Below are 239,550 nucleotides of genomic sequence, written 5' to 3' on the forward strand. Positions count from 1 at the left end.
CTGCTGGAGGTAATGAAATATGGAGGAGGAAGAGAAAGGGAAGGTTGACTTGCAATTTTACTATCTAAGAGGATAAAATTTTCCCTCCTCCAAATCAGACACCTGTGGCCAGATGTGCCAGATCTGATGCTGGTGAGATGGGACTGTTCTCTCATGGAGGTGGAAGTAAATGAGTACATGCACAGCAGTTTGTCAAGCTAACCGTTCATAGCACACCCAATTCCTAATGCACATAAACCAGAGCTCAGAAAGACATTCACATATAACCCAGATGCTCTTCTTTTTACAGATTTGCCAGCAGTGGCAGAGACAAGGAAGGCTGGACCAGCCAGATGTCACTTCCACAAGGCGAGGGTCTTGACTGTTCTGCAGCAGCTGGTAGTGACTCCCCTGATTGCCATCCATAGCTATTCAGTGTGTCCAATAACCTTGCTCACCTCAGTGGGACAGGAAGAGCAGTCCATGAGCACAACAACTGTTTGTAGTGCAACATTAATTGTACAGACGGGTGGAGCAATGCCGGTTGGGGTATGTAATGTGAGCGCCCTGTACAGAAACCAAATGCTGGATGCAACGAATGGAACTGCAGTGGGACCCTTGCAGGAGTAATGCACACATTGGGCGCATCCTGCTGTGCAGGGCAAAGGGTGTTGCTGCATACAGTAGAAGTGTTCCCTGGAGGTAGAGTGGGTGGTGTGGGCATTGCTCATGGTTACGCTGGTGACACCTGGCTGGAAGACACTGATGAGACCTGGGTGGCTTGGGAGGAACCCGAAACATCCTCCTCCTCACCAAAGGGGCTTTTGCCACAGAAGACAAGCTTCAGCATGCAGGAACGAAACTGAAATGGAGAGAGGGTTAATTAGCAGGGATGTCACAGCCCTAGGGAAGAAGGACACAACAGTTTTCTGAGCCCTAGTCCATACAAGAGAGGTACAGTGCTGAATGCCAGGGTTCCAGCTCTGATTTTCAAACTTAAGGGAAGCCTGTTCACATCTGTTCATCCGCCAAGGAACCCCTGCACATTGCAGAAGATTGTGACACATTTGCCGACCTGTTCCATCACAACAGTGCCTCTCTCAGAGCGCAACCCTGAACCATGCCTAACATTATTCTGTGGCTACATATTGCAGGCGAAGACAGACAGTGGTGCAGAAGCTGTCTTTCCGAGAAACTTCTCAACAATTACTGACCTTCTCATTGTCCACTGTTACTGACACTTTAGGGACAACCTAGCAGGGAACCAAAGGGTGCTCCCCAAGTTCAGTGTGAAAATCACAAAGCTCTCTTCAAAACGGAAATGTCTCCAATTACATGTACTGCTATGCATACTCTGTAGGGCAGGTAATTTGACAGAGGGGCACTGAGTGCATATCCTGAGATGATACCAGAGTCCTTGATAAGCTCAGGGAGAAATGTTGACATGTAAGCCAAGTGAGGGATTTTATATTCTTTGCGTGAAGTTCTGGTCATAGGGGGCACAAGTGAACATTTAGGGCAGTGAGGAGAGATTGCCAGAGCCCTAAATGATGCCAGGGAAATCCAACAGAGCATACAAGAGGTATGGGATAATAATAATAATAATAATAATAATAATAATAATAATAATAATAATAATAATAATAATAATAATATACCCTGCCCATCTGGCTAGGTTTCCCCAGCCACTCTGGGTGGCTCCCAACAGAATATTAAAAAAACGCTAAAATATCAAACATTAAAAGACTTCCCTTCAGATGTCTTCTAACATTCAGATAGTTGTTTGTTTCCTTGACATCTGATGGGAGGGCGTTCCACTGGGCGGGCGCTATTGCTGAGAAGGCCCTCTGCCTGGTTCCCTGTAAGCTAACTTCTCTCAGGGGGGGAACCGCCAGAAGGCCCTTGGAGGTGGACCTCAGTGTCCGGGCTGAACGATGGGGGTAGAGACGCTCCTTCAGGTATACTGGGCCAAGACCCTTTATGGTTTTAAATGTCAGCACCAACACTTTGAATTGTGCCCGGAAATGTACTGGGAGCCAATGTAGGTCTCTCAGGACCGGTGTTATGTGGTCTTGGCCACTCCCAGTCCCCAGCCTAGCTGCTGCATTCTGGATTAGTTGCAGTTTCTGGGTCACCTTCAAAGGTAGCCCCACGTAGAGCACATTGCAGTAGTCCAAGCGGGAGACAACCAGAGCTTGCACCACTCTGGCAAGACAGTCTGTGGGCAGGTAGGGTCTCATCCTGCGTATCAGATGGAGCTGGTAGACAGCTGCCCTGGACACAGAATTGACCTGTGCCTCCATGGACAGTTGTGAGTCCAAAATGACTCCCAGGCTGCGCACCTGGTTCTTCAGGGGCACAGTTACCCCATTCAGGACCAGGGATAAATGTGCCACTCTCTCTTTCTACCCAGACCAGCTTGGTTATAGATGTTTCCCGTGCTAACCTGCTTGTTCATGAAGACGTAGATGACAGGGTTATAAACAGAGGAGGCCTTGGAGAAGACAGAGGGGATGGAGGCCAGACGAACGTCAAAAGGTTCTCCACGGTGGGTCACTACCCACAATGCAAAGGAAGCGTATGGCAGCCAGCACACCAGGAAGCCCATCACCATCACCACTACCATCTTGGTCACCTCTCTCTCAGCCTTCTGTGTGGTGGCTGACTGTTCCTGCTGCTTGGCAACCTGATGAGGTGGGGAGATGATTAACCATGAGTGAGAATAACTGAAGCCCAGGCGGCAGAGTGCACACAGTACAGGGTTGCCATATTGATGGAGAAAGAAAATGGAAAACTGCAGCACTGGTGTATTGATTAGGTCTACAGTGAGCAAAGGCACTACCTGAGTGGGTGAAGGGGGTTCAATCTGCCGTAATAAAACACTGGCTATGCTTATCACCACAACCTCTGTCTCTCATGGTGGAGCCTAGTACCCATGGAATAGATTTCTGAATGCAAGGTCCTAGCTAAGAATCACTACATTGGGAGGGACCTTGTGGTTTATCTGATTGAAACCTGGTTTTTCCTCCATAGAGCATTGCCAAGTGACGTCATTCTACCTTTTATTTAAACCTTCCATGATCAGAGGTTCCACAACTATCACTGCTTGTGCTCTTACGAGTTCGCTAACATTCGGCCTAAAAATCTTCCCTTCAGTGCAAGTCCATTATTTTCTTACCCTACCTCCTAGTTGATATGGAACATAATCCACTGAGCAGCTTTCCTCTACAAACCCCACTGAAATGAATGGGACTCCTCCCATATTTTTATTCCCAAAACAAATATTAATTCCTCTTCCTACTCCTTCCAGTTCCTTCATATTTTCTTCATTGCACTTTCTGCATTAGCTGATACAGGGGGAAGCAATTCCTTAAAGCAGTGTTTCCCAAAACACGATACATGTACCCCTAGAAGTACGCAAACAGAAATTTTAATGTTACTTTAACATTGATTTTTTAGCTGCAGCAGACAATTCAAAGATAAAATAGTATTATTAAAACTAACCCCAAATTATCTTCACCCGAAAGGGGGCTGCTGGTAAGTCTAAGCTCTCATAAGGGGTATGCGATCATTGTAAGTTTGGGAAGTGCTGGTTTAGAAGATTGATGGCAGGAACTGTGCATCTGTACACAGATTTGTACACACTGGTGTGCCTTCATACGTGTGCAGTGCACGAAAGTATGCAGATGTAACTCAACACACATGTACAGCTGCCATTGCAGCTGAATCTGTTGATGCCTTGCTTGAAAAGTATTGATCAGGGTCCTCAGTGTGCACAGCGCTTGGCGCAAGAGTTGGCAGGAGCCGGGGCCTCTTCCCCTGGTAACCACAAGAAGGGGAGGAGAAGCTGACCTTCGGGACGCTCGGTGCACACCACCTCAAACACTTGACAAGCGCAGGCATGTGACATCACACACGCAATCTGTGTGCGTGACACCAGTCCCCTCAATCGGCTTTGTAAGTTGGTGTGTATGAGCAGAAGTAGTTGCACCACCCTCAGAAGTTCAGGGCATTCACTGTGGTGGCCCCTAAGGGATAGGATTTCCAGCCCACAAAGGGGCATCCGGCACTTTCCTCGTGTAGGTTCTGCTGCATGCTGAAGATGCATATGACTGTGGCCTTTGACACTGGGGATATATATATTTTTAGGCCCCATACCCTTCTTGTGACTGTATTTTGTTTAAAACTACTGTTAATAATACATATTTAAATTGCTGAGACCTGCCCTGGGATATGTTTTTAATTCTGTATATCTAAATTGCTGTAGCCCATTCTGGTGAAGCATGGGTAACAAATCCAAACCATCCATCCATCCATCCATCCATCCATCCATCAATCAATCCATCAATCAATCAATCAATAAAAACAGAGTTTGCATATAACCACCCCAATATACCAGTAATCATGTGTGCTATGCATCATGAATGCACAATGAAAAGAATGTCTCCCCCCACAACAGTCCCAATGACTTCTTTTCTCCACCCGAGGGGGAGTATCAGCTAGGGACATTTTAATTAGGATTGCAGAAGCAGGGTAGATAGTTTACGTTGCCTATTTGTATGAAGTAGTACCAATCCTTATTTGGCTCCCTGGTGACAGTTATTTAGCGATATTCAGTTGTATCCAACATAGCACAAAGTAATTGTCCTGCCAGTTCAAGTATATGTGTTTGTGCAACGGAGTTTTCTCCCCCTCCCCTCCTCTCATGTGCATCTTAAATCTGTTCTAGGGGTTCCCCCAATCCCCCAAGGAGAGGGGGAGAAAGTTCCACTGTGCAAGCACAAACCCTTCCACTGATGGGATGTAATTATTATTATTATTATTATTATTATTATTATTATTATTATTATTATTATTATTATTTGGATACTGCCCATTAACTAGACACCTTACATGCATTCACACATTTAATATCACATCTCATTTGGCCCTTAGGCATGTGGCACCTACAGAATTTTACATTAACCTGTGTCTGTGTAGCATGGAGTCAAGAGCACGTCACTTCAGGAAACAACAGACATGAGTTCAAATCCCCGTCCAGGCAGGGGTTGTAGTCCACCAGAGCCTCCCGGTGGGGAAGCAGGCCAAAGAGGGGCCACACTTGCTTTTAATATACAACAGGGGTCAGCAAACTTTTTCAGCAGGGGGCCGGTCCATTGTCCCTCAGACCTTGTGGGGGGCCGGACTATATTTTGAAGAAGGGGGGGGGAGAACGAATTCCTATGCCCCACAAATAACCCAGAGATGCATTTTAAATAAAAGAAGACATTCTACTCATGTAAAAACACACTGCTATAATATTTGTTTGTTTGTTTGTTTGTTTGTTTGTTTGTTTGTTTGTTTGTTTGTTTGTTTGTTTATACCCCACCCATCTGGCCACGCTGATTCCTGGACCATCCGCGGGCCGGATTTAGAAGGCAGTTGGGCCAGATCCCGTCCCCGGCTCTTAGTTTGCCTACCCCATGTTGGATCTTTAGCTTCTCCCACAAAAAGGATACTTGGCAACAAGACTGGAAAGAGCTAATGCTGGTTGGTGGACTGAGGCATTCCACAGCCGCTTCACCTGTTCTTACCCATCCTTTTCTAGACACTCCTCTTCAGTTTGGACAGTTACACACCTGAGCAGATTTTCACCCTGGTGGTGGTGCTGTCTGCTACCTTTCCTTACTGCTGTGTCTCATCAGAGGGGAGCAGAAGGGAGGAAAGAGGTAGTACTCACTGCCCGCAGGGTTAGAAGAAGACGACCGTAAGAAAAGACGATAACAGACAGGGGCACTCCAAAGCAGAAGGAGAAGAGGAATAGGACATAAGATTCATTGTTCCACTTGTTGTTCGTTGTATACCAATCAGGACCACACGAGCACTGCAGCCCCTCAGGAATATACCTAAGGAAGTTAAACACTTTTCAGCAATAGGTTTCCACTAATAGCAGAGGGTGGCGTTAATTTTACCCTAAATACATTAGGCATGGCAAAGAACTGGTGAGGTACCTCAGGCAGAAGTGGGGGGAAGTGTACACAACTCAATTCCATGTAAGGTATAAATTTCCGTCTTAGTGCCTTAACCCAGACTGCCTCTAGTCCCATAATCTCAGCTCAGCCTTCCCCTCCCTGACATAACCTTATTCTCCAGCACATACCTGCTCCAGCCAAACAGGGGTGGTACTGAAGCCACCAAGCCAAAGACCCATGTTATCATGCAACCAACGATGGCATGGGTGCCTCTGAAGGTGAAGTTTCCCAGAGGCTTGCAAATGACCAAGTATCGTTCGAAGGCCACAACTGCCAGGGACCATAGGCTCACCATGCCTGGTTGGGAGTAAAAAACAGAGGACAGGGTTGTCTAGTCAGCCCCCTATGCATATGGAAATGCAGATGCAGAAAACAGCCACATACCAATTCCTTGCTTTCCCCAAACCTCAGTCTCTGCTGTCTTATTCACAATGTGCAATTTCCCTTGCCCAAGCTGTCTCTGGCTTGCTAACTGACAATGTCACTTCACAGTACCCTGAAATCCTCAGATAGCCCCACATACTCATCAGCTTCCCCAGTCTTGTGTCTTCTTGCTCTCTCATCCCCCCACTCATCCTCCTCATTCTTGCCAATGCTACTAAGTTTCAAAGATTTTACTTACCCCCCAATGTGGCAGCAAAGCCCTCTATCTTGCAAGCCAGAGGGCCCATGATGAAGTACATGTGGGAGAAGCTGTAGAAGGCAGTGGTAGATCCAATGCAGACCACCACCAGGTTTGACACAGCAAGGTTGACCAAGATGTAGTTGAGGTGGGAGCGGAGCTTCTTGTACTTGAAAGTGCAGAAGATGGTGAGGATGTTGATGGGTACCCCAAGTACAACCAGTAGGAACATGAAGGCAGCCATACTCATAAAGAGGCCTGGACTACCAAGGTGAGTCTGAGGTACCAGAAAAGGACTTAGAGTTGTGATGTTGGCAACATCCAAGGGCACTGGGATGAAGAAATTTTCCGGGAGGTCATCCTGGGAGTCAGAGCGGGCTTTGTGCATGGTGGGGATTGCAGTGGGGACAATGAGATGGAAATGATGGGGCTGGGAAGTTGAGAGGGTAGTGGAGTGTGTGCAAAGCAAGATGGATTGAGCAGAGAAAACTGAAAGAGAGGGCCTGCTTGGGAATGGGTGGGAAAGGCAGGTTGAGAGGCAGCTATTTGAGACGGGGCAGAAAGAGAAAGAGAATCCGGCTTCAGTTCACATCCCTTTGCGAGGACGGAGTCACAAGCAGCCGGACGGCCCGGGGTACCATGGCGAGCGGGTAATGAGTCACTGTGTGGCTGTACAGGTTGCCTTTATACCTGAGGGGTCCCGAGGTCTCTTCTTCTATGGCTACAAATTATCTGTGCCCCCCCCCGGCATTCCTGTCTTCCTTAATCGTCCTTAAGGCTGGAAAGCCTCTGCTAAGCCAAGCTTATCCTCAAGGACGGCAGAGCAGTTGTAGCCAAAGGGGCAAGGAAAGACAGGTTTAGCTGCCTGACAAGCCGCTTTGAAGGTACTTAATCGGACAGTGGAGCCCGATTAAGGACTCAAAGGGGGAGGAGGGCAGGTCAGATAACAAGACCAGCTAAGAAGCTGAGATGCAGAGTTTGAGGAGAAAATGTGCTCATTTCCTCACTGGGCACCTCCAGCAGAGGCTCTGCTGGCCCTTCCCAAGCCCAGGCTGCAGTCCCTTGCCATCCTAGATCCAAACTTCCTTCCGTTTGAACTGAGGCACTTCAATGAGGCCAAACCTCCCCTTTGCTACCCCAGCCTGACACTTGGAATGTGTGATCCATTTTTAACTCCCCTTGTGAGCTTTCCCCAGAACTGAGACTAGCACTCCATCTGCTCTCAACAGCCCTGCTAAAGTCACACCTATGTTTCTAATTTCTGAAATGCAATGTGAATGACTTCTCCGTTGACACCACTATTTACCTTTGTGCTACTACTTACCAGCCCTGATTCAGCAGAAGGGGAAAACTGAATTAATTCCTATCCTAATTCCATTCATCTGGTCCTATACAAATCAATGGAGTGGTGAAAGTATCTGATTTTGGCAATTTAATGAACCTATCCCTAGCACATGTACCTCCAATTTGGAACTTCTTCCACTGGCCATTCTTCTCCTGGTCATTGTTTGCCACAATCCTACCTTGAGAGCCACAGCAAAATGTACATACATTTATTGCAGCAGTGCTAATTGTGCTTCGGGGAGATAGCTTGTTTTCACCAAGTATTGCTTGAAATACTACATATATGTATAAAACCAATAAGCCGCTCTACCAGGTGGACAGTCTACAGTATATACGACAGGTGTGTGTTTTTAAATAAAAATGTTCAGTATAAACCAATGGCCTCTAGTCTTTCAGTTTTTATATAAATGTCAATCTGTCTTATTCCTTGCTATTTGTTGCTTTCTTTTCCCACCTGCTTGTTTTCCCTCAAGCCTAATAAAAATGTAATAAATGTAATAAGTAAATAAAATGTAATAAATCAATTAATGGTGGTTATTGATACAACACTCATTAGGTCAGTTGAAAATCATCAGCAATTATTTCCATATTGGTCCCACTTTTATTAAAAAGAGGTACAAAAGAGGTGATCTTCTGGAGCCTTCCTTCCTAGCGCAAATAAGAAGGGGAGCATCTTTGTCAGAATCAGGGGGTGGGGGTTAGAATCCATGTGCTCTTTTCCCTTTTATACCATCCATGTTAATTACATTCATACAAGCTTGGCCCTTAGTATGCTTATATATCCACCCCCAGAACTTGTTCCAGTGACATTGTTGTCCTTTAGTCATTTAGTCGTGTCCAACTCTTTGTGACCCCCTGGACCAGAGCACGCCAGGCACTCCTGTCTTCCACTGCCTCCCACAGTTTGGTCAAACTCATGTTGGTAGCTTTGAGTACACTGTCCAACCATCTCGTCCTCTGTCATCCCCTTCTCCTTGTGCCTTCCATCTTTCCCAACATCAGGGTCTTTTCCAGGGAGTCTTCTCTTCTCATGAGGTGGCCAAAGTATTGGAGCCTCAGCTTCACGATCTGTCCTTAGTCACCACTAAATTATAATCAAAAGTAAGTCAGACCATGTACCTATTTGCTTACGTAAAACAGCAGTTGGTTAAAAACAAAAACAAAACCATCCACCACTCCCGCCAGCTTTGCATTGTTATTGATCTGATTGGGTCTCTCCCCACCCCCACCCCCCGGATATTGGAAACTTGCAAAATATCTCTAAATAAAGGAATGGTTAGGAAAAGTTGAGTATGTGTTAATTATGACAAAATGAACTACACACAGGCCTGGTTTGCAGATCACAAACAGTAGACAAAATAAACTATAGTTTAATTTGAATGAGCAGTGTGTTGGTGCAGGCTGCAGCCAATAACATATTATGCCAGTTCTGATGGAACCACCCTAGCTGCTGGTTTGCTGTTTGTTCTGACATACAAAGCTGTAACACAGCTTAGGATTTAGATACCTGATGGGTTGCTGGTCCCTATATACACCTCCCTGTTGGTTACAGAATCATAGAGCTGTAGAGTTGGACGGGACCCTGAGGGTCATATGGTCCAACGCCCTGCAATGCAGGAATCTCAGCTAAAGCATCCATAACAGATGGCCACCCAGCTTCAAAACCTCCAATGATATGTCTGGAAACACCCTCTTATCTATGCCATGTTTACCAAGTATTTGCTGTGGGGCATGAGAGAGCCTTCTCAGTAGTGGGTCCCCAGTGATGGAGTACCCTGGCATGTCAGGTTTGACTGGCACCAGTTAAAAGCAAATTTATTTGTCCTGGCTTCTGTTGATGTGGTTAATTTGTTTATGGTGGGTATGGGCATGCTTGCCCTGCTGGATCAGTATGACTTGGGTTGAAGGTTCGATGTTTTATTTGATTATATACTTTTGATTTTTCATATTGCACCAAGTTCTGGGATTATTTTAATGATGAGCAGGCTATAAATTTTTGATAGTAATTATTATACACATATCCTGCCATTCTCTAAAATGCTCAAAATGGATGGTACCCTCAATATTGTGCCTCAATATTGTGCATGTTAGTTTTTTATTTGAAAAATTTACAGCTGTTTCAGACTGAAGTCACTGAAAGGGTGTACTACTACAAAGTCAAATTTCAGGTTTTCAAGATGAGCGTTGTTTTCTCATTTCAACCTGTAGGAGCCAGTTGGAGCCAGGTATTTAAAAAGTACTCAGTGGAGAGGAAATTTAGGAAAAGAGTGCCTCTGATTGCTTGCGGCTCAGGAATTTATTTTCCGTACCAGAACTGAGCTCATATTCCTTTCACACAAAAGTCTGCTCTTCTTTTCTCCCTAAAGCTTTCTTAATTTTAGTGGCCTAATTTGGCAGGGTGGGGTGGCTGTCATTGGAAACCCATGCTGATTAATTGTAAATCACCCAGAGACAACAATCTTCCTTTGCTGCACCCCCTGGATTAGAGCCCAGCCTTGGTTTGTTCTATTTAGAAAAGCTGCTTTGGGATTGCACGTATGTGTGTGTGTGTGTGTTGAAAAGGAGGGGGAGGCCATTTGTAGTGCAGAAACTGAAAGGCAAAGGAAGTGTTAAGCTACTCCGCTACTACTTGGCTCTAAATTCCTCACTCCAAAACTGTAATTAATTTTAAAAGAAAATTAAAATACTTGATTTGCATGTTACATGTAGCTACCCCCTTCAAATTCTCTATTATTATTTCAATTAATTAGTTATTTGACACTTTTTAAAAAACTTCATAGTGCGTGACATAAGAGTATTGCAGTACAATAAAAACCATACAATCACCCATAAAACAAACCAAGTAAAACAGCAGCAAAAAACATTACAATCAATATTAAAATAATCCTAATCTGTCAAGCACATGGGATAAATTTTTACCTGGCACTCAGAGGATGTTAATGTTGGCACCAGGCAGACCTCACTGGGAAGAGAATTCTACAAGTAGGGGGCCACAATGGAAAAGGGCCTCTTCCTTCCTGTAACCATAGAATCATAGAATCATAGAGTTGGAAGAGACCACAAGGGCCATCGAGTCCAACCCCCTGCTAAGCAGGAAACACCATCAGAGCACTCCTGACATATGGTTGTCAAGCCTCTGCTTAAAGACCTCCAAAGTAGGAGACTCCACCACACTCCTTGGCAGCAAATTCCACTGTCAAACAGCTCTTACTGTCAGGAAGTTCTTCCTAATGTTTAGGTGGAATCTTCTTTCTTGTAGTTTGGATCCATTGCTCCGTGTCCGCTTCTCTGGAGCAGCAGAAAACAACCTTTCTCCCTCCTCTATGTGACATCCTTTTATATATTTGAACATGGCTATCATATCACCCCTTAACCTCCTCTTCTCCAGGCTAAACATGCCCAGCTCCCTTAGCCGTTCCTCATAAGGCATCGTTTCCAGTTTGTCAGTGTCCTTCTTGAATTGTGGTGCCCAGAACTCCAGGTGAGGTCTGACCAGAGCAGAATACAGTGGCACTATTACTTCCCTTGATCTAGATGCTATACTCCTATTGATGCAGCCCAGAATTGCATTGGCTTTTTTAGCTGCCGCGTCACACTGTTGGCTCATGTCAAGTTTGTGGTCAACCAAGACTCCTAGATCCTTTTCACATGTACTGCTCTCAAGCCAGGTGTCCCCCATCTTGTATTTGTGCCTCTCATTTTTTTTGCCCAAGTGCAATACTTTACATTTCTCCCTGTTAAAGTTCATCTTGTTTGTTTTGGCCCAGTTCTCTAATCTGTCAAGGTCGTTTTGAAGTGTGATCCTGTCCTCTGGGGTGTTAGCCACCCCTCCCAGTTTGGTATCATCTGCAAATTTGATCAGGATGCCCTTGAGTCCATCATCCAAGTCGTTGATAAAGATGTTGACTAAGACCGGGCCCAAGACAGAACCCTGTGGCACCCCACTAGTCACTCTTCTCCAGGATGAAGAGGAACCATTGATGAGCACCCTTTGGGTTTGGTCAGTCAGCCAGTTACAAATCCACTGAGTGGTAGCATAGTCAAGACCGCATTTTACCAGCTTCTTTACAAGAATATCATGGGGCACCTTGTCAAATGCCTTGCTGAAATCAAGGTAGGCTACATCCACTGCGTTCCCTTCATCTACCAGGCTTGTAATTCTGTCAAAAAACGAGATCAGGTTAGTCTGACATGACTTATTTTTCAGAAATCCATGCTGACTATTGGTGATCACAGCATTCCTTTCTAGGTGCTCACAGACTGTTTGCTTAATGATCTGCTCCAGAATCTTCCCTGGTATTGATGTCAGACTGACTGGGCGATAATTATTTGGGTCCTCTCTTTTCCCCTTTTCAAAAATAGGGACAACATTTGCCCTCCTCCAGTCTGCCAGGACTTCGCCTGTTCTCCAGGAATTCTCAAAGATGATTGCCAGTGGTTCTGAGATCACATCTGCCAGTTCTTTTAATACTCTTGGATGCAGTTCGTCTGGCCCTGGAGACTTGAATACATCTAAACTAGCCAAGTATTCTTGTACTATCTCCTTAGTTATTCTGGGCTGTGTTTCCTCTGCTAAATCATTTGCTCCAAATTCTTCAGGTCGGGCATTGTTTTCTTTATTGGAGAAGACTGAGGCAAAGAAGGCATTGAGGAGTTCAGCCCTTTCTGTGTCCCCTGTTTGCATTTCGCCATCTTCTCCTCTGAGTGACCCCACTGTTTCTTTGTTCTTCCTTTTGCTACGAACATACCCATAAAAGCCTTTTTTGTTGTTTTTAACCTCTCTAGCAAGCCTGAGTTCATTTTGTGCTTTAGCTTTTCTGACTTTGTGTCTACATGTGCTGGCTATTTGTTTGAATTCCTCTTTGGTGGTTTCCCCCCTTTTCCATTTTTTGTACACATCCTTTTTTAATCTTAACTCAGTTAAAAGTTCTTTAGATAGCCACCCTGGCTTCTTTAGGCACCTTCCATGTTTCCGTCTCATTGGTATTGCCTGAAGTTGTGCTTTTACTATCTCCCTCTTAACAAACTCCCAGCCATCATGAACTCCCTTTCCTTTTAGTATTACTGTCCATGGGATCTCACCCAGCACTTCTCTAAGTTTTATGAAGTCGGCTTTCTTAAAGTCAAGAAATTGAGTCTTAGTATGCTTGGCTGCTCCTTTCCGCTGTATAGTAAACTTCAGAAGAGCATGATTACTCGCGCCTAATGATCCTTCAACTTCTACCCCACTAACTAGGTCATCAACATTGGTTAGGACCAGATCTAAAATGGCTGTTCCTCTTGCTGCTTCTCCCACTTTCTGGACAATGAAGTTGTCTGCAAGGCCAGTGAGGAATCTGTTTGACCTTATGCTCTTGGCTGAGTTTGACATCCAACAAATATCCAGGTAATTGAAGTCCCCCATTACTACTATCTCCCTTCCTTTTGCATGCTTGGCCATCTGTTCCAGGAAGGCATCATCTATGTCCTCCGTTTGGCTTGGGGATCTATAGTAAACTCCCACAATGAGGTCTCTGTTATTCTTCTCTCCCTTAATTTTGACCCAAATGCTCTCACTTTGGTTTTGAGGTTCTAAATCTTGGATCTCTTCACAGGTATACACATCCCTGACATATAACGCCACTCCTCCTCCTTTCTTGTCTGGTCTGTTTCTCTGAAATAGATTGTATCCCTCCATTATTACATTCCAATCGTGGGACTTATCCCACCAGGTTTCAGTGATGCCTATTATGTCATATTTAGTTTGCTGTACCAAGAGCTCAAGCTCATCTTGTTTATTTCCCATGCTTTGCGCATTAGTGTACAGATATTGAAGTCCATTAATCATTCCCCCGTGTCACTTATTTAAGGATTTTTTCCTCCCACCACTAGGTCTGCGTGCTGTTTGCTCCATTTGGTCTATGACATTTGGATGATCATCTTCATCAATTGATAGACTCCTACCTTCAGGAGCACTGTCTCCCTCCCCCACATTAGTCAGTTTAAAGCCCTCCTGATGAGGTTTCTGAGATTTTTGGCAAAAACATTCCTCCCAACCATTGTGAGGTGCAGCCCATCGCTTGCCAGAAGTCCATCTTCAAGAAACTGCAGTCCATGATCTAATAATCCAAACCGTTCCTGTTTACACCATTTGCGAAGCCAGCTGTTCACTTCCACTATTTTTCCCTCTCTCCCTGGGCCACGTTGTTCAACTGGGAGGACAGATGAGATGACAATTTGTGCATTTAATTGCTTCAATTTCCTGCCCAGAGCCTCGTAGTCTCTTTTGATCTTCTGGAGGCTATTGCTTGCAGTGTCATTGGTTCCCACATGAACCAAGAGGAAGGGGTATTTGTCAGTGGGTTTTATGATTCCTTGCAGTCGTTCAGTTACATCTTGGATCTTAGCCCCGGGGAGACAGCACACCTCCCAAGACATCTTGTCAGGCCCACAGATCACTGCTTCTGTTCCCCTCAGTAGGGAATCCCCTATCACCACTACACGCCTCCCCTTAGGTTTGGTCGGGGTTCTTCCGTGAGCTGTCCGTTCCAAGGTCGCCTGCACATTCCATGAGGACTGACTTTGCTGCTCGTCTGAACCAACTGCCCTCTGAACCAACCTTGGAGGAAGTACCCAGAGGAGGCCTCAGATAATTGAAGGAACCAGGTTGGTTCCAGCTGTTGGGACCTGCTCTGTATCCCTTGTGTTTATTAAGTAAGGTCTCTGAGGCACAGTAGAATGGAGACTTTTCAGTGGTGGTGCCTACACTGTTATTTGTTTATTTAACATAATTAACATAATTTGTATACTGCTTAATTCTTAATTAAACATCTTAAGTGGTTACAGAACGACCTCCATGGGGAAGCCCACTAATCTACTTCATTATCTGCCTCCACTCCCCAGATTTAAATTGCCATTTTACTTATTTTAGGTAAGTTACATGTTTTTATTTATTTGTTCATTTATTCTACACTGTTTAATTGTATCTGCTCTTTTCCCCCCATCATACTTTGAGAAATTTCTCACTGGAACAGAATTTCATAAATGCTGCAAATAAATAAGTCTAAGCAGTGATCCAGGGACAATGTGCAAGGTTAAACTTAAAATTAAGAATAAACTTTAAATAGAGTGTAGAATAGGATAGGGAACTTTGGTAGAATGGCATTGGCTGGTGCAGAGATGCTCTTGGCAGGTCTAATAACTGGTTTTCTCCCATTTTCTTTCTACTGTACTAGGATAGCATAGTGCTTAGGCTATAATTAGACCTGGTTTTGTTGTTAGTGTAAGAGTTATGTTAAGGTACACTGACAGGATGTGTGCGCATTTTTAGTCAGAGACTGATAAAACATCTCCCCTTGTGTCAGGTGTTTCATTAGCTACAGACTATATACTCTGTACTCGAGAACTTATCTCATGTTCAATGTTTTTTCTGGAATGTCCAATGTTTGTTTCCATGCTCCCCCTTACAACACTGCTTGCTTTGTGAAATATTAATCAATCTTTTAAAATGTAAGTTGCTAAAATGAGACCCTATCCAGTTCCAGTAAAATATATCCCCAATTTGGGGGTGGTTTTTGCAATTGTTTTTGTGGGTGCCTCCAAACACAAAACAGTTAGATAAAACGGATCAATTGCTTCATTTATTTAAAACTAATGCTGCAAGCACGAGAACACCAGATTCAGTTTACCAAGTATGCCATTGTACAGATCATCTTATCTACTTGCAAGAAATAATTTTATGATATTCCTCAATAAAATGCCTCTCATTAGTATGAGTAGTCTGCATGTATGCTGGAGAGCTTATATATTTCAAGGATTGTGTGCTATACCAAGGTGTTTGCACACAGAAATACACTGTAATCTTTCCTATGACTTGGAGTGGGAGGCTTAACCTGCCCTTTCTATTGAGAATCAAACCTGCTTGTATTTGTATCTTCACAGCTCCCTCACTTCATCTGGATACTGCTGGCCATTTCTTCATTTAGTTAAAAGGGTATTGGAACTTGGGAAAGTAGCATAAAGGCATTTCATCACAGGAGGGGCAGCAAAGTTCTATCTTCCTGCATTTCTGACAGGACTGTTTATACTACCTTTGCCATCCCAGAGACGACATGAGCTCATAAGCCCCAAAATATAAGACATTAGCTGCTATATTGGAATATTTCCAGCCTTGGATTATAGAGGTCAAAGTTTGTGGCTAGAAGCAGTGGCAGCAGGATGCAGGATTTCTCTTGCCGCAGAAAAGGGGAAACAACCATCAAATCCACACCACACACTTCATTACAAAAGAGGCTCCGCACTCAACCTCTTTCCATAGGGTGTATAGTACAAGCTTGCTGTACATAGTGCAAACATATTCCTTTTTTAAAAATAATTTTATTGTTCATTTAACATAGTTGTTACAAAACATAAGCAAAATATTACATACATATATATTTCTAATAATAATAATAATAATAAATAAGCACATATATATGAAAAAAGGAACAAAGGGGAAAAAAGGAAAAAAGAAAAAATAAAGAGGAAAAAAAGAAGAAGAAAAGTTGGAAGAATTTTTCAAATTTATTCTACAAATATCTCAATATGAAAATAATAATAAAATTTCATTGATTGACTTCCATCGCTTACACTGCACTTCCTATATACATTTTAAGCAAGATTGTATTTGTTATTCCGTATTTTTTCCATACAATCTCACACAAATATTCTAATCAATAAGTTTTCTAAATCTCTCATAAATCTATTCTAAACATAACCAATACCTTACATTTAATCCTTGTCTACATAGATAATCATTTAAGCATTTCCATTGTTTCTGGATTATATTTTTTGGCTTTTGTCTTATCAAATCAGCTAATTCCAAGTATTCACATAATTTATTCAACCATTCTTCTTTGGTTGGAATATAATTTCACAGTACTGACAGGCCGGTGGTTGAGTACAACAGTGAAGACAGTGTAGTTCCATGCTGGAACTGAAGCCAGACCACTGCAGTGGAGGAAGACACTTCTATCCTTCTTTATCAATACCAATTTATGTGAGCATCTCTCATCTCAACCTACCCTTCTCTACTACCCTTCCTGTACCCACCCTCCATTATTCCATGGCCTACTTGACTGTCCCATTGGCTCGGAGCCAGAGGGATCAGGTATTAGGCTTAGCATCTTTCCTGAGACCCACAGCATGATCCAGTCCGCCCCACCCTTTCCACACTAGGTGAGGAACAGGAAGGGCGCCAACCACAAAATGTAGAACAAGAGGATCTCAGGATTGAGGTCATGGAATTGCCCCCTCTCACTCATGCACACACCCCAAGAAAGAAAAGGATGTAGGGATTTAAAATGTGCAAGGGATAGAGAGGCATTATAGAAAAAGCTATAATAAGAGAGATCTGGTCCGGGGCTGTGTGGCAGGTTGGTAGACTAGGGCTGGAAACACTGATCATGAGGTAAATGGCAGCGCACTGCAAGCCAAAAAATGATGTTAAAATTTAGGCCTCAAAAATTGTTTTAACTCAGGCAGAACACAGACAACAATTGTCCTGCAGCGCATTGACATCCTTTGTTTGCCCACTTTTTGTGGGGAATGCACAAGATGCCATTGTCAAATCATTGCGTTCCAGCCTTTAATGTTTTCCCTGACTTGATTTGTGTATATTTTTTGTTGTTACTAAAAGTGCAATTTCCTTCAAATTTAAATTTTCTGTTTACAGTTTCTCTCTGTTTTTATTTCTTTCTTGTTCACTGCGCCTGGGAAATCAGTTATTATTTCCTCCTTAGTTTGCTTTTGCTCTCCAGAAGGATGCATGCATTAAATCACTGGGTTATGTCATTATAGAAAAGTTGTGCTATTTTGCTATAATGGGGAAAAGTGAAGGGGGGGGTAGGAGGAAAGAGACCAGCATTTTAACTAAGACACACCCCTGAGTTCAATAAACAAAAACTAAACAAGGGGTAATTAAGGGATAATGTTCAAGTTGCACTGTACTGTACACTAAAGTAATAAAATGAGCTGCTCCTGCAGTGAGGAAGCTTTAAATTAACATTAAGAAGGGCCATTGTTAAAATGAAACTTATTTGTGAATAGATATTATAGAAGGATATCGACTAGGGGAAAGCTATTGCTGTATAATATGCTATATTTAAAATGCTTGTGTAGAATCTTAATTCTTTTTCCAGCTGATTGTGGTAAGGCAGTCCCTCACCATCACTAAATGTCTCTTATATGGACCTAGACAGCCTGGATTTCGTTGGTTCTGTATACCTATCTAGTAACAAATCTGCAAGAGCTAAAAAGTTTGCACAGCTTGTAAACAATTAGCCACCTAAAAGGCACTTCAACTATTTCCAAAGGTAGGTGCATGTCCTATACTGGAAGTTTTCCTTGAACCAGTGCTTCCCCACCCTGGATGCTCAAGTGGGAGCAGGAGCCAATACTGTTTGGACAACTCTATCTGGTAAGCCAGCTGTGCCCTTACTGGTCTAGGGCTGCCATATATCTGGATGTTCCTGGACATTACAAGGGATTTCAATGGTGGAACTGACGTCCAGGGCGGGGGAGGATTTATGAAAGGCAGCACTTTGTCCTGGATCTTAGACAAGTCAATTGAAAAATCAAGTTTTTTGACATTATTGTAAAAAAAACAAAAAAGAAAACAAAATAAAAAAGCTCAAGAACTTTCATGATGTCCTGGTTTTTACTTTTTGAAATGGTAGCCCTACCTAGTCACCTCCAGGTTGGACAACTTTATTGCAAACTATATTAAGCTACCCATGAAGATAATTCATACATTTCAGTTGGATCAGAATGTGCCCTCCCCTAAATTCTGGCAGGAACCAGGATGTCAGATAACATTACTGTTATCCTTTAACAACTTCACTAGTTACCAGCCTGTTTCTTTGTCAATTTACAGTGCTGTTATTGTCTCTAAGTAGCCTGAGGCCACGTTCTGACATATGAACTTGTTCATTAACTCCATTTCTCTACAGAGACCCTAATCTTTGTTTTCCTGCCACCAGAGGTGTGACAAGTGGACAGGGGGAGGGAGGTGTTATAGCACCTGGACAGTGAAACAGCTTACCTGGCTCCTTCACTTCCTGCATTAAAGCAGGCAACATAGACTGATTTATTCCAGGGTGCTTTTTATAAATTCTGACCCATCCTTCAAAATGGTTTTAATTACTTTTTTTTAGTATTTTATTGGTTGTGTGTGATTGTGTGTTTTTATTGCCTTTACTATGTTGAGAGCTGCCTTCAGTTTACTTCTTGTAAAATTGCAGAGTATTATTATTCACAACAGAAAAATACAGAATGAGAATTCTTTTTTTTTTTTGAAACAAATCAATATTAGTCTCATGTCTTGTGAACTGCCCTGTGATCTTCAGATGAAGGATGGTATACATATCCTCCTCCTCATCATCATCTATACATCTTAGGAGTGATGGACAGTAGAAATTTAGAGGGTGGGGTGCAAAGTCCACAGAGTAATGGCTGTTCTTGAAGGAGCAGGTTGGAATTAAAAGCAAGGCGACCAGATTTTCTTCCTAGGAGTGATGCTGCACTTTTAACAAATGAACAATAGACAGATATTCAACAGTTGGAAAAAATTAACATCAGTGTATCTCCATGGTAGGAACAATTTCAGCTGTTGGATTCCTTTCTGTTGCGCAACTATTCAAAGCACTAGAACTCTGTTAGGAAGTCAAGGGTCTTTATGAACAGGTTTGGACTCCAACAAAGCCCTGCAATAGCTAATAGACTCTAACCTTATTGACTCTGAGGAGAGTGTAGAAGAGGTTGTGGCCAAAGGAGGAGTGGATTATCCTTTTGAATCCTCAGAGAGTGGCAGAGAACATGGGAAGAAATTAAACTTGGGGGATTAGCACACAACAGCTGTCCCGGTCCAATTAAAGCCTAGCTCATCCCTGCTTCACACTTCCAGGAAGGGCAAGGAGGAAACTTAACACAACACAGAACAGGGCCATTTGCAAAATATAAAGGGCATTCCGTTGCCAAAGGTATTCTGCCAACATTATTGCTGGAAGACAAACATTATCAGGATACATAGAAATAAAATCCAGTTTTTGCAATTTAAATAAAACACTTTTCAATATACTTGCTTAATTTGCATTGTCTTGTTTGCAATAATAACGTTTATAAAATAAAGTTTACTCTCCTAACTGGAGGGAGGAAAAAACTCTGGTAGATGAACTATCTTTGGGTGCCAGAGGATTATGGCTGATTATGGACTTTTAAATGTGTTGGTAGGATGGGAGTTATTGATTTGTCTTTGTTTGTGTTCTCAGTTTGTATTTTTGTGTTGTGAATGACACTGTGATCTTTGAATGAAGGGTGGTATAAAAGTTTAATTAATTAATTATGTAGCTACTGGGACCAGACAAGAGAGGCCCAATCACCTGCTGCTTACTAGAAGGTCTACTTTGTCTTTGCCTGATATGTACTCTTGGGATTTTACTTTTAATTATATATGTGTGTGTATTAAATTTACATTCATCCCACTTCCTGAATTTGTAAAATCTTCAAACTGATTGTTGACATTTATTTTCACTGGGTACACATTTTAAAGCAAAGCCATAAGACCTATAAACTTGCTTGAGTGTTGAAAGAGGAATGTAAGAATTTGTACAGTGAGTTAATTGTCCAGGGAAGTTCACAACCAGGGCAAGATCCACATAATACACATTCTGTGCTGCTGGTCTGAAATAATCAGAGATAATTTTTAAAACTGGCTTCATTTTTAGCCATCATGGCTCACAATCACGGATAGATCTTAACCCCCCTGACAGCACAATTCTATACAACTCTAATCAAAAGTAAACCCCATTGAGTTCAGTGATGTTTATTCTCAGGCAACTGTGTACAGAATTGCACTGTAAATGAATCTAATTCTTTCCTAACCCTTCTGTGGTACTGGACACAGGAAATCTTGTGGCAATTAATTGCTTTGGTCAACTCACCTTCTATTAATTGTCTTAATGGTGTTTAAAATGTGTTTTTAAGCAGCAATCCTGTAAAACTCCTGTGTGCAACACCATCTGAGTGCACAGGTTTTAATGTTTTAACGGTATGAATCTTTTTCTAAATAGAACAGTTGGAGTTTCCAATGTATATTAGTAGGGCTCATGGTGTGTTTACTATTGTTTAGTTGCTTTGGAATTTTTATATAGTTATGTGAGAATGATTAATTAACTTTTAGAATTAATGCATTTTGTACTTCCTATTACCAGTCAATTTCAACTGCAGTGCAAAATTGCTTTTTCTATTGTCACATCCCACTGCTCTGATAATTTATTTTTACCTGTTCTTGAATATGTACAAGCTTATTCTCCCTCTACCCAACAGACAAAACCAAGTTGGACCCCATTTCCACAAGTACAGACCTGTAACTTTAAAAAAACCAACTGCTTCTGCATTTTACTCCTACTTTTTGAAGAGTTAATTTATCATCCTTTTAAACTTCCTTCACCATGCAACCCACATTTCCTCACTTGCTCTAAGCAATGAGATCTGTGCACATAAGCATCCATTGAAATGCATAATCAGGAATTATTATCAGAATCTAAATGTACATTGAAGTCACATACAGTTTACCCACACTTTTGTTTGATATGAAATATGCATCCAATTTATCCTGTGATAATCCAGTTTATTCTGTGATATCCAATTTATCTTTGAAACTGTGAGGAAACACCCCTTGCTCCAAATGTAAACTACAATGGTACCTCGGGTTACAGACGCTTCAGGTTACAAACGCTTCCGGTTACAGACTCCGCTAACCCAGAAATAGTACTTCAGGTTAAGAAGTTTGCTTCAGGATCAGAACAGAAATTGGGCTCCGGCGGTGCAGCGGCAGTGGGAGGCCCCATTAGCTAAAGTGGCGCTTCAGGTTAAGAACAGTTTCAGGTTAAGAATGGACCTCCGGAATGAATTAAGTACGTAACCAGAGGTACCACTGTATCTGATATGGATTTTAAGAAAGTGAACCTTTCCTAATTTTATCTCTTGGAGGAGCAAGCTAACTCCTTTATGACTTTGCTTAAAATGTGAATTATATAGTCACCCACTTTATTTTATTTATTTATTTTTCCAGAATATGATATAGTTCTAATTGCAATTTGAATATTCAGAGTGGATACTCAGTTCTATTTGCACAGCTGAATTTCTCTAAGGCATCTCTGTATAGCTCTATCAAAGTCAGCAGCTATAATGGAATAACAGTGCCCTCTGCTGCAGTGTTAGCTTTTCAGAAGGCAAACTATACATTTGCACATAAAGAACTTGTAATGAAGCAGTGATGATGGTGATGGTGTTCACAAATTAAAATCTGCCTTGGGAGGCTAGAGCTTTGAATAGGGAAGGAAAATGGTAGAAAGCAGGGCCTGCTTAATTCTTTCTCTACTGGCTGTTTTTCCTTCTCAGTATCTGTTTCCAGTTATATGATAACCCTAAGTATGCATTAGGACAGTGTTTCCCAACCTTTTTTGGGCAAAGGCACACTTGTTTCATGAAAAAAATCTCGAGGCACACCACCATGCCAGATGGGGAAAGGTCACTTTTTACTTATGTAAAAAAAAATAAAAAAATAGTAACAGCATAGAAGGTAATGGTTAGGCTAGCATCCCTCTTCCAAATATGCTAGGTTTTTATTTGCAGGGACTGTTCTACATGGGAAAGCATTCAGCACTGTCATTCTCCCATCTGCCATCTGAATTGGTACTATTCTGGGTCAACTTACTCTGCTGCATGTGTAGATGAAAATGGCACCAAGTGTGGGGGAGGGGGCAGAACAGGTTTCAGATACAGGATATTAAGCATACACGTACTTCAGATTGAACTGGTTGCTTGCTTTGCAAGTTTTTATTTCCCAAATGACTGCCTTGGCAAGCGCAATACCTACCAGGCTCAACGCCGGTCTCGCGCTGCCGCTTCCCGCGCTCTCAAGGACCCGGGAGGAGGAAGGCGTGAAGGGAATCCCGAAGGCGCGAAAACCTCACGCATGCGCAGGCCTTCCGCCTGCGACAGCCCAGTAGGCCGGCCGAAGCGAGCGGCGATGGGATGTGGGAGGGAGCTCGCTCGCCGCCCCGCGTGTGCCTATGTGGGGCACGTTACAGCCCCGTGACGTCAGCGCCACGCAGGCAGCCAGGCAGGCAGACGGCGAGAGCCCCGCGCTGGGCGGCCTCTCCTCGCCGCCGCCGCCCCGCCTCTCGCCGCCCGCCTCGCCCGCCTCCCTCCCACGGCACACCAGGCAATGTCTCGCGGCACACTAGTGTGCCACGGAACACCGGTTGGGAAACACTGCATTAGGACTCCTGTAAGGGGAAACAGAGTGTGGTGTGGGTTAATTTTGAATGGAAAGAGAGTTGGCAGGGAATGGGTTAAGCACCTTCTTCCTCTAATCGCTCTAAAGCCTCCCAAGTTTCATTAAAAACCAACGTGGTACACTTAATGTGACCCTTAACAATGCAGTTGACCTGGGCTCAGATTTGTGCCCTTATGATAGACAACAGAGAAAACGGGGGAGAGGAGCCACTGCTAGAGAGAGCCCTGGAAATACTGGCCTTGCTGGAGACTCCTGCAGGAGGAGTATCCCCTTGAGCCAGCACCTGCTTCTCTCAATATAGCCCTGCCATCGTTTTCTCCTTCTCCTCAGAACTATGCACAGTGCAGGAGGGTATCTTGCCACCACTATTCCACACAAGGAATGGAGGAGAAATTCAATTCAGTCCACATTTAAATGCAAACTTGCCTAATTTGCACATTCTGGCACAATATTTGTGTATTAGGCAAAATTGCATTAAAATGTGTATATTAGGATAAATTCACCTTAAAATGTGGATTAATTTTTATGAGGATTAAAGAAATAATAAAGTATGCAAAGTGATGTGTAAAGGTGAACCAAAATTGAGAAAAATGAGAAAGTGAAACCAAAATTGACATATACCCATTCACAGCTGGGAACAGCAGGAGACTCCCAAACCCTACAGCAGTGAATGTTTAAGAAATAGGATGTGGTCTCTTTAAGTTACAACTGTTTCCCTGTAGAATGGAAAGCTGGAGACAACCCTTTGTCTTCAAACCTAAACAGCTGGGAGGGAAACCTTCCTAGCTTGATTCCCTGAGTGTCCCTCCAGCATTCAGTCCCTTATTTTTATTTATATTATTTAATAAAATCTATATCTGCGGGTATAGGGTGGTATATTATTATTATTATTATTATTATTATTATTATTATTATTATTATTATTATTATTATTATTATTTTGTTTAAAAACCTCAAAGTGGTTTACAAAAGATAAACCAGCAAAATCAAGAAAAACTTACTTATTCTCGGAGCTGGGCCATTTTGCAACCTGAGGCAAAACTCCCAGTGCCTCTGCACTCTGCCCTGCCATCATCTCCTGCTACTTGTCTGCTGGGCACTCATGGCTCACCTCAGCCAGGTGCCCAGCACCTGCAACTGCCAGGTACTCAAGCCTCCTCTTACTCCTCTGCTCTATGGTCACCCCACCCCCTGTCCACCATGGCCCTAGAATATGTTCTATGCTATGACTATTTCAGAGTTGTGGGTGGAGTTGTTGTTTAATTGTATTTTTATTTGCTATAACCCACCCTGGAAACTTCTGGTGAAGGCTAGGTAAAATACATAATAAAAACAAGCTTGAATCTGTGTAAAGAAACCAAATAATGTGACTCTCTCTCCAAATTCATCTTTTCTCTTCTTCCTGAATTACTGTATTCAAATAGTCTAAACTGATGAGTTCAGTGCTTTCAAGAAAATTTAGTGGCCACAGCTTTAAAATCTGCCACTATAAATTGGTGATTGAATACTGTTGTATAACCTCCTAATTTTTTATTTACTACAGTCAAGTTTATTGTTGTTACTATTTATAAAAATATATATGTACACTGTCAGCATCCTTTATTTCCTGTTGTAAAATATTTTTAGGTTGAGATGTACTGCTTGGTTGTGTTTCTTTCCACTATAGACTGGTACATACAAACCGATTCAAAACATAACAGAACGTAACCCCCGCGTAAGTGGGGGGGGGCACCTTATAAGAAGCTGCTGCAGGAGCAACATCATGGGAGGGGGAATTCTAGGACTAAGGTATAACTGTGAAGCTCCTTTGTTATTTTTGCTATTAAATGCCACATGTTGTTTAAGTGATGCTGTTATATTTATAGTATTGAAATGTGCATGTTTGTATGTTATTATATATTTATTTTGCTAAGTAATTATGAAATTGTTGTGTTATTGTTTTGCTATGTTATGCTATTGTTACTATGTTATTGCTTTGCTATGCTATTATGAAACTGTTTTGTAGTGTTTGTTTGAAATGTATTCCTGTTTCTTTGTTGTAAGCCGCTTTGAGCATTTTTGGTGTGGAAAAGTGGCATACAAATAAAATGAATGAATGGATGGTTTCTCTGATCCCCCCCCACGCTGCCCCAATGTGAGTTCATTTTTTCACATTTCCACATCAGTTTGCATTTTAAAAAAAATGTTCTCCTGAAAATTCATCAGCACTGTGATTGCAAATTTCCATGCAATTTTGCCTAACATACAAATGTTTGCTTAGCAATTTCCTTCAGAATGTTATGTTATTTTAAGCAATATATGCACTTTTACAGACATTTTACATCAGTGTATGCATTTTTGTAAACCCTCCTTGGCTGAATAACTGCACTGCCAAATTTGAAGAAATCTGAATTTTGAGAGATAGCTGGAGTTCGGTTTTCATATTGTTTCAGAGTTTGTGGATTAGATAAGTTTGCTTTTAAATGTTAATTGAATCAAATTTCATCCCTATATAATTTAGAATGGGGGTGTCAGAGAGAACCAAACATATACAATACAAGTTAAGATAGATAGATGGTTTTGCTTATTTTTAAACTCAAAATATATCAAAATTGTAGGAAGTCCCATGTATCTGTAGACAAAAATGATATTTGAAACAAATAAATGGAAAATAAAGAAAAACTTTTTTAAAAGTAATTTTAATACGTCACAACAAAAATAAAATATAATATGGAAAGTTTTGTGTGTGGCGATAGTTATTATTCTCTCTGCTGCTGGAGTGGTGACTACTAGAACAATCCTAACCGTATCTGCTTCTATTAAGTAGGATTAGGACTGTAGCCTAAATAACTCAAGAAAGTGGATAAGATTATATCTTATAATAAGATTTTAGGCTGCAATTAAAAAAAAATTGCCCAAATGTAAAATGCCAATGTATTTAAGACATGTTACTGATCAGGAAAATTAATACTTACGGTGATCACATAGATAGTTAAATGAATGAATGAATGAATGCAAACCTATGATCAAATAAATTTATCTCAGACACAATATCCAGTGTAGGGTAAGAAAATGCTTTTAAAATAAATAAATAAAGTTTTATTAATTTCCATTATGCAGTATAACAGTAGTTATAAAAAAGAAAAAGAAAATCCCAATTTACCCCCTTCCTCACTCTAGGACAGATCAGGCTATTTCTGTCCAGTCTGTGATTTCAGTGGTTGCCATCCTTCAGGGTTATCAATAAAGTATTTTATAATAGGATGTCATATTTCAACAAAATTGTCTTCAACATTTGTGTTTTTCAATGCACAAAATTTCTTTGTTATTTTTTCTGATATAGCAATTGACCATACATTCTGTGTATAGTGAGAAAATACTGAAACCATAATTATGATATTAACATGATTGAAAACCAACCTTTGAGATTTGTTTAACTTTCTATGATTAAAATGGTATGCCTATGTTGAATGGGGCCTGTTTATTAAAAATAATCCTATTGATTTTAATAGAATTAACAATATGCTCTCAAATTTTTTCCCTTAACAAGAAAAATATCACACACATAACAGCACTATCCCCCCCCCCCCCCGAAAGCTTGTGCCCAAATTCCCTAGCTGCTTTTTGAATTGTGGGAGTTAAAGAACAATGTTGGGCTTCTATTTGTGCATCTTCCGAGAAAAGAAACTAAAAAAAATGAGTGTGTACAGTTACTATTTTTTTTTTTTAATAGGGACAATCAGTGGTACTGTATCAAATGACTGTATTCTTTTAATGCTGGGAAAGCAAAGGCTACTGTATCAATTTGCCAGTTATATTACAGTGGCTGTTAAATTCCTTTACACAGAAGTTTGTTTGTTTCTTCTTTTATTTTTTTAAACATATTTTAATATTTCACACACACACACACACACACACACATTGAATATGCAAAAAGGGGGGGGGACCACATACGTACATTAAAAAAGAAAAAGAAAGACAAGTACCTCCAAAACAAACATTTTCAATTACACTTCTATGTAATTGAATTACAAGCTGTCTCTTTATGCAGAAGTTTGGAAGACATCAGCTATACTAAGAAGAACACAATTATTACAAAATTGTGAGATTATGCCATAATGGATAAATTGTCTGATTATAAGAATACAAGAAAAAACTCCAAAACCAAAACATTATGCTGGTCAATATTGGTTTACTCTAATCAGACTGTGGAAACCTATGCATGTCTACTCTGAAGCAAGACCCACTGAGTTTAATGAGACGTACTCCCAGGTGAGTATAGGATTGCTGCCTAATACTGTAAAACCCAATCTACATTTTCCCTTTGAAATGTTGTCAGCTCCTTTTTCCTAATCTTCCGTGTATAAATCTTGTGATTATGTCTGAATATTGTTTACATAGGTTTTATAGGCTGCTCACTTCTTACCTGTAATTAGTACTGGAGTTTAGTATTTTACTGAGTTGATTTTTAAAATAATAGTATTATGTCTTCTTCTGCTAGTGCTTATTTTAGTGTAATACTTTTTTGTTCTGAGGTTTTTGTTAAATATGTTAAGTATATTTTTTCAAAGGTGTCTACAGTGGGTTTCAGCCATTAAAGGCACCCCATAAATACTTAAAAGATATTATCATTGGAAATTTTAATATTTACTATTTTATTTTTATGGAATAAACATAAAATTATAGCTCTTTATGGTTTGTTCACCCCCCTCTCTCACACATTCAATATACGGAACACAAAAATGTTAATAGTTAATCTTAAGGATAACATACATTATTATTTTATTTCTACATAATAAAATTTTATATTCCTCATAGATGCAGTTTTGTTCGCATAGGAAGTTGCCTTACACAGTCTCAGATTATTGTTCCATTTAACTCGGCATTGTTTATCCTGGCTGGCAGTGGCAGTCCTGTGTTTTGGAAACATCAGTTTAACTTCCTAGTTGACCCTTCATTTATGTGGTCCTCACTGCTGATAACAATTTAACCTCTTTATAGATATATTGCTTACTTTTTTTTAGTATTTTACTAAAGGTTTTAAACAGCAAGAGTCAAAAGGTTGTTGCAATAATACTTTTAGGGGAGAAATAATTTATAACAGCTTTACTAGTTAACTATCAGAGCAATTAGGATGAGAAAATAACAAAAGCATATTCTAAACCTTATCTAGATTGTAGTATTTCAGATCATTCTAATCTGTTGATAGTGTAGCTCAACTTCTTGTGGGCTCAGTAACTTTATAACACTCTCCATCTTGACTTGTCCAGATTCCAGCCTATTGATGTTTCCTATTTGCCAGTCTCACTTATATTCCAGCTACTACACCCAACTTCTTAGCTGATCAAAAGAGCATTAGAACTTGGCTTAGTTTCTGGTTCCCCTCTGTTAAGTTTCAGTCTCCTTCAGAGCAGATTCGGATCTTTGAACCGCCTAGCAGGAGTAGCTTTTAACTGGAAGGCAATCAGTTTATAAATAAAACCAAACACAGAATAAGTGAAAAGTTTCATTCATTTTTTTACCCAGCTACTGTTGATTGTAATTAGCTTATTATTTTAAATACCTGTTTTAACTGTTTTGAATAGATATTTTTAATGTTTTATTTTACATTTTTGTAAATGATTTAGAGGTTTTCTTACAGTCAAGTGGTATATATATATATATTTGTTAAATAAATAAAGTAAAAATGCATCTCACCCGTGAGCTGGCATTCTGTGGCCACTAAGCATGCTCAGTCTTACTGAATTCTTTAGGCTTCTCCACAAACTTGCCCCCCCTAATTTTTTGTTTGCACTTTTGCAAACTTTGATGTTCTCTCAAGCCTGCTGATACCTCACTCTTGTGTGTGCATGATGCTATTTTTATTACCTAAGGATCAACGATTTGAGAATTGAGTTTCCCATTTGTATATAGGATATGATCACCAAAGAGTACATGCATGTATGGAGCCACTAGACTGAAGTGACTGCACTGTACAAATACATTATTTCTTTTATACACAATCTATGTTATGAAAGACTATAGATTGGAAGACATTTGATAGGAAATTATTTTTCTTTTAAAATTTCTATGTATGAGAAGGATGAGTTTTAGAAAAATAAGAGAACATTTAAATGTTGTAAGTTGGGCCTAGTCTATGAAATAGGGTATTATATAAATTAAAATAAAATTTAAAATATGAAAGGCAATTCCTTTGATTTGTGTAGAGACAAGGCAGCACTGCTGCACTTGTGCATGCTCATATTACAGACAACCATTGTGTGATCAAGTTGACATATTGTGTCCACTGACTGACCCAGGAGCAAAAGTGGATGAGAGAATGTGGCTCCAATCTTAGTGAGGTCATGCTGAGAAAAACAGAGGCACTGGCATGTTTGTGGTCACACATGACTCTGCAGTAAACTTTTTGAGAATTGGTCAACTTTGGTATCGTAATGAAAATGGGTTGTAACTGCTTTTCTGGAAAGCTTGTTGTATGTTTTAATCACTGCATGAGAGTCTAGAATTCAACAGGGGAGGCTTTTTCTGGAATGTATGTACATAGAGGGGAGAAACTCACCTGCTGGATTTTTGTTTTGTCTCTTGTTTTGTTAAGGGTTCAAAAGCCTCGTAAAAAAGAAATGTTGGTAACACTAAGTTGCAAGGCCATTAGGTAAGGAGTGGGCAGGCTTGGTGGCAAACTGTTGAAGTACTGAGTTGAAAACACTAGGAACAGAAGTAACAAATCTGGTGCTTGTTATTCATCTGTTTAAAAAATAATAATATACACCCCTCTGATAACTAGAAGTGGCAACCCTACTATGGTGAACCACTATGTGACTTTAAGTGGCTGCTACAACTAGATTCTGAAATCTTACTGCGGAACATGTAAAAAGCTTTACCCTTTAGTCTCACTGAAGGGGACAGAAAAGAGACCGAGTGTGTAGAATTGCTTTTATATATAGACTTAAAGGTCAGCACAGTCTTGATTCACCTGGGACATTCCCATTTTTTTGTGTGAATCCCTGGCAAATTGTCTCATGAAAGTACTGGGATTTATGGCTGTATAGAAGCTGGTGCCACATTCTAACTACTTGGCAGAAGCTGCAAAGGGAGCAATTAAAACTTATTTTATTGTTTTTATTCCACTTCTGCCTGAAAGGCACTAGGGGCAGATGCAACTATAGTTAATACACATGGCAAGTCACGGGGATGGGAGCTTACTCTTGTTTTCCATACTCCCCCCCCCCCTTCAAGTCCTGGTCATGACTGCATGCTTCGCTGAAGTGAGGCTCAGGCAAGGAGCTGTCCACCATGGGACGCTACTATCAACCTGGCCAGATTGCCTACTGCTGGCAGCATTATGCAAGCCCTTCACCATCCCTGCCACTGAGTGTTCTTTCCCCTCCTTTTCCTGCAAAAGGAACAAAAAATTTGTGGCATATAAAATACTGTAATATCAAATGTATTATGGCATAAGGATAAATGCATTTCTTGCTTGTTTGTGCTGACTAACCCTTTGTAAGATAGCGAATACATTTTTGGATCAAACAACAATATGTATAAGGTTTTGATTTTGAAGGATTCCTTCCTTCACACATTCTCACTTTTGCATGCACATTCTTCCTTTACCCTTCTTCCTGTGTGGGATGAACTTATGTGGGGATGTTTTGATATTTCTACTTTGTTTTGGATCATAGAATTATAGTTAGAAGGTTGTCAATTAAAATTAAGTAGATAAGGTTTGTGTCACATGACATTCTTGGAAAACCCATGTGGCTTCTTGTAAACAATCCTCATAGAGCAATTGCTTAATAATCTGTTGTATAATTTTGGTTGGTGTCAACATCTGGCTGACTGTTGTGTATTTTCCTGGATCTGCCTTTCCCTCATTTTTTAAGATAGCCCTACAACTTAGTTCAGTGTAAATTGTGTTGTTGATCTCAAAATACTTGGTTGAAGTTTAGCTATAGCAGTTATGTATGAAGTCTAAGTTACACTGCTACCGCAACTCTGCCAATAATTCAAAGAGCTTGAAGCTGCAACCCTATACATGTCTATTGAAAAGTGAGTCTGATTGGGTTCAATGAGAATTACGGTACTTCCAATTATGTGAGTTTAGGATTGCAGTCTAAATTAAACTTTACAAGTGCATTTCATTGTAATGATTGCAATACTTTTAATGTATGTCCTGTAACTACTAATTCACCACGGCAGTCAGAAGTTTGATGCCACATAATAAACAGATCAATTTTTTAAGACAAATACATTTATATCAAACCATAATTTTATAAATATATTTGTTCATCACTACAAAGGATTAAATAAGTAAATTTTACTGTATGAGTAGTTTCAATACTTTTACCAGTGAATATATACTAGTATATAAGGAAGCAACAAGCACAGCCTCTGAATCTTGATGCAAAAATAAGGGTTTTATAAATACAGATGCACCCCTATTTTCATCTTTGGCAACAGCTTCCAGAGGGATACCTGTATTTCATCTGTTTACCAAAGGAAAACTTAAGCTATCAGTTTTCAACTTTGAAATGTTAGAGGGTATGCATAGATTTTCTCTGCATTCTCCATCTATAATTGTAACATGGTTATTTCCCCCTTGAGATCTGTGAGCAAAGTCATGCTACATCTGCAGCACAGCACAGAGCAAGGTCCATTTACTTATCTGTGTTGAACCTGTTCCTGGCAATCATGATATTGCAGATGCTGTGCTCAAGGTACTTGGGCCTGAGCGGCTGTTTTGACTGTTTTGGTTGTTAACAAAAATTGCTTACATGATATAATAATTTTCTTTCAGATGCTTGGAACATATCAGGCATGGCAGTTGGCTTGCATTCATGTTGTAAGGAGTAGAAAATACATTGAGACTGTGTTGCTATTTTACTAGAAGACAAGAGTGCAATATTATGAGGGGAGATTTAATGTGTTGGTGCTGTGCTGAGGTTTAAACATGATAGCTGGGCACTTATCTTTGACTATCTGTACATTTCAGGAACCATAGAAAGGCTTTAAATGAGTGACCAAATTAGTGGGGAGGGATGGAGGAAGGTGGCCTTAGCGTGGCAATAGAGTAACTGAGGTGGAGCATCAGTACAACCGTGCCAGAAGACCTTGGTGTTCTAGGCTGCACACATGGCCAGATTGATACATTATTGCACCTGAGGTGAACCACAAAGCTCTCCTTCGGGATCCGCTGCTCCTGTGGATTCTGCTGTCCGAGGCAACTGCCTCACCTGGCCTCATGGGTGGGCCAGCCTGGCTGCACCCACATTCCAGCGGGCATGGTGGTCCTCATGGGGCGAGTAATGGCTGCAGAAACATGACCTTGGTATAACTCGATGGGCACATTCAAGACCAAGTAACAGGCATGGCCTTGGCATCGATTATCAGTGTTTGGAAGGTGCTTTGCCCTGAGAAGGCCAGTATCCTCCGTACCCACCGCTGAGGCACTTCGAGAAAAGGGAAAGGAAAAAAACCGTTAGATCCGTTACATTTCAAAAAGCCTTTTACCCGCAACTCTGCACCGCCCTCTTCGTCAGTGAATGATGAACCAACGGGCCTATCATTAGGCAGACAACATTCACGAACCAATCAGAGGCAGCGCGGGCACCTGTCCCCCACCCACTTTTTATCGTTGTTACTGACAGCACTTCCCGCCAATTCTAACGGCCGCCGGGAACAGGGCAGCCTCGCCCGTGTAGAAGAGCACCGGCCAATAGCTCCGTGAAGGTACCCTGAGTGATGGGAATCGGCATCCAATTGCAGCGAAGAGGGCGGGGTCTGGCTCTCCGGGTTTCCTCTCCGGCTCGGTTTCCCCCCTCCCCCCCCGCGGGTTTTTCGCTGCGAAGAAAATGGCGGCGGCGCCGAGCGGAGATGAGGAGAGGCTGTGAGTGACCCGGGGAGAGGGGGTGGGGAAGAGCTGGGCTGGACCATCGCGCCACTTGCGCAGGGGGCTCGGGCGGGACCATGGCCAGCGCCGGGGAGGGTGGCGGGGCGGCGGGGCTGCGGCCGCTGGCTTCTCTCCGCTGGCAGTCGCTCCTCCTCCCCTTTCCCTCTGCGCGCCCAGGGCCTCGAGTGCGTCACAGCGATCCCCTCTGCCCAGTAATGGGAGGGGCGAGGAGGAGGGCGCGGGGCGCGCCCCCGGAGGGGGGCAGGGGAGGGGAGGGGCTGGCGTGGGGCGCGCGCTTGAGGTCAGAGGTGACCTGTGCCCGCTCCCTGGTGGCATCTGCCAGCCGTGGCCCCTCATCCTGCATCCCGGCCGTGGCCCTCTTGCTTTGGCAGGTGCCTTGCCCGCCCCAGCCCCTCTGTGGAGCGCCTCATGCCAAGTTGCCCAGCCCGCCCTGGGACTTCAGGTGATGGGGACACCTGGCAGCCTGCTTCTGAGGCCCACTTTATCTCCATCTCTCACTCCGCTTGCTTCTACCCCATCGTTGCCGACAGAGAGTGGGCAGCGCAGTGGGCAGAGTGCGCGTGTCCCTGTAGGCTGTGTGTGGTATGGTGGTTTGGGCCTCCTTTAGCGTAAGCTGGTGCCTCTGCCCATTTTCTTCACTTTCTTTTTCTGGGTTGTACAGCAAGGACTATTGGGCTCCATCCCAAGTGCCATGGTGCCCAGTGTGTGTGTGTGTGTGTGTGCGCGCGCTGCTTGACTCACCTGTGCATTTCCATTGGGCAAAGCGGTGGTGAGGATTGGGGTTAACAAGTTCAAACCTCCTTACTGCATCACGCCGAAAGTGAGGCAGGGCAAGGAAACAACAGGGTTGGTGGCTGATGGCTTGCTATGGGTTGGGGGTTGGCTCTACTGGGCCCTGTCTTTTGTGCCACACCACTCAAAGAGACAGAGTAAGCACCTTGGTAGGGCCTTCTAGATGGCTGACAACTAACTGGAAGCAGACATGAACTTTGCTTACAGCCATGACTTGCCCAATCTCCCTGGTCTCCTTTCCCAGAGCTGGTGGATGAGTAAGGGCAGTGGCTGCTCCCCTACACCCTTACTCAGGGTGGTACAGAAGTAGCTGCTGTCTGTCTTCACTGCCCTCAGAGAGAGAATATGCAAGCAAGAGTAGGTGGTAGCTTCTTGCAAGAGTAGTGATTGCCTTCAGACTATCACCATCATTGCTTTTGCTCTGGGAGGCTCAACCTCAGGGTAAGAACCTTTTTTGGTCCATTAGTGTTATTGTATTTGGCATGACATAGTCAGTATGGCCAGTGATCAGGGACGGTAGGAATTGTAGTCCAGCAACATGGGGAACAGGTTCCCGATCCCTGATCCACCTACTTATTTCCTCTCTCTTTAGGGTAGGTGTGGAGAATTGGGCCCAATGCATCTTCCCAGAATGAATGAGCAACCAGAAACGATTGTGTTTTTTACAAGCACAACTGCCAACTCTGCTTACTTGCTTGCTCTCCCTCTTTTTTGGGTTGCACAGTTGGGCTACCTGGGCTGATTTCTTGCAGCTACACCACCAGTAGAAAGATAACTGATGCAGAACTTGCCCTATCTATGATGTCCTTTTGAGTCCTGGATCCAGTACCACTGACAGCGTGAGCATGTTCATGTTTGGTCAGTGGCAGCAGCTCACACTGCCTGACTTGGCAGTATCCAGCCTTCCCACCATACTGCTTAAACAGAGAGTGTGAGCAAGCAGAATGATTGGGAGGTGGTTGCTTCTGCCTTCTGTGGTTGTGCACACACTTTTGGCAGCCCTGTTGGCTCCAGTTCTCCCTGCTGTGTAGTCCAGAAAGAAAGGGCAAGTGGACATCATCTTGTTCACATAAACTTTTTCGTTGGGCTGCCCAGCAGACTTGGCCCTTACTGTTGCACCTTCCAGAGTGAGAGAGGAGGAAGTAATTAGAGGCAGAGGCAGTGGTTCATTGGTTGAGGGTCGAACCAACTGTGCATGTGCTTATTAAACACAAACTTTCCAGTCCGTTTTGAAAATTGGGTGAGGGAGTTAACTTTTAATACTAAAAGCATTTGGGTGATGAGAATTAACTCTCTTCCCCTGTTTTACCTCTCCTTGCCACTTATCTTAAAGATTTTTTCTTTCCTAGCCCATTCCCAATATAGCAAGTTTGCTGATTGGGAGAAAAAGTCAAAACAATGAAGCCCAGCGAGGTAGGGACAGCGCGTGGTTTGAATTTTGTTCCCATTCCACTTGCACACTTTTTGGTATTAAAAATAAATTCCTCCACGCTTGCTTTATAGCCAGACTGGCAAACACGTATTTCAAAAACACATGGGCATCTGTTTTGGCCCTTGTTAGCTCATGTTTGTGGCCTGGCCTGTGCCACTTGTCCTCTGCCTCTGAGCGGGAAGGGGAAAGTAGGTGTCACTCTATTTATGGTAACTGTCATTTTCTTTGTACTTTGATGTTGTCAATCCTCAGATGTCACGATTACCAATTCTTTATCAACTATTTGATGTCCTCTCATGTTAGCTGTCTTGTGTGATCACAACATTTCAGTCACAAAATAACTATACGCAGTCTGTAGGTATATGGAGAGGGATAAAAACGGATCTTCATCCTTTTTCCTTTTTTTTTTTACCTTCACCACTTGTGCTTTGGGAGTAGGGGGAAAATATCACTAATGAATTTATCCTGAATAACTTTTGAAATGAATTGTGTTGTTCACATAAGTTATTTAACACTTATTATCTGCTTCTGTTATGTATTGGCTTTGCAGGTATTATCCTATCCTTGCTTAAATTGGCCACAATTTTTTTTTAAATCCTAGTTGTCAAACTATTTATTTGCAACTTTTCCAGCCCAGTCCATAATATCACTGCTTGCTCTTTGTAAACCAGGTTCCCAGTGCTATTGCAGTTTTGGTTAATAGTTGCTTCTCCAATTAAATCCTCTCCTAGCTCAAGACAACTGAGTGCGCTTATGTCAGACATTGGAGTGGTACAATCATGTTTGTCACCTTCACCCTTATGGATTAGGTGGCATTTCCATCCTTCTACTCATAAAACCTTATAAGCACTGCAGTGCATCTGCTTCATGTTGTGCATATATTCCAAACATAAGTTGGCTATGAATGTTTGCTGCTTCCTTGTGTTAAAAGATCTGCCCCACCTTATCTCGCATAAATCTCTGTACAGTGCTACAAATGTATGTCCTGGAGCCTTTGTTTACTGCATGGTGAAGATTTGGGTGTGAAACAAAAGGTGTGGCTTCTAGTAGGGTGTTCATATAATTCATTTGATATATCAGGAGTTTTGTATTTCTAGCCAAGTTTTGCAGAGAGAAACTTGAAAAGGTAAAAACTTCAGGCACTTTTCACAAGTGAGGCAGAGGTCATAAGTTTGGGGGAGGTATTTTGAGAGTAGGCTTTTTGTGAAATGTTAATTTAAATTTTGTGTGAGACCTTGTCTATCCAGGTATTGAATCTTAACACCATGTTTCACATCTAACTTGTCTAAAGAACTCAGTTTTACACAGGTATGTTAGTGTTGATGTGGGAAAATCTCTGCTCTCCCATAGGGTTGTAGCTGCTCCCAAAGTAAAATACCAGTGCCCTGGGGGACATGATAGATTAAGATCATGAAATTGCTGTGTTGTGAACACTAATAATATGCACGCTTGCAGTGTCATAGGAAGGTGCATAAAATACAAAATATTTGTGACTCATTTTCTGCTGATCATGCCTCTGGTAGAAATTAGAGGTGGGTGGGGCACTGGGGGTACTCTTCTTCCTCCCCCCCCCCAAGAATTTCAGTTTCAGTTCTTCTACCTTTAACAGCTGCTTAGCAGGTCCCTTGTTTCTTTTTCTATTTGTTTGCAATTATGTTATTGTGCCACCCATTCTCAATTAAGTGATGTCTCAAACTGTTGCTTCTTTGGTTCATGTTTGTATTTGTTTATTAAAAAGCACTTATAATATTGGTGCTCTTTATCTGGTTGGAAATTTATTGTTTATTTGAGGATTTCTAGCCTACTCTTCATTAGAATAATTCTAGAGTAGTAGTAGAATATAAAATATAATTACATGATAAAACCAAATTTGCATAAAAACAATATAACCTTAAAACAACAGCAACAAACAGATTCTGCAAGGGCAAGTGTATGCATCTCCACCAAAGACTTGAGCAAATAAATGTGTTTTAACTGGTGCTGCAAATGCATCAGGATCAACACCAGTTAAACTGGAGAGAGTTTTCTATAATTGGGATGTTATTATTGAAAACATTATCTGACATGTTGCTGTGAAACAAATGTTTGGCCTATGTGGCACCTTTGGATTTTTTTGGGGGGGAACACCCTTTGGCTCTGTTTGGTGATACTCTGCTTCCTAGTGAACATTGTACTGGCAAATTGTTGAAGCGGGTGCTCCTTCACTTGCATCTGATTTGTCAGTGCTAGCAGAATTTGATGGATGAATTTCTCTGCCTGTAAACTCTCCACAGAAATTGCCTGTACTACATACCGTATTTTTCGTCCTATAGGGCGCACCGGCCCATAGGACGCACCTCTTTTCTTTTGGGGGGGAATGAATTAAAAAAAAAATATCCCCCCCCAGCCGCGGCTGCCGCCCCAAGCCTTGCGCACACCCGCCCGAAGCACGGGGCGCCCTCCGGAGGGCTCCTCGTGCTTCGGGCTGCAGGCTGCCGCCCCAAGCCTTGCACACACCTGCCCGAAGCATGGGGCGCCCTCTGGAGGACTCCCCGTGCTTCGGGCGGCAGGTTGCCGCCCCAAGCCTCGCGTGCCCGGCGGGACCTCCCGCCAGGCGCGCGACGCTTGCGCACACCCGCCCGAAGCACGGGGCGCCCTCTGGAGGGCTCCCCGTGCTTCGGGCTGCAGGCTGCTGCCCGCAAGCCTTGTGAGCCTGCGGGAACTCCCGCCGGGCTCGCAAGGCTTGTGGATAGCTTCCTGAAGCCTGGAGAGCGAGAGGGGTTGGTGCAAACCGATGCCTCTCGCTCTCCAGGCTTCAGCGAAAGCCTGCATTCGCCCCATAGGACGCACACACATTTCCCTTCATTTTTGGAGGGGGGAAAGTGCGTCCTATGGGGCGAAAAATACGGTACCCATCATCTATAGGAATAGCTCCTTGCAGGACCCTCCTGGTGATCCCAGGGTGTCTGTTCGTAGAGGCAGTGTGTTTCCCCCATCCCTAAATACGCTGAATCTACTCAGAGGTCATATGTACACAAAAGGTGTAAGGAGAAGGATGAAGGATGATCTTCAACCATTTTGCCCCTTTACTTGAAGTAGGGAAAAATAGCAAGAGGATTGTTTAATTAATTAATTAATTACATTTTTACACCACCCTACATCTGAGGATCATAGGGCAGAATATAAAAATACAAAATACATAACAAAGTAATAAACAAAAACAATATCCCCTGCACACATATAGGATTAGTCCTAAGTGATGTCCTGTTGTCATCCTGTCATCTTGGGTGTCTTATACCAGTCTTTTATTTTTGAGGTTGAGCTTTCCAGACCCTACATACGCTGTCATGTGTGTGCTCCCTGGGTTGACTGATAGCCTGCTGTAGATTGAGGAGACTTCTAGAGCAGAGAACTTTCAAATACTACTCTTTAATTCCATAGTATCAAATCTGGGATTGGAAAAATCCTGATTGCCCAGAGGCCTAAGTAATCTGACGATAAGTTACAGTTCTGTTCAGATTCTTGGAATGAATGTTATGAATATGTCAAATTTATGTCAGTTCCTTTTGTCTCAGCCCTACGACATGGAAATATGACTAGTATATCTATCTATCTTTATCTTAAATATTGTGTCATGAGATAAATTAGCAAAGAATCAATTTTTGTGGAAAACTGGGCTATTGGTTTAATCATGGAGTTTGTGTAATGATTTGTGTAAAATTTAGTTGTGTTGTCATAATGATGGCAGTATATGGCTTCAGTCATGGACCCACAATTACAATTCCTCAGTCACATCCACAAATGCCTCATACAGTGGTGCCTCGCAAGACGAAAAGAATCCGTTCTGTGATTCTCTTCGTCTAGCGGTTTTTTCGTCTTGCGAAGCAAGCCCATTGACGGATTAGCGGATTAGCGCTATTAGCGGCTTTTAGCGGCTTATCTGCTGATCGGATCAGCTGATTAGCGGCTTAGAAAAAGAGGGGGGAAAGGAAAAAAACAGCAGGAACTCGCAAGACATTGTCGTCTTGCGAAGCAAGCCCATAGGAAATTCGTTTTGCGAAGCACCTCCAAAACGGAAAACTCTTTCGTCTAGCGAGTTTTCCGTCTTGTGAGGCATTCGTCTTGCGGGGCACCACTGTACTTGGTATGATCCAGATATCAAAGTAGAGCTGGCTGTGATTTCAGATGACCAACAATCTTACGTTGCTCATTTAGAAGCTGCAGTTGTGGGAAACTGTATATGTGCCTTTTACACGAAGAGCTGCTTATATAATTTACAACAACAGTGTATCTGTAATTGTGTCTTCCTATATCTAAGTGTGAATTAGGTGACCAGTTTATTTTTCTCATCCCACTTCCTTATGACTCGCCCCATCCCCACCCTTTGTTTCTAAGTCAAATATATTGGTCCAGTCTCTTGTAGCTAATATAGCCATTTCTCTTATTGTAGTATGAAGGGTTGTACCTTTCCACTGGAGCATCATTTAAGACGCAAAGTAATTTTTCAGTTGCTGGGCTAAAATATGTGACAAAGACAAGTACAGACAAGTGGATTTAAAACATATTGAGCACTGTTTTCACATGTGTATTAAATTGGTGTCTGTGTAGAAATATGTTGAGTAACACAGAAGGTAACACAGCAATGTTAAATATTTGAAGGAGAATATAAACTATTTCAGCAAATAAAGGGTATAATGTTAGGTACTTGGTCTTACAATAAAACCAGTTGTCATATACTATTGCATGTAATGCTAAACCATGGTCAAGCACAAATCGCAGTGAGACCCTACTGTTGTTGTCCTCTGGCATAGCTATGAGGGGATTTTGGAAGCTTCCATTTCTCTTTTAGATTAAGCCCAGTTCAGCATTATGCCTGAACCTTAAATTGTTATTAATCTTAACTATAAGTGAAAGCAAGCCAGCTTTGTAAACAATGGTTTGAGGTTAACTTATTTCTTCTAACCCAGGGTGGTCCAACTTTTGATACCAAGTGGACCGCAAGAGTACTTTGACACGCACACTGCCTTGTCATGTGAGGGGGAGCGGGGCCAAAAATTGACACCCACACACCCAGTCCATGCACTGCCCTCCCAAAGCTGTCTAAGCGAGGAAGCCGGCTTTGGGAAGGAGTAGTGAGGCACTGGCAGCATCCTAGAGCCCTCCCAACTCCTTCCCAAAGCTGGCAAAGTGCTAATTAGGCTTTGGGAAGGAGGTTGAAGGGCCCTAGGACCTTGCCAGAGCCCTCAAACCTCTTTCCCCAACCCCAGCACCTTGCTTAATGGCTTTGGGAAGACAGCACAAGGGCTGGGGGGGGGGACATATGTTGCTGAGGGCCACACATTGAGTGCCACATGTTAGACCACCCTGCTCTAATCACAGTTAAAACTTCATTTTTCTTGGAATTGATGTCATAGCAAGCTGCGGGTAATCTAAAACAGAAGCTAAAGCTTCTTCAGTCTTCATGGTTGTACGTGAGGATGGGGTGGAATATGCACAAGCCTGAGATTCACTGTGACCTGCTCTTATAACACTAAACTTTGGCGACTGAGGCTAAATTCCATTGCACAGTTCCCTCGCACAATTGGATGTACCGAGACTATAATCTATCTGCCATAGCATATATGGTAGCACTTAAGAAATCAAACCAAATTACAGTTTAAAATGCAGCCTCATTTTAATAATATCCCATAGATCAAAACCATAAGGGGAAGGAAACATAAGGGTCAGACTGAGTCCAAACCAAAGGCCAGGCAGAACAGCTCTGTCTTGCAGGCCCTGTGGAAAGATGTCAAGTCCCGCAGGGCCCTAGTCTCTTGTAACAGAGCGTTCCACCAAGTCGGGGCCAGTACTGAAAAGGCCCTGGCCCTAGTTGAGACCAATCTAACCACCTTGCGACTTGGGACCTCCAAAATGTTGTTATTTGTGGACCTTAAGGTCCTCCCCGGGGCATACCAGGAGAGGTGGTCCCATAGGTACGTGGGTCCTAGGCTGCAATGGGCTTTAAAGGTCAAAACCAGCACCTTAAACTCACAATTAACTATTGTGAGGCATGATGTTCTTCTCTGTAAACACACACACACCCCTTTAATTGTTTCCTGTACACATCACTAGGTGAATAGAGCCTGAAATACAAAATATGCAAGCAGAATGTTTCTTCTAGGCTAGCAGTTTGCCTTTTTACTAGATGACTACCAATTACTGACCAGCATGAATTTTTTTTTTTTTTAGTTGCTAATGTTAGTGTTGTCAAAAACACCTCTGGCACCTGAGTCAGCATTTCAGCATGACCTACTGACAATTCTTGTTTCTGGAAAGTGTATAAGCACCCAACATTGCTTTGTGAGCCTTAGGCATGAACTTGCTAGGTAGCCTTAAGCAAACCACTATACTCTCCATCCCAGCTCCATGTTGGAATAATACCAGCCTACCATATAGGGACGCGGGTGGCGCTCTGGGTTAAATCACAGAGCCTAGGACTTGCCGATCAGAAGGTTGGCGGTTCGAATCCCTGCGATGGGGTGAGCTTCCGTTGCTCGGTCCCTGCTCCTGCCAACCTAGCAGTTCAAAAGCACCTCATAGTGCAAGTAGATAAATAGGTACCACTCCGGTGGGAAGGTAAACGGCGTTTCCATGCGCTGCTCTGGTTCGCCAGAAGCGGCTTAGTCATGCTGGCCACATGACCCAGAAGCTGTGCACTGGCTCCCTCGGCCAATAAAGCAAGATGAGCGCCGCAACCCCAGAGTTGGCCACTACTGGACCTAATGGTCAGCGGTCTCTTTACCTTTACCATATAGGATTGTTGAATGTGTTACTAAGGTAATGGGTATGAAAAGCTTTGAACACTCAAAAAGGAGCACTACATCAACGCTTATTGGCAAGTTATGATGAGAGAATACCGGGCATCTTTTTGCATTGTGTCTTTCAAAAGACACACTTTTGTAGATCTATAAAAATGTTGGCTCAAGGCAGACATGCTTCATTATTGTTAGAATTAACCACAGTTGGCTACCTTAAAAGTAGGATCAACATGGCTATCTTGCAGAGAGTGGAAACTCGGGAATTTCTTTTGAATTCTTTGCCAATATGAATCTCTCACAGTTCTGCAGAAATGAGTAGCCTTTAATTGATCACGCCTCCCAAAAGCACCACTTTTTTGCTAACAGCCCTGCGATGATAATAATGGGTGAACTGTATCCCCTGCCCTTTTATCTTGTAGAGTTAAATGTGTGTTTGGATACATTTGTCTTTCACAGGTAGTTCAAGAAACTTAGTTTGCAAACAGTGCAGTATTAACTGCCTCTGTTCATCTGAAGGGTTACTCCTCCCTGAGTTAAAACAATAATAAATATCTACAAGTAAGCACAATTGTGTTATCAGTGACCGAGAAAAACGTTGTATCTGCTGACAAAAATGCAGCTGATAAGAAATCTGGTTGATCTCTCTTGAGCAGGGAGTTCCAAAGAGCACAACGGAAGTTACCAAACTCCATGCTCCTGGTATTGTATTTTGGTGAAAGCAGGGCCTACCCACTTACTTGAGAGACTGGGGAAAATATACAAGCAAAGGTATTCCCTAAGGTACACAGAGCCTAGGCCACCTACGACTTTAAAGATAATAACTGGCTTTCAGAAGCAGGGGCGGAGGAAGGGAGTGCAGTGGGGGCACGCTGCCCCAGATGTCACCAATGAGGGGGGTGACAAAATGCCGGGTGGCACTCACCGCGGGGCCTGCAGCCCACCTGAGCCATGCGTCTCTCCTGGGAGTGATGTAGTGGCTTGGGCGCCCGCAGGCTCCGCGCTGCCCTAAACGGTCCGCCCACCGCCTCCCGCAGAGCGTTCTGCCCTGGCTCGCGCTGCCCCGCTGGCAGCTCGCCCCACCCCTGGGCTGCCCCAGCTTGCTCCGCTGCTGTTCAGAAGCTTAAAAAAAAAAGCTGCAAATGAGCATAAAGAGATGCAATTGTGTTTTCCTCAATAAAGATGAGAGGGGAAACAAATATTTTTTTTAAGCAAGACTGACTATGAGTGAAGGGACCATGTAGCAAGACAAAAAATACAAGACAAGCAGTGTGGAAAGGTGGGACATCACCAGCTACCCCACAGAACTTGCCTCCTAGCAGGTACAGCAATACTTCCAATCTACACAGGAGCTGCAGTTCCAGTCAAAGACAAAAAAAATTGCCACAAAGCGGGTTTAGGTTTTTTTTAAAAAAAAGGAAAGGAAGGGAGAGAGAGAGGGCAATGTAGAAAACACAGTAATGCAATGGTTTGGAAGCAATGCCACCTTATTATATATCAATTAGTCATCAAATACAAAAATGCCTCTAGGCAACTTACATACACAATTTAAAATTATTATATTTAATCATAGTAAAGTCTTATCATACGGTAACTTACCTAAGAACTGCAATGATTCAATTTCCTTTATTGATTATGATGGTGAAACTTTTATTTATTGTTGTTAACATTTCTTTTCTGAATATAATAAAAGTAGTTGTTATTATTTATTATTATTATTATTACTACTATTACCATGATGTTCTGTGATGACCTAATGAATTAATGGCATCAATTTCAGAGTAAAATAGTTGCATGGAAGCAAACTATTGTGTCAAAAAGAAAGAAAAACAGAAAACAACAACAAAAAATGGTGAAATCACACTGACTAAAAAAAAAGGAAATGTGTAATTAAAGGGCATTAAATGACAGACAACAGCAAAAGACTAACTGACCAAAGGACATATTTCAAACAGGTCGCGTTTACTGATTTAGAAATTTATGGAGCTTAATTATGAGTAAAAACGCTTATGATTTTAAACAAATGAGCAAGCATTGAAGTATTTCAATGGTACTGCATGAACATTGCCTCAGTGGTGTTAAGGGGACCTAGTGTGAAAGGGACCATGCTGTCTATGGCTTGCTTTCATTAAAAGATGGGGTACAAAATTCCATACAAGCTGAAGTCTTTGAACTGCCTTAAAGGGTAGGCCCATGTAGAGTGTGTTGTCATAGTCCATTGGGAGGCTAATAATGCATGTAATGACAGACACTGACTAAAAGCATGGGAATAACTAGGGGCTGGATGTCGCTGGCGTTCTGCCCAAGGCACAGGCATGCCTTGTTCTGCCGGGATTCTACGTTATTGTGTTTTCAGGGATCTGTTCTAAACATGCTCATTATGTTTGTTTGCCTACTGCTTCATCTGCTTGTTTAGGCTACTATGTTCTTAATGCCTTCTGGAGAAGGAAAAGCTCCAAAGCTTAGCAGCATCAATAAAAAATTCCCAGTAGAGGGGATGGCAAGGTATGTGTTTTCTTTGGGCAACAAGGTGGCATTTTGTTGTTGCAACTTGGAGTGTCTCTGAGTCCAATAATTTGTTAACAGCATAACTTGTGGTAAGGGTGGCTTGATTGGCGTACAAGTTCTGTGGTTGTTTTTAATGGCAGCTTCAGCTGCAAAGCACCTGCCCTTTCCTTTTTATCTTCCTTTTCCTCCTCATGCCACACAATTTCCTGTTGCTTTTAGAGTTAGATTACTATTGCATGCTACCCCAATCTCCAAGTGGTATGAGATTCCAGGGGTTCCAGGCACTTAGCTAAGGTCTGTGCTTCCTTTTTAAAATGAGGCACAGTGGACTGTGGTGTCTTTATAATAGTTGGTTTATTTATACATATATACAACTTAGCCATCTGTCATGGATAGTTTAGTTGATATTTCTTAGGGACGCGGGTGGCGCTGTGGTCTAAACTACTGAGCCTCTTGGGTTTGCTGATTGGAAGGTCAGCGGTTCAAATCCACAGAACGGTGGTGAACTCCCATTACTCTGTCCCAGCTTCTGCCAACCTAGCAGTTCGAAAACACATCAGTGCAAGTAGATAAATAGGTACCGCTGTGGTGGGAAGGTAAGCAGTGTTTCCGTGCGCTCTGGTACTTGTCGCGGTGTCCTGCTGCACCAGAAGTGGTTTAGTTATGCTGGCCACATGACACAGAAAGCTGTCTGTGGACAAATACCTGCTCCCTCCTTCTTTAAAACCTGGACTTGAATAGGTTGCAGCTTAGAGGCTGGCTCCGACTTTAGACTCTTGTTAGCATCCGTCTGTTTCAAGAGAAAATGGAGTGCACCTTCACAGGGGAAGTCAAACCATTGTGTTAGCAACACTGAAGTGACATCCATCCCTGGGGCACAAGCCTGGACTATAGACTAGTGATGGGAAAATCCCCATGTCCCTAAAATACCCATTGAGTCAATCACCCATCTCCTACTACCCTTCTGAGAAAAAACCCATCCCACCCTCCCACTATATATAAGGGTCTGGTGACTTCTGTTTCAGTGTATCTGAAGAAGTATGTATGCACACGAAAGCTTATACCCAGAACAGACTTACCGTAGTTGGTCTCTAAGGTGCTACTTTTTTATTTATTTCGACTGCATCAGACCAACACGGCTACCTACCTGAATGTCCCTAAAATGTTAATGTTAGTCAGGTCGGAGCGAAACAATATAAATTGAAAGCTTTTGCAGATGATTTGGTTTTAACATTACAGGAGCCAGAATCTAGCACAAAAAGAGTTTTAGAACTGATTCATGAGTTTGGTCGGGTGGCGGGATTCAAGTTGAATAAGCAAAAAACCAAGGTTCTGGGTAAAAACTTGACACTTTTAGAAACAGATGAGTTTCAGAGGGAAACAGAATTAACTGTGGTTAAAAAAGTGAAATACCTGGGGGTCAATTTGTCTGCCAAAAATTTGAATTTATTCAAGGACAACTATGAAAAATGTTGGTTAGAAGTTAAAAAGGATTTAGAAACTTGGTCAAGACTGAAACTTTCCTTGTTGGGTAGAATTGCAGCGGTAAAAATGAATGTATTGCCAAAGATGTTGTTTTTGTTTCAAACCCTACAGATTGTGGACAGAGTGGAATGTTTTGGCAAATGGCAGAAGGATATCTCGAAGTTTGTTTGGCAGGGCAAAAAGCCCCGAATAAAATTTAAAATACTAACTGATGCAAAAGAAAGAGGGGGGTTTGCCCTGCCAGACTTAAGGTTATATTACGAAGCTGCAGCCTTCTGCTGGATGAAAGATTGGTTACTTTTAGAGAACACTGATGTCCTGGATCTGGAAGGGTTTAATAACTCTTTAGGATGGCATGCATATTTGTGGTACGACAAGGTAAAGACTCATAAAATGTTCAAAAACCATATTGTCAGAAAAGCAATATTTATGGTCTGGACAAAATACAAAGACTTACTAGAAGGTAAGACCCCGAGGTGGTTATCACCAGTGGAGGCCAAGGCTCGAAAAAAACCCAATATGGAGGCCGGCTGGCTGAAATATGGGGAAATAATAGAAAAAGTTGGTGATAATTGGAGGTTACAGAGCTATGAAAAATTAAAGCATAAGGTGCAAGACTGGTTTCATTATGCTCAAATTCAAGAGGTTTTTAAGTTGGATAAAAAAACAGGATTCCAGGTGGAAAAATCGAAACTAGAGACAGAACTGTTAGAACCAAAGACTAAGGTTCTTTCGAGAATGTATAACTTGCTGCTTAAATGGAACACTCAGGATGAGACAGTCAAATCAGCCATGATAAAATGGGCTCAAGACATTGGGTACAACATTATGTTTGAAGACTGGGAAAGGTTATGGACCACTGGTATGAAATTCACGGCATGTAGTGCCTTGAAAGAAAATATTATGAAAATGATATACAGGTGGTACATGACCCCAGTCAAGCTTGCTAAAATATACCATTTGTCTGATAATAAATGTTGGAAATGTAAGGAGGCTGAAGGGACATTCTTTCACCTCTGGTGGACCTGTCCAAAAGTGAAGGCCTTCTGGGAAATGATTTATAATGAATTAAAAAAGGTATTTAAGTATACCTTTCCCAAGAAACCAGAGGCCTTCCTTCTGGGCATTGTCGGCCAGAAAGTGTTAAAGAAGGATAGAACATTTTTTATGTACGCAACAACAGCAGCAAGAATACTTATCGCAAAGCACTGGAAGACACAAGAATTGCCCACACTGGAAGAATGGCATACGCAACTGATGGACTATATGGAACTGGCCGAAATGACTGGCAGAATCCGAGATTTGGGAGAAGAGACGATGGAGGAGGACTGGAAAAAGTTTAAGGACTACTTACAAAAACATTATAAGTTATATGAATGTTAAGAAATTGCATGATTTAGAAAATACAGCTCCAGCAACAAGATTTGGTATATTGGAAATTAAGATATAACTATGAAAGGATTAAAGTTTAAAATAACATTGTATTTATCTCAGGGTAAAAGTAAATGGATAATAAGTATTTTGAAACCAAAAGAGATTTATCTGAAAACACAAATAACACATGAAACAAGGTATTAATTTGCTGACATTTTTATTGTAAAGAAAGCAGGGTGAGGAAGACGTGGGGAAGTCCAACTGGTTGTGAAAAGATGTACTGGAAAGTTGGATTTCTTTTATTCTTATTTTCTTCTTTCTTCTTTCGCTATCTTGTCGTATATCTGACTTTATATTTGTATTTGGAAAAAAGCAATAAAAATATTAAAAAAACAAAACAAAAGCTGTTCATTAAAAACCAAATTGATTTTAAAAAAATGAATCCTATTGATAATCCTAAAATTAAAACTATATTTGTGGTGCCTCGAAAAAAAAAAATTAAATGTCAATGTTAGAAACTAAAATACTGATTCAAGTGCCTGTTGAGAGTGTGCTCGCTATGGCAGCACATATACTAAAATTGTAACGATACAGAGAAGATGAGCATGGTCCCTGTGCAAGTGCCTGGTGAGAGCTAGTGTGGTAAGGCATGTACAGTGGTACCTCGGGTTAAGAACTTAATTCGTTCTGGAGGTCCGTTCTTAACCTGAAACTGTTCTTAACCTGAAGCACCACTTTAGCTAATGGGGCCTGCTGCCGCGCTGCTGGAGCACGATTTCTGTTCTCATCCTGAAGCAAGGTTCTTAACCCGAGGTACTATTTCTGGGTTAGCGGAGTCTGTAACCTGAAGCGTCTGTAACCCGAGGTACCACTGTAATAGGAAAACTCTATGTGATGTTGCAGATCCTACAGATCCCCACAGAATTTCCCCAATCAAGTAGCAAAAGATGGATCTAAAGAACATACAGGAGGCTACAAGGTTCAGGAAGAAAAGACAAATATGTAAGTCTTCACACGCAGAAATGGTTTATGTGTATGGTAGAGATATGACTGTGAACAGTGTTAAGGTTTTAGGGAAAGAAAGGGGGGTGTCCAAGGGCAAGTGAGGCAGAGTAAAGCGAACAGGAAAGGGAGCTATGTGTCATCTTTAAGGCCATATTTCCAATTTAGCAAATTTTACTAGTTTGAAACATTTGTTCAGCTCTTTTAAACTTTCCTGTGCTAGATAAAGGCAGTTTCCCAAGGCCTAGTAAGAGCTTGGATCCAAAGGCTGCATTAACCCAGAGGTTATTTTTTAAAACACAGTGGTCCTGGCCTACTGAGCCCCCTATACAGTGGTACCTTGGGTTACATACACTTCAGGTTACATATGCTTCAGGTTAAGAACGGACCTCCGGAATGAATTACCGTAAGTACTTAACCCGAGGTACCACTGTACATTGTAGCTTAAAGATGCCTATTTTTCTGCATATATAGACATTGGCATTTGTTACTGGCAAAAAAGATGTTTGATAGTTTCCTAGATACCCTAGTGTGGGTGGGGGGAAGTATATGTAACTGGGCCTAAATTGCAGTTCATTTTTAAAGGGCATCATTTCTCAGAAGTGGGTGATGCCATAGGCTTCCAGTGTCGTTTTTCACGTTTATAGGTGAAAACCCTTTAGTGCCACTCTTTGGGCATTATTGGTCAGGTCAGAAGCTTGTTAATGCTATAAACTATTCGTTTATAGTTTTGGAAAAGTATGCTTTGGGCCACTAGAATTGGAAGTGATGTTCTGGTCACAACTGTCTTCTCTTGTTGATGAGGAAGAAGACGGTACTGTGAGGCCTGGGAAGCAGGCGAAGAGCTGCTTAAAAGCAAGTTGTAAAGCTGGCTGTGCAAGGGTGCTTGATAAACCAGGCTTTCTGTTGGCTTTGGCAACATGTGTGTGGATTGTATTTTTGCAAGCTGACTAGATCCTTAACAATTTCTCCTCTGTACTATGTACCAAGCTTCCAGCTTTGGTGTCTGTTTATTTGAAAAGATCATACTGTGCTGTAGTGCAGTTTGCAGCTTCTATTGCTGTGCCATCTGTATCATTCTGGTTCTCTGCCTCTCTCCCTGCACAACTGCATCACAAAACACAGTGTAACCATTTATTAAGAACTTAGAAAAAAACACATTTGAGGATTAGTTTAAATGTTTTGTTCGTGGACTGATGGGAGACTAACAGAATCAATATTCAAGAGAAACTAAGGGGTGCCGCAATATCTCTGTTTGCTGTGGAACTGAGGGCCACACACAACATGATGGAGTTAGCCATGTTTATTCATCCATCGGTTGGCATCAAAACAGGCATGGCGGGAGATGAACTCTTATCCTGCTCAAACTCTTGTCATTTCAAGTCGTTTGTCTCCTCAGCTATTCAGTGTGATGTGGTAAGGTTTGCAAAAGTTGCTTTCTCCTGTCCCTGCACCTTTCTTGATGTTGAAAGCAGTCAGCCCCCCCCCCCGCCCCCAACAGTGGATGCTCCTGTTGTGCTTGGTTAGATGGGTCTCCTTGACAAACAGTTTGGGAGCTAATAGTATAATGTCTTCAGGGCTGCTTTTCATGCTAGTTCTAAAATACATGGTGGTGCCCTCAAGTGTTCCCTATCCGTTGTTGAGAAAAGGTATGAATATTCCAAAGAGAGGAAATTAAAGCTGATGAACCACTTGAGTGGCTTGTCCGACAACTGTCCATCTTCTAAAACAGATTTATATTACCATTTGAGCTTTACAGGTACAGGTGTGCCTATATGGAAATAATGTATCAATTGGTCCTATGTGGTAGTTAGTTATGGTTGAAGCTGTCCTGCAAGTGATTAAATGCTTTAATCTTCTTTCTGTGAGGATGTGAATTGGCATTTTGTAATTGCAACAAGCTGTGTCATGGGTTAAAACTGAAATCAAAGAAGTGAAAATTCAGAGCAATCTTCTTCTTCAAGCCTCATTTTTTAAAAATCTGGTGCTGTATAATCTGGTGCGCCTTCCCTGGCATAAAAAGTGTTTTGGTTTTTAAAATACGTCTTAGTCAAACAATATATTTATATCTATATATCTATATCTATATCTATATAAATCTACCTATATATGTGGGAGGGGAAGAAAATGATATGATGCAAACATATGTTTTAAATGTTTCTTCTTACAATTGAACCTGCCACAAAAAAATCATGATGTTACCAATACTGGCCCGTGGCCCAACAGCCCTGATGCTGAGGCTTTTATGGAGGTAGATGCAGATCAAAAGGGGCTTGCCAACAGAAGGTGAACACTGAAAATCTTGAAAAGAAGTGGTTTGCAAAAAGGGAATGAGCTGGTGTTGTGCAGACGCAGAAGAAATTGGAAATGAAACTCTGCAAGCTTATATATATGCACACACTTCCTGGCCCTTCTACAGCTGAAGCACTGTGTGCATTACTGAAAGGATGTTCAAACACCCACAACCAAAATATGAAAAGTAGCTGTTGTGGGTTCCAGGATGCTGTGTCAGAACTTGCAGCCTAAGGTTGTGTCCATACTCCTGTTTACTGTGTACTCAGTTCTTTTCCAGTCCTTGGTTTTAAATGCATAAGTATCCTGTACTTTTTAATAAAATACTACTGTTTGATGCATTATTTCTCAAAGCAGCTTCACATGATGGGAGTCCTGAAGCCATTCACACTTTGGCTAGAGACAAATTAGGATCACCTTTGCCTGGAACATTCTCCCCCCTTGACATGTACAAAGGAATGAAGCTGTGTTGATGTGAACATCTGGGGGGAAGTGCTGTGAAAGGCCTGGGGGCAGGCACAACTTACTGTCTCTAAGGCAGAAATGTGAACACATCCTCAGTTCCAGCTTTTGTGAAAACTGTTGATTGATCTCTAGCTTCAGTTAACAAGTTGCTGTTGAACCCCTTTTTATGTCAGCGAAAGTATCGTATTTTGAGTTTAGTCAATTAAATAGTGTTGTGCTGACCTGTGGTTCCTGTCATAAATCGGCCTTTTTCATGAGTAGCCACGTTATAGTTTGAATTATGGAAGTGATTTGCAGAAAGACTCCCACACCTTCTGTAGAACCAAATAGGATATAAAAAAGGCTTCCCTCAGTGGGGGACCACATCACACTAAACTCATATTGACACTAGAAACAGAATTTGTAAAGCACTTTCATCTCCCATTATAAGTGTCTGGGGGTTTAATAATATAGATTTTTGTGGGGGTGGGGTAAGGGCAGGGTTTTTATATTCAGCTTCTGCAGATGTAGTTATGAAGATGTTTGTTGGGGCTTTGCAACTTTTGACTGGAAGTTGCTTTTTTTAAAAAAAAGTAGTTTAGGCTACTTTTAAAAAGTAGTAGTAATGCAGGACACAATCCTACACTCAAGTTTTGCTGGCTTAGCAACTACAGTGGTACCTCTGGTTGCGCACGGGATCCATTCCGGAGCTCCGGTTGGATCCTGAGGTGTGCGTATCCGGAGGTGCCGCTTCTGCACATGCGCGCGGCACGGTTTAGTGCTTCTGTGCATGCACACGTGGCAAACCCCAGAAAAATACTTCTGGGTTTGCTGCGCACGTATCCCGAAGGATACGTAACTGGAGGTGAACGTACAAGTAGAGGTACCACTGTATGGGATTTGTCAGAAACTCTGCTGTGAAATGCAGAGATTGCCATCCTAAAAGGAATGGATGGGATGTAGGCATCACAGAGGAAAGGCATACTCACAGCTGCTTATTGACTTCAGTTGATGTGCAGGGGGTGGGGAAATTACACCCCCTATTTGCTAACTCAGCACTGGATATGGCATGGGTAGGCAAACTAAGACCCGGGGGCCGGATCTGGCCCAATCACCTTCTAAATCTGGCCTTCAGATGGTCAGGGAATCAGCGTGTTTTTACATGAGTAGAATGTATCCCTTTATTTAAAATGTATCTCTGGGCTGGGTTATTTGTGGGGCCTGCCTCGTATTTTTACATGAGTAGAATGTGTGCTTTTATTTAAAATGCATCTCTGGGTTATTCGTGGGACATAGGAATTGGTTCACCCCCCCAAAAAAAAAAATATAGCCTGCCCCCCCCCAAGGTCTGAGGGACAGTGGACCGGCCCCCTGCTGGAAAAGATTGCTGACTCCTGGGATATGGTGTAACCCAACACTTTGTCGCGGTGCACCACCACCAGTACACAAACCCACATGCAGTTATATATGACCCCATGTCATGCACTCTTAGAGCTCGCAAGAGGGAACTTTGGTGACTGGAAACAGAGAGTGAAAGGGCACTTCTTACATAAAGAACTTCTGTGAGGCCTGGCAATGAGCCGTGCTGGGATCCTACATGGCAGAGCTGGCCTATCAATCTGTGTAGCTCTTCCCCTGACTGGCTCAGTTTCCAAGTGTGGGGTCGTGCCTTTTCTTTGAACCTGGGGATCCCTGCCCAGGCAGGGCTCCTACAGGCTCTGGACTCCTGTTACCTATGACTGGGTCTTGTGACTGGGCACTGACAGTTCCCTATGATATGTGTACAGTGGTGCCCCGCAAGACGAATGCCTTGCAAGACGAAAAGCTCGCTAGACGAAAGGGTTTTGCGGTTTTTGAGCTGCTTCGCAAGACGAATTTCCCTATGGGCTTGCTTCGCAAGACAAAAATGTCTTGCGTTTTTTGCAAGTTTGTTTCCTTTTTCTTAACACTGTTAATACAATTGCGACTTGACTTCGAGGAGCAACTCATAGAACGCGGTGTGGTAGACTTTTTTGAGGTTTTTGGTGATTTTTGAAGCTTTTCCAAAACTTTTCCGACACCGTGCTTCGCAAGACGAAAAATTCGCTAGACGAAAAAACTCGCGGAACGAATTAATTTCGTCTTGCGATGCACCACTGTATTTCCTGTCTGCTGTTGTGGCTGAGTGATTAGGGAGCTGTTCAGTGTGGGTTTGAGTGCATGCTCTTTTTCCCCCTCAACATTTTTTTAACCAGTCACGTAAAAGGTGAGTAGGGACATTTGTTCCCTTCCCCCTGGTGGGCCTTGCAATACCATTTCCTACTTCCCACAGCAGGAGGGCTATGTGGGCTCTTTGAACTGTGGTGGGAGCTGTGTTGCATGGGCTGTCCTTTCCTTTGGTGTCTTGTGCTCCAAATGGTGGTTGTAAGCAGCATAAGAGAATGTAACCACATAGTGGTTCCTGGCTGAGCTCCTAAAACTGTTGGAGTGAGGGTGCGGTACTGTTGTTTTGTGGAGCTTTGCAAATGAGCCCAGACAAGTTGCAAGCCTCAGTATGGGAAAAATATAAAGATCTATTACAGGGGTCGGTAACCTAAGGCCCAGGGGCCACAAGTGGCCCACGGGGGTCGTTTAACCAGCCCATGAGCCGCCCCCCAACTGAGCCGCCTGCAGTTTGTGCTTCCACATTGGCAGTGTAGAATGAACTTACTTGTTCCTTCTTTGCTACTAGCCTACCCATTTCTTCACTTACATGCAATTCTTTTTTCTTTTTTCTTTTTATTAGTTTTCTTACTTGATGAACAAACACAGACAATAAAATAAACCAAAATAGTAAAATGACAACATCAAACAAAAAAGAAAAAAAATTACAAAAAGCATACATACAACCATAAATAGATATGTTATTACATACGGACTTACCGTATTTTTCGCCCCATAAGACGCACTTTTTCCCCTCCAAAAATGAAGGGAAAATCTGGGTGCGTCTTATGGGGCGAATGCAGGCTTTCGCTGAAGCTTGAAGAGCGAGAGGGGTCGGTGCGCACCGACCCCTCTCGCTCTCCAGGCTTCAGGAAGATATCCGCCGCCCAGGCAGCCCTGTGGGAGGTCCCACAGGGTTGCCTAGGCTGCGGATAGCAGCCTGCTTCTCGGAGCGTCGGGCGCCCTGAAGGCAGAGCGCCCGACGCTTCGGGAACAATTCCGCCGCCCAGGCAGCCCTGTGGGAGGTCCCGCAGGGTTGCCTAGGCTGCGGATAGCAGCCTGCTTCTCGCAGCGTCGAGCGCCCTGAAGGCAGAGCGCCCGACGCTTCGGGAACCATTCCGCCGCCCAGGCAGCCCTGTGGGAGGTCCCACAGGGCTGCCTAGGCTGCGGATAGCAGCCTGCTTCTCGCAGCGTCGAGCGCCCTGAAGGCAGAGCGCCCGACGCTTCGGGAACCATTCCGCAGCCCAGGCAGCCCTGTGGGAGGTCCCACAGGGCTGCCTAGGCTGCGGATAGCAGCCTGCTTCTCGCAGCGTCGAGCGCCCTGAAGGCAGAGCGCCCGACGCTTCGGGAACCATTCCGCCGCCCAGGCAGCCCTGTGGGAGGTCCCACAGGGCTGCCTAGGCTGCGGATAGCAGCCTGCTTCTCGCAGCGTCGAGCGCCCTGAAGGCAGAGCGCCCGACGCTTCGGGAACCATTCCGCAGCCCAGGCAGCCCTGTAGGAGGTCCCACAGGGCTGCCTAGGCTGCGGATAGCAGCCTGCTTCTCGCAGCGTCGAGCGCCCTGAAGGCAGAGCGCCCGACGCTTTGGGAACCATTCCGCAGCCCAGGCAGCCCTGTGGGAGGTCCCGCAGGGTTGCCTAGGCTGCGGATAGCAGCCTGCTTCTCGGAGCGTCGGGCGCCCTGAAGGCAGAGTGCCCGACGCTTCGGGAACAATTCCGCCGCCCAGGCAGCCCTGTGGGAGGACCCGCAGGGATGTCTAGGCTGCGGATAGCAGCCTGCTTCTCGGAGCGTCGGGCGCCCTGAAGGCAGGGTGCGCAAGGCTTGGGGCGGCAGCGGACTGCTTGCGCGCACCTAGAAGCTTGGGGCGTGCTGAGGTCAGCGCGCCCCAAGCTTCTGCATGCCGGCAAGCAGTCCGCTGCCGCCCCAAGCCTCCCGCACCCGGCAGGAGGTCCCGCCGGGTGCGCAAGGCTTGGGGCGGCAGCGGACTGCTTGCGCGCACCTAGAAGCTTGGGGCGTGCTGAGGTCAGCGCGCCCCAAGCTTCTGCATGCCGGCAAGCAGTCCGCTGCCGCCCCAAGCCTCCCGCACCCGGCAGGAGGTCCCGCCGGGTGCGCAAGGCTTGGGGCGGCAGCGGACTGCTTGCCGGCATGCAGAAGCTTGGGGCGCGCTGACCTCAGCACGCCCCAAGCTTCTGGATTAGCGCAGGGGTCCGCTAGCCCTGGGAGAGGCGCCGGCTCTCCCACGCTAGCGGAGACCTTGCCGGCACGCAGAAGCTTGGGGCGCGCTGAGCTCCGCACGCCCCAAGCTCCTGGTGTAGCGCAGCGCACCTGGGGGGGAAATAAAAATTTTTTCCTTCATTTCCCCCCCTAAAATCTAGGTGCGTCTTATGGGCCGGTGCGTCTTATGGGGCGAAAAATACGGTATGTCACCCTATTCTTTAATCTCAATTCCTTTTCTTCTCTAATAGGCTTCCGTCCTCAATGTGGGTTTATTTTGTATATTTTTTAAATTGATCCTTTTATCCTTTCTTCATTTCTGCTGTTTTCAGCATACAATACTTGTAATCCATGTTGTGTTTTGCGAAAATTAATCAAAGCAAATCCAGGTTTTGACTTGGGGACACAGTTTTTTAAATAATCTCTGTAAATTTCCCATTCCTTTTGGAATTTTTGGTTAGACTATCTCCTAATCGCATCTGTCATTTTTGCCAATTCCAGATATTCAAATAATTTATCCTGCCATTCCCTTTTTGTTGGTACTATTTCACTTTTCCAATTTCTAGCTATTAATATTCTTGCTGCCATTGTAGCATATAAGAATATTCTCTTTTTTTCATTTGGGATATCCGAATCTAAGATGCCCAAAAGGAAAGCTTCTGGTTTCTTTATAAAGGTTTGCTTAAACATTTTTTTTCAATTCCTCATATATAATATCCCAGAAGTTCTTAATTTTTTTGCAACCCCACCACATGTGAAACAGTGTCCCTTCTGCCTGTTTACACCTCCAGCAAGTGTTAGAGCTTGTTTTATACATTTTAGATAGTTTTCTGGGAGTTATATACCACCTGTAGAACATCTTCAACAGATTTTCCTTTAGTGTATAACAGGCCGTACATTTCCATTCTCTATTCCAGAATCTTTCCCATGCCAATAGTTGGATATTTTTGCCAAAATCTTTTGCCTACTTAATCATTACATCTTTCACCTCTTCATCTTTCATCCCCCATTCTAAGCCTATACATTCTAGAAATTATTCTTTTCTTATTTTGTATTTGTTCTTTATCTATTTTTGATTCTTCCATTGGAAAACCTTTTTTATCGTCTTTCTTGAATATCTCTATTGATACAAAATTAAAAAATTCCTTCCAGTAGCACCTTAGAGACCAACTAAGTTTGTTATTGGTACAGTGGTACCTCAGGTTAAGTACTTAATTCGTTCCAGAGATCTGCACATAACCTGAAACTGTTCTTAACCTGAAGCACCACTTTAGCTAATGGGGCCTCCTGCTGCTGCCGCGCCGCCGGAGCATGATTTCTGTTCTCATCCTGAAGCAAAGTTCTTAACCTGAAGCGCTATTTCTGGGTTAGCGGAGTCTGTAACCTGAAGCGTATGTAACCCGAGGTACATAATAAAGATTCATAATAAAGTTATAATAAAGATTCATAATAAAGTTTCAGGTCTGGCAGTGCAAGTCCTCCTCTGTTTTTGCCGTCTATTAATAATTTATGTTTAATTCTAGGTTTTTTGTATTGACAAAGAAACTTTGAAAGGTCTTCCTGCCATGACTTGAAACATCCTGAACCCCCAGTCACTGGGATCATCTGAAACAAAAACATCATCTTAGGGAGCACATTCATTATTACTGTGGATACTCTTCCCCAGAGCGATAGGTTCAGCCTATTCCATATTTCTAAGTCCTTTTTGATTTCTTTCCATATCTTTAAATAATTATCTTTAAATAGGTTACTGTTTTTATTTTTTAACCAAATTCCTAAATATTTAGCCTTGTTAATCCCGAATTTATTTGCAGTTGTTTTTTCTCTTATGCAGACATATTTTTTGCTAGCATTTTGTTTTTGTTTATTTTAAATCCCGCCACCTTTCCAAATTTAGAAATTATATCTAATATTTTTAATATGCTTTCTGCCGGAATTTTGGTAAATATTACCAAATCATCTGCAAAGGCCTTTATTTTATATGATTTACTTCCTACTACTATTCCTTTTATTTCTGGGTCTTTCCTTATTGCAATCGCTAATGATTCTGATACCATAATAAACGATAGAGGTGACAAAGGGCAGCCTTGCCTAGTCCCTTTCTTTATGTTGAAATCTTTCATTATTTCTAATCAGCTTTGCTCTCAGATTTTGATATAATACCTCAAGGCCTCTGCTGAAAGTTTCCCCAAAGCCTGTAGTTTCTATAGTTTTTTCCTATAACTCCAAGATATATGCAATTCTTGGTCACCTCTGGCTAGCAAGTCAGTTATTAAATACAGTGTGGGTTTTGTAGGTCTTGTGTGTGTTGATGCTGAAGCCCAGGATAGGAGTCTTGTTAGAATAAATTATAAACTCAAATAAAAAAGCAGCCAGTGCTTGGCAGGGCCTCCTGGCCAGCTTTGCCTTCAGAGGCCCAGTGCAGGTGTACTCGGCTGCCCCCCCCCCCGATGAGCCTTCATTGGCTCCCATCAGGCATGGGTGGTATGTGGGCATTGTTGCTGGCACAGTCCCTGACTGGTGGACATTGGCTGTGTTTTCAGGGATGCTTAGACCATGGCTACCCATTTTGTACAGTATTGTCTGGTGGAGTGTTTCCCCCCACAAAAAATCCTCAGGTAACCCTGTACAGTGGTACCTCGGGTGACAAACGCTTCAGGTTACAGACTCCGCTAACCCAGAAATAGTACCTTGGGTTAAGAACTTTGCTTCAGGATGAGAACAGAAATCGCGTGGCAGTGGCACGGCAGCAGCGGGAGGCCCCATAAGCTAAAGTGGTGCTTCAGTTTCAGGTTAAGAACAGACCTCCGGAACGAATTAAGTACATAACCAGAGGTACTACTGTATAGTTGTTCCAGTTCTGCTGATATTGTGGTTGTGTTACCCCCCCCCCCCAAAAAAACCCCCCAGTGCTTCACATAATTGGTGTATAGAATTGTTTTGTCAGACTTCCACGTCCTGTAGATTTTTAAAGTTGTTTTAAAAAAAAAAAAATTCCTTAATGTCTAACTTTGGGTGGTACTGAACCCGAGGTACCACTGTAGAATGAAAGTTGTTGGAAAAACACATATTTGAGATGTGCGTCTAATCTTGCCTGCCTCTTCACTACTTAAAAACCCATTTTGACTGACATAGAAGGAAGCATTGAACAACGTTGCACTTTTTCCTATAAGACAATCTTTTTGAAGAATGTGTAAGGAATATAGGCTTCACAGTGGCTGTAGGGTAAAAAAAAAAAGGTAAAACGATGTGGTTCTAGGAGATTTTCCCTCTACAGCGGTGGTGGAGGGGCCCTCTAGTTATAAAGCAATTTTTATTTCCTGTTTCACCTCCATCAGTAGCAGAGATCTGCTAGTCACTGAAGTTTGCTTTGCAGCACTATTGATATGATGACACAGCTTCTAAATCTGGGCTGTACTCTTGATGGGCGGAAACATTTGTCCAGGCTGCATTGTTTTTACGTGCAGCAGTTTTACAGCATGTTTCTGTGGCTGGATAAAGAAATGAGTTGCTGTGGTGCCTTAGAGGCTAACATGTCCATTGTATGAGAGGCTTCTGTAGGCATATTAAAGAGGCGTATGTATTTGGTTTTAGTGTATTCTGAGTGGATAAATGGACAACACCTGAACTATCAGGAAAAATGTATCAATTAGCTTATCAGCACTGTGTATGTGTTATTTTTAAAAGTGAGCTGAAACATGCAAGTAAAGAATGTCTGTACAGTGGTACCTCTGGATACGAAGGGGATCCGTTCTGGTGCCCCATTTGCATCCTGAAGTAAACATAATATGTGACTGTGCATCTGCACATGCACGGGTCACGTCTCACCGCTTCCGCGTATGTGTGTGACGTCATTTTGAGCGTCTGCGCATGCACGAGCGGTGAAACCTGGAAGTAATGCGCTCCATTACTTCCAGGTCGCCGCGGAGCGCTACCCAAAAATACTTAACTTGAAGCTACTTTAACCCGAGGTATGACTGTATACATTTGCTTCATTCACCTAATTATGCTTTTGTCAGCTAAACAGAGCACTGAAGCTTTTCCTCCTGACCACTAGACCACTCCTGACTTATTCAGCACCTTCTGGCTTTGGAGATTTCAGTAGACATTGTGCAGTTTTCAAGCAAATCTTCACAGGTATATGCAGTGGCGTAGCGTGGGTTGTCAGCACCCGGGGCAAGGCAAGTAATTTGTGCCCCCTAGAGTGAGTGAGCCAGGTAGGGGCAGAGAGCTGCGAGTGCGAGCGCCCCCCCCCCAGATGTTGCGCCTGGTGCGGCCGGCCCCCCCTGCACCCCCCACACTACGCCACTGGGTATATGTTTAAGAACTTAGTTTTTAAAACAAGACTGCAGCAAAAAGTTGAGCTTCTCAGAATGTTGGATTCTGCAGGCAATATTGAAATCTGTAGCTTTAGTTATACCTGCATAAAATATACACAAACCCTGTTCATTGCATTATACCTGTCCTTTTTCCAAGTTGTCCCCTGGAGCAACCTTCATACTCAGGTTTCCTGTGAACAATCATTGGTCTGGTTTGCATTCTTTTTTGCACCAGCGTGGAAGAGCTATTACTAAATATACACATCATTTTTTATTTTTTATGTGAAGCATGGCAGTATGGGTTTTGTTAAAAGTAGTACTTTTGTGTCGAGAAGAAAGCAAAACTCATCAGACAGCACCAAGTTGTAGCAATATTAGGAGTGTGAGGCTGTTAATAAGGTATGTAGCCTCAAAGGCTACCCTAAAGTCAGCTAATTTCCATGTCACTTCATCTTCTCTGATCTTCTGCACTTGAGCTACTTGTAGAACTGCTTACCATGATCTGAATTTAATAATAAAAAATGATGAAGGCTTTCTGTATGTGCCTCTTCATGGCAGACGTGGTAATGCTGAGCTGTTAACATTTGCATTGGTATCTAAAGGAGAGGAATTAATCTTTCCCCATTATGGTTTTGGTTATGATAAGGATTTGCAGGAGTTCGCCTTCTGCTTAAAACTGTAATTTGGAAAAGTGGCCCCACTTCCAGCCCTCCTCTGTCTGAGAGAAGAAGCTAGCTTTAATGGACATTCACAGATGGAGCTCCCCAACAAGTGACATTGTGCTCTGTTGTCTGTATACTTAAAGCCCCCCCCCCCCGTTTATGCCTTACAAGGATAGAACAGCCTTCTCCAGCCTGGAACCCCTCCAGTTGCAGTTGGACTCCTACTCCCATCTGCCCCAGCCTACGTGGCCAATGATCAGGAATGGTGGAAGCTGAAGTCCAAAAAATCTGAGGGTACCAGGTTTGGAATGGCTGATATAGAATGTATCTACAGTGGACGCTCGGGTTGCGAACGTGATCCGTGTGGGTTGCGATTCAGTGCTTCTGCGCATGCACAAAGCACAATTTAGCGGTTCTGCGCATGCGCGAGCACCGAAACCCGGAAGTAACCCATTCTGGTACTTCCATGTTTCAGCGTGTCCGTAACCCAAAAATGCGCAACCTGAAGCATTTGTAACCCAAGGTATGACTGTATTGGTGTTACACAGCTGTACCTTAAGAGCCAGCAGCTATTTTTTAAAAACGAGTCATGTTTTTGAACTGCTCAGAGTGCTAGCAGCATTGATTCTGCATAATGATTATCCTATGACCCCAAAGCAAAGGGCTCTCAAAACCATGTGTTGGCAAACTAAGGCCCAGGGGCTGGATCTGGCCCAATCGCCTTCTAAATCCGGCCTGCGGACAGTCCGGGAATCAGTGTGTTTTTACATGAGTAGAATGTGTGCTTTTATTTAAAATGCATCTCTGGGTTATTTCTGGGGCATAGGAATTCGTTTTCCAAAATATAGTCTAGCCCCCCCCCCCCAGGTCTGACAGACAGTGGACCAGCCCCCTGCTGAAAAAGTTTGCTGGCCCCTTCTCTAAACTCTTTCTTCTTCACACAGACAATAGCAGAGGCTTTGGAAGATCCCTCTTCACTAGCTCTGGGTGCAGGCAAACACTTCCAAAGTCATCATTTCCTCACCCCCACTCCATTCCTCCTCCTCGTTATATTTGTCAGACTTCTTTCTTTATGTGCCTTGTCAACAAATGTCACCCCTTATACACCCAAATGTTCTGCTGGAGAGGGCTACCAGCAGGATGCCATCTCAGTAGAAGCTATGTTCTGTACAATGTAGGAAACAGACCTTTAATGTGGCACCACCTCCCCTTTGGAACTTACACACACACACACACACACACACACACACACACACACACACCTGACAGGCATTGTCCTCATTATCTTTTCAGTGCCTGTTGGAGATGTTCATCTTCCAACAAGCCTTTTAAATAGAGTTTATGCCAGTCTTTATCTATATTGGACTAGAAACTGAATTTACATTTTTTTTTCTTGTTAATTGCTTTGGGGTGTTTCATGGGATGCAATTCATAAATAAAGTGAAAGAAATATAATTATTGTGACTTGCTTTGACAGCAGAAGAAAGCTTTATGCATGAACTGAGTGGAATGTTGGAGACATCATCTAGTCAGTATTAATGGTGAAGTATGTCTTAAAGGTAAAGGGACCCCTGACCATTAGGTCCAGACGTGGCCAACTCTGGGGTTGCGACGCTCATCTCGCTTTATTGGCCGAGGGAGCCGGCGTACAGTTTCCGGGTCATGTGGCCAGCATGACTAAGCCGCTTCTGGCAAACCAGAGCAGCGCACGGAAATGCCATTTACCTTCCCACCAGAGCGGTACCTATTTATCTACTTGCACTTTGACGTGCTTTCGAACTGCTAGGTTGGCAGGAGCAGGGACCAAGCAACGGGAGCTCACCCGTTGGCAGGAGCAGGGACTGAGCAACGGGAGTCCTAGGCTCTGTGGTTTAACCCACAGTGCCACCCGCGTCCCTTGAAGTATGTCTTAGATATGTTATAAAATCTTCTCTTTCTTTGCCTTGTGTACCTCAGTTGTTTACTCCTCCACTTAAGCCAGGGCACAAGCAAACGGGAATGGGAAGCTGAGGTGCATGAGGGAAAGAATTCTGACGCTGTGCACACAAGTCCCAGCTTCCTGCACATTTGAAGGCAGCATTTCAGAGCTGTTACTGCCTATGATGTGCACATTCCCTTTTGGTGCCTTGCCATGGTCTCTGACCAAACCAGCTTTGAGTTTTCATAGTGTTCAGATTTGTACTCTGAAAAATCCAAAGCCAGCCCCTGAAAGCAAAAGTGTATTGTAGCAACATAGCTCCGTATGTTTGGGTCTGATTGTCATGAGCTCCTTTATAAATGCACATGTTGATGTTGGTGCTGTAGGTTTCGTTGTTTATAAGTGTTGGCATATTGCAGACATACATGGTCAAGGGACTTTTAAAAAAGAAGAAAAATTCAATACCACCTGTTTTCCAGGAATACCATCATTCAAAAACATTTTTAAAAGGTTTTTTTTAAAAATAAAATTGAGTATAAAAGAGACTGCTTGCAATCATGTCTAATCAGTATTGTCACTCCAATGAGTTGGCTATAGTTGGAAATTGAGGTGGGGAACTCATCTTCCCCCCCCTAAAAAAAATGCAGGCTTTCCTTGCCAACACTGTTTTGTACTGTTATCAAACTAAACAATTCTGAGAGGTTTTTTCTGGTTTTTGTTTTTGAGTTTTGTAAACTTCAGTCAGTGAATAGATTAAAATAAATGCTTACGGTGAAAATTGAAAAGATGCTGGAGAGCTTTGATTGGATCGCTTGTCTCTTTTAATATTATTTATTAAACAACCAAATGAGGGATCTGATTGGAGCAAGGGAGGGATTTTAATGCTTTCTACACAGTTTTACTAGTTAAATATTTTATTTTATTTTATTGTTTATCAAAAGATCCCAGGACGGTTTACAACATTAATATCACACTTTACAGAACACAATAATAAAAACATAATAATAAAATAATCATAACAGTGTCTCCCCCCCCCCCCCCATTTAACAGACCATAGATTATTGAATGGCCAAAGGCATGGGTAAAGAGGAATGTTTTTGCCTAGCACCTAAGACATACAATGATGGTGCTAGGCAAGTCTTTTTGGGAAGAGCATTCCACAGAAGGGGAGCCACCACAGAAAAGACCTGTTCTTGTGTTGCCACCCTCCAAACCTCCCGGGGACATAGAAAAGTGCCTCAGATGACAAGAACAGAGTCTGGGTCAGTTTGTATGGGGGGAGAGATAGTCCTTAAGGTATTGAGGTCCTGAGCTGTGTAAGGCTTTATAGGTCAACACTAGCACTTTGCATTGGGCCCAGAGACTTACGGCAGCCAGTGCAACTGGGCCAGGAAATAGCAAACCCCCTGTTTTCAGGGGGAGGGGTATTTAGATTTGTTAAATGACACATGGAAGGAGGATCAAGCCCTGCTATTCCAATTCAACTTGCCTCTCACCCCAATGATTTTGTTTTTTAAAAAGGAGATCAAATCATGGATCTTCAATTTCTTTTGCCTTAAACAAAGTAGCTAATTGGTGGGACTGAAAATTAAGGGTGTATTTGTTTTGATTTGTTCGTTTTAGTTCTGTAGGTTTCCTCCAAATAACGGAATGAGAAAATAATATTGTTTGAACTTTTCTTGTCTCAATAGTGTTTCTTTCTAGTAATACCTTCAGTATCTTAGAAGAGGCACGGCACTGAGGTTATGGTAATATGCAAATTATTTTCCTTGTTTTGGTTATAATTATATGTTTGCAGATTTTTAGAGTGTAATCTACTTTGAGCTTCCCATCTGGATGCAGAGCGCAAACAGGATAAACAATGTACATCTCAGTGTAATGAATTGATCTGTGAAAGGGCAATACAGTAAACTTAAACACTTAAACTGCTTGACAGCCCTAATTATTATTTCTGTTTATTTATTTATCTATTGCTATTGGTGTATTTGGCGCTTTACATATGATCTCTTGTTTGAGGTGAGTGCAAGGACACGTGCCGTGATACCATGGGAGTCATCTTGCAGAAATAACTGTAATCTGTTTGACAGACCCTCAGTTGCTATTTGTAATATGGAATCAGAATTACACAGCCCTTTGCTTGTGCTGTGGAGCCAGTAGGTGAGGTTCATGATACATGAAAGGTTATGTCAAATCTTCTGAAGAGAAGGAGGGTGCTATAGACAGTTGTGTGCTTCTGACTCAGATGCTTTCTCTCTAGCATGAGCCAAGATGTATGCAAAGTGAAAAGAAGAGGTACCTTTGGGTGTGTGGGTGTGCTAGTGGCCAGATTAGAATATTTGAGGGGGGGGGTTGAACCTTGAACTCAAGTTGCCTATCCATTCTCCATTGTAACTGCGCTCCACCCCAGACAACTAGATTCTCTCCCCCTGTTGTGAAGCCACCACTTTTCTCCTGTTTCTGTGACTTAAGAAATCAGGTAACCCAAACTACATGTACATTTGATAAGGAGTTTTGAACTGTTCTGACACGTGTCTCTGTATAATATACCTATTTGTTAATTTGCTGGAGACTTTTGTCTAACAAATGAACTAACAAATGAAATTAATAATAAAAAAATGATGATGATGTTGATGATGATTTATTGAGTGCATGTATTACACATTCTTGTGTAATTTGTATATTTTATGATCAAGTGAAGTAGCCCCTATGTGCACATACATGGAATAGATACAAGTGATGCTATTAGCTGTCTACACAGTTGAATTTACTTACCTAGGTGACAAGCATTCCCAAAGCGGGTACATAGGTAAGCTTAATAAAATAAAATAAATTGAGGCATATTCTAACTTATTTTGAATGGGTCTACTCTTCACTATTGATACTTGTTGTCCAATCCAGCTAGGTGGATGAGTGGGCTCACTCTCTTTGCTTAATAAGGAATCATAGAATCATAGAGATGGAAGAGACCACAAGGGCCATCGAGTCCAACCCCCTGCCAAGCAGGAAACACCATCAGAGCACTCCTGACATATGGTTGTCAAGCCTCTGCTTAAAGACCTCCAAAGTAGGAGACTCCACCACACTCCTTGGCAGCAAATCCCACTGTCGAACAGCTCTTACTGTCAGGAAGTTCTTCCTAATGTTTAGGTGGAATCTTCTTTCTTGTAGTTTGGATCCATTGCTCCGTGTCCGCTTCTCTGGAGCAGCAGAAAACAACCTTTCTCCCTCCTCTATGTGACATCCTTTTATATATTTGAACATGGCTATCATATCACCCCTTAACCTCCTCTTCTCCAGGCTAAACATGCCCAGCTCCCTTAGCCGTTCCTCATAAGGCATCGTTTCCAGGCCTTTGACCATTTTGGTTGCCCTCCTCTGGACACGTTCCAAGGAGAAAAATAATAATTAAAAAATTGGATTTCATATATCTATCTATATCTATCTATATCTATATCTATATCTATATCTATATCTATATCTATATCTATATCTATGGTCGGTCATTTTCTCTTAGCCTAACCTAGTAACCTAGTAACCTTAGCCTAGTCACTGACGGGCTGCCCTTCTCCCTCCTTGGGGGAAAAGCCCCCAAGAGCCGCACACCCCCCCCATGCGGCTCGTGAAAGGGAGCGTGGCTCTTGGGGGCTTTACCGGGAGGTGGGGAAGGGACTGAGGGGCTGCCCTCTTTCCCTTCCCCCACCTCCCACAAAAGCCAGCAAGAGCCGTGCGCTCTTTAAAGGGAGCGTGGCTCTTGCGGGCTTTTCTACGAGGTGGGAGAAGGCTCCCACCTCGTAGAAAAGCCCGCAAGAGCCGCGCGGAGCCTGTGTGTGGCTCTTGGGGGCTTTTCCCGCCTGCCTCCCGCCTGCATTCACGCCATAAGACGCACACACATTTCCCCCTACTTTTTAGGAGGGAAAAAGTGTGTCTTATGGAGCAAAAAATATGGTACTCTATCCTGAGTTCCTTGACAGAGAAGTGGAATATAAATGTAATAAAATAAAATAGAAATACATAGAAAGTGAAATTTCTTCAAAGCTTGTCTTAGATGGAAATTGAATTGATTATAAAAATGTTAAATTTGATGCCTTTCAATATTCATGACCCTCTATCAAATGTACCTGAATTAAAGCCTATTTTTCTACATGGAAAAATATTTTATTTCTGAGGTAAAAACTAAGTACAGTGGTACCTCGGGTTACATATGCTTCAGGTTATATACGCTTCAGGTTACAGACTCCGCTAACACAGAAATAGTGCTTCAGGTTAAGAACTTTGCTTCAGGATGAGAACAGAAATCATGCCCTGGCGGCGTGGGGGCAGCAGAAGGCCCCATTAACTAAAGTGGTGCTTCAGGTTAAGAACAGTTTTAGGTTAAGTACAGACCTCCGGAACGAATTAAGTGCTTAACCTGAGGTACCACTGTATAGGGCTTTAAAGGTTAAAACCAGCACCTTGAACCCGATCCTGTACTCCACCGGGAGCCAGTGCAGCTGGTATAGCACCGGGTGAATGTGATCTCGCAGCGAAGACCCCGTAAGGAGTCTCGCCGCGGCATTCTGCACCCACTGGAGTTTCTGGGTCAGTCTCAAGGGCAGCCCCACATAGAGCGAGTTACAATAATCCATTCTGGAGGTGACCATCGCGTGGATCACAGTGGCTAGGTCAGGGCGAGAGAGGTAAGGAGCCAACTGCTTAGCTTGGCGGAGATGGAAAAATGCTGCCTTTGTTATAGCTGCAATCTGCGCCTCCATGGAAAGGGAGGTGTCGAAGATTACACCCAAACTCTTAACGGACGGTGCTGGCACTAATTGCACCCCCGCAAGAGATGGGAGTTCCCCCCCCCAATCCCATATCGTCCCAACCCCGCCAAAGGACCTCTGTCTTCAAAGGATTTAACTTTAACAGGCTCCCACGTAACCATCCAGCCACAGCTTCCAAACATCTGATCAGTGTGTCTGGGGCCGAGTCAGGATGGCCATCCATCAACAGATGGAGTTGGGTGTCATCAGCATTCTGATGGCAGCCCAACCCAAAACTCCGGACAAGCTGGGCGAGGGGGTGCATAAAGATGTTGAAAAGCATCATAGCCAAACACTGGAGAGTCCTGGTACCAAATGGGAAATAGCCTTATGAGAAAAGCTAACCCAACAGACTGAAACTGACACGAGGACAAATAGAAGAGGACTCTCTCACCCCAGTATGGCTTCCCTTTATCTCATACACAGCCCAAAAAGACCACAACAAGAATCCACTGAAAACATACAAATCAATTTGGCCAATTTGACCCAACAAGCCCCCCCCCCCCCGCACACTTCACAAATGCAAACAAACCTCACTGCAGACAACCACAGACAACCATCCACACCCTGGGCTCCCCCAATCCCTCTCACTACCAAGGAAATGTAATAAGCAAATAGAAAGAGAACCTACCCAGTTGATGCTGACACAAAACCCCACATGTACACTGTAAAAAAATAAAAATTTCACTGCCACCCCTCCTCCCCCCCCATCTTCTTCCTGGCCTTATACCAGGGGACAGCAAACGTTTTCAGCAGGGGGCCGGTCCACTGTCCCTCAGACCTTGTGGGGGGCCGGACTATATTTTTTTGGGGGGGAATATTGAACGTATTCCTATACCCCACAAATAACCCAGAGATGCATTTTAAATAAAAGCAGACATTCTACTCATGTAAAAACACGCTGATTCCCGGACCGTCCGCAGGCTGGATTTAGAAGGCAATGGTGCCGGATGCAGCCCCTGGGCCTTAGTTTGCCTACCCATGCCTTATACTATATTCAACACTAATGTCTCACAACAAATGTAACTGATCTGTAGAAAAGACTGTAGAGGCTGAAAAAAAGAGAAAAGGCGTGTACTTTTGTAAACCAAGAAAATTGTTAATAAAAATTATTTAGTGGTCTATATGACCAGAGGTTTTGGATTAATCTCCTAGGTAGTATAATGTTTTACTTTGTCACAAACAAGGTACAGTGGTGCCCCGCAAGACGAATGCCTCGCAAGACGGAAAACTCGCTAGACGAAAGAGTTTTCCGTTTTGGAGGTGCTTCGCAAAACGAATTTCCTATAGGCTTGCTTCGCAAGATGACAATGCCTTGCGAGTTCCTGCTGGTTTCCCCCCCCCTTTCTAAGCTGCTAAGCCGCTTATCAGCTGATCCGATCAGCAGATAAGCCGCTAAAAGCCGCTAATAGCGCTAATAGCGATAATCCGCTAATCCATCAATGGGCTTGCTTCGCAAGACGAAAAAACCGCTAGACGAAAAGAATCATAGAACGGATTCTTTTCGTCTTGCGAGGCACCACTGTATATGTTAATTGTATTTTGATAGAAACCAGTTAATACACACTCTTATTTAAGAAATGCATCAATTACAAAATTTAACTCCCATTTTAAAATCAGCCATTTGCCACGATGGTTTAAACTAAACCACTTTGTACTTTATTTTTTAGAAATTTTCTAAAATCTTCCCAGCTGTGATCCTGCTGTGCATAGATTCTTCTTCCATGTTGCCTATGTGAGTGCATTCAGGGTTTGGAGTAGATGGAAAGACAGGGAAATGATGAACAATGTTGAAAGCAGAAAAGATGGGAGTGGAGTTAAGGGTTTTTAAGGCAGTTATCTTAAATTGTACCTGAAATCCGTCCATTATGATTCGACTGATTTTTATGAAGGGAGAGTCAAGGCTTGCAAATAGAAGTGTTTTGAAAAGTGATTGTGTGTTTGAGACAAACATATTTGGGTGGTTTTGAACCCCAACACAAACGTCTGCTAATCTCTGAAGTGTGGAGGCAGGGTTGTCCACAGACATCTGTGTTGCAGTGATGAGTAGTGGTGTATAGGTGCATAGATGTAAAAAAAAATTGGGGTGTGTGTGTTTTGTTTGTTCTGTTTTAGACTGGGTATGTTGAAGGGCCAATACAGGTGGTGGGTTCCTCTGTGCACTTAAAAACAACAACAGAATCCCTTCCCATTTCCTCTTTACCCATATTGACTAACTAGGTTACACATGGTGCTTATGGTTGTACTGTAATTAGTTGCTGTGGTGCAAACAGTATTAATGGCTTTGTGTTCTGCTTTTGACTTACCACTATGGGAAACCAGAATATTGTACTAGATCAGGGGTCAGCAACCCGCAGCTCCGGAGCCGCATGTGGCTCTTTTACACCTTTGCCGCGGCTCCGGGGCTGATACTAGCGAGGGGAGGAGGCGCATTGTGCGCCCCAACACTCCCCACTGTTTTAAATGTCGCAATGGTTTTGCGGCTCCCAGTTTTTTTTCCCTTCGGTCCAAGTGGCTCTTTTTGTCTGAAAGGTTGCAGACCCCTGGACTAGATGGACCATGGGTAGGTGAGCAATCTGGCCCAATCACCTTCTAAATCCAGCCTGCGGACAGTCCAGGAATCAGTGTGTTTTTACATGAGTAGAATGTGTGTTTTTATTTAAAATGCATCTCTGGATTATATTGTGAGGCATAGGAATTTGTTCATTCCCCCCCACAATATAGTCTGCCCCCCCCCAAAGTCTGGGGGACATTGGACCGGCCTCCTGCTGAAAAGGTTTGCTGACCCCTGAGATGGACCCTTGATCTGGCATTCATATGTTTATGTATTGTGTTTATACGCTTGGCAAAAATGTGTCTCTCCTTCGCTGTTCTTCACTCAGGCATGTGGAATACGCAAATAGCAGTCAACCAGTTCCTTAACTGGTGTAGGTTGGCTTAGTTGTACAGACTGAAAAATGTCTGTCATACCAGCTGGAGTTCAGCTAAGGATATTCAGTCAGCTCTGTGTTTTACATCTTTGTTTTGTTAAAATAAATGTGATTTCACGCAGGCCATAACTTAGGTTGGAGATCTCCTAATTACCAAAGTATGTGCACTGCTCAGCAGTGAAATGTAACTTGTGCTTTCTTTGCTTCCGCAGTCTCGAATTTTGAAAGAAAGGACACAGAAAGCACAGGGTGTTTTTCCCTTTTTGTTTTGTTTTTGTTTTTTCTGTGTGAGGGGAATTGAATAGGCTCCCCCCAAAAGTGTGTGTGCATTACACTTCAGCTGAGTGGCTAACTGGGTAGAAGAATATGTGGGCTCCCACTCTCTCTGTGCCCAAATTGTTATCAAAGCTTTCACCACTTCGAAAAAACTGGCAGGGCTTGTTCATCAAAAGGCCTCTGTTGCATTGATCACCCCAGGCATTCAGCAGCAATGAATTAAGCTATATAAAGCATGAGTTAAACAGTACATTCTGTAATCTTGTTGGGTTTCTGAGTTTTGATCATGCAGTTTCCATGCATCTGTTTTATTCCTGCAACCATGAGAACTAGAAACTTTTTTTTTAAAAAAGTAAATCATTTTTCAATTTTATAACAAGAATACAAATTTTTTAAAAATCAAACATACTCTTTATATTTGTTTATTTTTCTTTTAAGATCTCCCTTTCACATATATCTTGACTGCTCATTTTATGTTAACCCTGCTAACGTTTTAAGTTGTTTGCAATAATTTTTCAAATAATCCACAATTTTTTTTCCATTCTTTATTCAAGGTTTTTTCTTCCTGGTTCTTCATTCTTCCCGTAAGTTTAGCCATTTCTGCATACTCCATCTTCTGCCAGTCCTCCTTAGTTGGAACTGTTTCTTCTTTCCATTTCTGCACATAAATCATCTGGGCAGTCGCTGCATACATAAATGTTTTTTCTGATATTTGGGTTCCTCTGAGCCTATTATCTCTAGAAGAAAAGCTTCTGGTTTTTTTAAAAATAAAATAAAATATATCTTCAACATTTTGTTCAGTTCATTATAAATCATTTCCCAGAAAGCTTTCACTACCTTACATGACCACCATGTATGGTAAAAGGTACTCTCCTTTTCTTTACATTTCCAGCATGTATCTGGTAAAATGCGGTCTTGACTATGCTACCACTCAGTGGATTTGTAACTGGCTGACTGACCGAACCCAAAGGGTGCTCATCAATGGTTCCTCTTCATCCTGGAGAAGAGTGCCTAGTGGGGTGCCACAGGGTTCTGTCTTGGGCCCGGTCTTATTCAACATCTTTATCAACGACTTGGATGATGGACTCAAGGGCATCCTGATCAAATTTTGCAGATGACACCAAACTGGGAGGGGTGGCTAACACCCCAGAGGATGTCACATAGAGGAGGGAGAAAGGTTGTTTTCTGCTGCTCCAGAGAAGCGGACACGGAGCAATGGATCCAAACTATAAGAAAGAAGATTCCACCTAAACATTAGGAAGAACTTCCTGACAGTAAGAGCTGTTCGACAGTGGAATTTGCTGCCAAGGAGTGTGGTGGAGTCTCCTACTTTGGAGGTCTTTAAGCAGAGGCTTGACAACCATATGTCAGGAGTGCTCTGATGGTGTTTCCTGCTTAGCAGGGGGTTGGACTCGATGGCCCTTGTGGTCTCTTCCAACTCTATGATTCTATGATTCTATGATTCCGATTTATACATCTTAGCCAATTTACTAGGAGTCAGATACCATCTATACATCATTTTCATATAGTTGTCGTTTAGTGTATAACACACCGTAAATTTCAAATCTGTATTCCATAATTTTTCTCATGCTGCTATTTCAAAGTTATGACCTATACTCCTTGCCCAGTGTATCATTGCTGATTTTACAAGTTTGTCTTTTGTTTCCCATTCCAATAACAACTTGTACACTCTCTATAAGTTCTCTTTCAAATCGTGAGGTTTGATTCATAAATCCATTCATTTTATCTAATTCAAATAGCTCATTAAGTTGATAATATTGTAACATATTCAAACCTTTCTCATTTTACTTCTCAGTCTACATCCATTAACAAATCTGTATATGTTGCCCATTCATTTTTCATTTTTTCAAAGATATAGCTTCAATAAGAGAGAGCCACAAAGGTTTCTTTCTTTCCAACTGGTTTTTATATTTATTCCATACTGTATATATTTTTTTCTGATTGCATGATGCATAAAACCTTTATGCATTTTAATTTTACCATACCATAAATATTACCAAACTTATTGTCATGTCCTTCCAAGTCTAACACCTGGTTAATCACTCCTTTAACCAGCAAAGAAATGATGCCTCATAATCTGGTCGTAAATCAGGTAAGGAGAATCCACCTCTTCGTTTCCAATCTATCAGAATTTTATATTTAATTCTTGGTTTCTTCCCTTGCCAGACAAATCTAGAAATATATTTCTGCCATGCTTTGAAGCATCTTCCATTGCTGATTACTGGAGCTGTTTGAAATAAGAGAAGCATCATCGGTAACACATTCATCTTTATGACTGACATCCTTCCCATCAATGAAAGCTTCATTCTGACCCCATACTTCAAGACTTTTCCTGATTTCTCTTCATGTCTGAATATAATTTTCTTGGAATATGTTAGGGTTTCTTGATGTTAACCAAATTCCCAAATACTTAACCTTTTTATCCTATTATTAATCCCGTATTTGTCTGTTCATCGTTCTTTACCTGTTTGTCTATATTTTTCACTGAAATTTTAGTTTTACTTTTGTTTATTTTAAACCCTGCAACTTCCCCAAATTTTCTTATCTCTAATAGTGGGAACTAGCAACTTTTCTCTTTAGATGAAAACTGAAATACAAAAGATATAACTTCTGCAATTTTGAGTGTTAGAATGCAAAACACCAGAGCGCATTAAAATATATTTAGCTTCCTTTTACAGCACTGAAAAACTTGGTGGCAAAATAGAAAATCTGGGCTGAACTGTTTTTAGAACTAATACTGGATCGATGTATTGTCATTTTCATAAAAGAGACTTGCTATTTTAGAAGCTAGCTGTCTTCTGGCTGGAGGAGAGTTAACATTGATTTGAATTGTATACTGCCCTTCTAGTACATTTATTTCAGTCCTGTTTACAAGCTGCAATGATTCCTAAAAAGAGGCTATCAAGATAATCCATGGTGTATGTTGTGTAACAAAAATATAGACTTGGCATCTTGTGTTAGTGTCATGTCGTTCTGTTTTCCAAACAGCAGGAGTCAGTGCTATACAAAGGACTCATTTCTTACAGTGTTTTCAGCTGATTTTTGTTTAGTGGACTTGAGTCCACTATGAGTTTCTATCTTATAACAAGGAAGGATGGGGTGGGTTGGTTGGTTGGTTGGAATCATCTTTGTCAGAAACAGTGTTAGAAACAGAGATATGAAAGCTAGGAACTAAATGGCACCTTAAACCTAGGTTATGGGCGTAACAGCAGGATGTCTAGGCGCACTTATTTTATAACAAGAATTCAAAGCTGAAAATGAATGAACTGCAGCTAACATATTGTGTTCATGTTTTACATTGTCTAGTCCTTCCCCTGCGCACCCCCCCCCCCTGATATTCTTAAGAGGGTCTCTTCTCCAGTCTTCAGAGAGTATCTGGAAGTGGAGAGGCAGAAAAAGGTCTTCCTTTCCTTCCGCTCTGCAGTTTTAATCTGAAATTTTAAGCCAGGGGTCAGCAAACTTACCGCACCTCGGGCCGGTGTCTCCAGCACCAATCATGCAGCGGGCCGGAGGGCAGAGGAGTGCGTGCCCATACGCATGCACACACACTATTTCCGGCATACTTCCGGGTCAGAGGAGCACCGGAAATAGCTTGTGTGCATGTGCACAGGCCTCCTCCGACCTGGATGTGCACTGGAAATAACACTTGTGCATGCGCAACTGACCCGGAAGTGGGCTGCTGTGCAGTGCAGCGCCGGTAAGTACGGGCAGCAGCGGGCGGCGGGGGTCGCTGTGGGCCGGATAAACAAGTCCCTCGGGCCTTATCTGGCCTGTGGGCCTTAGTTTGGGGATCCCTGTCTTAGGCTCATGTTCTGGCTCACGCTAATGAAATTCCCTGTCACAAAATGCACCTAGAACAATGGGAGTTTCGAACACTGGGCAGAAATCACCCTTGATAGTGGATAGCTTAAAGCTAACCTTAATGTTAATGCTCCTGTAAGCTGGGCTGCTGTGTTGCCTGTATTGGTATTCCTTGGGGTGACATCTGCAGCATCTAGACCTTGAACCACACAGGCAGCAGTTATGCTACTGTGCAGACCTTGGATGCATAACGGCCAGCCTATAAAGCATTACTGCAGCTCCATGGATTCAATTTATTGTTGGCATCTGTGTGGGGGCTATAATGTTTCAATTCAATGTTTTAGATGTAACCCCACTACAAAAGCTACCAACATTTTTTTTCTGAGCCAGATATATAATTTGTACTAGAACCAGCACCTGATTTTGCCTGGCCTCATGTATATTGCTCTCAGTTCTTAGGGAATGAATAAAACTGTAACCGGCTGTGAAATGTTTGATGGATTGGACCACATGCAAGTTGCATTCTGTCCACAGTTGCCACCCCCACCGTGTATTGCTTTGATTTTAAAGTCCAGCATTAGATGCAGAGTTGCTAGTTGGGGGTGGAACTTGGCACCTTACAGGCTCCCCTACCACCAGTTTCCTATAAATCGTTTTCCCAAGCCTGTACACTGTAGAATGTGTGGAGTGCAGAAGACTGTTTTGGGATACAGTAGTTATGTTAATGCTGTTGTTTGTACTTCACTTGTATTCAGTCCCCAAACAGGCACAGCCTAGTTCAGTGGGTGCAAACCTATGGCATGCGTGCCAGAGGGGGCACTCAGAGCCCTCTCTGTGGGCACGCACGCCGTTGCCCCAGCACAGAGCTGGCAGAAGGCAAGGGCAGTGCGTTGAGTCCTCAGCTCAACTTGTGTCTCAGTAGAAGCACCTCGGGTGGAGGAGACTGGCTGTTCTGGAAGACAACCCCTGGATTTAAAGCTGTGAAGGATTGGGTGACTGTGCTGCTCTGTGGCAATGCGGCTGTACACTTGATCAAACCAGGTATACTGTAAAGGTCTGAAAACCCCTGTGCCCTCAAAGGCATAAACAATCACCTGCTGCCTGTCTTCTGGCAGTCCAACAAGAGAGCCTGTCTGACTGCTGCAAGCTCTCTGGACTGGTTCCACAAGTGCTTCATTCTGGAAGTGAGGATTCAGGGTGGATTTGATTTAAATCACAATTTAAATCACTAGTCAATAAGACTTGATTTAAAACATTTTTTTTACAGAAGGACTCATTCTTGCTGGTATAATCTTAATATTTACAACGTGAAGGTTTCATTTTTTGAATAATAAATTTTCAGAGTAGTTTTTACAGTTAAATCACAAATTACTGATTATACCATTAGAAATACATAGACAGATAATTATGAAATTATTGTGAGGTTTAATAAGTTAACTGTTTATATTTGGACAACTTTTCTGCTGCACTTTATTTGAAGGAGAAACATAATCATTTCCTTAATAACAATTTAAACAATTTATTTAACTAAAACAATTACATTATAGCATATGTATCCATGTTTGTTAACTGATGTGGTTAAACTTTTTAAAAAAAACTTAGACTGAGTTTTAGCACACATGAAAAAACTTAAAACAAATCCTTATTTCCTGATGAGTAGCCTTTGGCCTATAATGTAACTTAAATAGAAAACTATCTTTAGAAAGATTTTTCCTCCAGAAGCATTTTATTTAATTTAAATAAATAAAAAATCCAATTTAAATATTTAAAATCTGATTTTTTAAAAAAAATAATTGATTTTTATTCACCCTGGAGGCGTTACTTGCTGGAGAATGGGCTGGAATTCAAAGTGCTACTGCTGGTGGACAGTGTTCCTGGTCACCTGCAGGGACTGCAATTTGTGCACGATGATGTCACAGTTGCCTCCCCCCCAATACAACCTCACTCATCCAGCCTTTGAATCAAGGGGTGATTCGCTGCTTCAAGGCTCATGATGCCAGGCTCACCTTTGTCTTGCTGATCAATGCAGTGGATGCTGATCTGGATCTCGACCTCACGTCATTCTGGAAGACCTTCAACATTGCCAACTGCAATCAAACCTATATCAAAGCAGGCAGTGGATGCAATCAAGCCTGAAACCATGAACGCATGCTGAGGCAAACTCTGGAAGGAATGTGTTCATGGTATCAAGGAATTTCCAGACATTACCACTGAGGTGGAGAACATTGTGAAGATGGTGTTGATGACAATGGCTTTGTTGACCTCATCCAGGAGGAAGTGGAAGAACTGACTGAGGGACAACAGGCCTTGAGCCTGAAAGAGCTGAGATCAAGTTCCAGCTCTGAAAGCGGGGAAGAAGGGGAGGATGGTGAGCAGGATGACCAATCCACCTAGACCTTGGAGAGCTTTTCTGAACTCTTTGGCACACTCAACCATGTGAATTATATCATTGTGCAGTATGACCTCTCCATGGAACGCATCCTGAAGATCAAGCATGCCATTGCAGATGGTGTGTGACCATACAAGGAGATGTTTGACCAGCTGAAGAGACAAAACACCAACTACCTATCACCATGTTCCTCTGCAAAGCGCCAGCAGCAGCAGCAAGTGAATCTGACCCACTGCCAAGCACTTCAGGATACCGGTCTACTCCTCTTGTCGTCATTTCCACATCCTCCAGTGATGATGAAGATATAGAGCCACCACTGCCACCATTCTTGCCAGTTTGGAAGGGCTGCTGGGTTTTTAAAAGGGATTTTCAAGAGTTCCCAGGGGTTTAGAGCAGTGTTTCCCAAACGTTTTTGGGCAACGGCACACCTGTGTACTAAAAAAAAATCTCGCGGCACACCACCATTAAAGCCCCGCCCCGTGACGTCAGCGCGCAGCGTCACGCCGGGAGGGACGCACAAAAGTGAACGTTTTTTCCCTCGGCAGCTCCTCTCAGCTGCGCTCAATCCGCCTCGGAGCGCAGGAGCGATGCCTCTCTCTGGCTCTCCCTCCGCGCAGGCTGAGGGAGGGAGGGAGGGGCGCGTGTGACCCGTCTCTGCTGGGAGACCAAACCCAGCGAGACAGAGTCGCGCGGAGGCGCCCAGGCAGCGCTGCCGGCTGCGAGGAGGAGCGCCAGGCAGCAGCAGGAGGCGCGGCCTCTCCTCGCCGCCCCCGCCCCGCCTCTCGCCGCCCGACTCGCCCGCCTCCCTCCAGGCATCTCGCGGCACACCAGCCGGTGTCTCACGGCACACTCGTGTGCCGGGGAACACCGGTTGGGAAACACTGGTTTAGAGGGTGTTTACGGGCTTTTTAGATGGTGTTCCCTGCTATACACATTTTCAGTTATATACACCGTACCTGGGAACATAACCCCCACGTAAGTGGGAAGTCACCTGTAGTATGTAATATAGTATGGGGCTTTGCTATTTCAGGGAAAAGCAAGTAAAAAATATCACAGGGCATGCTCAGGCCTGAGGTGGGCCTGAAGTAAATCTTTGGAGCTTTGCCACTATCTAAGCTGTTGGCAGCAAGAAACCTGTTCTGTGAACCTTGGCTGGAAGAAGGAGAAGGAGAAGAAGAAATAATAATAATAATAATAATAATAATAATAATAATGATGATGATGATGATGATGATGATGATGATGATGATGATGATGTAGTAGTAGTAGTAGTAGTAGATATTCAGGTAAAATGTGGTCATGTTGCCTTTTGAATGGGGAAGTGGGGGCTGCATCAAGTTAGAGAAGGGTCCATGGATTATCACATTAACCAAGACAGCTTATTTTACTCTGAGACAAAATCTCTTTAAATCACCCATAGTAGCCCATGGAAGCTACTATCCTGCAGCATTTTTTGCAGGCCTGCTGGGGGATGGCAGAGGAGAGACAAAAGCTGCATTTCCATGCTGAGTGTGTCTCTCCTGTTCATAGCTGTCAACTTACAGATTTGAAAATAAGGGACCAGCAGCCTCGGAAATAAGGGATCAGCAGCCAAAATAAGGGATTTTAGTCAACCAGCTCCTTTCCTTTCCCTCATAACAGTCAATCGAAGGAGCCTCCAAAACAAATCCACCCCCCCCCCAAGATTGCCGCCTGCCATTGTACTCAACCAGCTCCTTTCCTCCCCCCCCACCATGTGCCCCCGCTCCTGACATACCTTTTCCCCAGCAAGGGTGAGTGGGCCGTCGATGACGTATCCATCCGATTCTGAGCACAGGTATGTTCAACTTCTGAGCCCCTCTGAGCCAAAGGCAGAAAGCCCAGCCAGCAACCAAATGAAGTGGTGGTTCCCACAGCGCAGCAACCCAGCAAAGGGGATGCAGCAAGGAAAACCACCGTCACCTCTCCGCTGGGAAGCGCTGAGCAAAAGCGAGTCCCCAGGCAACGCGGCCGATTTGATCGGCACAAGGCATGCAAGCTCCACCCCCCAGTCGTTCTTAGACTCCTTATTGGGTGAGCAACGCAGCCAAGCAACACAGTTGGAGCCTCCCTCCTCCCTGGCCGGCAGGGAGGGAGGGAGGGAGAGGAGCTGCTTCCTTTGAAACCCAGGAAATTTAAGGGACATCATCAATCCAGGACAGCAGCGGAAACGGCGGTGGGATAAGGGAGTTTCCCGCCAAATAAGGGATGGTTGACAGCTATACTCCTGTTGCAGCCTATGTACTCTCTATGCTGGGTGCACAATACATCTTAGCCTTCTCACTTGCCTGTGTATGAATTTCCTGGTTTCTGTATATATACTAGTCCAGAGCCTTGGGAGGGGGGGCGCTAGCCAGATTTTTTGCCCCGGGTGAAGCCTCCATAGGGCGCCATTGAGGCTCCTAGCCTCTCTGTGTGTGTGCACATGCGTGTGTGTGCAAATGGCACATGGGGAGTGCCAAACTGGGTCTTTGATCCAGGTGAAATAAAGCCTAGTTTCGCTCCTGTACCAGGCTAGTGCTTAAATAAAAGACTGCTTTACCACAACCACCCCAAGCCCTTAACCCAGGAGAGGGATTCTGATGGGAAGCTGTGCCTTGTAGCAATGCCACAAGTGAAGTAAGGTTTAAATTTATGGTATCAACTGCTGGTGCAGAGCAGCCCTCAGTTCTGTGAGTGAGAAGCAAGAGAAAAGACATATCGAACATATGAAAACTCTTAATCTGTTTATACTCATTAACAGTCTCGGTTTTCAGGAGCTTGATGCTTCTGCACTAATGTTTGGAAATGAAACTCCATTTTCAAATGATATTTATTGAATTGAAATGGTGACTCAGCAACAAGAACCATCTTAGGTTGTTCATTCTTCAGCAGCATTTTAAAATACAGCGGTACCTCGGGTTAAGTACTTAATTTGTTCTGAAGGTCTGTTCTTAACCTGAAACTGTTCTTAACCTGAAGCATCACTTTAGCTAATAGGGCCTCTTGCTGCCGCTGCGCCGCTGGAGCACGATTTCTGTTCTCATCCTGAAGCAAAGTACTTAACTCGAGGTATTATTTCTGGGTTAGCGGAGTATGTAACCTGAAGCGTATGTAACCAATGTATAGGGGGCTCAGTAGGCCAGGACAAAGGTTAACTTGCCCTCAACTCATGGTGTGACCTTTGTGACAGCAGCTGTTTTCTATCTATGTCTTCCATGTGTGCCATATTATGAAGATTATGAAGATTTTAAAAAATGTTACTCAGCACTGAAATTGCTTGTCACAATGGAAACTTGGATAGGTTGGTAATTGGACTGGATCTGAGTAAAAAAATATCCTAGGAGTAAGAGAGTACCATTTCCACTGAGTCACAATGCTGATTGTAGCTGCCCATTAATGTTGTTTGGAAGCAAGAGATAATTTATTGCATGCTACATTGCAGAGGTCTGCTGTGTGCAGAGGGGGGAACTGAGCTAAGCTACTACTATGACATTTTAAAATCTAGAATTTGTTTCGGATTGCAAATTCATGCAGCCTTAGGATATTCTTCAACTGCTTTCTCATTAGGCATCAGATGTGAGGTGGAGACTAGTCCATAGCATTTGCCCAGTTATTGTTTATGGTGTGTATCAACAACAAAGTGTTCGAACCCTTTAGGATTATTATTTGTCATGTGAAAAATAAATTAATTTTCTGTGCATGTTACTGAAGCATAGGCCTGGCTGATCTCAATTTAGCCTTTTTAAAAAACTGACACATTAATTCATATTTATATCCCACCCTATTCCAAGAGTTCAGGGTGCACAATTGCAGCTTAGGAGCTCCATGTCCCTTAGTCTCTTCTTTTAAAAAGTGGAAAATATGTTTGTCACATAAGCGCACCCAGGAGGAGAACAGGGAGGGATGGTTGTTGAGAAGTACTAATAATTTTGGTTAAACACACATACACCTAAATAAGGAGAGCTAGGGAACCTGTGGTCAGGCCTCTGCAGGTTGTGGGGCAGCTGGGTCCACTTGCCTTGGGCCTTGGAGGGCTGGGCTGGCCATGGGGTTCTGCCAGGAGCTTGCCAGACTTACCCTGTCATGCTGAGAAGAAGACCCTTGCCCCAGGCCTCAGACAAGCTCTGCATGGGCCTGCCTGTGGCTCTCCAGATGTTAGTGGGCTCAAGTTCTCCTCAGCCCCAGCCAGCGTGGCCGATGCTCAGGGGTGATGGGAGTTGTAGTCCAGGAGCATCAGAAGGAACACAGGTTGGGTAGGCCTGGGCAATGTATCAATTCATCGCCCAGGACCGGTATGAGGGGCAGACAGCAATGGCAGCTTCACTCAGTGGTATATTACAGGTGAAACAGCCTCCTCCTCAGTTCCTTAGCCACCAGTGCCCAGCGCGCCAAGGGAGAAACAAGCTGCAGCCGGGCACTGGAGGCAGAGGGACTCAGGGGCAGCGGCAGTTTCACCAGCGATATCCTGCTGAGTGAAGCTGCCATCCCACTTTGCCCTCAAACCGGCGCAGAGGGAGAAACATGCTGCATCGGAGAGGGGCCAGTACAGCTTGTTCCTCCCTTCACTTCTTTAAACTGCTTGGTTGAGAAGCATACATAGAATCATAGAGTTGGAATAGACCACAAGGGCCATCGAGTCCAACCCCCTGCCAATCTGCCATTACTTCAGCCAAGCAGTTTTATGGAGCCCCCTACACGCCACTGGCTTGCACCAGCTGGTGGCAGGATGGGAACTCTGTGAAACTGCTTTGCTGAAGGGTGCTAGGTTACCGCCACCTCAGCCAAGCAGTTAATGGAGCCCCCAGCCCACTGCTGGCTCGTGAAAGCCAGTGGCGTGTCGGTACTCCCACCCCACAGCCGAACAGTCCCAAAGCTTCTCCTGCTTGCTCGCTTGCAAGCAGGAGAAGGATGGGGTTCCTCAACTTGGGGAGCACAAAGCTGCTTTCTCCCTGGTGCAGTGAGGCACTGGGGTGAAACCACCTCAGCAATTTCACCCTGACGCCTTGCAGTGCTGTGGTAGGAAGCAGGTTTTGGAACATGGTGATGTGCCGCCAGATCACATTGTTTGCCTGGCGATATATTGTGATGTTGTAAACCTGACATCACCCAGCCCTCGCTGTGGGGAGAGTGTTTAGCAGGAGAGGAGACTGTAAGTACAAAAATGGGTATGTTTAATGGTGTCATTATTTGTCTCACTTCTTTCTCCAGGCTTTTTTCTACCTGGTGGCCCATCCTTAGGATCAATCAGCATGATCCAAGAGTAGATGCTTGACTGAGTCTTCATCTGCTTTCATCTTTGGCAGTTTGACATTGTGTCTCTTACTTTCTCCTTAAAAGCTGCCATAGGGGTTTCAACTTTGATCCTCGCAATAGTGTGGGTGGGTGGGTGTGTTTACATAAACTCTTTCATCTGGAAACTATTTTCCAGGTCTGAATTTCTAGCCTTTAGTCATTTTTCATTGGGGATAGCAGGAATCAGTGTTCCATGTGATTCCTGTGGAAGTCTCTACTGTGAAAGATTTTGAGGAGAGGTTTCTAAAGGTGTGTGAACCTGGGACTAAACTTACCAAGAAATTCCCAGAGGCAGCAAGCAGCTAGTCAAAACCTGCTGGACGCTGGAGCTTTCAGAGCTTTCCAAATTGAGCGCCAAAATTTGATCAACCTCTTCTCTTCTCCATCCCTCCACCCATTCAGTGTGAAAAACTGGTGGTGTTGAAAATTTTCCACTGCTGTACTTTTCCATTTAAAAATGAATTTCTAAAAATAAATAGTTTTGTTAACCTAATTGGTAATGTAATGAATGGAAACAGTCAAACTGAGCAGTTTCTGCTTGTAATAAACTTTTTCAGGTGTCTGTCTTTAGGAACCACACTTTCATGTATTATATATAGCCAAGCCGACTTTAATGTATTTTTAGGAACCATCAGTTGTACAATTTCAGAATGGTCCTCTGACCATTTAGTTTCTAAAAACGCACACACTAAAAGATACAAAGTTGCAGAGCGAAATGAAATGGAAGTGAACATCATAAGTGACACTTTTGGCACATTATAAAAGTGTTGTATATCTTAAAATATTTTCAAATTTTCAAAACACCTTTTTTAATTGTCTTAAAATATCATAATAAAATGATATCTTATTTGTTTTATTTCTATTTCTGTTTATAGTTTTAATAATGCATTCCAATAAAAATGCTTAACAGTGGTCTAAGAATATTTTTAAGTATTCTAAATAAAAATTAAAGCTTTGAATTTGTTTAGATGTGATATTAAAAAATATTAAGTATGTTTTCTTGAATTTCCAACTTACCTACTTCTGACCATGTGTGGTAGTGATAACAGCTCTGAGTTTGCCCCTGGGGTCAGAATGGGCAGGTCAGAGTACTGATCACCTCCACCTGTTATTGATGTCAATGCTCTTCATACCAAGTTCTGCATTGAATATGGCAGATCTTGTAGGAAGACACAAGTCTGAGGAGCAATTTTAATTTCTGTTAATGTCCCATGATGGTGTCTCCTGCCTGAAAGGAATGTTGATCCAAGATGGTTCTCAGTTCCTTCAGGGAGCAACAAAAGGGTAGGACATTTCCTCATCTCGCCCATCTTCTTCAGTCCAACTATTCTGGCTTCTAAAAGGGGCTACTTTTGCACCCGCTGCCATACGCTCCTGGACGGGGTTCCTTCTCATTGTCCCAAGACCTGACGTGCAGCTACTCTTTTTTGCCAGTTGAAAGAGGCATGCAGTCTTGTTAATCTGAATGCATACTGCAGTTGTTAATCCCTGAATCAAAAAGGCATGTACTTACAAGGTGACTCTGGAGGAGGCCCAGGAGAGTGTATTGTCCCTCTGTCCCCCTGCTGGCCATGGGTCTCTCTCTGTCTTCAGAAAAGGAAGTGGAATTACCAGAGCAGTAGAAGGAAGCACTCCCCACATCACGGGGGGGGGGGAGTTGTTTGCCTTAGATGAGTGGGGGAAACCCATGACATCTAAATTCAGCAGGGCTGTTTATATATAAAATATCGTACCTAAAGAGGTATTAAGAGTGGCCGAGGGTTCTGTTAATAGATGCTCCAGTAGCTGTCCTAGTCATAGGGGCAGTGGTTCCCATGAGATCAAAGCATATATATATATGTTATTTAAAAGATAAGAAATGTGATGTCTTATTAACAAAATCACATGAGACTTTTGTCCTCTTCATCAGGGCAATAATGGCCATTTCCTTCTGGGCTAAAGGAATTGTCAGAGAGGTTCCAGCAACAGCAGAGGGTACAGATAATTTGCAGCCATTTCTGAGGCCAGCCATTGGATTTATGAAGAAACCAGCAAACATGAGTCTCAAATAGGCGGCAAACTGCAGAGTTTTGTGACTGAATGAACTCAGTTGACATCTGATCATTGGGTGCTCAGGATTGTCCAGAAGGGGTAGTTTGACACCACGCCTCATGATCTGTGTGTTTCCTGCTGCAGATGGGGGTGACAGAGCCTGTTCTATCTGTGCAAGTCTTCTACGGATGCAACTTTGAATTTGTCATAGTAAAGCAAAACAAAACAGGGAATGGAGAGCTATTTTATTTTATATTTATTTTATATTAAAAACACATTTATTCAAAAGTTACACTTCACTGCCATAATACCACAATATTATGTGTGTGTTTAGATATTTTAGTTATTTTATATCTAACACAAGTGCATTGCACGCAGTGGCACAAGTTCCTGCTGGAGTCACTAAAAGACTATTTGGGAGATTCTCTAGTGGGGTGACTATTTTGCTCAATCTTGCATACGTGTAACTGACTTGTTTTAAAGAGCATTTGATTTCTGACTGAGATACCATCTACTTCCACTCCTGCATTTAACTTCAGAGAAAGACACAGTGAAGGAACGTTGCATTTTAATGTACCACTTCTCCAGCTCCTGGCATCTCTGCTTTACTTTGTTCTTTTTCCACTGATCCCATCTTCTTCTTTCCCCAAACTACTTTCAAACTAGGCTTTATTTCATCTTGGTCAAAGACCCAGTTTGGCACCTTCCCCACCTGCATTCAGTGGCAAAAAACCAGTCTAACTCCCCCTTGGCTACGGCCCTGTCTTATGGTAAACACCAATAATCTCCACACATCTCTCCATCCCTTTAGTTTGTTTTAAGGCAAATCTCTTACTCAGGTGGGGGAAATGTCTTCTTAGGACACTGCATGCTGCTTCTGTTTCTTAAAAACTCCCAAGTCCTAAACTCCACCCCTTGCTTTAATAATAGCTGCAGCAACACAGGAAGCAGCTGGATTGCTTCTGAGCCAAACTAAGCAGGCCAAGGAGGCTCTGCATTGCACAGAAGGGGTTAGGAAGCTCTCAAGCAACGGGGTCCTTTGAATGTTTTGGATGCTGACAGAAAAGAGAAACATGAGGACCACCTAGAACAGGGCTTCCACAGCTTTGGCTCCCCATGATGTTGTTGCTATGCACAAAGTTGCACAGGGCAGTTAACTTTGGAAACAATAACCCTGAAGCTCAAAACCTGTCACTCTTGAGAACCTGTCACCACTTCAGTCTGCTGCCTGAGCCCTCTGTCTCACCTTATCTCATGGGCAAAAAGATTCCACCATTGGGTTGGACTAGATCAGTGTTTCCCAACCGGTGTTCCGCGGCACACTAGTGTGCCGTGAGACATCGGCTGGTGTGCCGTGGGAAGGAGGCGGACGAGGCGGGTGGTGAGAGGCGGCGGCGGCGAGGATCCGCGTCGAGCCGGGGACGGCTCCGCGGTGGTGGTGCCGAGCGGCGGGGCAGCGCGTGCAAATGGAGGAGCGCGAGACAGCGGAGGAGGAGGAGGCCGGCATGTCCGGGCAGCAGCAGCAACAACAGCAGCAGCAACTCCCGCCGCCGCCCCCTCCTCCGCCCGCTATCGCCGCCACCACCACAACAGCCGCCGCCGCCCCAGCTGCCGCCGTCCCTCAGTCCCTCGCTCTGCTGCCTCCCCACCCCCACCCCCAAAGCTTGGAGGTTCCCCGGCAAGGGGGAGGGGAAAAAAGTGAAAACTTTCACTTTCGTGCGTCCCTCCCGGCGTGACGCTGCGCGCTGACGTCATGGGGCAGTAATGGTGGTGTGCCGCGAGATTTTTTTGATTAAACAGGTGTGCCGTTGCCCAAAAAAGGTGGGGAAACACTGGACTAGATGACCCTTGTGGCCCCTTCCAACTCGACAATTCTATGATTCTGTGGTAGGGTGCCCTGCAGATAGAGGAGCTGGCCCAAAGACTCCGCACTCCCTACATGAAACTGCCTGAATTCTTAGATTATTTTCTGAGATCCCTCTCTGTGTGCCCCCATCTTCTGAATTTGGGCCAGTTGTGACCAGAAGATAGGTCCTCTTTGGTGGTGGCACTCTACCTGTGGCACCATCTCCCCAGAGAGTCTTCTATCTTTTCGGCACCAAGCAGATACCTTTTTTATTCACCCATGTCCCTTGTTTATTTTATCTGTTTCTGTTGATAATTCCTACTACCTTTTCTTTCTTTCTTTCTTTCTTTCTTTCTTTCTTTCTTTCTTTCTTTCTTTGTTTTTTGTCTCCTGTTGCTTTAGTATGTTGTGATTTTGATATGTTGTGTGACTCTTTGAGAGTGTGCATTTGAGCTGAAAGGTGAAAGGTTAAATTTTATATATCAATAAATAAAATATGTTGCAGCCGTCTTGTGGAACCTGAGCGAGTCTACATCTGGTCAGGTGTCTAGATGGGGAGGCCACATGGGAACCTCATGTATGTCACCTTGAGCTCCACTGAAAAATATAGGAAATGTCATAAGTAGGATTGACTCCTTTTTTAAATATGCTTTTTATTGGAATGTCTTAATTTTTTGTAAATTGACTTCAGATTAAATAGTTACATTATTTCATGTACAGTGGTACCTTGATTTACAAACTTAATCTGTTCCAGAAGTCCGTTCTTAAACCAAGGCGTGCTTTCCCATAGTAGCGGGGGACTCAATTTACACTCAACAGGAAGCGGAACATGTTCTGCTTCCAAGGCAAAGTTCACAAACCAAAACACCTACTTCCGGGTTTGCAGCATTCTTAATCCAAGTTGTTCATAAACTAAACTGTTCTTAAGCAAAGGTACCACTATATTGAATTCCCACCCCTGCCTCCACGGTGTTTTTATCGAAACCCTTTTCTACTGTGTTATTTATCAAACTCTTATCTATTACACAAATCCACCTGATAAAATAACTTTATCATTTTTCTTCCTCTGCTCATATCTCCAATCCTGCCTGCAATTTCATTTGATTATAGTACTTTTTCAAAGAGTCCTAAAAAGGCTTCCAGTCTTCTATAAAAAGTTCATCATTTTGATCTCTTAATATTATTGTCAGCTTTGCCATTTCTGCATAGTTCATTACTTTTAAAAGCTATTCCTCCTTCATTGGAACCTTCTCTTCTTTCCATTCTGTGCATATAAAATTGTAGCTGCTGTTGTCACATACATAAGTAGTTTGGTCATTTTCTTTGGAAAGTCCATCCCTATTATCCCTATATGAAAAGCTTCAAGTCATTTGGGAATAGCCCATTTCAACACCTTCTTTATTTCATTATGTATCATTTCCCAAAACCCTTTAGCTTTTTTTACATGTCAGGATTGACACTGCTCTCTATTTCCATACAGCCCACTCCCAACCATCACTACTGCTGCTCCCCTACCCTCCAGCAGCAACAGCCTTGGTCTTGAATAGCAGCTGCTTCCCATCGCTTCCTGTCTTCTGGGAACCCAACTCCCAGTTGTCTATTCTCTCATTCTAGTACTTGTGTTGCCCCGACCCCATGAAAGAAGAGGCAGAACCCAAGAGAAGAGAGAGCATATTGGCCGGGAGGCAGCCATGTGAAACTTTGTGGGCATGAGCTATAACTGCTGCTTCTTCTTCTTCCTTTTTGTTTGCCCATGCTATACAGCCAGACCTGCCTCTCACTGCCTAGTATGCATGTATGGCACGGTGTTTGTTTATTCATTTCTTGCAAAACAAAAATTAAAAAACAGTTCTTCACCTTTCTGTCAACTGATGAGAAAACATATTGTTCCCGTCTGAACAGCTAATACTTATGTCTGATAGAATGTGTAAAGCTTGTTATTTCCAGAAAACTTGGTTTCAAGTTTTTTTTCTTTCTCCCCTTTCCATACTTAATTGGCTCTGTCAGGGAGCCATCTGGTGGCTAGGATCCAAGTGCTTTTCTGGGTCAAGGAAATAGATTTATTTACTTCCAAATTTCTGCCCTGCCAGCTACCCCATAAATGGGGTTTTCATGATGGCTTGCAATTTATGATAGTACAATAAGTGGCGTACAATAGAATCAACTTCAACAAGGCAAATTAAGCACAACCTAAACAAAATGTATTGGTAAGGCCCTCCACAAAATAAAATGACTTGTGTGGGTGGTCAGACTGGTAAAAATGTGGTTAGAAGTAGTAGTAATGGGGTTGGAACTGTGATTAACAGTTGACCCCTTAGCAGGGACTATATTTTGACATGAGCAAAAGCTGAGTCTGGTAACACAGGCTTTGCCTGCCGATGCACTCCTGTTAGCAACTGAGATGCAGGCAAAAGGCTCTTCAGCTGCCTCCTCCCCAGTGTGAGAGGAGGAGCTCCAACAGAGCCTGGTAGGAGGTTAAAGAATCCCGGTCTGGGGAAAAGGTGGGATATAAATAATAGTAATAAGCCCTTGCCCTGTGTTTCTGCTTGCACTGAGAAGAGCCAGTGAGACTGAGTGTTAGAACAGAGCCAAATGAGATAGGGATCAAGTTGAATCTCTGGCCTGCCAGTTTTCTGTCTCTAGATTAGAACATCTGGGTTGCTTTCCTGCTTATAACAAAAAGTTGGGTGTTGGGCTGCTTTAATGTTTTAAAGCCATTTCTTCCAGCAGTGGTGAATGTTGCCATTTGAACACTCAGTGCTGAAGCCCCATGATGCAGAGTGGCTCATGGAGTTTGATTCAGCCCTGAATAAGGAGAACTGTGGTTAAATGATTCTGGCTCTGTAGATTAAATGCAGCTTTGGAGCTAGTGCTGAACAACCTGGTAGGAACCTTAAAGCTGTCTAAAACCTCCACATTGATAAGCTGTTTATGCATACGGAGGTACAAGCTAATAGACCTTTCCCCCCAACCTTGACTTTCTCATGGCAACTCCATGTTACAGATTTGCACGGAAATACTGAAGGTCATGGGAGGAGGCCGCCTTATTCTCATGAACCTGCTCTCTGTCCCAAGTTGGTGGCTACAGCAAAGCTAGCTGCAAATACGTCTTGATCTCAGAATTCTCTTGAAGCAATACAGTATTGTTGAAACTGGCCTTCAGGGCATATGGTCTCCTTGATAAAGAAAGGGAAAGGCTGGGATGTGGAGAGTTGTTTCAGCAACTTTTAGTTTGTGGACAGCAGGCTACAGGACCTTCAGAAGGTGAGATTCCTGCATTGCAGGGGGTTGGACCTCAGGGTCCCTTCCAATTCCAAGATTCTGTAGCAGTGTTTCTCAACCTTTTCCTGACCATGGCCCCTTCTGACCTTGTCTCCTTCCTGTGGCCCCCCTTTCCTACTGATAGAAAGGTAGCTATTTAAATGGTTTGTTTGTAAAGAGAACATTTTAAAAATAATTTTTATAATTTATACAAAATACAATTACATAAAAAATTATACTTTAGGTATTTCTCAATCAATATGACCCTTGTTCTTGATGACCAGAAGCAAGCTTTTTATATATCCAATACTATTGCTTTGAGGGATGACCAAAGATCACCTCTGTCCATTACCGGTACTTTAAGGCAGTTCCACGTTAGGCTGAGTAAATAATTCACACGACTGAAACCTGATTCTACCAAATACAAAGTAGGAAATGCCATGAAAAACAATTTTGCTTTATTCCAAAGCTGTGGAAACTTTTTAGATACTGCACTCTTTATCCAAAAATGGTCTGTGGCAACATACCTCCTTTCTCAGTAATAGTTGCACAAAGAAACAGCACCCCACGCACCTTGCCCATGACAAATGAGATGTGGACAGCTTAGTGTGCACAGAGGTGGAGTGCAGAAGTGGGAGGGAAAAGGAAGCAGAAGCAAAGTTGCCACAGCGTGTTCGTGGTGATCCATCCACTGGGAAGCACAGTCACCTCTCTGTTCACTCTACTTTTCTGTTTTCTATTTTCTTCACTTCTCTGGGGTTTTTTTCTTTTTTGTTTTCTCGATCACTTCTGTGTTTTCTTTCTTCTTTCCGCTGTGGTCCCTAGACTCATGCTGTGGCCCCTCATTTATGCAATTTTCACCTGTGCCCCCCTTGGAATATCCTGGGGGCCCCTGGTTGGGAAATACTGTTCTATAGGAATCAGTTCTTATTGTGAGGCCAACTATACTTGGCCCAGCTCACCAAGAAGGTAGAGAAAAAGGCCAAGACGTGGGGGTATCAGTCAGAGGCCAAATAGCAGCTCAGGATGGTAATATGCATGACAGATTACTTGGTCAAGCTTCCTGAAGTTGATAACAATAGTGATTATTAGTTGGAATAACTGCCCTTGGGGCCCCAAACCTGTCTAAAATTTAGTTTGAGGGACTGAACATGGTGCATAACTTTGCTATGTAAGCTGTTCGACTACCTATCTGTGTTTTGGAGATTCCATTTTGAAGAGACTGTTGGGAAAAGATGGCCTTCCTGCTTCCATATTTCCTGCAGGAAAATACGTCCATTTGAACATGCATTTGTCATTCTACAGTTAACAGTGCTGTGTGTGGATTTTGCCATCCAAATTGGGTCCTTTTTGTACTAGAACTCAAAAAGTAAGGTGTGAATTGACCCTGTATTTTATGCATAGTGGGCACTACATTTCTGGCTCTAGAAACTCTGTAGACTGTAGAAGAGATGGGCTTATCAGATGCAGCCAAAGGCTGAGCGGTTGCTTTGTGTTTCTGTCTTATTTATATCCCACTTTTGTTCCAAGGACCTATTTATCCTTGCCAGAAACCTGTGAAGTTGGTTATTCTGAAAGACAGTGAGCTTCATAAGCTTGAACCAGTGCTATGAAATGTTAATTGTTACTTGAAGGCTGCAGAAATCCTGTGTGAATGTTCAAATAGGTTGCCTGCTCTGATCCTGCTGGAGCTTCTAAGCAGTCTGCAGGAAGACTTTCAGGGACAGAATGTTGTTATATTTGACCATCAAGACGATTAAGTGCATTCAGCATTCTTTTTACTCTAGAGTAAATCATATTGCTCTGAATTGCAGCTAGCTGCTGAAAGCAACAAAAATGCTTTTGTTTGCAAAGGATGTTCTGCACTTTGTTTATGGAAATAATACCATAGTGCCATGTGGTTCAATCTGGAGCTTTGATCTTTATGAGTGTGTGTGTGTGTGTATTCTAGGCTGGGTTTGGTCAAGGCTGTTAGGATGGCTAATATGCATTTAGGTTGTGTTCTGTATTTTGGAAGAAACAACTTTTCCCCAGTATGAAAAGACTTTTGTCACACATGATTTAAACCCACATGGCCTTATGAGCAACACCTGCTTTAACTACTGCCATTCAGCAAATATTTTTGATGGAGAAGTTGTGTGATGTTTTGTAGCTTGTCTTCCATAGTGAACAGAGTGCTTCTGCCATCTTCAAGGTCTTTCTTCTTCCTGTTGTCCAGTGGTTTCAGATTTATTATTAATGTAGCAATTAATGACATGGTGCTAAATTACACACTGTGACTGCCTTTGTCTTTGGACAAAGCTTGACATGCCTCCTTGTCTCTTGTTTTTAGAAAGTCATCCTGAGTCACTTGTATACAAAATCACATGTTTGGTACTCTTGCACACTGCTCAACTTGTTGGCAATAGAACTGTAATGGCTGTAAATGAGTGGGGCGGCGTGCATTTGTTTCTCTCTTTCTAAAGTGGGAAGCCATTTGTGCCAAATTAGTTGACAGATGCCTCATAAACTACTTGCATCAAATGAGCTTGGCATTTTTGACTTCCAATCAACTTCTTGTCCAGAGGTTAATCATGATGGAAGAAGCTAAGCAGTAACGACTGACCTGCATGCGCCTGCCAACAAAACAAAGCAAGGCATTTGGAGCTGCTCGTACCTGGGTGAATCTCTGTCTAAAATTGGCAGGATTGCAATGAAACCACAGTGTGGCACTCTTTGGCCTTGTGCTGTTGTTAAAGCCTGTTGACAGAATATGATGCTATTGTTGCCTTCCTATAATTTGTAACTGTGATTGCTCTTTGTCTTAAAACTAGCACAGATTCCTTTTGGACATGGATTCAAGAAGCAAGTTTGTATCCTGGCCCTAGAGCCCCTAGCAATTTGACTCTGAGCAGTCCCCAGTATCAAGGGTGCGGAAATAAAAGGTAAAACCTACAAACTTGGTCTCTTCAGACAACCTGATGGTCACGATACCAGATCCCATACACACAGCAATCACCCAAACCAGGGCTTTGTTTCTAGAAAACAAGGTGCTGGAACTTGTTGACCTTTTACTAGGGGGAGCACTCCCCAAAAGTTGTTGAGCCAAAAGAAATTCACCAACATTGCAGAGATAAAATTCTGCCAAACAAAATTCAGATACTCAGGGATACAAATAACCACAAACCTCAACAAACTATACCTCCACAATTACAAGCCCCTGTGGTAACAAATCAACTAAGTCGTGAGGAAATGGAACAACACCAACTTCACCCTCTCAGACAAAATTAACCTACCTATTCCAAACCTTCCCAATTTGGATTCCTCAAACCCAACTCTGGGAATGGCAGAAAAACTACACTCGTTTATTTTCTCACACAAAAAGCCAAGAATAAGCCCCAAAGGAGGATAGGGAATCCTTAATATAGAATCATATTGCATTGCCAACCATGTGTGCCACATAATCCCATACATTCCAGAAGATGAGACAAAACAATGGGTCCACTTAGAGAGAGACACAATCGAAAACACCCCCCACAACAGCATACCCATTTCTCCAAAACAAACTAAAGAAAATCCCCACAACACTAAACAGGTTCACACAATCAGAAAAAGTAGGCAAACTGTCCCCAGCCCCACTAACCCTCCTGGCTCATAATCCACTACAGTGGTACCTTGGTTTGCAACCGCTTTGGATTACAACCATTTTGGATTACAACCACATCAAACCTGGGAGTGTATGTCCCTTTTTTTGGATTACAACGCATTTTTTTGGATTACAACCAATTTTTTGGGGGGACGCCCCATTGGCGAAAGCACGCCTTGGGTTACAACCTGTTTTGGTTTACAACTGGACCTCCGGAATGGATTGTGGTTGTAAACCAAGGTACCACTGTGTTCCAACACACAGCATAAAACTTCCAGATAAAAACCTGGCAAGCCAAAGGCCTATACTGTCTAAAATACTTCTACAAAAACAAACCCATACCAACACAAGAAATACTAAACAAACTAGGTGATACCCAAATACACTGGCTAACACATCACCAACTACACAACCTCCTTAAACAATCCAGCAGTAAAATCATCAGCCACTAGGGGGCCCTTGACCACCTTCGAAAACCTTCTCCTGACAGCAGAGGGACATGGCAAAGGGATGGTATCCACAATATACAAAGTAGTGCTCCAAAATCCTACAAACCCTCTTGTCGCAATCAAAGAATAATGGGAGCAAGGCATAGGCTATGAAATCAACCACACCCAACGGACTGGAATGTGGTCTAAACCTCCCTTTAAATCCATCTCAGACAAAAGAAGGGAACTCAGTCTGAAATTCACCTACGGATGGTACCTAACACCGCAGAAACTGGCACTAATATGCCCAGGAACCTCACCAAAATGTTGAAGAGGCTGCACTTCCACAGGCACATACCTCCACATGTGGTGGGAATGCCCCCAAATCCAACCCTTCTGGACATCAGTCCTACAAGAGATATGCAAAATAACTAAACAGGTATTTGAATTCACCCCAGAACTGGCCGTACTGAGCATTTTCCAGTATAATGACCACTCACATTATAAAGAGCTTATAACCCACCTACTCTCAGCAGCCAGAAGCATCGTAGCCAGACACTGGAGAGACCTCTCAGGAGTAAACATGAACTAATGGTACCAAATGGCTCCCCTTTATCATATACACAGCACAACAAGACAACAGGAATCCACCAACAGCATATGAATCAATCTGGCTTACTTGACCCAACAAGCCCTCCCCCCACATCGCAAATGCAAACAAACCTCGCGGCAGACAACTATCCACACCCTGGACTCCCCCAATCCCTCTCACTACCAAGAAATAAGTGAACAGAAGAACTTACCTAGTTGACACTGACACAAAATCCCACACGTATACTATATAAAAGAATAGAAGTTTCACCCCCTCCTCTCCTCCCTTCTTCTTCCCCAACCTTATACTGTACACAACACTAATGTTTAATATCAAATGTAACTGATCTGTAGAAAAGACTTTACAACCTGAAAAAAGAGACATTGTACATACTTTTGTAAACCAGGAAAATCTTTAATAAAAAAATTTTTTTTAAAAAGAAGTAAGCTTTGTTGTTGTTTATTACAGAGAAAACAAGACATGCAAACAGGAAAAGTTTGAGAAAAGTAAAATACTTTGAGCAGCGAGTCAGAAAACCCTAACTAGGGCAAATCCTTATTTGGAGTGTAATTAGACATGACAAAGGAAGCATTATATTGACAAATGCATGGTTCTAACAGGGTTGGGAAACTTGTTTTCCCTGAAATGTTGATGGGATAGTTGGGACACGTGAAAGATGATTTCTTATACACTCTGCTGTCAATAAAGTTAAAACCATGTAGCATCTAGGTGAGGTAAGATTAAGGTAAAGGATCCTTGGATGGTTAAGTCCAGTCGAATTTGACTGTAGGGTGCAGTCATCTTCGCTTTCAGGCCAAGGGAGCCAGCGTTTATCTGCAGACAGCTTTTCCGTGTCATGTGGCCAGCATGACTAAACTGTTTCTGACACACAGAGGACCGTGACAAGTGTCAGAGAGCACGGAAATGCCATTTACCTTCCTTCTGCAGCGGTACCTGTTTATCTACTTGCGCTGGTATGCTTTTGAACTGCTAGGTTGGCAGGAGCTGGAAGAAAGCAACTGGAACCCACCCGTTACTTGGATTCAAACTTCCAATCTTACAACTGGCAAGACTGAGAGACTCGGGTTTAGACCACAGCGCCACCCATGTCCTGATGTAACATCTAGGTTGTCCTTAGCCTGATAGTCTTGCTCTGCGAGGCACAAAGGAGTTGGGACAACCTTGTTTTAATCAGTTGAGAAGTTTTCATGTTGAGCAGACAAATTCTGAACTCTTGAAGAAAAAAGGTATTTCCCTAGATTTTTACCCTTTATTAGAACATAAAATTTATTATGTGTATACACGTCCTCCTACAGTGTCTTGCATGGATTTTGACAGTGGAACATACTCCCTCAGAAGATGGTGGACTTTCCTTTATTGAAGGTTTTTAAGCAGAGGTTGGATGGCCATTGCCATAAATGCTGTAGCCAAAGATTCCTGCATACAGGGGTTTGGACTAGATTACCCTTGGGGTACCTTCCATCTCTACAATTCTCTTATTCTATGTGCAATTTAGCACTTAAAACCACATTGTTTGATTAATAAATGTACCCTAACCCACTAGATTTTATTCAATCAGACGCAAACAGGAGTTAATACTTACCCAGGTATACCTAAAGCAGATAACAGAAGCCATCAAAATGGTAGTAAACTCACAAAGATTATGTTTGGATTTAGAAATGGTATCTAGACATTGGCATTTCCAAAATGGACTAGCAGCAAAGTTAGGATATTACCCTGACTTCAGAAACCTAAATTCCTATTTTTTTAATGGAGCATCATTGTAATAAACGATACTAGAATTATATTTGCCTAATAATTTTCTTACTGTGTTCATATTAAATATTAATTAACTTTATAGAAGCTACTTTAAAGGACTAGGACAAGGCTAGCCACTATGATGCCCTCCAAATGTTGCTGAACTACAGCTTCCATAATCCCTGGTCATTTGCCATGCTTGCTGGGACTGTTGAGCGTTGGAGCCCAAAAACATCTGGAGGACATCATGTTGGCTTTGCTTTCTCTAGACCAGCGGTTCTCAACCTGTGGGTCCCCAGATGTTGTTGGACTACAACTCCCATCATCCCTGAGCTCTGGCCTTCCTAGCTAGGGGTGATGGGAGTTGTAGTTCAACAATAGCTGGGGACCCACAGGTTGAGAAAGGCTGCTCTAAACTAAGGGATAGTGTCAATAGAAAAGGAATAAGAAAAGCCCTGATACATCAGACCAAAAGTCTGATCATCAAAAGTTCAGCATCCGATTTCCCACACTGGTGAATTAGATGCCTCTGAGAAGCCCATAAGCAGAACATGACTGCAGTAGCTAATGCCTGCTGTAGCTCCCTAGCAGCTAGTATTCAAAGGTATCTTGCCTCTGGTACTGGATGCAGCATATAACCATTGTGAATAGTAGTGGTTGATGGCATTATCTTTCATGTATTTGTCTAATCTCCTTTTCAAGCTAAATTGAATCTTATGGCAGCAGTTTCTATAGTTTTTATCTATGCATTCTGTGAAGTGGTGCATTCTTTATCATGAATCTCCCAGCATTTGGGTTGCCATGTTTCAAAAAGTAAAAACCAGGACACCCTGCAAGTGTCCTTTCAGAAATCCCAGTAATGTGACAGCCCTATTCATTCACCCCCGATAGGGACCCAAGGTGGCTTACAGATAAAATACAGCTAAAAACATGGGTTGGGGGAACAATAATTAAAGAACAATTAAACATTAATGGAATACAACTATATAAAATACATTACACCCACACACCCCTGTTAGAAACATCCAGATAATTACATAAAACAGCATGGCTTTAGATCTTTCATTAAAAGCACTCAGATCCCCAAAGCCTGTTGGAATAATTTCACCTGAACCTTAGAATTGAAGAACATTTTTTTAGGGTGCTAGGAGCTTTTTGTCTGGAAATGCTCTTTGTCATGAGGACTAAATGCTTCTCTAGTACTTTCAGCATTATTGAGATATTTTACTTACAAAAACGTGTGGTGTCCTTAGATCAATGAAGGAAGGCCTTTCAGTGCCAGGGACATAATTTATATTTTTGCAAGTTTATGCTGAGCATTTGTGTGCTCTTTTCCTTGATAACTTTATAGCTCTGGCTGATTCACCAACTGCAGCCTTTGCTGAACTAGGATAGTCTGGCCAAAGTTTTGTATGCTTTGATAGCCTTCTGAAATGACTGCTGCTGTCCATTCTGTGTAGGGCTGCCCTTGAAGAAGGTCCAGAAACTGCAGCTTGTGCAGAGTGTTGCTGCTGGAGTGCTCATGGGTGGGGACTTAGGTGCACAGTCATAGGACACTGGTCTGCTCCAGCTGCCTGTACATAACCAGGGCCAATTTAAGGTGGTTATGTTGATATAAACATCCCTGTGTGTAATATGAATGTTACTGTGGTTGGTTTTAATTTTATAATGTTGAGCTTCAAGGTATCTTATTTACAACAACATATTTCTTTACTATGTTATAGGATGTAGGTAGAAATATAGATAAATAAAAGAATGCAAATTTGTCACTGCATCTTTCTGTTTGTTCACTTAAAGAAGATAGATTTCGGGGGGGAGGTGCTGAGTATCCCCCCCCCCGAAAAGTGGGCAGTAGGCCAAATAGGATTGGGAATCTCAGGCCTAGGTCTTTATATTAGGAGAGGAGCCCTACTTACTGTATCCCATGACAAATGTTGCTCACTGTGTGGGGACGTGAAAGGATGAGATAATAATTATAATTATAGTTATAATACTTTTTATTTATATGCCACCCATCTAACTGGGTTCTTCCAGCCACTCTGGGCAGCTTCCAATGAATTAAAACACAATACCACATCAAAATTTAAAAACTTCATTGAACTTCCGAAACGTTTGACTTCCAAAGCGTGGCTTCTGATTGCCTGCAGGAAGCTCCTGCAGCCAATCAGAAGCTGTGGAAGCCCCATCGGACGTTCGGCTTCTGAAAGAATGTTCAAAAACTCACTTCGGGAGCCGAGGTAAAAGGTAAAGGTACCCCTGCCCGTACGGGCCAGTCGTGACCGACTCTGGGGTTGCGCGCCCATCTCACTTAAGAGGCCGGGGGCCAGCACCGTCCGAGGACACTTCCGGGTCACGTGGCCAGCGTGATGAAGCTGCTCTGGCGAGCCAGCACCAGCGCAGCACACGGAAACGCCGTTTACCTTCCCGCCGAGGTACGACTGTACAAACACGTGAATCAATTAAACAACGTCTGGGTTAGGGCCACATGCAATTCTGACTTCTGACTGTAGCTCCGGATGAATGTGGGGCAAACCTATTTTACATTACTCTTTTACACTAAACCAGTGGTTCTCCAAAGGTGTGGTGCACCACACAGATGTGCCAGGAGAGAATGACAAGTGTGGTAGGAAAACTCAAGGACAATCAAAGAAACATTTAAGCATTTTAGTGAAGCCCCGTATCTGTCCATGTTTACATTTTCCCTGCTCCAGATTCTCTCTTCCAGAGTTTGTGGAATGGTGGACAGCAGGGGTGCCTACTTGTCCCCCACATTGAGGGGCCCCAGCATCATGTGTTGTGTCCTGCCTCGCCTGTTGCACCAGTGCTTCTCTGGCGGTGCAGGAGTTTAGGGAGCATGGAGGGGGATCTCCCTCCCTGCGTGTTCTGCCCAGCACGCGAGTGCTCACCTGATGGCAGCGGGGAATGGCAGCCCCCTCAATATTGGGGGGGGGGCTTGGCCCTCTGCCCACAAATATTGAGGGGGCTGAAGCCCCTTCCGCCCCCTATAGTTGGCACCCCTGGTGGACAGGGAAAAGATCAACTGCCCTTTCTTGCTGCTGTTTCTCTGCTCCTTATCACACCATTGGATGAAGTTAATTATGTTTTTTGCATATAACTTGTAGTGGTAATTGAGTGCCGATAAACAGGGCTCTCTGCAGGGCTTTTATCATGGCACGGAGAGATTGATTTTTTGCTTGTTATCTGCATTCCAACTTTACCCATCAAAGTAATGAACTTGCAAGTAGATCAGAGTGCTTTGGTTGTTGCTTTAATGTACAGGTGGCATTTCTGAGCTGTTTTCGTTTTCAGAATTCCTAAGGTTTTTGGTCTTAAGAGTTTAGCTTTTCATTGAAAAGATCCTATGTAAGAGCACAACACTCTTCATAGCTGCAGAAAACACCCCACTGAGGGTCAGACTTGATGCAACTTGAGGAGAAGGTGTTTTAACCCTTTCTCTGATTTATATCCACATCTTTTACCCACTACCATGCTGCTATTAGGTGCAACAGGAGGTGGATTTTAATGTGCACCTTCTTCTGGAGTGCTATTTTGAGGCTGCTAATAAATTTAAATAAAGGATGGGGGGAGGAGAGATGTCCCTAATTCCAGATTTCCTGTGAAGCTTTTGTTTGACCCTTAGTTCCTCACTGGCAGTGTTGCATTGCAAGTCCTTGGACATCTGGAAAAGTCCTTGTCTTTCCCATACCCCAGTGCCATCTTGTGCTATAAATGTGAATTGCAGCAATTTAGAAATCTCTCTTTTACAGAACTAGATTCAGTCTATCTAATGAGAAGGCTGGCTGGAATTTTTATTGATTTGCTATGGTTAACCTTCCTTGTAGTATATTTTGGGGTATGCATTCGTGACTGCATGCATGTAATTATCCTCCTTTTTTAAAAAAATAAATCTGATATGGAACCATCCAAATGAATGGACATACATTGTTCAACTGCACCTGTAACCCAGCCCCCAGAAGAGAGAAGCATGGCATGTTGTGGTCCAAGAAGGTAGTCCAAAAAAAGTGTCTTTATAAAGTCCTCTTACCCAGTTCCTTCAGAAAATTCTTGGCAGTGAATTATAATTGTGGTGGAATCCAAGTTGACAGCTTGATTTAAAGCTTTCCATATTACCTAGGTTAATAACTACTGTTCTTTACTTGTAAAATGGGAATGAAATGGATAGTAGGTTTCCAACTATTGTCGCTATGATTTCAAAACTTGTGGCTTGTATGTTAACCCTTACTTTCATGTAAATGGTTTCTAGGACTGTGCTTCTGTACCATAAATGTGCACAAAGACAACCAGTGGGCTGTATCCATCAGTTATTTGCTTGTTTGTTTGACAAATCATAAGATTTCAGGGTGGATCACAAGATAAATATGCCAGGTAAAAGCACAAATAAATAGGTCAAACTAAAACAACAACGCAATAACCCACCCACCCACAAACACATTTAAAAGGCTGTGGAATATTAAACAGCTAAAGGCCTGGTTGAAGAGGAACGTTTTTGCCTGACACCTAAAGATATATAATGAAGGCGCCAGGTGAACCTCCCTGGGGAGAGCATTCCACAAATGGAGCCACTGCAGAAAAGGCTTGTTCTCGTGTTGCCATCCTTTGGACATCACATGGAGGAGGAACACGAAGAAGGGTGTCAGATGATGAACGCAGACTCCGGGATGATTTATATAGGGAGAAGCAGTCCTTGAGGTATTACGATCCTGTACCATTTAAAGCTTTATAGGTCAAAAACAGCACTTTGAATTGGGACCAGAAACTAATTGGCAACCAATGCAGTCGGGCCAGGATATGTGTAATATGCTCAATCTGTCTTGTTCTGGTGAGCAACCTGGCCACCAAATTCTGCACCAGCTGAAGCTTCCAAACGATCTTCAGAGGCAGCCCTACATACAATACACCACGTTGCATTAATCCAGTCTAGACGTTAGCAGAGCAGAGACAACAGAAGTTAGACTATCCCTGTCCAGATAGGGGCACAATTGTGCCACCAGCTGAAGCTGATGGAAGGCACTCTGTGCCCCTGAGGCCATCAGAGCTTCAAGCAACAACAAAGGGTCCAGGAGTACCCCCAGGCTACATGCCTGCTTCTTCAGAGAGAGTGTAACCCCATCAAGAGCAGGCAATCTCCCACCCATCCGATCCACTAACAGTGCCTCAGTCTTAGCTGGATTGAGCTTCAGTTTGTTGGCTCTCATCCAGTCCATTACTGAGGCAATTCAGTGATCCAGCACACTCACTGCCTCACCTGCAGATGTAAAGGAGAAGTAGAGCATACTGTCACCAGCATATTCCTGACAATGTACTCCAAACCTCTGGATGACTCCACTTAGCGATTTCATGTAGATGTTAAATAGCATAGGGGATAAAATTGAGCCCTCAGCAACTCCACATAGAAGCACTCCTCAAGAATCAGCCTCTGGGAGTGACCATCCAAGTAGGAGCTGAACCACGGCAAAGCACTGCTACCTACCACTAAGACAACTTACCCAGAAGGATACCATGGGATCAAAAACTTCTGAGAGGTCAAGGAGAAATAACAAGGACATATTTCTCCTGTCTCTCTCCTGAATAAGGTCATTGTGCAGAGTGACCAAATGAGTATCTGTGCCAAAAGCAGGCCTTCCTGCTAGTTTTTATCAGCCAAAATGGGCGAGGGTCCAGGGTGCAAGTAATTGCCCTGACCGATCCAAGCATCTTGTCTGCATCCTTGAGCCTCCAACTGAAATTCATCCAACACAATGGGACTACACTGTGCTCTGGACATCCCTTGAGATTCATCTGCTATCACAGCAGAGTCAAGTTCCTGGTGGATGCAGGCAATTTTATTCTCAAAATGCTTTGTAAACAAGTCACAGTGAGCTGCTGTCGTTTCTGCCACCTCCTTCGGGCCAAACTGTAACAGACCCTGCACTATCCAGATCAGCTCTGCTGAGCTGCATAATGAGGTTGCAATAGAAGCAGCAGAGTAAGGCTTCTTTTCAGCCTTTATTCACTGCCACTAGGTAGGCTTGATTATGCACCCTCACCAGCGTTTGATTGCATTCAACCAGACTTTTCCTCCATTTGCATTAGAGCCATCTCCAAGCTTGTTTCCTCGCCCTAAGCTCTGGAGTATACCGGGGAGCGTGACTGGGATTTGTGATGTTGCCTCTCCCCTTGATTCTAACAGGAAGAGGAATGCACACAACACCTCTGGCATTTGGGGTCCATGCCTGCCCCAGTCCCCCCCCCTTTTTTCCCTTTGCTGACATCGGAGGTTTCTATGGTGGGGAGGAGCCTTAAGCGGTCTGATCTACCTCTCTGAAGGGAGAGCTCTCTTTCAACCTTGTGAGAGAGAGATCCAAAACACCCTTTGGCCCTAGGGACTCTTTAAGATTTTTGCTGAAGAGAGTTTCTAGCTCAGTGGATTAATAGGGAAGAGACAAGTTGCAAGATATTCTCTCTCTCTCTCTCTCTCTGAAAGTTCAAAAACTTGAGCAAATTTAATTTATCATTTAAGGACAGTTAAGAACAGTTTTCCTTAGCTGGTTTTGCTTATTTGCTTAAAAATGTAAGCCTTATAAAGCATTATTCACATGTAAGGAATGTCCCATGTTGTTGATGGAGTGGGGCTGTGCTTTTAGCCCCACAGGAAGGTTGTCATCTTGGAAGTACTGTGTGTTACATGTGAATTGGCGAGAAATTGGTGGCCCAGCATATTAAAAGCAAACCTGGCACTGAGGATGGTAAAGGCATATACATAATATTACGAATTGCATGTAGCAAAGGTAAACCCTACCCACCAACAGCATCTGACTCCTTAAAGATTATCCACAAGGGGATGCAGCCCATGGTAGAAAAAAGGTTCCTCACTCCTGATATAGAGGCTAGAATATAGAGGCTAGAATGTGTTTTAAGAAATTTGTGTTTTGTATAATCCCTTGCCAAAGTGACTATGGCACAAACCATCTGCTTCAGAGTTCCTGTCACTATTGTATGTCCATCTAGATACAGTGTGGGGTTTTTTTGGGGGGGGGGATCATAAAAAAACATTTCATTGTATTTCTGTTGCTAGCTTCATGTGTGCCAGTTATTCTGGGCCAGTGAGGGTAGTCACTTAAGATGTACCCTTACACAGCAAAAGTGGGCAAACCTATGGCCTATGACTGAAGAATTTGTCGATAACAGCTTTTATTTAGAACAATACTGTAGCAGCAAAAAGCACCCTGTTTGCAACCTTTTTAGTTCCAGAGAGTAGTTTAGAAGTTAAACAATACAAGTTTAAAGAAGCCAACATTTAAGTTCTGACTGTTGAGGGTTCACATCTTTCCTTTAAAAAATAATTCAAACATTTCAGCTAGCACAGAAACATTACTAAACCTGGGAATTCCCGTTATTGAAAAAATACATTAGGTTTCACTGTACCATGCAGTGGCTGCTTCTTTAGCAGGGGAAGTTGGTTGTTGGATAGTTCCCCCACCCACAGTGGTTCTTGTTTTTTTGTAGCACTAGTTTGTCTTTCCTGGTGCTTGCACCTGCCTGCATTTTTCAGTGCTTCCAAATTCAAATATGAGACTTTCAATTTTTAAGTTGACCAGCGCTGTGGCAGTATGCAATTGTAGCTCCAGTGAGACTGTTTGTATTTTTCCTTGTGCAGAATGATTGTCCAACTATTGAATAACCTTCAGAGGTGACATTTTCCCCAGTAAATTAAAAAATAAAAACCAGGAATCCTTGGTGAAAGTAGCCTTTCCCAAATTTACCGAGTAGTATTTGGATCAGACCCATCTAATCTAATACTCTGTCCTCACAGTCGCTAACCCAATGCCTCTGCTCCCCAGCGACTAGAATTCAGGGGCATCCTGCCTGAGGCACTGGAGGTAGTCTGCAGCCAAGTCAGATGCCAGAATCTATCGCCACAGCAGGGTCTTTTTCAGCAGGCTGGCAAGGCAGCTTATTAGTATTACCCTACATACTACTGAAGTAAGCTGAGGCTGAGCGAGTGGCTTACCTAACTTACTCAGTGAGTTTATGGCTGGGATGAGTGTTGACTTCCTGGCGCATGCACAACTGTTTACCTATCTATCCTTCTCCCATTAAAACCCACACTTTTATCAATATGGCCATTCAGCTAAAATGTGTATCACCCTGTTTGTTTCTAATTCCTTGAGCCCTGACCACAAAAAGTTCACTCCTTTCCTGATGTTGATCCTAAAGGCTGTTCCTCAAACAGCATTCAGTGCTCTCTACAACAGAGACTGGGCTGACACACCTTTCAGCTCAGCTGGTAGCATGAATGGGGAGTTCCCAGAGACTGAAGACAGCAGCTATTTTGGAGGGGAGGGAAACCCCTATTACATCAGAAGGCAAGAATCTCTATAAATAGCAAGAAGGAGGCAGATTGAGGTGCTGAGAATGTGGATCTGAGACTTTCAAAGAGCAAAACATTTAACCCTTGTATTGGCTTGCTACTTAGAGCATTTCATGCTGCTGTGCTCTAGTGCTGCGTCTTATATAATAATAATAATAATAATAATTTATTATTTGTACCCCGCCCATCTGGCTGGGTTTCCCCAGCCACTCTGGGCGGCTTCCACAGAAACCAAAAAACACTAAAATATCATACATTAAAAGCTTCCCTGAATAGGGCCGCCTTAAGATGTTTTCTGAATGTCAGGTAGTTGTCCATCACCTTGACATCCGATGGGAGGGCATTCCACAGGGCGGGCGCCACCACCGAAAAGGCCCTCTGCCTGGTTCCCTGTAGCTTCGCTTCTCGCAATGAGGGAACCGCCAGAAGGCCCTCGGCGCTGGACCTCACTGTCCGGGCAGAACGATGGGGGTGGAGACGCTCCTTCAGGTATACTGGGCCGAAGCCGTTTAGGGCTTTAAAGGTCAACACCAACACTTTGAATTGTGCTCGGAAACGTACTGGGAGCCAATGTAGGTCTTTCAAGACCGGTGTTATGTGGTCTCGGCGGCCGCCCCCAGTCACCAGTCTAGCTGCCGCATTCTGGATTAGTTGTAGTTTCCGAGTCACCTTCAAAGGTAGCCCCACGTAGAGCGCATTGCAGTAGTCCAAGCGGGAGATAACTAGAGCATGCACCACTCTGGCCAGACAGTCAGCGGGCAGGTAGGGTCTCAGCCTGCGTACCAGGTGGAGTTGGTAGACAGCTGCCCTGGATACAGAATTGACCTGCGCCTCCATGGACAGCTGTGAGTCCAAAATGACTCCCAGGCTACGCACCTGGTCCTTCAGGGGCACAGTTACCCCATTCAGGACCAGGGAGTTCTCCACACCAGCCCGCCCCCTGTCCCCCAAAAACAGTACTTCTGTCTTGTCAGGATTCAACTTCAATCCATTAGCCGCCATCCATCCTCCAACCGCCTCCAGGCACTCACACAGGACCTTCACCGCCTTCACTGGTTCTGATTTGAAAGAAAGGTAGAGCTGGGTATCATCTGCATATTGATGGACACCCAGTCCAAACCCCCTGATGATCTCTCCCAGCGGCTTCATATAGATGTTAAAAAGCATGGGGGAGAGGACGGAACCCTGAGGCACCCCACAAGTGAGGGCCCAAGGGTCTGAACACTCATCCCCCACCACCACTTTCTGAACACGGCCCAGGAGAAAGGAGCGAAACCACTGTATAACAGTGCCCCCAGCTCCCAACCCCTCTAGACGGTCCAGAAGGATGTTATGGTCGATTGTATCAAAGGCCGCTGAGAGATCCAGCAGAACTAGGAAACAACTCTCACCTTTGTCCCTAGCTCGCCGGAGATCATCAACCAGTGCGACCAAGGCAGTTTCAGTCCCATGATGAGGCCTGAACCCTGATTGGAAGGGATCCAAATGGTCCGCATCCTCCAGGCGTGCCTGGAGTTGTTCAGCAACCACACGCTCAATCACCTTGCCCAAGAATGGAAGATTTGAAACTGGGCGATAGTTGGCCATACTGGCCGGGTCTAAAGATGGTTTTTTAAGAAGCGGTTTAATGACCGCCTCTTTCAGCGGATCTGGGAATGTTCCCTCACAGAGGGAAGCATTCACCACCCCGCAGAGCCCATCGCCCAGCCCTTCCCGGCTAGCTTTTATAAGCCAGGATGGGCAAGGATCAAGGAGACAGGTGGTTGGTTTCACTCGTCCAAGCAGCCTGTCCACATCCTCGGGGGTAACGGATTGAAATTGATTCCATGCAACTTGACCAGACAGGGCTCTAGCACTCTCCCGCCCCAGCCCTGCTCCCACGGTGGTGTCTAGCTCCTTCCGAATATGAGTGATTTTATCTGCAAAAAACTTTGCAAAATCGTTGCAGGAGATCTTGGGGTCTTTACAAGGCCCCGATGGTAAAGGTGGTTCCGTTAAATTGCGGACCACCTGAAAGAGTCTCCTGCTACTATTTTCTGCAGATGCAATAGAGGCGGCGAAGAAAGTCTTCTTTGCCGTCGCTATCGCCACTTGGTAGGCTCGACGTTGAGCTCTAACCTGTGTCCGGTCAGATTCGGAGTGAGTTTTCTGCCACCGACGCTCTAGCCGTCTCAGCGATTGTTTCATCGCCCTCAGCTCCGAAGAAAACCACGGGGCTGTCCGGGCTCCATGCAATCGGAGAGGGCGCTTCGGAGCCAGACAGTCGATAGCCCTGGTTAACTCCGCATTCCAGCGGGCCACCAGGGAATCAGCTGAAAGGCCATCAACACGGGATAAAGCATCCCCTACCACTCTCTGGAAACCATTTGGATCCATTAAGTGGCGGGGGCGGACCATCCGAATTGGTCCCACCTCCCTGCAGAGGGGAAGGGTCGCGGAGAAGTCCAGTTGCACCAGGAAGTGATCTGACCATGGCACTTCTTTGGTTTCATTTTTACTTAGTGTCAGATCACCCACGTCGCTAGAGGTGAATACCAGGTCTAAGGCATGTCCATGACTATGAGTTGGGCCCAACTTATTCAGGGACAGCCCCATGGAGGCCATGCTTTCCACGAAGTCCCGAGCGGCCCCTTGTAAGGTCGTGTCGGCGTGGATGTTAAAATCCCCTAGGACAACCAAACTAGGTGTCTCCAGGAGAACATCCGCCACGACCTGAAGCAGCTCGGACAGGGAATCCTTGGTGCAGCGGGGAGGTCGGTACACCAAAAGGAATCCTGTACTGCCCCTATTGCCCAACTTCCAGAACATGCACTCAGAAAACTGGGTCTTCCCAGTAGGACGCCTGGTGCAGACTAATGACTTCCTAAAAATCACTGCAACCCCCCCTCCCCGCCCACGTGACCTGGGTTGCTGTGCGTAAGAGAAACCTGGTGGGCAAGCGGCAGCAAGGACGGGCCCATCTGTCTCATTCAACCAGGTCTCTGTCACACAAGCCAGGTCAAATCCTCCATCCACAATCAGGTCGTGGATGGCAGTGGTTTTATTCACTATTGACCTGGCATTACACAGCAACACCTTCAGGTTATGTGGGTTTCCCCTGTTGATTCCAGTATCCATCTGGTCAAGGCCAGACCCGGAGGCAGGGATAGTCTTCAAACAACGACTAAACCTGCCTCCTCGGTAATGACATGGTCTGGTCTTAGCGTAACTCCGCCTCCTGCCCATGATCACCGAGATCGGATGTCCCAGTGCTTCCCCCCCTGTGGAACTTGTCCCAGCCATCGTGTTGGCTGGGGCCTCACTCCCAGGCAGCCCTGATCCCACCCCTTAAAAACAAAACACAAACTATACAGAACCAATAAAACAACAGAAAACAAAAACAGAACAATTACACTAAAATTAATCCCCAACCAAATATCCATTACACCCACCCACCCCCAGCAAGAGAAAAAAGGAAAAAAAGAAATACAAATTTAAATTGCCACCGACTGCTTGAGGACATTTTAAAACACATTGGAACAGGGAAGCAATTGCAGAACACTTCCCAGCTTCCCCAAAAGTTTGTTCCAAATAAGGGCCTGGGCCACGCCCCCTGGGCCAGTTGGAGAAGGCCCTGGAAGGGAGCAGGCCCTGCAGTCCTCACCCAGCCGATGGTCCGAGGCTTCCCTGCAGCAGGAGTCCCTTTATAGCCGGGAGAAAGGGCCTGGGCCACGCCCCCTGGGCCAGTTGGAGAAGGCCCTGGAAGGGAGCAGGCCCTGCAGTCCTCACCCAGCCGATGGTCCGAGGCTTCCCTGCAGCAGGAGTCCCTTTATAGCTGGGAGAAAGGGCCTGGGCCACGCCCCCTGGGCCAGTTGGAGAAGGCCCTGGAAGGGAGCAGGCCCTGCAGTCCTCACCCAGCCGATGGTCCGAGGCTTCCGTGCAGCAGGAGTCCCTTTATAGCTGGGAGAAAGGGCCTGGGCCACGCCCCCTGGGCCAGTTGGAAAAGGCCCTGGAAGGGAGCAGGCCCTGCAATCCTCACCCAGCCGATGGGCACAGATTACAAGTGACCTAGATAATGCCAGCTGGACCAGCGTCTCCCTTTCTGAGCATCCCTTCCTGCCCCAGCTGCTGCCAGAGTGACCCTAAAAAATCTGTGAGGCCAAGGCTTCCAGCATCACCAATAATAATAATAATATTATAATATTTTTTATTTATACCCCGCCCTTCCCGGTTTAAAAACCACGCTCAGGGTGGCTAACAGCAAATATAAAACATTGATTAAAAAGCGACTTAAAAACAGCATAAAATGCAGCATCAATATCAATAAAATTCTAAAATTCAGGGGTCATTGGGGGGGGCAGTCAGTAGACACTGAATGATCACCAGGGTTAACTGGCCAAGTTGGTCCTACTAGGGCCAGCAAGGAGACCAGGGAAGAATTTAAATGTGGGGTCCCGAAAGGGTTTCTTCATAGAAGAGGAAAGGGAAAAGGGAATAGAGGATCAGGCTAATTCAAATTGAAGGCCAGGTGGAATAGCTCTGTCTTACAGGCCCTGTGGAAGGAGATAAAGCCCTGCAGGGCCCTAGTCTCGTGGAACAGAGCATTCCACCAGGTCGGAGCCGTCACTGCAAAAGCCCTGGCCCTGGGGGAGGATAGTCTGGCTTCCTTAGGGCCCGGGTACTTGATTGCATTAATCTGTCATTGATCATGCTGGAGCAAGCAGGTCATATAATCATAGAATCATAGAGTTGGAAGGGACCCAAGGGTCATCTACTCCAACCCCCTGCAATGCAGGAATCTCAGCTAATGCATCCATGACAGATGTCCTTCGAACCTCTGCTTTAAACCTCCAAGGAGTGAGAGTCCACAACCTCCTGAGGGAGATTGTTCCACTTTTGAACAGTTTTTTCCGTATGTTTAGTCAGAATCTCCTTTCTTTTAACTTGGTCCAGGTCCTACCCTCCAGAACAGGAGAAAACAAGCTTGCTCCATCTTCCATGTGACAGCCCTTGACATATTTGAAGATGGCTATCATATCACCTCTCAGTCTCCTCTTTTCCGTGCTAAACATACCCAGATCCTTCAAGCACTCCTCATCAGGCTTGATTTCCAGACCCTTGATCATCTTGGTCGCCCTCCTCTGCACATGTTCCAGCTTGTCAACATCCTTCTTAAATTGTGGTGCCCAGAATTGGACACAGTATTCTAGGTGTGGTCCAACCAAGGCAGATTAGAGTGGTACTATTACTTCCCTTGATCTGGACACTAGATTTCTGTTGATGCAGCCTAGAATAGCATTAGCTTTTTTTGCTGCTGCATCACACCGTTGACTCATGTTAAGCATGTGGTCCACCAAGACCCCTAGATCCTTTTCACATGTACTTCTAGTAAGTCAGGTATATCCCATCTTATATTTGTGCATCTAGTTCCAATGCATTTTCATCTGTCATGCCAGACTTCTTAAACTTATTCTATACATTTAATTTCTTAGGAAGTACATAAGAATCCCTGTGCACAGTCCTGGGGGAAGTTGCTGGTTGTGCCCATGTCAAGCACTGAAATTCAACAACACTTTGGGCCCCTGATATTGCAACTTTGGGGAATGTCCTGCAAAGAAATATGAAATGCTAATTTGATTCGGTTTGCAACTGTTGGCTATCAAAAACAGGTGGTGAAATGCGTTAATCCCCCCCGCCCCCCGTTATCCTTTCAAGTGTACACACTTAATGGGAGATGATGAATGTGGTAAGGGAAAGCGAAATAAATGTTAAAAGGTAAAGGACCCCTGGACTATTAAGTCTAGTCAAAGGTGATTATGGGGTGCCACACTCATCTTGCTTTTCAGGCCAAAGGAGCCAGCATTTGTCCACACTAAATGGGGCACTGTGGCAACTGCCAGAGCGCACGGAAATGCCGTTTACCTTTCTGTTGCAGCAGTACCTATTTATCTACTTGCACTGGTGTGCTTTCGAACTGCTAGGTTGGCAGAAGCTGGGACAGAGCAATGGGAGCTCACCACCATCACACGAATTCAAACTGCTGAGCTTCTGATCGGCAAGCCCAAGAGGCTCAGTGGTTGTTGGGCAACCATCAGGCTTTATAGTTTGACCAAAGATGTCACTAGCACAATCAGTCAAAACTGAGATCAACAAGATACACAGATGCACAAATATAAGATGGGATACACCTACACAAATCAAACCAATTATTTATCTTTCCATTGGAATGAAAGAAAAATAAATAAATAGGGATGGAGGTCAGATTGCATTTTAATGTGAACCTTCCACATTTGAACTTCCTGAACCAGTACAGGAACTGAAAGACAGCTCTTCTTAAAAATACATACTTCTCCCAATTTTGCAATGCAGATCTCCAGCTGAAGAATATGTACAAAAATACATATACAGGCAACAATCAATTTAGGTGTGTCCAAATGATGCGTGATTGCACACACACACTGCACCAAACCCAGAAGTAACCCCCAAACGTCATAAAGACGCCATGAAAAGGGGTGGAGTGGGCTTACACACACTCTGGTGCAGCACTGAACCCCTGCACAAAATGAGGATTGCCTTTAGTAGTGAAGATAATGTGCAAAAAGCATTCTTTTAGGGAGAGTTGCTTGCAAAAATACGTATACCAGGCAAAATTGTGTTTCAAAATGCATATTGTTACAAAAGTTGGGTGCCCCTCCCCATGCTGTGCCAAGTGGTAGCAAGATGGTTTATTCACCTATTTAAATCTTCAATCTGCATGGAGGAGTCCAGATCATACAGCATGGTCATTTCAAGAGGGGCTTGTCCCCCACAGCAGTGCAGTCCTGGAGTCAAAGGCATCTTTCTCAGCCAGCCTTCAGCCAGCCTGTCCAAGATGGATCCCAGTCCTTCTTCTCCCCTTCTTCCCAGCACACCTTGTTATAAACACTCTTTTCCTGTCACTTCCCACCTAGTTAACCTGGCATCCTTCTGTCCAAGGTTTTTTCTAGGCCAGCCAGGCTGGTTTGCATAAGCCAGCCCAAGGATTCCTTGTCTGGCACAATTCTGTTGCTTGTACTTTAATCTATATCCCAATTAATCAAAATCCTACCATTTATTAATTTATAGAATTTAGGGAGGTCCCTCCCAAATCTATAACAATATATTACGAGAAATGTGCATGAATTGCATGCAACTTTTCATGTGAACTTCCTCCCTCCCTCCCTTTCTTTGCAAACTTATGAAGAAATGGGGCAAACCAAACTTAAAATTGGGAAAAGAAGAAACAGTGAGAAATGGAAGTGATAGATTTTCCTATCCCAACAGTGAGTTGTGTTACAACTGTTACGCTTGCTTGCATCAGAGGTAGTTTCAGAGAGCGTCAGAGCTTGCTTCAAAGAGAGAAATTATGGGGAAATCATGGAAATTTGACTTAGTCGCTACATCCACATAAAGCTCAATAGTTCAGAGTCTCTCTCACACACACATACAGGTTTAATCCACTCAATCACAAATGTTCCATAGTTATTTTACTTCTTTTGGGGGGAAACAGTTTGGAAAACATTACTGAGGAAAACTCCCTCAGTGCTCACTGATGTAGAGTGACTGTATACCCTGCTAGAATTACAGCTGTTCTGTAATTATTTATAAAGCTATTGCCACTTTATAAATTATATACCATGCTCCTTTTTATTTTTGTCTTAATAAGTTTGTATTAATTTTGCACAGGAGTTTGAGCTATTACGATATCTCAGCTGTTTCGTATTCTTTGTTATCAATCAATATTTCATGTTGTATTTATTAAACTGGTATTAAAAATGACCCGGGTATCCTAGATATTGCCAGAGGTTATAATACATATTGCCAGAGTGTAATGGAGAGTCTCCGTCACATGGGTGCAGCTACTCAGGACTTCCTGTGGTGTGAGCAAAATGTTATAAAGCCCTCCAGAGTCCTCCATATGTTGCTGGATTCGAACTCCATTCATGGCCACTGGACATGCTAGCTGGGCTGATAGGCGTTGGAATTCAACAACATCTGAAAGACATCATATTGGTCACACCTGATCTAGAGTATGGGCTGATAGGTTCCTGGTAAAAACAAGCCTTTGACCAGGACACTTGAAAGGATACATTTTATAGAAAAATATGTATCTGTGTGTGTCTGTGTGTTTTTGATACTATTCTTCAACACTATAGCACACTCTGGCAGTACCATGCAGATCTCCGCAGGGAAAGAAGCAATACAACCCAGAGGAGGAATAAATTTCTTGTGTAATTTATTTTTACTGAGGATGTTGGTGGGCATTGTTGTCCATCTGGTGACACTCTGAAATGTAATCCTACATTAGAACAAGCATACGGTAGTTTAAGCATGAAGTATTTGTTTCCAATGAAAAATATGTTAACTCCCATCTTCTCCCTAGTACAGACAGTGACTGGTTTAGGAATGTTGGAGATAATATTAGTATTGGCTTTAATTTCATATTCATGACCTTTTGTTAATGTCTTGGGGTGACTTTTACAATAACAGAATCTTTCTATGTATCTTAGGGTTTCTTCATGCAACCATCTTGTCTGCTTTGTGTAGTGTGCCATATTTCAAAAAGTGAAAATCTGGACACAAAAGTTGTTGAGCTTGTTTTGTTTTGGCAGGAAAAAAGTAATTTTTTGAGCTATTTTGGGGGGAATTCACCAAAAAAAATCAACACTTCCGATATGGGCTGCCATATGCTCGGATTTTGCCAGACATTCTAACTGATTTCTGAAAATTCTGCCTGGATGCTCTTTTTGGCAGACACATCCTAGATATATCCAGGAAATTCTGGACGTATGGCAGCTCTAGCTTTGTGGGATACATGTAAAGCATGACCTTACATTCCTTTTTTTTAAAAAAATTTTTTTATTGATTTTCCAATAAAAACAGCCAATCAACATATCCGCATCATAATCTGATTAAAAACAATAAACTAAAATTTAAAAAATGACCAAAGACCTTACATTCTTTATACTCCAGTGGCCATGTGTCCACAACCCACAGTCTATTATAGGTCCTATTAAAACATCTGCTGAAAGCATTAACATATTAATTAAATGTTTATAAATGGAGTTAACGGAGTTAAAGTGTTGACAGTAGTGAACACTGGAGTCTCTAATGAACACAACTGATACTTAAAATTGTGTCCCTCACCCTTGACTGATTCTCAAGTCTGTATGCAGTGTTGTGCAATTTGTGTGTAGGCAAAACTGAGAAGCTTTGTGTATGTGTGTCAGAGAGAGACCAAGAGTGGCACAGAGAAATGGACCAAGAAGCGCATGCTGCACATTCTCATGTCAGCTTCAAGGAGCTGAGTAGCATCTCAGAGTCTGGGCTCAAAGAGTCTCATAGTACTTGAGGTTTTGATGCTGAGTCTCTTAAGACTGTTCTAGTATTATTTCTCCTGCCTCATCAAAGTCAGCCTTCTGACCGATGAGCACTTGCCATTCTGTCCCACTAAGGAAGAGAAAGCTTTATTGCTTTGGTAGGTGCTGGAACTGAACTTGGGCAGGAAATACAACTGGGTTAAAGGTTAATGTCAAACCTTTCTGCTCTGCCATACGTCTAAACTAGTTTCAAGCCACCTTACATGTTTGCAGAAATGGTGTGGAGGAGGGGCATGGTTTAAACCAGGGGTAATCAACTTTTTTATACCTACCGCTCACTAATGCATCTTTCTTGATGGTAAAATTTTCTTGCCACCCCGCAGTGCTCGATGGAAGGAGGATTCAGCTTGTGCCGTAGAACCCCCGCCCGCCCACCTAGAATCCTGAAACGCCCACTAGTGGGCAGGAGGGACCAGGTTGACAACCCCTGGTTTAAACAGAACAGGTTAGGTTTGATAGTGCTGAGATACCACCATGAGTTTCTCTTAGTGTAGCCATTTTTTAGCACAGGATGTCTTAGAAATTTTGATGAATCAGTTAGGATGACTCTGCTCTTCTCCACATTGAGGTTTGGAGTTCTCAACCACATTGGCAAGCGCCTCTTCCATAAGCACAACTTTAGAAACAAGTAAAAAGAAAGTTTTTGGTGTACTTTCTCCAAGTCCAGAGTATACAACCATCAACATTAGCTTGTGAATTTATTTTTAGAACACAAAGGTTAATACCATCTTGGGGAAGATTTAGCAAGAAATTCCACAGAATTTTTAAACTAATGAAGCCAACTGTCAATGTATTTTTATTTAGGAAAGTTTTATTTAGGAAAATGGGGCAGGGGATAAAGGAAACAAATCACATAGACTTCCAAATAAAACAAGGAAGTCAGTTAAGATTAGCTAGTTGCATCTTACCTATTTAGGCTTCAGAGCATAATTCCTTTCAGAAAAAAATTGTCTGAGAGAGGGTTAGTCCCTTTGGTTAACCCAAGTATTTAGTAATAAAAGGCTTTGGGGCTGCTGGGAACCAAAGCGTGGCTCACCACTATAAAATTCTGGCTCCGCCTACATTTCATGTCCGACCTGTTGCCTTTAATTTTCAACATGCTGACAGAATCCCACTACTCCAAATGGTTAGCTTGCATTGAGAGCAAAATCAAAACCTGTGGCCTATCACTCAAGTCACTGCTTTTGCTCCCACAGTTGGAAGCATTCCAGACAATCAAGCGCAGAATCCTAGAGATTGAATTCCCAACCCTTAGCAGAGCAGGCAATAAAATCTGTTCCCCATTGGGGTTGGGAATTCCACCCTCGTTTGGCCAGGACACTCTCTGTTTATATCACCTTTACAATTCTCACCTACGCAGAACTCTTTCCCTCACAAGATGTAACATCTTACCAGCTGCAATTTTGCAAGGTAGATTTTCAAAAATCCCATATTCTGAAAGATACTGCCCTTGTGTCACAAAACAGGTTGAATCCATCACACAAGTTTTATTTTATTGCCCATTTTATATAAAAATATATGATAATTATTTGGCCCCCTTATTGAAGGAGGGGATTTATTGCACAGACTCTTCCAAGGTGTCTTATCTGCTGAATAATTGAAGGAATGACATTGTGGAGAATGTGGCAAGATTTTTTTTTTTTTTGGCTAATAAAGTCTTTAATATTTTCTGAATGACTATAAATGTGGCAAGATTTTTGAGTGACGCCATGAAATTACATTACCATGGGTCCTAAGAATCATTTTCGTACTTCATGATGTCTAGACAGTTTTACCCTAAAATATCTCCTGCTATATTTCGTTTATTGTGTTGTGTTCTGATCTATGTATACGATGCACTTTCTCTGTGCCAGTAAAGGAGATTGATTAACATGTCCAATGTACATGTATGGGTAGGCTTGCCTAAACAAAAAACTGCTTTTGCAGGTGCATAATACTAGGGTAACACTTGGCATTGCTGAATGCTGACTTGCATTCCTGGCTTGTTCAGAATTGTAAACATGAAACTTAACTAATTTACATGATACATCATCTGATACGTTATTTTACTTTTCTGTTAAAAAAAAATGATAATAAATAGTACCTGTGCCCCAGCTAAAAAGCAGGATGTTGTTGTGTGCCAGGGGCTTGTGGTCTAATACAAGCTCTCTGAGGAAGTGGCTGGGTTTCTGCCCATAAGTGGAGTCTAACTGGTTGGGTGACTGCCAGATATCAGCAAGGACTCCCCCTGCCTCCTCCCTTCACTATACCACATGAAATTAAAATAGCAGTTTCCAACCCGCTTTGGCAGTTGCAGGAGTTCCCAGAGTTATTTAATTTAGTACACAGACTGCAAGTGTATCTGTCCATGTGCCTTAGTAAATGAATCTTCAATGAAGATTTTGCCAGAATGCATGAAGAGGAGGATAGCTGTGTTGATGTGCTAACCACTCAGCGCTGTTTTGCTAACACTGAAAGGAAAAACAGATTATCATAGCTTACAAAGATGAAACCATTGCTGAACTGTACCACCACCTCTGATATTAGTGGAAATTCAGCTGTATTCATCTGGTATAGCCAGAGATGGATAGCTCTCTTTCGTGTACCACCATTACCGTTTTGAGAGCACAGCAGGCTGTCTTCCATTTGTGAACAAGCAACATCCCCTCTCTGTAGTCTTGCGTGATTTCTGCACTGCTCTGGGAGAAAGAAAGCAACGTGATCTTCCAAATGCTGCTTCTCCAGCTTTATCTACAAACAGCTTGAATTTCTGCTGCAGTAATTATAGCCTGAAGATCTAGGCACTTCCTTTGGAAGACCTCCCATATTTTTGTTCATCATAGCTGCCAGATTCCCCTCCCTGTGAAGAAAAGGGAGATGGGGGGGGGGGGGTTGGATGGAGGAGGCCTTTATATTAGATCTACCTGTGTGAATTTTGTGGTCTGCATATTCTTTCCATATTCTAGGAATAGATTTCCTGTATGGATACTGTGCTGATCTACTTAGCAAATCTGGACAAAAATTAGTGCCTAAGCATCAGTCTCAGGATTTTCTTCATCCCTTCAGGACTGAAGAGAGAGCTGCAGGTAGCTAAGTACTTGGGTGTCTGAGCAAATTTGCAGCCCTATTTCAGTCTCTAGAAGTTACCGTATTTTTCGCCCCATAGGGCGCACCGGCCCATAGGGCGCACCTAGTTTTTTTTGGGGGGGGGAAATAAAGAAAAAAATTATTCCCCCCCCCCCAAGCGTGGGGCTGGGGCAGGGGAAGCCCGAGCTTCCCCTGACCCCAGCCCCCAGAACAGGCTGCTATCCGCAAGCCTAGGGAGCCCGGCAGGAAGTCGCGCCGGTCTCCCCAGGCTTGCGGAGAGCTGCCCGAAGTCTGGGGAGCGCTGAACAGCGCGCCCCAGGCTTCAGGATGCAGGCAGCTCTCCGCAGCCCTGGGGAGACCGGTGCGACTTTGTGCCAGGCTCCCAAGGGTTGCAGAGAGCTGCCTGAAGCCCGGGGCGTGCTCCGCTGCGCTCCCCAGGTTTCGGGCTGCAGGCTGCTATCCGCAAGCCTTGTGAGCCCGGCGGCAACTCCGGAGGGCGCCCCGTGCTTCGGGCTGCAGGCTGCTGCCCGCAAGCCTTGCGAGCCCGGCGGCAACTCCTGCTGGGCTCGCAAGGCTTGCAGATAGCTTCCTGAAGCCTGGAGAGCGAGAGGGGTCGGTGCGCACCGACCCCTCTCGCTCTCCAGGCTTCAGCAAAAGCCTGCATTCGCCCCATAGGACGCACACACATTTCCCCTTCATTTTTGGAGGGGAAAAAGTGCGTCCTATAGGGCGAAAAATACGGTATTTTCTTTGAGCTGCTGCTGCCTTTTACTTCATCTTCTTTGCCAGAGCAGAAAAGTTTTAACAGTGGGTGAACCAAGCTCTTGAAGAACCAAGCCTTGTAGTTCCTCATCGTTATGTCCTCCCTCTGAACAGTCAAATGGAGGTTGGGGAGCAAAAAAAACCCCCAACCCTGGTTTTTTAGCAGTGGAGAATGGAGCATCAGCTATATAAAAAAAGCAGTAAAACATTTTCTGTACTAATTTTCTGTATGGGGCTGTACTCTTATATTATTATTTTTTCACTTTCAAAGATGAATAGAAAGGCAGTGATTTAGGGCTGGTGTTTATTTACATTGTTTTTGCTGGGGAAAAAATGTGTTCAGTTCTTCCAATACAGGAGTATGTTGTTCTAAAGAAGGCCTTCCTGGTGCCCAGTACAATGGCTTCATATTAACAGTTCAGGAGATATCTGCAATAAATCTTAGGAATTTTTGAGGCTCAACCCATTAATAGCCCATAATCATTTTGTGCTACACCAGAGTGCTCAAATTTCTTGTTTCTATCTACTGAATCCCCAGTAGACTGAGACTGTGCTCCCAAAAGATGTGATGGGTGGGTGTGCTTTATAAGTGTTGTTTTGGCTCTGTGCTGACTGTAGCTGTAGTTGGATGAATCGTTCCAGTGCTTTTTTCTTTTAAAATGTTTAGGGGTGCTCTCATTTTCCTACTCATATTGAAATACTGCCTCTCAATGAGGCCAAACTTAGATTCACAAAATGTTTAGGGATATGTGTACCCCTGTGTCCCCCCCAGAAAAAGAGCACTGACTTCACCCATACATCCTTTATCTATTTTGCTCTGAGGCATACTTAGAACTAATGTGAGCTTTTCTCTCCCTTGCAGGGAAGAAAGATTTGAGGACCAAGACTTACAGAGTCCCAAGGATAAGTTGCCAAAAGCCAAAAAATTCAAAAAGGAGCGGAAAGAGGAAAAGCAGCATGAGCTTGCACAGCCTTCTGCAGAACCAGCTGAAGCAGGCAAGGCAGAGATGTCGGAAGGAGCTGGGACTGCTCCAGCTGTACCCGAAGCCTCTGCATCTCCAAAACAGCGCCGTTCTGTCATCCGGGACCGTGGGCCGATGTATGATGACCCCACCTTGCCGGAAGGCTGGACCCGCAAGCTTAAGCAGAGGAAGTCTGGTCGCTCAGCGGGGAAGTATGACGTCTACCTTATCAAGTGAGTGACAGTGGAGGATGTGTATTGCGCATAACATGTACTGCTTTTCAAGGCTTAAATTGAAATCAGTGCTTAGGTCTAGTTCCAGAATTTGATTTGTGCCATGCTTCAGCCCTGGAACATGTGACAAGAAGTGCCCCTGAGCATGTGCAATGCCTTCTTCTCACTAGTAAGTAACCATAACTAGTCCCCACACTCTGGCCTTCAGGTCTGGGAGCATAACTTGCAGACCATAGCTTTTGCTGAACATTTGCTTGTTGTGAGCTCAACTAGTTGGTACTTTAATTCTATTGAATCCCACAGTGTGAGTGTATGTGCATTTTAACTCCCCTGTACCGTTTCAGATTGCAGATGGAGTTAACGTCATTTCCCCCTTAACATTTACCTTCCTTACATTAATAATTTCCTAAAAATGGAAAATTAGTACAGCTGCCAAAGTCTCTAAAAACCTACTGACAGCCTAAGCATACTTTCTGCTTTGTGTTACTTTTGAAAAACTAATTTTGAATCCATGCACTGTATGAAGGCGAAATTTCAGCCATTGTCATTTGATTAAAAAAGGTAACATTTTTCTTTTTCCTCATGTTTGCCTGAAAGCATTAGAAAGACCACCTGCACCCATTTTCTCATAAAATCTCTGCTCATTCCCCATCATAGGGCTCAAGCACAACTCTCTTGGCTCTGCTGCTTCCCTTGAACTGAATCAGACCAAATGGGCATCAGGTTTTCTGTGGAATGTCATTTGTTCTGATTCAGTGGTAAAGAGCGTGTCTTCCAGGGGAAAGCTGCAGAGCAAATGTAAAACTGCTTGGACCTATGCCTAGAAAGCACAGGATAAGTGGAAAACCGCTCAGACCCATGCTTTTCAGGCATGGGACAAGCGAAAGTGTGGATGAGCCCCTAGTTGCAAGACTAGGATTCTAAGTCCACCATCAGGCTCAGCATACATAGGAAGCTCAAGCCATAATAATTGATCTCTGTAGCCCAGTATTGTCTGTGCAGACTGGCAGCAATTCTCCAAGGTGCTTCCCAGCTGAAGATGATGTGAGAGCACCCAGGGCAGTGGCTAGACAGATTTCTCAGTGAGATTCATGAGCAGGGTTATCCCTGTTATCTAGCAGTGGAGACTGGACATCGTTAAATCCAGCAGCTAGCCTTCCTGTGACATTTCACACGAAACACATACACACACACACACACACACACACACACCATTTTAGAAGAAGCTAAATTTACCCAGCAGCGATTGGCTGTCCACTGTGACAGTCAGGAAACCACTTCCCTCTCCCACTGAATTTAAAGTGGGAGGAAAGAAAGGATAGGCCTGAAATAATAAGGCATCAGATAAACTTTTTTTAATCAGATAATATACCAGGTGTTTGTAGGGAAGAAACCCCAAAACAGAATTAACAAACTAGCTGTCACTCTCCTTCCACCACCACCACCCCGCCCCCTCCAAATGCCAGGTACAAAAGCAAAAGTGAGGAGAAGCAGAGCCTAGCCTACAGAAAAGCAATCAAACGACCTCACACCCTACTTCTTTCTTAAGTATGTTTGTTACCAATCTGATGGATTTATTGGACACCTTCATAAATGTTGGATTTATTCAGTTAGTACAGAGCATGTACAAGGTTGTCCACTACAGGGTTTTGTGCACCTTCCTCAAAAGCAGAGACTTTTTCAAGTCAGGAAGTAAACTTGAAGTATGCATTTGTAGTGTAATTCCATTAATTTTCCTTCTGTTCTTCCTCCCCTCTCCCTTTTTCTTTTTGTCCTTTTTCATATCTCCGGCTCTTGCAAATGCAGCCCCCAGGGCAAGGCCTTCCGCTCCAAAGTTGAGCTCATTGCCTATTTTGGAAAGGTGGGGGACACCTCTCTGGATCCTAATGATTTCGATTTCACGGTGACTGGACGTGGGAGTCCGTCACGGCGAGAACAGAAGCCTCCGAAGAAACCCAAAATCACTAAAACGGCTGGCACAGGTCGCGGGCGGGGCCGACCAAAGGGCAGTGGCTCTGCCAAGCCCCGAGGAGCTGCCTCGGAAGGTGTGCAAGTGAAGCGGGTGATTGAGAAGAGTTCTGGAAAACTGCTGGTCAAGATGCCTTTGCAGTCCTCTCCAGCAGGAGCCAAGGCAGAAGGCGCTGGTGGGGCCACCACCTCCACACAGGTCATGGTGATCAAGCGTCCTGGGCGCAAGCGGAAATCTGAATCGGACCCCCAGGCTGTGCCTAAGAAACGGGGGCGTAAGCCAGGCAGTGGAGCAGCAGTGGTAGTTGCCGAAGCCAAAAAGAAAGCAGTCAAGGAGCCGGTTGTCCAGGCGGTCCGGGAGACAGTGCTGCCCATCAAGAAGCGCAAGACACGTGAGGCTGTGAGCATAGAGATAGCCAAGCCAAGCCCACCTCCTCCAAGCAACACAGGGGAGCGGAGCCCCAAGGGACAGCGAACGGCTGCCAAGAGCCCAGGGCGCCGCAGCAAGGAAAGCAGTCCTAAAGGGCGGGGCGGCAATGCCGTACCAACCTCTGCCCCTTCCTCCTCCCCTGGCAAGAAGGATCAGCACCATCCTCCCCATCAGCCACCTTCGGAGGCCCAGGGCAGCTCCCCTTCTCAGTCCCCTGACAGCCCCAAGGACAGCAGGAGCCTTCCAGCTGAGCCCCAGGACTTGAGCAGCAAGAGCTGCAAAGAGGAGAGGGCTCCGGAAAGTGATGGCTGCCCAAAGGAGCCACCTAAGACTCAGCCCAGCGGCACAGCAGTGCCCTACAAACATGAGCGCAAAGACACTGTGTCGTCCTCCGCGGCCTTGCCCCGGCCCACAAACAGGGACGAGGCCGTGGACACCAGGACACCTGTGTCAGAGCGGGTCAGCTGACTTTGAGGGGGGTGAGTGAGCAAGTGAGCGCCAGAGGAAACAAAGAGAGAGACAGGCACTCCCAGCCCCCCACACCCAGATGAGACTCCAGGCAGCTGCTGGGCAGGACTCCCCTTTCCCCAGAGTGCCCTGGCTTTCAACCATTCAGCTACTCCAAAACTATTCTTCCTCTGTTCCAATCCTTCCCCCATTTTCAATACAGACAAGCACAGTGTGGGGTGCAGAGACATGCCTCCCAGAGCTGGAAGCCACTTTGCACTTTTTCTACAGAATGGGGGCACCCTCTTCTCTCCCCCCCCCACACCCCCACCAGCCCCTTCTGCCATGCTTTGCTGCATATACTACTGACAAGGCAAGCTGTTTGGCAGGGGAGGGGCAGCTCCAAACTCTGGCCTGTGGCCCTGATCCCGCTTGCCCTCCATATTACAGAGGCCTGGTGGACAGATTGTGGGGAGGGTGGGCATGTGTGTATTCCACTCCACCTCCCTCGTGCCATGTAATGTAGTTGTCCAGTCTTAGTTGGATTTCTGTAGTTTTCAGTAGGATGTGTGTGTACACACGAGAGAGAAAGAGATGGGACTGTGGCGTCCTGGGGAACCAATATCCCCCTTTTGCCAATTAGACCAGCAGATAGGAAAGTTTTTCTCTCCCCCAAGGACAGTTGTGCTGCTAAGAGACCACTGGGATACTGGGGGCAACTTTGTAAGAATGTCCTCCTTTCCTACGTCTATCCCAAAAGGAGAGGCCTTTTGATTTTGTTGAAGCAATCTGAGTGTGCTGAAGCGTGTACGTGTGTGCGTGTGCTTGTCATATGCTAAGAGTTAAAATGAGATGTTCTTCCAGTTCTTGTCAATGATGTTAGTTTAGGGAACTGTTTGCACTAATGGAGGCCTTTGCCCACCTTCTGTGAGGCAACGGCATGAAAGAGTGTGCCTGTGTGTATTGGAGCGGGACATTTTGATGGAATTCTGGCTGACCTCTCCACCTTAGTTCTGGGGCAGGAAGGTAGCTGAATGTTTCTAAAACTACCTGATCTTCTGTGCTGGGATTGATATGTGGCAGTGGCTTCACTGAGAAGCCTAGTATTTGTCATTTACAAGGACTTCCTTATGGCTGGCAACCAAGCTCTTCCATGACAGTTGAGCACACCTCACTCCCCAGGGACAGAGAGCTCAGCAGAAGAGTAGTGTACCTTGGGGAGGGGACTTGGTTTCAAATGGATGTCTCCTTTGTTTTGTTTTTCTGTCTGCAGAAGATAGAAGAGGAGGGGTAGGGAAGCATTGACCACTTCAGTGTGCTTATTTTTGTTTTTAACTGCATATGTAGTACAGACAGGATCTGTGCCCCCTCCATTCTAGGCAGTAGCAAAGTACCCCAAGAACAAGATGGGGGAGTATGGGTCCAAGCCAGCAGTCTGGGCAGGAACTAGAAAGAGTTATCTCTGAAATTGTTGTCACTTTGTGGTGGTGCAAAAGGATTAGAACAAGCCCCATCTTGTTCTGCAGCTCTTTGAGGGCCAAAATAGATATGATTCTGGACCTTCATGATCAGATTTTTATTTATTTGTTTTTAACAAAACAACTTAAAGCCGCAGGAGGCTCTGCTTTTGATCACAGCAGCAGTGCTGAGGAAGAGGGTATTTAACTCTCTCCTTCTCATCCAACCCCTGCGCTGGTTGTCTTTGGTGCATACACACCATACAGTGGTACCTCTGGATGCAAACGGGATCCGTTCCAAGCCCCGTTCGCATCCTGAGCAGAACGCAACCCGTGTCTGTGCATGCGCGGGTTGTGATTCACCACTTCTGCGCATGCGCATGACATCATTTTGAGAGTCTGCGCATGTGTGAGCAGCAAAACCCGAAAGTAACCCATTCCGTTACTTCTGAGTCGCTGCGGAATGCAACCTGAAAATGCTCAACCTGAAGCATATTTAACCCGAGGTACGACTGTACATATAAAGCACATGACTTCCCCAAAGACGCCTGCCCCTAAAAAGAGCCACAATTCCCATCACACTTAACAGGTTAAAGTTCCCAGGATTCTTTTTGGGGGGGTGCACTTTAAATGTTCAATGTGTACACAGCTTAATTCCCATCCCATCCAAGCTGCTATTTTCCCTGCTTGTGAGGGGATACAGGTACCTGCACAGTACTGTCCCGTCCCCCCCCCCCGCATAAGAGGGGCAGAATTTAGATCAAGAAAATGGCCATGTGGCCAGTATAGCCACCCTCTCCCTCAGCACCTCTTTTCCAATAAAAACGGGAGCCTCCTGCAGATTCTTGGAATTAAAAAATTAAAAATGTTGAAGGATCTCGCGTTAGGCTCTCTGGAGGCATGCCTATTTTGGGCCCTTAGAGAGAGACCTCAGTGGGGAGACAACTTATTTTTATGTTTTCCCTTTTTGCCTATTCACCAGATAAGTAGAGTAAAATTCCTTCCGTGTGTGGCAACTGTCAAAAGACTCCCCCCCTTGCACTTATTAAGTATAGATAAAGGGTAATGCACTAGACATAACTGAGAGACTCCAGGTTCATAGTGGGAGGACCAGTTAGGATTGGGACTACCTTCACTGCAACAATTTACTGAATTGCTCATTTTTGCTTGGCTTCCTGCGCTGGCACCACAGTCAAAGCCAAATTTTGATTTTTCTTTTCTTCCCATGTATATAACTCAGCAATTGGCAGAAAGGTTGGGGATGGCTTCTAATTTTTGTTCTTCTGGGAGAAATCCTGTGCTAGTGATTGGACCGAAGTCTGCTGCTAATCACAGACTCTGGAATATACCCACCCGCACCCGCTCTAAGGGTAAGGTAACTAGTCTGAAGGCCAGTTCATCATTCACTTGGGTGGAAGTGGCTGTCTGAGGATACTGCTGTGGAAACATGGTAGAAAGTACAAAGAAGTGGAGGAGAAAATGGCTTTGTGATAACAAAAAAACAAAAAACCCAACAACTTCTCAAAGGGCTTTTCTTTGATTATTTTTTTTAAAGGCACAAATATAATGGGGTAGGTGGGTGGGAAATGAACAAGTATTCACCAGGCTATGGGAAACCTGGGGTGGAGAAAATATAGTTCCCTTTGGTCTCAAGTTCTTTGGGGAGGTTTTTTCACCTGACGCTGGTCCAGGATGAAACTGTCCAGGCTCCAACCTCCAAGTCCGCATGAGAATCCCTCTCTCGTTTACTAATTCTTTTGAGTTATGAAGGGTTTTTCGTAAATAGAGAACAGAACTTTGCACTTCACTCCACTCCGGGACTGCCACTGGTTTGACATGTTTTGAATCTTCAGTGCATTGCCCCTGGAAATGAATTATTGCAGCTAAGGTTTCCACAGAAGTATCATGGGTGAAGTAGCTAGGCATTGCCGTCCTGGAAAAAACAGGGCAACCTTGGGACTAAATAATGGGCAGAATAAAAATAGTGGTGGCAGCAACCCTTCCTTTCTCAGAATGGGCCTTCTCTGAAATTCCACTCAGTCCAGCTGATGACTGAGAGTCAGACTAGGTGGCAGCAAATCTGTATTTGTTAAAATGATGGTGTAAGCAGGGGAGAGATAACATGTGGGCACATGTATGTGCCTCTTGCTTTCTCCTTGCACACCCTCTCTCTGGCACATACACTTCTCAGCTTTCTTCCCAGCTAAGATCTGATTACATGTTGGATCTTATGGGATGGGAGAACAGTGACTGTGGAGAGGCGGCCAGGGGTTGGTAAGCAGGCCCAGGGTGGGTTCAGGTTCCTCCACCTGCTTCATGTGTGCTGCTTCTGCTCTGAAAATTAGACCCACACCTCCTTGTTCTATGCATGGCTGGGGACAGATGTGTTTAAACAAGAAGGTCTGCCACTACCATGTCAGTTTAACCCTGAGAGTGCCCTTGGTCTAAACCTCCTTCAGGTGCAGGCCATTGTTGCATTCCACTACCTTTCTGGGATTCATAACAGCCTCTCTTATGCTGCAAAGTGGAGATCTAGCTTTGCAGGAAACACACCCAGCATTTGGAGCTATCGGGCAGTATGTTTTGCTACCATACCTATGTCTTCTGTAGACTGCCACAGGGAATCAATGTTGCCAACATTAGGCTTTGAATAGGTCTCCTCGGGCTTTCCTCACTATTTGGCAGAGACCATTTAGAAAACGTGGCTCTTTCTGTCACAGATAGATGTGACTTCACCTCTGTGTTCCAAAATTATCCCAGCTTCAAAAACATGTACAGGTGGCAGACCTCCCAGCTGCTTCTTACTGTCCAAAAGCAAATTGATTTGTTGAGGCAGGCAATTGCCCTCATGGGAGAAATATTTTATTTCTTTTTAGTTGTTTTTTCATGGAGAGATTGATGCACTTTAAAGTCAAGAGAGAAAAATAGTCTGTCTTCAATGAGCCACAAGCCCACTGCAAACCACATGGTACTGGCAGTGAGGGTAGAAGGGGTTATGAGCCATATGTAGCCAAGTGGGGAGACTAAACAAAAGCTACAAATAGAGATCCATATATTTTTAAAAAGAAAGCCTCCGTGTACAACTTAATTGAAGTTAGATGTTTTTGGATAGAAAACGTGTCTAGGGGCAAGTGTACATGTTGGAAGATACCAAGCTAGAACAGCAATACCCAGTTCCACACTAGAACCACCCCAATGCCTAATCACATACCACTATCTAGGTTTAAAGAGCTTGCAAAACCATGGAGTATCCTGATCCCATGTGTCTACATTCCAGACAAGTGAAAGGATGGAATCTTCATGCCATTATCCTCCTTCTTGGTGTGATGTAGTACTGGAAAAAGAAGAGGGGTAGATTTTTGTTAGTGATGTAAGGCCAAACTTGATGTTGGTGGCAGACCTGGGTTTCTTCCAGACAACTGCAAAGTGGCCAGAGCAGGGAGTTTCTTTGCACTGGAGAAACAACAACCCGGAAGAAGGTTATAATCCTGCGTGCCTTTTTCCCTTCTCTCTTTTCTCTCCCTCCCCCCAACTGCTGCAGTTGGCATCCTTTCTGCTGCTCCACTTTGCAGTTGTTTTCACATCTGGGTCTTCCACCAAAAATTTAGTTCAGCCCAAAGAAAAAAGATCTTCAAGGTGCAATGAAAAGTTAATAGTGGGGTGTGAAGTAAGTCCTGGCCTCTCCCCATCCCCCACTAACCTAATGATGCTATTGCTGCTGGCTGCTTCTTCCAGAGTGAGTTACACCAGTTGTAGTCTGGCAATCTAGGTCCTCTTATTTACAGGGATAGAGAGTTGTGAGCTCCACCTCTGCTCCCAGCTCTGCCCACTTCCACCCAGCTCAGCCTCAAAGACGAATGTGGATAGTGCCTGGCGTTTGAGAGACTGCGCAAGAGGTTTCTACCTTGTTAGCATTGTGAACCACCCAATGTTTCTGTGTCAAGTGAAAATAAACTTTTCGTCGGTTTCAATTATTATCCAATAATGTGTAGAGTTTAACATTAGGCCTAACTCTTTTGTTTGGGGATTTACTTTCTGTTTGTGTGTATGTGTGTTGTTTTTTTAAGGCACCCAAGTAGACACAGAAAAAATGTCTAATTTTATATATCTGTATATTGCATTATAAATGAGGGGTTGCTTTTTCTGCTTATTGCACCACTATCAAACAAAAGGACAACAGACCAACAAGCAAGGAATGATATGGTCTGTTGAGAATTTATTATATGTTGCTTCTTGACCATTTTTCCTGGTATTTGATATCATAGGACAAGGGGAAATAAAACTGACCCATCAAACCTGCCTGCCAGTAATTTTTCTCCATTACAGAGCTGAACTGCCTTTTAACCCTGGCTGTTTTCCATTTCTGAAAGGGGGTTTCCTCTCTTGTCTCAAGAGAGGAAAACCAACAAGGTGGTTGAGTATAGCCAACATTTTAATTTTTTTGCACTCCGTCAACTTCTAGGGCAGGGCACTCATTTGGGAAAGGAGGGAGGACATAAGGAGGGACTCCAATTGACCATACAAACCTATATCCAGTTGGACTTGAATCTTAACAAGCACCATTAGCATGATTTGTCTGTGTCAGTTAATGGCCACTTCAGTAGCAAAATAATTTTGCATGATAGCATTGCTGTTTGAAAACTCCTTTTGGTTCTCAGCTGAACCCCCAAGTACTGTTCCTCTAGTCTAGAGCATATCTCTTCCTCCTTACAGAAAACAAAATTCTTGTTAAATTCCACACAGAGAGAGGGAGAGCACTCCTGGCATCAGGCATGAATTGGCAACACTCCACATACCTCTCCCCTCCCACCAACTGAAAACATGTCGCACACTCCTTTCACCCCTCAATTTAGCAGAAGTCCAGATCTCATTTCCAAAGGCCTTTGGCCGGCACAAGTGCTATGTGATTCTCATCTTGCTTACATGCAGAGGCGGCTCCAGAAAAGGGAGCAAAGAAGGAGTGTCTGGAGGTTGAGCTTTCTTTCTCATACTGCAGTCTTTCCAAACAGAAACAAGTCGTTTCACAATCTATATTTTTGAATTCAGACAGCGTGGACAGGGAATTATTCGAGTAGGATTTTGTGCTTTCCGTCTTCCTGGCGCTGCCCATGCTTGCATGACTGATAATCTGGGGGCATTAGATTTGCTTTCTAATAAATAATTGTATATAAAGTCTAAAATGTCCAAGTGCTGGTAGCACCAATGATAACGGGACCCTACTGGCATTCATCAGGTCAAAGGCTGAGTCATTTGAAAGCTTGCTGGCACAACAACTACCAGACTTTTTAGAAGACATCTGAAGGCAGCCCTGTTTAGGGAAGCTTTTAATGTTTGATGTTTCACAGTATTTTAATATTCTTTTGGAAGCCGCCCAGAGTGGCTGGGGAAACCCAGCCAGATGGGCGGGGTATAAATAATAAATTATTATTATTATTATTATTATTATTATTATTATTATTATTCCCTACCCAGATCTCGCCACATCCCACAAGGGACCCTTGGGAAGAGGGCTGGGTAGGACAGTTTGCTCTCTGCCAACTTCCACCCGCAAGTTGCCAAATCAGCAATATTCTGAGGTAGTACCTTAAATCTGCTGTTCTTCCAAAATAAATACATCTAGACAAGTGCAGATGACACTGGTGGGCGGGGAATGAAGACTATTCTTCCGAACTGAAGTAGGGAGAGGGGATTTCTCACTCCGTAGATCAACTTGCATAAGGCTTTCTTCCAATCAAGGGCCCAGAGTTCCTTTTCCAAGCTCTGCAGGCTGGCCGTGTTTGCTGCAGTTGTGTGTAGCTGCACGAGGAGTAGGTGAACAACTTGGAAATATGTCTCATTTGGGAGGGGGGGTTCGTTGTGAGTGCAAAAAAACAAACCTGGCAAACTCCCTCCTCAATCGTACTGGGGCAGGGGGAAGGATGGGGGCATTCTCTTCTCCTGCTTCCGTCAACTGACATGCCGCTAACAACAAACCAACTTCCTTCTGCTTCACAACTCAGTAGTGATCACCATATGACCAAATAGTACAAGGACTGTTATTAAATGTATGCTGAGTGCTTGCTACCCTGTACAGCTCTTAATCCTCACGTAGCCGACTCTCTCTCTCTCTCTCTAGCCAGTGGTGTTTCTTTCTCTTTCGGACTCCTTAATTATTATTTTTAAATTCCAGAGACACAATTTTTGTTGTGGGGGAGGGAGGTTGTATTTCCCTCCCCCCCCCATAACTTTTTTTTTGCGGGGGGGAGGTTGCAAAAAAAAAACCTGTGGTGTTTGGGACTCTAATTGTGTGTAGGGTTTTATCTCCCCACCCTCACTCCCCCCAACCCTGTGGGGGGGTGTCAAAAAAGGAATGTCGGTGAAAATCTCTCTGTGTGTTTTTTTCTTTATGGTCCACGAGTGTGTATCGTGAACATTTCTGTAAAGTAATTGTTCCAGGCACAAACGCTTTTGAGTGTTTCAGACGTATGTATATATATTTTTAAGGGAGGAAGAGTGTATACTTTACTTTTGTCTTGTCTGTTGGCAGTAAAAAAAGGGGAGGTTAACTGGGGATGTGACAAGCAGAGTGTTTTTAAACAGGCATTCCCAGGGTATTTTGTACAGCTTCTTCTAACAGTCCACCACCATGTGGGCCATGTAGCAAGAGGTGGCTTGATTCCTTCACATGAATATTCATTTGGCTGGGGGTAAATAAACCAGAAGGACCTGGCACCTCAAGGGCAATAAAGGGGAATCCTATGAACCTTTCTGATAGATTCAGAGGTGCATTTAACATCTTGTCAGAGGGGCTGTATCTAAAGGAGGCCCATTGATTTGTTTTTAACGCCAAATGTTACTAATTCCTATTTCTAGGACAGCAAATATCTAGCCTTAGGGGAATAAAAATGTTCCAAGAATCCTCCAGATAGAACTGGGTAGGTGTGGGGATTGACAGTTTTAGAAATCAAGTTAAAAATGTTTCATTGTTCACTCCTGTGCTCCCACACCCATACTTCTGGATCGCACCTTGCATTTGGTTGATGTGTTTTTGGGACAATTACTTTTAAGAACTATTGAGTAGATTGTTTAATAAATCTTTAAAACGGATTGCTCTTTTTGTAGGTTTTGTGTACAGCCAAAAAAAAAAAAAGACTGAAAGCACTGACTATATTTAAAAAAGGAAAAAAAGAAATTTATTAAATGAAAATTTGTATTATTTCAGTAAGAAAATAACAAAATCCGTCTGAATGTACATGTATATGTTTAAAGAAATCCACCAACTCCCTCCCTACCCTTGTATCCTATTTATTATATAAAACGTTTGCCTTACAAGAAAGCAGTCCTTTCTTTATGGGTGTTTCTATCTTATTTTGGTTGTTAAAACAAGCAACTTGATTTATCCCCCCCTTCCAATAAAGATACAGTGACAACTGCATTTTTATATATGTAAGGTCATTTAAAAGAAACAAATTCTATTTTTTATGTTAAAAAGAAAGGTTCAGGCCCGGTCTTAGCACTCAGCATGCATTCTACACAGTAATCTAGTTGCATCTCATGTTGGTAAGTACTGTATTCTGTGCTAGAATTGGATTATAAACCTATGTAAATGTTACAGATTTGTTTGAGCCTTTCATTACCAAGGTAGAACTGTTCTGCCCTGCCATTAAAATATAATATTTTTTTCTCTGTTGTGGATGAGGATGTCTTTTAGTTGGTTGCAAAGCGGCCTCTTCTTTGTGCCAGTTTATACTGATGCAGGAGTACATTGTTTCAGGGATTTATATTCTGCTTTTCAAAACATTGTTCCCAACTTTGAGTTACATAGAACTTTGGACTGAGCAGAAAGGCAGTCTTGACCAGAGAACACACCAGAATACTTATAAACACAGAATTTGTCACTTTCAGGAAGATCTCTTTCAAATGGCACAAAATGATGACTATTTCCACACTCAAAACAATACACTGACACGAAGAGGGCTTGTACTGTTAATTATATTATATTATATTCCTTTGCAAAGGCATAGCAAACAGTGTCTTATTTCTTGTTATAGGAAGTCTCTCTTATAGGGAAATGGTTCTCAGGTTAGTCTCTAAGCTGTGATAGCAGATGGAGTCATAAAACAATTGTGGTGTTGTAGCCAAGTGTGCCAGTGGAGTCCTTGCTGCACTATCAAATGTTCATGGGTGGCTATTTGAGAAATCATGCCCCAGGGTTTGTTAGTTCAGTTAGGCTGCTTCACAGGACCAGCCCAATGTATTTTGCTGCCTTAGGCAGAGGATGTCCCCCCTCCCCAAATCCCGCCCCCCAAGCCAACTGAACCGAAAGTTGAATCTTACTTCAATAGCCTTAGCATCTGAGAACAGCAGACCATTTCCTGGAAAATTGCAAAATCCACCACCACCCATTTTGCTACTCACAAAGAGGGTGGCAAAATAAATTTAATTCAGTTCAGCTCTAGCATTGTCCTTCAGGGAAGCTTGTCTTGTACCCTTGATTAAAATAACTGGATAAGAAACCTTAGGAATCCCTTGAACACAGTTTGGAAAACCACTGCCTTAGACCAATGGCACAGCCCAATCAGAACACCAGGTATGGAAAACAATTTTCATTTTTGAAAACTTGCAATGTTTTTAATATTTCCCACATCTGTAAGGACTACCCACCAGCTATTACATTCCAGAATTTATCTACCTTGGCCTACCATGGTGGGTGGCGATGGGGGCACCGCAGAACAGCTGCTTACCCAACAAAATGTTAACTGTGAGTGTGCGTGTGCGAGAGGGAGAGAGAAACTGCGAACATGGAAGCACCAGGTAGTGGGAGCAAGAGATGGTTTTGCACCACTATCCCAGCAACAGTGTCAAACCCCCCCCCCCATGTGCAGGCCTGTATTTTACTTTTATTTTTTGCTAAAGAATATATAGGTGAAATTAAAGGGGTCATCTCAGGTATACCACCAGAGTGGTGGTGAACATACAACAAAGTGTAGTGTAGTGACCACCTCAGGCAACAGGTGCACCAGGGCAGCCAATCCCCATGTCAATCTTTCTTTGCCACCCCTGCTTGTCCCTGATGTAGACCCTTCCTTCCCTGGTGGAGAGTGGGAGGCACCATTTTGGGGGCTGCCTCAAGTGCCAAAATGTCTTGGGCCAGTCCTGCTCTGGAGAGAAAACAATAAAGCACCTTAAAGACGGACACCAGAGCCATGCCTAATGGCCTCTCTTTACAGAGTTAGAGTAAGGATTGCTGAGGTAAAAATTATGAAGGCTTTGAGTACAGTGGTACCTCGGGTTAAGTACTTAATTCATTCCGGAGGTCCGTTCTTAACCTGAAACTGTTCAGGTTACATATGCTTCAGGTTACAGGCTCCGCTAACCCAGAAATAGTGCTTCAGGTTAAGAACTTTGCTTCAGGATGAGAACAGAAATTGCGCGGCGGCAGCGGGAGGCCCCATTAGCTAAAGTGGTGCTTCAGGTTAAGAACAGTTTTAGGTTAAGAACGGACCTCCAGAACGAATTAAGTTCTTAACCCAAGGTACCACTGTATGGAGTTCCAAAGTGTAGGCACTGCCATGCTAAATGACAGAGTTCTTACAAATGTGACATCTGTAGTAATGCCAATTCCACACAAAAATTACCCTAAATTCTACATCCTCTAATATTTGTCAGAGATTCAAGTAGATTTAATTTGTTGACATGAACCTATAGTTAGTACTCTAATACTGGCAGCACTCAGCCTGGCAGTGCTTAATATTTATTTAAAGTCAGAACAACTTCTGTTAGGTTTGCTTTAGATTGCAACTTACTGCCATATTAGACAGGATGGGACTTTTGATTTTAAAAAGCTGCTGTCCTATGTGTTTACAAAGAAGCAACTTCAAATGATGGCAATAAAATTTGCTTCCAGGGAAATATGCTTAGGCTTAAGGGACAAAGGAGAAAACAGTTCATTGGCACAAACAGAGTTAAGGCAGCACTCTCATTTCCTTAGCTTTCTGGGTTGTTTACTTTGCCTTATCTGTAACTATAATGGTTCCTGATCATCTGCCACAGCATTCCTTTCAAACAGCTCCTCCTAACCTTAATATAGTCATACCTGGAAGTCAAATGGAATCTGTTCCGTAAGTCCATTTGACTTCCCAAATGTTCGCAAACCAAATTGTAGCTTCTGATTGACTGCAGGAAACTCCTGCAGCCAATCAGAAGCCGCAGAAGCCCTGTTGGATGTTTGAGTTCCAAAAGAATATTCACAAACCAGAACAATCACTTCTGGGTTTGCAGCGTTTGGGAGCCAAAATGTCCAAGTTCCAGGGCATTCAACAACCAAGGTACAACTGTACTATGAAGTTCCTTCTACAGCCCAGTGCTGGTTGGCCCATTGGATCAATTGCATGCCTTCTCAATTCTTTTCTGCCACCTGTCCTAGATACTTCTGTCCACTGTCTGCCCTCCACCCTTCCTTGTCTCTGCCCTCCAAATCCCTTAGCCTTTATATTGCGTCCTCAGCTAAACTTGACACTTCTCTCTTCCCTCACAGAATTTGGACTTAAAAACTATACAGTTCCTTGAGCAATTGAGCATTCTCTGCCATCACATCAAGTAGTCTCAACAATCATACATGGCAACACAAATGAAGACTTGGTACTTGGAGAGTATGAGAGGATGGAATCTTTGATGAAGGCTGATTCTTTTGTATAGTTATTCAGAAGTAAGTCTCACTGTGTTAGGGCTTTATTATTATTTTTTAAAGTTTTTTATTTATACAAGAAGAAAAACAAACAAACAAAAAACACAAATACCGAATTACACACAAATTACAAAAATAACTATAGACACTTAATATTCTTAGCAAACAATAAAACATCTATTGGTCTTAACACTAAAGACCCAACCTCCCGTCTATTCCATACTTCAAATTCATATTACTTATTGCCAATACACATTTTTTTTCATAATTAAACTTATTCTCAATAAATCTAATTTCTTATATCTACCTTGTAACTATTACTGAAGTTCCTCGAATGCTGCAACAGAATTTAAACTACTATATTTATTTTTCAGATATTCTTTAAAAACCTCCCATTTAGAAACAAATTCCTGTTTTGATTTATTTTTTATTTTTTCTGATAAACCATCTAATTCAGCATATTCTGTCAGCTTTTGGATCCAATCTTGAATAGAGGGGATTTCATTACTCTTCCATTTTGCTGCAATCAAAACTCTTGCTGCCGCCGTCGCATATAAAAAGATACTCTTCCTCTTTTGTGGAATATCCAAATCTGTTATTCCCAGGAGGTAGGCCTCTGGTTTTTTACTGAAAGAGATCTTTAGCATTTAAATACAAAAAACTTATAAGTCTGGGTTGTATATTTCATCCACTCAGCTATATAGCTGCAAATAAAACGTTTTAAATGTGTTGTAAAGTGCAGTATGCAAATGTGACACTAGATGGCGACAGTGAGCTATGTCAACTTCAATGTAATTTTCAAAACTTTTTTTAAAAAGCATTTTCAGTGTTTTTATATGTGTGTAGATTCCACCTAAGTTATACTATGAGAGTGAAATCTATGGACTTAAGTTGTTGTGACTAACTTCTCAGTTTGACTTAGTCAGCTGTCACCCAATGTGTGTATGTGTATGCATAACTCCATAGAGTCTAGACCAGCCTGTCTCAACCTTTGACCCCCAGATGTTGGACTACCACTCCCATCATCCCTAGCTGGTCAGGGATGATGGGAGTTGTAGTCCAGTAACATCTGGAGCCCAAAGGTTGGGAAAGACTCGTCTAGACAGAAGCTGGCTCTAAGTTCTGCCTGCCATTGCACTCTGAGGTGTGAATCCTATGGAAGGAAGCAAACCCACTGATATTCTGACATACGGTCCTTTTCATGCACAAGGTAACAAAAGATGTTAACTTGCTCCAGCAGTTTGATGCTGTAACCTACTGAAAAGACTGTCGAGGTCCCCCAGCCTTTGCCAGCCCGCTGCCCCCCAGATGTTTGGGGCTCCCCTCAGTCTCAGCACAATATCCCCAAGGGAGGCTTTCATATTTACTCGCTGTGGACAACGGAACTTACTCCCGAGCAAGTCCCTCTTTCGGTTTCCATCCATGAGCCCAGGAGGCGAGCGAAGCAGCTGCCCGAGAAGCGGGACAGCCCCGCCCCATGGCCCCGCGTGGACCCCGGAAGGGAGGCTTCGGCGCGGCGGCCCCTGCCCGGAACGCCTCAGGCTGCGCGGCTCCTCCCCGGGCCGCTAGGCGGAGCCAGAGCGGAAATGGCGGCTGCGTTGCTATAGAGACGCCCGCTTGGGTGGCGCTCGACGTGGCTCCGCGAGTCCTGCGCAGCGCTCTTCTCGGGGCCTGTGGCGCAGGCGCAGAGCGGCGCGGCGGAGGGCCGCTTCCCTCCCCCGCCCGGAGCGGCCTTTAAAGGGGAAGTGGCCCCTTTCCCGCGGCCGGCCTCCCTCGTCGGCGCCCGGCTCTCCTATGGCCTGGCCCGGGGCGCGGAGGGCGAGAGTGGCATGGCTGCTCCCGGGGCGTCGCGCTTCCTCTACGAGCTGCCCGCCGCCGTCATGTGCAAGTTCCACGAAGTCATGGACGCGCTGGGGAGAGCCGAGTGGGAGCGCTTCGGTGAGCGGGGGAGGGAGACAGGCCCCTCGGCCTCCAGGCGGACTGGCTGCCCGGCCTGACGGAGGGCTCTCGCTGCCGCCCGCCGCCGCTCTTCCGCCGGGGTTCTTCCTCCCCGGTCCGGGGCAGCGCTCCTTCCGGGGCCGCGGGCGGAGAAGGGGGCTGCCTGCCCCGGGGGAAATGCTTGCCGGTCGAGAGGCGCTTGGCGTGGCTGCTGCTGCTGCTGTTTATTCCGCTACGTATTAGACTTAGTCTGATCGAACACAGCGCCGTTTTCGTTGAGATCCCTGAATGGCCGTGGGTTGGACTAGATGACCCTCGGGGTCTCTGCCGACTGTGAAACTCGGCCAGCTGCCAGGCATCGAAGAACAGGCAGCTCAAAAGGGGCGCCTTCCACTGCTCGTGCTTTGCACAAGCTGAAGATCCACAGTTAGAGGTCCGGGGGGAAATCTGGCCTCCGGGTGGCAAATCCACCCCAGGACAAAAGGGATGTGTGGAAGGAGGAGCAGCTCTGGCCGTGGGACTTTCTGGCAACCCATTTTGAGATGTTGAAGGTGACTGGCCAGTCATCCTCCAACCCCTCTTCAAAGTGGCCCTCTAGGAAAATAAGTTGCTGGTGATCTGCACAAAACCTTCTCTACAGCTGGAAGGTCTCTGTTTCGAAGGGCAGAAATTGCTCTGGATCAGTTCATGCAGGGATCAGGTTTGCAGTCCATGCCAGCACTGATGGCGGTAGGAGGATGGAGGGAGCTGTTGAGGTGCAGGGAGGATCTTATGTAAGGTTAGAAGTTCATCCCCACCTTCACCAGCAAGGAGTACAAAAAGCAGCTGCTTGAGAAGCTACTGACTGGGAAGGTGGATCTGGTTTGGCATAGCAAGGGGTCCCAGGATGGAAGAAGTCTTTGGCTAGAATGGCTACAAGCAAACTCCAGAGTCTTCACTTAAGCGTGTGCTGCCTGCACCCGCCACCCCACCCCTACACCGCCCCAGCTCAAATAAAGTTTTGAAATGAAATTACTGAAGGGCAGCTGTGTTCTCGGGGTCAGCCCATTGTGTTTTGGTGGCCAAAGGAGGTCCAAGCGAGGCAGACATGCCTGCATCCTCGGTTAATGAAGCGCTCTTGTTCAGCTCCTCCTGTCTTTTTTAGTTGGGCTTGCCCAGGAGGCTATCCCAGTGGGGAGTCTCTCATGGGTCAGATTTGCCTGCTCCCCATGATGCCTTTAATAGCACTCCAAATGTGCCATTTGAATCGGCTGCCTCAACTTGCCTTTTTGTATTAAGGCTCTGTTCGCATATTGGCTGTAAAAAACAACACAGTGCTGTGGGTGGCCCCTTGATAGGCTACTAACTGAGGCCCAAACTTGTGGGCAGCAACCTGCTTCTCTGGGTGCATGCACTTCAAGTGGGTTGAAAAGAAACATAGCATAGCTGGTTTGGCATTATGTGGGAGAGCTGCTAATATTATTGATAATAATAATTGCCAGCTTTCTAGGTATTTTTTCATAACAGAACCAAATGTGACTTTTCACAGGAAACTGCTTAAAAACAACCACCCTTTGAGGCCAGGCATATTCCCTGGCATATTTGCAGCCCTTTGGCATGTGGGCTGAAGCACCCCTTGAATGAACCAGGGTTCCCATGTGGTGACTGTCCAGGCCACCACCGTTATTTGCGGGATCTCAACTGCAGAGGCAGGCGTTAGAATCATAGAATTGTAATGTTGGAAGGGAATGAAGAGTCATCTAGTCCAACCTGCCTGCAATGCATCAACAGCTCACCCCACCCTCCCTGTGGAAGTGCTGGTTCACACAACTGGTGTTTCTCCACAGGTTATCCCATGGTTTTGCTGTTTTAATGGTGCCGACCAGGGCTCTGTCTACATTCACATTGAATGGAGGTGAGGGTGTGGCCTTCACCTAGATGCTGAGATGATACCTGACTCAGAAGCCTCTTTGGTTTCTGTTTAAAAGCTTTGAAGAATATAACCTTAAACTTCTTGTAACTCAGCTAAGCAGTAGGGTAAAAATGTGATGAAATCTTTTTCTATTCCTTCTTTTATGATTCCCCCCCCCCCAATTCCAACTATAACCTCTCTCTGCCATGGAATCTTTAATACTGAAACCAGTTTACAATTGTCTGGGTGCTTTTGACCTTCAGTGCAGCCAGGGCTTTTTTTCAGCTGGAACGCTCTGGATCTCAGTTCTGGCACCTCTCAGGCGGTGTCATTGCCATTCTAAGAGAACAAGGGAGGTGTTCATGGTGAGTTCCAGCACCTCTTTTTCCAGAAAAATAGCACTGAGTGCAGCTGAAAGAGTGACCACAGACATGGGAGCTGAGATAAATGTGGTATAGCTTCCAGTTTCAGGCTGGACACTTCCTTACTGTTTGGATGCCTCCTGGGAATAAGAGTATTTTTTCTTACTATTGGGAAAATTTGCTTGACAAAATGGTGGCGGCAACCAACATAAATGTAGAAAATGGGTGTGGGAGAGCAGAACCACATCTGAAATTGATTTGGCTCTTCTACATGGCCTACTGTGATTGGGGTAGCCTTGGTCAAACCTGATTACTCAGAGCCCTTGGTCAGTCTGCAATCTGCAAAACCAGCACTATCCAGCACATCCCAACTTTATAGCCAAAACAGGAGCAGGTAAATAGGTTGTGAGAGAGACCTCTGCATGAGCCCAATAGATTGCTGCTGAAAGTCAAACGATTCTGTGCCCCATAGTCTGACCCTTTCCATAAAGCAACTTCCTGTGCTGTTGATACCTGGGGTGGGGGTGGGGAAAGAAAAGGCATTTCCCCTAAAGATAAACTGCTAAAGTTCATAAGGGAATTGGGGGTGGGCTTGAAGCTAAATTTTCAAAGCTCCTGAGATTGGATTAGTCGTGTTGCCTATCCTTAGCTTGAATCAAAAGGCAGTATCCAGGTATAGATGTCTTAAGAGTATAGGTTTGAGGAGTTGCTTATAACAGGGAAAGAAGTTTAAGTGGCTGATGCAAAATGCAGACAAATATTGCTGTGCCTTGTTGAAATCTGAGTAGAACAGAATTGTAATATAGCACATGGATAATAAGCTTGTTCTCATGACAGAAAATATTGGGATTGCCTCCTGACAGCAGATACTTCCGCCATAACTGGCCTTTCTTCCTTGCTCTCTTGTACCTCAGCTTCCAGGATTGTACGAGATCAGGTGGAGCTGCGCCTGTATGAGAAGATGGATGGGCGGACGCAGCATCTTATGTGGGCCTGGATGAATCGCAATGCCTCTGTCGGTGACTTGCTGCAGATCCTTGATGACTTGGAGCTTTATCTGCCACGTGATGTCATCACTTCATGTGAGCCCATCATGAGCCTTACCTGCCTTCCAAGCTCTTCTAGTTCAGTTTATTGGTTGGTATATCTGGAGCAATTAAAGCCACGAGAACAAGCAACACTTTTTCAGCCTGTTTACTATGAAGGAAGGGGGTGGAACGTCCCTTCTTCTTTCCCTCCACCCCTTCTGTAGTGCCTGCAGCCCCAGTCCCAGAATCCTGCTGTTTACATTCTCAGCTCATGGCCATTCTTTTTCCATCATGACACCTAGCAATTGCCCTGCATGCTTAGAATTTTAAAAAAGGAATTGTTCTTACCCAGGTGCATTTGGATGGGCATTTAAAACTTTTTAAGGCTCAAATATATGTCTAAAAGGCTCAAAATTAAATATCTTGTTTCTCCTGCTGCATTTGTTGTGCAAGTGTGTGTTATGACTTTACTGTATCCTGCTTAGAGACAGTTTGTTGAAAAGTGGATTATAAAAAGTTAAGTTGCTTTTCTAAAAAGGAACTGTATACAAAGCAACTTAGAAAGTGCCACATAAACTAGTCTAAAAGCTTAAAATACAGTGGTACCCCGCAAGACGAACGCCTCGGAAGACGAAAAACTCGCTAGAAGAAGGAGTTTTTCGTTTTCTTAGCCGCTTCGCATCGCAAGACGCATTTCCCTATGGGCTTGCTTCGCAAAACGAAGCTTGCCCCGCAAGCTCCGGGGATAGCGGGGAAGCGCAGCGCGTCTTCCCCGCTGTCCCCGGACCTCTTTTGAAGCAAGGGGCGGCGGGTAGAAGATCGCTTCTCCCCGTTGCCAGCCCCGCAATCTCCGGGGACAGAGGGGAAGGTGCGCGCGCCTTCCCCTCTCTCCCCAGACCCCTTTTGAACCAAGGGGCGGCAACGGGGAGAAGCGATATTCTCCCCTCCGCCCCTTGCTTCAAAAGAGGGGACAGAGGGGAAGGTGCGCGCACCTTCCCCTCTCTCCCCGGACCCCTTTTGAACCAAGGGGCGGCAACGGGGAGAAGCGATTCTCCCCGCTGCCCCTTCCCTTGCTTTAAAACAGGTCCGGGGAGAGAGGGGAAGGCGTGCGCGCCTTCCCCTCTGTCCCCGGAGATTGTGGGGCAGGCAACGGGGAGAAGCAATCTTCTCCCCGCCTCCCCTTGCTTTAAACAGGTCCGGGGACAGAGGGGAAGGCGCGCGGCCATTCCCCTGTCCCCGGACGGTCTCCATAGGAACGCATTGATTGATTTTCAATGCATTCCTATGGGAAACCGTGCTTCGCAAGACGAAAAACTCGCAAGAAGAAAAAACTTGCGGAACGAATTAATTTCATCTTGCGAGGCACCACTGTATTGCTCTTTGAAGTGTGAATTGTGAAAAGTCCTATTTTTTTAAAAAACAGAAAATCCCAACAGCCAATAGTTGGTAAATCTTGTAAGAAATAATAGGGTTCCACCTACTGGTGAAAGGAGGTACATGGTTTTATTTCCTACAGAACTTTTGGGGCAGAAGGGCATTTTGTAAGGTGGATGCTGATGCAGTAAAAGCCCCAACTGGAGGCTTTTATAGATCTTGGTTCATCATCATACAGCTTTTGAAGTGCTACATTTTTTAAAATACAAAAAGATATAGAAAAGTAATGCAAATAAAAAACAAAAACCACTACCAAAAATACTAATAGAATAAATCGAGTATGGAGTGCTCCCTTACCCCCCACAGAAGGTAGTAGCCCCTCCTGGCTCCCACCTTGGCTCTTTCTCCTCCCAGCCTCTTGTCCTGGGAGACCAGCGTTTCACTACCTCCCACCCAGGGTCCTCCATCAACCATCCACCACCGCCATGAGTAAACCATCCCTGGAGCTTAATAAAGATTCTGAGTAGAGGATGCCAAATAAAAAGAGAAGAAAACAAAGAAGAGACACAGCTTTTGAAGTGCTACATTTTGAAAATCTGTCCTGCAACATCTTTGGGATACAGGGCAACAGTTGCCATTTGAAGCTGAGAGTGTGTGATTTGCCAGGGGTCACCAGAATATCTGTACCTGGGCTGGGTTTAGTTTAGACTTCCAGGTCCAGCATCCTAGCCAACGGTTAACATCCACGTCTTTAAACATGGCTTTTGCCTTAGCCTTGTCGTGGATAAGTCTGGGAGGTTTTCTAAGTGGTGACTGATGCTAACCTGCAGCTCCCATTACCCAAACCATTGACCAGGGGTGTGTTGTCAATACTTGTCAAGATGTTCCTGCATTGATTGCTTGTGTGTTGATATTAATCCTGCCTGCTGCAGGACACTTTTTCTCTTCCCACTATTGCACGAGTGCTGGGACATGAGGAGGCAGACAGGACACTCAGGCTGAGAAATCAGAGGAGGGCAGTGTGGTGACAGCTCCTGTTTTTGGAGGCTATCTAACATCTTTTCTCACTTCTTCTTTTTCTAGGGCATCCACCACCACAACCTGCAAAGCCCAGTGCGTTGTCTTCTCATTTTCCATATGCTTCCCCTGAGCCACCGCCTTCCCTACCTGAGCCCCCACGTGCTGCGCCTGCCCCAGATCCTGGTAGCCACGGCAGCAGCAGGGCCAGGGAATCAATTTGGGAGCCCCACAAACAAGCTTTCTCACCTGCACCAGGTAAAAATGCATGCCATGGCGAGGGGAAGCCTTTATTTATTGAGGATAGTAAAGGTGTAGAATCTGCTTTTCTCCTCTGATGCAGGCATCTTCACCCTTTTCAGACCCAGGCCCTACGTTTAACCCAAACATGCATTTCTTAATCTTTCACAATATACTTGTATGGTGGCAGCGACCCACCTTGGATCAGGCTGTGTGACCCACTGGTGGGTCCTGGCCCACCAGTTGAAGACCAGGGCTCTAGTGGAAATGCTTAATGACCTCCTCCCCACCCCTGTGGTCTGAAAAGCTGACTGTGTTCCAGCCTGCAAATAAGTGGTAGCCAATATGGTTTCCTCCAGATGTTGTCCCACCACCCTTGACTTTGCACCATGCTGGCTGAGGCTGATGGGACGTGGGCTGCAGCTCCCATCTGGAGGGTAGCACATTATTTGCCTCTGATTTAAAGCCTCTCCTTTCCCAACATAGCATCTCATTATGGGACTTCTGGGCAATGAAAGGGGGTGGGGCATATTGGAAATGGTTTGTGCTTTTTTTATTTCCTTGCCAGAACTGTGCATTCTGCAGTTCTGTGATGATGCTTTTCAAGTACAGTGGTGCCTCGCAAGACGAAATTAATTCGTTCCGCGAGTTTTTTCGTCTAGCGAATTTTTCGTCTTGCGAAGCACGAAATCCCATAGGAATGCATTGAAATTCAATTAGTGCGTTCCTATGGTCAAAAAAAGTCCAAACAAAGCCAAATTTGGTACAACAAGAGTTTATTAAGTGCTCTTTAAAGTCACACATACTGTAAAGAGCATTTCAAAAATTGAAGGAACAATAATTTAAGTTTCTAAACATGACAGAAAAACATTTAAAAATCAACAAAGTGTACAGTACATTTTCTAAGACTCTGGGGGACAACTCGAAGAAGGTTCCTCTTCCACTCTTTGCTTCTTGCCGAAGAACCCCCTCCTCAACTGTTCCCCCAGCCACCCACCACACAGAATTTCAAATCCAGAATTTTTTTTTAAAAAACACCAGAGTGGCCCAATGGTCACAGAAAATCAGAAAAATGCAGGAAAAAAACACAAGCTTCCAGATTCTTGCAAACCCCTCCCCAACACCAAGTCCTTGAATTCCAAACACCCCAACCCAAAATCCAAAACCCCCCAAAAAAGTTTTAAAAGTTTAACTTACCAAATGGCTGCAAAAGAAGTTTTGGAAAAGCTTCAAAAATCACCAAAGTCTTTAAAAGCCTCAAAAAAGGCTACCACACCGCGTTCTATGAGTTGCTCCTCGAAGTCAAGTCGCAACTGTATTAACGGTGTTAAGAAAAAGGAAACAAACTTGCAAGACGTTTTCGTTTTTCGTCTTGCGAAGCAAGCCCATAGGGGAATTCGTCTTGCGAAGCAGCTCAAAAAACGGAAAACCCTTTCGTCTAGCGAGTTTTTTGTCTTGCGAGGCATTCGTATTGCGGGGCACCACTGTGCAGGAACTGGTGGCGGCTGTTGAATATGGCTTTCCAAGAGCTTCTCATTTCACTTGAACCTACATATGTTTCTAGCCTTTAAAGTAATGGCTCTGGGCCTGAGAGTGTGGAAGGGGTGGGGTGGGCTGAGTAGGAGTCCTGTTTTGTGGGGTGGAGGGTGTATCTCTTGGCTCCTTCCTTGGCCATCAGAAGCAAGATTATGCAGAAAGGAAAATAATGTGCATGCATGCTTAATATGCACAATTTATGTAGGCTGCAGAATTTGGCTTTCTTGGTGTACACTCTCTTTTACAAGAGAGCATATGCATCCCCACTGCTGGGGCTGGGCTATTCAGAACAGCATCAAGTTCAATTCCCTGCTCTGAGTTGGGAATCCCCAGAGAAAAAAAGGGACTTCAAGTTCTAGCAATATATGAGAAGCGATGAAATTCCCTTTCCATGGTTCTTATCGTTATACTTTGCATTGTAGTAGAAGGGGGCTCCTGCTTTGTAGTTTACAGGGGTGGGGAAAATTGGGCTTTTATCCTGGGGGTTTTACAGCCCCTTGATTACAAAAATGAGCAACAAGAATACTTTTTCTCATTTAGTAAGATTTTCTTCTTGAAATAGGCAAGCCAGAACTATGCAAAATATGAAAACTCCCCTGTCCAGGAGTCATCTATGGCACTATAGAGAAGGATCTTCAATTTTGTAGTGCCACAATTATGCTGGGGGGGGAGGAAGGGTCTGTAGTAATGCCTCCTCACCCTCCTCACCTGTCCTACAATCCTCCTCACCCTCCTCACCTGTCCTACAATCCAGCGGGACCTGGCTAAGAGAGGGGAGGTGGTGCCACAGCATTTACTTTTCAGGACAAAACACAACAGAAGGGGTAGTTGCTGCCACCACTCCCTTGTCCGGGGATAGCCCAGAAGATTAACCCAAGGGAGAAGGTTACTCTTCCTTGTTGCCGGCTGCCCCAGCCTGCATTGCTTTACCACAAATTGCAGGCAGAAATTCAACAGGTTCAGTAGGAGGCTAAGTGGTCAGACTTTGGATTCAGACTTTCCCCCAGAAAAGCACACAGAACAAAATAGGAAAAGCCTTTTTAAAAAAAATATTTAAAAAACAAGATTAAACATACTTAAAAGTAGGCACATCTCTTACAGTAGTTTCAGACAGGAAAATAAAAACATTGTAAAGCATCTCTAGCTAAACGTACTTACAAAAACGAGAACACAAGAAAAGTTAAGGCAGTTCGTAAAGTTCTCAGCTGAATCCGCATCTCAGGAAGACAATAGGAATTCTTCATCACAAAGAACACACATATGAATGTAGCAAGGCGACTGTCAGCATGGTGGTAAGCCTGACAGAAGGGCGGATGCACTGCACACTGCAGGCTCCGTTCCTAAGGTTTTTATCCTTAGGACCCCACATGTAAGTGGACCCCCCCAAGGACCAATCAGAATTTCTGATTAATTCAAAATTTACCAATGGTCAACTAGTTGGGTAATAACTCAGCTTGTGACAGCTGAAGCTCGTTTGTTCTCAAGACCTTGGGATCAAAGGGTTCCTCCCAAATTCTCAAAGACGATTAGGGTTGATGGCTCATTCACACACAGGCAGCATCTTAGATACCAGGTGTTAAAACACCACTAATCAACTGGAAGTTTTCCTTCCTGCAGATGCATGAGATAAGTATTCACACTCCCAGAGTCGGTTAGTCTACAGTTTAAAGCCGCAAGGACACATTTCCCATAAATCCTTTGGCCTTTGGTTCTACCACAATGCTTCTCTCAGCTTGACCAAAGTTTGGCTAACAAAAATCTCCTAACTTCACTACAGGGTCAAAGTGGAAACTTAAAATTTTCCTCAGCCCTTCAGCTTGATCTCTCCATACATCACATCAAACAAAGGGGTGACTTGATGTCCTGAGTATTATTGTAAGCCACCTGTAGTGTTTTTACTGGAAGGGGAAGTGAAAACATCTTCAAAATGCTACTTTTTCTTCAAATCAAACTCATAGGTCCTGGCGGGAACAAAACTGGGGAGTTCAGATAGAAGAATAAGATTGGATAAAGCACTGGTCCAAGGTGCAATATGGACCTCTTTCAGCTCAAATCAATGAACTCCCCCTGGAAAATAGTATGTTGCTGGTTCACAATACCACAATTAGTTTCTTTTGTACACAGGGCAGCTTCCCCCTTATGTTGGAGGGGGTGCCCGGATACTGGAACCTACTGGGATATGTGGTGGGCCTTCCCCAAGGCAAAAGAGTTCTGGATAAAAGTATTTTCTGAGATCTCATTCATAAGCAAACCATTCTTTCCTCCCCTTTTTTTGACTCTTTTGAATTTGTTTGTAGATTCAGATCAAGACCTGAATATCAAGAAACTGATTTTGCTTAAGTGCCAAGTTTTGGAAGACTTTGATTTAATAATCTGGATTATTGGTATTCCAAGACTTCTTGAAAATGTCCCATTATTATTATTATTATTATTATTATTATTATTATTATTATTGTTATTATTATTATTATTATTATTATTATTATTATTATTATTATTATTTCATAAGTTAAAAGTTTCCAGGGCTGAAAGTGCTCAAGATTGAGTTAATTTTGATTCAGCACTCAGGAGCACAGGTTCATGTGATGATCTTTCTTGCACTTGGCCCTGTGATGATAATGCACTTTCATTATTGCTTTCATTATTTTTATTTTTGACTCTGGCATTGGCAAGCAGAGTACTAATATCTAATAGCCAGTACCTTATTTTCCTACACAGCAACTTCAGTTTTCAGAGTAGGGAGGCAATCTGACTTTATTGGTTGATTATTATTTTTTAAAAGCATACTTATCTCTGTTTGCTGCCTCTTTCCTTTTCCTTGCCCCTGCCTTCCCCATTTTTGTAGTATGAAAGTAACCTACTGAAGTAGAGGCACACAGTTCTGTCTTTACCAAAAGAAGGTGCACAAGTTCTGCCTGTGATGCATTGGCTGCTCAAGGTGGGGCGTGCAGGTGTGTCTGAAGGCCAAGCCATTCATACAGAAATAGCATCCTGAAGGTTCAGGATGGATTATGAGTTAGAAATACTGTACTAAAATATGAGCTCTTCCTTGTAACCACCACCACCCATAATAAAACTGAAATTCTCCCCAACTAGCTCAAAGAAATAGGTAACAAAAGCTGTAAGAGAGTTAAATTTTGATTTGGACTAGTGTATATATATTACATGTATATATTACATATATTGCATGTATTTGACTTCTCCCTTTCTTTTTCAAAAGGAAAAGCCTTCAGGAATGGCTGGAATCATGGGGGGAAACCTAACCCATTGCAGGAGAGCAGTAGGCAGAGGAGAAAGAGGCAGCTTAACCTATTCTTCTCTGGCTAATGCCGTGTTCACATTTCCCAGTTTGCTCTTTTGTTCCCTGTGGAGAAAAGAGGTGGGGAGATTTCACTAAAAACACACACACACACACACACACACACACACACACACACACACACACACTTGTAAGGGACAGAATCATGCAACCACAGACCCTGTTTCCATTGAGAGGCGAGAAGACTTGGGGCAGTGGATTCTCAGTGGATTATGCCATGGGGCATAATCCACTGAGAATTTTTCCTATGTAGCTGCAGAATAGAACAGGGCCTGTGGAAAAAGCATCTTTTCAGAGGAGGCCAGTGGTATGCCATCTGGATTTGTTTAGGATGAAGCACCAAAATGCTCCATGCTGACCCTGTTGGGAGCCAGAAAAAATGGAACAGTTATTTTTGCAAGCTGTGTATGAATGTGGTGCAGAGTTAGGGTAGTGAGTTGATCTTTTGAGACTGATAGGGGAGATAATTATTTCCGTGCCCTATTTTTAAAGGTATACAGGACCCACTTGGATACGTGTTCAGCATGAGCTGCTTCGTGCACAAGTAATATACCAGGGCTCTGTGAACCATGTGCTAAAGGAAAATTCAAATTCTATGCCAAGACTGCCCAAAATTATGCATCAAGGAAAGCTGAGTTCTGCATCTGGAATAAACTGTGTACATTTTGCCTCTCTCCCTCCAATGCTGCTTCTGCCACTCACAGGAAACACCAAGGACCATACACAAAGGGCGTTGAAGGCACTGGAGATGCTGTGTGCATCCACACATAAACTAGCTATTGAAATTTGATCAAGCATTGCCTGCACACTTTTCAAGTCTTCCTTGTATGTTGTGAAGGCTAGAAACGTAATTTTAAAATGAAAGTAGAGGTTCTTGGGATGTTGGATTCTGTGCCCACCCAGTTGCCTGTCACTTCCTTCTGCAGGCTCTGTGCCAGGTAGAATTTCCTTTCATGTAACTTCTTAAGCAGTGCGGAGGAAAAGTGGTGATTCTCCCAGTCTTTTCTGTATCTCCTGCCGCTTTTCAAAACGTTCTATGTTTCCCACTCTTGCTTCCACCACCTTGAGCAAACATCATTGAGGGGGCTGGAAATTGGAGGAGGACCCATTTTTGTACCTCAGCTATAACGGCATTCATTCCCACTTCTTCCCCATGCAAACAGAGCCCTCCTGTCCTCCACTGTCTCTGCCAGGCCCCCCTCCCAGCAGCCACCTTAACAGTGTCGGCCAGAGAAACCCACCTTTGCCTCCCACCCGCCTTGATGAACAGGTATGGACCTAATTCTGCTGCTGCCTGATGGAACAGTTGGGCTCTGACTGTGTATGTGGTGATGGGGGGGGTGTATGTGGGAATTCGATGTGCAGGAAAACCTAAGGAAAGCTGCCTGGTGACCAGGGTGGTGTTGGCTGGGCTACTGAATGATGGAACTAAGTATCTAGCTCTTGAGAATCTCAGCCTTGAGCATTTGTCTGCTGTTAATACTTCTAGTCCTCATGGTTTGCAACACGCTTATTCTTTTACATGTAAAAGCAGGTAGTGTCTGTCACAGTTATGGGGCTACCTGGGCTCCTTTGGAAAGTCAAGATCCAAATTCAATAAATAAGTACCTGTTTCTTCCTCAGTCATATTTTTGTACTGCTTAGTTCCCCATTGTGTACCTGCCGTCCCTCCTGCCATTTTTGGATGGTGGCTTTTTCTTTCCCCTTACTGTTTAAGCCCTCTTCTGATCCCCCTCATGTTTGTACTATGCACCCTTCCTTTCTCTTTCTGCATCCTTTCAGCATTATCACTTCTGGGCTGATGCCGGATAATTGCTTCTCTCCAGCAACTCACTGCCAGCAACAAGACCTCAAGGAGCTGGAATCTGATGCCCTCCTTCCATGCAGTTAGTGGAACTTGACTGTCTTGAGGAGCACATGTTGAGGATGCTGCCCTTTTCAAGCTCATTCCTCTCTGTCTTCCCAATTCCAGAGCCTTGACTCTCTGTCCCCTGCCTGCCCCTTTGAGTGGCAGCTGAAGGAGCTGCGCGAAGCCACAGGAGACTTCTCAGAGACCCTGAAAATTGGAGAAGGTGGCTTTGGCTGCGTCTACCAAGCCCGACTGCGCAACACTGTCTATGCTGTCAAACGGCTCAAAGAGGTATAACCAAAGAGTACTGGGCTGGGGGCCTGACCATTTTACTTTGCATTCCCCTCCACCATTCTGGTATCCTCCTGGTGTTTTGAACTCCCATGACTCCTGTCCACACTGGATGGGGTGGATGGAAGTTGTAGCCCAACAGCATATGGAGGACACCAGGTTGGGAGGGGCTGCCTTCCACAGCCTTCCTGCCTCTCTTCCATCTGGTCCATGGAAGGATGAATCAGTTAGCATTCGCTTTGCTCATGTAAGGTCTCAGCTCAAATTCCCAGCATTTCTGGCTGAAGGGCCTTCTAGCAGCTTGAGTCTTTGGAGTGCCCTGGCAGCAGAGCTTGTGGGACCCTTGGGGTGACTCCTCATCTCCTTGTGTCTCTCCAGTGTCCTTTGTGCTTGGCTGTGGGGGGTTGGAAGGGAGCCACCTCAGCAGTCCTCTTTCATTCCCACCCCACAAGCGTGGCCTTGCCAGTTCTTCTGAAGGAAGGTGTGCTCCTAGTGGTGATACTGATCATCTTTATCTATTCTCACCCCCCCCTAATCTGACTGACAGGAAGCAGAATTGGATTGGACTGTAATAAAGAACAGCTTTGTCACAGAGGTGGAAAAACTTTCCCGGTGAGACCTGAAAACTATGAATTGGAAGGTTATTGGGTGGGGTTTCAGGAACAGGGATTGTGCATGAGGCTTGCTGTTTGTTTGTTTTTTTAAAACTGTGGTGGGACATAGGGAGGCGCTTGAGCTGCTTCTGCTTAACGCTGCCCCTTGTGTATCCCAGGTTCCGCCATCCCAACATTGTGGAGTTTGCTGGTTACTGTGCTGAGCAGGGGCATTTCTGCCTTGTCTACGTCTTCCTACCTCAGGGCTCCTTGGAGGACCACTTGCGTAGACAGGTACTCACCTGAACTTCTATTCTTCTCAATACTTTTATCCAGGGGTTCTTCAGAAGGTGGCACCAAAGACTGCTTGATTTGCTGATTTGAATTTTGTTTTTCAGAGAGGTCCCTGCCTCTCCTGGGCCCAGCGGCTGCATATAGCAGTGGGCACTGCCAGAGCCATTCAATTCCTGCACAGCGATTCTCCTAGCCTTATTCATGGTGATGTCAAGAGGTGAGAGAGGAGGAGAGCTTCTCTCCCAGGCTGCGAACAGATGAAAACGGGGCATGATGTTAAACCAAATTGGAGGATTGTTGCTTTGTGCATGAGAAGGAAGAGTTCTGCTTTTCACATCTTCTGCTTTGACTTGGGGAGGAGGGAAGCATCACAAGACGTGTGTTGGCACACGTGCTGCGATTCCACAAGGAAATTCATTGCAGAACTTTGCTTTCTAAAAACCCCATATTTTTTATTTATTTTTTGAAAAGTGTGAGCCAAGTCTGCTGAAATGGAAGCAGCCAGAAGGGTCTGTGTATGAGGTTTGGGTGCTCTGCTTCACCAGTTGTCCCTCTCTATGATTAACAAAGCCAGAATAAATTACTCAGAGTTAGAGAAATTAGGCAATTTACTAAATCTGCATAATTCAAGCAGGTTGCAGAATTTGGGTTGCCTGAGTGCAGAATTCCAGTTTTCTTGTTCTTAGCATATAAAAGTGTATTAAAAACTCTGGACACATCCTTTGCAAAGGATAGGTCTGTTATTGAATGGGAAAGGCACTAAGTAGAAATTCTTCCATATCGGTAGTGCTGTTGTGTGCTACTGTGATGGGCCTTTAATAATTAGCAGGGTGCAGACAGTAGAAGCAGGTCAGGGTCATTTCGATGGGTAGAATAGCCAAGCTTCTGAAATCTGTAGCTTTTGTAATCCAAAACAATCTGCTCACCATCCACAAATCTTCATGCTTTTCCCAACACACTGCGGTTTCCTGTCTTCAGCAAGCAGAAGAGAACTCTGCTGTTTTTTAGAACATACCTGCCCCAGTAAAAAACTCCCAAAAGCTATATCTCTTAAAGTTCTATTTTTTGGGTGTGTGTGGAAATGTTACAAATCTCCATTAAAAGCAGAGTTGGGGCTATGATTCCAGAAAAAGCACAGAATGTGATACTGAGCCCAGAATTCAGCTTTCCAGAGATCTCATTTTTTGTTTTTCATAAAGCAAGCTTCTGTTCCTTTTAGGATTGTAAATATACACTTAAAGGTGTGTTTGCAGTGCCTGGTGAAATCTCAGTAGCCAGAGGAGTTGCTGGATTAAAGTATAAGTGGTCAGAGAGCAGGACTTTGGTGCTTTGTCTTAGCCCTCACCTTCTGGATGATTAACTGGAGCAGAATGGGCAGTGCAAAATAGGCTGAACTGGGATTGATTTCTTTTTTTCTGGGCTCACAACGTGGGTGACTGGAACAAAATTCATAGCAACAAGATGAAGAACGTATGCTGCTCAAAATGTAATTGGTACACACAGGAGATTTTGATGAGGCTTATTTTGGAGAATGGAATCTGAGAGGCTGTGTATAGTGGCTGGTTGTAAACCCTTTATTTCTCCCTGCCACTTGCAGCTCTAACATCTTGTTGGATGCGGCACTCACCCCCCGACTGGCTGACTTTGGGTTGGCACGTTTTAGCCGCCGACCAAAGCAGGGAGGACTGAGCAGCTCTCTGGGTCAGACGCAGACTGTGCGGGGCACGCTGGCTTACCTGCCCCCTGAGTACGTCCGGACAGGGATGCTTTCTACCGCTATTGATGTTTTCAGCTTTGGTGTGGTGAGTAACATGGGGAGGGGAGAGGAGGGGCTTAGCAAAGACTGCACCAGAAGACAAGACACTTTCCTTCCCGTCCATTCCGTCTACTTCTAAAATGAGATTTTATTATTTAAAAAATTGATATATCACTTTTCATTTATAAAGCGCTCTCTCTCTCTCTCTCTCTCACACACACACACACACAGTTGTAGACTTGGGACCCAAGGGTCATCTAGTCCAACCCCCTAAAGTGCAAGAGTATCTCTCTCTCTCTCTTGCTCTCGCTCTCTCTCTCTCTCTCTCTCTCTCTCTCTCTCTCACACACACACACGTATTTCATCTGGGCCTGCAGCTTCTTTGCCTTTTGAGCACCCATCCCAGGACTTCAGGAGTGTGGGGAGGTTGGCACAGGGAGAATATGATGAGTTAGGAAAATTCCCTCTTTTGGTGTGTTGGAAAGAATATGCTTTGTTTGGAAAGCTGTTCTTTCCAAGAATTCAGTGCTAGGTGAAAATTCTGGCCCTTTGAAGGCTTGTTATCTTGCAGGAACACTTACAAGGACCTAACTGTCATAGGATGTGTTGGAGCTATGCCCTTGTTCATCTATCTAGCTCATTCAGAGACAGAAAGTACAAACTAGGAATTGGCAACTTGGGGGATGGGGGTGCCCCTTGACCACTTGATCGTCTAACACACTCCAGCCCAGCAAGAGCGCATCTTTTGGGGAAGACTCCTTCCCTGCTATGCACTTTGCCTGTCCTGTGTGTGAGACAAGGCAAAATGGAAGTGAGCTACTAAGGGCTGTGAAGGGGGGAACCCTGCCAGTGTCTCAGTGCCATAACTAAATCAGGCCGTGAACGTTTTTCTTTAATTTGCAAATATCAATTGGTATGTTTTAATAGTACCCCTTGACCTTTCTAAGGGTTACTATATTTACATATCAGACAAGGGAGTGTGTGTTGCTGATTATATTTTAGGCTCGTCTTCAAATGCAGCATTACCATTCAAGAGCCTTGACAGAGTCTGAAATGGTGGGCCACTCCCAGGCTGAGAGAAGGCTGCAATGGACCCATCAAATTGATTGTAATATCAGACAGATGATGACCACAGACAAACTTCAAAAGCTACATCAGCAAACTCTAGAAAGGACTTGGAATATTTGTGCGCTACATCAGGATATAACCAGGGAATGTAGACCATTTCTGATTCCTACTTCCCACCCTAAAACATCCAAGCACATGGAGTCGGTTTGATAGGGACTGTAAGTCCAAGAAAAAAGAACTGTCCTAATAAGACAAGTTCAGTTTGCCCGTTCAGGTGAGGCTATTTCTCTTCTACAACAGCAATGGCGAGAATATAAAACATTGTTAAGGGAGGAAAAAAGGGTACATTATGAAAATACAGTGGTACCCCGCAAGACGAACGCCTCGCAAGACGGAAAACCCGCTAGACGAAAGGGTTTTCCGTTTTGGAGGCGCTTCGCAAAACGAATTTCCCTATGGGCTTCCTTCGCAAGACTACAGCCCATAGGGAAATCTCCGGGACAGCCGGGAAGCGCAGCGCGTCTTCCCCACTGTCCTCGGACCTCCTCCCGCCGCCGGACATCGGAACGAAGCTCCGATGTCCGGCGGGGGGGGAACGTCTCCTCCCGCCGCCGGACATCGGAACGAAGCTCCGATGTCCGGCGGGGGGGGAACGTCTCCTCCCGCCGCCGGACATCGGAACGAAGCTCCGATGTCCGGCGGGGGGGGGGAACGTCTCCTCCCGCCGCCGGACATCGGAACGAAGCTCCGATGTCCGGCGGGGGGGGGAACGTCTCCTCCCGCCGCCGGACATCGGAACGAAGCTCCGATGCCGGGCGGGGGGGGGGGAACGTCTCCTCCCTCCAACGGACATCGGAACGAAGCTCCGATGTCCGGCGGGGGGGGGAACGTCTCCTCCCTCCAACGGACATCGGAACGAAGCTCCGATGTCCGGCGGGGGGGGGGAACGTCTCCTCCCTCCAACGGACATCGGAACGAAGCTCCGATGTCCGGCGGGGGGGGGAACGTCTCCTCCCTCCAACGGACATCGGAACGAAGCTCCGATGTCTGGCGGGGGGGGAACGTCTCCTCCCGCCCCCGGACATCGGAACGAAGCTCCAATGCCGGGGGGGGGGGAACGCCTCCTCCCGCAGCCCGGCATCGGATGGCTGTCCTGAAGACTTGGGGTGGGAGGAGGGTTTTCCTTCCCACCGCCAACATTCAGAATGCTGTTCTGAATGTTGGCGGTGGGGAGGAAAAACCCTCCTCCCACGCAAGCCCCGGGAACAGAGGGAAAGCGCTGCGCGCCTTCCCCTCTGTTCCCGTACCTGTCCTGAAGGCTTGCGGTGCGGAGAAAAGCCCTTCTCCGCACCGCCAGCCTGGCAAGCGGTTTCCCTAGGAACGCATTAATTGATTTTCAATGCATTCCTATGGGAAACCGTGCTTCGCAAGACGAAAAACTCGCAAGAAGAAAGAACTTGCGGAACGAATTAATTTCGTCTTGCGAGGCACCACTGTAGTTGAAAATCTTTGGGCCTCGCTCCTATTGAGAGGAACATATCCAAATTTTGGAACCTAATTCAAGGAGGCTCTGTGGATAAGCTTTTTGAATCTTTACTCGCACCCCCATAATACCTGAAATTTGAGTTGCCCATTCTAGTGCCATTTTTGGAAGTAAAATGAATATAAACCCTCCAAGACAGAGAACCCTTTAACTCTCCCTAAGTGGCTTGGGAAAGCACCAGGAGAAGATGTTTCCTCCGGCGGTTTTCTCTTTGGACGTAAATTGCTGCTCTCCAATTTTGGCAAAACTATTTACATGCATAAACATGACTGGCAGCATCTCTTTAGGGTGGCTGGTGTACCAGTATAGTCCTTCCCATTTTCAAGAAAGGAGACCTTTCAGACCCTCACAACTATAGACCTATGAGACTGCTAGATGTGGCCTCCAAATTATAATCAGGTTATTTATTAAATAAAATCCAAGAATGAGACAGTAATCAAACCATCATTCATGATGAACAAGCAGGATTTAGGAAGGGTAGATCAAGTTTATGTATTGTATAAGCTAATTTGTAAATTTATCAAAAGTCCATATAAGACCCTCTATGCAGCTTTTAAATCCTGCCCTCAATATCTGTGTGTCAAAGAATACTGCACCAATGCTTTATAGGGCTGAAATTTGATGAACTGGTGTCAAATCTGAACGAGAAGTCCTACAAAAGAAATTTATGAGGCAGGTATTGGGGCTTCCTCCTGGGACTCTGTTGGCTCATCCGAGAGCTGAGTTGGGTCTCCCCTCAATAGCGGCCAGAATTGATCTAGCCTATCTTGGCTACTGGCATAGACTTTGAGGACCATATTCCCACCAAGTTCAGCTGGTTGGAGCAACTGAGGACAGGAGGTTGGGTACAAAAGTGTCAAGACAAACTTAGGGCTTGAAATCTCCAAGAGGGGAAATATTTATCCCTTAGTGAACTTAGAAATTGAGGGGGTCAGGTCAGTGTGCAGAGTTGATGCTACTGGCCCTGCAGCCCAAGCCATGTTGACAACAAGCTGCTGGCTTTCAATTTTAATACACAAATTGAGCATTGGAAGTGAGCCCAAGGGATGCGATCCTCAGAGTGCCTGATCCTGTCTGGTTGGCTAAGCTAGAATGTGGGGAAAGAAGGGAACCCCACCTCCACCCCCGTTTCTCTTTCCCTTCCTTGCTATGCATTCCGGTTTATTTTAAGTGCAGCTCCTTTTCCTCCCACCAACCCACCCCTCCCAGGTCCTGTTGGAAATCTTGACGGGGAGACGATCTATGGAGCTGGATTCACGTGGACACAGCAAGTACTTGGTGAGAAATTATTCTATTCTCTTCCCCCCCCCCCCGGCCTGCCACTCATTTATTAATGTGCAGCTTGTTTCCTTTCTGACACCGAACAGTCAGTGTTGATGCTGCTCCATCCTTGCTGGCTTTCCCACCTCCTCTTTTTCCAACGGATTATCCCTCTCTCTGCCTTCAGAAAGATCTTCTGAATGAGGAGGAAGAGGAGCAGGAAGCCCAGCTGTCCTCGGCCACAACGTCTTCCAGCCCGTCCCAAGTTGCTCAGCTTGGCACTCATCTATACCAGAAGCACGCAGACCCACGGGCCGGGCCCTGTCCAGAGCAACTGGGCACAGCACTGGGCAGCCTGGCTTGCCGGTGCCTCCACCCAAGGGCCAAGCACCGGCCCCCAATGACAGAGGTAGGTGGCATGAAGGGGGGAGCTGGAGCATTTTGGCCAAGGATGGGGAACCTGTGGCCTTCTGCTTGTTGCTGGACCACAGATCCCAGGAATGATAGAAGAGCCAAATGTTCCCCAGCCCTGATATAGGCCTATTCTCTGGGAGCTCCAGTAAACTAAGCTGGGTTTGGCTTGGACAAATCCCTGCCTTGGACCCATCTGTGAAATAGGAAAAAGAAGTGGGACACCAGGGTAAATCTGTGATTCTGGTTTTGTGTGTGTTTGTGTTTCACTTCCAAGTTCATTCCCCATTCAGCTTCACATTGCTCTTGCATACTATTTGCTGTTCTGTCTCTGTAGTGTTCGGTTTTTTATAAACACACACACAGATGACACAACATTTACATACTGTTGGTCCACTGCTTCCTTTTTTTTCTAAACCCCTTCCCTCCAACAGCACACAACTCCATCTTTCCATACAGCTTTTATGCTCATTTTTAAAACCTTCTTAGCAGTTGGGATGTTTTTCAAGAGTCCATAACAGAGGAGCCATTCATTAGAAAGGACTTAAGTCAATCAGTTGGAGCCAGATCTCTTACAGCCAAAAGCTATATAAGCATCAAAGATTGCAGCCTGCAGTTACATATTTTTCTCTCTCTTATGGTGAAGAATTTGCAAAACCACTCGGTGTGTCTGCAAGTTTTTAATGTGATACTTCATCTGCCTATTTTGGACCGCAATAAATGTCCTAAAAGATGGATATGCAAAGCTTGCTTTGACATTACAAATAGGTCCTCAATAATAGTTAGCCATGTTTCATGTTTGCTGTGAGGAAAACTGACACTGGTGGTGCTCACCCTCTTACCAAAGCCATTTGGGCAAGCAAGGGTGTTTATGTATTATTTGTGCCCCCACAATTACAGAATCCTACTCTCAAAAGTCAAAGCCTGGGCATTGTTCATAATTGTTGGGAATCCTCTCTGTGCCAGCTACTGGTGAGCTTGGAGCTGAGCCAGTAAAGAGCTGTGGATTTTAAGATACTTTCCAGTCCTGGCTGAATTTTAGTCTGTGAATTGGAATATATGTGTTTCTTCCTTACCTGCGCATTTCTGTGAGCAGGGCCATAACATTTTAAATAGGTGGGAAACCACAAGCATTAATGGAGGTGGAGGAGACACATACTTATTCCACAGGGCAGGGCTAGGGAGCCTGCTGCCTTCCGGAGGTTGTTGGATTCCCATTCCTTCAGTCCCAGCTGAGGGGGGGGGAGGGGGGTGTGCCACAGAGGAGCTTCAGCCCCAGGAAGCTGTTCTGGACAAGTCCTTCTGCCCATCAGTCCTGACTGGTCTAACATCCACTGTAATGGGGAGTGCAGGCAGCAGCCAGTGATCTAGGAACAGTGAATAAGTGTTTTGGGCTCCTGCTTCACCTGCTGTCATATTTACTGTACCTTGCGTTTTCTTTTATACTCACAGCTGTTGGTTCTATACTGGTACTGTGGTTTCTGCTGACTCTAGGCCTCTGACTCTGTTTCCCAGCTTGATGCTCTCCAGATGTGGTTGCACTCCAGTTTCCAACATCTGGGGCTGATGGGAGCTGGAGTCTAAAACCATTTGGAGGGTCCCGGCTGGGGGAGGCTGCACTGTATGTACTGCCTTCTGTCCTTTGGACATTACCAGTGCCCTGAGTGTTAAGGCCAGCAATGGGGTAGGAGCAAATAGATCCAAGGAAAGAATGTGACTTTCTGTCTGCAAGGGGGTTGCCCCCAACTTTTTTTTTTGCCTTGCTGGGTATTCTGGGAAATTACTATGCCTTCTTATTTGAGCCCCCCACCCTGCCAACTTACTCCTCCTCCTGTCTTTAAGGTATACCGAGAGCTAGAGAGGCTCCAGCTACTGCTGTGCAAAGAGTCTTTCCCCACTTTGCAACCCCTGAGACAGCTGCATACTCCACAAGAGGATTCGTACACCTCCAGGCCTCTCAACCAGCCTGAGGAGAGTGATGAAAGCCTGGAGGGCAGCCTGAGGCTGCTGAGCTACAGAAGTGTGCCCAGAGGGAATATCTCTGTAGGCCAACTAGGTAAGGCACTGCAGGCTGCTTCAGTCCCTCCCCCACGCTTTGGGGAGGATTGGCCAACTGACTGGACATGTATGGGCAAATAACAAGCATTTTTCAAGAATTGTACTTAATTGAACCAAATATTGAGTAACTGTTACAGAACAGTGACATTCCAATTCTAAATTTTCTATGTTTTTAGCAGTTCTTATTTTTATCTGTAAGCTGCTGTGATAAATGACATCAGCTCATAACCTTGTGCAAACTGAACAGTTCTTCTTTACCATTTTATTTTGAGCCCTAGGGCAGGCATAGGCAAACTCCAGCCCTCCAGATGTTTGGGACTACAATCCCCATCATCCCTGACCACTGGTCCTGTAAGCTAGGGATGATGGGAATTGTAGTCCCAAAACAATTTTTTTAAAGCAAAAGTTACAAATTTGCCTGAAAGGGATGAATAAAGCACACACAGCAATACTAAGACAAAAGTTATATTTAAATGGGGTTGTGACCATAGTACAGGATAGGGGACAGTTGATTCTAAAGCAGGTGTGCAGATAAGTGTATTACACCCAATTCTGCAAGCCTGGAAGGCCCTTCCTCCTTTTTCTTTCTTTCTTTGTTGGTTTCTTGCTTTCAGATGTAGAAATCATAAAATTAAACAGATGGGCCACTACCTGCAAAAGTGCATTCTTGACTTGATAGAATGTTTGAGGGAAACTGTTTTGCATGCAGGAGGTCCCAGGTGCAATCCAGGGCTTCTCCAGGTAGGCCTGACAGAGGCTCCTATTTGAAACCCTGGAGAGCCATTTCCCATCAACGAAGATGTGATAAAAAGCAGGTCCTAATGTAGCCACAGGACAGCTATCTGAACCCTGAAGTGTTCCTCTTAGTTGCACCTGAAGAACTATGACATGTTCAGCTACCCTCTTTGAAACCTGTTAACATGCTTCTTTTTTGACATCTCTTCCCCTTACCCTTCCACATTTCAGACCAGATTGTTCTGTGGTATCACCACCAACTAGAATTTGACAATTCCTGCCCTATTCTAGATTTTAACTTCATTAGTCTATTTCTCTCTTTTTTTAAAAAAATAACTTTCTTTCGGTGCAGGATTCTTAAGACAGCTTCCACCACCAAGTTAAAAGCCCTCCTGTATGACTAACAAAATAACAGTAAAATAGCAGACAAACCTAACAACAAAGAATCATAGAGTTGCAGTGTCATCTAGTCCAACCCTCTGCAATGTAGGAACCTCAATTGAAGCATCCATGACAGATGGCCATTCAACTTCTGCCTAAAAACTTAAAAGGAAGGAGAGTCCCTCCTGAGGGAGTCTGTTCCACTGCCAGAAAGGGAGTCCATTGAACAGTGTCAGAAAGTTCTTCCTGATATTAAGCCAAAATCTCCTTTCTTGTAACTTGAAGCCATTGGTTCAAGCCCTATCCTTCAGAGCAGGAGAAAACATGCTTGCTCCATCTTCCATGTGACAGCCCTTGAGATATTTGAAGATGGCTATCATCTCTATTTTTCCCCCATGTTAAACTTACCCAGCATCTTCAACCATTCCTTCAAGCCATTCATGGTTTCCAGACCCTTGATCATCTTGGTTGTCCTCCTCTGCACACATTCCAGCTTGTCAACATCCTTCTTAAATTGTGGCACACAGAACTGGACACAGTATTCCAGGTGTGGTCTGACCAAGGCAGAATAGAGTGGTACCATGACTTTCCCTGATCTGGACATTATACTTCTATTGATGCAGCCTAGCATAGCTTTTGCTTTTTTGCAGCTGCATCACACTGTTGACTCTTGTTAAGCTTGTGGTCCACTAAGACCCCTAGATTCTTTTCACGTGTACTACTAGTAAGCCATGTGTCCATCATCTTACCTTTGTGCAGCTGGTTCTTTCTGCCTAAGTGCAGAACATTATATTTATCCATATTGAAATTCATTTTGTTAGTTTTGGTCCTTTACCCAATCTGTTAAGGTAATCTTGAACTCTGATTCTGTCTTTTGCAGCATGAGCTACCCCTCCCAGTTTGTTTGTTTTTTTTATATAAAATTTTTATTGGTTTTTCAGATTTTATAAAGACATGACACACACATAAAAGACAAAGACAAGAACACGTAAAATTTCAAAAATCTTACTTTCTTAACCTTGGTCCTTGACTTCCCCCCACCCCCCCTTCATGCATCCCAATTCCCATAATTATGTCAGCAAGTTATTATTTTCTCTCCTTAGCATGTTGATATTACATCTTTTATAGAAAATTAAGTTCTTTCCTAAATTGGACTCAAAGTCTCTTCCATCGATTTCCCATTTTTTATAAAACATAAATCATATTGACTAAACCCAAAAGTCATAAGTGTTTTTGAAATTCTGTTTTCCCCCTCTCCCATCCCCGGTTTCCGTCCCTTCCCAAATATGTGTCCAAAATAACAGTTCTTAGCCTGGATTCCTCACGTCCGAGGCCTTCAAATCTCTTTCAGTCCCTCTCCGCCGGTTTTGTTGGTAATCCTTCATGTTGGTCTTCGGATCTCGAAGGAGTTCTATCCCAATCCAGCCAGGTTTTCTTCCCACAAAAGAACTTAAAACCAACTGCTGCAAAATTTCCACCAATCCTTCATATTCATATTCAGAATAAGAATAAGAATAAAAAGAATGAGAATGAGAATGAGAATGGAGGCCGCAGTCATATTTCTTCTTTCTTTTAAATTCTTGAATTCCAAGTATTCCAGGGGCCTCCTCCTTCATCTTTCGCATCTTTTGCAGATTTGTAATCCACATAATCCAAGGGTCTTCTTGTTTATAGACCATTTGTGTAGGCTTCTGGTTTGTATTTTCCATCTGTACTTTCTCCTTTGCTTGTTTAGTCTCGTTTCCTTCTTGCGTTATCTCTTTCCGTTCAGCTGCAGATTTTTTCTCACTCAAGTCCTCAGTCCTTTCAGCAGAGCTGCTTATTCCAGAAGTCAAGGTCATGAGTTGTTTATTCATAGCCAGACTCTGCTCTTGTAAAATTCCCACAAGGTAAAACGTTTTTTCTATTTCAGCTAGTAAGTTTCCATCCACAGCCATTGTAATGTCTCAGAATTCCCCCTAGGGGGAATCTAGTTACTTAGTAATCTTTTCTCAACAATCCTTTACTTCGTTATTTATTTCTTTGTTTCCAAGCACTTTAGTTAAATTATATCACATTTAGTCCAGAGAGATCTTAAGTAACAAGCTTTTTCACTTTAAATTACCCGTTTGACAGCTTTTTGACAGCTGTCAAACTCCTTTCCTCTTCAGCAGGCTCAAAGACAGGACGCTCCCGGTCCCGGGAGGGGGGGTTGCATACGGCAAGAGAAAAACTTCTAAAAAACCACTCTTACACTCCAGCTCCACACTTCTTTTATCCAATCGTGAAAGTTAATGTCTTTTTAACTCACCCCGAAAGGGTAGGCTCTCCAACTTAGTTTTTCCTGCTATTGCTTTAAATCGTCTGCAGGAGGGGGGGTGCGGACTTCCCTTTGACACATCCCCCGGTCGTACCAAATTCACGGATAAATATTTTAAAGTCCGGATTCCGATCTACTCACGGGTTGCTTCTTTTTTGGGTCCGAATTTGAGGAAAAAAGTCAGCGCTCTTCAACCATGGCACACGGCTCCGCTCCGCTGGGATAGCGGTCTACTCCCAGCACCACACCACTCTCCGTACCCTCTCCGCAGCCTTTAAAAAGGCTCTTCATGGGTCGGGGGGGGCGCTTAAGGTGCCCACCGAGTCACCAGGTCCGCAGGCATCCGCGCCTGCGGTTTTTAAGGGTCTCCGCGTCGCCGTCGCGGCAAGACCCGTCCCCAGCGGAGCCGATTCCCTCCGGAGCTCGGAGGGAATCCGCCATTAGCTGTTCGCGCCAACCCGGAAGTCTACCCCTCCCAGTTTGGTGTCATCTGCAAATTTGATTAACATCCCTTCAATTCCTTCATTTATAAAGATGTTGAGTAACAATGGTCCCTAGGGTGGTGCTGTGGGTAAAACCTCAGTGCCTAGGACTTGCCGATCGTATGGTCGGCGGTTCAAATCCCCGCGGCGGGGTGAGCTCCCGTCTTTCGGTCCCAGCTCCTGCCCACCTAGCAGTTCGAAAGCACCCCTAAGTCCAAGTAGATAAATGGGTACCGCTTTATAGCGGGAAGGTAAATGGCGTTTCCGTGTGCTGCGCTGGTGCAGGCTCGCCAGAGCAGCTTCGTCACGCTGGCCACATGACCCGGAAGTGTCTCCGGACAGCGCTGGCCCCCGGCCTCTTAAGTGAGATGGGCGCACAACCCCACGACTGGCCCATACGGGCAGGGGTACCTTTACCTTTAACAATGGTCCCAGGATAGAACCCCGCTTGTAACTTTTTCCCAGGATGACAAGGAACCCTTAATGAGTACCCTTTGGGTTTGGTCAGTCAACCAGCTACAAATCCACCTGACAGTTACCTTGTTCAACCCACATTTTACCAGCTTCCTCACAAGATTTGTCAAAAGCCTTATTGAAATCAAGGTACACTACGTCTGTAGCATTCCCCTGATTCACCATGCTTGTAACTCTTAACAGTAAAAGAAAGAAGATTTGTCTGGCATGACTTGTTTTGGATAAACCCATTCTCAGTCTAAGTAGTCACAGCATCCTTTTCTAAGTGCTCACAGACCAGCCATTTAATTAATCTATTCTAGGACCTTTCCTGGTATTGATGTCATACTCACTGGTCAGGAGTTACTTGGATCTTCTTTTTTCTCCTTTTTGAAGATGGGGGTCAACATTTTCCCACCTCCAGACTGCAGGGACCTCACCTGCTCTCCAAGAATTCTCAAAGATTATAGACTGAGGCTCTGAGATTATATCCGCAAGCTCCTTTAGTATCCTTGGGTGCAGCTCATCAGGCCTAAGAGATTTGAATTCATTTAATGAAGCTAGGTGTTCTCTTACCACCTCTTTTCCTATCTTTGTCTGCAGTTCCCTCCTTACATCACTTACTATGTTATCACCAGGTTGGGCACTGCTTTCCTTTTGGGTGAAGATGGAGACAAAGTAGGTGTTGAGTAGGTCTGTCCTCTCTCTGTCACCTCATAGCACCCGATAGAGGACTCCATGCAGAGGACCTGTTACTTGCTTACTCTTCCTCTTGCTTCAAGGACAGCCAAAGAAACATTTTATTTTTATTATTTTTAGCCAGTCTTGCAAGCCTAAGCTCATTCTGAGCTTTAGCCCATCTGACCTCCCTGCTGTTGGCTACTCTTGGCTGCTTCTGTATAATTCTCCTTCGTGATATCCCCTTTCTTCCATTTCTTATACATGCCCTGCTTAACTCTCAGCTCATGTCCCTTATGTAGCCACACTGGGTTTCTATAGATGCCTCCCACTTTTCTTTCTTGTTGGAACTGTCTGCCTTCAACATTTCACCTTTATGAAACTGCCATCCATCATGGACTCCCTTCTCTTTACTTGAGTTTAAAAGCAGCAGTAAAACCATAGGGATCTTTTAAAAAATCCTGGGCAAATAAAACTCTCTTCAATTAGCATTAGTCAGCACCAGCTAAACCGATAAGTAAGGGAGTCCCATAAATGTGGTAACACTACTTAGAAGACCTTTGCCTTGGCAAGAATTGCCTCCCATCAGGAGGTAGAGGCACCCAGAGTTGGGCCTCTGATGATGGTCTTAACATCTGGGCCACTTGTCACTCAGTGCTTGGCGCCTTTCTCTCTCCAGGCGACTCTGCCCCTCAGATTGTCATCAACCCAGCAAGGAGGCGTATGATGGAGCGGTTGGCACTCTACCACGACGGAGAGCTTAGCAGCCTGGCTGTGCTCGCTTCTACAGCGTCAGGGGAAGGTAACCTTCCTGCTGCTGCTTCTGCGGATGGAGGGTGGCACTAGTCAGTCTCCCAAATGACCCTGTTGGGTTAGGCAGATTAATTCATCACCACCCCTCCCTCTCATCCTCCATAATGGAATGAAAAGTCTTAAGCAGGTGTTGAGCTCTCTTTGTTGAACATATGTGTGGTGCAAGGGCACTCTTGCCTAAGCCATGCGCACTGGGTGTCAGGTTTGTGTAGGGACATGTGTGCATAGAATCTGAAACAGACAGGATTGAATCCAGACATAATCCTACATAGAAGAGACCCATTGAAATCTAGCCCTTATGAGAGTAGAGATTACAAAATCTCTACTTATTCAAAGTCCGCTGTTTGTATCCAGGATGGCTTGCAGCCCTTTCTCAAGGCCTCCAGTCATATCTGCCTCCCCTTAGTTGCTTCTGCTCTTCATTATCTCTTTTCTTCTCCCCCCCCCCGTCCCCCCCCTGCAGCTGAACTATGCCTTGTCAAAAACGCCAACCTTTAAAATCTTGAGATAACTCAAACCAATCTGTCAAACTGATTATAATATGTCAAGCAGTATTTATTTATTTTTACTATTGACATATTTTTTCTGTGTAGAATTTAGGTTCCCCACAGATGCTAGGATAGGTGAGGCTAGAAGGCTAATATAATATAGCCAACTGCACTTGAGAGTGGAGCAAATCACAAGAGGGCTTCAGGGTGAAATTGCATTTTTCTGGAGGGGCGTGCAGCCGAAATGGCGCCAAAAAAGAAAAACTTCTGGGTCAAGTACCCTCAGGCTGTACGCTTGACTTCTCTTTTCTCACAGAAACAGATCAAGAACTGCCTCCTCCTTTGATAGAGGGGACACACACACACACACACACACACACACACACACACACACTCTTACTTCTTCCCAGACTGTAGTTTTGGGCCACACAAAGCCTATGTTTCATGTGGTCTCAGCCACCCTGGGCTTTGCCATGCCTTGCTGTTGTGGACCAGGAAATTTCTTTTTTATTTTAGAAGGGTTGGGGTCTGCATCTCGGCCTGCATTTCACGTGAAGATGAGAAGAGTTAATGTGGCCAAGGAGGGCAGGAGGGGGTGTCTGCCCCCCACCAAGTCACCTCCTCCGCTACCTGGTGCTGGGAAGCGTATTGCGTAGTGAGGTTCTATACAGTTTAGTCATTGTAACTAATGGTTACTGAAATAGTGGTCCTTCATAAATTTGTTTAATCCCCCTTTAAAACCATCATCACATCTTGTGGCAGAGACTTCTATAAAACGTGTATTATGTGGAAAAAGTACCTTTTTTGATCATTGGTATCTCTAACCTAACCTAGTGCTGTTTTCTATGCCTGGCAGTGTTCCTGCCCTCCTCCCTCAGATCCTGTAATTGAGAGGTGCCAGGAGGGGGTCCTGCTGCTCTTCAGATGTTGCTGGACTTTCATCATCCCTGGCCACTGGCACTGCTTGCTGGGACTGATGGGAGTTGTAGTCAACAACATACAATCTTATTTTATCTGTAAGCTGCCTTGAATCCCTGTCAGTGAAAAAGGCAGGGCATAAATATATAATAATAATAATAATAATAATAATAATAATAATAATAATAATAATAATAATAATAATTGTGGGGTGGTGAGCTGGAGATTGAATGTGAGAATTCATACATGCAAAGCAATATTAATCTACCACTGAATGGGGGCCCCCAATTTTTTTCTAAGGGTGTGGGCCCTTTTGCCTCCCATAGCAGGAGGACTGAGAAATCAGCCCAGAACCCCTTGGCACTTATAGCAAGAATCACGCATGTAAGGCAATTCCATGGAGCATGGCCAAGGCCAGGCAAATTCCTCCCACCCCATTACAATTTCTGTGTTCTAGCTTTAGAGGGTAGGTGCCAAACGCACTGTGCTGGCAGTGACCTGAGGGATCATGTACACTATAAAGGATCTCTAATGAATTCTATTCCCTCCTCCAGATCACCTTGCAGAACCCCCTCGTGAGCCCGAAGAGAGTGATGAATTTGAGTGATGAATTTGAGTGACATGGAAGGATTAAAGTTCTCACAGCGCTGACGGCACTTTGCGTTTTACAGGGTCCCACCATCCCTTGGGGGGGTCACATTCCTTAGCTGGTACCACCAACCCTGTGGCACCCAGGGGTCCTGGTGGAATCCGGCATCAAGTTAACAACACAGCTCAAGCGGGGGGTGGCAGGGGCAATGGGGTCTATTTGAATAGGAGATTAAAGTTTCTACCCCAAAAGGGCAGTAGGAGGAGGGGATTTGTGTAGATTTTTACCCCTATGACCCTCCCTGCAAACGTCTCCGCACTACGTACTCCTTTTTCTTGAAGACAGTAAATAAAATATTTTATATATTTGTAACCTGTCTGTATCCTTTTGGCTTACAAATTGTACTTGGTACTGACAGAGGTCTGTTTTTTGTTTTGCTAGATTCATGTGGTATTAGGCTGAACAGCCAGACTCTTAGGATATGACAGTTTGTGACAAGGGAGAAGGAGAAAACCATTTTTTCCCCATATTCTCAGTGTGCTGTGAATTCTGCCTGCCTTCCTCTTCCTACTTTTCCAGGATGAGAAGATGAGACAGTCACAAAGGAAGAAGATGGAAGCCAAAATCCCAAATAGGATGGTGCAGACAGTTGCTTATTCTCTCTTTCTGACCCCTTTAAAGTGTGTCAAAGCAAGGGTAAAGAGGTGTCTGTAGGTGCTGCAGGTGACCAGAGTCATGATTAAGAGTTGCTTGTAGTTCCCCTGGTCTCTCTCCATGCAGAGCTGGCAGTGGAGCAGTCAGTTGTAGCACCAGCAAGCTGCCCAACTGAATCTGCATGGTGGGCTGGCATGCTGAAACATTTTGCTGCCTGAATCAGAAAAGCCAAAGGGCAGCTGCTTCATTCTAGAGTGGCACAGGACACACTGGAGACCTTTGCCTCTCTCACTCACTAGACAAATGTCTAATGATCTTATTTATCCTATTTGGTTTTTCTGTATAGTCTGATCTATGAAGCATCAGTTGCGGGCCATGGTGGGAATTCATGGAGTGGCTCCAGTGCCATTCTGAGAGCCCAGATACTGGTGAACTGCTTTATATGTGAGTTCCTGAATAGTTTGAATCTAATCACTTCACATAAAACCTAACTTGCAGTCATACGCTATCTGCTGCTTGGACATTGTGGGGGACGATGCAAGTGACATGATTAGAGGATGAATCCAGACAAGTTTGAAGTAATTTATTTTGACTTGGGAGAGGACAAGGAGGACAGGAAAACCAGGATCTTGCTGGTGTCTCACAGCAATAAAAAGTCTATGTTCCCTGGCTGTTCAGCCACGCCTTACAAATCGGGTTGTCAAAAATGCGTTTGTGGCTGGTCTTAAAAGTTACTGTGGAACAAGAGGGAAAAGGTGGTCTCTGGTAGACAGAGCCCTAAACGTGCTGTGAATAGGATCGTGGGAAATGTCAATTCTGCCCAAGAGCATAAGAAGAGCCTGGGCCTGGGTCAGGCCAAGGAGCCATCTAGCCCAGCCTCCTGTTCTCCCAGTGGCCAACCAGCGGCCTGTGGGAAACCAGCAAGCGGAAGCTGAGCAGAAGAGCATCTCTCCTCTTCTGTGGTTTCCAGCAGCTGGTATCGGGAAGCCTTGCTGCCTCCATCCTGGCTGGTAGTCACGGAGAGCCCTCTGCTCCATGAATTTGTCTAATCCTCTTTTACAGCCATCCAAGTCAATGGTCATCGCTGCCTCCTGGGGGAGCAAGTTCCATAGTCTACGCACTGTATGAAGTACTTTTTAAAAATCTGTCTTGAGTCTTCCAGCATTCAACTTCACTGGATGTTCCTAATGAGCTCCAGTGTTATGAAGAGGAGAAAAACCTCTCTATCCCCTTTCTCCCTCCATGCATAATTGTATAAACTTTGATCATGTCGCCTCTTACTCACCTTTTCTCTAAAAAGTTCCAAATGCTGCAGTCTTTCTTCATTCCATTGATCATTTGGGTGGGTTTGTTTTTTGTTTTTAAACTCTTCCAAATACTTCTGCATGTGGCAGTAATGAAAAGGGCAAATGCTAAGGTTGGAATTATTGGAAACAGGATTGGAAATAAAATAATAAAGGGTAGCCATAAAAGAATATACAATAATAATGTAGGCCCAGAGTTGCAGAGGTGTGAATGGCAATTGCTTTATCTCAACCCAAGGGATCCTTAGAGGTGAGAAGATGACTAGCAACCAATAAACTCCATCATCCAGAGGTACCCATAGTTGTCTAGCGCAGGGGTCAGCAAACGTTTTCAGCAGGAGACTGTCCCTCAGACCTTGTGGGGGGCCGGACTATATTTTTTTGGGGGGAGGGAAGGAACGAATTCCACAAATAAGGCAGAGATGCATTTTAAATAAAAGCACACATTCTACATGCTGATTCCTGGACCGTCCGCGGGCCGGATTTAGAAGGTGATTGGGCTGGATCCAGCCCCCGGGCCTTAGGTTGCCTACTAAGGCAACCATTATAGCACTGACTTGGTACTATTTTCAAAGCTCAAAAGTACTGCTTTGGACTTACAGGGCCTGGACCCACCTTTTTATGGAGATTGGGAGTACAAAGATGAAGATTGTTGGGGGAGATAGCAGATCCTAGCAGTACTTGGTAAGAAAGAAAAAGTAAAGCCTCTCACTAAATAAACTCCAGAGCAAGAATACTGACCTCTTTCCCATCTATTTCCCAAACTTATTTATGATGCCTTTATTGGTGTCAGGCTTTCTATCCTCTACAGCACTGGAAAAGGAAAAATGTGTCCTCATAAAACAGTGGTCTAAAGGGGAGGGTGCATTTTCTGGGAGATTATCCCTTGAAAGCCATATGCCAACTAAAGGCGTGCGTGCACAGACACACACACACACACACACACACACACACACACACACAGATTGCTACCAGTATTGTTTATGATCTTTTAATCCCCCCTCCCTCGTTCACCTGTGTGAAAGCAGGCTGAGGGTGGCACAAACTTAGGCCAGAGGTTAAATTCTGGTGCCTGGCAGCCCTTTGAGATCATCACCTCCCTGATACTCCATCACAGCTTTTCAAATCAACAGCACACCTTCCTGATAGTACTATGTGTGTATGTACGTACACACACACATTATCTCTGTGTGTGCATATGTAGAGAGAGAGGTGTGATTTGGGTGTTTTAATAAGTGCCTCATTGCCTGCCCTGACACTCTGTGGAGGTTGGTCCATAGGGGCAAACAGGGCTCTGGCCTAGCAACTTCAGCCTTCGATTCCTCCAAGCCCACCTGCCTTTACTTGCAATCAGTCTAGAGGGTGTTTCTGGCTGCCACCTTCCTCCTTGGTCTCAGTGCTGCCCTTGTAGAACTAGCAGGCTGGCACTGGAATCAATGAGCTCTGTTTCTACCTACTGCTTACCTATCTCACTGTCTTCTGCCCTGCCAGTCCCAGTGGACACCAGCCTCCGCAGCTGAGACCTTTCTACTTGGGCAGGAAATAAACAGAACAAGCAACACTGTAGAAAGAGATCCTTACCAACACCCCTGCCGGCCCTCTTGCACATGAAGAGAGGCTGGAGAAGTTTCTGTATGCAGCTTTTTATTTCAGATCCAGCAATTAAAAACCCCTCTGCCATTGCAGCCCTAGCTAATGTTATGTACTTTGACTGTTAAGTTTATTTTAAAAATTGGCATGTGACGATTGTGGACTAATTCACTGAGACCAGAGCTGGCGCCTGCTCAGCTGGGTCAAAAAGAGGAAGGCAAAATGGAACTGCAGCACATCGCAGATCTTCGACCAAAAGTGGCCAGTAAGCCGGCGGAAAGGTGCCCATTGTGCCAGCTCCTGGTCCCACAGCTTGAGGCTTACAAAGCCCAGGCAAGAGACCAATCCTAGCACCAGGATCCAAGCCGACCGGGCATTACCCAAATGCCTCTGCGCCTTCAGTGCCCTCCAAACAATTATAAATATATGTCCACTCAATGCCAGCTCAAAGCCTTGGGGGTGAAGCAATGCCAGAACATAGCTCGTCAGTGAAGCTGCTTCCATGGCCAGGAAAGTACCTGGCTGCCACCCGTGCTCCAGAAAGTGACACCAGACAACACCCCAAGCAAAAATTGGCAATGTCAACCACTGATCTAAGACAGCGGCCCAGTGATGCTGTGTCCAGAGTCGCACCCATTGTACAGGCCCATATGCAAGCGCCATAAGGGCAAAGACCTCCTGGAGGTAGCCTGCCTGCCCTCTCTTGTCACCTGAAGGCAGCCAGTGCCAGCCCAGAAAGATGTAGGCCAAGTTGACTAAACAATTGGCAGGCATAGCCAGTACGGGAGGCAATCCTGACACAGTTGGTTCAGCATAGTACTCGTACCCAACTTCCGTGTGAACACCGTCAAAGACTCCTGAAGCCACAAGTCCCACACACAGCAGGAGACCTCCAGACACCAGCAAGAGTGGTTCTCTGCCTCCTGGTTTCCTCACAGTCCTTTCCGAAGTTCTGGAGGATTCTTCCTGAATGACGGCCGAACTGCTCCTGCAGCAACTGTTCTGCTGTAACATGTTGCTTGCTTTGGCAAAAGCCTCCCAAATGCAATTCACAGGTGGTGAGAGGCAGGCTTCCGAGCCTGGTGTTTTCCTATCCCAGTGTGGGCTTTGATTCTCCTTCCCCTACTAACAGCACAAAAAAGGCGGAGTGAATGGGCATTCATGACCAAGAGGGACAGCTGTGCTCTTATCTGGCAAGTTTAATGTATTATTGGCCTTTTCTCTTCTTCACTCCACCCCTCCCCTTTCCCCCCACAGCAGAGATTGGTGCCTGTGTAGAACTACTTACATGCATAGGCCCCGTCTGTTTCCTTGGCAGCCGCTCCAGTCACGCTGCTTCCAGTGAATGTGGTTATGAAACAGCTGCAGCGGCAGGATTGGCTGCTGGTGACATCACGGCACAGCGGGGGTGAGGTTGCTTCCTTCCCAAGGTCTTGTGTTTTGTAACCATGGGGACAGCAGCTGCCAGCCTCTCGGTGGTCCCTTGGGTTAGGCCTGCAAGACATCCTGTAGCTGGATCTTTACCGCAGAGGCATCGCTCCCACCGCCTTTAAAAGAACCTCTACAGCACCCGTGTCAGTTCTTCAAAAACGACATAATACAAAACAACCCACCACACAAGAAGGTCCCGAGTCTAAATATCATTCAGGAAGTGTTTGGTTATCAAGTTTCTTTGGATATGAGGGCAGTATTAATGAGGAATGTTATTTATTATATTTATAGCTTACCTTTCCGCCAAGAAGCTAAAGGCAGTTTGCATTTTATCCTTGCAACAGCCCCATGAAGCAGGTTAGGTACAGGAAGAAGGTGGCTGGCCTAGAGTCGCCCAGGCAGCTTCAGGGCTGAGAGCAGCAATTTGAACCAGGGCAAGTGGCTCCCTAACATTTTCTCCCCTGGACCTCTGAAAAACTGCTGATGGTCTTAATGATTTTTCTGTAGCAACTGTAATGCGCTTTGCTAGATGCTGCCTGGTTTTTAATTCTGTTTTCGTTGCTTCTTTTACTTCTTATGTACAGTGTTCTATTTATTCTATTCCACAGAAGTCAAATTGTAGTGTAATAAAATAAGAAATAAAAGCAATAAAAATGCAATTTAAACTCATTATGAATATTTAACACAATGGATGTGTGGTCTTCCATTTTCAGTCACAAATCTAGAGACATGCAGTGGACCACCTGGATGAAGCTTGCGGGTAACAGTTTGGAAACCTCTGAACTAGAGTCTTTCTAGCCCCAATGTGTGACACACTGGCTCTCTTAGTTTAGGACATGTCCCTTTAAATGTGCAGTTTAAAGGGTCCTTTAAATGAGAGAAGGAATGAATTCTTAAGTCTTTTAAACAAATATATTCATATTTTAATTCATCATTAACAAAAAGGGAAGGGAAAACAAGAAGCATCAGACTCTGGCTGAAATCCTGTACCCAGTTTCCTGGAAGTAAGCCCTATGCAACTAAATGGGACATGGTTACATCTATAAGATGATGATCTTATAACTATTATAACATATTCTTCAACATCTGTCATGACTCTTTTAACCGATGAACATGTCCAAAATATCACCAAAATCTGTTTCTCAGCAGTCCTAGTTTTAAGATAGCCAGCCTTTCCCCCCATTAAACCTACATCCCAACCAGCTCTGGATTACTGGAATGCAGTGGTACCTCGAGTTAAGAACTTAATTTGTTCTGGAGGTCCGTTCTTAACCTGATGTACCACTTTAGCTAATGGGGCCTCCCGCTGCTGGTGCGCGATTTCTGTTCTCATCCTGAAGCAAAGTTCTTAACCCGAGGTACTATTTCTGGGTTAGCGAAGTCTGTAACCTGAAGCGTCTGCAACCTGAGGTACCACTGTAGTCACAACTTTCCCCGTGCTTTTGTTAGACAGATCTTTGTTGCTAATTAGAAAAGCATGTTGTTCACAAGTTATGTATTTTGAAAGGTATCCTTTGGCTGCAGAAGTCAAGCCCATGCACCACAAAACCATTGTCAATGCGCTTTCGGGGGAGGGGGCACCTTGAGTGAAAGGGATGCAACAGAACTGGAAAGTATTGCACTGTGTGTGGGGCACACGACAAAAGTGTGTTCACACCATGACAAATATGAATAAAATACTACATGTGTTTAAACCCCCAAGGATGGTAACATACAGAGATTTGTGACTTTCTGATTAATGTTCATTATTCAGCCCCAAACATCTTGAATGTTTACTTTAAAAATGAAAGACTGTTAGGGGACTTTAGTGTTGTGCTATTATAATTGTTCTATCAGTGCAAGCATTGCTGTTTGTCAGATGGAATAATCCCCCTCTCCTCCCCGGCTCACTCTTCAGGGGGTTCTCTTGACCCTCCAGAGCAGATCTGTGGGAGGCCAGGAAAGTCTACTTGCATTAGCCAATGTTATTGCGCTGGCTTCCACTAGTGAACCAGGTATAAGCCCCAGGTTTTTTCAACTTTGTTGAAAATGATTTCACTTTCCCTATAAAATAGAATAGGGACTCTGTAGCCCCCCAGATCCCCTTGGACCCCAACTTCCATCACCCCAGATAGCATGGCCAGCACTCAAAGCAGATGAGAGTTGTAGTCCAGCAATGCCTGGAAAGTTGCAGGCTCCCCATCCCTGCTATAAAAAATAATTCAAGGGACTGGCCCATGACATTTAAGAAAATTCCAATTAACACTTGCTCCCCTCCCAGCAAGTGGAAGGATCAACCTAGATAGTGTCTTCTGCAATCCCCACTGAAATGAGTAGCATAGAGCAGTGCACAACCTCTTGAAGGAGGCTGTTCCACTGTTGAACAGCTCTTACTATCAGAAAGTTCTTCCTGATATTTAGTTGGAATCTCCTTTCTTGTAACTTGAATCCATTGGTTCATGTTGCACACTCCAGAGCAGGTAAAAACAAGCTTGCCCCATCTTCCATGTGACAGCTCTTGAGATATTTGAAGATGGCTACCATATCTCCTATTTGCCAGGTTAAACCTACCCAGCTCTTTCAACCATTCCTCAACAGGCTTGGTTTCCAGACCCTTGATCATCTTGGTCGCCCTCCTCTGCACACATTCCAACTTGTCAATATCCTTCTTAAATTGTGGCATCCAGGTGTGGTCTGACCAAGGCAGAATAGAGGAGGACTATCACTTCCCTTGATCGGGACACTAGACTTTTTTGCTGTTGCATCACACTGTTGACTCATGTTCAGCTTGTGGTCCACTAAGACCCCTAGATCCCTTTCACATGTACTACTGACAAGCCAGGTGTCCCCCATCTTGTATTGGTGCAGCAGCTTCTTCCTACCTAAGTGTAGAACCTTGTATTTGTCCCTCTTGAAATTTATTTAGTTAGTGGACTTCTGGGGAGGAACCATGGTGGATTAAATGTATCCTGTTGAAACTCCATCGACAGAGATAGTTATGTAGTGATTGATGACAGCCAAGCCATAAATCTAGGTTAATTCTCCGAAGAATAGACACAACAGGGATTAACTTCCAATGCTCTGAGAAGGCTGCTTTCTCACTGAGGGACAAAGAAACTTTCAAGAGACTCAGATGGGGTGAGTGACTGAGAACAGAAGAACCGTAATCTTGCCCAAACACCGCATAATAGCCCTAAGGGTCAATCCTTAGGGCAAAGATTGACTAAACCTCTCTTTCTTCAATTAATTTTGAATCTGCTATAAATTATCACTGAGACTATCTCTCTGCCAGTTAAAATGTACATCTGAAATATGACCCAACTGCTGTCTTAAGATGAGATGGCACTAAGGGGATGAAAACAAAACAAAAATTATGGTTTAATCATACATATCTAAGAAAGATTCTAAACAGCTAAGAGGCGATCCAAGTTTCAGGAATTTTCATTTAATTTTGTTCTATTTTTAATCCTCCATTTCACTGGTGAATGTGCTGATTATAACATGAAACTACATGTTATAATCATGTGTTGCTGTGAGAGAGGAATGCTAGAAATGTATTTCTGATAAGCAAGGACTGTGTGGATCTTAGAGAAAGCACTCAGTATGATGAAATACTGAAAAAAAACTCCACTGACTGTTGGTTTCATGCAGCAACTACTGAATGAGCAATTGAAAGAGCTGAGAGCAGAGATGCATAAAATGGTGAATAAAAATGGAATGGACAAAGCTGAGGCTGAAGAAGCTACAGAGTGTTTTGGGGGAAAATACTGATGGAGGATTGCCAGAACAGGAGAATGGAATGGCAAAGCTGGAGGTAGTAGATGATGAAATGGAGAGGACCTCCACACAGGTGCCTGGATGAGTGAAACAGCCAAACGATGAAGTTATGATGTTGGAGGAGTAGAATGAAACCATGGACAGAGAGATTAAGAAATACCCAGAGCTGGCAGAGACATTGATGAGAAAGAAAAGACTGTGCATATAATTTGGAGTGAAATTAAGAGGGGAAAGCTCCTAAGCCTCTGGGAACACTTTTGGAAAAAGAATGGAAGAAGAGGAAATGGAAGCCATTAAAAAAGAAGATGGAAAACCTAAGCCAACAGGAAATGGGATTGGAAGATATGGATCTGGGTGTGAATTGGGGAATATACAATAAGTAAATAACTATGGATTACTGTCTCAATATATGAATGCAGAGAAGAGACTTCTGGGGGAATAAAAATCAAGGATTTATTGTTTCTCAATATTGGATGTAAAGTCATTATGTTGGATTGGGGAAACAATATTGTTGACTTTTACCAATAATAGTAATTGGAAAACCTCTTTTAGACTTTTTGTGTGGAAGGGAAAATGAATGAGCTTGAGATACCTGGACTTGAAAACTGGAAAAACATTGCCTAGCAGAAGGAGAAACAGCTGAACAGTTTTGTTTTTTTATGTTCTATGATCTGGGTTAATGAGGGGACTGTACACAGGTGGAGGTGATGGGCGGTTGGTGAAGGACCCTGTGTGAGAGGCAGGGAAAGGAAGATTTCCCAAGATGGGAGGCTGGGAGAAGAAACAGAAGCTCCCAGGTAGCAGCTGGGAGGGTTCACCTCTTTCTGTGTGGGACAAGAGCTAAGATCTACCCGTGAGAGAGGATTTTCTATTAAAAAAAAGAAATGAGATTCATCTGGCATGACTTGCTGCAGGATGCAGTGCCATGAGTAGAATTTCCCCAGATGAGCAAAGTGATCTTGCAGTCTTCCAGGCAACCTGGTCCCAAGTTGTACAGGGTTTTATTTGTTAACGAGACCCCGAATATAGTCTGGTAGCTGATCAGCAACCAGTGCAGTTTCCTCAGCGCACATGTATGTGTGTGCAGGTATTCCACTCAGCCTCGCTGCAGAATTGTGCACCAATAGCACAGAAAGACCGAAATAGAGTGCATTAAAGTAGTCCAGTTGTGAGGACTATTACATGAATCACCGTGACTAAGCTATCCCTGTTGAAGAAACGGCACCACTGGCATAACCAGCCTAAGGTGATAATAGGCATTCCATGTCACAGAGGTCACCTGAGCATGGCAGGAGATCAATTTAGTAACACCATTGTATTATGGGCCTGTTTCTCCATGCAGCCCCATCCAGAACAGGTGAACTCCTTGGGCACGGGAACCACTTACCCCCAGTGTCTCCATCTCACCAGGATTCAGCCTCAGTTTGTTGGCTCTCACAGTGTCTCACTGCATGCAGGCACTGGTTTAGAACAGTCACAGCCTCTCCCGATTCAGATGTTATGGAGAAACAGAGGTGGGTGTCATCAGCATACAGATGACACTGCACCCCAAATCTCCTAATGACTGCTTCCAACAGTTTCAAATCAATATTAAACAGAACAGGGCTTTGCCTTTGTGCATCAAGCATGTTCAGATGGGGGACAAGAGATAACCTCTCACTGCTACTGGGGTGCTTCTCCCTGTATCTGTTCTCATGCCCAATTGCCACCTGCTACCCAGGAAACTGCCACAGCTGCAGGGTTTGATATGCCTCAGCATCCACTCCCCACCCCACAAACCAGGGCAGGAAACCCACAGCTGATGTTGCAGCTGCAGAGATGGGTTAGCAAAACTGGAGGTAGGTCAAGGAGGCCTCACCTCACCACTACCTGAGGCTCAGCTTAACCTTTTCTCTAGCCTTGCTCCTGTGTTTGTAACTGCTGCCTGACATTTAAGACAGACTTTTTTCTAGCATGCATAGAGATAACTAGGGAGGAAAGCTTTGCCTACTGAAGCACTGCCTACCAGGTGCAGTAAAACAAAAATACAAAATTTAGCAACCTTTGAGGGCAATATGGCAATTCAGAAAGGCTGTGTGGGTATGCACTGGGCAGCTGCACATGGATTCCTAATCTCTCTATAAGACTCAGTGCCCAGCATGCTGTCACAGCATGACTATGAACCTTGAACCTCCACATGGGCCTATGCAGACACAAGAACCCCAGTGGCATTCTCCAGTGTGCCTTTTAGTTTTCTCCTATATAAAGGAACAATTGCCAATTTCTGCTATGAGGAAAGAGTAAGAGACCCAAGGATACGACTGTTGTGAGAGCAAACACCTGCCCTGCAGCCCTGGCTCTCGGTGGCTTTGCCCTCATTTACAGAGACCTGCAGGAGGGACTGCACCCTCTCATGACTTTGCAGCAAACAAGCTCTCGGACCAGCCTCACACTTAGCACACTTAGCACTCACACTGACATTTTGCTAAGTACTGTGGTTTTTTAGCATCTGAAACTAGCAGGTGTTGAAACTGATTGAACTCCCCTTCTGCCTTTCTTGCTATTTCTTTTGTAATGGTTTTTAAACATACAGTGGTACCTCAGGTTAAGTACTTAATTTGTTCCGGAGGTCCGTACTTAACCTGAAACTGTTCTTAACCTGAAGCACCACTTTAGCTAATGGGGCCTCCTGCTGCCGCTGTGCCGCCGGAGCACGATTTCTGTTCTCATCCTGAAGCAAAGTTCTTAACCTGAAGCACTATTTCTGGGTTAGCAGAGTCTGTAACCTGAAGCGTATGTAACCTGAAGCGTATGTAACCTGAGGTACCACTGTATATATATCAGCAACTTTCCCCCCAGTTCAGGGCGAGCATTTAGTTTTAAACACAGGATTGACTGTTAATGTATTTGTTGTTGTTGTTGTAGATTAGGAAGAACACCACAGAACCCATTGTGTATCACATTGGTTTTGCTTTATTCGTAGCAATGATTGGATTTGGATTGCATTCCTATGTCTGCTGAGAGTAAGCGCAACTGCACTCAAAGGGACCTATTTGTGAGCAGACATAAATCAAACTGTGATATGAATCAGATGCAACTTCTTGTCATGCACTTTCAGTCTTCAAAATGCTCTGATTCCCACTTCTTCAACGATATATCCAAATCTACATTTATGGGGGGGGTAAGCAAGTGCTGCTTATTTGCATGAAATGCTCCTCATGCCGCTACCTTCCTAAAATAGCATATTATGGCCAGAAAATATACATGTATTCTCCCCCCCCCCCCCAATTTACTGAGCGTCGTGTTTGCTACAGAAACAAGCAAAGCAAGCAAATGTAGGAGGGAAGGATAGTCACAAATGCAGCTAAGTGTGGATACAACATTTCCCGCTCCACCCCCCCCAAAAAAAAACCCCTGCCGGCGACTTTTCGTAAGGGAGACAACATCGAGGGACCCGTTATCAGTACAGAAGAATTATTGAAACCGAGACACAACACTTGAAGTCCTGGCCACCCCTACCCGGGCTTAAGCTTCACTGAACGCACTTACTTCCGTGTAAGGCTGGGGGGGGGGCGCGCGGTGTCGGGGACCGAACTTTTATTTGGGGAAGATTTCAGAGGCTGCAGCGCACCCCCTCTGCGTATTTACACGGAAGCAAATCCGTTCCCTGGGGCTTATTCTCACCTGCGCATGCGCAGGCTTGCAGCAGCAGAGGCCACGAGAGCAACAAAAGAGCAAAAAGGGTAGACTGCATTTGGAGAGGGAAGCTCCATTCCTCGCACCAAATGGCGAGGCGCCGACAAGGAGGAGGAGGGGCTGCCGGGCGGGAAGCAGCTTGAGCCTGCGCGCCGAGAAGTGGCTGCCTTGGGCGCGCCGGCTCCGGAACCTCTGCCTCGGAGCTCCTCTCAGCTTCCGGAACCTTCGCCTCGCGTTGCGCGTCTTCCACAAAGTGGGCCGCGTGTTCCAATCGCGCGGATCTCGCGGTGCTCTGTATCCTAGCAACCGGAGGTGTCTCGGCGCCATCTTGAGTAGGCACATCCGGACAGCAGACAGCGGCCATCTTGAGGGACGGTCGCCCTCCCTCGAGAGCTTTAGGACGCCATCTTGAAAAGCCCGTATTATAAGCCGCCAAAGGGACGATTAGTAACACGCCATGTTTGTTCCCGCCTTCAGCATCCGAGCAATTTAGTACGTCAGCGCCATCTTGTTTGGCTTCTGATTCGAATGGTTCTCGCCATCTTGGCTCCATTTTGAGAAGTGCCAGAGCTATCGCCATTTTGGGAGGAACCCCCCCCCCCCGCGCGTCATTGTATAGAGCGACTCCCAAGGAGCGGGAGCATCAAGTAATTCAGCGCTGTGCCATGTTGATTCTTTCTCGACTGCATCCGGGAACGTAGTACGGAGGCTTACTGGAACTAGGGTGAAGCCATTTTTGGACAGTGTTCCGCCCATCCGGGTATCCCAAAAGCAGCCATCTTGGATGCGTATATGTCTGCAGAAGGCACATACGGGTATACGGCGGCGCCATATTGAATCCCAGAACGCGGGGAGAGCTGTATACGGGCATTTGAAAAAGACGCCATTTTGGTCTGGTGTTTGAAAAGGCGGAGGCACATCCGGGCAATTTGTGGCGCCATATGTGTTTTCTGTTTTGTGACAGAATAGCAAAGGGGTGGAACCAAGATGGCAGCTTCCAGGAAAGCATGAAACCTAAAGTTTTGATAATTTGTACTCAGTACATAAGCACCGCCGGATCGGGGGTCGAGTAATTAAATGCAGAATGAGGTTCAGAAACGGGGAAGATGCAGCGAAAGCAAGAGAAGCATTTTTAAAGCAAAAGGCAGTGTGCCGGAACCCGGGCGCGACTAATGGTGGGTGGGTGCAGCAGGTGGTTGAGGGGACTGACATGGACCATTAGGCCTCAAAGGGCAGAGCCACGCCATGTATAAGCACGCGACCTCCCGCCCAAGGACTCTTGGGAGCTGTAGTTTTCCCGGCCCCCTTAAACTATGAAGTGCTTGGGAGTTGCCGGGTGGAGGGAGTGCCACGCGCTTTATATGTGCACTGGACGTGCTTTAAACGTCTGGCGCGGATCCGCTGCATCCGCCATTGGCACTGCGAGCAGAAATTTCTTTTCTCATGGAGGAGCGTTCACGTGCTTATGCAAGATAAGCCCTTCATCTTTATCGAAGATGGCGGCGCCCACAGGGTTGCTATAGGAGAGGGAAGCGTATGGAGCCTCCCTGCAGCATTCGTGGCCGGCGTAAGCAAGGAGGCCAATTGCAGGCAGGAGGAGGGGCAGTTGTTGTTTTCGCCCAAAAAAAGCAAAGAGGGCGGGGCTTCCTGTTCAAAATGGCGACGCCCACATAAACGTTTTATCTAGCTACACAACTTATTGTCAGAAGTGGCTCCGGCGACTCGCGTTAAATTCACACATTATTATTATTATTATTTTAAAGTGAGTAAGCGCGGTGAAAACGCGGCGCGCAGTCTCCCGCACAAACGAAGCGAAGCCCGCAAAAGAAAAGAGGCGGAGCCCGAATGTCCACCAAGATGGCGGTGTCCAGGCTGCCCCGCCCCCTCAACATGGCGGCGCCCTGGTGGGAGGGGTTCCGTACGGAGACCTCGCCGTGGCCCCGCCCCTCGCCGCTGCCGAGGAAGAGAGACTCCTCACAGGCGCAAGATGGCGGCTCCCAGGGCGGCGTGAAGGCGCCTGGAGCCCGCAGCTTGCCCATCGGTGCCGTACAGCGGGGGTGGATCGAGCGGCCCGTTGCGCCTGGAAGGCGGAGGGAGGGAGGCCTGGCTTAGGGCTCCGGGTCGCGGGGGCAGGCAGGGTCGGAGGGGGAGACGCGGCGGGTGGGGGGGACGAGGGGGAGGCGGCTTCTCCCTCCCTGCGGCCGCCATTTTCCGTCCGGGCAACACAAGATGGCGGCTCCCAGGGCCGGGCTCTGAGCGGGGGCCGGAGGGGGGCGGCAGAGGGGCCCTGCTGCGGGCGGGGTGGAGTAACTGCCCCGCGCGGGGTAGTTCCCTCGGAAGGGCAATTGGTAATAGTTTTTCGAAAGTGGGGAGGCAACTAGGAGGCAGTTTTTGTTTCGGCCCCCACCCCTCTTCCTGCCACACGGGGAGGGCGTTTGCCCCATAGGGAGGCTGCATTCCGGGGGGGCCGCGCCAGGCGATCCGAACTCGAGGAGCGGAGGGTTAGCAGGTCCTCCGCAAAGGGGCGCCTCCGCTCGCTCTCGGGGCAGCAACCTCCCTCCTCCCCCCCACATAGGAAAGAAAAGAATAGGTATAGTTTCTTTTCTGTGGGGGTATACATTTCTCAGCATCCCATTTTCACAACTACTCCGAAGTAGTTTGTTGCATTAGTTCCCGCGGTGAGGGTTGTTGTAGCAGTAGTAGTCAAGAGAGGACTTGGGGGGTGTTGTGCCCCATTTAAGGCGGGTGTTTTGACCAACCACCCTGGGAAAAAAGTGAAGCAGCCGTGTCTCCTACTCCCACTCTTACCTCGAAAGAGGTAGAGTGCATGTGGGTTGGAAGAGTGCCCCCCCCGCTTCTTTTTTAAACCACCTCTAGATAAAAACTGATAGGATTGCCCCTTTGTTGCGTGCTTTTAGAGGACTGATCGCTAGGAAGGAGACTTACTTGGGAAGTGCTTTCCATGGCTGCCGCCTCTGCTATTGTCCCTAGTGGGGGCTCCCCAACAGGTGGCGGGACCACCCCCGGGCTGCTCCAGCCCCGCTGGAAGCGGGTGGTTGGGTGGTCAGGCCCCGTGCCTCGGCCCCGACATGGGCACAGAGCTGTGGCCATCAAAGAGCTGATTGTGGTCTTCGGAGGGGGCAACGAGGGCATCGTGGATGAGTTGCATGTCTATAACACAGGTAAGGGGGGGGTGAATGGGCAACAGCGTCTAGGGTGTTCATAGGGTGAGGGCATTACCCCCATTTGTAGCCAAATCATGAAAAGCTTGCCTATAATAGATCCCAGAAAGACTTGTAATTCTCCATGAAAGCACGAAGTAAAAACTCTGATATCTTGTGTAAATGTATGTATTATATGTATGTATAACAACCCACTTTTGTTTTAGGTTTAGGCTGCTAAGATTGCTATATTGTTTAACTCTTGCTCCCCCAAAGCTGCAAGTTGATATAGTAGGTTGTGTGGTAATAGAGGGGGGAGAGCTAGAAGGGTGAAGTAGTTGTAAAGTCCCTCTTGTTCCTTCGCGGTTAAATTTCTTCCAGCCCTTCGGCTGTGATAATTGGCATGTGCTTGAGTCTTCTCGTTGTAGCAGTCTTCCGTTAGGTGGAAATCAAGGGACTTTACATTAGGAACTTTTCTTCCTCTGTGTTGGTGTCCGGAGAGGAGCAATTGAACTTTGGGGGTGCAGGAGGGTGTAGCAGGGTATGTTGCCAGGGGAGCTCATCTCCCACTGGCGACATATCTTAAATGGATTATCTTGTTGCAGCCACATGAGCCCCAATCATCAGTCTCAGTGGCACTGGGGAGGCTGCGTGGTCTGGCAGAAACAGAGATGTGCCCCAGCTTGATTGAAAAAGACAAATTCCCGAGAATTGTCTATCACGAAGCCAGTGCACCCAACCTTAGAGTGCAGCTCAGGGTACCCTGAGGACAGAAGCGCTTTCCTACTTTCAAGTTAACCCTAGTGTGTTGGAGGTAGCTGTGAGATGTTTTCTGCCTCCTCCCGATGTCAACACCCTGGTTCCCACATGCATTCATGTGGGGGGGCCGCGCAGCTGGCAGATAAGCTTTTCTTCCCCAAAGTGCTTGGCGGGAAAAATTCAACTTTCAAATGCTGCAGCTTTTAACCCCTTGTTGTCTGGTATCTTTGCTCAAATATAGAGCGCGCAGCAGTACAGTGCCTCTGAAAGTTGTGGTGGGTTCAGAGCAAATGCTGGAACATTCCACCCTGTAGCCATTTGGGAGGGGTCAAAGACCCTTATCTCCAGTGTCAAGAGCTGGAAACATTTACGCCTCATAGTGTCAGTTGTAGATTGAAGTTTGCTGAAACCCTTCCCAGGGCTGGCTTTAATCCCCACCGCCCCCCAGTGAGTGCTAACAGAAAAAGTCACTTTTTGCAAGCAGATTCCCACCCATGATCTACTGTTCCTGTTCTTTATTGGGAGTCTGGGCTCAGGGTGGAGTCTGTTGGCTTCTTCAAACTAAGCTGCATGTGAGCGCATTGTGATGTGGGTTCTGTTTTCCTGCCAAAATGTAAGGATGGGGCAGGTGGGCCTCTGTTGTTCAGAAGCTCCTCCTGCTCAGCTAGGGCATTATATATGCATTCTCGGAAGACACGATTGGTGTTCACTCTTTTTTTCCTTTTTTTGCAAGGCAGCAAAGGGGGGGGGGTTGAATTCATTTCCCCAGACCCATTGTTCCAGCAGGCTTTCAGCCCAGGTGATATACCAGGATTAGTTTAGGGACATCTAGCCTGCCAGTGTAAGCTTGCAGCGTGATCTGAGTTCTTTAAATTACAAAAATAACAGTAGATTAAGAGGTTAGCTCTAAAGATTACCAAATTGAGTATTAATTGGAAGGGTTTTCTAGAAGTAGTCTTCACCAATGTTTAGATTTTGAACAGTATTAAAGGTTATTTCCTTTTCTGGATCAGAAGGTCCCTATTTAGTCTGAAAGGGTTACCATACCATCATTGCGTCTTCAGCCTAGTTGTTTCCTGCACAGTATGGTGATTCCTCTGTCCCTGATCTATGGGTTATGTGGACTTCCTAGCTTAGAATGCACAATTTGGGATTAGTATGAACATTTTCTCTGCTACAGTGAAGCAGATTTTGACACTTGTGCCTTCATTTGTGTTACTCATATGAAATAGAGAAGAGTCCTCATTTTAAACAAAAAGCAACTTTGGATATTTTGAAACACAGAGATCTGAGGCTTAAGACATTTTTTTCCTCTTGAAGGAAGAATTCTTCAAGAAGCTCAGGAAATGCAAAGTGTTTTTCCTTAGCAGAAGTGTTAAATTTAATTTCAAACTTTTTTCAATCCTAGTCATCTCATGCTACTGCTTCTTGTACTGCAAAATCAGTCTTTGCAGGCAAACAAAATGAAAGTGATGTTCGGACACCTTCCTGGAAGCATTGGCTTGTTGTCAAAGCTAGGTGTTAAGAGTGGTGAAGGTGCTGGGTTGGTGTAACCTTCTTTGGGTAGTTCTGGTAGGTCTTCCAGCATAATAAGGTTTTGGTCATTGAGACTAGTTAAGTAGGGTTGCAGCTTAAATTCACTACAGGAATAAATGTGTGGCCTGAAGCTGCATTAGGCTTGCAAGTGCATGTGGAAGGGAGTCTGTCTCTTCCTCCCGCTTCTAGAGCTGCTGTGACTGGAGTCTTGCAGTGTAAGGAGAGCTGGGCAGGAGGGGTGGGGGCAGCTTCCTGATTGGCAGTTGCCTCTTCTCTCTGATTTGCCTGATAGGCTGCTTCCTCCCGCTCTGCTCACTGTAAACAGTTCCTCTGGCTGGCAGAAGCCTTGTGCTGCTGAGTGCTGCATCCACCAGGAGCACCACTGGGAAGGAATGCCTCCTCCCTTATTTTGACTTCTTTGCTTTTGTGGCCAAGATGTTTAGCTAGTAGAGTACTTCCTTTATTTCATTCTCTCCAGGCAGAGGTGAAGCCTCTTCGCTGAGAGGTTTTCCTGTTTCTGGGGTGTTTAGTGTAGGGCTTAAATGCCAGTTGAGAGGGCAAGGAAAGGGGTTCTGTTACAAATCATGGCATCCTCAGTCTGGAGACAAGAGAAGCCACTGCTGCAGTGAGTGCATGAAGACAGCTTAGGTCTTCAAACCAAGTGGTAATAGATATCTCATTACATGGTGGATTGGCAGCCAAGAGGGTGGAGAGATGAGCCAGATTCGCACATCTGTGCCTCCGCGGCTCAAGGTCTGAGCCCTGCTTGCGTCTGAGCACAGAGTTTGAGGCAGCCCTTCTGACTCCCCTCTGCTTGTCTCTTAGCTACAAACCAGTGGTTCATCCCAGCTGTGCGGGGAGACATCCCTCCTGGTTGTGCGGCCTATGGCTTCGTTTGTGACGGAACCCGTCTGCTGGTATTTGGAGGGATGGTGGAGTATGGCAAGTACAGCAACGACCTCTATGAACTTCAGGTGAGTGGCTGCAGGACACAAGACTGTTCTCAGTTCAGGAAGGGGGGTGGTTTGAAAGTTAAGCACGGGGCTTGCACAGTACTGCTGACACAGTGCTAAGGTGTGGAAGTCAGACCCTGGTCTACCTTTTTGATTCACCCACATTATTTCCTGTAGCTACTGTATTGGGCCACTAGTCTCAGAAGCAGCAGAGGACTACCAAGCTTCTAACTTCCAGAAATCTCTCTCTGTGCTCCTTTCCTTCCCAGCAACTCTCCCTGCTTCTTAGATGTTCTGCTTTTAAAATAAATCCCGCACTGCTCACTTGCTTTAACCACATGGCACTTTGTTTTAGGCCAGCCGTTGGGAGTGGAAGAGATTGAAAGCCAAGACTCCTAAGAATGGGCCCCCACCCTGCCCACGACTTGGCCATAGCTTCTCATTGGTGGGCAACAAATGCTACCTGTTTGGGGGCTTGGCCAATGACAGCGAAGACCCTAAGAATAACATTCCCAGGTATAGTGTTTGTGTCTTGCCCTGTGTCGTGATCAAGCTGTAGTGCTCCAGGTGCAACGACTTTTTGCCAATTTGTACTGGAGCTTCTCACTTGTATTTCCATAACTGGGACCTATGCAAGGGAACCACTGGTCTTGGGGGTGTCGTTGAATTTGAGCGAATTATTCATTCCCACCTCACTTTTCTTTAATTCTTGAGAAAATATTGCTTGTGCTGTCTACAGGAAGGGGGTTGTAAAGGCCTGGGTAGTGTCTGTGGGTACACAGTTGGGAAGCAAAGAAGAGCCTGACCTGGCTTTCATTTCTGTTTTTCTGTCTCCACCCTCACCCCAATTACAGGTACCTGAATGACCTCTATATCTTGGAGCTACGACCAGGCTCTGGTGTGGTAGCCTGGGACATCCCCATCACTTATGGTGTACTGCCTCCGCCACGGGAGTCCCACACTGCTGTGGTGTACACAGAGAAGGACAACAAGAAGTCCAAACTAGTTATATACGGTGGCATGAGTGGTTGTCGTCTTGGTGACCTCTGGACCCTTGACATTGGTAACAGCATCAGGAATGGTTTATTTGCTTTGTTTTAGATTGAGGTGGCGTTTGTGGTACTGACTTAGAAAAGAGTGGGTCTTTTGAGCCCTGACAGGGATGCTAGTTCCAGCCTCAGCATCTTGAAAGGCTGGCAGGCAGGATCAAGCACTGCAGGTGGAGTGATCTCTTTGCTGTGTTTTTCTCCCCCAGAATCTCTAACGTGGAACAAGCCCACCCTGAGTGGGGTGGCTCCCCTCCCACGCAGTCTGCATTCAGCCACAACTATTGGGAACAAGTAAGACCTGTCTCTGACATTCTTCAGCCTGATTTCTCACTGCTTTTGAAAGCCTAATTCCTAGTCCTGTCACAACTTTTGTTCACCATTTCTTCTCTTTGGGACAGGATGTATGTATTTGGAGGCTGGGTACCCCTTGTCATGGATGATGTCAAAGTGGCAACACATGAGAAGGAATGGAAATGCACAAATACCCTGGCCTGCCTCAACCTCGGTATGTGGGAGGGTGTCCTACACATTCTTTCATTTCCCCACCCCACCCCCGCCTGTCTCCAGTCCTTTCCTGTCTGATCGCCTCTGTGTGTATTTCTGTCTTTGCACAGACTCTATGGCTTGGGAGCCCATTCTGATGGACACACTAGAGGACAATATTCCACGGGCCAGAGCTGGGCACTGTGCTGTGGCTATCAATACCCGCTTGTACATCTGGAGTGGCCGCGATGGGTACCGCAAAGCTTGGAATAACCAGGTTTGCTGCAAGGATCTATGGTACCTTGAGACAGGTAAGAGGGTTCAATGTAGGGGCAGGGGCATTATAGAACAGGTGGAGATTTTGAGACTGAAGTTCTATGCAAATTGGCAGAAGTAGACACTGTTGGGGGAATTTCATGTTTGAGTTCTCTCTCCCTCTGCATGTTTACTGTGGGAAGCAGGATTTAATCTTGCCTTGTTCCCAAGAAGCTAACTTTACACATGCAAGGAGCTTCTAATGTAGGGACAACAAACAGGTGGTGTGTATTGTAGTGCCATCTTGCATTCTGGAGTAATAAACATAATTCATCTGCTTGAATTCCCTCCACATGAGAAGTTCTTTGCCTGTGAACAGCTAGCTTTTTAGGAGAAGGTGACTATATTTTGACAAGCTAGTTTTCTGGCGGCGGGGTGCAGGGTGGAGAAGCATTCAGGCATGCTCTTCCTCCATTTGCAGTTGGGCGTGATCTGCAATATTACTTTTCTGAACATGTAGGTGTTGCCTTACTATCAGCATCTCTCTTGATTGTTGAGGATGTGGTGGTTTGCCCTGGTTCCCTCTTGTACTGCTTTACAGGGAGTCTGCAGTATATTTAGTTTGTAGTAGACTGAAAAGACAATCTGAATTTGGCTTCTTACTCTAGCAAACTACATTTAATCTGTACCTAGCACCCAAACAGTGGGCATAGTGACTCCACTCTCACTATTTTCCAGACCCACTGGTAGGTGGGATGAAGGAAGCTTCTGGCAACCTCCCTCCCTGCAAAAGTAGGAATGGAACTCCTCCTCCTTCCTCGGTTGTATGCCATTCTGTTCAGTATGCACATGTCAGGGTCAGATCTTCTCTTACACTGATATCACACCTTCCCATACCATATCTTTTCCCCTGTAATCATTTCCTGAAGTGCCCCTCCAGCTTTCCCTCCTCTGTCCCTCAAAATCCCTACAGCAATAAAGAAGGCAGCAGCCCCTCCACACCCACTCCCTTGCACTTTCCTGAGTCTTTGCATGTCCCCTCCACCAGTGGATGCTCCGTGACTCAAGAGAGAATGTGCCATTCCCTTCAGGCACTGCTCCTATGGGGAAAGATCCAGATTACTACATCCCAGCCACTTCTGCCTAGGGGAGAGAGAGTTTTTTCCTCTGCTCTTAAACTAAATCCAATATTTGCCTGGCATTATGTCGGATGTTGTCAACAAATTTCCACCAGTTGCTGCAGAAATGGGAAGGAGAGCTCCATTTCACTCAAAGGAACATTTTCCTGTATCCATAACTATCAACACAGTAGGAGAGGTACCTCTAGCTGGCATTGTTTTCTTTCAGCCTCCTGGTATATGCACTGTTATTCTCCCCCAACTTCCAAATATGTTCACCTGAAAAGGGTCTTAGAATGGGAAAAGGTGAACAAGATTTAGACCATCGAGAGAAACAAGCCGAGGCAATAATGCTGCTTACATGCTGGTGGCTTTTTTTCATCAGCACCTATGCTGCTGCTGCAAAATGGTCTGGGAAGAGCTAAAAAGGAAATGTTGATGGGGCTGGACTGGTTTGCCCTTGCTTTTAGAGTAGTGCCCAGGAATAAGTGTGTGAAATGGTATTGAATAGCTTTAGAGGAAAGGTTCTCTAAGAAATGTGATGGGATCGAGTTTCCTTTGCAGAGTACCTGCAGTGTCCTCTTCCTAATGCCATCTGTTCTTATTCTTCTGTTCCAGAGAAACCTCCGTCGCCTTCACGGGTGCAGCTGGTTCGTGCCAACACCAATTCCCTGGAAGTGAGCTGGGGCTCTGTCCCAACAGCTGACACTTACCTGTTGCAGCTCCAGAAGTATGACATCCCAGCTGCCACCTCGCCGGCTGCCAATCCTGTGCCCTCAGTGCCTGTCAACCCCCCCAAGAGCCCCGCTCCAGCTGCAGCTGCCCCTGTCCCCACAGTGCAGCCCCTGGCGCAAATGGGCATTACCCTGCTGCCCCAGACCACAGCTGTTGCAGCTGCTGCTGGTGCCGTGGCTGCTGCTGCTGCCGCCACCCCACCTACCACAACCACCATCCAGGTGCTGCCTACTGTGCCTAGCAGCCCAATGCCTGTGCCTGCCGCTGCCGCCGCCGCCACTCCTCGTCCTCAAGGTAAAGGGAAATCCTAGAGGGCAGCAGGGAGCACAGGACTCTTTATATTTTCAACTAAAACCCCATCCCATCCTTGCCAGGAATAGATATTTTTATGGTGCAAGCAGGCATCTTTGTGAGCACACACTTTCTTCCCATTAACATCTGGTGAAAGAGCCATGCAGCTCCACCCGCAGGGCCCTCTTTACAGTAGCCCCAGGTTTTAGAAAGACCTCCCAAAGGAGGAACAGCAGAACACCTTCAACAAAATTAAAATAACATTTATTTCTTAAGATTATTAGCATGTGCATCTTTGAGCGTAGGGTGTGTTGGTCTAAATATTTTAAATGAAATACATAAGAGCCAAATCCCAGTCTGTATTTGGGGCTTTAAAGTAAATGTCTACCCCCCCCCAAAGGGAGCTCTCAGAAAAATATCTGAGTATGTTTGCCTAACAGTGAATCACATAAGGGGACATAAGTTGGAAGCGGGAAGGAGCGGAGCTGCATTGAACAGTGTGTGCTTTTAAGGCCCTCATTTTTGTTTTTAAAATAAGCTTCCAGTTCCATATTCTTCATTGACGCGTATATATTTCCTCACCAGTTCAAGGGGGAGGACGCTGTTTTTGGGATTTTACTTACTGCACTTGGGGCAAGTGATCAAGGGGAAACGTACACTTTCCATGCCAACTGTCTGCTTTTTGCGAGGGCAGCCAGCTTGAGAACCATCATAGTAACTAGGAATCTAGGACACAAACATGTCTTACTTGGTTTTTGTCCTCTTCCTTGGCAGCTGTCCCAGCTGTGCTGAAGGTGACAGGCCCACAAGCTACTACAGGGACTCCATTGGTGACGGTGCGTTCAGCAGGGCAGGCTGGGAAGGGGCCTGTGACAGTTACTTCACTGCCGGCCGGAGTGCGTATGGTGGTACCCACGCAGAACACTCAAGGGACAGTGAGTATCGCTTAAAAGAATGGGGGGGGGCTGTGCTGGAAGGAACTAATTCTCTGTCCTAAGAAAAGAACTTCAGGACATTAACTTCCTGACACTCTTCTCTATCCTTCCAGGTGATTGGCAGTAGCCCCCAGATGAGTGGCATGGCTGCTCTGGCAGCTGCGGCTGCTGCCACTCAAAAAATTCCACCATCTTCAGCCCCTACAATGCTGAGTGTGCCTGCTGGCACAACCCTAGTTAAGACTGTTGCTGTTTCGCCGGGAACCACCACGCTACCCACCACAGTTAAAGTTGCCTCTTCTCCTGTCATGGTGAGTATCTGCACCATACTCTCTGTTAGGAGGCTGTTGGGCTCGTTAGCCAGCAACCAGTTTTGCACACAGCAGGTGGCAAGAGGGCAACATCTTGTGCTTTGTGAATGAAACCCTAGATTTCTGCCTCCTGGTTGCCCCTTTTTTAAAAAGGGGGTGGGGGGCTTAAGGCAAGGGCAGAGGACCTTTGGTTCCTCCTGCTGTTACTGGATCATCCCTGTCCATTGACCATTCTGACTGGAGCTGATGGGAGTTGTAGTCCAGCAGCATTGGGGGGGGCACAAGTTTCCCACCCCTGCTCTTAGGGATCTTTGCTTTTCTCATGTTGGCCATGTTGATGCAGGTGAGCAACCCAGCAACCCGCATGCTGAAGACAGCCGCCGCTCAGGTTGGCACCTCGGTATCTTCGTCTACCACCAATACACCTACTCGGCCCATCATCACCGTGCACAAGTCTGGCACTGTCACTGTAGCACAGCAGGCCCAGGTGATGACTACTGTGGTGGGAGGGGTGACCAAGACCATCACATTGGTGAAAAGTCCCATCTCAGTACCTGGAGGCAGTGCATTGGTAAGTATCCAAGTAGCGGGGGCGGGGGGGGGCGGAGCTGAGAGCAGATATATCTTTCAGCCCACTAAACACTCCACTCTAGATGAAAGAAGGCAATTGTACAGGACAGTTCCTTCCTTTAGCATTTGTGAGCTGCTGCTCTCCCTCAGTTCTCTACTGATGAAGGTTTACCAGCTACTTTATTAACCCAGCTTCTCCTCAATAAGAATGAGAAGAGTGGTAAGAGAAAGTCCCTTCATTTTTGGACATGTCAGGAGCAACCCAATCTTGTTTTCTCCTGACAGATTTCCAATTTGGGTAAAGTGATGTCAGTTGTTCAGACTAAACCTGTTCAGACATCAGCTGTGACAGGCCAGGCATCAAGTGGCCCTGTGACCCAGATAATACAGGTAAGAACTTACAACATAGGATTGGTTGCCATATATATCCCCAGCCCAAGAGCACTTTGCTGTACTGTTGATGCTACTTCCAACCACACTTTTAGATGTGCAAACTGAGGCTCACTCATTAATTTTCAACACACTTTTAGGCATATACTTGGAGGGACCGATAGCAATATTAAGTTTTTCTGATCATCACAAATTTTTCCATGGTGGCCTTTGTTACCTGCTTCTTGTGAACAATTTAGGTTCCTGCTCTTCTAGAGCTTCAGGTTTTTTTGTACGGCCTCCCTATTTGTTGAGTGCTTGAGATGCTTGTTCTGTGCATCGTTTATTCTCTGTGTTTTCTCTGTTTCTCCAGACCAAAGGGCCCCTGCCTGCTGGCACTATCCTAAAGTTGGTGACCTCAGCAGATGGCAAGCCCACCACAATCATCACCACCTCCCAGGCAGGCGGTACAGGCACCAAGCCCACCATTCTGGGCATCAGCAGTGTCTCTCCAAATACAACGAAGCCTGGCACCACAACCATCATCAAGACCATCCCCATGTCTGCTATTATTACCCAGTCAGGTGCCACAGGTAGGGAGTTGAGTGTGATTATAAGCAGTACTTCCATGGCACTGGCTGGGTGGTGGGTAGCGGAACTAGAAGATGCTGGGAAGTGCAGCAGCCATTGGGATCACTCTTAGGATGGCTTCAAGAGCACTTCAGTGTGTCTGTATCCCAAGGGGTTAAAGCTCCCTCCATGTTACAGCTCTGCCTCTTTTTTCCAGGTGTCACCAGTAGCCCTGGGATCAAGTCTCCCATCACCATCATCACCACAAAAGTGATGACTTCTGGCACTGGGACACCTGCCAAGATCATCACGGCTGTACCCAAGCTGACCACAAGTCACGGGCAGCAGGGTGTAACACAGGTGAATCAGCTAGTTAGATGAGAGGGCACTGAGTGCTGCGTTGTCCTGAGCTGCAACTCGAGTTCTTAACATGTCAAATGTGTGCCTTTCCAGGTGGTACTTAAAGGAGCCCCAGGTCAACCTGGCACTATCCTGCGAACAGTTCCTATGGGTGGAGTGCGGCTTGTCACCCCTGTCACAGTGTCTGCTGTCAAGCCTACTGTCACCACTTTGGTGGTGAAAGGAACTACAGGTGAGTGTGCTGGCCTGGGGGCAGGAGTAATAGGCTGGACACTTAGGCTAATGCATTTGCTTTTCATTATGAAGCCCCAGCAGTTGTGAGGGAAGGTTGCCTGTTAGGTAGAATGCTGGCTGCACCTTGGCTTGTGCTTCCTGTAAATTGGTTGCCAGCTGTGTTTTCTTGCTGCTCTACTGCCTATATGTCCCTAGAAAAGCAGCCTCACGGGACACTGACCAGGACCCTTGAAACCCATGTTTCCTTCTAGGGGTACAGAACGGGTTTCTGACCCATTGAAACCAGCACACTGTGGAGGATACCAATCACAACCTTTCCGTCTTCTTCTAGGTGTCACAACCTTGGGCACTGTAACGGGCACAGTCTCCACCAGCCTAGCTGGGACTGGGGGACACAATACCAATGCCTCCTTGGCGACGCCTATTACCACCTTGGGCACCATCGCCACACTTTCCAGCCAGGTCATCAACCCAGCTGCCATCACAGTCTCAGCAGCACAGACCACCTTGACAGCAGCAGGAGGGCTGAGCACGCCCACCATCACCATGCAGGTATGGAGTGGGTCAGAGGGAACTTCTGGGGAGTTGTTTCCTGGTAAATGTGAAGTCCTTATGGCCTCCCAGTAAAACTGGTGAGCCAAGGATAACTTGTGGCGCTTACTATTGTAACAAGATGGTTGCTGGCTAAGGTGGCTTCAAAAGGGGAACAGACGGATTCATAGATTCTCTTGTTGGTTATTAGCTACACTACACTTGATCTTAGCTGTGATAGCCAAATGGAACCTTTGGGTGTCACTCAGCTGGTGATAAGGCTTCTGTCTGCAAAATGCAGAGGGAAGCAATTATCAGTCCCTCAACTCTCTGGAGCATATTTATGGAGGTTGGAGAGGCGGGAGGGGGAGTTACTGGAAATTATTTTCTTCCCCATTGTGCTGACAGAAGCCTTCCCTTCAGCTGAACAACACAGTAGGATACAGCCCACTGTGTTCAGTGCAATGTAGTCCTGTAAACCAGTTCCTGGGAACTAAGCAGGGGGGAAACGGTTCTCTTTGGTTTAGTGGCCCTGGGACGAAAGTTCCCTCTGTTCTTATGGCCCCAGTATTTTAATTTACAGCAGCTGTGGTCTATTAAATACTTGTTGTCCAAGATCTGAAACCCCAAGGTGATCTTTATGTCAAGTGTGTATGTGTGCATGAGAGAGAGAGAGACAATATTCTTGTTTATAAAACCCAATAAAACCCTATTGCAGAATTCACTGTCCTTGGGTTATTAAGGCCTCCCTGAACACTAGCCTGCTATTATATCTGTAAGGCCAAGCAAGAAGGAAGGCAGACTTTAAGCTCTGCAGCACCTTAACTTGCTTATTTGTAGTGCTGCAGGAAGGATTTGTAGTCTGTCTTCTCCGGGTGGAGGCTTGCAGACCATTGGTCACCTGAACTAGCCTCTTAACATGTCTCATGTCCACTTTCCCTATGAGCAAGATCAAGGCTGTTATACGGCTTACACAAAATGAGGTGATAGAACTGTGGACTGTAGTGCTTCAGATTCAAGGTGAGTTGGGGAGGTTATATTTTTGATGACTCCCCACAAACTAACTTTTTCTGTCTGTAGAGAAGAGTACTATGTTAAATAGTTCTCCGTTATATACTGAGAGCCAGCGTGGTGTAGTGGTTAAGAGCGGTAGTCTCGTAATCTGGGGAACCGGGTTCGCGTCTCCGCTCCTCCACATGCAGCTGCTGGGTGACCTTGGGCCAGTCACACTTCTCTGAAGTCTCTCAGCCCCACTCACCTCACAGAGTGTTTGTTGTGGGGGAGGAAGGGAAAGGAGACTGTTAGCCGCTTTGAGACTCCTGAAGGGGAGTGAAAGGCGGGATATCAAATCCAAACTCTTCTTCTTCTTCTTCTTCAAAAACATAATTGCCAACTGCATCCTGAGCTGGTGTGGTTCCACCATCTCATTCTGAGTAATTTGTAAAATTGTTCTAAGACTTATTTTTTAATGGTGCAGAAAAAGTCCCTGGCCGAGGTGTTTATGCTAACGTGTGTGTATTGGTCTCTGCTTATTATCTCTAGCCTGTGTCCCAGCCTACTCAAGTCACCCTGATTACGACACCCAGCGGTGTGGAGGCCCAGCCAGTGCATGACTTGCCCGTCTCTATCTTGGCCTCGCCTACCACGGAGCAGCCCACAGCTACTGTTGCAATTGCTGAATCAGGGCAGGGAGACGCACAGCCAGGCACCGTCACTTTGGTGTGCTCCAATCCGCCATGCGAGACACACGAAACGGGCACCACCAACACAGCCACGACAACTGTAGTGGGCACTTTGGGTGGGCCGACCCAGGTGCAGTTTGTGTGTGAGGGGCAAGAGGGTGGTGGGCTTCAGCCCAATGGGAGAGTTGTGCGGGTATGTTCAAATCCTCCTTGTGAGACCCATGAAACAGGCACCACCAACACTGCCACTACTGTGCGGAGTGCTGGGCAAAAGGTGTGCTCCAACCCACCCTGCGAAACGCATGAGACTGGAACTACCAATACAGCCACCACCTCCAGGATTGAGAAGACAACTGCAGATCCGCCATGCCAAACTTTCCAGACTAGTGCCACTAGCACTACCATGACAGTGAAACCCATTGTGGGCACAGGTCAGCTAGTGTGCTCCAACCCACCCTGTGAAACCCATGAGACGGGAACCACCAACACAGCCACCACTGCCACCTCTAACATGGGCCGAGGGCAACCTGATGGTGAGCAGAAAGAACCAACCAACCCCCCATGCCAGACACAGCAGACTAATACAACCAGCACCACCATGTCGGCAAAAGCAGATGTGCCCACTGAGCAACCATGTGCAGTCCGGATGGTGAGCTTTACTTCAGCTTCTGGTGTGCCCAGCGTTTCCTCTGGCACCACCACCACAGTGCAGGCCAGCGAAAGACTACCAGCCCCCAAAAGCCTACAGTGTGAATCCCATCACACCCACACCACCAATACTGCCACTACAGCTCGGTCTCTGATGGGCCGAGGGCAGCCTGACGGTGAGTGGGTGGGATCCGCCAACCCTCCGTGCCAAACGCAGCAGACCTGTTCCACCAGCACCACCATGTCTGCCAAAGCAGATTTGCCTACAAAGCAGCTGTGCACAGTGCAGATGGCATTGCCCGATTCAGGTTCAACGCTGCCCCCCTCAAGCACACCTTGCGAGACCAGCAAAACAGGCGCCAAGGATTCAGGCCCCCAGGTGTGCTCCAATCCACCTTGCGAGACTCACGAAACGGGCACCACTAACACAGCTACTGTATCCACATCAAACCAGGGTACTTCACAGCCACTTTGCTCCAATCCACCTTGCGAGACTCATGAAACAGGCACCACCAACACATCTACAACAGCCACTTCCAGCATGGGCGTAGGGCAGCAAGTGTGCTCCAACCCACCTTGCGAGACTCATGAGACTGGCACCACCAACACAGCAACCACCACAACATCAAACTTGGGCGCAGGGCAGGGTGAAGGTGCTGGGCAAACTCCTGCTGCTCCACCCTGTGAAACACAGCAGACGAGCTCCACCAGTACTACTATGACGTCCAGCACCGGAGGTGATGGCACCCACATTTCCAGCTCAACCTCTTTGCCGGTGGGGGGCTCTGAATCAGGAAAAGCCCCTGAGGGAGAAAGTCCAGGTACTGAAGGATTACCACTTCAGAACCCAACCGCCAGGGTGTGCTCAAATCCTCCTTGTGAGACCCACGAGACTGGAACGACCCACACAGCCACCACTGTCACCTCCTCCATGGGGTCCAATCAAGGTAAGATCAGGCAGGAGAGGAACTCTGGAGAGGCACCTGCTCCCATCTTGCATTTGGATGCCTTGGGCCAGTGGCTTTCAGGCGGGGGGGACGGACCCTGGGGATCTCTGGAAGCTTTATATTGTGACACCTTATGGTGTCACAGTAACCAGGAGCATTGCTTGGGTCCCTGTGTCATTTGCCCTAACTTTATACATTCAGTTTTCCTCAATCAAGTACCTCTTCTTGCTTGAGCAGGACTGGGCTCCTTGCACCACCTTTGGCATCCTTGTTTTCATGCAGTCAGTGGAATAAGTTCTGCATCTCTAAAGAGCAGCTGTTTTGAAAACTTTTGTCAGGGACTCAGGGGGGAAATAGTAATGGCAGGCTTCTCTTCTTCAGAAGAGTGTTGGGCTTACCCCAGGTCACATTCTCAGCTCACAGAATAATGCTTAGTCTATAGACTTGCTCAGTGCCTTGGAGAAACAGCATGTGTATTTTTCTAACTGCCCTGAAGTTCTTTGCAACACACATAGAAATCATTGGCAGACAAGTTCATGGAAAATGTGTTTTCAGAATTCAGAGGTCTGCGGAAAATGCTCTGGAGGACCCCAGCTTTGATGCAAGTTTGGCTGCCTTATAGGTTCTTCTTCTATAGGAACCTAAGTCTTGGTTTACTGCTGTCTGGAGAACATGAACAGGCAAATGGAATCTAAAGTTGTGGCTTTGTTCTCATTGCCTAACCATTTCCTCTTTGCAGACCAGCCACCTGCCACCAATGGCCAACAGGGGGAACCTGAGTCAACCGTGACTGAGAGCCCAGCTGCCAGTAGCCCCAGTACTGTTACAACCACCGTTGCCTCCACACTGCCCAGGGCTGTCACCACCGTGACACAGTCAACCCCCCCGCCAGGACCCTCTGTGCCGGTAAGAACCACGGAACGAGAACTGGGCTTGAAATAAAACTTGTTCTTCCACCCTCATCTATTCCATGGGATATGCCAGAAGTTGAGGCTCTAAGGCCCACAGCGGGCTTCGAGGGAGGGAGGAACTTCCAACACTGACCAAAGAGCCGTCCTCATTCTGGCTCTAAACTAGCTGAGCTCACAAGGGAGTGGTCACTAGGGCAGAGCATGGAGGAGAGAATCGCCTTTTTATTCCTGCTTCTCCTCATTGCTCATATGCTCACCTGCTAATACTTTATACGCAGCAATACAAATGGAGTTTAGAGAAACATTTGTTTATTCGGCCTGTTGGCAGTGGCCATTGAGAAGCGCAGCAGTAGCAGCACAGTTCCTCCTTGGAGCCTTCCTTGAACCTTGTCTCCCAGTGCATCATTTTCTGATCCTAGAGTTGCCCCTAGGTGGTTTGCTGATGCAGTCCCTGATCTTTCTCTCAGTTTGAACTCAAAATGAAGAGGAATGTGGGGAACTAAGCTTTAATTCCTGCTGCTTCCTTTATTTTTTATCCTTCTACATGTTACATTTGTGTGTGAACAACTTAATATCCTGCAAAGCTCCATTTCTGGCTCCTCATAACAATACACTCTACCCCAAATGCATGCCAAAAGATCCTTAAGGGGTACCAGCATTCATTCCTCAAAAGCAAGACAAATAAAATGAGAAAGAAATACATACCAGAGAACAAGGAGCTGAAATGCCTGGTCGCGACTGTTAAACAGAAATGCTGTGCTTGGGGCCTTTTAGGGACAAGTGATAGAATGGCTGGCTCCATCTTGCTCTGCTTCTAACCTTCCCAAAAGCATTTGGTTGACTAAGCTACAAAGTTCTGGGCCAGATGGACCTTCAGTCTGATCCCGCATAAGCAATTCTGCCTTAATGTTGCAAGTTGCCTAAAAGCTGCTAGCAAACCTTGTGAAATTCTCCAAAGATGATGCCAAGTTTGCCTTTCCATCGCCCAGCCTTCTGATGCCAGGTCCAGCATCCCCAGCATCTAGGCTACTAATACCATCTCCTACTTGTTGCAGAACATTTCTTCTTTGGCTGATACTCCTGCGGAGGAGGCCAGTCCCCCTGCTGAGACACCAGCTGCCACCAGTACAGATTCCCTTACAGGAGCCTCTGAACCACTGCAGCCTCCTGCGGAGATGCAGGCAGCAGCGTCTGAGCCCCAGGAGCAAATCCACGCTGCACCGACAGCAGGCACCCCACCAGCTGAAGCTGCTCCCCAGCCAGAGCTCCCAGCGCCTGTGGTGGAGGCACCACCAGCACCAGCAGCTCCTGCCCGGGAGCCTGTCACCATGGTGGTGGTGCCTCAGGTGACCCCTGCTGCTGCTCCTGCTCCACCTCCAGCACCAGCACCACCTTCAGAAGTAGAACAGTTGGCACTGCCCCAGGAGTTGATGGCCGAGAGCCAGGCAGGCACCACCACACTCATGGTGACAGGGTTGACGCCGGAGGAGCTGGCAGTGACTGCAGCTGCAGAGGCAGCTGCCCAAGCTGCTGCTACCGAAGAGGCCCAAGCCCTGGCCATACAAGCAGTTTTGCAAGCTGCCCAGCAGGCTGTAATGGGTGAGTGATCTCGTCTCTCTTCTGGTTGGCCCTGGGGTTATTGGGCAGGGAGTGTCCCGCTTGCAGTCATCCCTACATATTTATTCACCCAGCTGAGGTGGGGCACAGCCTCCTGCCCCTCCCTTCTGCTTTGCGTTAGCGGAGCATATATCTTTCCTGCAACCTTGTTCTGCCTCCAATTCCATCCTCTGGCATTTTTGCAGGTCCTGGAGAGGCCATGGATACATCTGAAGCAGCGGCAACCCAAGCAGAGCTCGGCCACTTGGCCTCGGAGAGCCCTGAGGGCCAGGCCACCGCCATCCCCATTGTGCTCACCCAGCAAGAACTGGCTGCCCTCGTGCAGCAGCAGCAGCAGCTTCAGGAAGCTCAGGCGGCGGCAGTAGCGGCAGCCGCGGCGGCAGCTCAGCAACAGCCACCTCAGCACCCGCTGCCTTCCCACTTGCCCACAGAAGCCCTGGCCCCTGCTGACAGCCTCAACGACCCTGCCAGTGAGAGCAACGGCCTCAACGAGTTGGCTAGTGCAGTTACGAGTACAGTTGGGCTGTTACCCCCTACGCCCACAGAGAGTAAGTAGTGCCATATGTGTCCTGTAGAGTGGGGGCGCTCCGCCTTCTGGTGGCAGGAGGCTATGGACTGCTGCTTGATGCGGGGGGTGGTCTCACACCCAACCTTTCCCTAAGCTGATGGCCTCCAAAGATGTCCCATCAGGCCTCACCCTTGGCTGCAGTGGTTGGGGCTGGTGGGAATCCAGCTTCCTCTGGAGGACTCCAGGTGGGCGGAGACTAGTGCTTAGGATACCTTCCGCCCTTTTTCAGTCTCGGTGGTGTGGGTCTCTTGGTTAAGGTGGGATTAGGTTTTGGAACTTGTACTTTACTCTCCAGCTCTAATGGTGGAGAGATGCTTTGGAGGACAAATGATCAAGGTCTGAAATTTTCATTATTGTCTTCTTTGAACATGATTTTCCTCTTCCAGGCCTTGCTCCCTCTAATACTTTTGTGGCACCACAGCCAGTGGTGGCGGCGGCCAGCCCAGCAAAGCTGCAGGCGGCAGCTGCTCTGACTGAGGTTGCCAATGGGATTGAAGCAGCGCCAGTGGTAAGCTAAGGAGAGTCTAGAGGGGGAGAGATTTGGGGGGGGGGTAGAGAGATACTGGTTTCTCCATCTGAGGGTGACCAAGGCATCCAGTAGGATAGGATGGTTTATGTCCCCCATTGCCTGGGAAGGCTGGGAAGACGTGTGAAAGGCTTTGGGCTCAGCGGGTCCTGCAGTCACTTCATCAGTTCTTTTCCTGCCTTTGGCCAGGGCAGAAGGGTTTCTGAGCAACTCCTTCTCTGTTGTTGCTTTTTTCTCTCCTCCTGCTTTCACAGAATACTATGCTGTATGCTCCTAGTGGCATTTTGCAGCCTCAGCTTGCATTAACAGGTGGTGGCCCCACAACCTGTCAGATGTGGCCTGCGAATAATTGGCCACTTTTTCATTTGGCCCGCTGGACAAAAGTGGTTCCCTACCCCTGCATTTGCAAGATGGATTCCTTCGACTTCACAGATGCATCTTTTGGCACAAGCATGCTATAGGTTCTACTGCAGCAGATGCCATCCACAGCTCAAATTTCTCCCCGATTCCCTCCTAGAATAGGATAGCTTAGACAAATCCCATTTTATTGGATGCCTTTGTCATCCCAGGAAGAAAAGGGAACTTAGAGTGCTCACTGTGAAGTTTCTAGTCAGATTAATAAGGCATCCAAGCCATATTCTATATGAAATGCACTATACATTTTCAAACTCACAAGTCAATGTACCTTAGTCCTTCAGCTAGTGCCAGGGCCTTCCAGAAATCCCTTTGCCCTTTTTCTGCTTTTTCTCTATGGTTTTTGCCTCAAAAGGGAGACAGTTTCAGCATTCTGCCTAAGGCTTGGCAGCAGATGGGAAGAGGAGCCTTGGGGATTGTTACTAAACTAAAATCTAATTGTGCAGCTTCCCTGCCTTCCAAGGCAGTTGGGAGATATAACCCAATCCTTACCTCAGTCACCCCAGACAAGAAAGAAGCTTCACAGAGAGTATTGAAAGTTCTTTTCCAGCTTCCCAGAACTCACCCTCTGTTCTCCCACCCTGTTTAGAAACCAGAACCTCCCACTCAGCCTCCAAAGGTGGTTGTGAAGAAGGAGAATCAGTGGTTTGATGTGGGTGTTGTTAAAGCAACCAACATGATGGTGACACACTACTTCCTGCCTCCTGATGATGCGCCTGCCACAGAAGTGAGTGACCTTCACCTATCTTTTGCTTTCTTCTAATGATGCACATAGTTTGAAGATTCAAATCTTTGCTGCCATCATGTCTCTCATCCTTTGCTCCTACAACCATCAAGGTGGTCCTAAGTCCCCTTCTCACTGTTCTCTGCTCCCTGCAGGATGACTCGGGCACCATACCCGATTATTCTCAACTCAAGAAGCAGGAACTGCAGCCTGGTACTGCTTATAAATTCCGTGTGGCAGGAATCAATGCCTGTGGCCGGGGTCCTTTTAGTGAAATTTCAGCATTCAAGACGTGTCTGCCTGGCTTCCCTGGAGCACCGTGCGCCATTAAAATCAGCAAGGTCAGTGCTCTTTCATTCTGCCAGTCACCTGCTATATCAGCTTCTTGTTCTGGGGTAGCAGGGGCAACCTTTGTTGCTTCTCCTGTTTAGCTAATGCCTCTACCCCAGTGTGGCCGCTGGGAGCCAAATGTCCAAATCCTCAATCTATCTGTTGTGTGTGTGTGTATCTTTCTCAGAGTCCAGATGGAGCCCATTTGACTTGGGAGCCCCCTTCTGTCACCTCTGGGAAGATCACGGAGTACTCTGTGTACCTGGCCATTCAGAGTGCCCAGGCAGGCGAACCGAAGAGTGCAGCCCCCGCTCAACTGGCCTTCATGCGAGTTTATTGTGGGCCCAGCCCCTCATGCCTGGTGCAATCAGCTAGTCTCTCCAATGCCCATATAGACTACACAACCAAGCCTGCCATCATCTTCCGCATTGCTGCCCGCAACGAGAAGGGCTACGGCCCTGCCACACAAGTCCGGTGGCTGCAAGGTGAGTGATTGCTGTGATAGGAATTTGGGGAAGGGCTTCAGAAAGCATCTAGCCTGTTATCTTGTTTCTTCATGGAGAGGTGGTAAGGCAGTTTCTCTTAAATGTATCCCCATCTACAGAAGAAGGAACAATGAATTACCAGGACCCATTGGTCTCTTTCAGTGTATACAGTTGTACCTTGGAAGTCAAACAGAATCCATTCTGGAAGTTTGTTTGACTTGAAATGTTTGACTTCCAAAGCACAGCTTCTGATTGGCTGCAGGAAGCACCTGCAGCCAACCGGAAGCTGTGGAAGCCCCACCAGACATTCGGTTTCCAAAAGAACGTTCAAAAATCTGAACACTCGCTTCCAGTTTTCAATCATTCGGGAGTCGAAACGTTCGACTCCCAAGGCATTTGGAAGCCAAGGTACGACTGTATATATGTACTATTATGCAAATGAAATATATCTGCATTTTATCTCAGGTTGAGTATTTTTGCTGAGATGTTAGGGGGCATGAGAGTTTAGTGGTTAGTTTAAAAGGGACAGAAGGGTTTTGCAGAATTCCCACCACCACTGCACTGTATTGGCTTCAATTGATTACCACCAGTGTGGCTGAGAGATATTCCTAAGGATGTGTGGGTGGGTGTTAAAAAAAGATCCCAAAGTCCTCAGGTATATGGCCTATGTTCCACATTCTGTTGTAAATGCATGACATATATAACCCAACATCTAGTCGGCAGTTTGCTCCTAGCTTGGGAGTCTTAAGGGCAGCTCAGGAAGTGCCACTTCAGACTGGGAAATCTAGATTGTAAACTGCTTGAGGCAGGACCTGTTGTTTTGCCACTTACTATGTGAAAGCTCAGCAGTCGAGTCCCAGGTTCAGTGCTCAGCATCACCAGTTCAAAACAGGGTTTTGGGCAGCAGGTGGCTTGAGAGGCCTCTGCCTGAGACACTGGGAAGCCACTGCCTGGCAAAATAGAAAAGACTGGTCTGGGTGGGCAGCCTGACATGAGGGATACGTACAAAGTTAGACTCTATATAAAATGTTACGTTGGTTGAACTGAGGCCAAGAATACTTGTCAGTTGAGAGGATGGGGGGGGGGGATCAGTTGGGACCCGTAATGGAAAGGATTACTCACCATTGCGTATTTCTGCCTATTGGGATGTTAAATTAGACCTTTCTGAGGTTAGGTGATTCTCAGGGTTGGCCAACTAAAGGGTTGCAGACCAACTCCAGCCTGCAATATAACCTTACTGGACCGCATTCTCTTGCCCCCAAGACTCTGCCAACCCATGAATTGAGGTTTGGGCAGACATTTTTGTCCCCCATTTCTCCTGTAATTCATCACGTTTTGAGAATGGTTAAGCACATTTGTTGGCAAGTCACACTGGGTGGTGTTCATAGTATTGGCCAAGACAGCTCACGCTTTTATAACTGTATAAAGTCCCTTCTTCTTTGGTATGCTGCAACATGGCTATGGATAATGGTCAGTTGTGAGGAGGTCTGTTGATGGCATAGCTAACCTCCAGCTTGTCTCAGGAGAATAGGGCTTCCCTCTGGACTATTAATCTCTGGCTATTTGCTGTGTGCAAGTACCTGAGCTGGAATCTGGTACCCAAGTTTGCTGTGTGCTCTGGCTCTCTGGATAGGGACTTGCACCTCCAGTGTATGCAGCACATTCTTTTCTTCACAGAATCCAGTAAGGATGGCTCCATGATAAAACCAGCCAACAAGCGGCCGCTGTCCTCTCCCGACCTGTGAGTATTTCCTAGTGGAAAGTCATGCAGTGTTTGTGTTTCAGGTCAAAGTGGGAGAGGGGAAGGAATGCGTACAGAAAGGGACATCTGGAGTCTGTGGGTCCAATCAAGTTCCTATTTCTTAACCCAGTTGGTCCAAGTTCCTTTCCTGTGTGCTGTGAATGGGCAGAGCCTGGGTGTATGGGGTGCTAGGGGAAGGGTCGTACCTCTGATAGGGGCCAAATCATGCTCCTTCCGGGGTAGTTTGTTCACCTTTGGTCCTCACTCTGCAATCAGCTCTCACCTGTGGCTTCTAGAAGCTGTCAGCATGAGACAGTGGCCACACCCCAGGAACTGCTTCGACTGGCCAACTAAATCAGGTGAGGGTAGTCGATGGGTCTCAAATCCTCAGTGAGTCGGGGACTTTCCCTGCTTGTGAAGACAGGCTCCGGTGGATTGAGCAGATGAGCAATAGTGGGTCCAACAGTCAAGAAGGCGGTTTTTGCACGTGCTGTAGAGGGACGTGAGGGGTAGATGGGGGATGTCCACCTTGGAAGGGAGCCCATATAGGAGAAGGAAAACTTTGTGGAATATATTTGGGAGAAGAAAAGGCTAAGGAGCAAACCCTGTACAAGTCTGGAGTAGAGTCCCTAAGACGGTTGGATGGTGTTGTACACTTCCTTCCGGCAATTCCTGCAGCCAAGCTGGTGCTCTGCTTTCCTTTGGACCATATCAGTGAGGCCAAGAGGGTAGTCTTGTCCTCTGGGCAGCCCAGGACCTCCGTACTTAATGACCAGGCTTGCACCCTGAGGAGGTCACTTTAGTGCTGCTAGTGCAGCGGTGTGGCTTCACCCCTGGAGGCACACTCCATTGTCTTTCGAGACAGATGGACACCAACAGCAACCAACAGAGCCTATCATGAAGGATATTTTGAGGTGGGAGGGCACCACAAGATGGGATCCTTGCCAAGTGGAAATGCTTCTTCCTGGAACGGTTCTGCATAGGCAATCCAAGGTGAGAGAGATTCACTTTTGAGTGAGAGCGAGCACACATACCTATGCAGATGTGGATTTAGGAATTGATCTCTGAATCTGTGCATCAGGCCTAGCCTAGTATTTGGCGCATGAGCCCAACACATTTCTTTTCCTCTTTCAGGAAAACCGCTCCAAAGAAGCCCAAAGCAGATGGGCAGTGAAGGGCATCCCCTGCTGTCCCCTCTTCCTGCCTGCTCCACAGCCTCCACCTGAACCCCCAGCCAGTCAGCCGCCCCTTTGTGTGGAGGAAGATGGAACCGCTGAAAGCACATTTCATACACCACGGGGCTGGACTCTTGGGGCGGAGGACGCAGAGGCTCAAGTGAGGGAGCCCCAAGCAGGGGCCATCGCTGTGCCATGCCATGCTATGCCATGCCATGCCCCAGCCTAGGGAGGGGGAAGAAGGACTGGAGTTCCTCCCCTGCCCCCTGCTGCTGCCCCGTTTAACATGGACGCTGATGTTAGGGGTGGGTTTGGAGGGGGGAATTGTTATGGGGGGAGGGGGGCTGTTGGGTTTTTTACAAGTTGCAGTTACAGGAATGAAGTTCTTTTTGTATACCCCAGCATCCTGTGTCTTGGGGGTGGGAGGGTTATTCTCCCTGCCTCCATTTCTTGCCTCTGTACAGACCCTCTCCCTCAGTTTAGTTTTTAGTGTCTGCGTTGGTAATGGAGAGAGAGGAGTCTCTGCTGTTTGGGGAGGGAGGGAGGGGCGGGAGGTGGTTGGACCACCAATGCAGCTACTTTTGGGGATGGGTGGGGGGATGCAGCTCATTCTACAACAGCTGTTCAGATGCTCAGCCCAGGGCGCTTGTGGCTTCAACCCACCCCCTCTTCTCCACACATGCAGCAATTCCTCTAACAGCACAAGCTGATTTTCCCCTCTGCTCTTCCCTCTCCAGACCACAAGGCGGCATGTCTAGGCAAAAATGCATTGCCATTCCTCTCCATCGTTTTATATAAAACCCTTTTTTAGGGGGGAGGGGGAGACATTTTGGAAGGATGGAGTCTGACCCCACAAGGTCAGGGTGATAAGCTAGGAACAAGACTGCGGGACAATACTTTTGCCTGTTGAAGTACAGCTTTCCCTCTGGCTGGGGCAGGGATCTAGGTTCCCTCCCACTCCAGAGGAATATGTACACCCCCTCCACTCGCTGCCTCTCTGGACATTCCACAGAGGGGAAGGGAGAAGAGCAGTCAGGGCTTATTCTTCAGAGATGGTGGGGAATAGGCGATAAAATGAAAAGCAAACAGCTGCACTGACTGCTATGTCCTACCTCTCCATTGTCAAAGAGATTTGGCAGGTAAAGCAGGCCCCCTCCAAAAAATAGCAAACAAACCCAGGAGCAGACCCCCTTCCCCACCAACTTGCTCTGTGCCCTGGTCTTTTGTATTATAATGTATTTCGCTGTGTCCCCTTCCTGTTCAAACCCTAAGATTCTTCCTACCCTACTCTCCTACCCCATTTATTTTCCTTTGAGACAGGAACAGTCCTCCTAGGAGTTCCCCATGGCTGTCCACCCCTCCGCTCCCCCTCCCCCTAGTGCTGCGTATCTGTCGTTTTTGTGCTATTTTGAACAATTAAAGACCTCCTTTTTTTGGAAACCAGGTTCTGTCTGTGAAACTAGATCTTTCCCTCCTCCTCTTCTAGTACTAGGGCGTTTCTGGCTACCTTTTGGGAAAAGAGCCCTCTTACCCTCGTGGGAGGGCTAGGACACAAGTGTTTTCACCATTGAAAAGCACAATATTGGTATTCAGCTTTATTTCCATGTGCTTGGGAAGAGTAGCCTGGGATATGATCCAGCTCTCCCAAGTGCGCTAGGCTGTGTCATCCAGAGAACAAAGGTCTACCTTGGGATCCAGCTCCAGAAGCTGTGTGCTGCAGCCTTGCCAAATGTCCTTGGGGCTGTTCTGTGGGGTTGCACTTTCACCCTTCGGGATTGCAGAGCATGAAGAGCCCACCCCCTTAGACAGGAGGAATCTTCCCATCTGTATTTGGTCAGATCAGCAGCTACACTTCTCTCTGGCTGCTCCTTCTGGTGGCCTGGTCTCCAGGTGAACTGAGTCCGGTTGTGGCTCTTCAGGTACCCTCCGCTGAGGTGAAACAAAAAGAAAAGTGGTGAGGGGGCAAGTGGTTGATGCAGATGGGCAAAGGGCATGAGATGCAGGCTGTTGGAAGGACTTTGTCTTATAAGAAAGTTGAAAGCTGGGAAAGGTGTGTTGTTTTTTTTAGGGATAAAAGCAATCTCAAAGGTATGTGGTCTGTCCGGGGCCTTATAAGGGCAGGGCTGAAAATGAGGTTTCTTACATTCTTTAGTACGGCCCGTATGGCCCACTCAAACACCTCCTGCACATTGGTGGCTTCCTTGGCGCTGGTTTCAAAGTATTTGGCTTCATGAAGCTTGCTCCACATTTCTGCTTCCTCAGAAGACACCTGGACAAAAACAAGGCTTGGGCATACTCTCCTCTCTTCCCAATTCCATCTGCAGCTCTTAATCAAAAAGCTTGTGGTCTTTTTAGTGTACACAATGAGAGCAAATCTTTAAGATAATATAATTCTTCCCCAGATACCAAATTCTACATCTCTGCTCAACAATTATGCCAAAGTCCTCTGGTGAAGCTGTTCAATAGGATACAATATTCCCTGAACTTTCTGTCCACTCCCTGTCTCCTTGAGTCATTGCAAAGAGAACTCTTACAGCCCCCTAACAGAGCCCCTAAAGAGTTCTGACCCCTAACTACTCCAACCCAATGTGTCTGAGAGCCATACAGGATGTGGACTTGTGCCCTGCACCTGGCTTCATATGTAGCCCTACCCAGTGGCAGACTTTGGGCTTTAAAATTTCAGCAGTGCACTGTGCAATGCCAAAATCTGGAGGGTGGGGGTGGCGCCTCTCGCCTTCCGCTGTTTGCTATTGTTGCAGGGCCCCCTTAGCTTGGCAGCCAGTGTGGGTGAATCAGTGGCACTCCCCTAAATCCACCTCTGCCCCACCTCACGCTTCTCCAGGTCCATCTTGTTCCCAATGACAGCAGTGGGGAAAGTGGGCTCTTCCTCTGGCTCAATCTGCAACAGGAGCTGCTTGTGCCACTTCTCCAGGGCATGGAAAGAGCTGACGGATGTGACATCGAAGACGAGAAGGCAGCAGTCTGACCCCCGGTAGAGGGCAGTCCCCAGTGCTTGGAACCTTTCTGTACCAGCTGTGTCCCAAATCTAGGTGCAAGAAGGGATAGAAGCTGAGACCTTGATTTCAAGACACCCCTGGGTCCTTGGTGACTTACCTCCATTAATCTTGGTTCTCACAAAGGTTAGCAAGCATAGGTTTTGTTGTCTGGGGGCATCAGGGGATACCATGCCAAATGATGGTGTGGACTAGAGTCTCCCATTTCTTTATTCAATTGATGTTCTGGATTCTTCCACCATGTTTGACCAGGGTTGAGTGGCTGCCACAATTCTGCCAACAACGAACTAATCTACACATCAGAATGTATATAATACCAAATGGCTATAAAGAGATGGAGCAGCTTTCTTGAACCCCATCTCCCGAGCTACGTTGCTGGGAGTGCAGAACAATGATCCATACTTCTACATTTCAGGTGCCAGCTGTCCATTGTGACTGGCACCCAGAAAACGAGTGCTGTGATGTGCTGTTTTGCCATAAAAGTTGGCAATCTTGGATTAAACCAGCAGCCAGAAAAAGTACTGAATTAGATGGGGACTGCAGCCCTGTCATGTTTCCTGAAATAGGTGCTTGTACAGAAATTGGATCCCTGCTACTGCTCCCTCCATCTTGTGCACGAAGGGTGCCATTCTGGCTACATAAGGCACATATAGGATAATTTTAGACCTGAAGTGGGGAACTTGTGGCCTCCAGGTGGTGTTAAGGCTCCCTCCAGTCTCAGCCAGCATGGCCAATGGCTTAGGGATTATGGGATCTGGAAATGGAGTATGTTGCTAAAATTGCCCTAGGCTGGAGCACAGGGTTTTTTTAATGGGTAACATGGGATGAGCTTAGGGGGCGATCTTTGCCCAACAGTGAGCCTCTGCTGAGCCTACCTGCACGGTCAGTTTGCGTCCATCAATGTTTACTTCCTTGCTGAGGAAATCTGCTCCAATGGTGGCTCTGTAGCGACTGCTGAAGCGGTTGTTAACATACTGGTTCATCAGGGCAGATTTGCCCGCCCTGCGGGGAATGGAGGATGGTTGACATTTTAAAATGCGGAGGTCTAGTCAGTAACCTCCCCTCCACCCTGCCGCCTCCTCAACCAGCACAGGGCTGCAGAGGTGGAGCTGGTTCTCTGCTCCTGAACTGCCTCTTGCACACATGCACACAGCCTTGTGATAAAGCCTTTTTGGTGGCAGCAGTGGGGAATCCCATGGTAAGATGGCGAAGGCCTTTTGAGTAGCAGTCACTGGGGCACAGCAGCAGGACGGGAAGGTCTGATGATTTGCTTGTGGCCTTCCGAGGAATATCTAGTTGGCTACTGTAGGAAACGCACTGTGTGAGGCTCAATTGGCCTATTGAGTACAAAGGTTTGAAAAAGGCATAAGGAATGCCTGATGAAACTCCAAAGGCAAAATAAGTCATCTTGGTAAAATATGCTTAAAATCAAACAATGGCAAAAGCATATCTTGCATCAAAATGCTTTGGCATTGCATGTACAAAGTCTCCAGAAGCCTTTTCTGATGGTGCCCTTATTTTACTTTGTCACTTTTGTACAAAGCTTTGTGTTTGAAATGATTAAGACAAAAACCAGTCAAACAACTGACATGGTTTCAAAATGATATTCAGTGCTTTGCCTGCACTGCGTCTGGCAGCGTTTGAGCCCTCCTCTTGTATGTTTTTCTTCACATTTGGTAGATAAAGGTTAATCCTAACTATCTTACTTTTTGGCATAAAAGGTAAATGAGAAATCTTAAATCCTCATTGCATTGGACAGTTGTGTGCATTCATAATATCTTAAACACATACTAAGGCCCCTTTTGAGTTTAGATACAGATAATGGAAATAACCAAAATATTTTACTCAATACATAAAAACTACACTATTTAAACAAATGTTTAAATAATGGTTATAAAAAGTTGAAGGTGAGTGTTTATTATAATTATACAGTAAGGATTATTACTACACTGCCATAAAGCTGGGGTTACTTAATAAATTAGTTGCACCGACAGCTGCTACCAAGCTCTTCAGAGTCAGGTTGATGGGGGAAGGTTAAGCAAGCACCTTTTTCCAGGGACGCGGACTTATAAAAAATATTGGGGGGGGCCCCCGGAAAGCTCATGAATAATAAATAAGCTCATGAATATGCAAATAAAGTGGCTCCGGCCCTAAATAGGGCAAGCCACGTCCCCCCAGCCAGCCGATTGGCTGGCTGGGAGGTGTGGCCAGTCGGGATTCCCCTGTTCTCGCGGGATTTCCGGCAGTGCCTTGGCAGTGGCGGTGGTGCTGCGAAGCAGCGAGGCAGGAGCCCCCGCCCCGGGGATTCCCTAATCTCGCGGGGGACGGCCGGCTGGCTGGCTGGCTGGCGAAGGAGCAGGTGGGGAGGAGGCGGGGGATGGCGGCGGCGCTCTGCTGGAAGGGCGCCCGAGATTTTTTGAGGGGGCTCGAACCCCCTCAAGCCCCATGGAGTCGGCGCCTATGCCTTTTTCTGAGTATTTTGATGTACAGGTGTTTTTGTTAACACTGGTGAAGTTATGCTAATTTTTCAAGCATGCTGGACTAGAGGGGCAGCTGAATAAAAATGCAGGAAGTTCTCATGTTCCATTTAGCTCCCCTGACTAGCAAATGCAGACTTGCAGCCTGACCCTGCCCCTGTCTACTCAGAGGTAAATCCCACTGAGTTCAAGAGGGTTGTACTCCTGCAGTCTAAATTATGCAACATATTTAAAATGGCAAAATAATGTGAAGAGAACAAAACACAGTTGTGCATAAAACATACAGGTTGCAGGCTTTTCTTAAAAAGCACCTTTTTATTGCATCGATGCTCTCCGGGTTCAGGCAATGGTAATAATACCACTGCGTCCCTAGGATAATAGTCACTTGACTTGGCCTCTAGTTATTTGGTGTTGCCTCTCCCATCTGCTTTAATTCTGGGAACAAACAGCTGGTCTCGTTCAGCTGCACCCCACAAAACTGTCCTGTTCTCAGCTGCCTGTGGTGCACACGGAGCCCGGGCAGCTGCAACGTGGCCCCACTTCTTGCAGGGACGTCACAGGACTTTGAGGAGGCGGGACAGGAGAGCCGGGATCTCGCTGCCCGTGGGAAGCAGAATCAAGAAGCCTTCTCCAAGCGGGCGCCGCGCTCCAGGCTGTGGGGGCCGAACGCTTCCCCGCCTGGGCCGGGAGGGTGGTTGTGGAGGCAGCAGAGCCTCGCGGAAGTTTCTCCCTGCGCGCGTTTACCGGGCTGCACCGGACGGGCTGCACCTGCCTCTGCCTCTGCGCGGCGCCGCCCCCTCCGCCTGCCGCCTTAACCCCTTGGCTGCCAAACGGGGACAGGATCCCGGGAAGCCTTCCTCTTTCCGCCCGCTTAGCCGTCGGAGCCCGGCTCTCTCGGCGGGCCTGCCTTCCCCATCCCGGCGCCCCTTGTGCTTACCCGGAATTGCCGATCAGCAGGATCTTGAGGTGGGAACGTCTGAACATGGGGCGTCTGCGCCAGAACCTGCGGAGAGACGGGAGGGGGGGTGAGGGCGGCGGCGGGGCAGCCCTACGGGGGCAGCTCGGGGACGGGAGCCTCCGTCGAGACCCCCCCCCCCGCGGCCAGGGGTGGATTCCCGCGACCTTTGTGGGGGTCCCCTGCTCAGTCCGCGGGGCGGGCGCCCGGACCTGCGCCCCCCCCCCCGAGCCGCCTCGGCGCGGCACAGCCTCCCTCCAACTCGCTCCGGAGAAGGGCGGGCGCTGCTTGGAGCTCCTCGCCGCTGCTCGCTCTCGCCTTCCTGCCGGGCTGCTCGGCGCCAGGGAGGAGGAGGAAGGGCGAGGGGCTGCGCCTTCCGGACACGTTTTCAGGGAAGGCTGGTGGGATCCGGCTTGGGCCAAGGCGAAGCAAGGATCGTGATGGAGAATCGCATGTCATAGTTAAGTCAATCTTAATGCTTATTAAGATCTACAGAGATGAACCATAGAAATCAGATCAGTTTCACACACCTGTTCACAGGTGCTATGATCCTCACAAGGGTTCTGCGGAGATTGGTGCTGGGCGCTTCCAGGAAACGTTGCCCTTGACCCTTAACCTAGTCTCGGAACCATGGGGGTGGGACGGGCATCCAGGGTCCGCATCGTGGGGCATCTGCTGAGGCCCACAGCCCTCCCTGCAGGGCCCTCCCACCCCACTGCAACCCCCTGCTTTGCTGCCCCTCTTTGCCACCCTTTCACCTACTCCCTCTGAGCAATCCCAGGGAGTGGCAGCTTGGCCTGGGTGCAGAAGGGAAGGCTAAGTGAGCAGGTGGCAGCTGCACAGGAGGGGGGGGGGAGAAGTCCGAGCAACCTGTGCTCATCCAAGTGGGGGGAGAAATAAAAGGCACCCTGCACATGCTCAGATACAAGCACATACGTGTTTTAACAAATCATTCCGCAAGTGCCACAATCAGCCTCTGGTTCTGGCACAAACTAAGTCTTCTTAAGCCCTTGGCAAGTGCCTGCGAACTCTCTTGTTGGGCAGCCCTTCCCCTTCCTGTCTGATTCTGAAACTGCATTCGTATATTCTGTCATTTTCATTTGATATAATAAACCAAGCTTTCTTTGTTAATGTGTGTCTCAAGACTCTTAATGTACAGCTATTTGTTTGCCTCTAAAAAATTTTGGGTTGCCCATCTGGCATTTAAGAGGTCTTTAAGATCGCCAGCTCAGGACAAAATTAAATATTAGTTGTCAAGAGTTTTATTTAAGCAGGGATAGAGGCAAACACATATTCATAAATGGGTACACATTATAACTCCAGCAAAAGATTCCAAATCTCTGGGTGTGTGTGTATGAATACATGTGAGTGCTGGACATGCATGTGAATTCAGACATATACTGTAACATGGTCTGGAATGCCGTATTAACACCTGTTTTGATGTGTGAGGAATGCCTTGAGAAGCACTGACCCTGGAAACCCAGCTTGGCTCAGTTCTGGAACAATCCATGGTTGTCCCACGCCCCACCCCACAACCTTCAGCCAATGCTGTGTATGCTCCTCACTACTAGGTAGCTAAATGTGCTTCTGTACATTTGGAACGCGGGGAAAGGATGAATCTTAGAAGAACAATATGTGCATTGTTACATAATTAAAGTTAAGTGTGGAAAGGCCATGGAGCTTTATAAAGCATTACCTATGGGGAAACCCAGGGACCAGACAGGCCCTGCCTCACAGAATTTGCAAACTACATTTTGATAGTAGGGGAGACCACAGAGGAACAGTCAAGGATGCTCTCACTACTTTCAATGTGTCCTACGCACAAGAACTTCCCAGATAATTTTGCACCATATCAGTTAGTGTGTGATGGTTATTTGGTGCTGTTTGAGGCACACAAGTGTGTCTTGTGTGCACCATCATGTGTGACAAATGCGCATGGATCTATTTTGCCACATGTGCACATTCATCCAGTGAATGGCGCAGAGGATAGTGAGTGACCTCCCTTGCACCATAGCAGGTGTACAAGCCTGCATGGGAATATAGATAGGGAGGGGATCTCTCGGTAGACCACCTGCCTTTCCTTGGATGTCCAAATGCAAAGGAAGTAGGGTGAACAGAAAGAAGAGGAGGACGGCTATTCCTTCACCTTTAACTGTTGTGTAGGTAATTTCAGCCAGAGTAGCTTGTTGTGTAAGCTACATCTGCTGCATTAACCTTTTCTGTACCGCTGATAAAAGAAGCTGGAGCTGCCTCCAACTTGGTGGGGGGCAGAGCAAACACATGACATCATGTGCATAACATGCACATATGATGTCACACGACAGGAGGAGGCCACAAGGCCCAGTGCAGCTACAGACAGGCTGGGTGAGGCCCTTTGCAGGCCACAGAATATTGAGGGAGTCTGGCCCCTCTGAAAATTGGGGGGAGGGCTTCAGCCCCCCCAGATGGTGCCCCTGGCAGGAACCCAATCCTCTTTTTACCCAGCCTCCTCTTGGGAAGACAAGTCTCTTGCATCTTTAAAAGTTGCATAAAAGAGGGGGGCTGGTGGGGCAGTTTGTCCTGCTGTGGGGCTGAGAAAAGCTCCATCTGCATTCTTTTTATTTGCACAATTGCCTTACCTGACACATGTCCAGTAGACCACTTTGATTTGTAGAACTGGCACTATGGCAGGTGCTACATAATACTCATTCCACAGTTGAAAGAAAAATCAGTATTTTAGTGCGGCAGCAACTACACTTTGGAACTCCCTGCCTGTTGCCTATTGATAACAGGCAACTGCCTTTACTGTACTTTTTCCAGTACCTGCTAAAAACATTTTTGCTTTGGGAAAGCCTATCTAGACATGCAGAAGTTACATGTTTTGATATTTTGTTGCTGTTAATTTTAACCACCTGCTTATCCTTCTTTGTTTATATTGATACATTTAATGTTTTTAAAACTGCTTAGAGGTTTGACAGCAATCAAGTGTTATATAAATGCTGTTGAGTAAAATAACAACAACTAAATTCCTGCTTTCACCCAATTGTTAAAGACACGCGAGGCCTCCTTCGCATGGAGTCGCCCCCCAGCTGTGATACGTGGCTCTGAAGTAAGTAGGAGAGAGCAGGGGGTCCCTCCCCGCCTCCCCCAGATTGGCAGCAAGATTATGTGGATGCCTCGGCACCTTGCGATGGTACATATTTGAAGCGAGCCATGTGGTCCTAGAGGGAAGCACACGCACCGCCCCCTCCCTCCAGAGTTCGCCGGGACGGGGCGGCAGCTGCCGGGCTTTGGCTGCCAGGGGGGATTCCTCCCCTGACGTACGAGCGGGGCATCCCCAAAGCGGTGCCATCACGCAGCCGCGTTTGGGGTCGTCCCTGCTCCCAGTCGCCCCTCGGCCCTTCAGCTCAGCAGTCCCTCGGGAGACAGCGGGGAGCCACCCGAGTTAGGAAGCCTTCCTGGGAGCGTTTAACGGCTTTCTTGCCCTTGTTGTTGCCCTTCTGTTGTCACGATCACTGTTCTGGGATTCCTGCTGCCGATCTCTGGGCCGGATCACGGCAGTTGTAGGGTTAACAAATGGAAAAGGAGGAAAAGGAACAAATCAGGGTCTTCGCGGCCCCCCCCACGTGGGAGAAAGGGTGGGGCTAGTGTCAGGTGACTTGGGCAAATCATATGACCAGCAGTTCTCTACTTCTGTAAATTTTTAAGTTTTTTTGGGGGGGGGGCTGGGCGTTGAACGTGGTTTTATGCTAGTTTCCCGCGGACCTTGGCAGCGCGTCTCGGGACTCTCCCTCCCCCCCTCGGGGTCAGATCCTGGGACGGGCTGACTCTGCGGATCCAGAAGCACCGTCGCGCCCCTACAGGGATCGCCGCTGGAGAAAGCAGCGAGGATGGATTTGGCGTCGCTCTTGAGCTGGCAGGGACGCATCTCCCGAGAGCTGGACGCCGTGGTGGATTTCTGGCTTCAGCATTCGCATGACGAAGAATACGGGTGATGGATCGCTGCCTGTCTATTCATCTAGCCCCCCCCCCCCGTCGCCCTAGGGCCAGCCAGTGAGGGTTGTGGCTGAGGGGGGATTTGAACACGGCTCTCCCGCAGTCCAGTCCTGTACCTACCACACTGACTCCCTCTCACGACATGGGGGGAGCTTATGTTTATAGGGATGCTATACACGCCATTAAGGAAATCGGCCCAAATGGGGAGGGGGAAGAGGGTATGTGAAACGGGAGCCCTTCCCAGAAAGGGGGGGGGGTAGAACATACCACTGAGATGCAAGGAGATACTTCCCCCTCCCTCCCCTCACATGGCCTGAGGCAGACAAATCTACCCTCTAATGGAGGGTGGGGGGGACCTCTGGCTTGGCAACCCTTTTCATTTAGCCCACTATTTTCGGGAGGCTGTGCCCACCTGACTCACACGTGACGTCATGCATGACTTGAAGGGAACTACCTTAGGGCTCCCTGTTGCTCCTTGGACCAGCATGGATAACATTCCACTGGGAAATTCTCCTCTGCAAGCTTCATGGAAACAAATGTGAGCTGTGGGCAAGGTGCTGCTGTCCCTAGATATGCTCTCCTTCCATTTCCGTGGGGCTTGCGGAGCAGAATGTCCTGGCAGATGGTGCTCTGTGAACCAGACCTGCCTGCCCCTCTTCAAGGCATTCTGCGTTTGCTGCGCCTGCTTTAGCTCTAACTCCTGACACTGCCAGAGGCAGCTTCCTGTCTCACTTCTCGCAGGTCAGGGCTAGGGAAATCTCCAAAACTCCTTGGACTCCAGCTCCCATCTTCCCTGGCCATTTGTTGTGCCGGCTGAGGGGCTATGGGGAGCCCCACTCAGCCACGCCCTACGACAAGTTCCTGTTTAGTCAGTAGTTCTCTGCCCGGCCTGCTCTCATCCTTTCCTCTAGGAAATTGTGGGGGCCCCCTCCTGGTTCTCACCCCTGCCTCTTCTTTCTCTCTAGGGGGTTCTTTACATGTCTGGGCCAGGATGGGAAAGTTTATGATGACTTGAAATACGTTTGGCTGCAAGGCCGGCAGGTAGGGGTCCTCAGGGGCCGTGGATTTTGGAAACCTTTTTAGATTTTCTGTTGGGATCCCCTTTGTGTGGTTGGGGCTGGGGTGGGAAATGAGGGAGGGCAGGGCCAGCCAAGGCTTAATTGGAACCTGGCTTGCCCGGAATTGGCCTCAGAATCTGATTTCAGTGCTAGACCTTAAAGCTTGGAATGAACAGGTAAAGCAAATTTTAATAAATGGCGCAAGTCTCTCTGAGCATGTGCAGAATGCCTCAACACTGCAGCTCCCCTATCAGTCCTCCATACAGGGAAAGTTTTTGCACAAGGAATTTCCAAGCAAGTCTGAAGTCCAGCACCTGTCTCCTTAGAGGTTAAGAATAGGCCAGGCCTGCGCATCACTGTGGAGAGCCACGCTCACAGCTCATACCCTGAATGGCAGACATCAGTGCCGGGGCTTAAGCCAAGGAAAGGAAAGCTGTGGCCCTCCAGGAACGGATGGAGTCCAGTTCCCATCATCCCTGACCACTGACCTTGCTGGCTGGGGCTGATGAGTGCTGGAGTTGAGCAAGTGTCCTCATCCTTGGCTTAGCCAAGGCAGATGTCTGCCATGAGTCTAGAGGGCCCAGGTTACCTCTCCATCCCTTCCCAAACAGGTGTGGATGTACAGTCGGCTGTATCGAAAAGTACCAAGATTCCGGCGCCCTGAACTCCTGCAGGCAGCCCGAGCAGGTAACTTCTTCCACCTTGTGTACAGAAGGGATGGGATTGAAGGCAAAGAAAGGATAATATTGGGTGGGCAGACAGAGGTCTGTGGTGTGTGGACTGGGGCAGGGAGTTGAGATGAGGGCTGAGAGACTCTTGGAAGTTCTGATGCTTTGGAATGGTGGTGGGATTATAGGGGTAGTCCCCCCACAATTAATCAGCATCATAATCTAATCAGTTAGCCTTTCCTGTTAACTGAGTACTCCTTGTATGGTAAGCCATTCCGCCCCCCAAGAGTGAGCCTGAGGCAGAGAGATTTTGCCTAAGGCCACCTACTGCGTCTGTGGGAGAGGGGCAATTTGTACTGGGGTTTCCAAATTCATAGCTCAATCCCTGCTTGTGATCAGTTGGAGAAAGTGTAAAAAGTTGGGGGGGGGTCTTGGCCCAAGTGCTCTGGGTGGCAGAGAGGGGCAGAGCTGCCTTCCTCCAAATCTACTTCTTTCCCTGAGGTGGGGAGTTCCTGTTAGCGCATGCGCGAGTGGCCCCACCTTCGCAGAAGTGTGCCTTTGTCCTGACTCGTGATGGGCGCCCTGCGAAAATCCAGCGCACCATTTTCAGCGAGTGCTTCTATGTCCTTGGGCTGGATGAACTTGGACGAGCAACTGGGGAACCTCGTTACCAGGTGAGGTCAGGAGAGCTGGATACAGATGTCCTGATTGCCTGCCTGCCTCCTTATATGAACCATGAGCATCTAAACCTGCTTATCCTCCCTCTCTTCTCCCTCTGATCATTACCTCAGCAAAAATACCCTTTCCCCAAAGCTATGGTACAGCTCCTAGCACATGGCTGATAAAACCGCAGCCGTAGGGTTGGGCCCAGAGTGGAGAGACCAGCTCATTTTACCTCATGGTGCTGCGGTTGAGGGACGTCTTCCTGTCTCTATGGATACTGGAGTTCCGTTGATAGAACTAGAAGAAGAATAGTCATCATCTACATAGGGGAAGAGGCTGCTCAGCAGGTTGAGTCTGCTCTTGTGTAGGGTTGACCCTTGTCCAAAGTACTGGTCCATGGGAGGTGCTGTGGGGCCCGCTGTGAACCTCTGCTGCCCCAGGAGGCAGTGATGGCCACCAACTTAGATGGCTTTATAAGAGGATTAGACAAATTGGTGGATGAGGCGAGGGCTATCAGTGCCCACTAACCTTGATGGCTCTGCTTTGCCTCCATAGTTGGAGGCTGTGATGTTTCTGAATACCAGTTGCTGGAAACCACAGGGAGGGAGAGCACTCTGGCCCTCGGGTCGTGCTGGAGGGTTTCCCAGAGGCCTCAGGGTAGCCACTGGGAGAACAGGATGCTGGACCAGACGGGCCACTGGCCTGATCTGTTATTGGCCAGTAGACTGCAGAAGCCTATTATGGGTGGCAAAAGAGTACGGAAGAGGAGCCCTTCTGGATCAGACCAAAGGCCTACTTCGTCCATATCCTCTTTCCCACACTAGCCAACCAGATGCCTTCAAGCAACACATGAGAGCGACAGCTCTTTCTCACCCTTTTCTCTTGGGTAGTGGAACTCTACTATAACGCATATCTCTGTTGGTTGGAGGAGTGCTGAGTGGTTGGTTGTTGGGCAGCCATCTGGCTTCTTCACTTGCTCTCTCCCACCCTCCCTGCCGATCAGCCCTGATGAAGCCTGAGCAGTGAGCAAATGAGTTTGGCCAAGGCCTCCTGAGTCCCTTGGAGAAGTGGGAAACCGGACTCCAGGCATGGATGTTGTGGGAGTGGGACCAGCCCTAGCCTTAGGTTTCCACTTGGCTAATGGGTATTTTCGTAGGTTGTAACGATGTTCCTGTTGGCAGAGGGAAGCCCTGGCAATGATGGAGGCCATTGTGCACTGGGTGAGGGAGGATCCCTCTGAGCTGGGACGCCCACTGCTGGCGGGGGCAATCCCACACGACTCCATGGCTGTTCCCATGATGCTCCTCAACCTGGTGGACCAGCTGTCAGAAGGAGATGCAGAGGCTGCAAGCCGGTTCAGTGAGCTGGCAGGCTGGTCTGCTCAGCGAATCCTCATGCACGTGCAGGTAAAGGGGTGGGAATGGTCCCCCCCCCGCCCTTAGTCTTGCTTTTGTCTACGTTTGATACGTTTTAGAATAGAATTCTTATTTCGCTACAGAGGGATGGTGCTGCTGTGTTGGAGAACGTTTCTGAAGAGGGCGAGGAGTTGCCAGGGTGTTTGGGAAGACAACAGAATCCTGGTAAGAAGAGACCAAGAGCCAGGATGCTTTGGGAGTCAAGTGCAGCAGCGTATATTTTGCTGAGGAATTTCATGTTAGCCAGAACACCAGGAATCTAGATTTTTAGCAAACAAATTTCTAGCCTGTTTAGCAGTAGAGCAAAGTTTGAAAATATCTCTGTCAGACCCACAGGTTAGGGTCCTGAATGAAGAGTTGGGTGGTATATGCATTGCACTCCATTGCTGGGAGATTTGTAACTCTCCAGATGTTGGATATCAACTCCCATCAGCCCCAGCAGCAGGGCCAACAGTCAGGAATGATGGGAACTGTACTCCCAGCAACACCTCAAGGTCCACACATTCTCCAGCCCTGGATTGCACAGGATCAGGCAGTGGAACTCTGCACTGCACCACTGTAGATTGCAGGGACCATATTTTTAATGTAACTAGTCATGGGCTTAGCCAAGAGGGGACAGGGAGGGGCAGCTGCCCCCAAAAATCAATAAAAATCAATAAAAATACATAGCTAACTGAGTTTCTGCCCTCGCTAACAAATATCCTGGCTATGCCCAACTAGTTCAGATTTTGCCAGCCTGGTATGTCCTGCCCCCACCATAAGATAGGTGGCGACTCCTAGGGGCCGAGGCAATTTTGACATCCCCCCCAATGTCAGCCCCCTCAATTTTCAGAGGTTTCTTGCAATGTTGCACAAAGTTGCATCAGGTCCCCTCAATCCTCCGGAGAAGCCGGCGCCTCTGCACCAGAATGTTTTGGACTACAATTTCCATCAGCCCCAACCAGTATGGTTGTGCTGGCTGGGGTTGGGGGGTGTTGGATATTCCAAAGTATTTGGAGGTTGCCAGGTTGGTGGGGGTTGGCATGTCAGGGCTACTGTTAGCCGTGCTCACTTGCTATGTGCAGGGAGTCTTTACATGGAGTCTTCAAAAGTACCACACCGTCCTCTGCAGTCCGAAGTGGTGCAGCCCAGATAGCTACCCTCTCATACTGCAAAGATTGGCACCTAGACCCTGGCACAGCTCCTTACTAGCATCCCTGCCTCCACAGCCCCCTTGCCCCTTGTGACAGTTTTCTTTCTCCCATCCCCAATTTATGCAAGAGAGAGACAGGCTGCTCAGCTAGGAAGCAGGAACAGTTTCACAGAGTTCCCATCCTGCCACCAGCTGGTGCAAGCCAGTGGCGTGTAGGGGGCTCCATAAAACTGCTTGGCTGAAGCAATGGCAGATTGGCAGGGGGTTGGACTCGATGGCCCTTGTGGTCTATTCCAACTCTATGATTCTATGTATGCTTCTCAACCAAGCAGTTTAAAGAAGTGAAGGGAGAAACAAGCTGTATTGGCCCCTCTCCGATGCAGCATGTTTCTCCCTCTGCGCCGGTTTGAGGGCAAAGTGGGATGGCAGCTTCACTCAGCAGGATATCGCTGGTGAAACTGCCGCTGCCCCTGAGTCCCTCTGCCTCCAGTGCCCGGCTGCAGCTTGTTTCTCCCTTGGCGCGCTGGGCACTGGTGGCTAAGGAACTGAGGAGGAGGCTGTTTCACCTGTAATATACCACTGAGTGAAGCTGCCATTGCTGTCTGCCCCTCATACCAGTCCTGGGCGATGAATTGATACATTGCCCAGGCCTACCCCACCTGTGTTCCTTCTGATGCTCCTGGACTACAACTCCCATCATCCCTGAGCATCGGCCACGCTGGCTGGGGCTGAGGAGAACATGAACCCACTAAGGCAGGCCCATGCAGAGCTTGTCTGAGGCCTGGGGCAAGGATCTTCTTCTCAGCATGACAGGGTAAGTCTGGCAAGCCCCTGGCAGGACCCCATGGCCAGCCCAGCCCTCCAAGGCCCAAGGCAAGTGGACCCAGCTGCCCCACAACCTGCATAGGCCTGACCACAGGTTCCCTAGCACTCCTTATTTAGGTGTATGTGTGTTTAACCAAAATTATTAGTACTTCTCAACAACCATCCCTCCCTGTTCTCCTCCTGGTGGCTAAGGAACTCAAGAGCATTGGTGGTTTCACTTGCAATATGCCACTGAGTGAAGCTGCCATTGCTGTCTGCCCCTCATACCAGTCCTGGGCAATGTATTAATGCATCACCCAGGCCTACTGGAGACGGAGAGGAAGGGTGTATCAAAAGGAAAATGAATTTATACTGATTTTTATATATCAGTAACTTTGTATTACTGTAACATTTCTGTATGTGTGTTTTTGTAATATTTTGTGTAAGTTGTCTGTTGTTATGTCAATTTTCTGTACACTTATTAGAGATATTTTTTAATATATTAAGTGATATAGAAATAAAATAATCAGTCTGCCTTGGGATGGGGTGGGAGCCATTTTTCCCTGTCAAGGGCTGCATTTCCTCCGCATTCTCTGCCGGGAGCTGCATGCCAGTGCTGAGTGGATGGATCACTCCTCCCTCCTTCCCTCCCTCTGCCCCCTGCATGGAATTAAGGCTGAGGGCAGTAGGTTGCCTGCCCCAGAACTCTGAGCTAGCACTGGGGTGTTTCTTCTCCATTTTTTGTTTCTAAGGCCATGCGATTGAAGCAGGCTGGTTCCTGCTCCGCTACGCGCAGCGCCAGCAGGACTCGGACCTCGTGGCCCAGGCTGTGGAGAAGTTCATGAAGGAGCCATTCCGCCTGGGCTGGGACCCTGAACATGGTGGACTCTTTGCCTTCCAGGATGTGGATGGCCTCTGCCCAACGCAGGTACAGAAACTTGGACCCTAAAGCCTACATTCACCATGCATTTGACAACTGCCCTCCTCCTGGGATCTCTTGGGTTGTTTCCTCCCACCCCCCAACTTTCCCCCCCTCTCTTCTTCAGTTAGAGTGGAAAATGAAGCTTTGGTGGCCACACACAGAAGCCATGATTGCATTTCTGATGGGCTTTGCTGAGACTCGAGACCAAGAGCTCCTGGAACGCTTTGTCCAAGTGGCTAAATATGCCTTTGCCAAGGTAAGCTTGAAGGCTGGCCGTGGACGGCAGGGGGTGCCATTAAGTTAGAGCAGAGGTGGTGAGATGAGGTTTGAAGAAAGTGCATTTCCTGGTCAAAGGCTCTGGGGGCTGGGAAAGAAGCGGTGCCCGAAACCTTGCAGAGCCGGGGGCTGCTTGGATGCAGCATAAGGCAGCTTCCACTGGTCAATATGGTGACCGTCAGCTTCCTAACCTATGGGAGTAGCCCCAGGAACCTAAAACCCCTCCATAGCTCACACCTCACACTGTAGATCATCTTATAATCTGATCCGCATATTGTTTCATCATCTTTGCTTGTTCTTCTCTTAGTTCAGTGACCCACAGGCAGGTGAATGGTTTGGCTATCTGACCCAGGAGGGCAAGGTGGCTCTCACAATCAAAGGAGGGCCATTCAAAGGTAAAGAGGCTGTGTGGTGGCTTCATTGTGATGGTTGGGGGGGGGCAGAAATAAGATTTAATCTGAGCAAGAATGTCAGCAAGACACACCTGCAAGGCCTTTTTCCAGTACTGAAGTTCAGTGGTAGAATGCAGAGCGCAATGTAACAAGAGTGGCTCTAGATGGTGTGTTCACTCTGCTACTGATAACCAGCACCCACACACAGCTGCCTAGAATTAGCAGTGTGGGCAGAAAGAGACAGCAGCATATACCCGCCTCAAGTAAATGCTCTCTTGGGATCACCTGCTGCTTTTGGAGTAAAATGACGTGCTTCCCCTATGACCAGTCTGCCCTTATGCATCCGTAGGGCTTTGAGGGGAAAACTACTACTGCCCTGTTTGAAGTGTTAATGCTTCTATAGCACTATCAGCATGCAAAACGTTTCAAGGACATTGAGGGAGAATTGCAATATCCCCATTAGGACTGCCAACTTTTCCAGGTTTTACAACTATTACTCTGTTTTCAAAGCAACCAACGTGCTCTTGATTTAAGTGTTATTTGTTTATAACACATCTAGATTATTTATGTGTTTATAATTAGCACTTTAATTTGTTTATTTATGAAAGCTGAAGATAGCAGGCCCCATGTAAGGCCCCATGGCTGAACCCCTCACACAGGAAGGAAGGAATGCCTCTTTTTAAATTATTTATTGATATTTATTCATAGATACTACAAAAATACATACCCATTACAAAGTACTTTTTATAATATACTAAGACAGCTGTTGTTGTTGTTTAGTCGTTTAGTCGTGTCTGCCTCTTCGTGACCCCCTGGACCAGAGCACGCCAGGCACTCCTGTCTTCCACTGCCTCCCTCATGTTGGTAGCCTCGAAAACACTGTCCCGCCATCTTGTCCTCTGTCGTCCCCTTCTCCTTGTGCCCTCCATCTTTCCCAACATCAGGGTCTTTTCCAGGGAGTCTTCTCTTCTCATGAGGGGGCCAAAGTATTGGAGCCTCAGCTTCACAATCTGTCCTTCCAGTGAGCACCCAGGGCTGATTTCCTTCAGAATGGAGAGGTTTGATCTTCTTGCAGTCCATGGGACTCTCAAGAGTCTCCTCCAGCACCAGAATTCAAAAGCATCAATTCTTCGGCGATCAGCCTTCTTGATGGTCCAGCTCTCACTTCCATACATCACTACTGGGAAAACCAGAGCTTTAACTATACGGACCTTTGTTGGCAAGGTGATGTCTCTGCTTTTTAAGATGCTGTCTAGGTTTGCCATCACCTTTCTCCCAAGGAGCAGGCGTCTTTTTTTCTTTTTTTAAAATATTTATTAGGATTTTACACAAAACATACAAAACCTAATTTTTTTTAAAGAGTTAAAAATAGTTACACATACAAACAAGAAAAAAGGAAAAAAGAATGACAACTAACACGAAAAAAGAAACCTAAAGCGCCGATAGTTGAGAAAAGAAAAAGAAAAACAAGAAAAACAATATCTTAAAAAGAAATAATCCATTTTTCAGTATCTTTAAGTTCATTTGCTTATTTCCTTGACTTCCTCACACCTCCCCTTTTGTATTCCCGTTTACAAAGTCCTTTCAGCAAATCCTTACCCTCTTTCATTTATCTTTACACTATAATCTTAACCTATTATAACTATATATTTTCATCCAAATAACTATCTATATTTACATATTCTTATTAGCCTTACTACCAAAACCACTTATTTTCAGTCCAACATCATTTTAACATTCCTTAATTTTACAGTATTTCTGTAGATAGTCTTTAAATTTATTCCAGTCTTCTTCCACCATTTCTTCCCCCTGGTCTCGGATTCTGCCAGTCATTTCTGCCAATTCTATATAGTCCATCACCTTCACCTGCCATTCTTCCAGAGTGGGTAAATCTTGTGTCTTCGGAGCAGGCATCTTTTAATTTCATGACTGCTGTCACTAAGACAGCTACTTAGTCTAAAAAAGAACAAAGTCAGAAAGGAGAGACCTGAAAAACGAAAAAGGGAGAGAAAAGGGGAAGAAAGGAAAAACTACAGAACTACAGAAAAGAGTAAGAGGACTTCTGTCTCTTTGTCCTGCAGCTACATATAATGTTTATTCCTTAAAACCCGACCATTCTATCTTTATACCAGTATTTTTTCAGTCTTCAGATTCTGACAAGTTCATTTTCTCTTTCATGCAAAAAGTCCTTAAGAAATTTCCAATCCTTAACAAATGTAATGATTTTTCTCTAATTAAAACATGTTAACTTTGCCATCTCAGCCAGATCCAATAATTTCATCAGCCATTCTTGTATGGTGGGTAGGACTATCTTTTCATCTTTGTGCAGTCTTGTTGCTGTGGTCATATATCGGAGTAATCAGGAATAAAGTTAAGGAGCTACTGGTGGAATTTCTGGAAAAGGAGGTAGAAATATGGAAGCAGAATTGGATAAAATTTATAGAATCAACACACGCTACGAAAAAAAACAACCACTTCCAAGAGATGTCCTGGTCCAATTTGTTAGGATAAAAAACACCTAGAGAAGATACAGATTTGACTGTGCTGAAATAAATTCCACCTAAGATACTACATAAAAGAAAAGAATACAGCTTAACAGATAAACTTAAACAGAAAAGAATCCAGTTTAGATGGGATGCAGCAGAAGGATTCTGACTTAATACAGTACAGAGAGCAAGAGAATTTGTGGAGAGATTTAAATCTGATATTAAAGATATGCAAATGGAGGAGACTTAAGATGCAGCAATGGGAGCATCAAGTATAGAGGTGACAAATTAACTTGACTATGGATTACAAAATTTTAACATGGAATATAAATGGGGCAAATGCTTCACAAAAAAGGAAAAAGGTTTTTTATCACTAGAATATAGTGAAATTAGATTTAAGATGTTCACAAGAAACACTTATTAGGAAAAAGGACACAAAATATTTGATTCAAAAGAAATTAGGGGAAGAATGTATTTCTGCAGGAACAAAGAAAAGAAATGGAGTTACATTGTATATATACATTCCCAATTTTGTCCAAAATTGATTCTTTTGGATGAACAAAGTAGATTTATTGGGGTGGAAATTAACATTTGTGGAAAAATGATTTTGGATCTAGGTATATATGCTCCAAATGATAACAAATCAGCTTTTTATAAAGGATTCATGGATAGACTAAGGGATTATGCATATGAAAACTGGTGCCTTATGGCAGATTGGAATGCTCTCCCCCAGACAAGGCAAGAGTCAGAGAAATGTATTTTGCAGCCTGTTGTCTAATGTGGATGAAGGAGGGGTTGACCTGGAGAAGGGAGAGGACTTTAGAAATAGGACATGACCTAAGGTTTGGATGGCATGGATATCTGTGGAATAATAAAGTTAAAGTTAATGTAGATTTAAAAAATCACTGTATTTGAAGTGCCATATTAAAAATTTGGAATAAATGCAAACCTTGGTTGCACCAAAAGACACCTGTATGGATTTCACCACAAGAAGTTTTTCACAGAAAAGAGATGACAGGCAAAGGGAAATGGATAACATACCACAAAATAATGGAAACACCTCAATGAGATAGGGCAGCCTCTTGAAGCAAAGCAAGTATGCTTCCCCAAAAAAACTATTTGTGGTGTTCATGCACAAATTATGCAATCCTAACCATGTCTATGCAGAAATAGCTTATATTGAGTTCAGTGGTGCTTACTCCCAGGTCAATAGGGTTAGGCTTGCATCTTAAGATTTGCCACACTGGAATCCTCTTAGCCTTGGTGGTATTTTTTCTGATCTGTAATATGCATTCTGCTAGCTAAACTTGTATTGTTGTGATTTTTTAGTAACCTGCAGGCATTCTGGAGAAAGGAGACCAGGCTTCCTCAGCCTTGGCCCTCCAGGTGTTTTTGGCCTACAACTCCCACAATCCCTAGCTAGCAGGACCAGTGGTCAGGGATGTTGGGAATTGTAGTCTCAAAAACATCTGGAGGGCCAAGGTTGAGGAAGCCTGGATTAGACAAATGACTGCTTGACTTCCTTTTCAACCTTCTTTTTACCATTTCCCTCATTTTTATGAAGTTTCTCCACAGCTGTTCAAATGAGCCAAGAGCTGCCCCTGATGGTTCCAAATCTACTTCCTGTTTGGGTTGCTTCTGCCACTAAACCTTGCTGGCTCACTTGTTTAAGACACATGACTTGCAATACTTTAATGCCCCCAAACCAAGCTGTGGTTAGGGAAATGCAGTAAAAGAGCGTGTTTGGGAGACAGGATCCCTGTCTTGTCTCATTTATTTAAAGCATTTTTATCCTGCCCCCTTACATTCCTCCCCATGTCTATCTTTGCAGGCTGTTTCCATGTCCCCCGTGCGCTCTATATCTGTGAAGAAATTATGGAATCGCTCATAAAGGAAGCTCAATTGACCAGCCAGGGATGAAACACTCCACTAACTCTTGTATTAAGTGAAGGGATGGGTGTTCTCTACTTTCTGCCTGGGATAAATCTTAATTCCAGCCACATTCTTCTTCAACCACGGTAGAAACTAAAGAACCCCTTTTCAGCCACTTCTCACTCACAGTTCCAGTGGCTATTTTACACTCCTGGCCAACCTTGATTTTGCAGAACTCCATCGTGAACAAACTTGCTACGGGTCCCAGGCTGTGCTCTCTTACAGGAGGAGATAGGCTGGTCACATCCAGAACATACTTTTAAAACATTATGAAGCACTCTTATACCACTTTAACAGTCAGGTTTCCCCCAAACAATCCTGGGAACTGTAGTTTCTGTGTGATGACCCAACAAACCTATAATTCCTAGCACTGTTGACAAACCATAGTTCTCAGGATTCTCCATGACTGTTAAAGTAGTATAAGAGTGCTTTAAATGTATACTGTGAATGTGAGCAATATTTTGGCTCTTAACTGTTTTCAATGTGGGAAAACTTTGGGGTTGTTGTTTTTTTAAAAAAATGCTTTCATTCTCTCCCTGGTTAGGGAGCCTTTGCCATTTCCTTGCCTGGTGTTCACCACTTGCCTTTTCTTCTTTGAGGGTCCAAATGAATCTGTGCAATTGAGAAACAATAAAAAAGATGCACACTGAATGGAAAACAGGAGTGTGTTGGGTCTACCCTGTTGTGCTTTTTTCCTATTCATGGGGAGAGACACTACTGGGGGATGGAGCTTGAGGGTCTGCCAGAGGCCTAGTTTCACTGAAGTGACTGGGCTATATACCATATCTGACTGGGGGGGGGGGGCTCACAAAAATTGCCTCTTGACATATAACCTAAGCATGTTGGAGTGACAGGTTCTAGCCTAGCCTTCTCCCTGACATGCCTGTTTTATGTGTGAAGTGATTTATTTGTTTTTAATGGAGCATTCTGTCATGTGAAGACCAACCTACAGCCTAGACTCAGAAGAAATTCTAAAGAGACAGAGAGAGCAATCCTCTTCAGGGAGTCGCAGGGGCTGCTTGGATGGGTGCAGTGGCAGGGGAGCATGCCACATTCTATATTCTCCCAGTACAGAAGGGGCCTTGGCCAGGTGGAAGAGCTCAGGTTTCACATGCAGGAGCCTCCCAGGTTTAAAATCCAGGATCATGTCCTCCCACTTAGATATTGCCTCGCTTTCCCCCACATGACAGGTTGGTGCGCAGCCCACAGGTTCTGTGTCAAAAGTACTGTTGTGGGCCACTTGGTATGAAAAGTTAGACTGGCCTGAGCTAGATCCTTGCCCACCACTGTAGAGTCTCATGCTGCGGCCAGCTGGAAACAGGGTGGAGCACAGGATGTGGAGAAAGACTCCTACCCAACCCTGGCAACATGAGGCACAGTTATACATGTCTCTCTTCTTAAAGAGCATTCAGAATGGAGTGAGTTTTGAGAGTAAAAGATGGTGTTCATGAGGTGGCCCCTGCTCAGCCCAGTGAGGCTCATGTGGCTAGTCCCAGTTGTCCTGTGCCTTGTAGCTTCATCCCCACACTAGGGAGGCCATTGCCTGTTGCATAACTCCTTGTCACAAAGCTTGCAGAGGGTTAAGGACCCTTTCTTGAACAAGTAGGTTGGCAACTCCCCAAGGGATCAGGGAGCATCGCTGGCAGACAAACAATGGTGACCTCCCTGGTGGCCTGTGTAGGGCTGGGTGTCAGGTGGGGAGCAAAGGGGGAGGCGGAGAGGGAGAGAAACATTCAATGGGCGGCAACTGGCAGGTACGGCTTCTAGACCTGGTTGTGCAATGGATGCCTGGAAAGAAGGGAGAGTGGGACCATGTGGCTGCTCTGCCAGTAAATTCCCCTCAGCTGCCACTTTTCTCCCCAGCCCACCCTGGCATGATGGTGAGGGACAGTCTGCAGTGACTGAGGCTTTCCCTGTAGTGAGTTTGTTCTGCTCTATACATCTAGGCTGTGATCCTGCAAGGCTTGCTGTAATCTTGTGCTTTGGGGTGTTCTGTGGGGCAGGAAGAACTGGCAGCTTTCCCAAAGAAAAGCTCAGGCTGCTAAGTGGCCTGAGAGGAGCCAGACTGTAGCCCATCTCGGATCAGAGGGCTGAAGCTTAAAAGCAAAGTGAAGCTTGTTTGCACCACTTTGGGAATTGACAAGGCTCATTGGGACCTGCAGCATATGATACAGTCAGCAGTCCTATTGAGCAACTTCCGATCTTAGTCCCAGGAGTAGGACATGCAGATTTATCATCCTGGCCCTGCTTGAGTCTTCCAGTCCACTTCCTCTTTTTTTGGAAAGAAGAAATATGCAGACAACACATTTTTTTAATGCAGGCACTTTTAACCATGTATGTAGTTGTTCACTCCGCCATGATCAATTTGACTGTGTGTACATTTTTAAAGTTATTTTGTCTAAATCTATATATTATCTCATTTACTGTATGAGTCTAAAAGCCACTGTCAGGATTAAGAGAAATGTGATGGTCAATATATAAAGTTTTGTTATGGGCGGTGCTTTTTTTCTGGGGTGAAGCAGGGATACGCACACCCCTAAACATTTTGTGAATCTAACTTTGGCCTCATTGAGGGGCAGTATTTCAATATGAGAAGGAAAATGAGAGCACCCCTAAAAATTTTTTTTTAGAAAAAAATCACTGGTTATTGGTAACAGACTGCACTGTACTCAGGCCAGTTCCAGCCAAGTCCCCTGCATTTTTTTTGGAAGAAAGTCTTGGTGTGCATAGGATTCCAGGCTGATTCTGCATATATAAAGTCTAGCTGGTGCTGAGTTTGCTCCTCTTTGGCAAAACAATGCTTTCCACGTACAGTGGTACCTCTGGTTGCGGATGGGATCCGTTCCGGAGGTCTGGCCAGGTACGAGGTTTTCACAACCAGAAAGACCACTTCTGTGCACACATGCGCGGTGCTAGAGCGCTTCTGTGCATGCACAGAAGTGGTCTACTGCTACTGTACATGCGGCAAAAACCCGGAAATATACTTCCGGGTTTGCCGCTCACGTATCCCGAAGTTTACGTAACTGGAGGGGGATACGTAAGTGGAGGTACAACTGTACATCTATAGAGTGTTTCTCAAGTATGTCACATTTTCTTGCAATTTTCATAAAATATAATACATAGACCTGTGTTATTATTCTGGTATTGCTGATGTGGGGAGAGAATTGTTTTCTTAAGTAAGCACGTGGAAGAAGCAATATCTGAATGGGGAGCCCTAACGCATAGCTTAGAAACTCTTGGCCACTATGCTATTTGAGAACTCTCTCTAATAAAAAACAGTTTTTCAAAAAGCAAATTCACAATTGTTGTTCTACCATCCACTGGTTGATTCCCCAAATAACATTATTGCACAAGCAATGAAATGAAGCTACAGGGTCCAACCACCCCCTCCTGAAAAAATAAGGACAGGGACATCCAAGATATGAACTGTTTTGCAGAATTTCTGTACACATACCTCTTGAACTGCACTGAAGAGGACATTTGCTTCAGCTGTGCTTGGATTTTGGAAGAATGACAGTTTGCAGATGTTTTCCATGCATGCAGAGCAGGTCAGATGAGCACTGCAATGATCCCCGATGGAGACCATCCACTTTGATTCCCAGATAAACAATCATTTGCTATCCAGCAAATAATGGGCAAATTCAGGTAGTCCCATCATGACAAAGGCGAACCTCATCTACAGTCACCGCACACTCTCACTGAGCTCAGTTCATGGTACAAAACAGTGTGTGCCTGTACTTCTGCATAGTCTAGCAGAGCCTAAGCTCTAAGGCTGCCACCTGCTGCCCCTCCAAAATCATCCTCAGAGAACCTCTGGACCTCTCTCCTTGGGCGGGTTCACCTGGCACCTTTCTTGCTAACTTTTATACAGCAAAGCCATTCTCACATACTTTCTGGTGGCTCTTAAGGTTGTTTTGCTGGCTGAAGCACCTGCTTTGAGCTTGATATATAGGATCCTCTCAGGAAAGCAGTCCATTTCAGGCTTCAAGGGCTAAAACCAACATTTTAAACTGGGCCCAGAAGCAATCCAGACAGGGATGTAGGGGGCAGGCCGCCCCGGGTGTCATCCCTGAGGGGGTGTGTGTGACAAAATCCCCCCTTGATGCCAATCTCTGTGCCAATCACCCCAATCTTTACTCTCAAAATCTCAGTGCTAACTTAAAAAATAAAAGTACAGTGGTACCTCGGATTAAGTACTCAATTCGTTCCGGAGGTCAGTTCTTAACCTGAAACTGTTCTTAACCTGAAGCACCATTTAGGTAATGGGGCCTCCTGCTGCTGCCGCGCCTCCGGAGCACGATTTCTGTTCTCATCCTGAAGCAAAGTTCTTAACCTGAAGCACTATTTCTGGGTTAGCGGAGTCTGTAACCTGAAGTGTATGTAACCTGAAGCGTATGTAACCTGAGGTACCACTGTACTGAAAGGTCCTCAGAATGTGTTGGTTTTCTTGGAACAGTTATATTGGAAGCCATTAAAAAAAAGTCTTCATCACATACTCAAAATTTATTTTAATTTGTTTTACACTATACTAGTTTCCAACCACAATACACATACAAGACAATAATAATATACTGTAGTATGATACAGTGGTACCCCGCAAGACGAATGCCTCGCAAGACGGAAAACCCGCAAGATGAAAGGGTTTTCTGTTTTGGAGGCGCTTCGCAAGACGAATTTCCCTATGGGCTTGCATCGCAAGACGAAAGCCCATAGGGAAATGCTGGCGGTCAGGAGCAAAGACTTTCGCCCACAGCCGGCCTTCAGAAGAGGACCTCTTCTGAAGGCCGGCGGGGGGCAAAAGTCTTTGCTCCCCCCCCGCCTGCCTCCCCCCCGCCTGCCCCGGGCGATCTTAAAATGCTGGCGGGCGGGAGCGAAGAGTTCGCTGCCGACCCCCAGCATTTTAAAATCTCCCCGTGTCCTGGGAAGATTTTAAAATGCTGGGGGTCGGGAGCGAAGCGCTGCAGACCCCCAGCATTTTAAAATCTCCCCGTGTCCTGGGAAGATTTTAAAATGCTGGGGGTCGGGAGCGAAGCGCTGCAGACCCCCAGCATTTTAAAATCTCCCCGTGTCCTGGGAAGATTTTAAAATGCTGGGGGTCGGGAGCGAAGCGCTGCCGACCCCCAGCATTTTAAAACCTCCCCGGGACACGGGGAGATTTTAAAATGCTGGGGGTTGGCAGCGCTTCGCTCCCGACCCCCAGCATTTTAAAACGCTGTTCCGAAGTGGGGAGTGGGGGCGGGGACACCTGCCCCCGCCGCCCCACTTCGGAAAGCTGTTCCGAAGTGGGGCGGGGGGGCGGGGACACCTGGCCCCGCCGCCCCACTTCGGAAAGCTCTTCCGAAGTGGGGAGGGGGGGCGGGGACACCTGGCCCCGCCGCCCCACTTCGGAAAGCTCTTCCGAAGTGGGGCGGGGGGGCGGGGACACCTGGCCCCGCCGCCCCACTTCGGAAAGCTCTTCCGAAGTGGGGAGGGGGGGCGGGAACACCTGGCCCCGCCGCCCCACTTCGGAAAGCTCTTCCGAAGTGGGGAGGGGGGGCGGGAACACCTGGCCCCGCCGCCCCACTTCGGAAAGCTCTTCCGAAGTGGGGAGGGGGGGTGGGAACACCTGGCCCCGCTGCCCCACTTCGGAAAGCTGTTCCGAAGTGGGGCAGGGGGGGCGGGGACACCTGCCCCATCCGCCCCACTTCGGAAAGCTGTTCCGAAGTGGGGCGGGAGGCGGGAACACCTTCTGAAGGCGGGCAGGGGGCGAAAGTCTTTGTCCCCCCTGCCTGCCTTCCCAGGGGCTTTTAAATCGCCCCGGACAGCGGAGAAGTCCTCCGCTGTCCGGAGCGATTTTAAAATGCCGCCCGCCAGCATTTTAAGATCGCCTGGACAGCGGAGAAGTCCTCCGCTGTCCCGGGGTTTTTTTAAATGCTGGGGGTGGGAAGAAAAGCCCTTGTCCCCCCCCCAGCCTTCAGAAGAGGTCCGGGGACAGACTGTCCCCGGACCTGGTCTGAAGTCGGTTTCCCTAGGAACGCATTAATTGATTTTCAATGCATTCCTATGGGAAACCGTGCATCGCAAGACGAAAAAACCGCAAGACGAAGAGAATTGCGGAACGAATTAATTTCGTCTTGCGAGGCACCACTGTATTGCTATATATTTTTTTAGGATGCACACACATAGCGGACACACTCCAGAGAATACCAATCCTTCACCCTTCAAAATTTAGGAGATATTCCCTGAGAAAATTACACTTAATTTTAGTACACAGAGCAATCCCAAAGCCGCTTGGGCTCATCTTGGAAAACCTTTCCCAATAGTTATTTCACTTGCAAATCCTTCATATCCTGTGAACAGATAAACTTCTTGGAATAAGGGCTACCCTCTCTAAAAAGAGGTCTGGTAAATATTTGTTAGGGGCAAAGCAGATCTGGCAAAAGAGCATCTTCTGTGTATCAATAGGTATTTACCATTTCAAAGGAATGGCCAAGACTAGCCAGGAGAGATAATCAGCAAAAATTATCAGGTATCTTGACACACAGGACACAAGCTACACTCTCATATTTCTGTTGCAGACCACCTCTTTCTGTGACACTTGTGTGATGCTTTTGGGTGGTTTTTGGCTATGGGGTTGTGCAATTTCTAATGTCTTTAAAAGTTCTTAAACACTTTTTTCTGGATCCTCACCTGCTTGCAAAGCGGGGGCGGGTGGGGACTCTTTTCTGATAGAAAAAATAAAGCTCTTCCTTGCTTTCCTTCTACGGGTTCCTGCCTCCACTCATTTTCCTCTCACAATTAACTGTCTTAGGAGACTCTGAATCCTTTGATGTAGAGTTGGGCTGTAAAAGCCAACTCCATTTTTTTCTATAATTAAACCCCCCCACACATACAAAATATATGCATAACAAGATCTCCTACTTCAAACCACCTCAGATCTAGCTGCATCTGCATCCTCTTTGCCAAATCTCATATGAATTAAAGGCTGAGAAGGGCTTCCAACTGGACAGGAGAAAATAAAACACTGCATCCTCACACTGATGCCAAAGCATAAAAACAGGCTAGAACAGCTCGCAACAGACACCTGGTAGGCAGAAGTATCTGCATGTATAAAGTCTAGCTGGCGCTGAGTTTGCTCCTATTTGGCAAAACAATGCTTTCCACGTACAGTGGTACCTCTGGTTGCGGTTGGGATCCGTTCCGGAGGTCTGGCCAGGTACGAGGTTTTCACAACCAGAATGTAATGCGCGGTGCTAGAAGTATCAGCATAGTATCCTAGTTACTGGAGCCTGAACTGTTCTTAAAAAGGCACAGGCTGAAGGACCAGCACAAAACGTATCCCAGCTATTTGGGCAGGCTCCCCCGAGCTCCACCACCTCCAAGCAACCATGGGCCTTCCGATGCAAAAGTGTTTTCTGCACCTCTTTAAGAGCAGGCTGCTGATGCTGCTGTTTTTACCTGTTCCTATTTTATCTGCAAGCTGCCTTGAGTCCCCGTCAGGGAGAGCTGGACCATAAAGAAGGCTGATCGCCGAAGAATTGATGCTTTTGAATTATGGTGCTGGAGGAGACTCTTGAGAGTCCCATGGACTGCAAGAAGATCAAACCTCTCCATTCTGAAGGAAATCAGCCCTGAGTGCTCACTGGAAGGACAGATCGTGAAGCTGAGGCTCCAATACTTTGGCCACCTCATGAGAAGGGAAGACTCCCTGGAAAAGACCCCGATGTTGGGAAAGATGGAGGGCACAAGGAGAAGGGGACGACAGAGGACGAGATGGTGGGACAGGGTTCTCGAAGCTACGAACATGAGTTTGACCAAACTGCGGGAGGCAGTGGAAGACAGGAGGGCCTGGCGTGCTCTGGTCCAGGGGGTCACCAAGAGGTGGACACGACTAAACAACAACAACAGTTTTATCTGCAAGCCGCCTTGAGTCCCGTCCACTGCCGCCCCCCCATTGCAGGGGAGGCTGAGGGGGGTTTGCCAAAGGCAGAGGCGTCGCTGGAACCGAGAATTCCTGGCTAGGCAGGTGAAATGCGGACTACAAGCCAGCGCATCCCCCCCCCCCGGAATTAATCTCATTTAATCGCTGTTTAGGGAAGCTTTTAATGTTTAATAGGTTGTTGTACTTTAGTGTTCTGTTGGAAGCTGCCCAGAGTGGCTGGGGAAACGCAGCCAGATGGGCGGGGTATAAATAATAAATTATTATTATTATTATTATTATTATTATTGTTACGGAAAAATCTGGGTGCGGGGTTACTCTGCCACCCAGCTCATCGGACTAAGTCCGTGGGTCCCTGCGGAAGAAAATGAGCTCAGCCGGACGCAGGAGCAAACTGCAGAAGATCCAAGTTTATTGCGCAACAGGTTCAAGGCGAGATTGAACCCAGAGAAAGGGGTGACATGAACTTTTGAAATTTCCCTCCATATCCCAGAATACAGTGCATGAAACGTCACGAATACATTATGGGAAGGTTGGGTTTCACAAGTTACATCATGAATATACTTTACACGTCATGAATACATTATGAAAAGGTGGGATTACATTAATTAGCATTTTCGGATGAGGGAGGGGGGGATATGCAGAGCGGGAAATATACATAGATACACATTTATTGAGTACCGGTGGTGGCAAGACAATGGGTCAGAGATATGCATCGTCTGCCACCTAATATTGCCTAGAGGGAAGGTTTGGCAAATTAAGAAGTTCCTGCGTACGTGACCTGCCGCTTCGGGGATTATGGAAGTAGGGATAGCATCATGGAGTCCACGGGGAACTGAGTTGAATGACACTGAGAGCGAAGAAATCGGAGTTACGGTTGATTTTATATCAATTTCTAAAGATTTCAATGATTTCAAACCCATTCTGTACTATAGGGCAAAAGCAGAAACAGAATGGATACATTGTAACAGGAGGTCCTTGGCTAAAGCGGGGCCATAGGAATAAGCGGGGCCTCGGATGTTCTTAGAAGGAAGGGGGAAAGGAGCCCCCCCCCTTCCATTCCGTATCAGTCCCCCATTCGGAGATAGATTTGCATTAAAGTTCTGTAAGAACTTGCAAATCTTTTCTCCGCACCCTAAATCTCGGTGAATGGGATGTGTGGCTTTATGCAAACCTGAAAGGGACTTGCAAGCCATGCCTCTTACGGTCATTTGCAAGTATAGCAGTGCAGGTAGCTGCATATAGGGTATTATATAAAGAACACCTCTTGTATTTTGTTGCTAAATTACTTGTGGCATTCTCAATAGTGTTTTATGCTTTACACCTAGCAGGAAGGTCTAATTGACTGAAAAATGCAGTTGGTGTTTTGTCCTCCGCCATTTTTGTGTATTTCTCAGGTGTCAAGCTAGCTCTTCTGTGGTCTCACACTGACATAGTGCTACAGCAACACATCCTGTCTGTTGAATCCCCTCGGGGCTTTCATTTAACCATGTTGCCTGGCATTCACCATAGCTGGCACAGGTTGGGCATCTCGTGAGGGAGATGCCTTGGCCTTGGCCTTCCTATGGGATTCTATTATAGGCTGTGGTTTTGCACGCATGGGGGTTGCTCACTTGCACTTAAAGGACCAAAAGGCTAATTGCAGCCTGGATACACGTGCCCAATTCAAACTGAGTCCAATTCGAATTTATCTTGCCCCATGGTTCTCAACTCTTCAAACCAATCTGTTAAAAGAAAACCATACTTAACAAGGGCAGTTGTCCAAATAAGTCAATTTAACTGTATAAGGGATCATTCCTGCTAAACCAAAGCATATGCACCTTCATGTACCTGGTGTTTTATGGATCCAGAAGCTTGTCCTTGGCAAAACGAGGTTTAACACATTTTAAAATGGATAGGGAAAGTTGGCAGGGTGCCAGGTGGAACAATTAAATGTGGTTATAAGTTGATCTAAACATTGGACTACACCATAGTGTGAGCTATTAGAAAGTATAAAATGCATGAGAATTCTCCATTGGTGTGTAAGCAATAAGACATTAAACATAAAAACAATTACACACAAAAATTGCCCCCCTTTGTGGAAATCACACTGTCAGACACATTTCAACATTCTTACATAATAACACATAATACAAAACAAACTAATTAAATATCAGTTACATATCTTGACACAATTGTGATCTTTTATGCATGTATCTTTTGAATCCTGGAGCACAGTCTTAAGGTTCAAAAGTGAGAAAATGTCCTTGCAATTCAACTCCTCCCCTTAGCCATGAGGGGTTGTTGCTGCTTTTCATCATTGCACATCTGTAGAAGTGATATCCTGTAAGGGGCAGGGTTTTGGGGCTTAAAGACAGTTAGAAAAGGGAGGGGGCAAAAGGCGAAAAGGATGTGATGTCCTTCGGTTTCTGTTGGAAGTTGCAAATAATAAAATCTTAGCGAATTAAGCGTTTCATTCATTCCAATATTATTATCACATTTTCCTATAACTACTGTTATTATCTGCTAAGTTTGTTTGCTTTTCTTCACTTAGTTTTTGTTGTTGTTGTTCTTTTCATATTATAAAATAAAAAATTACTCCACATGTATAGAAAGAGAACTGTAAAAAATACAAAGGTTAAAAAATAAAAAGGAAGCAAAAAAAAATTAGATTACCAGTTAGATGAAAATGGACTTGACACAAAGACATCAGATTCAGAAAATAACTATTATTAAATAGTACAAAGATATTATCAAAACCACACATATTACTACTGGACTGAAAAAAAGGGAAAACAATGGGGAAAACTTAAAATTCACCATGTGCTATCCAATAAAAGAACTTCATGAGACTGACTTTCAACATGTGATGAACATGTCCCCAAAGTAAAACACAAACACACAAAATGAGCTATGAGGAACCAAAAATAAATAAATGCTAAGACACACAATTAATAAGTAATCTGTTTTGGCATTCTAACATCCCAAATGAAAATAAAAGTGTTTCTTGATGTGACATCATCAGCTGTAATGTTAATACTGGGAAATGAGTTAATACCAAGAAAAAATGAATGGCAATTTAAAGTTGTGTAAGTACCTTGCACTAGCCAAAATGACAGAATTAATAAGAGATGCTCAGGCCGAAGGTAAACAAGTACCATTCCACAAACAATGTTTGGTTGTGCTTCGATTAACTTCATAGACATCATGGAGAAACGGATTAAATAAATGAAAACAGATTATTTGTAACTTGAAAAAAGTGTCAAAGCCACAAAGAGATGGAAGTCACTAATATAGCAGGGATTCAGACGTGTTTCACAAAACAGAAAGAAAGTTGCTGTGGGAGGAAAAAGGGACAAACACTTTGTTATCGGGGTTCACATATCCTGTTAAAAGGGAAAATTATTTCATGTGAGAAGCCTGTCAGGAAATGCTGTTCCTAAAATTCCCATTGAGGGGGGAATGCTTTGATATTTACCTGTGAAAAGAATTTGGCATGTTAAGATTTGGAACCTGGAAAACTCTTGACTTTTGATGGGCTAGTTTTTTTTTTAGCCTTTTGTCTTAAGTAGCCCCTGGAGCAAAGACAGATTAAGGGTGATTTCCTTCAATGGTTCCGACTTTTCTTTTACATTTGGAAGAAACCTCCTCTCCCTCCTTACAGTTCCCCCCCCCGTCCTCTCTCTCTCTCTCTCTTCTTTAGCTGATCTAGCCTCTGTGCATGTGCAGAGTTCATGTCTCAGCAAACCTTTTGTACTATTGAAAATGTTGCATCCTTTGGCTAAATTAACATTTGAATAAGGGAAGGGAAGGGTATGGAGTAGATTTTGAGAACAGGGTTTGATTTTAAACAAAAAAGAGAAACTCAGCAATTTAAGTATTCACCAAAGCTAGCAATTTCAGCCCAAGCAAACTGAGACTGCTTCCTTTATGTACAGGAAAGGGCTAATATCCCTCTGGCCATTCGCGGAACAATCAACCGCTCTCTTATTTATGAGTAAAAATGGCCAGAGAGTTAGAATTCATAGGAATTTTTTAATTTTTTTTTTAAACATTCTCAGTCATTTCGGCCTTACCATTTGCAGACAAATGGATTGGTCAAGGCTAATTCTACTTGATTATCCATTTGTATGTGCTTAAACTTTGAGTAGACTTTTAAGTCTAATTTTTGTAAATAATAGACAAAATGATAAACACTGTAATCACTTAAATGCCTGATATCACCAGTTCTGCTTCAAACATCATGGCTTTCACCTGTCATCACACCTTTTAAAAAAACAAAGAGCCAACCTGGGCTGAATTTCAACTCATCAGCCACAAATTGGGAAAGTTGAAAGGGACCTGGGGTCATCTAGTCCAACCCTAAAATACAGGGTTCGTAGCAAGATTTGTACTACCAGAAACACACACATACCTATAGAAATTATCTTTAAAGGAAGATTGAACTTAACATTTTTCCTAAGATAGGGAGAGGATCTTTTATAAAGCAAAGTTAATTCAATTGATATAACCACTCACAAATAATTACAACAGCCATAGATTTGACATTTTTGTTGAACTTGCAGAGCAATAGTAAGCCTAATCTATGCCCCCCCCTTGCAGTTTCCTTTAAAGGAAGCTTACTCAGGAGTAAATTTACCTGGCACAGAATAAGAAGGAGAAGGGAAAAAAAACCCTGAAAGAGACAGAATGAAACAAGGGGGGGCATTTTCTAAGAAAAGAGGCCAGGAAGTCTTATAGAGACTGATATCAGGAGCCTTACAATAACTCTTCTGTCCAACCAAATCAAAGTTAAACCTGGACTCAGATATTTTTCTTAGAAGGAACACCATACTTTCATAGGCATATGCTTAATGAAATACATACACTGCATTTTAGCTTGAGAGCAGTTGGCTCAACTAGGCTTTTGCAGCAGAAACATTAGGTTATCAGCACCTTCCAAAATAAGACTGTAGACTCACAATCTCAAAAGTTGGGGCAAAGCAAGAGGTGGGGTAAACATTTGCACACTTCATTCTCATTTTCTCTTATTTAGGACTGCTAAGATCCAGCATGGCTTCCTTAGATTTAAATTTTGAAGCAAGCTTGCAGTTTAAACTATGCACACTTAAGAAAGGCAGTCTGCCAGAGACAGAAGGAACAGACAACACACATAACGGACAACATGTAAACATACATATTCTCATCCTTTAGTTGGTTATTGCAAGGAGATGGGCCACTACCTTTGGCTTCATTAAGTGAAATTAGTAGGAAGGTCCCACATGGTTTTATGAGCCTCCTTGCCTCTTCAAACACACCACCAGGTAATCAGACTGGTAGGGCTCACAACGCTTGGTTGACTGGGTACCCCTTTATAGATGCATGTGTTGCTGTTGTTGCTCTTTTGCTTTTTCCTTTTTTTGGGGGGGGGTGTCTGGGATAGAGAAGGGGAAAAAGAGGGGTTGATTAGGATTGGTATGTCTAGGGGTTTGGTATGCTTAGTACAGGGACGTATAGTAAAGAGGAGAAGGGGCTTCTAGTTGCCTGGCAACTTCCTTAGTGGGTTTTAGAGAGCTCTAGCTATCCGGTTCCTTGCGTTCCCTTTCCTATTTCCTATTTCCTTATTTCCTTATTTCCTTATTTCCTTATTTCCTATAACCTGGGGTCTCTTTCCACTCTGCCGGTCCTGCCCAATTCCTCATGGGCTATCCCTCCTGGCAACCTCCTACCTATCGTCACATCTCAGGAAAAGGGGCCCTACTGGACGCCCGCGCCATGCGGTGCCAGATCGGGTGGTCCCTGGATAGAATTTCGAACTGAAAATCCCCCTTGCTTTTGGAAGCGGGCTCACGCACGGTTACGTGGCACCGACCAGTGCGGCTGGGATTGGGATAGAAAGCCAGACCCCTTCCTGCCCCCTCCGTAAGGGCGCTCGGGAAGTTCGGAAAGAGAGCTCCAACCCCTTGCTTTCAACTGGGATGCCCGTTGCGGAAAGTCGGCTGTCTTTCCAAGCCGGGTCTCACCGTCTTACTTTCGGACTCCCAATTGGTGCGGCTGGCTGGAGATTTTAAGGGAAAGAGATAGAGCTCAGAACCCCCCT

The 239,550-nt window shown here is 45.4% G+C and overlaps 6 protein-coding genes, 2 long non-coding RNA genes and 1 pseudogene across 15 annotated transcripts; 5 read left to right on the top strand and 4 right to left on the bottom strand.

The window, feature by feature from the left end:
- Positions 1–703: 703 nt before the first annotated feature.
- On the bottom strand, positions 704–8,362 carry LOC308576528 (blue-sensitive opsin-like). The gene is made up of 5 exons (XM_081175933.1): positions 6,613–8,362; positions 6,119–6,287; positions 5,699–5,864; positions 2,426–2,665; positions 704–841 (listed from the first exon to the last, which is right to left on the bottom strand). The coding sequence occupies exons 1-5, from the start codon at positions 6,998–7,000 to the stop codon at positions 713–715; spliced, it is 1,092 nt and encodes a 363-aa protein (XP_081032059.1). The 5' UTR covers positions 7,001–8,362; the 3' UTR covers positions 704–712.
- A 22,122-nt stretch (positions 8,363–30,484) lies between these two features.
- Positions 30,485–32,463, bottom strand: LOC308576533. The gene is made up of 2 exons (XR_014003278.1): positions 32,400–32,463; positions 30,485–32,134 (listed from the first exon to the last, which is right to left on the bottom strand). It is a non-coding gene; the product is annotated as an uncharacterized lncRNA (long non-coding RNA).
- A 299-nt stretch (positions 32,464–32,762) lies between these two features.
- Positions 32,763–130,342, top strand: MECP2 (methyl-CpG binding protein 2). 4 transcript variants are annotated; one of them, XM_081175929.1, is made up of 4 exons: positions 32,763–32,980; positions 48,429–48,527; positions 118,043–118,375; positions 120,182–130,342. In XM_081175929.1, coding segments are annotated over exons 2-4 (1,395 nt in total). In that variant the 5' UTR covers positions 32,763–32,980; positions 48,429–48,525; the 3' UTR covers positions 121,242–130,342. The 4 variants fall into 4 exon arrangements, with proteins under 4 accessions (XP_081032055.1, XP_081032056.1, XP_081032053.1 ...); XM_081175927.1 differs by lacking the exon at positions 32,763–32,980 and adding an exon at positions 32,985–33,137; XM_081175930.1 differs by lacking the exon at positions 48,429–48,527.
- LOC308576534 lies at positions 62,115–81,947 on the top strand. Its single transcript, XR_014003279.1, has 3 exons — positions 62,115–62,196; positions 64,247–64,303; positions 80,339–81,947. It is a non-coding gene; the product is annotated as an uncharacterized lncRNA (long non-coding RNA).
- A 4,798-nt stretch (positions 130,343–135,140) lies between the features above and the next one.
- Positions 135,141–165,379, top strand: IRAK1 (interleukin 1 receptor associated kinase 1). Of its 3 annotated transcripts, XM_081175924.1 has the most exons (14): positions 135,141–135,281; positions 138,449–138,616; positions 141,020–141,211; positions 147,212–147,318; positions 148,021–148,188; positions 148,736–148,800; positions 148,961–149,075; positions 149,180–149,292; positions 150,673–150,877; positions 154,652–154,720; positions 154,890–155,111; positions 156,956–157,169; positions 162,879–163,001; positions 164,973–165,379. In XM_081175924.1, exons 1-14 carry the CDS (start codon positions 135,173–135,175, stop codon positions 165,023–165,025), a joined length of 1,923 nt encoding a protein of 640 aa, XP_081032050.1. In that variant the 5' UTR covers positions 135,141–135,172; the 3' UTR covers positions 165,026–165,379. The 3 variants fall into 3 exon arrangements, with proteins under 3 accessions (XP_081032050.1, XP_081032051.1, XP_081032052.1); XM_081175925.1 differs by lacking the exon at positions 162,879–163,001; XM_081175926.1 differs by lacking the exon at positions 147,212–147,318 and having other exon boundaries at positions 135,160–135,281.
- Positions 165,380–168,592: 3,213 nt separating this feature from the next.
- On the bottom strand, positions 168,593–170,956 carry TMEM187 (transmembrane protein 187). The gene is made up of 2 exons (XM_081175934.1): positions 169,844–170,956; positions 168,593–169,680 (listed from the first exon to the last, which is right to left on the bottom strand). Exon 2 carries the CDS (start codon positions 169,567–169,569, stop codon positions 168,724–168,726), a length of 846 nt encoding a protein of 281 aa, XP_081032060.1. The 5' UTR covers positions 169,570–169,680; positions 169,844–170,956; the 3' UTR covers positions 168,593–168,723.
- An 8,653-nt stretch (positions 170,957–179,609) lies between these two features.
- Positions 179,610–204,845, top strand: HCFC1 (host cell factor C1). Of its 2 annotated transcripts, none has more exons than XM_081175918.1 (26): positions 179,610–180,599; positions 183,699–183,847; positions 184,182–184,342; positions 184,681–184,889; positions 185,082–185,166; positions 185,274–185,380; positions 185,490–185,669; positions 187,350–187,760; positions 188,532–188,692; positions 188,806–189,003; positions 189,347–189,574; positions 189,859–189,963; positions 190,316–190,535; positions 190,730–190,872; positions 190,966–191,104; positions 191,438–191,658; positions 193,180–194,914; positions 195,654–195,820; positions 196,881–197,424; positions 197,628–197,990; positions 198,397–198,518; positions 199,540–199,677; positions 199,830–200,015; positions 200,192–200,489; positions 202,167–202,230; positions 203,365–204,845. In XM_081175918.1, the coding sequence occupies exons 1-26, from the start codon at positions 180,380–180,382 to the stop codon at positions 203,402–203,404; spliced, it is 6,594 nt and encodes a 2,197-aa protein (XP_081032044.1). In that variant the 5' UTR covers positions 179,610–180,379; the 3' UTR covers positions 203,405–204,845. The 2 variants fall into 2 exon arrangements, with proteins under 2 accessions (XP_081032044.1, XP_081032045.1); XM_081175919.1 differs by having other exon boundaries at positions 179,611–180,007.
- Positions 204,846–204,987: 142 nt separating this feature from the next.
- Positions 204,988–215,420, bottom strand: LOC308576531 (ras-related protein Rab-7a-like; annotated as a pseudogene). Its single transcript, XR_014013447.1, has 6 exons — positions 215,373–215,420; positions 209,834–209,899; positions 207,295–207,421; positions 206,233–206,451; positions 205,549–205,674; positions 204,988–205,334 (listed from the first exon to the last, which is right to left on the bottom strand). The product of XR_014013447.1 is annotated as a ras-related protein Rab-7a-like (transcript).
- On the top strand, positions 213,295–226,232 carry RENBP (renin binding protein). Its single transcript, XM_081175931.1, has 10 exons — positions 213,295–213,821; positions 214,792–214,867; positions 215,496–215,571; positions 216,054–216,226; positions 217,397–217,621; positions 217,714–217,795; positions 220,319–220,494; positions 220,613–220,744; positions 221,072–221,159; positions 225,474–226,232. The coding sequence occupies exons 1-10, from the start codon at positions 213,721–213,723 to the stop codon at positions 225,560–225,562; spliced, it is 1,218 nt and encodes a 405-aa protein (XP_081032057.1). The 5' UTR covers positions 213,295–213,720; the 3' UTR covers positions 225,563–226,232.
- The last annotated feature ends 13,318 nt before the right edge of the window (positions 226,233–239,550 follow it).

This window comes from Podarcis bocagei (assembly GCF_964188305.1).
Source record: "Podarcis bocagei genome assembly, chromosome: 17".
Lineage (NCBI taxonomy): Eukaryota > Metazoa > Chordata > Lepidosauria > Squamata > Lacertidae > Podarcis > Podarcis bocagei.

Excerpts from the sequence above, each read along its gene's own strand:
- LOC308576528 (XM_081175933.1), bottom strand. The coding sequence starts at position 7,000 with ATGCACAAAGCCCGCTCTGACTCCCAGGATGACCTCCCGGAAAATTTC. Across the intron at positions 6,288-6,612 it reads CTTTGCTGCCACATTGGGGG|GCATGGTGAGCCTATGGTCC; the intron begins GTAAGTAAAATC and ends ACTCCCAACCAG. Across the intron at positions 2,666-5,698 it reads TTCTTCTAACCCTGCGGGCA|GTTGCCAAGCAGCAGGAACA; the intron begins GTGAGTACTACC and ends CCACCTCATCAG.
- MECP2 (XM_081175927.1), top strand. The coding sequence starts at position 33,103 with ATGGCGGCGGCGCCGAGCGGAGATGAGGAGAGGCT. Across the intron at positions 33,138-48,428 it reads AGCGGAGATGAGGAGAGGCT|ATCCTACAGATCCCCACAGA; the intron begins GTGAGTGACCCG and ends GTGATGTTGCAG. Across the intron at positions 48,528-118,042 it reads CAGGAAGAAAAGACAAATAT|GGAAGAAAGATTTGAGGACC; the intron begins GTAAGTCTTCAC and ends TCTCCCTTGCAG.
- IRAK1 (XM_081175924.1), top strand. The coding sequence starts at position 135,173 with ATGGCTGCTCCCGGGGCGTCGCGCTTCCTCTACGAGCTGCCCGCCGCC. Across the intron at positions 148,801-148,960 it reads GAGGTGGAAAAACTTTCCCG|GTTCCGCCATCCCAACATTG; the intron begins GTGAGACCTGAA and ends TGTGTATCCCAG. Across the intron at positions 163,002-164,972 it reads TTCTACAGCGTCAGGGGAAG|ATCACCTTGCAGAACCCCCT; the intron begins GTAACCTTCCTG and ends TCCCTCCTCCAG.
- TMEM187 (XM_081175934.1), bottom strand. The coding sequence starts at position 169,569 with ATGTTACAGCAGAACAGTTGCTGCAGGAGCAGTTCGGCCGTCATTCAG.
- HCFC1 (XM_081175918.1), top strand. The coding sequence starts at position 180,380 with ATGGCTGCCGCCTCTGCTATTGTCCCTAGTGGGGGCTCCCCAACAGGT. Across the intron at positions 185,381-185,489 it reads CCTGGCCTGCCTCAACCTCG|ACTCTATGGCTTGGGAGCCC; the intron begins GTATGTGGGAGG and ends GTCTTTGCACAG. Across the intron at positions 200,016-200,191 it reads GCGCCATTAAAATCAGCAAG|AGTCCAGATGGAGCCCATTT; the intron begins GTCAGTGCTCTT and ends TATCTTTCTCAG.
- RENBP (XM_081175931.1), top strand. The coding sequence starts at position 213,721 with ATGGATTTGGCGTCGCTCTTGAGCTGGCAGGGACGCATCTCCCGAGAG. Across the intron at positions 220,495-220,612 it reads ATGGCCTCTGCCCAACGCAG|TTAGAGTGGAAAATGAAGCT; the intron begins GTACAGAAACTT and ends TCTCTTCTTCAG. Across the intron at positions 220,745-221,071 it reads CTAAATATGCCTTTGCCAAG|TTCAGTGACCCACAGGCAGG; the intron begins GTAAGCTTGAAG and ends TTCTTCTCTTAG.